The sequence below is a fragment of the Schistocerca piceifrons genome, chromosome 1 (genome assembly GCF_021461385.2).
Source record: "Schistocerca piceifrons isolate TAMUIC-IGC-003096 chromosome 1, iqSchPice1.1, whole genome shotgun sequence".
Lineage (NCBI taxonomy): Eukaryota > Metazoa > Arthropoda > Insecta > Orthoptera > Acrididae > Schistocerca > Schistocerca piceifrons.
In genome coordinates, this window is record NC_060138.1 from 597,145,781 (window position 1) to 597,434,138 (window position 288,358).

General features: G+C 43.2%; 1 protein-coding gene across 1 annotated transcript; it reads left to right on the forward strand.

The window, feature by feature from the left end:
• Positions 1-72,289: 72,289 nt before the first annotated feature.
• LOC124755227 (mucin-1-like) lies at positions 72,290-224,294 on the forward strand. Its single transcript, XM_047249042.1, has 2 exons — positions 72,290-73,291; positions 224,121-224,294. Exons 1-2 carry the CDS (start codon positions 72,290-72,292, stop codon positions 224,292-224,294), a joined length of 1,176 nt encoding a protein of 391 aa, XP_047104998.1.
• The last annotated feature ends 64,064 nt before the right edge of the window (positions 224,295-288,358 follow it).

Genomic DNA, 288,358 nt, shown 5'->3' on the forward strand with positions numbered 1-288,358 from the left:
ACGAGACAACGTCAAAACTCACCAGGATGTCTTTCAGCTTGAAGTTCTCGAGACGTTTTACGAAATCCATAGAATTCCCAGCGTGATGAGGGCATTTACTCACGTAAGGGCTTAGTAGTTCTGCCAGGTATTTGGCCAGCAAATATTTAGGTGCCCTAATGTTGCTGACAACTGGGCGTAACGGCACCCCTTCTTTGTGGACTTTAGGGAGTACATAAAGTCTTGGCAGTACAGGTCCTTGAGATGTCAATTTATTGGCGACACCCTCTGGTTAATCCGCTTCCTTGAGGAGAGCCCTAGTCTTGTTATCCACTTTCTTTGTGGGGTCAGCGTTGATCTTCCTGTAAGATTCGTCACTTAGCAGGCTCTGCATCTTCTCAATGTAGTCCTTATGGGAAAGGACAACTATAGCATTGCCTTTGTCAGCTGGTAAGACAACAATCTCAGGGCTCTGTCTCAGGTCTCGAATGGCTGCCCTCTCCCTGCTGGTAATATTCTACTTGATCGGTTTAGTTCTCGTCAGAGCACGGCAGGTTTCCCGGCGCACCTCTTCAGCTGCTTCAGGTGGTAGTAGCGCAGCAACCTGTTCAACTGCACTGACGATGTCCGCTACCGGCGTGAACCTAGGTGTGGGCGCGAAATTAAATCCCTTCTCCAGAACAGAGACTGCATCACCAGTCAGCTCAATGTCCTTGAGATTGATGACCGTCTTGCGTGGGGCCTCCAGCAATGGTTTGTCAGAGAGACGAGAAAATTTAGATATCTGACGTCCCGAGGCCTTCTCGTGTGCAGCAACGGCGGTCACCCAGGTAACACCATAAATCCAGTCCCAGGTCCCGGAATTAAAATGATTAGCTAGTTGTAGATGTAGTTTAAGTTGTTCCTGGAAGTTGTACTCAAGGCTGCGGCGGGTAAAGTGCACCCTCTCACGAACCAAGGCGAGGCTAGCACGCTTCTTAATTCTCTTATCTGCTACAGAGTCGATGTGATGCATGACCTTAGCAAAGTTTGGTAGAACCTGATCGGCATGACATCTCTTCAGAAAGGCAAGAGCACTCAGCAAACGGCTCCTTCAGTAGCGCAGCTTGTCGAATTTCTTCATGCTGTGATACATCTCCTCCCCATAGAGGTATATGATGTGATTCTTCAACTTCTCCCGGCGTATTTCTTGCTCGAACAGACCTAGGGTGTACTGCCAGTCCATAGTGTCCTACGGGCACAATATTTCGGAGGTCATACATGTCGCCATTGTAAGGTGCGCTGTCGAACTGAGCTCCTGAGGGCGGGCGGCCGTCCTAAATCCCCTTCCCCCGCGAGGCGTTGTCTCCGTGGTCCGCGCCCGCGGCCGCTGGTCGGCGGTCGCTGAGAGGCTGGCGTCGGCGTCTGTGGTGGCGTCGGTGTAATTGCCTTGTATAGGGTATACAGGAAGAAAACGCACACCGACCTGTATTTGAATGCAAATAGCTGCCATCACCATTCCCAGAGGAATGGGGTAATAAAACACTGGTGCACAGGGCGCGTACCATCTCGGACACAGAGAGTCTGCCCCATGAGCTGGAACACCTCAAAACTGTATTTCGGAAAAACGGGTACTCGGAATGGCAGATCAGACGCGCTTTCTGCCCCCACCTCTACAGTACAGCGTGTGGAGACGGACTAAGTAACGGAGGAAGAGATAGCCACCGCCTATATACCGTATACTGCCGCAGTATCGGGGAAAATAGGACGGATATTGAGGAAACACCGAGTAGGAACTGCCATTTGCCCGCCCGATAAAACACGAGCATTATTGGGAAGTGTCATAGACGATCTCGGTTTGCGGTAGGCCGGCGTATACCAGATTCCCTGTGAGTGTGGGAAGACTTACATTGGACAGATAGTTGGCACCATCGAAGATCGTTGCCGATAACATCAGAGACACACTCGACTTATGTAGCCCAACAAGTCGGCAGTCGCAGAGCATTGTTAGTCCGAAAATCACGAAATGGACTACCAACATACCAGTGTCTTGGCACAGACATCTAAATATTGGGACAGCGTCGTTAGAGTGGCTATAGAAATTCGTACCAGGGACGAACCCATCAACAGAGATTACGGCTATAACCTCAGCAAGGCCTCCCTCCCGCAGGAGCTCAGTTCGTCAGCGCACCTGACGATGGTGACATGTCTGATCGCTGAAAAATTGTGCCCGTTGGACACTATGGACTGGCAATACACCCAAATACTGTTTGAGCAGTAACGACTTTGTTTCGAGATGGGGCTTGCCCATACTTTGTACACCAGTTCAGAGAGTCTGAGAAAGCCTCTGGCTTACAACAATTTGGCTCGCGGTCCCTCCTGGATAGGTGAATAGTGAACTAATACCCAGTCCCAGTCACCTTCGGGACTGCGAGTGTTGTGTGTATACTCTGTGGAAATTTGAGAATATTCAATACGATGAGTATTTGTGTATTGACAGCGTTTGAACTCTTACTACTCATTTCCTCATAGGGTGAGGGATTGTCCACGGTCAGCTGGCCTCTCTCTGGCTAACACATGCTTCCGCAGCTGCGGTCATGGGCCACATTTATGGTGGCAATTTCCTCCGTTGGCGCTGCACTGCGGCACGGTGAGTATGTGGGACGTATTTGATAATCTGTAGACCATCTTTGTGGGGCTTAACTGTCAGTCCAACATAGCGATCTTGCAAATTATTTTTTTGCCACTGAAAGTCTTGTCTACAGAAAACAATGGCGGTCGGTGCTCCCACACTGGCAGTAGCAGCAGTTTGAGGGGGAAATTCAGTAGGAGACAGGTTGTCCTATAATTACCATCAGGAAGAATGAATTCAGTGGTATTCAGGCTATTTTCGTGAACAGGTGCTGTTAGGACAAGAATTTCCGTGCAGTCACCCTGAGACATCACGAAAGCTCCTGCAAAAGCGATGGTTAACTATTTCTGCAGCACTTTACGAATTCCGGGAATAAACTGCTATGTAATGGATGGGCTGTCAAGTTAGGACCGCTAGGAACAGTGCACACTGTGCTATTCTGGGAAGCATTAGAACAGATTTCTATAATGCAACCTGTGACGTCAGTATCCACAGGTAGAGAGCTATCGCTCCAGCAACAGTGCCTAGGTGAACACGTATTTCGACAGGTATTTCATCCTTCCTTGCCGGATCCCAACTGACACCTGTGCATGGTTCGGCAGCTGACAGCCACTTTGTGGAGCCGCCGGTGCATCCCAACTGCTGGGAGCATGTGTGGTAGCACCCTGTGCAGTCCAGTGGACAGGAGATGGCGGGTGGTGCGTGCTTCGCAATCGAAAGATTTTCAACTGTGTAATTACGTGTGATGTGTGTTTCACGATGGTATTCCTTGCACAATCGGAATAAAAAAAATGTGATCGATGAAATTACTTCTCACAAGACCGGCATCTATCCAAACAGCAGAGAATGATGAGCAAGACTAATCCGAGGCCAGTAATTTGATTGTTTTTATATAAAAAAATACACCCTTGAATTTCCCTTCGTGAGATCCTTCATCTCCACCATAGAGCCGCCAATTTCCAAGTAGAGGAGGGAAGGCGGATAGGGGAGGGGGCCAGGGGGGCAGGAATGGCGTGGTAGGAGTGGTGATCGATTACTTGAAAAATTCTTTAAATAAATAAATAAACTATGTTCCATACATTGTCTTGAATCTTCTAAATTGTTTAAATAAACAATATTCTACACATTGTCTAGATTGTTTAAACAATGTTCCGTACACAGCAATCGATTTCTGGACAAATTCCTTAAATAAATTCAATACACTATATTCAATACATTGCCATAAACAACTAAACAATATTCTACACATTGTATTAATTGTTTAAACAATATTCCATACTCTACACTCGAATTCCTTCCAAATGACTGATCACCTGAGACTTTTTCCTGACCACTTCTGATATGGAGGGGGGAGGGGAGTGAGTTTACCAGGGGGGAAAGTTAATTAATTGATCAATTTAATTAAGTAGTCAATCAAACTGATAAGAGTGAGGTGGGCTATTCCAATAACTCAGATCTGAAAGTGTACCTGTAACAGCGTGAAGGGAGTTTTACTGAGGGGTGGAGGGGGAGAGGGGATGGAGGAGCAATAGAGTAAGTTCCGGTCAATCAAAAGGAAGGATCCTTTTAGCAGAACAATAGGTTAAGTACCTGTCAATCAAAGGAGAAGAATAGGTTAAGTACCTTTCAAAGGAGAACAATGAGTTTGCCCCTGAATGCATATCTGCCTCTGATGTAGGCAATCAACACTAACAAAATGCACCACCTCTCTCTTTGTTGCACTACTGTGGTGGTCCAGATTGCTCTACACATTGGTACCTCTAATACCCAGTAGCACATCCTCTTGCATTGATGCATGCCTGTATTTCCAATGGCATACTATACACAAGTTTATCAAGGCACTGTTGGTCAAGATTGTCCCACTCCTCATCGACGATTCGGCGTTGATCCCTCAGAGTGGTTGGTGGTTCATGTCGTTCATAAACAGCCCTCATCAATGTATCCCAGGTATGTTGGATGGGATTCACGTCTGGAGAACATGGTAATATTCTAGTCGAGCGATGTCGTTATCCTGAAGAAAGTCATTCACAAAATGTGGATGATGGAGGTCGAATTGTCCTTCATGATGACGAAGGTTTAGCCAATATGCCGCCAATATGGTTACACTATCGGTCAGAGGATGACCACCAGAGGCATACGTCGGCCCCACATAATGCCACCCCAAAACAGCAGGTAACCTCCACCTTTCTGCAGTCGCTGGACAGTGTGTCTAAGGCATTCAGCCCGACCGGGTTGCCTCCAAACACGTCTCTGACGATTATCTAGTTGAAGGCATATGAGACACTTGTCGGTGAAGAGAGCGTGATGCCAATCCTGAGCGGTCCATTCAACATGTTTTTCGGTCGATTTGAACTGCGCTGCAAGGTGTCGTGGTTGCAAAGACTGACCTGGCCATGGATGTCGGGAATGAAGTTGCTCATCACACAGCCTATTGCGATTAGTCTGAGTTGTAACATGACGTCCTGTGGCTGTACGAAACATGGTGGCGTTTCTGTCAGGCTTTCTCCGAGTTATAATCCGTAGGTAGCGGTCATCCAACGCAGTAGTAGCCCTTGAGTGGCCGGAGTAAGGCATGTCATCGATAGTTCCTGCCTGTCTGTACTTCCTCCATGTCCGATCAACATCTCTTTGGTTCACTCCGCGACGCCTAGACACTTCCCTTGCTAAGAGCTCTTCCTGGCACAAAGTAACAATGCGGAGGCGATCTAACCGCGGTATTGACCGTCTAGGCAACTTTGAACTACAGACAATACGAGTCGTGTACCTTCTCCTGGTGGAATAATTGGAACTGATCGGCTGCCGGAACCCCTCCGTCTAATAGCCGCTGCTCTTATATGGTTGGTTACATCTTTTGGCGGGTTTAGTAACATCTCTGAACAGTCAAAGGGACTGTGTCAGTGATACAATATGTACAGTCAATGTCTATCTTCAGGAGTCCTGGTAACTGGGGTAAAGCGAAACTTTTTTTGATGTATGTAAATCGAAACATCTCTCTGGCGGAAACAAAATAAAATCTTCTGAATGTAGATGGTTGATTGTTATCCGCTTCATGATACGCTTGTACTATGTTAAAATAGTGATATATATAGAATTATATGAATATAATCTGAATACTGACAATTGCAGTCGACAATTATTGGAGCTAAGATTTATTTTGTTGATACTGTTACTCAGAAAGTATTCCAAGTATTGAATGAAATGCACCGCCTGGTTTGCACACACCAAAGGGATGGTTTTCGGAAAGCAGAAAGGAAATAAATCAAACAAACACTTCTGGAGAGCTAAGACATATTTCCTACCGAAATAGTCCAGTGGACACATCGGTATTTCCAAGATAAATTGTTGCTTGAAGTAGGTTAAGTGACGGTGTAACGCCTTAAAGTTGCTAACCTTGTTGAAGCCCAAGAATTGATGCAGGTCCTTCTCCCTAACAGCAGGCAAATTTCATTTCGAGGAGCTGACAATAAGCTAATTTAAATTTTGAGGATCGTTCAGAATTAGGGCCCATCCAATTATGTGTCAGCGTAAACTACACACGGTGATGTAGCTGTAATAGATGTCCTAAAAACATCCGCACTTGTCATGTTGTTTCTTTGTCTTTATATCCATGGTGAGTAAAACCTACTCTCATGAAAATGTGGCCAATAAATACTATCCTCCACAGAAAGTAGTACAAGTAGTGCGCAGTTTGTCACATGGTGATGGACGGGAGAGTGGTGGTGCGTGGGAGGTGGGAGTGTATGGGAGGGGGAAGGGGAAGGCGGGGTGACGGATTAAGAGCTAAGTCGATTGAATCATATACGATGTAAGTTTCCTATGCGCAAAGCCCTCTGGCGGCGCAACTTCAGTCTTTATAAACGTAACAGTAAAATTTACCGTACATATTGGAATCGGCTGGCTATGCTATCATTTGGGACTGAATGCCGTGTTTTTTTCTTGTTATATATCTGGTTTCCATCAATCCAGATATCCTGTTGTTGTCACAGCTCGAATCTGACTACTACATTTCTTACTTCCAGGAAGTCGGGCCTGGTGGTCTAACGGCTACACCGTCAGTTCCTCTTTCAAGTGACTGACAAGATGAGATTTCCCCCGAGTATCTACGACAATGGTCACCTTTTGCAACATCCAGCTCTCACGTCCAGGTCAACCGACGGATGGTGTGCCCAATACCCATCAACAGGTCTCTACGGCCGGCGGGGTGGCCTAGCGGTTCTAGGCACTTCAGTCTGGAACCGCGTGACCGCTACGGTCGCAGGATCGAATCCTGCCTCGGTCATGAACGTGTGTGATATCATTAGACTAGTTATGTTTACGTAGTTCTAAGTTCTAGACGACTGATGACCTGAGACGTTAAGTCCAATAGTGCTCAGAGCCATCTGAGGTCTCTACGACAAGTTTGACCCCTTTCTAACTATTTATGTACCTTTATGCAAACGCGCTCGGGCCACTCCTCGTGAGTCTCAACAGCAGGCAGGCAAGCAGGCGTCACCCTGCGGGATATCACCTTCCGTTATAAAGCGTAAGCTGACGACCTGCTACTGCTTGTTCATTCTACCAATGAAGTCCGCAGTGTGCTAAATTGGATCAAGCGATACAGACAGGCCGCGGCCAGTAGGTGGCATTGAATATCGGGTGCGGTGTAGGGCCCTGTCGCCTCCCTCCCGCCAGTCACTGCGGAAGATATTTGGGAGTCACGTTTGCGAAGCACGTCCGTGGAACGGTTGCTGCAATCTATGGACGGTTTTTGGAGATGGTACGCGTGATGGTATGGCAGAACCTGCTCCAGGACATGCTCCAGCTGCAACGTGTGGAATACCTGAACTTCTATATGGCGTCAACATTCAATCACTCGGGCAGGTCCTCCTTTATCGGCGCTGGTAAGTCATAAACTTCTGGTGGCCTTCTGTTATTTTCCGTCCACTGTACACTATGACCTCTCACCCTGCCCCCTGAGTGATGAAAGCTTCGGCCTGGTTAACGTCCGGGTACGAGCAAATGCGCTCTATTTAAGCAATATGTGGAAACGATGGGCCAGCCTACATATCTCCCTCACGGGTCATCAATTGGAGGTTATGATTCCAGTCTCTCACATTCAGTTTGTGTCGGTGACGTAAGTCGCGACACAGCTCTCCCCATGCATCGACATTCATTCTCGATCTCATCTAAGTGATCATGGAACTACCCGCAACATGAAAGGCGAAGGTAAAAGATTTTCACCATCCTGTGAACGGTTCCATTGGGCACTGGCACCAAGTATGGAAGACCCACCACTTTCTGCCCACCACCCTGCACGCGACGTGATGTCCAGTCCGGCGTTTGGAGACACAGAAGATCGTAGCTTCTTACCTCCAAATCACATCTGACGTGATTGAACCTCGGATTCTCCTCTGTTTCGATGGCTATTAGTTTCTCCCCGCAAAGTATACAGGGATGTACCTGATGAACTCCAAGGCGGCTCTTGCGGTCTCTTACCCCAACAAACTGAGCCATGCTGCATTAGAAATGTTTTTTCGGATCAACTGCTCCATCACACAGATTGCAAAAAATAAGCTGCTGCACTGACGTCGTGCAACACTATCCGAATTAATTTGCCGATATACTATCGGCCTTTCCTCGATGAATACACCGGTTCCAGTCAGATGCGCGAAACTAAGCAGCGCTAGGCGTGGCCGGCACTTGGATGGGTCACCGTCTGGGTACGCCGCGCGCTGATGGCAATTTACGCTTTGGCTTTCCATCAAAAAGGGAGAAGGGTGGTGGCGTGCTGTAGCTGATCACCAGACTTCGCACCAACATCCTGGAATAAGTTGCAGCCCTCTACGCGGTGCCTCACAGAATGAGAGCACCTGACACTGTTGATCGTGATCCACAGGTCGGCCTGGGACATGAACCTCGACGGCCCTATTGGAGTTACGTGCCGCCAACGGGTTTCACCCTCTCCCTTCGCTCTTCGACATACAGCGCAAACATGAAATCGCGCTTCACACACACCCATTGCAGTCAGCTACACGTATTAGATACACTTGACGCATAAATCTCGCGCTTCACGAAGGAAAGGTACCAGTGTGCACGAAGGACAGGGAAAATCATTTCCAATTAGGCTGCTGAATCTGCCTTCCTCGGTCTCGCAGCCAATCCTGGCACACAACTTTACTTTGCAAGCTCTCAGCTTGTAGTCAGCTCCGCCAGCAAATTTCATTGAATCACAAGTGTACTCAAAGACAACGATTTTACCAGACTTTCTTCTAATGGCGCTGCTAGCTCGCCAGTATATTTTCTTTATGTGGGGTAGTTCAGCTGTAAATTTGTTAAAAGACGTTTTGATGTATTCCACCTCGCATACTGACAGACATTCACATAAATACAATTTTCACAATTGGCCAGTTTCGGACTTCTAGGCCTTTTGAAGCGCAGTATGATTCATCGACACCTACTGCGCCTGAAGGTAGCCTGTGAGACCATGTAATAAAGTGAATACTTGCTGTAAGCAACCGAGGTGAAATACTTCAAAACTTCTTTTCCCATTAACTTTCCGTATATTTCTCACTTTGTGGTTTACATTTAAACGAATTGTTCTTTACAGGGCATTCTTAATAACGTTTTTCGTTTATTCTTTTCATTATGCACGTTGTACAAAGTCGAGCTTGTCCATAATTTACGTCTCTTGTGTCTATAATATGATTCTGAGAAACCTCTACTTCAGTGGTAATTGCCTGTATAGATTACACTTGCTCCACGCCTGCAATGACAACCACGCCTGATTGCAAATCAGTGGGAATATTTTTATTCTCGTATACTAAGATTTGAGCAACAGGTGCTTACTCATGAAATTTATGCACACTAAAAAGACAATAAATTAACAGGAGATTTAGCCCTGTAGATATTTCGTATGTTGCGAATAAACATATATTATTTTACGCCACCCATTAGTGTACTTTCAGAGCATTATGTAAATATGGGCTGACCATTATGATCCATTTTCTCACTTCTTGCGCTGTTTATTATCTTAAAACTAAATGAGTACCAAGCGTTCCCCACGTATGCAGTTATTCCAACTATTAGCCCATCTCCTTCTTACCCTCCCTATCTCCTCCACCCTCCTCTATGCCCATTTTCTCCCCCTCTCTCTGTACACCTCCTGCAACAACCCACTCCACTATCTCCTTTTGTCCCTCTCTCTGTCCATCTATTCCTTCCTCTTCTGTCCATGTCTTCCATCCCTCCCCATTGAATCCATCTCCTCGTACCCCTCTGTCTCCTTTCTACAGCCTTTATCACCACATCCCCCTCTCTCTATCTCCTTCTCTCTCCTTCTCACACTCTCCCTCTCCATCTCCTTCTTCCCCTCGCTGTCTGTCCATCTCTTCCCCACCTTTTCGCTCAACGTCACCATCATCATACCATGTGGATGTTATTGGTTCTTACCCCGAAGTACTTGTTTAATGGTAATATGTTTACAACATTTGGATGAAATCGATTCATGGATTTAGAAGGAGTTTTTACCCACTTATTTTCCAGAATATGCACATGTCACATGTATTTCATATATTTTTAGCATATTTCACACACATTTGTACACATATTTTAGTTGCGTTTGCAGCGAATTTCGTCCTGCAGTTCCGAATTCACTCATCTCAATCTCTACGATGCCATGTCTCGTAAATAGTGTGTCGTACAATGCTATGATTTTGCAGGTACGGTCAGCAGTATATATGAAAACTATCTGCAAAATTTGCAGCGAATACAGTTAATAGCAAAGCAGTAATAAATCACAACGTCAGGTTTCATGCAGCAATTTTGCAGCACGAACCACGAAAACGTAGTAAGCGATAAGTATTTTTCTTCTATAATTTTGTGGGGATTGTCAGCAAGCAAAGGTTGCATTAAGGTCTGAAATTAAGTGTAAGGTTTGTTGCAAGTCGCTAGGTGATCAAAGTCTCAGATACTGGATGAATAAAATCTGCGAATCCACACGTCGTGGGGTGCACATCTTTCTCAATCCCGCCTCTGCCCCTTTCATAGGTAAATGGTTCTCATCCCCACAGCAATTCTCTCCAGACAGTAAGTGAAGCGTTTACAACGCTTGGTTGAAATTGGTCCAGTTGTTTAGGAGGACATTTGGATCATAAACACATACATACATTTTTTATAATATGTTGGATGTCTCAACACCTGAAATACTTTTTTGTCTATGAAAACATTAAGGTTAGGTTCTCCGCATCCGTTTAAAATGTTAATTTAATTTTGTAATTTCCATATTACAGAATTTGTTTTCGATGTTGGCTGTTACACTTTATGTAACTTTATTTAACGTAAATATAGTACCTGATGGTTATTTACAGCTTTTTAACTATGATATTACTGTTATCAGCTTTGCCTCTTTCTTTACTAAAATTCTTTTGTGTGGTTTCAGGTCGTCTACGTTCCTGGTGTATATACGTATATCACATTTGCATAAGTCTGCTGTATTTTTTGTAATTTGGACGCAATATTGTAACTTTTTATGCTTCTATTTTACTTTAAACAGTGGCTTGGCTTTTTAAATGATATAATAGGCAGCTAATTGTATGTATGTGTACGCATAATAGGTGCATGTCAAAATGTAGCTGCAGATAATTACGCAACATCTATGACATGGCGGTATTTATCGATTCCCGTATCGTTTCCTTGGTTATGGGTTGGCGCCCTTCCCTCCAGCTGGATTCGGCAACGTCGGTGATAGATGACGGAAAATATCGAGTCATATTTCATTTCCTTTGTTACCCGTTGGCGTCCTTTCCTGAACTTACGTCTAGCGTAAGACCCTGTATGGAGCATCTTGCTTTAAATAGCCAGTGCCACTCGATAATAATTTCTTTTCTGCTTTTGAACTTGTTATAATGCACGTCTTTTACAAAATATTCAGAATATCCTTAGCCTTTTATAAATGGATTCCGCAGTATGTAGACATGGCACACAACCATTGGCTGTTAGTGACGTTGTGTCGGAGGCTATGAGCGGAGCTTTCGCTGTTAAATTATTACCATCTGAGCTCTATCTAGCAGTGTTGTTCGCGCCTGCTTCACACCATCGTCTCCTGCTGTCACGAAGGTACATCGGACTTGCTTTTATATTAGTTCATCCTTTTGGCTGTATTCACGTCCTTGTATTCCTCTTTTAAACACAGTAAAATGGTCTGATGATGACTGCACAGGTTATAGAAACTCGTCGCGGAATGAAGTGAATAACCTACATGCGATTAATACTGCTTCTATTGAAATTATTGTAGTAAATAAATTATCGTTTAAAGTAATAGGAAAATCGGGAACCCATAAATTAGGTCTAACAGACACAAAAAAGGAGAACAAACAGAGGAAAACCATGGATATATCTTCATACGTAGAAGCGTCCCATCGAAACGGGATGCAGTAAAATGTGTGTCATTAGTAATCATGAACAAAGGATAAAATTAACATATAAATTTGGGAACGAATCAATAGTCACGTCTTACAAGGGAAGTAGCTATTAAGAGATAAAGTGTTTCAATAACAATTATTCCTAGAGTGAAAATAAGCAATAGTTTCATGAAGGCTAACTAAAGCAGCTAAAAATACGTTATTTAAATGATCCTGTAGTTGGAGAACATGAAGAAATTGCGTGAAAAATGATGGAGAATGTGTCATAGAAAGGTGTCAACAACATTTTCTAAAAATAACAATTGGATGGCGTGAAAAAAAGGATATACAACGGCATACTTGCGCCCAACAGACTTGTAGCCTAAAGTCAGTTACAGACTACACAACAATCCAACAAGAAACAAAACTAAGAATCTTGTGCACGAGAGAAACTAAGGGTTTTCTATGGCCCTCTTAGCATCGTACGTTAATTACGAAATAATTATTGCTGTATTTCAGTAACAGCAAACGAAGACCACATAGAAGGAAGGAGTTAAGTCCATTTTATAGATTTTTCAGGAAAGCGATTTTAAAGTATAAAGCGTTACAGTTTCATTGTTTATTGAAACATGATTTTCTAATTTGTACAGTACATTCAACGACCTTTTCTTTAGGATTCCTTAAAAGTGGGAAAAATATTACTGAAAATTGGACTGTGTATGTCTTTTTATTTGAATGTCTATTTTTTTAATTTCTTCGTATAAAGCACTAATTAGATTGTAAATGTCAGAATGTAATGTGATATTGGGATGATGCTTCACTATAAAACTTCTCTGCTACTCCCTTGAGAAAGAACTATTCATCTTTGTGTCTAGTCAATTTTGTGTAGGATGTTTATGACTAATTACATCTCACGAACAGTACTGTTTATCAATATTCTGTTTTTATTTTCATTGAACTCATGTAAATTATAATGATTAATAAGCCCATGACTAAACTTTTGTGTCTTTAAACAACCTGGTATACAACGATCAATAACTATTCAATAAATGGTTAGAACACTTACATTACAAATATAGTTAATAGGACGTAATTTCAGTTATCAGCATAAATCACAGTTTTTATAGCCTACAGTCTTCATTTCTCACTTTTTACTTATTACAAACAAATAACACGAAACTTGTTTGTAAATCCACTGCCCGAAAGGAATGTAGTACTCTTAGGCTCTTGTGTCACAAAATACCTTCAGTTCTTGGAGATCACGATACTTTTCCTTAGTGACATACAGCAGTCCTGAAACATGGGACATGTGACCTCTTATTAGCATGCCAACTCAATAGGTTTGTTATAATAAAGCAGCACCTGCTATTTCACACACTGATATGATATAGTTTCATTTAATTACTGTGACTCAAGTATTTACCAGCCAGTCTTCGTAACAGGGTGAAGGGAACAAAAACTCTCCTTCTGCCAGTTCTGATTCCTCTTCCATTCATCCAACAGGAGCAGTAACAATTGATGTGATGCAAGATCCGTTGTGTCACGATGTATGATAAGCCTTGGATAGTGACTTCTATCTTCATCTCGTTAATAATTCGCGATGGGAATGGACATTATTCTCGGTATCTTGGTTCCAAGAAACCAGTCCAGTCATGTATCATTGAGCCATAAACTTCAACAACCTGAAAAGGAGTGGGCCTTGCACGAGCATTTTTAAGTATGTTTGTCCAGTCCTTTGAGAGCTCAGCTTTTGCTTTACCTCTGATGAGGCCCAAGTCTTCGTCACTTTCCAGGTATGATTGTCCTCTTACTGGAAATGTCACACGAATTGGTGCAAATCGCTTTGCATGATGGACAAGGTAATGGCTGAACCTGAAAAGGGTGTACTTTTTGTTTTGACGACCACATGAGTGACAGAAGATTTCCAAGTTTTTAAACTCAGGATCCAGAAAAGAAGTAACATAATGGTGCAGGAAAGAAAGTACTTCATTTGAACCTTTCTTCCCTATAGCTTCAGGATAAACCTAAAACACTGCATTACTGTCTGAGAATCGATGTATGTTAAATAGATATACAGAAAGCTGTTGCTTACAATGTACAATGTTGGTGCTGATGTTTGGATATGGAAGATTTCGTTAGAAATCCATACATACCGATTCTGTCTTTGTAAACTTTCTGCTTCTCTGTCGAGATTGTCTTTTACGCTGATAGAATGCATCAGCCTTACGGCGGTGCAGTTCATATTCAGTCTTCTCTCTCTTAATATTACTTTGAACGTCTGATCTTTCTTTTGCATCTGTTGCATGTGTGAGTTATGCCTCTAGAGTTTTGAAACTTACAGAAAACTTATCACAAGTACTGCATGTATCATTTCGATGGAAACATAGTGAGATATTAAATTTTGTATTAAATATTTTACGATAAGGTTCATATGATACGCAATAAGTGGAATGTGTCTCTTGAAACATCTTGAGTATCTTCTTGAGTGTGAGTTCTTCAGGTAAATACAGTTTCTGTGTTTTATTTATGCTGTAATGACTGGACCGTCCTTTAAATGACTTGTTGTGAGCGCAGATGTTTTCGTCTGTTTCTGTTGAAAGTTTATGGCCATGGTTTTCATGTTTCCCTCGTTTATCAACTGGCGCCGCGCCTTCATTTTTTATGGAATTTTTGATAGATTCAAATATTTCCTTTGAAATACCATACAGTGATATGAAGGCCTTTTGACAAACAGACAGTTATGTCACAGTACTGTCTTTCATTAATCTGATCTTATAATGAAATGTATAATCACGCAAAGCAGCTACTGTCTCACCTCTGCGAGCCTTTGGCATTGTACATTGTCAACAGAAACCAGTCCTGTCAGGTGACTACTTTGCTCATTCCAGTCCTTCAGCAAACTGAAATTAGGTATTAATGTAGACTTCTCTGCATCAGTTAGCAGATCATTACAATTCTTCTTGGAGTTCCAAAGCTCTCCTATTTCATGTGGCATTGTTCTTAGCTTTTTAGATGCTTCAGATAGTCTGCCACACTACTATCTTTTTCTAGACTTACGATTGCAGTTTGACTCTGCATTCTCCATCACCAGTTGAAACACTGACCTCAGCTGGATTTTACATGAAATTCAATTCTATCTACCACATCACAAAGCGCTAAAGCGATTGTCAAGGCTGCTCTGTGTTAGCCAAATCACGGCACGAAATGCGGTTCCACCACAGCACAAAGCAAAGAGCCTAATATGGAATCTGCTCCGTGTTAGCTTCGACAATACATAAGAAAGATCAACAATTACATTGCATTTAACAACGTCAACAATGAGACTTCCATAAATGCAGACAAAAAAAATCAATACAGCTCATAAATCTCTGTCTGCTGGACTTGACCCGTTTTTAATTTGACTGCAACTCCGTGACTATACCCATCACATTCATTTAGTTCACCCAACTGAAAGTACATCTGTTAAACTTCATAATGATACCACTAACTCATTTTCGTGAGATTTGGTCTTAACCCCTTCTTTCCGTGTAGTCTTCAAATATGAAAGAAGAAAATGCATTCAGGAAACTCAAACGGCTAAACAGAACCTACACCACTCAGTCAAATTTCTTTCTTGTAATCGCATGACAGCCAAACTGAGAAAATTAACAATGTCAACAATGAGATTTCCATAAATGGTACTGCAGGATGGAGATAAGTGCTGCAGGAAGATAATCTGCATTGGCAGTTCATTAAAGAAGCCTTAGGAAAAAAAGGTAATAAATAAGTCTACTAAAATGGAAAGTCCCTGGTGGAAACACTGCTTGAAGGATGTACTTAAAAAGAAAAATAATTTTGTTTGATGCAGCCAATGACAACTTCTTTGCCTAAGACAACCTCCTCATCTCATATCAGCATTTCAAGATGTATATTCTGAGAAATGTCCTCTTAATATTATGGCCTATGTTTGATCCTAGTAGATTTCAATTAGTCTGAATGTGCCCTTAACTGTGCTAGTCTGCTCTTTTTTGTCATCTTTGCTTCATCTTAATACGTTATTTTGCTTTCACGACAGAAGAATTCCATCACTTCGCCTACTTCAAGGTCCCCAGTTCTGAAGTTAGGTTTCTCACTAGTCTTTCCAGTTGACAGGGTGACTACCGTTACCTCAGAGGAACAATGATTCAATTACTCACACCCCCAGCCCTCCAGTCAGTCGGATCATCATGTGTGCTGGTCAGTATGCAGTCCATGATGTCACAAACTGTGTCACCCTTAGCTGTGACATCATCATGATATCACGTACGGGCCTGGCCTTGATCACAAGTAGTCACAGTCAAGGATAGTTTCTATACAGGGTGAGTCGCTAACTATTGCCACCTAGAACAGCTCCGAAGGTATGATAGTAGCTGAAAAGTTTGTGGGACAAAAGTTGCATGGGACAATTGGGGCCATAATATGACGTTGGTTTTTTTGTTGCTAGGTGGAGTCGCGACAGAGACATGAAGGTCAGCTTTGTTTTTTTTTTAATGATATGCTATAGTTTGGTTCTTATTTTCTGATAGCGGTCATCGAGACGAGTCCAATGATGTGCAGCAGTAAGGTCAACTAAGTCCAATGGAGGTCAAAAAGGTGGCATGAAGACCATTTGCATAAGATGTTCGAAGTGATGGCCATTGGCATCAAGGCAGTGCTGCAACCTTCTTATCATGGATTTAGTTGTATTCCTTATCACATTGGATCTTATAGAAGCACATGCTCCGATAATTCTCTCTCGTATATCATGCAAATAGTAAATATTCGCCTAAAACGGCGTATCCATCTAACGTGCCATTGACATGTAAACACCATTCGACGGTTCCGCAATGCAACACTAATAGGAACGATAAGACTAGTATCGTCAAACCAAGTGAATGTGCAGTTATATTAGAAATTGAGTCCGCCTTGATGCAAAACACCTTGTTATTCGTCTATTTCTTTATCATCCCAAACTAGTTTAGGCGACAAAAATCAGCATCATCAGTGAGGTTTATTAATATAAAACATGCAGAAAATGGCATGGTTTTACAAACACAGTAAAACATTATTACATTTTTACAATTCGTCTTTTGAAATATAGTTTTCTATTGATACTTTCATACTACCTTATTTATTGTTTGTTACAGCATGTTTTAAGCAATTATTGGCGCTGTTTGCGACATTTTCTGTGCTCTTTTTTTTCTGTTGCCGTCTTTTTACTTAGCGAACATCATGTTATCTGCAACCATGTGAGCGGCTGTTAGTAAACAAACACTAAAAAGTTAACTTCGTATGTCAGCAGTATATGTGTATGATAAAATGAGAACAACTGGATCTTTAACGCATGGGAAACAATCCGGCAAAGGAAATTTACCAATGAGGAAATGGAAATTGGTACTCTTGTCACTGTGGTTTGAGACACTTGTGTTAATTCGCGTCAAATCGCTAGGGAATCTGCCATGAGCCACAGTAGTATTGTTCGTGTTCTGCATCGCCATAAATATCATCCTTACAAGATCAGTCTCCACTAAAAATTAACTGATACGGATTGTATGCATCGTATTGAATTCTGCCGATGGGCTCAACTTCAGATTCAGAGGGATGACACACTTATTAATTTGATTTTATTTACTGAAGAGATAACATTCACGAACCATGGAAAATTTAATTTGCATAGCATGCATTATTGGGAAACTGAAAATCCATTTTGGCTCAGGAAAGTTGCTCTCGAAAAACCGTGGTCGGTGAATGTATGGTGTGGGATTCTGGAGGACAGAACTATAGGTTCCTATTTCATCGAAGGAAATGTTAATGGTAGGAAGTACACTACACAGCTGCAAGAAACATTAGGTCTGTTATTGGAAGAAATACCTTTCGGAACAAGGAACAGAATGTGGTATCAACACGATGGGTGTCTGACACATTTTTCGGTGATGGCTAGAAATGCGCTGCAGAGACAATTCCCAAATATTTGGATTGGACGCGGAGATGTGTCATGGGCGGCTCGTTCTCCAGACTTGACGCCTCTGGTATTTTTCTTGTGGGGGTTCGTAAAAGAATTGTTTAAAAAGACGTTCCAACTACATCTGAAGATATGCGAGAGAGAAGTGTCAGAGCATGTTCTACAAATAAGTGCCGATGTGATAAGGAAAACCACTCAATCCATGATAAGAAGATTGCAGCACTGCATTGGTACCATAGGTCATCACTTCGAACACCTTCTGTAAATGGTCGTTCGTAACACCTTTTTGATCTTCGTTGACCTTCAAAGACCTTACTGTTACACAACACTGGATTCGTCTCGGTAGCCTCTATCAGAAAATTGACCGAAAAGTAATGCCTCCACCTTCGTAACCCTTCAACAGTTGGCAGCATCGATATGCGGCAGGCACTGGCTTGTTCCGTAGCCTCTTCTCTACGGCACCAGTTGAAGGGAAGCCTTAGCATTGAACGGTTGTGTTGTTACAGTAACTATGGAACCCTGCGGACACGGTCGGTCTATGCAATTTCACCAGCTTGCAGTCATTGAATTCTTGACAGCAGAATGTGTCACCCCAAAGGAGATTCATCAGAGAATGAAAGCAGTTTATGGTAATTGTGTTTATGTGAGTACTGTGCGTCGCTGGTCGAGTTAAAGATGTTGAGGTGGAAACATCTGATCTGCGTGTCAAGCTAAGAGTTGGACGTCCTGTGACAGCAACCACCAAGTTTCACAAGCAAAATGTTGACAGATTGATTCAGGATAATCGTCGTATCACTCAGAGAGAAATTGCAAGCACAATCGGCATTTCACAGGAACGTGTGGGTGACATTATTGATTTGCTTGGCTATCGGAAGATCTGTGCACGATGGGTACCCCGGATGTTGACTCCGTGAAATGGAAGTGCACTGACTTAAAATGTGCCAGCAACTCCTCTTGCGTTACGAGAATTAAGGTGACGCCTTTCTCCATTCAATTGTGACAAGAGACGAAACATGGGTACACCATTACGACCCGGAGACGAAAAGTCAGTCTATGGAATATCGACACTAAGACTCGCCCCAGAAAAAGAAATTCAAGACACAGCCCTCAACTGGAAAAGTCATAGCCACAGTGTTCTGGGACGCAGATGGTATTATCCATATTGATTTCCTTGATAGTGGAACAACAATAAATTCAGAACGTTACGTCACAACGCTTCTAACTCCGAAACGACGGCTAACAAGGATCCGAAAGGAAAAGGGAAATGTTTTCCTGCAGCATAACAATGCCAAACCACACACTTCACGTGCTACCACAGCAGAACTTCAGAGACCGAATCTCACCACTGTACGGCATCCTTCATACAGTAAAGATTTAGTATCGTCTGACTTCCATCTGTTCCCGATAATGAAAGACGATTTGCTTCCAATTAAGACGTTAAGTGAACTGTGAGACTGTAGTTGCGGAAACAGAATGTCGACTTCTTACGTGACGGCTTCAGAAAACTTATTCATCGTTGGCAGAAATGATGATTATTTCGAAAAGTGAATATTGGTAATTAAAGATAAGATTCTAAGGATTATTTCTGAGCTTGATTTATCAAAATATCCCCATCCAAACCCAATTAATGAAGATAGAGGCATCGCTTTTCATTCAACCCTTGTACCAAATTATAGCGTCCCATTTAAAAAAACAAAGTCGACCTTTATATCTCTAAAGCGACCCCACCTCGCAACAAAAAACTAACGTCATATTATGGCCTCCGTTGTCCCATGCAACTTTTGTCCGACAAACTTTTGAGCTCCTATCATACTTTTGGAGTTATTCTTGGTGGTAATAGTTAGTGACTCACCCTGTATATGGAATCCCCATTTCATCTGATGGCTGATGAAATACTGTACTGTGATTGGCTGTTTCATTTTTATGGCCAGGATTTTGAATTTCCCACCACTATGACATCATTGAGGGTCCATGTGGCTCTTGACGTATGTACATGATGTCACCAACGTCACTAAGCGTTTTGCTTGTTGGAACCAGTCTACACTCGCTGGCACTGACAGGTCTCAATTTCCTGACGAACTTGTTGGAACAAGCTGCAGCTTGCATCAGAAAGTGACAGCTTGCTTGGTTGGTGAAGTATGGGTCAGTTTGCTACAATTTTTGTCTGATATGGTGACTTATATAGCACGTTGTTACAAATCTGCTATAACCATGGCAGTGATAACTGTATCATGTGACAATGGTGATATACATAGTGACTTGTTACTATTTTGCTATAGCATAATTACATATGCTGACTAATGTTTAGCCATTGTGATTGGAATATTGTGGAGGAAATGGTATACCATGCTAGTTTCGTTCTTCGAACAATTCGAATGGTTGAGTTTCCTTTCAAGGTGCCACAAGACTTGGTTGTTGATGCCTTCTAGCCCTATGGCAGAGTTGTGAGCCACATCGCGAAAAAATTGTGTCCGACTTATCAAAAACAATTTGTCCAAACATGTACCATCCTATTTACTGATATGTGGTGTATAAGCCTTCGTTATGTATGATGGCCAGCTGCAGACGTACAGGGTGCAGACAAGAAGGTCATGTTAGGTCCGATTGTCTCCCTACCTGTTTGCTCCAGATCCCGACCTGTGATGTGGTTCCACAAGGGATGGTCATCTTTTCACCAGACATGTATGCCTCAAGAAGGTGAACTTGGACTCATCACTTCAGATAGCACCTGCTCTCCCGCTGGCACTCCCTCTCAGCAATGAGAGTGTGAATGGAACCTCACCAACATCATCTCCTCTGACAGCAAAGAGACCAGCAACTTTCCAGAGCTCGATGAACGGCCTACCCCCCACGATGGACGTCGAATCGAGTGTGGTCCACACCACTGCTTCCTTTCAGGTAGGAACGACATCAGATGACAAATGGCCAAACTCCGACACGCATCAGCACCTCCAAAAGCAGCAGACGCCCCAAAAACAACAGAAGCGAACACCTTCTGACAACACATTCCTTCATATGGCATTACGTGTAGGGGACCAGATATCAGAGAGTGATTTTCGTTTGAATGCCCCGATGTTTCATCTGGGGATCGTCCTTTCCACTGTCTGCAATCCACCTGACGACGACAGATCCTGTGGAGGGATGTTCCCCAGATCTCACTAAGTCTGGATCAATACCTAGAACCTCTGTGAGCGCGACAGTAGCCTGCCGCCGGTTTAGATCTCCTGAGATGATGTCGACGACGGGGCAGATGGTAATTCTGGCGCACCCATCAGGGAATGTCCCACAGTAGTGCCTGACAGTTTCTACGCAATGATTACGGCTGCAGTGTCCACGCTGCATGTTCCACACCAGCTGGACATCTTCACAGGACCCTCTGTACCAACAGGGTAAGTATGTCCACAACATTATTGCATTGCGGTGATGAATCTGACCCCCATTTGCACTCCACATAAACTGACAATGTTCAGAGACACCATTTAAACTGCTGATATCGACATTGCCCATCTACAAGTGATCATCTCTGATTTCTACACTCCCACTGGCTACATGGCCCACATCTCCCTTGTCTCTGACAATGGTGGTAGAGTGGCCATCCTCCTCTGTGCAGAGCTCTCCACTGAAGCTCCTTCCTAATGCTAGTGCCATGGTCCACATGCTGTTCGATGCCTGTACTTTAAACGTACATGCACTGTCATGCTCCAGTGGACGTTGTGACAGACATATCTTCCTTGCTGATGAGACGACGCTGCTTTTTGTGGTTCCCTAGATGATCTGTGGGGACTTCAGCTCAGCTGATCAAAACATTTCCCATGTGCGGCACTCTGTCATCATTGAGCGATTACAACTTACCGATACATGGACGAAGGTTATGGCAACTGTGCATGTTTCACATACTATATGATGCACTCGCCCAGTCGCCTCAATCATCTATAGCTCACACATTCCATTGCTGCCGACACTCAACAAGCCGAAGTTTGGGCTCTGGCTTTCTGTGACCACGAGGCTCTCATCTGTGGCACTGCCTTAACCTTCATGTCAGTGTGACATAGTCGTGGCCTCAGAAAACGAAACGTTGCCCATCTCACTGCTCCTGACTACCGACGGATAGTGGAGCATATGTGAACCTTCTGTCATCGTTGTCACCCCACCTACACATCACCCTATCCTAGTGATTATCCTGCACGAAACCGACTTCATGTATGGCATTGATATGGCATGGGAAAGATGTCAAGGCTTGGCACGTGAGCACCATGGACTTTCATTATATGATGCTACTGAGCCGAGTGCGGCTTGCGTTGATACCACTCAAAGCTTGGCATCTTGTAATAGCTATAGTGGCGTCTCGTTTTCTTAGTGTGTTCACTGGTGCCACTACATTTCCTCCCCTTGTCTGTCCGTGAGTGGCAGCAGCAGCAGTTATCGATAGCGCGTACTGTGATACCATCTTTGGAGCGGCCTCTAGTACTTCCGGGTTGTCGTGTGTCCTGGGAGTTGAGTTGGGACGGAGCAGCAGTGAGGTCCAGATAGCCAGTACTCGCCCAACCACTGGCGACACACATGCACTGTCAGATGGAATGATGTGGTCGCGAGAGTGCACGACCACCTCAAGGACCGGATTCAGCGATTTTTAGTTGAATGGTCCGTGATATTCGAGTAGTGCAACTTTCACCTGTGTGTGTGTGTGCGCGCCTGTCGAAGTGTCCTTATGGCAATAAGTTGTCAGTCAACGATTTATACAGGGATCTTTCCCATACCTGTCTTTAGTAGGGACGACCGTTGGTTGGTCGTCGCAGCGGACGATGTGCATTTGGTCTTCGGACTGCTTATGGCTTGTCTGTGTTTGTGCTGACTTGTAATTTCGTCAGTGTTGTTTCACAGTGACTGGATTTAGTATTGTGAGTCGTTGGTGGAATTGTTTTCCCAGATCCGTGTGTATCTTGTCGTTTTGAATGAGCAATTTTAATGCTGTTTGCGTACTTGATTTGGTGAAGGTTGCAAATGGACATCAGTTCGTTTGGGGCGCAGCAGCGAGCAGGTCCGTGCAGCGCGAGGGCAAGCCGGGGCCCCTGGCAGCGTGCTGCCACTGCCGGATCGAGGAGGGCTGGCTGCGAGAGCGGCGACTTCGTTGCACACCGAACCCTGGACGTTTAAATTGAGTGGAGGGTTAACTGCTAATGCAACATCGACTATTCTGAGATCCCTCCTTTGGTCGGCGGGTTGTTGCCTCCAGGGCCGCTGAGCCTGGCGGCAACGAGTGAAGTGTGTCGAGGCGGTGAAAATTGCAGTCGTCTTTCTTTATGTGTTTTCTGTGCAACCAACGGTAACTGATTAGGCCCTGTCCACATCTTTCCTGTTTTCCTTTGCTTCCACATTTCAGTGGTAGCAGAGCGGGATTACGATTGTAATATTCCCATTATAGTCACCGTTGGTTTGAATTGTAACATTATATTTGTCTTGCTGTTTTGTTGTTTTAGGTGACTAATTCTAATGGCAGTCAGGCAGTGCCCAGGGATCGGCCTGCTGAGGAGCGACCGCGTCGTTATGAGCTGCCAATTCGGCCCCAGCCTACTAAGGGCAGTGTCCCAGACTTAGCGAACCGTTTGCGTGCTACCGTCTTCAGCCTGTTAACGTTACGCCGGATGTTGTGGGTGCTTTCACCCACGTGACTGCACTCCAATGGCGTTCTCTCCCGTTCATCACGCGACAGTGCATCTTTCTAAAGCGCAAATCACTTCACACATACATTGACACTTGGAAGGGACCCTTGCCAGGTCCTGTACCTATATCATATGCCTCACGAAATGCTGTGGATGTACCGGATTATGTCAGAACGCCAGTAACAATGTAAGCTCTCATACACAACCTCTCCAATGCAGAAGTATGACAGTACACTATGCAATGCGCCATTGATAACGCTTTCCATTTCACATGGCAGTACCCTACTGTCCCACATTACCCGACCTTAATTGATGAGGGTTGGGTTGGGTTGTTTTGGGGAGGAGACCAGACAGCGAGGTAATTGGGCTCCTCAGATTAGGGAATGACGGGGAAGGAAGTTGGCTGTGCCCTTTCAAAGGAACCATCCCAGCATTTTCCTGGAACGATTTAGGGAAATAACGGGAAACCTAAATCAGGACGGCCGGAAGCGGGATTGAACCGTCGTCCTCCCGAATGCGAGTCCAGTGTGCTGGCCACTTGGCCACCCCGCTCGGTTAATTGATGAGGTAGTAGCTTACGCTAAGCACTTTGTTGCTAAATAGCTAATTAAGCAATATTTTGAGATGTAACGTTCTCATTTTTCAAACATTAGTGATTTTTTCAGTGTCTGCCTGTAATAATTTCCATTTTTAATGCTTTCATAGTGAGTAAGGGGATGAATGAAACACGTATGTGACCCATAAATCTTGAAATTAGTTAATAATTAATGAGCTCGTAAATCATAATGTGAAGTTTTGCAGTGAGTAATTCTGTGTTATGGTTAACGTGAAGCAACCAGTTTAAGAATTCTAGAAGTAAAATCTTTACTTATGTTCCTTAAGACTAGTAAAGATGAGATTATCTTTGGTTCATTCGTTTCTCTGAAAAAGACAGTTTGGAAAATTGTTAAATTATACTCATGGGTGAAGGAGTTAAATTACTTTGCTGCCAGTGAAAAGCTATGAAGCTGATAGTCGTTATTATTTTCCAGCCAACCAGAACAGAGAACGTTCGCGCCTTCCGGGTGCTCGTAGCGAGAAGTCGTAGTTTAGCTCTAGTAACATGTCGACCTGTGTTTAAGTGTTCTAATCAAAACATAATTTTAAAATGTTGCAATTTAATTTTGCTGCTTAGCTGGGAGATTCTGAAAATAATTAGAACGAATGTAAATATCTATAAATTTTGGGTTTTTTGAATATTTTGTGACCTCTTTCCAACGGGCTTAGAATTGCTACATGGCATTTACGAAGTCGTGATTCCGAAATTCCAGATCACTGGAAAGTGGAGAATCTTGTAGTATTAAGCGAAGACACGAAAATGATAAACGATCTGTGAATTTTGCAAGTTTTGATTGACGGGTAAATATAGGAACACCCGAGGAGATGACTTGGAAGTATTTGCAGAAACAAATCAACTAGTGGCGATGAATACATGGTTTAAACTTCAACCACGTAAGTTATACACATGGAAATCGCCCTTCGAGAAACCAGAACAAATTGTGAGACATCAGATTGATTTCATGATAGTGAACAAGAGATACACAAATAGTTGCACAGATGTCAGAACGTACCCGGGAGCAGACATACAATCAGACCATATGCCACTCGTAGGAAATTTCAAAATCAGAATGAAACTTGTTGTCTTCAAAATATCACGAAAATACGACCTGAGAAAGTTGAAAGATGCTACCTAACGGCAGACATTCAAGACAGCCCTAAACATCAAATGGAGAGACAGTGGGAATGACACCAATGAAAAACTCACACACTTACAAGAAGCGGTACAAGAAGTCAAAGAACAGTATTTGAGACCGGACCTTAGAAAGAAGAAAACTTGAATGACAAGTGAGATTCTGGACCTCATGGAAGAACGGAGGAAGAAAAATGGTAATTTGGTGGAACACAAAGCGATGCAGAATACAAACAGAAAGAAAATCAGAGAAGCCAAAGAGAACGAAGAAACTGAATTATGTGCAGGAATTGAGCTTTATCAGAGTAGGTATGATGATTCGCGCCCCCGTCGTGAACATATTGTGAATGACTTCCTTCAGGATAACGACATCCCTCAAGTAGAGTGGCCAGCATGTTCTCCAGGCGTAAACCCCATCGAACATGCCTGGGATGGATTGAAAAGGGTTGTTTATGGGCGACGTGACCCATCAATCACTCAGAAATCTACTCCAAATCGCCGTTGAGGAGTGGGACAATCTGGACCAACAGTGCCTTGATGAGCTAGTGGACAGTATGCCACGACGAATACAGGCATGTAACAATGCAAGAGGACGTGCCACTGGGTATTAGAGGTACCGGTGTGTACAGCAATGTGGACGACCACCACCTGTGAAGGTCTTGCTGGATGGTGGTACAACAAGCAATGCGTGGCTTCCATGAGCAATAAAAGATGGGGAAATGATGTTTATGTTGATCTCTATTCCAATTTTCTGTACAGGCTCCAGAGCTCTCGGAACTGAGGTGAAGCAAAACATTTTTTAGTGTGTGTATATTGACATGTTGTGTAATTTTAACAATGGAACTCAGTTGGGAAATAGGCAATAGTATGCTCTCATTTGACATTCAAATAATTGACACTGATCACGTTTGAAGTTAGACTACCACAAACACCACATGGGAAGTACATTGGTTATAACCCTCAGCACTCGACGAGTTGCAGCGTTTTACTGACTAATTTTTTTCTTTCAGCTATCTGCTTGCCACTGATACCGTGGATAGCTGTAGCAGTGTACGTGTCTCTGAAACGAATTTTACTTTGCGTTCCTTTCGTTTCTTCTTTCATTTGCGGGAGTGGCTTCTACGTCACTTAACGAAATTGGATTGAGGCCGAAGAGCCACTTGATTGAAATTTAATTTCTCTATGACGCTGCAGGAATTGCAATTGCACGAACGCGCGCGTTGAGTACTGACGGGGAATACAAAGTACGAAGTTCTACTTTTCTTCCAGAGACAAAAACGACCGGTAAGGAAATTATTTTGAAAATGTCTCCTCAAGGGGTAACGCCAAATGGCCTACCTGCGCCAACTCGCTATCACCTGTAGCATGTGAGTATTGTAGCGTCTGAGTGTAGTTAGAAGCATTCCACTGCAGTAATAAGTTAGCTTGGCTTCAGCAAGCGTCAGTGCACGTACAAAAAAAACAATTCTATGGCTTCGAGTCTTGATTTTTGTGTGCACTATTAACATTTGATAGTGTATTTGTGATCTTACAGTAAACAGTTTTGTCTTTGAAGTAACAATGAGTGGTAAGAAAGTGTACTTTGACAGGAAAGGTACGGGAACAACACATCTAACGACGCATCGAAGTTGTGTTATCAAAGCGTCCAAAGACTGGATATGAGGCTGAGAGCAGTTCAGCATTAGTAATTAGTATTTTGATGTGAATTACAGATTGCGCTATAGGATTATAAATTTTCTTGCTGTTTTTCTGTCACTTCTCAACAAGTGAAATCTATATATGTGGTGACTTTTCTTATGGACATGTCCGGTACCAATTTTCAATCTTCCCCATTGATTTAAGTCAGTGCCTACTCGAAGCCATGTCTGTAATTCCATTGTCTCTTAAGACATGAAATCTAAAACGTGGAATGCAGACACCACGTTGCAAGAACTAAGTCATCGAGGATTTGGCTTCGCAATAATTTTTGATTATCCCAAGTGCCCAGAAGTCGTTATAGCAAGGAGTGTGTAAGCCTTGCACGGCTCGTGTTCATCCTATTAATTGTTTGTCATCTTCTATTACAGTAGAGTAGTGCCGCCTCGTTTTCTTATTCCATTTACTGACGTCACCAACTTCCTGCTTTGCTTGCCCGTGACTGGCAGCAGTAGCGCGTATCGATAAGCGCACTGTCGTACCATCTCTGGAGCGACCGATAATATTTCAGGGTCGTCGTGTGTCGGGTATTCAGGGAGTGGGAGACGCACCAGCACTGCAGTCGCGACGGAGCAGCACTCGCGGACAGCAGTCGGTTGGCGTGGAGCAGCAAGAAACCCCGGTCGCGCGGAATCGGGCTGGAGCCGCAGGCGGCGTGCACACGCGGTTGGAGTGTGAGGTGCTGCTTGCGAATGCTACGAAGTTCGTCGCCCACTGATCTTGGACATGAGAGTCCTCACTTAACTTACTATCGAGCCTCAACAGTTTACATTTCTTTGTTTGATCCTAGTTGTCGCTTTTCGGACATTCCCGCAACCAGCAACGTGTGTGTATTTAAGTCGGATAAGATTCCAGCCATCTTCTTGTGAAATTTAACTTAATTTATTCCCTGTTGTGGAAGTTCACCAGCGGTATCTTCTGCCTTATGGCCGTTGACGTTCCGGTAATCTGCCCTGGTCGTTGACGTAATTTTAGGCAGTGTATTTTCTTCGTTGTGTTGTTGGTGTCCAGCGCGGCGTGTAGTTCGACAGCTGAGGTGTTGTTGATCGTTGTGGGCCCCAATATTCTGTGTGTCATGTATTGAAATCTTGTGGTCGTTTTTCTGGTTGCGTGGAGCAGAACTGATTTCGTTGATTGGTCGGTCGGCTGTCTGTCGGTTGGGTTGCCTCCTGGAGAGAGAACAGGCGTTAGTGTTACAATCCCAGGCCGACCCCTGGAAACTTCCGAGCGCCGTTCCTAGTGTGGTATGTAGTAAATTCCCTGTTTGGTGTTTGGATTTTAGTTATTTGGTTGATGCGTGGCTTTCAGCCGAGTATCAATATCTCTTAAATTAATGTTCTTCTCTTGCCCTTAAGGCATGAGATTGTTATATTTTTATATGGGGCCATCAGCCGAATTTTACAAGAAAGGTTTTAAGATGAGGCCTTCTGCATTTTAGATTGAAAATCTTTCTAGGCTTTAAGCCGTTAAACATATTTTGTTGATATGTGGTCTTCAGCTGAGTATTAATATCTCTTAAATTATTCTTCTTCTCTTGCCCTTAAGGCATATGATTGTTATGATTTTGAATGGGGCCTTCAGCCCAATTTGCGTGAAACGTTTTAAGATAAGGCCTTCTGCCTTTTGATTGAAACTCGTCTTATTGCTTAATATGCGACCTCCCGCCGAGTTCCATTAAAATTAAGTTTCTCAGGCCATCAGCCAATTAGATTGAACCTCTAGAAAATATTTTTGGGTGAAACCTGTAGAACAACCCTGTATTTCAATTTTGCTTAAGCCTTATGTCTTGGATTTTGAATGTGGCCTTCAGCCGCTCTAAAGTTAATCAAAGGAGGTCGATTAAAGTTTTGGGTGTTTTGCATCCTTGTTGTAATATTGTGTGTTGATAAATAAAGTTTGTATGTTGAGTGCTACTGACAGGAACTCATTTTGTCCCCTTTCCACAACCTAATCCGCTCTGTCCTGCTGCCCAGGCATTTCGGTATGTTTACATGGAATGCATATGAAATTAACCGTCGATCGCCCTAGCAAAGAGCCTGCTTTGAGTAGGGCTAAACGGAATTTTAAGGTTTTGTGCCGTCACGTAATTCCAAGACCGATATTTCAATCGTTCTTTGATGAACTAGTTGATGTGATTTCGATCGCAACGGAAGCTGTGCGACAGGCCAGTCTTCGGATAGCAGATTAATGGTAAGAGTTTGCAGAAAGTAAAATTTATCTTGTTCTTGTCTATAACACATTTCAAACTCCAAACGCGTTTCTCTCGGAATATGATTTTTCAAAATGGTACACAGCATAACTCCAGCATTTGAAAATCTTTTTATTTGAAAATTTAACCACAACTTTGAAATAGCACTTCAAAGTGAAACAAGTAAAGGGTTTTCGATTAGTTAACATAAACAATAGTTATTAACAAATGACTGTCCGTTTTGGTGAAAATTGGAAGACTTTGTTCAAATACTCGCCAGTCACACAGAAATAATATTTCTAAAATCCTCTGCGTGTGTCACAAGCTACAATAATGTAGATTACGTATTTTTTTTCTTTTTCTGATTCAAATTGGCACCAGTGTGTGCCGCAGATTGCCTCAGATTCAACATGCCACGAGAGAACTGCTACAGTGTCGCTATTTTGTAACATTTTTCGACAGAATTTTTGTGTAATGTATTTCAGTATTTGCTCAATAACTACGCCAAGTATTATTTCTCTATCACCTATCAGGAAAACGCTTTCTTTAGGCCGCTGCAGTGGAACAGACAGGATTTGGAAGCTGCTATGTTAAGATCGATAGTGTAATAAGAAGCGAACTCCTTGCAAAGGGCAGGATTCTCATTAATCACCTTTAGGCTGTGGGTAAAATAAAGTACTTTGCTACGTTGTCCAACACAAAACCTCACTTTTTCAAACTTCCGTAATTGTCTCCCATTGCGCCGTAGAAGTTTGAAATTTGGCTCAAAGTGGCTACAACCTTACTCTTTCGTGAGACGTACGGTGGGTTAATGACGTTACATTGGCATCACAATTCTGCCCAACGCCAATGCGGATGTGTCACACGATGGGAAGATCATCGCATTCATTTTTATCCGCTATTCACCCCTGTTTTGATGCTCAGTATTGAAATTGCGCAGTTTGCTTCTGCTTGTCCCATGAAAACATGTCAGACATACCGCCACTCACAACTGACATGAAAAGGCCTCAGGGGTTGGCATAAAGTTTGCCAATAAAAACAACCCCTTCCCTCACGGGATACATTCCCACACATTTCGCCGTCGAAAATTGTAGTTCGCAGCGCGACGACTGTTGAGCAGCAGGACAACGTTCTTGACGATTTTCGACACTGCTGACACCCTCCAGACAATTCAGCCCTTCTCCAAGGACATCGTGAGCCTGAAACACCACTGGATGTGATCGCACCCTGTTGAAGAGTGGCGCGACTCCAATTTTTGTTCTGGTATACAGACGAACCAATAGGGAGCCGCTAAAACAATTTTTACGAAATTTTAACGTAATCCGTAGGCTCAAAAGGTCTCTGTACTTCTTAGGCCCTTTTCTTTCACGCCGTCGTCTGATTATGGTGAGGGGTGACATTGGGACATGCGTGAATAAAACGGTAAGCTGTCCCTCTAAGATATACCCCTCGCCCCCTCCTCCACAGACAGATCTTTGGTGGGCGCTTTAAAAATATACCTCAGTAGAGACATCCAGTTCATTGATTCCAAGGCACTGGCATGACATGCATTCCTTTCGACACCCCTCAGATTTCGCACGCCGCCAGAAGGCGCTAGTTCACCGACGTAGTGCTCTCAGCTTAGGGGTTGCGTCACACCAGTGCCTTGGAGTCAATGACTGGCTCTCTTTGTACATCTTGTAACTGCTCTATAGAGTCTTAGAGAGACCCTTTGTCCATTTATTCTTATATGTTTCAATGTCAGACCTCCACCTCCCCCCTCCTCCCCAAAAGCAAGTCTAAGGAGGGCGCGAAACAAGAAGGCCGAAAAAAGATAAACATACATTACTGTTTCGGATCCGTTCAAATTTCGTCGAATGATCTGTACAGTCCCGAGTGGTTGCACCATGCACGCCAAAGTAAAAGTTGCGATTGTGCTACAGACCAAAGGGGTGCTATCATATTCTATGGTGTTTCACCCCCACGATGTCTTTGAAAAAGTGTTTAATGGGCCGCGGGGACGGAGGGTGTCAGTGGTGTGAAAGGGACTCGGGAAAGTCGACTTCTTGCTCACCGCACGGCGAAATAACGTTTTCGACTGCGAAATGTGTGGAAATCAAAGTCGCAAGGGAATGACTGGTTTCATTGATGCCTTTTATGCCATTCCCTTAGGACTTTTTGTCTAGATTCTCACCTGCGGCGAGTCTAAAATGTTTTCCTCGGCCACCCACAAGAAAACTGCGTGATTTCTATACAGGGCGTCACCGCCCTAATCCCACAGAGACGTCAAAAGAAGAGTTGACACGCGAGTAAGAATGGGTGTGAAACCTTCCTATCGAGTGACACATCCACCGTGAAATTGGGCAGAACTGTAATGAAATTTGGTGTCAATGTGACATCATTCACCCACCTTACATCTCACACAAAATATTGAACTCTGGTTTTTTTTTCGCATGTTCCTTCCCGTTCGAAGCGTCCTCGTACCCGAAGGTGACGTCGGAGGGCACCATTACGGAAACAGTTGTAAGCACATGACCCACATTTCAAACTTCTGCGTCGCAATGGGAAACACTTTCGGGGTTTTGAAAAAGGGACTCGTTAACTGTGTCGTACTGTGTATATCTGTTTTCTCACAGGTGCTCTTTCAACAGCGTCGTGAGAAATCTACGAGTTTTGAAGTAACAGGGGTGTGTCCGCGATAGGTTCAGATTTTGAGTTAGTCCCTAAAGCTGTGGCGCTGTCAGCTGTGGTGGTAGTTGGATCGAGATCTGTGTGGAACAGTTTGGTCGCAACTCAGCAGTTCTTTATTTCTTAAAACAGTCTTAAACTCCAGTTCTCTATTAGTAAGGGCGATCCCCAGATTACCTTTCTACTTTGTTTATATGAAACCAATATGTCACAATCATTGAAATATAATTAAGGGACTCTCTTAAAAATTGGTCAATCGCGACATAGATATTTAAAGAACTTTCTAACAATAAACAGGATAGTCTTACAACCATAAAAGAAATGGTTCACATGGCTCTGAGCACTATGGGACTTTACTGCTGTGGTCATCAGTCCCCTAGAACTTATAACTACTTAAACATAACTAACCTAAGGACATCACACACATCCATGCCCGAGGCAGGATTCGAACCTGCGACCGCAGCGGTCGCGCGGTTCCAGACTGTAGCGCCTAGAGCCACTCGGCCACTCCGGCCGGCCTTACACCCATAAATATTAATTTAAAAAATAACCTTTAGTCAGAACTGTGTCTGTGGAATACTGACTCTACGCAACGGAACACGAAATGAACTCAGGAAGCGATATCCCTTAGTAACTGAAGGAGCAGGTAACACTCTAAATCTTCACTCAATTATTTAAACAGCAGATAAAGGTTTTTTAAACAAAGGCTAGATACTGGCCACTAACACTGGCTTCACCACTTGGATTATGAAATGTTCTGACAACACCTGCTCACAAATCACAAAGCGTAGAAGATAGTACATTCAGCTTGTGATTCAATACAAAGTGTTCTAAGTTATAACGGTGTCGTTAAACTTCTTTCAGATTATACAAGAATAAGTTTCTTTTCAATCACGGTGCCGTTGCTTCTCGATAATATATGCGCTATGGACTCAGTACACAGGCCCACACGCCATCGGAACCCGCCACACATGCCGGTGCGCCCGCACCACCGTCCCCGTCCGAGCGTTGTGATCAGGCTGATCGTTTCACGGTAATGTTTTTGGCCGCCGGGAATCCAGTGCTGTTCCTCCGGATTGCGAAGCACCCTCCCAGCACTTGAGGCAGCCCTGTGCCTTAACTCCAGCGTCGCGTGCGCATTGCGCTAGAATCGCTGAGCGCGAATTCAAATCCGCCAGTACTGTTGACGGAAATGATCCGTCACAAAAACTATTTTGTGTTATCGTATTTTATTGTTGCACTCTGTTTCGACATTAAATCTAGTTCCCTATAGTGATTTGTAGTATGACATATTCATACAGTATTATTATTATTGATGACCCAGTCTTTTCACTGACCATGAATTTCTCTCCTGTGTCAACCTTTTCATCTCAGAGTAGCAGTTGCAACTTTTCTCACAGTTATTTGCTAGATGTATTCCAACCTCTGTCTTCCTCTGCGAACATTACCACAATCTACCTCTAGAAGCGATCTTTCTTACTTCGTTACTTAGAAAAGCTCTCAATTTTGATTACAAGCTATGTAACGAGGTTTAACTTACGAGACTATCTCGCTAATATATACACAAAACACTTCAAAGCACTTACTCAACAGATGTAAAAAATTTATGTTAATTCGGGAGTACCCCGCTCCTGAAAAAGCTTATTTTGTGAAACGCGTACCCGAAATATACAAACACAAAAGGCAGGATCTGAACCAGCCTTCCAAATCCGGGCACGAGTTTCTACATTACCTTATCCTGTTCCCCCCCCCCCCCCCCCACTGCTGTAAAATTTTTAAGCGATACACTGCCATCTGGCTTCAGCGACATCGGCTTCGTTCCACCATTGAAGTGGCGTTCTAGTTTTTAATCAGGGGCTATAAAATCGCTCCTAAAATGTTTCCAGTTATCCCGAATTTGCATGGCATCAGTTTTCTCAGGAAGCAAAATCATTTAATGTCCATAAACTGGACAGCGCAGAATTAGATCTAAAGGCAAACTTTAAAGAAGCCGGAGTTTGTCTACGAGCCTCGAGCACGAAGATATTAAAAGCGTGACCCAGCCAGGGCAGGGAGCTATCCAAGGTGTGTAGTCTTCTCTGTGGAAAACAATCAGCACCGTACGCACTCGCTCAGCAAAGAACAGACTAGGATAATAAGTTGTAGTGGAGGTATGGCTAATATCCGCATGAAACAGAATTTAGGATAGGATTCAGAGGTGAAATTTGGGGCATTATCCGTAAACAACACCCAGGAAAGGTCAGAAGTGCTAAATATTGACTGGAGACATTTAATCATAATACTGGAGGTAGTGCCTCGCGTCAGGGTAACCAACAAAAACGTATAAATGCTTCCACACACACACACACACACACACACACACACACACACACACACACAAGTGTGTACTGGTTCCCCACGTAAAGAGCCCCACGTAATGAACGTATATTCTTTCCATAATCTGATTAACTATCACAGATGACAAAAATCACTGTAGTGTGTTAATCACTGATCTCCTTACGGCACACGTCTAGCAGCTGACAACCAGTTCCTTAATTTGTTTGTCCAACACGTTCCATATACAGTGTTTCCTGAAATTTATTCTGATCTCCTACTGGAGTTCTACAATAATATTTAAAGGCCAGAGGTAACAGATTTTCAGGTAAAACTATTTTCTACCCGCAACTACATCGCGTAGTACAACGCAGACCGTTACCTTTTAGAAAACAGGTCTTAACGATTTGCCTTTTCTAGATATTCTCCTTCGGGTGGCCCAACTCCAGATCAGCAACCCGCTGCCTTTAAAAAGAAGCGGGTACCTACTTAGAATAGGACAAGCCATATCATCTAACATCACCAGCTCCTAATTTAACACATCTCTTCATCTCGGAGGTGACCTTCCTCCTAGAACTTCCAATGTAATCCACTGCCATGAGTTTTTCAGTGCCTCAAACATGGCTAACCTTGAACTGAAAGGCAGATGTTCTAACTGCCCACCTTGCAATACGTCTCATTCGTCTTGGTGTAGCATGGTTTAGCAATAATTGAACTAAAGGCCCTGTTATTTGTTTGTAACACAAATGGGGTATGTTCCAATTACATCTTGAATTTTTCAATGGCGAATGAAACAACCAAAGCTCTAATCCATAGACAGTACTTCAAGGAGCGAGAGGGCACACAATATCTAAGCATCAGGACTCCTTAGCCCATTATCTTTCAATAAAAGCACGCATACGACCCCTGCCATTGATTCACACGTTTGAAAGATGACCTCCTTATTAAAGTGGGGCATTGCGAGCGTTGGTGCACTGGCCAATGCAGTTTTGTCATTGGAAGGTCATTTCTTACAAAGCGCACCACTCAGATTTCCTCCCCTTCTTCCTGAGTTCACTTTGTGCTGCCGCCAGCTGGACAAAATTACAAAAAAAAAAAAAAAATCTGAAAAAGTTATCGTGCCTGTAACGATGGTACTGCTCTTTTATTCTTTGGAGCTGAGAACGACTGAACAGCCTTTGTATGGCTCTTATCTACCGTGACACCATAGGCAGAAACTAAGTGCCCCAAGAAGGAAATTTCTGGCTCCGCAAACGTCACCTTTGATGGTTTGACGGTTAACCGAGCTTTATTGCTCTATTGCTTCTCTAACATGTTGAAGCTGTGCATCAAAACTTTTGCTGAAAACTACTTGGTCGTCCACTCAGTGATAAACATTACGAAATTTCAGATCAGAAAAAGCATTGTATAAAATCCTGGCAAGCACTGCATCCCCTGACGAGAGCCCAGATCGAACTCTGTTGTATACATAGAGGTTACAGTCCGTGGTAAAAGCCGTGGCAGGTTTCCATTCTTCAGCTAGAGGAATCCGATAATCCTGATTCACGTCGAGAGTAGCGAAATTTTTTCTTTCTGAAACCGTCGTAGATACAAAACAGATGTGCAGATCGGATAGTGGTATCAACTAAACTTTTCTTTATTGAATGCACGGTAGTGCACCTCAGGACATAGGCTGCCACACGCCTTCGATACCACAAAAACGGCGGAAAATTAGATGGCCGAATATCTCCCTGCCTAAGCATTTTGCCTATGGTGCCATTCAGATGTTTAATGCAAAGTGGGGAGAGTCGATGTGGTGGATGTCTTACCAGGTAAGTTCTGTTTTATGTTCTTCCCCTCTCACTTTGCCTAAGCGATTGAACAAGACGTCAGCGAACTTATTACACAGTTGGCGCAGCCAGCCAGCCAGTTCGGGAAGTAAATAACTAAAATCATAATCTTGCTTGGTGCCAGCATTCACTGTAAGCACTCTGAGTGACCCTTTGGCATGCCTTTGAGACCTAGGCTTACAAAATTCATAATTGTGGCTTTTATTAAATCCAAAAGAAAATATCCCTCTCATTCGATTCGGAATCAGACCCACCCTACGGATGAAATCGGCCGCTAGAACGGCAAGAACCAATAAATTCCGAGTCACCTTCATCCTAATAAGCCACGTGAAGTTGTGAATGAGCACCTTAATGGGAACTTCCCTCAACAGTTGCATCTCAGCTGAATTAGCCACTCTAAATGATTATATTTCTCAAGCAAGATCAGGAAGCTGACATATACCATAGGGGGCCGAATACCAGTTAACGAACTCCCAGAATCGAAAATGGCACACATTAGTTCGTTATTGAAACTGCCATATGTAAACAGCACTCGTGAACTGGTCGTCGTCATGGTTCTTTTACAAAATGGTCCTTGCAGCGAAGCGCGCTTCCCCTTCTGTCAGATATTAGACGTTCCTTTGTTTGTGGGCAGTTCCTCACCATGTCACCCTTCCTTTGGCACCTACATCTAATATGAACTGTCAGACGCCTCTGCTGGTTCCTTACCCACTCCCTACACGAGTAACCATGACCTCTAAAATATTACGGACATATCCTCCGGGAAAAGTAAAAACATGCTTTTAGCTGTCTTTATCTCTTTTCACATCATATTCTAACAATTCGTCATACGCTGCACACGAAAGCAATTATTTCTATTAGATGATGTCACCCCATGTATATAATCTTTTACGCATAGCCTCCTTAAAAAACAGCTCCAAACAACCCTTAACCATATGACACATAAACTGATAAAAATGTCCATCACTCAAGCCAACATATGTGCCCGAATCTGTAATTCCACCAGAAACTAAAGTGATTGAATCTCCACACAACACACCACTGCCAATAATCCGCCTTCCCTCAGCAAACCTGCTAAACGGTTAGGCAATTTAAAACCACTAGGAAAACCGCGGGACCCCTTTTCCAGGGAAAAGATTCGATCCCTCCGCTCCCAAGTCACCGGAACAGCTAATTCCCTGAATTCTCGCAACTAAGCCCGCAACTGATTCATATAACTGTTTAGAAGTGTATAGTCGATGTTGACGCCACGCAGATCCGAAACTCTGTCAGCATAATGCTATTAAGCTGTGAGCGTAAAGCTCCTATTCAACAAAGAAACACACTCTGATGGTTTGTGGGGGGCGGGGGGGTGAGGGTACAGGATGGTCATCTGCTTCTCTCAAACAGCACGTCAGCTCCGCCATGCTTCCAGAAATGTCACATCCTCTAATAGTCAGTTCTTTGCGAAACTCAGCGACACTAGGCAATTCCTCACAGACGTAGTTGCTTCGAAATATAAATTTTAAACAGTTTCCAAAAGACCAAGTATGATCACAAAATTATTTTTCTCTACCACAAACCACTAGTTGTCCAAAATTCAATATACTCATCTTGCTATTATGCCACATCTGTCCACACCCAAAACCATGCTCTCGCTATAACGATTTTAGGAGTGGTGGAACTGGGATCTAGAGGTGTGTGTAACTGTCTGATCATAGCTGAACATTTCTTCACTTCTTATAAAGAATCTTAAACGCAAGTTCTTTATCGGGACGGGTGATGCCCAGACTAGCTGTGTACCGTATTTTGAAGAAACCAACATACCACAATCGTTAAAATGGAATTAAGGTACTCTCTTAAAACTTGTTCAATCGTGACATAGAAATTTAAAGAACTTTCTAATTAGAAACAGGGTAGTTTTACGCCCATAAATATTAATAAAATTAAATAAGATTCAGCCAGAACAGTGCCTGTGGGACATTGATTGAACACAGCCGAGCAGGAAACGAACCGAGGAAGCAGTGTCCCTTGGTATGTGAAAGAGCAGATGATACTCTAAATCACTATGAGATCCTTTGAACAAAATATAAAGCTTTCTTAAAAGCAGCACCACATATTGACCACTAAAACTAGCCTGAAGAGTTGGATTACAAAATGTTCTAACTTCACTCGCTCATAAACCACAAAACGTAGAAGATAGTGCATTCAACTTCTGATTCAATACAGAGAATCCTGAGTTAGAATGGTGCAGTGAAACTGCTTTCAAGGCATGTGAGAACAATTTTCTCTTGGTACACGTTGCTTCTCGCTATCTGAAGCCGCCACACACCCAGGTGTGCCCGCACCGCCGTCCTCGTTCGAGCAATCGACCAGGTTCATCGTTTCACAATAATGCTTTCGGCCGCCGAGAGTGCAGCGCCGCCCATCCATACCATGAACTGCCCTCCCAGCACTTGCGGCAGCTCTGTGGGTTACTCGCACTGGATTCGCTGAGCGGGAATTCAGATCCGAAAGTACTGGTGACAGAAAAGAACCGTCACAAAAGGTACAGGGTGGAGCAGAGAAAACGCATGTTTTTCACTATTGAATGGAACACGGTTTGATAAAAATAATAAAAACAAGCATTAAGTGATAGATATTTTAATGCAGTTTTGAAATATACATATTTTAATTATGTTCAAAAAATGATGTCTTGGAGATGACGTCCTTCTTGCTGGATACAAATTTGGATCCTCTCCCAAAAGTTACACATGACTCTCTCCAACATTTCATTCAGGATGGCTTCAATTACCTGATCACTGGCATTCTTAAAGTCGTCGATTGTGTGAGGCTTGTTCATGTATACTTTTGATTTCAAATATCCCCACAAAAAGAAGTCGCATATCACAGATTGGGTGAGCGAAGGGGCCAGTAAACATCACCATATCTCGAAATAACATGTCCTGGGAACATTTCTCGAACCACTTCCATGGATGCTCTCGATGTTTGAGCCGTGGCACCGTCTCATGTTGACTTGACGCCTTTCAAGTTCTGGAAGAAGAAAGCTGTTTAACATTTTAACGTAGCGCGTTGATGTCACAGTAACTTCAGTTCCTTCCTCTTCAAAATAAATAGGGTCCAACAATCCCCATCTTTGAAATGTAGCACCACACCGATACTTTTAAACTCTGGAGAGGTCTTTGGTGTAATTCATGTGGGTTCTCTGGCGCCCAATACCGACAATTTTGAACATTGACGTAACCATCTACATGAAAATGTGCTTCATCACTCATCAAGATTGTAGCATCAGCATCTTCCGTAAAAATTTCGTCCATTACGCGACAAAACTCTCTGCACTGCACAAAATCCCCTTCACTAAGCTGCTGGACGATCTTTATCTCGTACAGGTGAAACTTAAGATCCTCATGTAAGATGCAGGGAAGCGAACGACGTGACATACCCACCGCTAAAGCCTGTCGTCCAGCCGATCGTTTCGGACTAGCAAGAACTGCTGTTCTCACTCGCTCTACATTTTCCGCAGTACGAGCTGAACGGGGAAGACCGGTGGTTTCTTCTTCATCACAGATCCAGTACTTCTAAACGCTGCAACCCATTGGAGTACAGTTTTTCGATCAGGCCCTGCACCTCGACGTTCAACTCTAAAATTTTGACGGAAAAGACGTTGCACTGTGTCTACAGAATCATTGTTTCTAAAGTACTGCTCGACAACAAACACACGATGCTCTATGCTCCAAGCTCCATAGCGACTGAAACTGTATTGTATGGGCAGGCTGAAGGTCAATACCCCCTCTCGTTGCCTGTATTTGATACAAGTGAAGTATCTTGGTGAGGAATTCCCTTTTTTCCAGTGCTAGTCAGCTTTTTATGGCGTCCTTCCTTCGCCCATCGAGGGTTTTTTGCTGCGTAGGTAGCAGAACTCCTTAACTTCGTCTACTTCGTGATCCTCAATTTCTGACGATAAGTTTCGAGCTGTTCTCATTTCAACCCCTCTTTTTTCAGTTTAATCTTCATAACACTCATTAGACTGTTCAGTTGTCAATAGTAAGCATTTAATGCAAAGTACTGTAAAACATTCTGAACAACTACAGAGTTAAAAAGGACAGAACAAACAAAAAGGATATTCATAAAGCAAATTAATGTTTAAGAATAAAATAACGATTATGATAATAGACATCTCTGAAAAACAGTTACCCAATTTAGTGATTGTATTACAATACCGTCAAGCCCCTCATCAGCTGGATAGAGCCTGCCATTGTTACTTTAAGCTGTATGCCACCGATCTAACCTCCTGCGAGTAGTTTTGCTGTATCGTATGGCAAATTAACATCACATCAGCAGGAACATTAACGACTGCTGAACGTTCGGAATTAGCTTCCAATTGCACTTTATATCACTGAACACAATGTTTTGTAAGCTTCAAAGTGGTGCCTGCGTCGTAGAATACCCAATCCTGGCTGCATCCGAATTGACAATGATGACGATGACCTTAATTACCGTAACAGCTTATGTAGCTTCATTGCGCGCGGCTCAATGAGAGAGTGGAGATGTGTGGGATACACGAGAGAAAATTACGAACTATGTATATATTATATCTCCCTTCTTACTCAGTAGTAATTTCAGGGTACTTCAGCATTAACACCAGTTATAAGTTTAATTTCTTATTAAATTTATTTCAAATAATGATATTATTTGAAAAATTACAATTAACTAACTTCGTTGCATTGTAACGTTTCATGTAACAAAACCTCAGAGATACCGACGCGGTAAGAGGCTAGAGCGCAAATGAATGGGAGCAGACGGACCGGGGAAGTTGGACAAGCAGTGTGCCATATGTTACCACAGAAGCAAATGCAACAGCAACAGCGGTATTACGGAGGAGCCAAGTTATACACGAAAACTTGCCGTCTGGATTCACGTATCATTAGTCATTGTTTTCGCAGTACCATTGTAACGAGGACAATCGCCATTTATTATGTTCTGCTACTCTGCTTTGAGCAGGCATAAGAAGAGGACGGCTTTTGTCAGAACTGTGATGAAAACACACGTTAGTGGCAAGAGACGAAGCCTACTGTTTTTCCTACACAAGCAGTAATCTTCTAAAACGGTAATGTAAAGGAAATAGAACGATTAATTTCAATTATGTACAGAGTATTAAGATGAGTCGTGGAATTTAGCTGGTTTTGCAAAGGGATCAGTGGTAGATAACGGCATGCTTCTGAACTTGGTGAAAGCTATTTTTGCTTGGTAGTTTGACAAAAGCGAGTGGAGTTTATTTTCTTATTCTTTTAAAAGTGAAAATCAGTAAAGGCCTCTCTGGCGGACGATGTAACGATGGCTCTGTTGTAATACGTAATGGAACACACGTTCATAGACACTTTTTGATTCACTTCTCATGTCGGTAGTATCGTTTCCTAATGTGTTATTTGTAAATTTGTTCAGCATGACAGCGTGCTGAAATCGTAGCTCTAAGTGTACTAATTATTTCTGGTGAAGAAAAAGTAACATTCAGCAGCAATAAATAAAAAAACTAGTTGAAGAAAGCCATACGTAGAGGAATAGCGGCAATATGCAAATAACTTCTCTAGGAAACATATAGATACATTAATACAATTTAATAACAAAATAATTTCCATAGTTTTCAGTGCATCCAACGGAAACGACTGCGACACAGGTGGCGACAGCCTCCTGGCAGCTTGAGGTCCTGGCCTCGTGTTCCAGGAGGACAGAGCTGCCGCTGTTACCTTGGGTCCAGAGTCTGTTAGGAAGCAGCGCAGCAGCTTAGTCGGGAGTCTGAGTGGCTCTTGACACAGAGAGAAAGTCGTAATCACCGTTAAGAGTGGGTCGCACACTGTTTCGCCGGTTTCTGGGAAGACTGTGTCAGAACTAGGGACCTGTAATAGACAGGTATGGCTGGGTACTGCGAGATTTCAGTCGGATTGTGGCCGAAAGCATATGCCCCCCCCCCCCCCCCCCCCGTATCTGCTCGATATCATACCTCATACCCGACTTCACCCCAAATTACATTGTGGTTTCTCTCTGATCGCAAGAAAGCAAGTAAATCGTTTAAAATTACGTTAGAAACCTACGTAATATTTACGAATTATGAGCAAAAAACAGACGAAACACGCAGGCAGATACAAACAGATTTCAACATATTGTGCAGCAGATTAATGATAAACATGTATGCATGATGTAATTCAATCAAATCAAAAGAACGGACATTATTGCGATTTTTATTATTTGTAGAATCGTAGGTAGCACACAGAAAGCTGTGTCTCAACAATAGATATTTAATATTTTTTTCTATCTGTGCATTTTTAAATTAAAATTTATCACTTTAAATCATCAGTCTTCTGACTTGTTTGATACGAATCGCCACAAATTCCTCTCCTGAGTCTTATTTGTTTTCATCTACAACTTTTACGCTCCACAGTTCCTCCACGTATCATGTCAGTTAAACAGTAATATCACAAACTGAGTCCGCCTTGATGCAAACACCGTGTTATTTGTTTATTTCTTTATTATCCCAAACTAGTTTCGGCGACTAATATCACGATCATCAGCGGTTTTTTTTAAATCTAAAACATGCAGAAAATGGTATAATTTGTACAAACACAGTAAAACATAATTACATTTTTACAAGTCGTCTTTTGAAATATAGTTTTATATTGATACTTTCATACTACCTTATTTATTGTATGATACAGCATGTTTTAAGCTATTATTGGCGCTGTTTGTGACATATTTTCTGTGCTCTTTTTCTGTTGCCATCTTTTTATACTTAGCGAACATGTCATCTGCAACCATGTGAGCGGCTGTTAGTAAATAAATACTCAAAGGTGGACTTCGTATGTCAGCAGTATATACTTAGGATTGTGGTAGTGTTTGTGGAAACCAGTTATTTTGGTGTGTATTTAGCTGTTGCTTAGCTATTCGTGTACTCACGTTTGTTGGATGGTGTGTTGCTGCTTTTTACACAGAAAAACAAAACTTTTGCACTTTGTTTCTGATCCAGAATATTACGCCATCTTGCTGTTCGCGTGTATCCTGAGAGGCGTATCGCAAGTGGCGAGAAAGGCTATGAAAAACTGTAGCGCGAATTACGACGACTTCTGTTCATTATTTATGTATGCCTCTGTGTGTGATGGGGAAGTGGTTCCTTTGCGTGTGTGTGATTTCTGTTCTGTGTCCTTGGTCAGTTCTCTCAGAACGGTAAAGAGTGTGTTGTTGCATAGTGTTGTGTCCTCATTTATTACATTTTTCCTTTCGACTATAGCCTTTTGTATGTAGTAATTTTCTTCTATCGTTAGTTGTCGGTATAGACTGTTGCTGTTTCCCAGAATGCGTAGATCGTTTTCGATATTAGTGGGGTTATGGTTTTTGTTCATTAGATGTTCTGCGAAAGTTGAACGTGTGCTGTCACTTCTTAGAGCTCTCACGTGCTCTGTGTACCTCGTTCGGAAATTTCTGCTTCTTTGTTCTATGTAGTGGGCCTGACAAGAATTGCAAGTCAGTTGATATATTCCGGCGTTGCTGAATTGGTCTGAGGTTTTTCTGACTGGTCTTAGTCTTTTCTGAACTGTATTGTTTGTTCTGAATGTTATTGGGATCCCTAGCTTTTTTAAGACGTTTCCTATTCTATGTAATATTTTGTTACTTTTTTTCTGAAGTGGTGTGGTCTGCTGTGTTGTCTGTGTGTGCTGCATGTTTCCGTTTAACCTTGTTGTTGAGTTTGTTTATGATGTCTGTTTTGTAGTCGTTTTCAACAGCAATTTGTTTGACTATGTTTAGTTCCTGGGTGTAGTTTCCTGTTTTAAGAGGTGTTCTGTTTATCCTGTGGAGCATGTGTGTGAAACTGGCATATTTATGAACTGTCGGGTGGTTGGATGAGCTGTGGATAGCAGTGCTTGTGGATGTCGGTTTTCTGTAGATGGACAGTTCATGTTGGTGGTTGTTTCTTGTGATTGTAGGATCCAAGAAATTTAGTTTCTTGTTGTTTTCCATTTTCATTGTGAAGTGGATTTGTTGGTGTACTGTGTTGATGTTACTCTGGAGCTCTTCTATCCTGCTTTGTGTTTCATCTACAAGACAGATTATGTCATCCACATATCGGTACCAGTAGATTATTTTGTACCCTCCTTGTTTTACAATGTTATTGAATATTGTGTTCTCAATATGGTTCAAGAAAATGTTGGCTAAGATTCCACTGATGGGGGACCCCATGCGAATCCCCGCTTGTTGCAAGTAGAAGTTGTTGTTGAAAGTGCAGTAGTTTTGTCCTGTGATTAGCCTAAGAATGGATGAGATTTCATTTATATGTGCATCTGGGAATTTATTGCATTTTAGCTGTTGTTCTATAATGTATATAGTTTCTTCTGTGGGTATGTTTGTGTACATGGATGTTATGTCAAAAGACACCAGTTTTGCTGTTGTGGCGATGTTGACATTCCTAATTTTCTCTATTATGTCTCCTGTCTTTTTGATGCTTCTGTTGTTTGTGAAGGTGTATGTGTATATCTTCAGTAGGAATGAGTGCATGTGTGCATGTGTGTCTCCCTAGTAACTAAGATGGGGATTTTCTGATGTCAACCACTGGATGAGGGGTTTGTGGACCTTTGGTAGGCTTGTTAAGAGTGGAGCTTTAGGGTTCTTTTGTATCATCCTTTTTGTCTGGTTCTGTGTCAAGGTGTGTGTGATGTTTTTTAAGAGAGTCTTTACGTTTCGTTGGTATCTTTGTGTTGAATCACTGGTTAGCTTGCTTATTTCATTCTCTGCCAGAATTTTTTCTGTTTTCTCAATGTATTCTGCCTATGTCATTAAGACTAGAGCATTCCCTTTGTCTGTCTTGGTGATGAGAGCATTTTGTTGTTTTAGTTTTCTGTGTATACTGTTTATGGTTTTCTCATCAGATGTTTTTTTATTTGTGTTTATGGATGGTTTGTTCTTTATGATGATTTGTTTCATTTCCTCTGTCACTAGTTCTCTTGTTAGGCCTGGGTTGAAATCTTGAGTGTTAGTTTTTTCATGTTGTCCTATGATGTATTCAGTCTCAGTAATAAGATTTTCTATGGTCTTATGTGTTATGTTGGTGTTCAAATTATACTTTGGGCCTTTCTCAAGTAGCTGTTGTTCTTCTTTGGTGAGTGTTATTTCAGTAAAATTAATCAAGCGTTCATGGAATGTGTGTTTTGTGTGTGTATCGGTTTTAGAGCAGTTTTTGTTCATGAGTTTATTTAATTTCTGTTCTTGTTTCTGCCATTTCTTTTGCATTCTGTGAGTGGTGATTTATTCTTTCTGTTGTGTCGTACAGTACTGAGGAGCTGGGGATTTGGTTTGGTAATTCTAGGTGTAATTTGTATAAGCTGACATTCAGTTCTTTTTTTTTTTTTTTTTTTTAGTACAAGGAGCAAATTTCATATTTCAGCCAAGCTCTTTCACCTATTCGTTTAGCGCGCTGTGCTGCAGGTGACATGTTGTTTACATTAATTTTAATATAACTAGGAACGATGTTGGCTGAGCAGGATTTGTTGTACTTGAGGTTCTAGTTAGTTTGGTGTAGTTTCACTGTCGTTATTACGTGATATCTTAACAGATGTCCTGCCATTCTGGTCCTTCTTCTTGTCAGTGTCTTTCATAAGTCTTTTCTCCACCGATTCTCAAGAGAACCTCTTCATTCCGTAAGCTGTCAGACCAGCTAACTTTTTAGAAGGGAAATAGACAGGTTGAAGTTAGAAATAGTGGGAATTAGTGAACTTCGGTGGTAGGAGGCGCCGCGCGGGATTAGCCGAGCGGTCACGGGCGCTGCAGTCATGGCTGTGCGTCTGGTCCCGGCGGAGGTTCGAGTCCTCCCTCGGGCATGGGTGTGTGTGTTTTTCCTTACGATAATTTTGCTTAATTTGTGTGTAAGCTTAGGGACTGATGACCTTAGCAGTTAAGTCCCATAAGATTTCACACACATTTGAACATTTTTTTTTTTTTTTTGTAGGAGGCAGAGTTATAAACACAAAATGGAATAGGGTAATTGCAAGAGTAATGAGCCAATTGGCTGCTGGCTCAATCTCTACTCCAATAGCTCGATTTCATTTTACGTGTGCTATCATTCGCCTGAAGGATCCTTTATTGTATGATTATATGATAGCGGAACAAACACTGGTAGCAGTTACTTCTGTAAAATATCTGGGAGTATGCGTACGGAACGATTTGAAGTGGAATGATCATATAAAACTAATTGTTGGTAAGGCGGGTACCAGGTTGAGATTCATTGGGAGAGTGCTTAGAAAATGTAGTCCATCAACAAAGGAGGTGGCTTACAAAACACTCGTTCGACCTATACTTGAGTATTGCTCATCAGTGTGGGATCCGTACCAGGTCGGTTTGACGGAGGAGATAGAGAAGATCCAAAGAAGAGCGGCGCGTTTCGTCACTTGGTTATTTGGTAACCGTGATAGCGTTACGGAGATGTTTAATAAACTCAAGTGGCAGACTCTGCAAGAGAGGCGCTCTGCATCGCGGTGTAGCTTGCTCGCCAGGTTTCGAGAGGGTGCGTTTCTGGATGAGGTATCGAATATATTGCTTCCCCCTACTTATACTTCCCGAGGAGATCACGAATGTAAAATTAGAGAGATTAGAGCGCGCACGGAGGCTTTCAGACAGTCGTTCTTCCCGCGAACCATACGCGACTGGAACAGGAAAGGGAGGTAATGACAGTGGCACGTAAAGTGCCCTCCGCCACACACCGTTGGGTGGCTTGCGGAGTATCAATGTAGATGTAGATGTAGAAGTTGCCAGCGGCCGCTCTGGTGGTGCCGCTGTTGGTTTGAAAAGGTTTCTTCTAGCTGTGGGACGAGGCGCTCGCGAGAAAAGCCGGTGAAGCGAAACAGTGAAGTGCTGCCCCATGGCTGTGACTTCTTGTCGGCAGCAGTGTTTATCTGTGGAGTTGAGCGTGGACGGTAAGGTGCGCAGACGCAGCTGCTGTGACACTGATGTCCGACTCTGCTAGCTTCCAGGGGCAAACATGATTCTCACTCAGCTATTGACAGCCTGCGTATCTTCGTGCCCGGTATTACTTGTGATTTACGTGACTGAATCATTTATTAGACATCGAATGTACTTGGTTATTTTTGAAGGAGATACGACCTTCTGCAGCATGGTAGCCGTTTGTGGAAACTAAACCAAACCGCTAGACGCATCATTTGGCAAGGCGCTGTTTGCAAAATGCATCAGCTGTTCACTTGAAAACGAGCTGTTTGCCTGGGCCACTGCCTCCACGTGTTATTGTTCTAAGGATTCACCTTGAATAATACACTATGTGATCAAAGGTATCCGGACACGCCCAAAAACATACGTTTTTCATATTAGTTGCATTGTGGTGTCCAAAACTGCCAGGTACTCCATATCAGCGACCTCAGTAGCCATTACACATCGTGAGAGAGCAGAATGGGGCCCTCCGCGGAACTCACGGTCTTCGAACATGGTCATTTGATTGGGTGTCACCTGTGTCATACGTCTGTACGCGAGATTTCAACACTCCTAAACATCCCTATGTCCACAGTTTCCGATGTGATAGTAAAGTGGAAACGTGAACGGATACGTTCAGCACAAAAGCGTCTGTTGATTGACAGAGACCGCCGACAATTGAAGAGGGTCGTAATGTGTAATAGGCAGACATTTATCCAGACCATCACATAGGAATTCCAAACTGCATTAGGATCCACGGCAAGTACTATGACAATTAGGCGGCAGTTGAGAAAACTTGGATTTAATGGTCGAGCGGCTGCTCATAAGCCACACATCACGCCGGTAAATGCCAAACGACGCCTTGCTTGGTGTAAGGAGCGTAAACATTGGACGATTGAACAGTGGAAAAACGTTGTGTGGAGTTACGAATCACGGTACACAATGTGCTGATCCGATCGCAAGGTGTGGGTATGGCAAATTCCCGGTGAACGTCATCTGCCGGCGTGATTAGTGACAACAGTAAAATTCTAAGACGGTGTTATGGTGTGGTCGTGTTTCTCATAGAGGGGGCTTTCACCCCTTGTTGTTTTGCGTGTCACTATTACAGCTCAGGCTTACATTGATGTTTTTAGCATCTTATTGCTCCCCACTGTTGAAGAACAATTCGGGAATGGCGATTGCATCTTTCAACACGATCGAGCACCTGTTCATAATTGACGGCCTGTGATGCATTGTTTACACGACAATAACATCTCTCTAGTGGACTGTCCTACACATAGTCTTGATCTCAATCGTATAGAACACTTTTTGGGATGTTTTGGAGCGCCGACTTCGTGGCAGGCCTCACCGACCGACTTCGATACCTCTACTCAGTGCAGCACTCTGTGAAGAATGGGCTGCCATTCCCCAAGAAACCTTCCAGCACCTGATTGAACGTATGCCTGCGAGAGTGGAAGCTGTTATCTAGGCTAAGGGTAGGCCAACACCATACTGAATTACAGCAGTACCGATGGAGGGCGCCACGAACTTGTAAGTCATTTTCAGTCAGATGTCCGGATAATTTTGATCTCATCGTGTATTTATATATTTGATTGCGGCCTTAGTTATCAGTTTCTGATGGCCATTTTGCTCTCTGCTTAGCTTCTAAGGTGTTGAAGACTAATCTTTCCAGGAACTCTAAGTTTACCTTGTCCTGCTCTGTTATACAGTTTCACATTTTCATGATTGTTAGTCATTATCGCGTAAGCAGTTTACTATAAATAATGTGTCTACTGTGGTGCAGTAATGAAGTTATTGGGGTTAGTGTGATGTTTAGTTTACTTAAATTCATGAAGATGACGCTTTCCAGTACGTCAGTGTTATTTAATTGTTCTTAAAGAGTTAATTACCCTCAGCTGAGACCACAAATCTTAAATTTTCCTTGTTGCCTAGCATTTTAAAGTTCCTCGTTCTAAAGATTTTATTATTATCGAGAGCTGAAGTAAAAGTTTTCATTATTTAAAGTCTTGTCGCTCAGTTCTTAGAATTTCACCATCTATGTTGTTTGTGGCCGATCTTGGCAGGCCTTCAAATTTTATGTTTTGCATCTTTTACAACGTACCTTCTATTTTAGTTCCCTTAACTGGCCAAGGGGCCAAAATGAAATCCGTTTCTTTTGAGTCGGCGCTGTATCATTGTAAAATTAAATCTGAAGTGTTTTACTTGTTATGAAGTGTCTGATTTTAGTAATGAGATGTTTCTTCCTTGTTCATTGATTCATTTGTACCGGGTTATTAAGTATTCTCAAGGATCAATAAAGAGACTGTTTAGTTTGTTAACTGTTTACATAGCCTAGACGCTTCTCGCTCAACTTAAATCGTAGCTTTACACCATAACTTGATACCAAGAAGGACGTTAAACCAAGCTATATTGTGTATTGTAACTGTGCATAAGACTTTTCTTTTCGCACTCGTGTACCGCTCAAGTTTTTGCCTTACATGTAACTGGTTATCATGGCTACACGAGCTATTCTGCATACGGGCCGTCTCAACAAACACCTTCTAACATACAAAGTTAGTGTGCGTGAGCAGTCAATGGAAGGAAGTGTAGCAGAACTGTTACAAAAACTTCGCGGTGTGTGGACTGGCCATGGTGTTTCACCATGGAGACGATGAACGAGGTAAGTTATGCGTTTCACGTGTCGGAATTCAAAGTAATGCCGAAGTCTTGCAACGTAGTGGCCCCCCTCACTATCTCTTGTATCGGATTCTCTCTATCTTAGGAACTGATCATTTATTAGAAAAACCATTTATTAGAAAAAATTATTCTCTTCAACAGAAAATGAATACCATTCATTAGCAAGGCAGTGAGGAAGATCAAAGGATTGTGGATGTCGGTAACCAGGGCAACATCTCAGTTAATAACAGGCAGACTGAAATTTCCAACTCGTCTGTTAAATTGCTGAATCCGATATTTTGTGTTATACAAGGAATTGGTCAACCTGTCGTCTAAACAAGGGACAGTATTTTAAAATTCTATGTTCGTTTGCTAGGTTGCTGATTCATGTTGAGGTTTTTCAAATTTCTTATGTTCTCATTTTATAGATGGTATATCCATCAGCCGAGGGGGCCTGCTAGTGAAAATAATTCCTAAAAAAAAAAAAATGGTTCAAATGGCTCTGAGCACTATGGGACTTAACATCTGTGGTCATCAGTCCCCTAGAACTTAGAGCTACTTAAACCTAACTAACCTAAGGACATCACACACATCCATGCCCGGGGCAGGATTCGAACCTGCGACCGTAGCGGTCACGCGGTTCCAGACTGAAGCGCCTAGAACCGCACGGCCACACCGGCCGGCCCGAAAATGATTCCTGCCTCGATGGGCAGTCGATGAAGCAATTTCGTAGCAAAATTATTCAACAAATTGTTTCTGAGAGAGTAAGAAATGAGCTTACTAAAGAATTTTAGTTTTGTTCAGCCGTCGACCGAGACCTTTGCTAACTACGTTGAGAGTATTAGGATGCCTAAAGTAGCTTTCATTCTTAATTTCACTAACGAACAAACTGTTACTAATATTTTGGGCGGCATGTGGCAGTAATACCGCTCGAATGTTCCATTCTATAAGAAACCTGTAAGCCTTCGTGATTTCTACCGCATTGCTAGCGCTATTGAAGGGATTCGTTTTAATGTCGAGAAAAAGGATAGTTCAACGGAAGTTGGATGAAGCAAGTGCAGCTCCTTCTCAGTTTACTGAGAATCGAATTCTGTCAGGCAAAGATATTGTTTCGTTGTGCGAAACCAGGCCATTTTGCGAGAAACTGTAATAACTATAATAACCTCCGTGCTACGGGCCGTGGTTCGTTACTGCGTGTGTGCGCCTTAATTAATCAAGAGTCAGTTTGCAACTCATGCGGCAATTTGAGTTTAATGAGGTTACGGTGTTTTTTTAACAATAGAAACATTTGTGAATTTCCTGAACTAACACCAACCATAATTAATCGAGAGCCAGTATGTGCACTTTGGGACTAGGGTAGCAATTTGAGTTTAATGATTTTACAGTGGTTTTCAAAGTATGAAAGCATTTGTAAATTTCCTCAACTAATTAAAACTCTCTTTCACTTAATGGCGAGTCTGTTCCATTTGTGAGTAGAGTGGGGGCTCACAGCAAGATTTATTATTTTTTGTGGACCGGTATATTTCACATCGTGAAAAGTCTGTGCTGATGTCATTGTGGGTTGTGGTTTTCTTGATAAGGCAAATTGAGTGCTGGATTTTGCAGACGAAACATTTTGTTTTAAGTTTAAGTCAAGTCGGTGGTATCAGTTTTGCAACATTCTAAGGTCGGGCTTAATCAAGCACGAACAAGTGAAATGGATTTTCACGTGGCTCATTTGAAGAGGGGAGAGGCTGAGCGCTTGCTGAGGTTTTGGAGTGTCTGTGGATTATTAATGGTTTTCGTTATCGAATCCAGTTGACTGATTTATCTCACTGCGTCATTCACCCTATGATTGTCCACGCGCAAGATGTAGGTATTGAGAAAAATTGATAAAATTTTGCAAGAAGAAGTTATCAGGTCATCAACATCTCCATACACATCACTCATGTTTCTGATGCCCAAGCCGGGGGGCGGACGGTAAAGGCTATTTTTTTATCATAGGGCACAAAGTCGTAAGGTAGTTCTGGAGTCACTGCCCCTGCCTGATTTGCACAATTGTTTTACATGGTTTTTTGGGGCTTGTTTCTCTGCTGTGTTAGGTCTCAACCAGGCCTACCATCAGATTCCCCTTACTGAGTATTCGAAACCATTGGCAGCCTTCTGCACCGACTACAATTTATTTAAATGAAGTCGTGTGCCATCTGCCTTGCCTACTGATGCACTCGTTTTGTTTGGACTCTTAGATTCTGTGATGGATGAGCTGAAATTTCGTTTCGTCTACAACTACTCGGCTGTTGTGTGTAGCCACACATTTGAAGATCACGTTGACCATTTACACGAGGTCTTGGGGAAATTTAGGGAATCCTGTCTTTTTAGAAATCATAATAAGGTGCATTTGGAGCATTTGGAAATATCGTCAGCAAGTGGAGTGATAGTCGACACAGTACATGCCAAGGCCATCAAGGATTTTCCTCAACCTAAGAATAAGAGAGACATCGCTCAATTTATTGGGATGATCAACATTTTCTGCAAGTTCATAATGTATGGATTTGCTCAGTTAGCAGCGCCTCTTAACACGTTGCATTGTGAGGGCATTTTGCTTCAATGAACAGTCAATAAACTGCTACCGAGGCCTTGAAGCAGGCTCTTAGTACAGCAGCTGTGTTAGCCATTCCTGACTTCGAGAAAGAATTTGTAGTTAAAGCAGACGCATCCAACAATGGACTGGGGACTGTCTTGTCGCAGGTGTACAATGGCGAGGGATGTCCTACGGCATATTTGTCCTAGGGCTTATCTAGCGTAAATGACTCTCCCTACAAGTTAGAAGCTCTGGCAATTCTTTGTACCTTAGAGAAGTTTTATGTAGGACATCGAACCCTTTTGCTTGAGACTGATAATAAAGCCCTTAGTTGTGTGTTGCCTATGCCGCATAAGCCTGGGTACTTAACGCGGTGATGTAATGACACTTTCTTGCGGACCTGACCATAATTTTGCATGACAATGCTCAAGCACGTACAGTGCAAGGTGTTACTGATTTGTTTGACTGATACGGCTGCTAAGTGCTATACCACCTACTGCACTCCCCTGACTTAAGCCCTCGTGAGTTCAACTCGATTTCTAAACTGTAGGAAACACTTCACTGCATTCGCTTCAGAACTGCTACAAATTCGTCGGGCAATAGACCGCGCCGCTCGAACTGTCAACACAACTGGCACTGCTAAGAGTATCCTACGACTTCCACATCGCTGGCAGAGGGTTATACACAATGCTGGTGACTACGTTGGAGGTCAGCAAAACTTTGAAACACGTATCTATTTTGTACGAGCTTTAAATAAATAGTTGCCATTATTAAAGTTCCAACCCTCGTATGTTAGAGTAGTATTGAGACAGACGCCGAGCAAAGGACTAGTGGTAATGCAGACGCAAAGTTAAGTGCATCTGTGTTTAAGTAAAATTATTTGTATTTGAATATTGTGAAACAGACGAGAAGGATTTGATTAGTAATTCAGAATCAAAACAGAATGAAGGTAATGTTTTTATTTATTGGATATGTAGCCACGTAGCTAGGATTCATTGTTGAATGAGATATCCATATCAAAAAACTTAAGAAATTTCATTAAAGATTAATATTCACTGTATGGTATTTTGTTCATTACCACTATTGCCCTTTTGTCAGTGTTAATGAGTGTTGTAACATGAACTGCGTGCCAATAACAATGTATCAGATAATTTAAAAACAGCTAAGAGATTGTCCACATCCTCGATCCAAGTCATTTCTTATTTAAAAGAGTGCCGCACTCGATGATGTGTAAAATAGTATACTTGTTGTTTGGAGCATTGCACTAAGCCCTCACCTACGTAGTTAGAAATTTGCAGCTGGCGAACAGAGAGCAACAAACACAGCGTTTCCAAGCAATTACATTACCCGTAAGACTTTTCATTTCAGGATCAAGTTGTTGCGAAAATTATCAACGCACAGGGACCACGTCATGAACACCATTATTAGGCAGATCATTAACGCAAGTGGATTACTTTGTTTAATTAAAGAGATCTATAGTACAGTTTACAAATTTTGTTAGAAAGATTACAAACCGGGCCAAATTCTAGTTGCAGTCTCGCACGCACACATATTTGGTTGCTCTCGAAGTTGAAAATTCACGAATTCACTCAAAGCTAAACAAAATCAAAGACAACCAACCAACAAAATCAAACGAAAATAACTTTTAAACGAAACTGTAATTGTTTCTAGGGAAGTCAGACATTTTCGTTTTCAGAATGCAGTTAAACGTGTCACAACAGTTCCCTATTGCCCACAAGCTTCCTTTCCTGTGTGAGTAAATCGTAATTTCAAAGCGGCCCTTATAATTTACCACAGCAAAGATCAAAATAAATTGGTTGAGTCACTTAGCCGGCTAAATTGTGTGTTAATGCGGCAGTGCGAGAAGCACATTAAGCCATTCCAGTAAGCTTGTTTATAGCATAACCCGTTAATTTTCCTATTTCCTCCCTGAGATGTTGGACGCCACCACCATCAGAAATAATTCGAAGTGGTCCTTTAACAACATTAAATTGGATCACCGCCGGCAAGCAGATCAGTACAACAGTGGGAGATGTCCTACCTTTTTTTAAAATTGGCGCCTTGATCCTCGTTATAAACTTTAAAAGATATAGTAGTGCTGCAGACATGTTTATCGGTAAGATGATCCTGAGATTTGTTGGGACGTTCCGAGCTGTTGAGATACCCACCCAGTCTCTTTTGTGGTTTACCATGAGTCTCCAGGACATCGAGATTGGGTTCACTTAAGCAAGATCAAGGCTTTAGGGTCCCAATTTTAGAAATTTCAAAAAAATGTTCAAATGTGTGTGAAATCTTAGGGAACTTAACTGCTAAGGTCATCAGTCCCTAAGCTTACACACTACTTAACCTAAATTATCAAAGAAGGACAACACACACCCATGCCCGAGGGAGGAGTCGAACCTCCGCCAGGACCAGCCGCACAGCCATGACTGCACCGCCTTAGACCGCTCGACTAATCCCGCGCGGCTTAGAAATTTCGGTGGAATGTTATTTACCCCTTCTGCCTTATTTGTTCTCGAATCTTCCATAGCTCCTTTAAATTCTGACCCCAATACTGGATCGCACACGTCTTCGTTGTCGACTCAAATGTCTTCTTCTATGAAGACACCAGACAATCATAGGGCGTTCAGAGCACTCCTTCCACCCATATGCTCTGCTGAGTTAGTCCTTTCGACTATTATTTTTTTTTAAATTTCTTCACACCTTTCTTGCTGCCAATTTGCCTTGGCTGCCCTCATTTGATACCTTTCTCATTTCTAACTCGTGGTTTATCGGTAGTGTCTTTGACTAGTAATCAAAAAGTCCTCTTTTCTGTGTTCCAACACCGGCACTATTTAAATGTTGAATAAAAATCATCACAAAGGTGGCGGAAGACTTCAGGCATAAGAGTCCATCCTCATTCTGCCCAACGGCATTGTCAAATATGGTGGAGTTGTGGACTGACGATCAGGGCACTGTCTTGCTCTTACGGTGGCAACTGCCACTAAAAGCCGGAAGATTCAGCAATAATAAATGCCATGAGGATGCAGATGACAATGGAAACCACTGCATTAAAGACAGATAATGTGTAGCCAGAGGACATGTGTCCTGTGACTGAAAAACTGTCACGATGATTCCTCATTTGCTAAAAGCAACCGCACTAGACTCCCATTCCGAATTATGGGAGGGCGTTGCTAAGGGGAGGTTAAATGGGAAAAGACTGAATAACTAAGGAAAGGGTTACGTGCTAAGAATCGGGGCGTGGAATGTCAGATGTCAGAATGTGGTAGGGAAGCTAGAAAATCTGTAAAATGGAAACGTTAAGCTTCAGACTAGATACAGTGCGGTTAAGTGAAGTGAAATGCAAAGAAGACAAGGATTTCTGGTCAATATCAACAGGAGCAGAAAATAGTATAATTGGACTAGGATTCGTTATGAATGGGAAGGTAAAGCAAGGAGTGAGACTGAACTGTTCAATGACACGGTTGCTCTCATCAGGAAAGATAGCAAACCAGCACCGACAAGAGTAGTTGAGACCTACATACTGACGTCGCTGACAGAAGACGAAGAGAGAGAGAAAGTGCACAAGGATACTGAGAAAGTAATTCAGTACGTAAAAACAGATGAAAATCTAATAGCCCTGGGGGGCCTGGAAGGAGATTGTAGCGAAAGGAGGAGGTGTAGGATTGTTTACGGCAGAATATTGGCTTGGTAGTAGGAATGAGAGAGAAGGAAGATTAACTGAGTTCTGTAAAAAAAAAATTTCACGTATGACAAGAGGTGGTGGTATACTTGGAAAAAGGCGTGGAGCTATGGGAATATTCCAGTAGGATGACATCAGGGTTGCACAGGGATTCTCAAACCAGATACTGGATCGTAAGGCGTACGCGGGAGAAGATATAGACCCAGACAGTAATTTAGTAACGATGGGGAGTAGGCTGAATTTTTAAGACACGAGTCAGGAAGAGTCAGTGCGCAAAGAAGTGGGATACGGAAGTACAAAGGAATGAAGACATAGGCTTGAAGTTCTGTGAGGCTATAAATATTGCGATAATGAGCCGTCAGTATGCAGTCCAGCTGAAGATAATCGGCATCTATAAGACGAGCTATCACAGAAGTTAGAAAAAAAATGTAGGTACAAAGAAACTGTGAGGATACCATGGGTAACAGAAGAAATACTTCAGTTGATTTATGAAAGAAGGAAATAGAAAAATGTTCACGGAAATCCATTCCAGAATGAAATAAACAGGAAGTGGAAAGAAGCCAAGGCGAAATGGCTGCATGAAAAATTTGAAGAAATCGAAAAACTAATGATCGTCGGAATGAATGACACAATGTACAACAAAGACAAAACAACCGTCGGTGAAATTGAAGGCAAGGATGGTAACTTTAAGGGTGCATTGGGAATTCCACTGTCTAATGCAGAGGAAAGAATTGTTAGTTGAAAAGAGTACACTGAAGGCCTCTGTCAGAGGGGTACGTGCCTGATGACGTGGTAGATGAAGAAGCAGGACGCGATAGGGAAGAGGTGGGGAATCTAGAATTAGAATCAGAATTCAAAAAAACTTTGAGAGACTTAAAATCAAATAAGGCAGAAGCGATTCATACCATTACACCGGAATTTCTAGTATCATTGGAGGAAGTTTCTACAAAACGACCATTCACGATGGTGTGAATAACGTATGAGACGAGTGATGTACCATCAGACTTCAGTAAGAAAGTTATCCTCACAAATTCCAAAACTGAAAGAGCCGACAAATGCGACACTTATCACACAGTCAGCTTAATGGTTATGTATCCAAGATGCAGACAAGAATACCATACATAAGAATGGAAAAGAAAACTAAGGATCTGTTAGGGGATGATCAGTTTTGCTTTAGGAAAGGTAAAAACAGCGTAGAAGTAGTTCTGAAGTTGCGATTGCTAATGGTAGCAACAACAAAGAAAAATCAAGACACTTTCACAGGACTTGTCGACCTCAGAAAATGCGTTCGATAATGTAAAATGGTGCAAATTTGCGGAATTCTGAGAAAAATCGGGGTCGTTATAAGGCATCAGGTGCGGTATACAATATGTACAAGATCCAAGATGGAACTATGAGAGTGAAAGACCAAGAAGAAAGTGCTCGGATTGAACAGGGTCTACGGCTGGGATGTTGTCTTTCTCCCCTGTTGTTCAATCTGAACATGGAAGAATTAATGATGAAAATAAAAGAAACGTTCAAGAACAGATAACGGTAATGTAGAAATGGGTTTAATAATGAATAAAGAAATAGGGACTCGGATATGCTACTAGGAACAGCATAGTGAACGCATTATTGTAGCCAAGATAGAAACAAAGCCCACGCCTACCACAATAGTACAAGTTTATATACCAACTAGCTGCGCAGATGATGAAGAGAATGGAGAAATGCATGAGGTGATAAAAGAAATTATTCAGATAGTTAAGGGAGATCAAAATTTAGTGTCATGGGGGATTGGAATGCGATTGTAGGAAAAGGAAGAGGAGCAAAAGTAGTAGATGAATATGGACAGGGGGTAAGGAATGAAAGGGGAAGCCGCCTGGTAGAATTTTGTACAGTAAATAACTAACCAAAGCTAACCCTTTGTTTGAGAATCCAGAAAGAAGGCTGTATACATGGAAGACATTTCCAGGGAGAGATGTAGACTCTGCCCACAATCTATTGGATATGAACTGTAGATTAAAACTGAAGAAACTGCCAAAAAGTAGGAACTTAAGGAGATGGGAAATGGATAACCTGAAAGAACCGGAGGTCGTATAGAGTTTCAGAGAGACTATTAGGGAACGATTGACAAGAACATGGCAAAGAAATACAGTAGAAGAAGAATGGGTAGTTTAGAGAGATGAAATAGTGAAGATAGTAGAGGGTCAAGTAGGTAATAAGACGAGGGCTAGCAGAAATCCTTGGATAACAGAAGAGATATTGAATTTAATAGATGAAAGGAGAAAATATAAAAATGCAGTAAATGAAGCCATCGAAAAGGAATGCAAACGTCTCAAAAATGAGATTGACAGGAAGTGCAAAATGGCTAAGCAGGGATGGCTAGAGGACAAATGTAAGGATGTAGGAGCATGTATCACTAGGGGGTAAGATAGCTACTGCCTACAGGAAAATTAAAGAGACCTTTGGAGAAAAAAGAATTTATGAATAACAAGAGCTCACACCGAAACCTCATCCTAATCAAAGAAGGGAAAGCAGAAAGGTGGAAGGAGTATACCGAGAGTCTATACAAGGGTGATGTACTTGAGGGCAACATAATGGAAATGGAGGAGGACGTAGATAAATATGAGATAGTAGATACGACACTGCGTGAAGAAATTGGCAGAGTGCTGAAAGACCTAAGTCGAAACATGACGCTACGAGTAGATAACATTACATTTGAAATACTCATAGCCTTGGGAGAGCCAGCCATGATAAAACTCTATCTGGTGGGCAAGATGTATGAGACAGGTGAAATATCCTCAGACTTCAAGAAGAATATAATAATTCCAATCCCAAAGAAAGCAGGTGTTGACAGGTGTGAAAATGACCGAACTATCAGTTTAATAAGTCACGGTTGCAAAATACTAACACGAATTATATACAGACGAATGGAAAGACTGATAGAAGCTGACCTCGGGGAAGATCATTTTGGATTCTGTAGAAATGATGGAACAAGCGAGGCAATACAGACCCTGAGGTTATCTTACAACATGGGTTAAGAAAAGGCAAACCTACATTTCTAGCATTTGTAGACTTAGAGAAAGCTTTTAACAATGTTGACTGGAATACTCTCTTTGAAATACTGAAGGGGATAGAGGTAAGATACAGAGAGCGAAAGGCTGTTTACAATTTGTACAGAAACCAGATGGCAGTCATCAGAGTCGACGGGCATGAAAAGGAAGCAGTGGTCGAGAAGGGAGTGAGGAAAGGTTGTAGCTTAGCCCGATGTTATTCAAACTATATGTTTAGCAAGCAGTAGACGAAACAAAAGAAAAAAGGGCCTAGGAATTAAAATACATGGAAAATAAATAAAAATTTCAAGATTTGCCAACGACGTTGTAACTCTGTCAGAGACAGGAAAGCAAAACAAGGATAATGGAATGAATTCGAATCGAATCAGGTGATGCTGATGGTATTAGTTTAGGAAATGTCGTACTTAAAGTAGTAAATGATTTTTGCTATTTGGGGTGTAAAATAGCTGACAATGGTCGAAGTAGAGAAGATACACAATGTAGACTGGCTAAGTCAAGGAATGTGTTTCTGAAGAACAGAAACTTCTTAACATCGACTATAGAATTAAGTGCCAGGAAGTCTTCTCTGACAGTATTTGTATGGAGTGTAGCCATGTATGGAAGTGTAACATGGACGATAAATAGTTTGGACAAGAAGAGAATAGAAGCTTTCGAAATGTGGTGGTACAGAAAAATGCTGAAGATTAGATGGGTAGATCACGAAACCAATGAGGAGGTACTGAACAGATTTGGGGAGAAGGGAAATTTGCGGCACAATTTGAATAGAAGAAGGAATCGGTTGGTAGGACACCTTCTGAGGCATCAAGCGATCACCAATGTAGTACTGGAGGGAAGCGTGAAGGATAAAAATCGTAGGAGAACGAAAGATGAATACAGAAAGAAGATTCAGGAGAATGTAGATTGCAGTAGTTATTCGGAGATGAAGAGACTTGCACAAGATAGAGTAAACAAGGCGAAGAAAAATTACAGGATCTCTTGAACGCAATGAGGAGTGTAATGTGTACAGAATATGGACCTAGAGTAGCTCGAAGGAAGATGTCAGAAGTAATGCAGAAATGAGAACAGCGAGAAGCCTAGAGTAGAGGACCACGAAATAGATGAGGTAGTGCTACCTAGGCAGCAAAATAATCCACTATGGACGGAGCAAGGAAGACATAACAAGGAGGCTAACACAGGAGAAAAGGCATTCCTGGCCAAGAGAATTCTGCCAGTATCAATTTCATGCAGAAATTTCTGAGAATGTACGTTTGCAGCACAGCACGGTGTGGTACTGAACCATAAGCTGTGGTAAAACTAGAACAGCAGAGAATCGAAGAAATTGAGATGTGGTGCTGCAGAAGAATGTTTAACATTAGATGGAACGATAAGTTTATGAATGAAGAGTTTCTCTTTAGAACTGGCCAGGAGAGGAATATGGAAAACTGACAAGCGGAAGGGACATGATGATAGCAAATAATTGAGGACAAAGTTTGCAAGTGCTACTCTGAGATTATGATGAATTCCTGGCGGCCGCAGCAAATGAGTCAAAGGACTTAAGCTTACAAAAGAATGTTTCGCTGTATTCCTCTGTTTCCATATACATTTTTGTACTTCCTTTCGTCTAACAGCTGCAGTAGTCTTTCTGTTATCCAAGGGTTCTTCTAAGTTGCCTTCCACGTACACATGTCTGACTGTCCAACATCTTTGAGTTCCCTATTTAGAGATGTTCACTGCTGTTCAACTGAAACGGCTGATGTGATATTCCTTATCGCAGTATCTACATCTTTTTTTGTGTCAGCATTCTTCTGGATGGTTTGATGCGGCTCGTCACGAATTCCACTCCTGTGCCAACCTTTTCAGCTCAGAACAGCATTTGCAGCCTACGTCGCAAGTTATCTGCTGGATGTATTCCAATCTCAGTTTTCCGTCTTCCTCTACAGCTTTCTCCCTCTGCAGCTCCCTCTAATACAATGGAAGTCATTCCCTGATATCAGACCTATCATCCTGTCCCTTCTCCTTGTCAGTGATTTGCACATATTCCTTTCCTTTCCGGTTGTGCGCTGAACCGCCTCATACGTTACCTTATAATTTTCAACATTCATCTGTAGTACCACATCTCAAATGCTTCGATTCTCTTCTGTTCCGATTTTCCCATAGTCCATGTTTCACTATAATAGAATGTTGTGCTTTGATATTAGTACACTTCTCTTGGCCAGGAATGCCCTTTTCGTCAATCAATGCTAGACTGCTTTTGATATCCTCCTTGCTCCGTCCTTGGTTATTTTGCTGCCTAGATAGCAGGATTCCTTAATTACATCTACTTCGTGACCATCAATTCTGATGTTAAGTTTCTCGCTGTTCCTATTTCCGCTACTTCTCATTACTTTCGTCTTTCTTAGATTTTCTCTGAGTCCACCTTCTGTACTCATTGCATTACTGTCCCTTCCATTCAGCAGTTATTGTAATTTTCCTTCACTTTCACTCAAGATAGCAATGTCACCAGCGAATTGTATCATTGGTATCATTTCACCTCGAATTTTAATTGCATTCCTGAACCGTTCTTTTATTTCCATCACTGCTTCTTCGATGTACAGATTGGACAGTAGGGCCGAGAAACTATTTCCCCGCCTTACAGTCTTCTTAATCCGAGAACTTCGTTCTTGGTCGTCCACTCTTATTACTCTCTATTGGCTCTTGTACATGTTGTATATTACCCGTCTCTCCCTATATCTTTTCCCTACTTTTCTCAGAACATCGAACAGCTTGCACCATTTTACATTGTCGATCGCTTTTTCAAGGTCGAAAAATCCTATGAATGTGTCCTGTTTCTTGATTTTTCTGTGGTTTTACTTCCATTATCAACCTCAACGTCATAACGGCCCCAATGGTGCCTTTACCTTTCCTGAAGCCAAGCTACTCGTGATTTAACATATCCTCAGTTCTCTTTTCCATTCCTCTTTATACTATTCTTGTCAACAAATTAGGATGTATGAACTGTTAAGCAGATTGTGCCATGTTCTGTCATTTGTCAGATCTTCCAGTTTTCAGAGCTGTGTGGATGATATTTTTCCGAAAGTCAGATGGTATGTCGCCAAATGCATGCATTCTACAAACGAACGTGAATGGTCGTTTTGTCGCCACTTGCCGCAATCATTTCAGAAATTCTGATGTTATGTTATCCATCCATTCTGCCTTACTAGAACTTAAGTCCTCCAAAGCTCCCTTAAATTCTAATACTGGATCTCCTACCTCGTCTAAATCGACTCCAGTTTCTTCTTCTATCACATCAGATAAATCTTAACCCCTCATAGAGGCCTTCACTGTACTCTTTACACCTATCCGCCCTCTCTTCTTCATTTAACAGTGGAATTACCGTTGCTCTCTTAATGTTGTCGCCCTTGCTTTTAATTTCACCGAAGGTTATTTTGACTTTCCTATGTGGTGAGTCAGACCTTCCGATAATCATTTCTTTTTCGATTTCTTCACATTTTTCAGGCAGCCGTTTCGTCTTAGGTTCCCTGCCCTTCCTATTTATTTCATTCCTCAGCGACTTGTGTTTATGTATTCCTGAACTGCCCTCAACACTTTTTGAACTTCCTTCTTTCATCGATTAATCGATCGATCGTCATTTGTTCGTTTCTGCCCAACCTGAGAAGCATCGATTAACGACCGAAGAGTCAGTCGCCGCCCTAGAAACTTCGGGACATGGGCAAAAACACCCCATAAATACCTCCGACGAACAAGCGTGATGTGTGAGACGAGTTTCTCCTGGTGTATACAATTCAAACAATTTATTGGAATTCAGCCAGGTAATATATACAGCGACGGCCGATATTTCGATGGGAATACATCCCACCATTGTCAGGTCACAAATTGCAACGGACAGGTGATGTACAAGCAAATTTGAAACTTCGGTTCTTGGAGTAATTAAGAAAAGATACCGCTCACACGCTGACCACAAGTGCCACCAAAGATGACCAAAGTCAGAGATATCGATAGTGGTGGACTACTAACTAGCAGGTGACTCTGTCCCTCTTTTTTGACTAGCGAGACAGCACGATTCGAAGCAGAAATTAAACAAATACCTCTATCCCTGTTTACAAGGTTGTTCGCTAATTTAATCTCAACTGCGTCCTTAATAACACTGTCCCAATGGCTGGATGTGCATGCAAATATCTCGATATTGTTATATGACATAGGGTGACCAGCATCCAAACAATGTTCGGCGATAGCAGATCTACTTGCCTGCTGTAATCGTGTGTGCCGTTTATGCTCAGTACATCGGTCCTCCACGGTCCTGATACTCTGACCAATGTATGCCTTGCCACAGCTACACGGAATGCAATATACACCCGCCTTACACAAACCAAGATCATCCTTAACAGATCCCAAAAGCACTTTAATTTTAGATAGAGATCGGAAGACACATTTCATATCGTATTTCCGTGAAATACGACAGATCTTGCTGGGAGTGCTTCCTGCGTTAAGACAAAAAGGCAGTAGACTTAGGTGTCGACTCAGTATTATCATCAGTCACCCGATGCACAGTTGGAAGATAGCGCAACGCACTTTCAATCTGTCTTTCGCTGTAATCATTCTGACGAAATGTAGTTTCAAGATGGGCCACATCAACTGGCAAAGTCTCAGTGTCGGAAATGACATGTGCCCTGTGCACCAAGGTACGAAGTACCCCTTTATGCTTTGCCGGATGGCGACAACTATCAGCCTGTAAATACAGGTCAGTGTGAGTACGTTTCCGGTAAACTGCATGTCCCAACTATCCATCATCCTTCCGCGTAACCAAAACGTCAAGAAAGGGAAGACAACCATCCTCTTCCACCACGAATGTTCGAATGGAGTGAGTTCAGATGTTCTAAAAACGCATTCACATTCTTTCTACCACAATGCCAAACAACAAAAGTACCATCAACATATCTGAAGAAACAGGCGGCTTTCAAAGGCGCCGACTCCCATGCACCTTCCTCGAAGTCTTCCATAAACAAATTTGCCATCACAGGAGAACGGGCGACCCATCGCAACTCCATCTGTCTGCTCGTAATACTGGTAACTGAATAAAAAGTAAGTGGATGTCAACACATGTCAAAAGAGGTTAGTTAATTCAACACCAAACCTAACCTCAATTAACCGCAACGAATCTGACAGAGGAACGCGAGTGAACAGAGAGACCACATCTAAACTTACTAAAGTATCACATTTATTCAACTGCATTCCCTCCAAACGGCTCAAGAAATCAGCTGAGTTCCTGATATGATGCTCACACCGACCAACTTGTGGGCTTAACAGAGAACCAAGATGCTTGGCTACACGATATGTCGGAGCGCCGATATTGCTCACTATAGGACGGACAGAAACCCCCTCCTTATGTACCTTCGGAGTGCCATATAACGCAGGGGGAACAGCACTATAGGTGTTAAGACTACCACTTTTCTTCATGAAGCTGTTGGTCCTTCTTTCAACACTTTTTGTGGGATCAGCATCGATCCTGCGACACGCTGAGTCAGATAACAACATTGCATCTTTTGTACATAATCTGTTTGTTTAAAACAACAGAGGCATTGCCCTTGTCCCCAGGTAAAATAACAATGTCAGGATCAACTTTGAGAGAGCATAAAGCATCCCTCTATGCTGCTGTTAAATTACTCTCAAAGCAGCCCTCTCTGCTGCTGTTGCATTGCTCTTGGGTGGACGAGCCCTAGTCAACACACGACATGCCTCCCTCCTAACCTCCTCTGCAGCATCAGGAGGTAGTTTGCAAACTGCCTGTTCTATTGAAATAATAAAATCAGCTACCGGCAAACTCTTCGGTGTGGGTGCAAAATTTAAACCCTTCCCTAGCACGGATAAGGTTGCATCGTCAAAAAATGTTTCTGTGAGATTTATCACAGAACGTCGAGATATAAAATCAGTCTCCAAGCGATGGAAACGTTCAAACTTTGCCAAATGCGTAGCAGGAACAGAATTGTCTTCCCAATCAGCTTGAATCCATGAGGCACCGCCCAACCAATCCCAAGTGAAATCAGACAATATTGAAGGAGCCATTAAATGGAAACAAAACAATTCTTTGGAAACAGAATCCTAACGTCGACGAGTAAAGGGAATCTTTTCACGCACAAGAGCAAAGCCAGCACGTTGCTTGAAGCGATTGGCGGCAGAAGAATTAATATTGTGCACAACCTTGGCAAGTGGGACACGTTTTTCAACATGACACCGTTGCAGTTTGTGATTTAAAAATGGCGGGGTGTATTCCCGCTGAAATATCGGTGGTCCCTGTAAATATTACCTGGCTGAATTCTCGTAGCGGCCAACTGCTGTGGCCGAGCGGTTCTAGGCGCTTCAGTCCGGAACCGCGCGACCGCTACGAAGGCAGGTTCGAATCCTGCGTCGGGTATGGATGTGTGTGCTGTCCTTAGGTTAGTTAGGTTTAAGTAGTTCTAAGTCTAGGGGACTGATGATGTCAGATGTTAAGTAGAATAGTACCCAGAGCCATTCGAACCATTTCAAAAAAATTCTCGTAAGTTGTCTGAAAAAAAAAAGGAGTGAGATGGTCGTTGGAGGAGGTCCTTCGAGGGAAGGCAGAAGACACAAAGGAACGTCTGCTGGAAAGACGGACCGATGTTTAGTCAGCGGACGTCATACTTGGCTACAACGACTTAGCCGCTATGCTACTCGACAGAAGAAGATGTCGGTACCTGCCAATAGGTCAGCGCAGAAGATGCTATCCCAGATGTTACCAGAAAGAAGTCCGTGTGATACTTATCCATGTAGCTGGTGAGGTCTAAAGGACTGTGATCTCACCAAATGAGTCAGCTGTGAACCTAGGTGTTTATCAACTCCGCCAGAAGACGCCGGACCTGAGGGGTACTCCGCGCCACGCCGTAGCCGCTTGTTAGTAACTCAGTGAGCGAATGCACAGGGAGAAGGCCACGCCGCGGCCGCAGAGAGTTACGGGCATGTTACTGAGGGAGGGATACGACGCCTGGCGTGCCGTTGCAACACGAGCTGTTGCCGTATCAGCGGTCACTGGAATCTGCACGCTACGACTCCGCTGCCGCGGGGAACTGAGAGAGTTAAAACACATTGTATTAGTCTGTTTGTTTAAAGGGTCTTATGTCTCATTAAATGACTGTTACTGTAACCACCAATGTTTCACTCACACCTCACCCTTTCAGCCAAGGGCAGAGCCCATTCCACCGCCCACAAAGTGTCGTTTTCCCTCCCGCCATCCCTGACAAAATAATGACTTTTGCTCCTCTCTGTCACTGACGCTCAATATCTAGTGTCGTTAAACCCCGACCAGGTACAAACGTTATTCTTCCGTTGGTTATTCAATGGCAGTCCCCTCCCGGAGATCCGAATGGGGGACTATTCCGGAATCTTTTGCCAGTGGAGAGATCATCATCCTGTGGATACACGTTGTGTGTCTTTAATGCAGTGGTTTCCATTGCGTTCTTTATCCTCATGCCGTTGATCATTGCTGTTTCTTCCGCCTTTAGGTGCAGTTCCCACTCGAGGGATAAGAGAGAACCCTGAACCCCTGTCCGCTTCTCCGTCCTTTTTGAGAAAGCCGTTGGCAGAATTAGGGTGGTCGGAAGTCTTCGACTGCCAACGCTGATTACTGATCAAAATTTAAAGGTGGCGGGTTTCGAACCCGGGACTGAGGACGTTTTGATTACTAATCAAAGACATTACCCCCAATTTACCCTCTCCTCCATTTCACTAGACCTTTTACTCGTCACCATCCCCTCTCACCATCCCCTACACCCTGCTCTCTCTTGAGAGAAATTCAAACGAGTCTCTCGTCATTTATCATTACTTCAGTATCGCACTTCCTTCCACGTTCTTCCTTCTGTACGATTCATTTGAACTTAAGGCTGTTCTTCGACATTATTTAATTATGATTTGAGTCTTTATCTGCTCCTGAGTACGCCTTACAATCTACTATCTAATTCTGAAATCTCTCTAAGATGTAATCCAGTTGGAATCTCCCAGTGTATCTGGGCCTTTTCCAGGTATACCTTATCCTCTTGTGATTTTTGAACACCGCATTCGCTATGCTATGTGCTTCTTGAACAGAGTTTTCGCTATGTTATCTGATATTTACTCCAGAACTATGTTACTCTTTCTCCTCTTTCATTCCTAATACCAAAACCAGATTTTCCCGTGGCTCTTTCAACTACGGATTCCCGTACAAGCACATTCCTGTCCCTCATGACTATTAGATAATCATCTACATTTACGTCCGAATACCCGTTCAGTTTCTTCATATAGGATTGTGCGGTGACACTAATGCCTCAGAAATTTTATAACTCTTAAAGCTTCTTAATATGGTATATCTTTATTCTTCATGTCTACATACAGCCCTCTACCGCTAGAAGTCTCCGAATTGTGGCGTGCATCATGGCGGTGTGTAATGTAACTATGGGGGTGAGTGAGGAACAGTGTGCTGTAATTGAGTTTCGGGTACGAATAATTCGTCTAAATAGGGATTACCATCTCCTTTAGAGTAGCAATGCCGGACTACAAACAAGCGCCGCGACGTCTGTAGAAATCTGATGGCTTGGGTTCACTGTCATCGACCATCCTCTATACAGTCACGACTTGGCCCATACGTATTTCATTCGAGGACTTCACTTGGATAACGATGAAGCCGTGCAAGCAGAGATGAGATTGTACCACCGTCAACAAAATGAAACATTCTACAGTGGCCGTAATAAAATACTGGTCTCTCCTCGGGAGAACTTTATCGTCGCCACGGTGACAATGTTGAAAAATAAATATCTAGGTATAAAGAACAAGGATGTCGAATGTTAATAACGTTTAATTCAATTAAGAAGCTTTAAGAGTGATATCACAGACGTACAAGCAGTATTTGGCTAGCTCCAGCGACGCACTGCAGATCGAAAACTGCAAATATCTGTCGACCCAGCTGGGAAGAGAATCATGCCCTACGCATTGTGCAGCCAGTTGGCGGAAGGAATTTAAACAAAGCTATCTCTAATGCATCTGGTGGTAGCTGTCCACAGAGGGTAGCAACCTGCATTGTGGCAGGGAGGCGCGGCGAGATGTCATGGGGCTCTGCTAGCAGCTTGAAGTGGGGCGAAGGTGGCCAAAGCAAACACCTCACAAAAATCAATAATGTGTAAAATGACGTAGTAAATTATAGTGACAATGCACATGCTTCTCCCTGGAATTTCCTGTGCTACTCTGATACACAGGCGAATTGTGGGATGGCAACTGGTCAGGCTGTGTTCCTGTAGCGGCATGTGATACGTCAGCATGTCTGTGAGCTCCGACCATATCTCTCGCCCTCATTATTCACGCTCCAGTGAGACGGTTAGGCCGTGGAGCTGTAGAGCTCTGTCAGTACAGTGCATGTGTGCTGGTGATGTGGTGTCATCCTCCATAAAGTGGCGAAGGTGATCATTTAGAAGCTTGGCCCTGGGTATGTTAAGATAGCATTCACTCGTGAGACCAACAGCAGCGTGATTGTTTTGTAATGGGATCCTTTCTTTGCTAGCACATTATATGATGCACTCCGAATGGGTCAGAAACATCCATAACATGAAGCTAGGAGCTATTTCCGTAATTTTAGCGATATTTCGTTTGTGATCTGTAGTGTGATTGATGTGTTACGCATGGTTTTGGGTGTGTGTAGGCGTTGTGTAAGGTCTTTGCTTTCTGGCTGAGAGTGGTGATTGTAAAAAATTTGTAGACCATGCTTTCAAAACATAAAAGCAGTGTTAAATGTTTGATTTGTTTAATTTCTCATTATTTTATACTTTGAGCAAGCAAGCTTAAGTGGGCTGTTTGAATTGTATCTTGGATTTGCCCACTATTTTTTACTTTCCTACTGTTTACGAGAATCTGAATCACTATTACAGACTGGTGACAGTGAAGAATATATCATACATCACATATCTGACAGTGGCAATTGTTTTAAAATCTACCTTTCTCATTTGTGGCTTATCATTTTACTATGGTGCACAGAACACAAGTAATGGTTAGCATGCCTGAGTAAGTAGCGACTGTGGATTTTCCAACATTTTTATGTCACCCAACTGACCAAGATAGAGTAGGGTATAGGTGATGGTGAGAGGTCTAGTCAGGTAGAGGAGGAGATAAATTTGGCGCCAATGTAAGCTGCGTTCATTTCCCCAGCCAGTAGGATCAAACTCCTTGAATTTCTTACAATGGTTAAGCTGCCCAACTGTCGTGAAAAGCGGAAGGGCTGGCAGCACAGGGAGGGAGAAGGAAATCTGGCAACAATGTAGAGTGATATCGTAGTGACACTAGTGACCTTCTCCCACATTAGTGTGTGTTTTACGTGTTTTTGACATGCTCTTCTTCGTTTTACATGCAGCTGTCTTCGCAGAATTCCGAGTTCTAATCAAAATTCTGTTGCACGATGATAACTTGTATAATAAGAAATACTTGCTTTTCACGTACTGAGCAGACCCAAGAACAAGCGTTGTCTTAAATTTTTAGTACACAAAAATTGTCCCAAAATGTGTTTCTTGCTGCAGAGTTGGATTTTTGAGAAGTTTTAACTCCCCCTTCCGCTTTATTTTATCCGCCTCTGGCGAAGCGGATAACTCTACCATTCCTTCTTAGTAAAACTAATATCAAAGGTATTCGAAGATCAAAAATACCAGCTCCTGGCTCATACTCGAGGAAACTGTGTGTGCACTAAGAAATGATGTAAGAACTGTCAGTTGCTGAATCGCGCGCAAAACCCATTGTGTATACCCGAGATATCCGAATGGCTGAGCAGCATGTACACTTCCGTTTCAACACACAACACGACATAGTGACAAACGTAATGGTCACCATTTCGATGGCCACTCATATGCAACTATATCCGCTCACACCTGAATACCCCCAAGAGATCCAACTCGGCGGTATAAACTAGTGTTCCACAACCTTTTAATACTCAGGTCTCGACTCAACATGGCGCACCAAAATGTCTGCCCCCTCAACATAGTATCAGTCTAAAAAAAATTTCGAATTATTATGTTATGTAACCAATTATTATTAATATTATTATTAAACAGTAATACTCATGCTTTTATTAACAATGTATTAACTTTAACTCATTGTAGTAAGTAGACATTTCTGATACAAATTTTAAAGTAATCAACTCTACTCGTACCTTCAATGTGATACTTCAGCCCGCTTAGCTGCACACAAACGGCTAATCTGTGGCATAATCGTTGACAAGCACGCCTCATTTCTTCGTCGATGGATCTGAGCCCATCCTTATTTAATGTTTTAATTCCAGTCGGTGACTTTAAGCGCAATTCACACAAGTGTGTAGCCAAAAATTATAATAACTCATTAATTGCCATCTCAGAGATAGCCAGGTACCCGCTGCTTATTGATAATCAACGTGTATTCAAGGCACTTTGATGAACGTTCTGTCTGCTTTCAAATCGGTGAGGTCCTCTGAACCGAAATTATTAGGATGATGTTTCGAATCTACCAATGGATCACGAACCAAGTCAAAATCTTCAACAATCTCTATTGAACGAAATTCATCTGCAAGAACTAAATGTTCTTCGATTAAGTCCATAAGCACCTTTGCCGTCAGTAAGAGGCTATATAGTTTTGAACATCTCACACAATCCGTTTTCATTGCCTGTATCTATAAGTTTAACTTATTAATAAATACATGAATATATTGAAACTAGTCCGAATATTGTCGTTGCTACCTTGCATTGTTCCTTTTAGTTCATTTAAGCGTACGAAAATATCGGTAATATATGCCAGCGCAGATAACCGTTCATCATCTGGAAATAAATTCGCGAACTCCTGCCCCTCAATAGTCATAACTGCAAGTACCTCATCTCTAAATTCACATACAGGATGTTTCAAAGAGGACTTAACAACTCAAAAAATTCATATATTTTTTTTTCTTTTACCTTCAACTAAAGATGTTTATGTGACTTCCGTTGGTTATCCTACACACATCCCATCGAAAGTAAATTTCTTCACTAACTCGCTGTACCATAGCAGGTGTAACTTGCTCAATGGCGGCGTTAAGTCTTGCTCTTGATGAATACATCTTAGAAATAATCGAGTGGTGTCTCGTCTGGGGAACGTGGGGGCCATGCAGTTGGCGCATCACGGCTAATACATTGACCTGGAAAGTGGTCACAGCCGGGTAGTGGGGTAGTGCAGCATCTTGCATGAAGTAAACACTTCGTTCTTGGTCATCTTCTTCGATCTATGCTATCAAAAATTGTTGCTGTGGTGTCACCGCCAGACACCACACTTGCTAGGTGGTAGCTTTTAAATCGGCCGCGGTCCATTAGTATACGTCGGACCCGCGTGTCGCCACTATCAGTGATTGCAGACCGAGCGCCACCACACGGCAGGTCTAGAGAGACTTACTAGCACTCGCCCCAGTTGTACAGCCGCCGTTGCTAGGAAAGGTTCACCGAGAATTACGCTCTCATTTGCCGAGACGATAGTTAGCATAGCCTTCAGCTAAGTCAATTGCTACGACCTAGCAAGGCGCCATCACCAAGTTACATTGAGATGATAATACTGTATCAACAAGACCAATGTTCGCCAATTGTGGATTAAAGTTAAGTATTCCAGCAGCTACGTACTTTTCCTTATAGCATTCATTACTTATCCTGTTTCAGACCTCACGGCAGCCTGCGTGAGCTTATAGCGTGCATTTCGGCCTCCTCAAACAACACGGTGTTGGCACTTCTGCCGACACTTCAGTTGCAATATATCCAGATACACTATCCCATCGATGTTTCTCTCACGGAATAAAAAGGGGCCGTAAACTTTGTTCTTGCTCAATGCACTAAAAACATTCAGTTTAGGGCTATCACGAACATGTTGTAACGTTTAATGTGGATTTTCACTGCCCCAAATCCTACAGTTATGTGTGCTAACCTTGCCACTTAAGTGAAAAGTCGTCTCGTCAGAAAAGATAATTTTATCCAAAAACGTTCATCCTCATGTAATCGAGTTAACATACCCGCCAAGAAGTTCTTGCTAACAATTTAATCAGTGTCTTACGGTGCGATTCGGCACTAGCGAACTACGCGAGACGAAACTGATGTATTTCCCGACAAATTGACACTACATTCACCTCTGTAGGTACTGTGAGTTAATTTATTTGAATTTTCAAAGTTTTAAAGTCCTTTTCGAAACACCCTGTATTCTCATTAGCAGTTTATCTTGGATAAGCGTCGTATTTCTGTATATAACTCATAGCAGTAGCGTAATGTGCTGAGATCCATTTCTTGGCTCAAACGTTAAAAAGCTACATGTTTAGCGGCGCGAATTTGACAAAGTTCACACATCTCCGGTGGTACCTCGCAAGAGTACCGCCCTTCGATAACGGCACAGCCACTTATCGAAGTGTTAGGTGTTCCATGACCAGCCAGCCAGTCTCCCAGCGGTCCAAACAGTCAGCGGTCCAGCCAGCCAGAGGTCCAGCCAGCCAGAGGCCCAGCCAGCCAGAGGTCCAGCCAGCCAGAGGTCCGTCCAGCCAGAGGTCCGTCCAGCCAGCCAGAGGTCCGTCCAGCCAGCCAGCGGTCCGTCCAGCCAGCCAGCGGTCCGTCCAGCCAGCCAGCGGTCCGTCCAGCCAGCCAGCGGTCCGTCCAGCCAGCCAGCGGTCCGTCCAGCCAGCCAGCGGTCCGTCCAGCCAGCCAGCGGTCCGTCCAGCCAGCCAGAGGTCCGTCCAGGCAGGCAGCGGTCCGTCCAGCCAGCCAGCGGTCCGTCCAGCCAGCCAGCGGTCCGTCCAGCCAGCCAGCGGTCCGTCCAGTCAGCCAGAGGTCCGTCCAGCCAGCCAGCGGTCCGTCCAGCCAGCCAGCGGTCCGTCCAGCCAGCCAGCGGTCCGTCCAGCCAGCCAGCGGTCCGTCCAGCCAGCCAGCGGTCCGTCCAGCCAGCCAGCGGTCCGTCCAGCCAGCCAGCGGTCCGTCCAGCCAGCCAGAGGTCCGTCAAGCCAGCCAGAGGTCCGTCCAGCCAGCCAGCGGTCCGTCCAGCCAGCCAGAGGTCCGTCCAGCCAGGCAGCGGTCCGTCCAGCCAGCCAGCGGTCCGTCCAGCCAGCCAGCGGTCCGTCCAGCCAGCCAGCGGTCCGTCCAGCCAGCCAGCGGTCCGTCCAGCCAGCCAGCGGTCCGTCCAGCCAGCCAGCGGTCCGTCCAGCCAGCCAGCGGTCCGTCCAGCCAGCCAGCGGTCCGTCCAGCCAGCCAGCGGTCCGTCCAGCCAGCCAGCGGTCCGTCCAGCCAGCCAGCGGTCCGTCCTGCCAGCCAGCGGTCCGTCCAGCCAGCCTGCGGTCCGTCCAGCCAGCCAGCGGTCCTTCCAGCCAGCCAGCGGTCCGTCCAGCCAGCCAGCGGTCGGTCCAGCCAGCCAGCGGTCGGTCCAGCCAGCCAGCGGTCAGTCCAGCCAGCCAGCGGTCGGTCCAGCCAGCCAGCGGTCGGTCCAGCCAGCCAGCGGTCGGTCCAGCCAGCCAGCGGTCGGTCCAGCCAGCCAGCGGTCGGTCCAGCCAGCCAGCGGTCGGTCCAGCCAGCCAGCGGTCGGTCCAGCCAGCCAGCGGTCCAGCCAGCCAGCAGTCCAGCCAGCCAGCGGTCCAGCCAGCCAACGGTCCAACCAGCAGCAGCATGGGTCCCAGCAGCGGCAGCATGGGTCCCAGCAGCGGCAGCATGGGTCCCAGCAGTGGCAGCAGTCCCAGCAGCAGCAGCAGTCCCAGCAGCTCAGCAGCCTCTGCAGTCGCCTCCCGCCAGCAGCAGTGGAATGGGGCATCAGCCCCAGTCAGCGTTTTGTCCATCTTCGTCCGTCTTCGTCCATATTCGTGAGTTCCTTGTTTTCTTCTTTGTTTTGTCTAGTCCTGCCCTGTTCTTTTCCATGTGTTCCTGTTGTAATCATGACTACACCCACTACCACTTCCACCACCATCGCTGTCATCTATACATCATCATTCACCATCGCCACCACACATGGTGTGCCCAGACCCCTTCCCCCTCATTCCATCCCCCTGCTTCTCACCCCCCCTCTCCTGCACTCTTTGTCACCCCATCCTTGGCTCCTTACCCCTTTAGCCTCTTCCTCTGATCCCTTCCCTCCCCACCCTCATCCTGTTGCCACTGTCCCAGCAGCATCCACAAGGATGGTGGCCCGGAGGGCCACTACCCACGCGCAACTGTCTCCATCGCCATCGCCATTGCCTTCTCCATTGCCTTCACCATCGCCATCGTCAACACCAGCACCAGCGCCCACAACAGGACCTGCCACCACCCGCCACCTCCCTGTTGCTCCCTTCCCCCACGCCACCTCTCATCCTTCTGTAGCAGTTAAACATCCCAGCAGTACCACCGCCTCTTCCGTTCCCAAAAAATCCCAGCCTCTTCTTCCTCCCACCTCCGTGTATGCCATGGATGTCTCCCCACATGTCCCTTTTACCATCTCCTCTTCCTCCTCCTCCTCCTCCTACAAAGACCTCCTGTTCTGTCCTGATCCCTCACTCCTTGAGGCCCGGAACCTCACCCTCCTCTTCTGCCAGCACTTTCCCAGGGCCCCCATCTCCCTCTTCACTCCACACTGCGACTCTGTTCTTATCACCTCCTGTAGCCCCACCCTTCACTCTGACATCCTGTCCAAAATCCCCATTACCCGCTTTGGCCCCAATGCCTCCCTCACCCCTGCTCCTTCCCCATCCCCCTCCCGCCTGACGTGATCACTCGGCTTAGTCCTACGATCATGGAGGAGGAGGTGTTGGTGGAGCTTAAGGCACACCCGTACCTTGAAATAAGGGCGGTACACAAGATTTTCAACACAGCTGGGCCCACCTGCCTTATGCAGGTGTTCTTCAAAGACGCCACCTACATTGACCTGATCCTGAAGGAGGGTGCCCTCCTATTCCGTCGCTGGTACAAAGTCGACTCCTCCTGTTCCCCTCCTCAATCCCTCCACTGCCAGAGGTGCCAGCGATACAATGCACACCCAAAATCTGAGTGCAGCGAGGCCCCCATTTGCCCGCACTGCAAACAGGCGCACTTCCTCCGGCAGTGTCCCAACCTCCAGTCCTCTCCTTCCTGCAAGACCTGCAACTTCCCACACCGTACCTACTCCCAGAAGTGCAAGGCCTGACCCCCCACACCACTCCTGAACTCACTGTCCCCATCCACCCTCTGGACACCCCCAACATTCCTGGCAACTCCTTTCGTCCTACCCCCCCCCCCCCCGCCCCCTGCTGAGGACATTATCAGGTTCGTCACCATCGTCCTCCAGAATGTCCACCCGTTCCAGTGCCCCCACACCCTTCAGCAGATATCCCTCACTGCCAGGTCCATCTTCCACCTTAACACATATGCCACCTACTCTACAACCAAGCCCACTTCACCTTCTCCCATCTTGACACCCTTGTCTAAATTCCTGTCATGGTGCGGCACCACCGTATCTTGTTCAATAACATCTGCTCCCTTCCAGCAAACAAGAAGCTCCTGCACACCCTCACAACCCACCCTGTGGATGCCTTGCTCCTCACCGCTCCGATAATACCCTCCTGATAGGACGTGGCAGAGTAGCCATCGACCACCACCACCAGATACCTGTTTGGCTCCATCCCCTCCTTCCCAACCTCACAGAACACCTGATCCTTAGTCTCTTCTTCCCTGGCCTTACCATTACCTGCGCCACCATCTATGTCCACCCTAATGCGTCTATTGCTTTTGACTTCCTTTCCCACATCGACCACACCTTCTCCTCCTACATGAATGCCGCCAACCTCAACATCCATAGTCATTCCGCAGCCCAGTTACGGTGGTGGCATCGGTTCCTCTCCTCCCTCCAAGGCGACCTCATTCCAATTCCCCAGCACACCCGTCCTGAATCCAATACGACTCCAGATATCCTCTCCTCCCCTAACCTTCTTGGCCGCATAATGGTGGATGTCCTTGACCCCATTGGTAGTGACCATCTCCCTGTCCTCCTCACCATTTCAGACGGTCGTCGCCCCATCCCGATCCTCGCATCGGCCCTCCCCCGAAATACGTCCATGATTATTCTCGTGTTGACTGGAATGCCTACCGGGATACCCTCTCTACCCAGGTTGATGGCCACCTCCTCACCTACCACCTCCCTTATGATGTTACTCATGCCACCTCCTTTCTCCTGCAGACCTTGTCTGAGGCCGTGGTGGCCCACATCCCTACTGTTGCCATCCACCCACACCATCCCACTTTACCCCCACAGACCATCCTCCTACTCCATCTATCCCGCCATCTCTACCGTGACTTCCTTCACACACATGACCCAGACACACTATGAAGCCATTGGCAACTACAAAGACAAGTCAAAACTTGCTCGCGGCTAAGAAACGCCAGACTGGCAAAAGACATGCACCCGTCTTAATGCTACACTCCCTATTAACTCGTCCAAGTACTGGTCTGCCTTCTGCCACCTTACCGGGTCTAACCCCCCCCCCCTCCCATACTACCCTCTCCTTCATGATCACCAACCCTTCCCTGATAACCTTAGTAAGGCCAATCACTTTGCCTCCAACCTTTCTGATATCTTTACCCTCCCTGACGATCCCCAATTCGATTACTGCCTCTTCCCGGATGTCCACGATCAAACTGACACCTCTGTCCCTCCACTCGCTCCTGGCTTCCAGTACTTAGACAACATTACACACAATGAACTCAATGTCCCCATCACCACTCTGGATATCATCAATACATTCCACACGAAACGTAAAACTGCTCCTGGTCATGATCGTGTTACCTACCGGCATCTCCGTGAATAATAAGAGACGAATTTTTTTGCCAATCCCAGAATTTTAGGGAAAAGCCATACATAATATGAGCGGTACTATAAAGTACCCTCACCACAGGGACATAGCGGGTGCAGCTGTACAAGAGAGAATGCAATCAACTTACGGGAAGCAAAGTATAACGACAATGTTAAATAAGTAAATTACATTTAATGTGTATGAAAGTACAATAAGTATCAGCGGAAAATAAACAATTAAATAATAAGTACCTTTTTACCTAAAATAGAAATAAATAAATTACATTTAATTTCTTTAAAAACATAAAAATTTGCCGTATGTTTGATATTGAAACCCCTTAATTTCTTACAATAATACGTAAATACCGAAGTCACTGCCTTCACCTTTTGGCGGCAGACTCCGGTTGCGGAACACAGGTGACCGCTCACAGGACTCGCTGTGCCACAACACGCAGCGCGATGCGGAGGGCTGCATAACTAGTGGCGCACCCGCCCTATACAGGCCACTGGCTTCTACAGCACGGACTTGGCTGTGACTACTGCTGTGTGCCTGGTACAGAGGATTGTCCAAGTAAGCTTTCAAGCATTGCACCGTGCGGTTAAGCCTTTGATCTTATGGATTTCGTGGCTTAGCGCTGAGAATTGCTTTACTAGTGTGCTAGTTATATTTTGAAATTTTGCAGGTGATTGCTCACTGTCTACTACAGGCGATTGCATGCGCAATTTCGTTAGCTCAGTGACCTTGACAACCATGTTTAACCTCATTGTTTGTGGGAAGGTGTTAGGGCAGATTAGTGTTGCTACTAACAAAACAATGTTCCAGAATTCTGAAGTATTGGGTTTGGTATCACGATACCTTTCAGGATTGAGATTTAGCTGTATTAAGTGCTTCTCATTGTCTGAATATCTGATGTTATTAATACTGTTGGTGATACGTGTGCATACAAAGGTTTTCTATTAGCGTAACATATTTGAGTTGGCGCTGCAATATATCTGCTTGATAACGTTATACTTGTTGTGTGTAATCTGTGTCAATTTTAATATTTTCTTATGTCTTAGATCAGGGGTTTTGTCTTAACTTGTTGATTATTCTGCAGTTGAGGATTTCGAGCATTATTTTGTTAGAACTTGTTATGAATTGTGTGGCTAGAAGCGTACATGCGGAGTGATTTAGCTCTATTGCTAGAGACCTATTGGGAAATCCAGTCTCCTCCTCACTGAATATTTATGTACTATTGTATGAGGTATTATTATAACTGACTTTTAAACAGTAAAATATTATTGTGCTCTTTTAAAATTTTGTTGGAGCATTATACTTAACAGTTTAGTGCCTGTGTTCAACAGTAGTGTTGTTGACACGCTTTTTTGCGTCTTCAGTGTTCTGACTGGCTTGATGTCGCCCGCTACAAATTCCTGTTCGAAGCTCTTCATATCAGAGTAACAGTTGCAATCTACGACCTCCATCATTTGCTGGATGTATTCCAATTACAATTTTTACTCTCTACAGTTCCATTTAGTAACATGGAAATTTTACCACAGTCCATGTTTCAATACCATAGAGTGCCATAGCTATCAAGAAGTACAAAAATGCATAAAATCTTTAATTCAGATTAGTAAAAGGATTCTGCTGGCGCTAATTGAAATATTAAGCCATTCAGTCGTGATCGTGGCACTGTATGCGCCCAATGACGACATCAAGACTCAGCACAAAAACTCCTTGTAGCATTGACGGGATCATTGGAAACGATGAATGATGGACACTAAATTTTAATTATAGGGGATCAGAATGCATGTACGTGGTGTCAAAATAGTTGTAACATTGTTGTCGGTATGAGGAAAATACGTTTAAGGGCAATACGGATAGGCTGATAGACTTTTGTCACCAAAAATCGTTTGAAGATTAGATATTGGTGGTTTAGGCATAAGTCAATGCGTCAACATTCATTGTGACAATTATCGAACTGTATGAAAAAAACATAACTAATGCTACTAACTACAGCGTGCACACACTTTATTCAACATGTAAACGTGACCACAGATATTCGTATTTAGGTTATGACATGTTTGATACGCCTGCCATCATTGGCGATGGTGTGTCGCAGATGAATAGCGAAATTCCGTAATACTCGCTGAAGTGTCGGAACATCGATGCTCCCGATGACCTTCTGCACGGCAAGTTTTAGCTCATCCGTGGTTTAAGCGTTATTGCGGTACACTTTGTCTTTAATATAACCCCACAAAATGGAATCGCATGTGTCCAGATCCGGAGAACATGGCGGCCAGTCGAGGCGGATGCCAGTGGCTTCTGGGTACAGCAGAGCCAGAAAGCGGTCCTCAAAGTGCTCCTCCAAACATCAAACACTCTCCTGCTTAGATGGGGTCGAGCTCCGTCTTTCATGAACCAAAATTTGTCGAAAGCAGCGTCACTTTGATAAAGGGGATGAAATCATCTTCTAAAACATTCACGTACGGTTCAGTAGTCACTGTGCCATCGCCGGCCGGTGTGGCCGTGCGGTTCTAGGTGCTTCAGTCTGGAACCGCGTGACCGTTACGGTCGCAGGTTCGAATCCTGCCTCGGGCATGGATGTGTGTGATGTCCTTAGGTTAGTTAGGTTTATGTAGTTCTACGTTCTAGGGGACTGATGACCACAGATGTTATGTCCCATAGTGCTCAGAGCCATTTGAACTGTGCCATCAAGGAATATCGCTCCGATTATTCCGTGCTTCCTTGCTTATTGATGAGCCCATCCAAATGAAAGTGGGCTTCGTCGCTAAACCAAACCATGCATGCGCACACTAATTACCGTCATGCCCCGCGGCCACCGTGCAGCTTGAACACCCTAACGCAAACCGTTCAGAAGTTATGACGATTCTTTTTTCATATAGTTCAATAATTGTCACCCTGTATATGGAAACAACCAACTAATAAGCTAAGATCAATGACTGACTACGTGATAACCCGGTAGAAAACATGGCTGTTTATAAACGAGGTGAGAATTTTGTGGGGAACTTATGTGGATCAGACCATTACTTACTGATTTTAGGAATCTACTGTCCCTGTATTCGAAAAGTAGTAGCAGATGAGTAGTTGGCAAGTTTGAAATCTTCGGAATTCAAGTAAGTTTCCAGGTGTATTCAACAAGCTTCCAAAATAAACTTAGACCGGCAGAAAAGGCATACATACCAAGGAGGATGCTGTAGTGATTCACAAAATGGGTAAGTGAACAAGGAAAACTGAAACACTACTTTCTAACATTACTTAGACAAGGAGGACAATGATACTTGCATATAAGGAACGATAAGAAAGTTTCCATTCGAAGGCCGCACTTACCCCTTAACTACATATTGGTGCTTATACACCCGCATTGAAGTCGCGCTGGTTACATATACGTTATGTCAATTATCCCAAATGGGACGTTACTGATCACCCCCTTATAACTCAGAAGGTACTTTCCATAGATGTGCACAAAAAAGTAATTTGTGTGTGTAGCCGTTAAGAGAGATGAAAGGAAGTAAACATACACAAGCGAGAAAAGTTTTTCTTCTTTTCCCACAATGCTACCAATGCCTACACCGCAGACTGATTACTGTGTCAAAGATTCACTTCAAATGGACAAGCAATTAAATAGAAATTTATTTTTCAACACACAGCATCAGGGACTCACTTCAGATAATAGAACAATTAAAGAAAAATCAAAGAATTATTTCAATAATATTCGTAGCTACACTGAATCATTTGCTGTGGTCAGTTGTGGGGCTAAAGTTTTAGACGCAGGTTTAGGTAGAGTGTATATCTTCAAGGTATACGACTTTTTTACCATAGATCACGTCCAATGACTTCCACGTATGGTCGTTCACCATGTTATCCGCAGTTATATTTTCACGATATCAACACAATTGGTCGAATTTAGATGACAGGCGATACTAGTATGTATCAGTTCGTTAAAACAATGACAAAAGAGGCGGCCTTCGAAGCTCTAGGAAGAATAAATTAAGAAAAGGGAAGTGAGATCCATGGTGGAATGAGAAAGTAGAGAAAGTGGTAAAGATTAAAAAGGGACCCCTGTAATAAGTGGCTGAGGAGAGGTGTTGACTTGATCAAGAATGTACAACATACGGAGCTAAACAGAAGGACGAACAAAGGGCCTTTAGTAAGGCTAAAAATGAGGCATGGTAGGAAGATGGTAAGGATACAGAACAGAACTTTGGTAGTACTGTAGCAAGCAGAGCGTAGAAGATACTGAAGACGATGAGGGTTGAAAACCATGTACAGGGATTACTCTAATAACAATTGGAGAAGAGAAAGAAACTTAGGCCGGCCGGGGTGGACGATCGGTTCTAGGCGCTACAGTCTGGAACCTCGAGATCGCTACGGTCGCAGGTTCGAATCCTGCCTCGGGCATGGATGTGTGTGATGTCCTTAGGTTAGTTAGGTTTAAGTAGTTCTACGTTCTAGGGGACTGATGATCTCCAAAGGTAAGTCCCATACTGCTCAGAGCAATTTGAACCATTTTGAACCAGAAAGGAATTTACACAAGGAATGTTAAATTTTACGGAAAAGGATGAACATTTTTCTAAACGACAGATAACCTCACAGTAAATATATAAAGCTGTGAAGCATAAGAAAAATGGGAAATTGCCGGGTGCGGGTTGAATTAACACAGAATTAATAAAGGTACCTGGTACGGATGTGGATGATACCTTGATCCAGCTGCATTAATATTTGTTTGGAAATGGATCGCGTACCTGTGTTTGTTATTGCTTCAGTCTACAAGACAGGGAATAGGTAGGACTGTGTAAATTACCGGGTCGTAAGTTTAATGCCACAACCAACACAATTACTTGGGAGAATCTTAAAAGAAAGAAGGTTAATATATCTGACGAACAGAATGGTTCTGGACCAGAATATTCGTGTATTTATGAAGCATACACATTATGGAATCTAATAGAGAAGAGAACTGCCAGAGGGACAGAGATCCAGTTAGTCTTTGTGGATTTGCAGAATAGTATAACACCGTATCATAAAACAGTTTGTGGCCGTATGAAAAACAGTGAAGCGTCAAACACGTTCATGAAAGCAGTTGAACAGTTCCGTCTGTCTTTGTAAGTGCTGTCACAGCAGGAAATTTAACGTCACCCGAGTTTCCGATTACAAAAGGCCTGCGTCGTGAATGTACTACATTACCGAAGCTATTAGAAATCTCTGTGGATGAAGCTCTTGAAGCCTGGAGATGCAAATGTGAAGGGATGGAACTCCCTGTGGAGGACTAAATCTTTTACACAGTTCTCTTCGCTGATGATCGGGTCATCGTAAATGTGACCAGGATGATGCTGAGTACATGCTTCGGAAATTAGAAGAGGAATATGACAGATGCGGCTTCGTAATCAGCTTGACACAAACCGAATGACTGAAGATTGACGACAGTACTATAGGGGATTAGATGGTTAGAGCCAGTAAGATCAGGGTTAAGTCTGAGGGTTACAACATTATTAAACTTAAAAAGTGAGGATGACATAAATAATAAAATAGAGTCGGGCAAGAGAGCCGTACGACAACTGAACTCGGCTTTTTGGAAGGACAAATAAGTATCGCAAGATTTTCTTTCATCAGTCTCTGACTGGTTTGATGCGGCCCGCCACGAATTCCTCTCATGTGCCAACCTCTTCATCTCCCAGTCATACATGTCTTTCAGGAGCTGGGTTCGAGATATCCGAGAAACGATGGGTCCCAGTGAACACTCTCTGGACTTAATTAAACTACTTTTATACCTATATCTACAAACAAACTCTGCAAACCCACCGTACGGTGCATGGCGGAGGGCAGCACGTAGTAGTCATTACCATTCCTGTTCCACTCGCAAATAGAGCAAAAGGGAAAGACTGTCTGTAAGCTTTCATACGAACCCTAATTTCTTTCTTCTCATCTTTGCAGTCCTTATATCAAACGTAAGCTTGTGGCAGTAGAATCGATCTCCAGTCAACTTCAAATACCGATTCTCTAAATTTCAGTGCCTTGCGGAAAGAGCGTCGTCTTCCGTCCAGGAATTCCCATTTGAGTTCACGAATCATTTCCGTGATATTTGCATGCTGGTCGAACCTACAGTAATAAATTCATCTGCACGCCTCTGAATTGTTTCCCTCAAATTTCTCCCCACAAAACAAGTATTAACTTAAGGTGCTCATTCCATTTCATATCGTTCTACAACGTTACACCTAGATATTTAATCTCTGTGTCTGTGCCAAGCACCAAATTACTAATACTGTATTCGAACGTTTCAGGATTGTTATTCCTCCTCATTCGCATTTTTCTACATTTAGAGCAAGATGCCATCCACAACACCAACTAGAAATTCACCTTCCATGTACAACACAGCTGCACTGGTGGGCATTCTGGGATCTGAAGAGACAAACAGCTCTCTCTGAATATGTGTATAGCATCCAGGGATGCTTGGATTGCATTACCAGCACGATCTGTGGTACGGATGCGCTGGCACATTATTCAGAACAACCGCTTAAAGACAGTTTAGATCTTCTTGTCTGGGTGAATACTGCCACTCTGCCAGCGCGGTTCTACCAGAGTTCAAGCACAGATAATCTGCTGAGAATTTCACAACCTTTTGTATGTCCTGAAGCAAATTCGTCGTATAATTAATGAAAGAGAGACGAGATAAGCGATTAACGTTGATAAATTCTTACTACCGCGCGAAGTAGTCAAGACAGTGTTATCATATTACGGAGCAGACGTCTTGAACCGACGTCTGGCCATTAAGATTTTTTCCGTGTTTTCTTAAATCGCTTGAGATAACGCTAGGATGAATAATTATGGTCTTCTAACATGTGCTTTGCCTCTAAAGAACTCGTCGATGGGACGTTAAACTCTAATGTTTTTTCAGTCCTTTATAAATATCGTTTGTGTGGGAAGCAAACAGGACGATTTCTGATAAGGTTGTGATATGTTCTCTTGATAACGTATTTATGAATGGGATTCTGCTTTACTGAGCAGGAAAGCAGGCATTCCTAGTTTTTAACATGGGTTGTATTAATAGCTATGAAGAAGGCTTTTGATAATTTGGAATGGAATATCTTTTCCATTGATGGGGAGCTCTCTCGGAATTACAGACGTCACAGCCACGGAAGGCACGGCTACGTAAGGTCACCACTAATACTGAATGCGAGCAATGGTGCAAGTAGAGGACCATCTCTATCTGGGAGTTATAAGTACCAGAAAATGATCATAAAATAGTTCGCCGATGATATAGCACTGGCCGGTGAGAGTGAACTGATGCTTTAATATGCACAGAACAGAGAAGTAAGATAATGCTCCCTGCCTAAGTGATACGCTGAGGGCTGGATGCTAGACTAGGTCAAGGCATTCTAAAAGAGGTGGACGAATTTTGCTGCCTATGAAATAGGGTAATAACTACAAAATTTGTGATGGCTTACTATCGATCAGTGGGTGTGTCGGTCTGCTTCATTTTGGTTGCAGGAGGTCAATAGCCTAGGAGTGGACGGTAGCATCTCAGTTTTCCGAGCCTAATGCGCTCACTCAATCCACGTGTAATTTTAAGAGAATTTTTTAAGTACGTTGCAGTGAAAGGTTTCCAGCTGCCGGAATATTGTGCAATGAAATATTGTCAGTAAAAACCAGAGATCTACAGAGGTACAGTTATATGTATCAAGATACAGCTTTATGTCACTCTGAACAATCCAGCTTTCCATTATGTTGTGTGTCTGTTCTCTTGCAGTATGTAAACTGGAGCTAACGAATTTAGAGATAAGCATAAACTTATTTCTTAATATGATGAGACAATCACAAATTGCAAGAAAGACTAGTAGAAAGGACCACTGTATGGAAAAAGGCGTGAAGTCTAAAAAATAAAAAAAATAAAAGCTTGAGAGAAGAAAAATATATTCTTGAAAAACTATAACTGAAGTGCAGTTCTATATGGAGGTAAAAACTATATTTCTGTGGAGATAGAAGTGGAACAATTACAAACTTTGGAAATGTTATGGGGAAATGTTGAAGATTAAGTGGATTAATATAGTAGGTAGTGAAGATGTCCTGCATAAACTGAACGAGACAAAATGGCTACTTATAACAATATGAATTGTTGCTAAACATACAGTTTGGATCCTCGCTGGGAGAGGCCTACATAAGAGTATAGAGTGCAGATTATTGATGACGAGGAATGCAATAAGAGCGACAGGACCAGAGAACATCATGTCAGAAACATCCTCAAGCCGAGATGGACTTCCCATCGCCATTTTAGGAATTTACTAAGCTCAGATTTGCTGCGCTCAGATACAGCGACACGTCACTAAAAGAAATCTTTGTCTGGATAACATTTGTGGGCATAACACCTCTCGTATTAGTTTAATGCCACGCTTGTAAATTTTCATCTGCTGTTTACCGCGGTCGCAGTTCATACCCTCGTAAACGTCACACGAATTTACGACACACTCGGAACGGAAACATTCGGCGATAATTTCTCTTTACGACTTTGTTGCGGTTTTGTATCCCACCTTAGTGTGGTCTGTTTTAAGCGTACAGCTGTCCAGCAGGGACTGTCTGTTCCACAGTTCGTGACAACGAAGGAAACTACGACAGCCAGTATACAGAACTGTGCATCCGACGCTTTTATTCCCGTTGAATGCCCTTCAGTATTTTTATAAAGAATATCCAGATACATTACAATCTTCCCCAAACAGCCACTGAAAATGTGCCTAAATCAGAAAGTATGTCATTAAGGCTATCTGTTTAGGAGGCATTAAGATAAAGAAGGTCCAATTAATAGTAAAAGTGGAAAGTAATTACCACAGGAAGTCCCCGTTAACCCATGATCATAAACTTCTACGCAATAATGAAACTAGGAAGGCTCCCGCTGTTAGCTTTCAATGATATGCACAATGATAGGTCGCATGATAATTGTGATGGTAAATACAGATTGTTCGTAATTAAAATTTCGCTACTTGACGGGACGCCATGAAAAATGAATGACCTTAGGGCAATGAAACTTCGTGGAAACATTTGTAAGACTATGCGTAAGAGAAATAACGAATAAACCATTGAAAGAAACACAACTTAATTCCCACTTGAGAGGGTTCAAGTCTGCTAACCTTGATGGTTATGTAGTTTGGAACGATTGGCCAATGATTCGGTTTGTTCCTGAGAGTGACTGACAGTCACTTGCGTCACAAAATGTCGAAGTCACTCCTGCCATGATTGAGAATGCTGGATGCCACTGTGCGATCTTCTAGCAGTGCGCGATATTTAACGACAGCTGCACAATCCATGGTCCGCAGTTCTAAAAGTGTTCCCAACAATTTTAAAGTGATATCCGTACTAACTTCATATTATTCACCAAAGCTTTCCACGTGATGCAGACATTCGAGTAGACTTTGCTCTTACATTTATCGCAAAGTTTGAATTTGACGACGCGTGGCCTTGGAGTAGTTTCTTAAATGATGAAGCACACTCTGCGATGGGTCAGTGAACCCTCACAATTGTCGCATTTGGGAACCGTCACCGCCAACGAACGTTCATAAAGTTTCATTGCGTAGTGTCACAGTGTGAAGTGGCTTCACGGCACAATTCATGATTGGTCCATCTTTCTTTGAGGAACTAGGACCTCAAAAACCAAGGACGTGAAGTGTGAACGGCATATGCTACTCTGATCTGCTTCGCCAACATGCAATCCCTGCTCTGGGACGAGAGGGAGTTGCTTTGGACTCAACCGAACCATTGCCTGAGGATCGTTCCAAACTGCGTAACCTCCAAGGCGGCGTGATTTATATCCCCTTTTGTGGAAAGCAAAATGTGGTATTTTAAATGATTTATTCGTTATTTCTCTTTCTCATGTACTTACAAATGTTTCCACATAGTTTTATTGCCCTGCGATTACTCATTTTCCATCAGGGCCCTCACAAGTAGCGAAAGTTTAATTATCCATAGGAGTGATTGCCGCATTGAGATAAGTCGAAAAATTAAAGGGATTATTCATAGTCATTCGTTAAACGCATTGAGTTTCAGAAATATTACCAAATGATCTTTTTGTAAATACTAATCCCGGAGAAAACGCTTGTTAATGTTCGCATACAAAGCGCACAGAAGTAGCCAGAGAAGAATAAATGACGTGCTATCCGGGTGAGTGTCCTATTGTACGTACAACTGTAAGTTTCTGAAATGACGAGGAAACTACTTACAGCCTGATGCACACGACAAGCCAATATGCTGACTTCGCGAAGGAGAGGTGTATATTTGAGGTACTCGTATTTTCGTTCCACTCCAAGAAATGTACGTGACCAGAACAGCGAAAATTTCTGACGGAACACGTACATGTTGTAAAGGTCACATGAGACGAAATAGGATAACACAGAGCCTTTAAAAATCCTAACCGAATATCGAGATCTCATGTAGAGATTCCCGACACATTAACCCATTTCCTTCAGTTTTTGAACAGGAACATTTTCGCCTGTCAGGTGCACAGCGGGACTTCGTGTAACTCTACTCAGTCTTCAACAGATTCAGTTCTTGCTTAATTGTGCTGCACTGATTTTCTACCTGCTGAAAATAAGAGCTGTATTCTACTAATGACCAACACGACTGGCGGACGCCTTCAGTGGACGAAAATACAGGCTGGCGCAGGAATAATCGGCCCTGGTAATTAGACTGGTCATTGTCGTCTGTCGTTTCGAAGCTCTTGCAACTAGACTAGACTCTCAGTATTTATACATTATCTAATTTAATTACTAGATGGTCATCTATTTGTTGTTGTACCTGCTGGTGGCGAGCAAAAATTCGTGAGTAATTGGTGGGCAGTCTGCACTCGAGGCCGGTTTTTCTTGCACCATCCTGTGGTGGAGCGTACAACCACAGCAGCGATTATTCGTGTAGTTCGCTGTAAGACTGCAACACAGCGAATGGAGCCGGTGTCCATGTATGGGTGACCACTTTACTGCGCTAATGGCTAAGTGGCATTCTAAATAGAGATTCAGATAGCTGCAGATCACCGCTGTTATCATGTAACAGACATGTCCCGTACTAATGCCCAATGCTCAAACAGCGCCTGTAACGCCAGATCTCACATCTGTGTTATTCCATCATCTTTCAGGTGTGTAACCGGGATAGCAATATTTCGTGTTCCGTTACTTTGAGCTGTTAACCGTACAGCAACCTCCGAGGCGAGTCGGTGATGAGAGAATATTGTATCCGCCGAGAAAGCTTCAAGAAACACGCCACTTCCCTCTTGCTTCTCTAGGCTAATCAGTCTGAGATTAATATTGATGATGGATCTTCATTTGTATCTATTCTAGGTAAACCATTATGAAATTACTTCCCATTGTAGCACATATTACGGTTTATCCCATTATATTCGAGTATGGAACGCAGCATTAATATTTGCTTATAAGCCTTTGCTCCCGTTTTAGTTAGTCTTGTGGGCCCTGCGAGAGATATACGTAGTAGGTTGTTATATTTTCTGGAATCCTCAATGTTGTTTCTTAAAATTTTGTAAATAAACTTTCGGGAGTGGTGGGAGGGGGTGAGGGGGGTAGTTGGTATCTAGCTGTTCATGTGAATATTTCCTTGACGCTCTTCTTCGAAAATACAGCTTGCAACCATTCATACTGCCAGCCTTCGCATGCATTCAGTATAACTGTTAGTATTATCTCTTATGGAGCGCACATATTTGAGCAATATTGAAGAATGGGTCGCATTAGTATTTTGTGATCTCCTTTGTAAACAAACTGCATTTTCCCAGTGCCCCACCAATGGACCGAAATCTGACACCTGCTTTACCTGAAACCGAGCCTATCAATTCAATGCATTTCATATTTCTTAAAAGCTGTTATATCAAGATATATTTATCTGTTTTAAATGTTAAATATGCCGTTATCTTCTGGTGGAGATATTTTCAGCTTATCATTAAAATCATTCCGAAAACTAGTTGTTGTTGTTGTTGTTGTTGTTGTTGTTGTGGTCTTCAGACCTGAGACTGGTTTGATGCAGCTCTCCATGCTACTCTATCCTGTGCAAGATTCTTCATCTCCCAGTACCTACTGCAACCTACATCCTTCTGAATCTGCTTAGTGTATTCATCTCTTTGTCTCCCTCTAAGATTTTTACCCTCCACGCTGCCCTCCAATGATAAATTTGTGATCCCCTGTCGCCTTAGAACATATCCTACCAACCGATCCCTTCTTCTGGTCAAGTTGTGCCACAAACTTCTCTTCTCCCCAATCCCATTCAATACCTCCTCATTAGTTACGTGATCTACCCATCTAATCTTCAACATTCTTCTGTAGCACCACATTTCGAAAGCTTCTATTCTCTTCTTGTCCAAACTATTTATCATCCACGTTTCACTTCCATACATGGCTACACTCCATACAAGTACTTCGAGAAACGACTTCCTGACACTTAAATCTATACTCGATGTTAACAAATTTCTCTTCTTCAGAAACGCTTTCCTTGCCATTGCCAGTCTACATTTGACATCCTTTCTACTTCGACCATCATCAGTTATTTTGTTCCCCAAATAGCAAAACTCCTTTACTACTTTAAGTGTCTCATTTCCTAATCTAATTCCCTCAGCATCACTTGACTTAATTCGACTACATTCCATTATCCACGTTTTGCTTTTGTTGATGTTCATCTTATATCCTCCTTTCATGACACTGTCCATTCCGTTCAATTACTCTTCCAAGTCCTTTGCTGTCTCCGACAGAATTACAATGTCATCGGCGAACCTGAAAGTTTCTATTGCTTCTCCCTGGATTTTAATACCTACTCCGAATTTTTCTTTTGTTTCCTTTACTGATTGCTCAATATAGAGATTGAATAGTACAGGGGAGAGGTTGCAACACTGTCTCACTCCCTTCCCAACCACTGCTTCCCTTTCATGCCCCTCGACTCCTAAAACTGCCCTCAATATACAGATTGAATAACACCAGGGAGAGGCTTCAACCCTGTCTCACTCCCTTCCCTACCACTGCTTCCCTTTCATGTCCCTCGACTCTTATAACTGCCATCTGGTTTCTGTACAAATTGTAAATAGCCTTTCGATCCCTGTATTTTACCCCTGCCACCTTTAGAATTTGAAAGAGAGTATTCAGTCAACATTGTCAGAAGGTTTCTCTAAGTCCACAAATGCTAGAAACGTAGTTTTGCCTTTCCTTAATCTTTCTTCTAAGATAAGTCGTAAGGTCAGTATGGTCTCACGTGTTCCAACATTTCTACGGAATCCAAACTGATCTTCCCCGAGGTCGGCTTCTACCAGTTTTTCCATTCGTATGTAAATAATTCGCGTTAGCATTTTGCAGCCGTGACTTATTAAACTGATAGTTCGGTAATTTTCACATCTGTCAACACCTGCTTTCTTTGGCATTGGAATTATTATATTCTTCTTGAAGTCTGAGGGTATTTCGCCTGTCTCGTACATCTTGCTCACCAGATGGTAGAGTTTTGTCAGGACTGGCTCTCCCAAGGGCGTCAGTAGCTCTAATGGAATGTTGTCTACTCCCGGGGCCTTGTTTTGACTCAGGTCTTTCAGTGCTCTGTCAAACTCTTCACGCAGTATCGTACCTCCCATTTCATCTTTATCTACGTCCTCTTCCATTTCCATAATATTGTCCTCAAGTACATCGCCGTTGTATAGACCCTCTACATACTCTTTCCACCTTTGTGCTTTGCCTTTTTTCCTTAAAACTGGGTTTCCATCTGAGCTCTTGATACTCATGCAAGTGTTCTCTTTTCTCCAAAGGTCTCTTTAATTTTCCTGTAGGCAGTATCTATCTTACCTCTAGTGACATGCACCTCTACATCTTTACATTTGTCCTCTAGCCATCCGTGCTTAGCCATTTTGCTCTTCCTGTCGATCTCATTTTTGAGACGTTTGTACTTCTTTTTGTCTGCTTCATTTACTGCGTTTTCGTATTTTCTCCTTTCATCAATTAAATTCAATATTTCTTCTGTTACCCAAGTATTACTACTAGCCCTCGTCTTTTTACCTACTTGATCCTCTGCTGCCTTCACTACTTCATCCCTCAGAGCAACCCATTCTTCTTCTACTGTATTTCTTTCCCCCATTCCTGTCAATTGTTCCCTTATGCTTTCCCTGAAACTCTGTACAACCTCTGGTTTAGTCAGTTTATCCAGGTCCCATCTCCTAGGAAACACCCAATAACGTAATCAATGTAAGAGTCGCCCAAACTAGATAATAATATGGACCATTAACCCATTAACTGCTGTTGACGACTAAACTAGTCATGCCGTTCAGGATGCTGTTGACGAGTTTAATCGCTGCCTATGAGTTTTGCTTGATGCATTATTGACGAGTTGTCTCGGGCCTCCCGAGAGCTGACGACGATTACAGTAGCGTCACCTCTCAGGTTCCTGTGTGCTGCTGACAAGCTTAAGCCCTAGGCGATTTTCCGGCCCCAAATCTCTGTACATTTTCATATTTATGGCTGCTAATTTGTGCTCGGCTACTTTATCTACAGTGATTTCGTTTTCTGCTCTATAACTTACTGTTCGCCAGGATTAGCATCACAATGTTTTTCTCTGCTATTCTACTGAAGAAATGATCGTGGAGATATTAACGAAGAGCGACAGTGAGGATAAAATATTTGAATGTCGACGTAAATGATGACTCCTCTACAGATTCTGAAAGCAGTGTTCTTCTTCCATCTAGTTCAGCTTACTACGGCCTTGCGTTTCAACTTGAGATGATACTGGTAGTTCATTGGAATCCGAATAATCGTAAAATGATAGTGAGACGCTCAGAAAGAAAGCACAGTTTAGTGACATATTTTATACGAACGAAAATTATTTTCTTCCACATAATCGTGGTTTTGCTGCTTTCGACAGGCGCCAACTTGTGAATGGTCAAAGCACTCTGTCTTTGTCACGTTATGTTTCAAATAAGGTACTGTGCAGGCAAATTAAAAGTCTGAAATGCTGTGGTGTCTCTTTCGTAGGTAAAGCACAAAAATGTAAGCATATATTCTCCGATAAACAAAAATAATAAATTATCTACTTATCACATAAAAGTATGCACCTATCGGAAAAAACATATCAATATGCATTGACTTCCATTGTCCTGAAGATTTTATTGCACGCCGAAACTTGCGTTGCGCCTGCGCTACTTGAGCGGTTCGATTCTGCTGCGCCGCGCGCCCTCCGTGGTGAAAACTCGCCGTATCGGTATGAATTCAATTGTTCAAATGGTTCAAATGGCTCTGAGCACTATGGGACTTAACATCTTAGGTCATCAGTCCCCTAGAACTTAGAACTACTTAAACCTAACCAACCTAAGGACATCACACACATCCATGCCCGAGGCAGGATTCGAACCTGCGACCGTAGCAGTCCCGAGGTTCCGGACTGCAGCGCGTAGAACCGCACGGCCACCGCGGCCGGCTAATTCAATTGTCTTCCCACGATTCCATCACAGAACTACGCTGGCTACGGAGGACACGAAGTTTTTAAACAATTAGATTCCATGCCTAATTCAATTGAAAACTGCCGTCTCGATTAATCGTATTTCCAAGGATTCATTAATAACACAACTCCAAAGGTTAGACGTATGGGCCACAATTTTGATCTCACTGTAATTCATTATATGACCAGTGGAAATACGGTATTCGGCGATGGCAGACTTACAAGGCTGAAGGAGGCGAGTATGTCGCTGATGTTCTACAATGCGATCCTGCACAGTACGCGTCGCTTGCTCTATATAAGATTTGCCGCATTCGCATGGAATCCTGCAAACACCTGCCTTTCGCAGCTCTAGGTCGTCTTTGACAGATAATAACAGTGACGAAATTTTTGCAGGAGGACGTTTTCGCCAGTATCACCTGGAGATGGCCAGTAGACTCTGCGACGAAATATTGTAGCAAGAAGTTACAAACACCCGGCAGTTCTCCCGAAATTTTGTGGAACAGTATGTACGTCGGGAAATTTTTAAATCTCACACTTCTATATCTGTTTAAAAAACCAAATAAAAATTCGCTTGAAGCCTTTGTAAGAGACACTACCTCCAATATCACTACGTAAGTGTAGAGCAGATATGGTTTAAATTCAACGAAATATTATGGATGACAAATGAGAGTTATGCACCAAAAAAATTAATAACACAATGTGCTGATTCACCTTGGTACACAAACCACGCCAGAACACTACTGTAGAGTCAACAGAAAAAGTATGCCAAATTTAACAGAACGCCAAATGTCCAAGAATGGCGTAGTTTTACAGAAGCTCGAAATCTGACACGAGCTTCATTGAAAGATACTTTTAACAGTTTTCACAACGAAACGGTCTCGAAATTTGGCAAAAATTTGGCAAAAAACCCAATGAGTTACTGGGCATTTGTAATGCTTACTAGCGGCAAAACTTAATCAATACCTTTACTGTCCGATAGCATTTTTAGTGTTAGTGATGACACTGTCACTAAAGCAGAGCCAGTAAACACGGTTTTGCGGAATCCCTTCACCATAGAAGACGAAGTAAATATTCCAGAATTCGAATCAAGAGCAATTGTCGATATGAATGGCTTAGAAGTTGATATCCTCGGAAGCGAAGCAGCATAAATCACTTAATCAAGGCAATGCTTCCGGTCTAGCTATTTCCTTTCGCTGTGTGCTCATAAAATGACTCCATACTTTTTTTTGAGTCATCATTCATCTGACCGGTTTGATGCAGCCCGCCACGAATTCGTCTCCTATGCCAACCTCTTCATCACAGAGTAGCACTTGCAACCTACGTCCTCAATTATTTGCTGGATGTATTCCAATCTCTGTCTTCCCCTACAATTTTGAGCTCTCAGCTCCCCCTACTACCATCGAAGTCATTCCATGATGCCTTAGCAGATGTCCTATCATCCTGTCCCTTCTCCTTTCCTCTCTCATTTTGCTCAGAACCTCCTCATTCCGTACATTATCAATCCACCTAATTTTCAACATTCGTCTGTAGCCCCAAGTCTCAAATGCCTCGATTCTCTTCTGTTCCGGTTTTCCCACAGTCCATGTTTCACGACAATACAATGCTGTGCACCAGACATACATTCTCAGAAATTTCTTTCTCATGTTAAGGACTATGTTTGATACTACTATACTTCTATTGTCAAGTAATGCACTATTTGTCGTTGCTAGTCTGCTTTTGATGTCCTCCATGCTCCGTCCGTCATTGGTTATTTTGGTGCCATCTGCTTCGTCACCAACTATCCTGATTTTAAGATTCTCGCTGTTGTCATTTCTGCTACTTCTCATTACTTTAGTCATTACTCTCAATTCATACTCTGTACTCATCAGACTGTTCATTCTACTCAACAGATCATGTAATTTTTCTTCATTTTCACTCAGGATAGCAATGTCATCAGCGAATCGAGTCCTTGATATCTTTTCAACTGGAATTTTATTCCACTCCTGGCCTTTCTTTTATTTACAAGATTTCGTCTTTGATGCACAGATTGAACAGTAGGGACGAAAGGCTGCACCCCTGTCTTCAACCCTTTTAAACGAGCATTTCGTTCTTGGTCGTCCACTCTTATGATTCCCTCTTGGCTGTTGTACATATTGTATATTACCCGTCTCTCTCACTACAGCTTACCCCTATTTTTCTCAGAATTTCGAACGTCTTGCACCATTTTACATTGTCGCACGCTTCCTCCAGGTCGATAAGTCCTATGAACGTTTCTTGATTTTTCTTTAGTCTCGCTTCCATTATCAACCGCAACGCCATAATTGCCTCTCTGGTGCCTAAAGCCAAATTGATCGTCATCTGACACAGCCACAATGTTCTTTCCCATTCCTCAGTATATTATTATTGTCAGAAACTTGGACGCATGAGCTGTAAAGCTGATTGTGTGAAAATTCTCGCACACGTGAGCGGAAACTCTAGTGGAATTCCTTACAGAGGCTTTCAGTGTACACTTTCCACCTACGCGTTCTCTCCTCTGCTTTTAACTGTGGAGCTCCTGTTGCCTTCTTAATGTTACCACACTTGTTTTTAATTTCACAGAATGTTGTTTTGATTTTCCTATATTCTGTATCACTCCTTCGGACAATCTTCCTTTTTCGATTGCTTCACATTTTTCATGCAGCCATTTCGTCTTAGCTTCCTTGCACTTCCTATTTATTTCATTTCTCAGCGACTTGTATTTCTGTATTCCTCAGTTTCCCTTAACGTTTTTGTACTTCCTTCTTTCATCGATCATTCGGAGTATGTCTCCTGTTACCTATGGTTTATTCCCAGTTACCTTCTTTGTACATATGTTTTCCTTTCCAGCTTCTGTCATCTCCCTTTTTAGAGATTCCCTTTCCTTTTCAACTGTACTGCCTACTGAGCTATTCCTTATTGTTGTACCTGTAGCTTGAGATAACTTCAAGGGTATTTCGTGATTCCTTAGTACTACCGTTCCCATTTCTTTGCTTATTGATTCTTCCTGACTAATCTCTCAAACTTCAGCCTACTCTTCATCATTACTGTCTTGTGATCTGAGTCTCTGTCTGCTCCTGGGTACGCCTTACAATCCAGTATCTCATTTCGGAATCTCTGCCTGACATTGATGTTATGTAACTGAAATCTTCCCGTATCATCCCGCCTCTTCCAAGTGCACGTCCTCCATTTCTCATTCTTGAACAGAGATTCGCTATTATGAGCTGAAATTGATTTCAGAACTCAATTAGGCTTTCTCCTCTCTTATTCCTTGTTCCAAGCCCCTATTCTGCTACTCCTTTCCCTTCAACTGCTTTCCTGTCCTCCATAATTATTAGATTTTCACCTATCTTTACGTACTTTATTACCCTTTGAATATTCTCGTATCTTTTCTCTATCTCTTCATCTTCAGCTGGCCACGTCGGCATGTATCGTCGGTGTTGGTTTCCTGTCGATTCTGATACGAATAACCCTATCACTGAACTGTCCACAGTAACACACTCTCTGCCCTACCTTCCTATTCATAACGAATCCTACTCCTACTCCATACTTAGCAAATATATACAACCGCTCGCCCTTTCTACGAGCTGTAGTTAAAGACTAGGAAGTTGCACATCTCACACCAATACCCAAGAAGGGAGTAGGAGTAATCCCCCTAATTACTGACGCATATCTCTAATGTCAAACCGAGCAAGGTGGTGCAGTGGTTAGCACACTGGACTCGCATTCGGGAGGACGACCGTTCAATTCCGCGTCCGGCCATCCTGATTTAGGTTTTTCCGTGATTTCCCTAAATCGCTCCAGGCAAATGCCGGGATGGTTCCTTTGAAAGGGCACGGCCGACTTCCTCTCCCATCCTTCCCTGATCCGATGAGACCGATGACCTCGCTGTTTGGTCTCTTCCCCCAAACAACCTAACCTAAAATCTAATGTCAATTTGCAGTCTGATTTTGCAACTTATACTGTGTTCAAATGTCTACACCCCAGTCTTGCAGTAATAAATTAATAACAACTACAGCCCCCCAAAACTGTCTGAGGTTTCTGGGTGGTTTGCCAATGCCTCAACTAGGAACCCTCCCGCCATATACTCCCATCTGCCCGCACTATCAGTTCTCCCGACATTTGGCTGAAACGAACATGGACTTTAAATAGTGCTGGACCACAAATAGCCTGCTCCAGGCCTTGGAGAAAATCGTGGCATGCCTAAAGAAATAAGTCTGCCGAGACCGGAATAGACTCTTAGTGGACAGAGATCATCGGTCGAACGTGACAAGTTTTCCACAGTGGTCTTGACTGTGATTTCACTTAAAAAACTAAAAATCATTCTGGACGACGATTAGTGTCCTCGGAAGGTTCCGCTTTTGTTGCCGTTAGTTCTTTCCCAGAGATTCTCTTTTGTGTCAAGTTGCAGAAGTGTCACTATAACGTGAAATATTGTGTACATAATTTCAAAATTTGGGTGTTTCTTTAATTAGATCTGCTTAAAGACAATTTTCGTTATATCGAGACAGTGAATGTCGATATGGGTAGAGAGAGAGAGAGGGGGATGGAGAAGGAGAGAGCGTGGGGTGGGGTGGGGGGGGGGGCAGCAATGGTAGGGACGGACGAAGAGAGAATGTAACTGTGATCTGCACGGCAGTGTTGAGCAACGCAGTTAAGCATCGGCCATTGGTAAGACATCGTTGCGCTTCTTTATACGCAGCGTTGTTTGCAATAACTATGGGACTGTGTTGGAAGTACGGAGTACAAATCGCAGACGTCCCCCTACAGAACAGTTCTCACGAGAACGAAATGTTGACGCCGCATTCCACATGACCAGTGCAGTTGAGCCATAAACAGTGGCTTTCTCCCAAATCCTGTTTCACCTGGAATGGTTGCGGCACACATGTTGACTGATATAATAACCGGAGCCGTGCCACAAAACGTGTTAAACTGTTTTGATATGGAAGGTAAGCAGGACACGGGCTGATGGAATGGAAGGACTGAACACATGTCAGGGATAAACACTTCGAACACTATACACTAGTAACATGCACGGAACAGTTAAGCAAAATATGGTTTAACAGACGAGCTCGTAAATCTGTATTGTTAAACAGAGACTGAGGGCAAATGTTCAGACAGCGTCACTTGACTTTTAATCTAAAAACACTAAAAAATTGTCAATGGAATGAAACTGAGAAAATTCAGATACTTGAAAATACACTTACACACAAGCTCGATAACTTTACTTAGGATACAACACAACATCACATGGTAATCTGCGGCACTTTTACAAAACCGATATTAGGTGACTCAACTTACTGCCGAACAATATTCCGATGTCAAACTGTTTGCTCAATGATTAGAGAATTAATAACTTCAGCAACATTACATAAACATGTTGAGTTCATCCAATCACACGAAACATTAATTAATGGGCCATACTCTTATTTCTATTAATCAACATGGTACTTTGAACTAAGTGATCAAGACTTATGCTTAACATTAAACAACCCGCAACAAGAGCATAGAAGAAAACGTTTAAGCCAATGATTACAAAAGGAAACGATTCTACTGAGCCACATTTTAACTGTAGATTAAAACCTACTAAAAACTTGAAGGTGATGTTCATACTAGGTAAAAATTACTCCAAGCCACCTTTAAAAGTAGATAAATATAGAAGAATTAATCCTTAGCCACATTTAAAGGCGAATTAAAATAAAATGTCTTTTCAAAAACTTAAGCAAATATTCACAATCGTAAAATTACACTGAACCCCCCTTTCAAGGGCGGAACGAAAGTTTTCAGACGTTAAGATGATGTTCACAATTTTACATTAGTAAGGGGACAGTGAGCCACCACTAACGGGAAGCTAAAACTTATCAAAAGTGAAACAAACTTCGCAGTGGTAAGGTTACACTGAGCTACCCTCAGACGGTGAATACACAGTCTTCCAGATCACCTTCAGTTCAGGGGATATACAACAAATGTATTCTTTTTTTATTTGCCAAAATCCAGCTATTATTTAGCAAGCAAGAAATTCCGTAAAACGTTAAATGCTGTATGGTACTAAGAACGTGGGCACAACCAAACCAGTTCAAATAACTATGCTGACGTGATGTATGTAAACACAGTATTTTGCGGGCAGGGCAGCTTTAATAGTAAACAGTAACGGTGAGAACTGAAGAACGACTTCCAAATCACTTAATATTCACCAATGAGGGTAGCAGCCAGCAGAGCAGCTTACACGGACTCGGTACTGCAAGCAATTCCGTCAGACGCCACACATCGCCCCGACGAAATCCAGTTCCGCCATGCGACCCGGTGCTCCTGCCTAGTGTTCCGACAGCAGCTGGACGTTCCAGGGTCACCATAGCAACCCGGGCGCCCTCCTTGCCAGTGACGCTCCTCCAAGCGCCACAGCTGCTTCACATACTCGGCCGTTCCGCCGACAGCCAGCCCTGCCCTCTGTGTGTCGCTCGCGAACACCAGCTGTCCACCAGCTGCCTCTCTAGAATTCACTATAGCTTCCACTTAAAGGGCCCCACTATACCAGAGCGCCCACTGACACACGTATACCCGCTAGGTAAAATCTCTGGGTAGCGGTACGGGCTCTACGTATCCGGAACGCAGGTACCACGTTTCCCAGATACAATGGTAAAAGAGAGGGTATTGGATGTCACTGTATTTTTTTCTGCTACGCCCAGTGAATATTGCGAGTACAAACATTTATCTGGTTGAACTAGCAGAGAGTACTCAATCGTTCCCTCAGCATTCAGCGAGATTCATCTTTACTGGTCTGCCCCACCTCTGGCGCATTACCACCTCAATAAATACCGAATTCGTTCTGTAGCAACGCAGTTTCTACCACTGTGAAGCCAGCAGTTTTGGAACTGTAGTTGGGGAAACGTGAGACCCGTAATAACAGGCTAATGACCTCAGCTGTTTGCCTATTATCAGTACATAATTAGAAGCACTGTCATAGGTAATGTAAAAAATAGCTAAATCAGCAAGTTAAAACCAGGGTACAAGAGAATCGCTGTATTGGATGCTGAAAATTAGGTGGATTGATGAAAAATGATGTAAGGACTATGCGGAAAACACTACCTGCAAGTGTTAACACATGCCGTAATAGCCTCCTCAGTAGGAGAGGTAGCCGCAGAGGGTCACATTATAGAGGAACACAGAGATTAGAAAATATAGGCTAAATATTTTCAGGCAATGGATGTGAGTGAGGTAAACATATTGGCACGTGATAGGAAATTGTGCCGATATATCAAACCAGGCAGAATACAGATCACACGGAAAGAAACTTTATTTCCTTCGATTATCGTAAGAAATACGTCTGAAAAGGCCGTGCGCCGAATCGCTTTTGGGGGTCTTGGTGCTCGGTTGTTATTTGAGCTAGGAATATGGGGTAAAATGCTTTCGGTTTAGCCCGGACCAGTGGCCATTTGCATAGCCATTCGAACATTTGTCTTACTGTGCCTGCATTACAGTGCAAGATGTGAGCGACGAACTGGCGAATCGATTTATTCGTTTTGCAAAAGATTCTAATTGGGCTGAAATCAATGCTCAGCCAGTGGCACCATTTGTATGTGCACCGTTCGATTTTAGGTGCAAAAAGTCACCCTCGTTTTGATTTTACGTGCATCAGCAGTTATTTAAGGATAACTCCTGGCTGGACAGACTGATGGTTCAAATTTGGTTTAGTTGTGTATCAGATCTTGGTCTAAAGCAAGTTTTAATCGTTGGAAAAACGGTTGCTTCGTTTGGATTTTAGGTGCAAAAAAAAGAAAAAAGGTTTTTCTGGAGGGTTTTTGAAGCGCACCACTTCTGTATTTCAAAATTGCACCAATCCGTTCAAACTTTACACTAAGGTAGAAAAATTGATAAAGTCAAAACGATTTTTGTTTTCATCCAGTAAGCTTATCCGTTGCCGAAAGACGATGCCTTAAAGTCGAGCTAAATGGGGCACGTAAAATTCTAAAATTCGTTCTTACTTGAAAATAATGCGCAGAAACGGTTTAAAGTGAATCAAATAAATAAAAAAATCATTCTCACGACCAAACGGAAAATTCGCTTTCAGAAATCTACTTCATTCAGATTTTACGTACAAAAAGCGCGTTTCCGAGCGCCATTTATTTGTTTCAGAGTCGTGCGAATCGGTTCAGGTTTTGTAAGAAAGTGGACAAATTCATGTAATTATTGGTTGTTCTGTTCTTTGCGAATGCTTTATCTGTTGCCACGATACAAGCAACATGGTTTGAAAGCCAATTTTAAAATATTTCAGATCAGTTGTAGCCCAAGTCAACAAAAATCTAAGTCAGTGGTCATGCTACGGTGATCTAATATCAAAATTAATTTAAAGGTTGTCAACCAGGATGAAAACTGCTCCTATCGTAGTACAAAACAGGCGAAGACGTCCTGGGCAGAGTTAGGAATGGAAAAGAAGTTTCCGACTTATTTGGCAGCTTCAAAGACATTTAAATTGTAACATCTTGAGATATACGCTCTTTTTTACTTGTTGACCCTGTTTCCCCAGCGCAGTGAGCTCTCTTAGACCCACTCCTGTTACTTTTACTTTGAGGGTGTAAGAACAAACACATACAAATTTATGTGTTTCTAGCTAGTGGGATACAGCTACAGCAGGAAGTGTCAGAGTGGGAGTGCATCTATAATAGGAAGTACCCCAGAGTGGGGATTCATGCACCCTGAAGTCTGAGACACATGACAGGTGCTATATTCAATGACATGATGGCAAGTTCACGTATACCACATGGGATAATGTATCATGTTACTTTTCTTGACACGATGCATTGCGTTACATGAGATGGGTACTAACACTAACAAATAAAAAAGCGTGGATATGTAAAAATTTTTAATTTAAATGGCTTTAGAGCTGCCATATAAGTGGGAAAGCTAGTTTACTCTTTCACATCCCTAACTTTGTCCAGAACACATTTGCCCTTTTTGTTGCCTTGAAGAGCATTTTTCATCCTGATTGCCTTTCTACGCGTGGAAATGCTACTGAAATTTTGATCCTGTTAAAATAATTTCTTATTTTTAATCGCGAATCAGTTTTGCAGATAGTGATTTAATTTTCCGCAGTTCCCATGATAGGGCTGTCATATTGATAAACACCAGTACATGCCACGATAAAATGTCGAATCGTAAATACGTAGTATTTATTCCTCTGCGGTAACGACCCAGTTTCATCCTGTAGCCAAAATGTAATAAATTTAACTTACATAATAGCTTCTTATCCTAGATGGAACTACTGTATTCTGACTCCTCAGAAAAACAAAATGTAGACTACGGAGTTTTTGTTCTTGTACTGAAAGGAACGAGCACTGGCTACACTTAATAAAGTCTTAGCCAAAGAAAGAGGCCGTGAGGTTTCCAGTAGAAGTGTAAAGCAGGATTATTCATGAACCAGTGAACTGCAGCTCCTATCTCTCGACAACATCTACCCTGCTTGTTATGCAAATTAAAGTCTGCAGATTAACGCTCTCGCAGGGGCTCACCTAACTTGTTTTATGGAGTTTCTCTTCTCAGTGTGTCGGGCTGAGGGTGCTGCTAGCCCGCCACCCAAGCCTCGTGTGTGCAGACCGATAGCCAGACAGCAACAAAACCAACTACAGCAAGTGCAAATGGGCGAGACAATGTCATTACTCTTCAAGCTCTGAGACATACTGAACTTTAATTCGAGTTTCAAAAAATCATCGTGGAAAATGTATAGCGTGTGATACACAAGAAAGGCGGACAGCGAATCCAAGTGCGTCCTGCTCACTCGTACATGCGCACCTGGCACGTTCTCTCGATCACCTTCCATCCTACGGCAGAGAGGAATGAAGTAAAAGGCAATTTTCCTACGAGAACTCTTGTTAGGACATTACATCGTATTTCGATGTTTTATAAACTGCTGGTCATTAAAAGTATGCTGTATAACAGGAAGAATAAATGATTAAATTCATATTTTATTATGGGCTATATACGGGAGTAACATTGGCTCTACCTCGGATGGACATGGAGCCGAACTAAGCTGAGATGAGAGATACGGGTACATGATTCCACGCAGGTTCTGGTGCTTCATCAACCGGAGTTCCTGTCGAACGGTGGCATGTCAGTCTCTCGACAGCTCTCGACAGAAGTTTTCATTCTGTGGGAGATGTGGAGGACTAGTTAGCCAGGGAAGCAGTCAAACAGTCAGTTCTCAGTGACCGTCATATCGTGTCACGTCACATCAAAACATTCCACGACGCATTTCAGACGGCGCCATTCACACACACCACCTATGGACCGTCACGTCACGTGAAAGTTTCACGGGAAAAACGTTTTGACGGTGTCGTCGCCTGTTGACATCCGAAGTTAAACTATTTTCGCCGCAAGCACCAGTTGTATAAATCTGGACTTTGTGCTTTTGTGCCTTCTCATTCTTTATTTTACTATTGTGCTTTGTTTTCGTGGCACATTTTGTTCCATTTAGTGTCATTCAAAAAGAAAGCTCATACATCTCAAAGGGAAAAATTATGTAAGTTTTACAATAAAGGAACAGAGCTAACACCTCCTCAGTACATCAACACGAACATAGGTTGATGAAGCAGATCGAGCGGAATAGCGCAGTGTTAGCACACTGGACTCTCATTCGGGAGGCCGACGGTTCATCCTGATCCAGGTTTTCTACGATTTCCCTAAATCACTTGCGGCAAATGCCAGGATGGTTCTTTCGAAAGCCGGCCCGGGGGGGGCCGAGCGGTTCTAGACGCTACAGTCTGGAACCGCGCTACCGCTACGGTCGCAGGTTCGAATCCTGCCTCGGGCATGGATGTGTGTGATGTCCTTAGGTTAGTTAGGTTTAAGCAGTTCTGAGTTCTAGGAGACTGGTGACCTCAGAAATTAAGTCCCATAGTGCTCAGAGCCATTTGAACCATTTCTTTCAAAAGGTCACGGCCGCTTTCCTTCTCTGTCATTCCCCAATTCCAGTTTGCGCTAAGTCTCTAATGACCTCGTTGTCGACGGGACGTTTAACACTAATCTCGTCCTTGACTAGACAATGTTCCTCAAATAACATTTTAAGCGAAAATGTCATCTCTAAAGAAGGAGAAAAATACAGATATTTATGAAGTTATTAGTTAGTTGTTTTCCAGAGGGGTTCATGCTTCATTTATTGATATTTTGCATGTTAAATAAATAATTAAAAATTATGCCCACATCTGCACAACCCCAGCGCGAACCCCACTCCAACTAAATCCCAGGCATCATTCTGTAAACAGAGCGTGGTTGTGGATTGTGCAGGCAAGACCATAGGCTGATAGGATCAAGCTCTAAATACGGGATTCTGCCTTGCTTTCTTGTGGGCTCTTTCTGTAATGGCAGTCATCGGGGACTTGCTGGCTGTCACTTGATTCAGAAAGGAAGATCTCACGTGCGAAGTGTTGGTGCATTGGCAGGTTCTGGCAGGCGTGGTGGCGGAGCTGCAGCAGGTCACCGGTGAGTCGGCGCAAGTGACTGAAGTGTGCAGCGTTATCACTGTTGTTAGTTCGGTGCCCTCCGAATCTGATTTACTGTGCAACTCTTGCAGTGTAAATCACCTTCGATGGACTGGGGGCATGGATTACAAGCTAGGTCTGTGCATTATCGGAACAGGATCATTGATTTGTTAAAATATGTGGGGGACGAGCAGAATTCGATGTTGGATGAGATAGAGGAGAGGTTGGCTGGACGGAAGTTGAAATTTCGGATTTGATGTCAATCCGTTCAGTGCAATGGAGTCGTACCGACTTGCACAAGGTATGGGCTGATAATCTGACACGAGGTAAAAGAGGTGAGAAGCTGGCAGAGGCAACTGCAGGGTGGAACAAACAGTTTTCTTGGATTCCTCACCCACAGCAGCAATGTTTAGTAATGATGATTTCTTTAATGAATCCGTACCTGATGTGGTGCAATATCTATCAAATATGGTGTGGCTGACTGAACAAAAGGAGGTACTGAAAAAAACGAAAGTCTCACGCTAGGCGTAGTTTAGGATGCACGACAGCTAAGGCTTTAGTGGAAGGGATTTCTTCGCGGGATTTAATCAGCAGTTATGTAAAAGGGCTACACCTCCGCTTGCTACGGCGAAATTAATTGAGTCACATTACTGGCACATAGAAGTAAGTAAATGAACATTTTGGCGATTTCGTTAACAGGTTTCGCGCCACAGTGCGCGCATTTTATATCAAAACCAGGGAGTCTGAGATGGTTACTAGTTCTGTAGAAGGAATTACGCCAGATGCAGAATGCGGAAGATGGCTGCGCGGTAACCTGGCACCTTTAGCAATTTAGAAGGATTACAGCATCAGTTTAAGGGATTTCCGCTGCTGTTGATATTACCCTAGATTCAGCACCATAAATCCGTTTCTCTTCTCTCTTTCACTTCACTGACCCTAACTACATCTACACATATCCAAAAAAAGTTTTGCATCACCTCGGTTCCCAGAGTTTAGGAACCTGTACAGAAAATGGGAATACAGATCAACATAAACATGATTTCCTCCCTTTTTATTGCTCATGAAAACCACACATTGCATGTTGTACCACCATACAACGAGACCTTCAGAGATGGGTCCAGATTTCTGTACACACCGGTACCTCTGATACCCAGTAGCACGTTCTCTTGCATTGATGCATGCCTGTATCCGTCGTGGCATACTACCACAAGTTCATCAAGAAACTGTCTTCAGATTGTTCCACTCCTCAACGCCGATTCGGCGTAGATCCCTCAGAGTGGTTGGTGAGTCACGTCCTCCATAAACAGCCCTCTTCAATCTTCCCCAGGCATGTTCGATAGGATTCATGTCTGGAGAACATGCTGGCCACTCTAGCCGAGCGATGTCGTTATCCTGAAGGAAGCCATTCACAAGATGTGCACTATGGGGGCGCGAATTGTCGTCCATGAACGCCTCGCCAATATACTGCCAATATAGTTGCACTATCGGTCGGAGGATGGCCTTCACGTATCGTACAACCGATACGGCGCCTTCCATGACCACGAGCACCGTACGTCAGCCCCACATAAAGGCCGGCCGTGGTGGCCGAGCGATTCTGGGCGCTACAGTCTCGAACTGCGTGACCGCTACGGCAGCAGGTTCGAATCCTGCCTCGGGCATGGATGTGTGTGATGTCCTTAGGTTAGTTAGGCTTAAGTAGTTCTAAGTTCTAGGGGACTGATGACCTCAGAAGTTAAGTCCCAGAGTGCTCAGAGCCAATTGAACCCCACATAATGCCACTACAAAACAGCAGGGAACCTCCACCTTGCCGCACTCGCTGTACAGTTTGTCTAAGGCGTTCAGCCTGACCAGATTGCCTCCAAACACGTGTCTGGCGATTGTCTAGTTGAAGGCATATGCGACACTCATCGGTGAAGAGAACATGATGCCAATCCTGAGCGGTCCATTCGACATGTTGCTGGGTGCATCTGCACCGCCCTGCATAGCGTCATGGTTGCAAAGATGAACCTCGCCATGGACGACAGGAATGAAGTTGCACATCATGCAGTCTATTGCTCACAGTTCGAGTCGTAACACGACGTCCTGTGGCTGCACGAAAAGCATTATTCAACATGGAAGCGTTGCTGTCAGGCTTCCTCGACCCATAATCCGTAGGTAGCGGTCATCCACTGCAGTAGTAGCCCTTGTAAGGCCTGAGCGAAACATGTCACCAACAGTTCCTGTCTCTCTGTATCACCTCCGAGACGCCAGGACACTACCTAGTTGAGAGCCCATCTTGTTACAAAGTAACAATGCGGACGCGATCGAACCGTGGTATTGACCGTCTAGACACGGTTGAACTACAGACAACACCAGCCGTGTACCTCCTTCCTGGTGGAATAACTGGAACTGATCGGCTGTCCGACCCCCTCCGTCTAATAGGCGCTGCTCATGCATGGTTGTTTACATCTTCAGTAGGGTTTAGTGACATCTCTGAACAGTCGAAGAGACTGTATCTGTCTTCAGACCTCTGACATTCCAGGCTCCCTCTCGTGGAATTTAATCCCGTCCTTGGTTATTCCATCTTATTCTCATGGTGCCCCCCCCCCCCCCCCACGCAGAGATCATCTTGACACTTTTTAAGTTACAGGCAATATGTGCAATATGTGGTGTGGATACACATTATGTGCCTTTAGTGCAGTGTTTCCATTGCCTTCTTCATTCTCATGCAGTTGATCATTGTGATTCTTCCGCCTTTTAATCTCTGTCCGTTCCTCCGCCCTATTGGACAAGGCCGTCGGCAGAGCGAGGATGACATCCCAGAAGTCTTCGGCTGCCATCGCTGATCATTTTTATTCAAAATGTAATCAGTAGCTGGGTTCGAACCCAGGACCCGCCCGCTAAACCTGCAGGGCAGAACAGGTGATTAGGATTGGGGAAAGGACCAAATAAGGTGTCGGTCAGGTTTACTCAAAATTGTAATTTATTATAATTTAATAACACCTTTAAACCAAAACTGCACATAGCCGAACTTTTAGAACTACGAGTTCAAAAGCAATTATTTCACAGCCGAGGGTCGCCACAAAAGAAATCTTAAAAGTCAACAAAATAAAAATGCAGTTAAAATAGCAAATAAAATAATTAAAATATACACTCCTGGAAATTGAAATAAGAACACCGTGAATTCATTGTCCCAGGAAGGGGAAACTTTATTGACACATTCCTGGGGTCAGATACATCACATGATCACACTGACAGAACCACAGGCACATAGACACAGGCAACAGAGCATGCACAATGTCGGCACTAGTATAGTGTACATCCACCTTTCGCAGCAATGCAGGCTGCTATTCTCCCATGGAGACGATCGTAGAGATGCTGGATGTAGTCCTGTGGAACGGCTTGCCATGCCATTTCCACCTGGCGCCTCAGTTGGACCAGCGTTCGTGCTGGACGTGCAGACCGCGTGAGACGACGCTTCATCCTGTCCCAAACATGCTCAATGGGGGACAGATCCGGAGATCTTGCTGGCCAGGGTAGTTGACTTACACCTTCTAGAGCACGTTGGGTGGCACGGGATACATGCGGACGTGCATTGTCCTGTTGGAACAGCAAGTTCCCTTGCCGGTCTAGGAATGGTAGAACGATGGGTTCGATGACGGTTTGGATGTACCGTGCACTATTCAGTGTCCCCTCGACGATCACCAGTGGTGTACGGCCAGTGTAGGAGATCGCTCCACACTCCATGATGCCAGGTGTTGGCCCTGTGTGCCTCGGTCGTATGCAGTCCTGATTGTGGCGCTCATCTGCACGGCGCCAAACACGCATACGACCATCATTGGCACCAAGGCAGAAGCGACTCTCATCGCTGAAGACGACACGTCTCCATTCGTCCCTCCATTCACGCCTGTCGCGACGCCACTGGAGGCGGGCTGCACGATGTTGGGGCGTGAGCGGAAGACGGCCTAACGGTGTGCGGGACCGTAGCCCAGCTTCATGGAGACGGTTGCGAATGGTCCTCGCCGATACCCCAGGAGCAACAGTGTCCCTAATTTGCTGGGAAGTGGCGGTGCGGTCCCCTACGGCACTGCGTAGGATCCTACGGTCTTGGCGTGCATCCGTGCGTCGCTGCGGTCCGGTCCCAGGTCGACGGGCACGTGCACCTTCCGCCGACCACTGGCGACAACATCGATGTACTGTGGAGACCTCACGCCCCACGTGTTGAGCAATTCGGCGGTACGTCCACCCGGCCTCCCGCATGCCCACTATACGCCCTTGCTCAAAGTCCGTCATCTGCACATACGGTTCACGTCCACGCTGTCGCGGCATGCTACCAGTGTTAAAGACTGCGATGGAGCTCCGTATGCCACGGCAAACTGGCTGACACTGACGGCGGCGGTGCACAAATGCTGCGCAGCTAGCGCCATTCGACGGCCAACACCGCGGTTCCTGGTGTGTCCGCTGTGCCACGCGTGTGATCATTGCTTGTACAGCCCTCTCGCAGTGTCCGGAGCAGGTATGGTGGGTCTGACACACCGGTGTCAATGTGTTCTTTTTTCCATTTCCAGGAGTGTATATGGTATCACAGCTAGGCTGGAAAGCCTCAAGGCAAAAGCAGATAGATCAAACATATGCAAGGTGCAATATAAGCGTCTGAGGGCCACAATAAAATTTTAAATATATTACCATAATCCTTTAAGGCAGAAGGCCGCAATGTTCTTGCTTCGAGGGTAATTTCAGGAATAAGTTTTTAAGTGGCTTAAGGCCCACAATTGATTTTTCAAAATTCAGAATACATAAAGTCCAGTAAAAACAAGACTTTTTAAATCATGGGCTATGATAGATTATCAACAGAGGATTAAACACCGGTAAGGAGGACAATAACGAAAACGGCACTCAGAAGCCTCCAGGGAGGTCGGTCTGCCCTCGTTCACTTAGATGAAACAGGTGGTGGGCCCAACTACACTTGATCCGTCGGAACCCAACCAGGGGACAGTCATGGACCGACCGACACAACGACTTGCTTGCCACCAAAAGGTACATGAGAACTCTAACACAAAGTTGCGAACGTGATCATCCACAGTGAAATATATGTTAGCTGTCAAAACTACACACCATGTTGGACAGCGACAACAGGTGAGGAAAGGGCGCTGCCTGAAATTACGCTAGTGGCCAGGGCAGGTAACTGGAAAACTAACGGCCACAAGGCAGAAAATTCCGCTGGTGCACTCGAATTGTAGTCAACCAATATAGTTAATTGCACTGCGTGGTGGCAAAATTTCAGCAATAGAATCACTCGATGTTGCTCACAGGAAAACCTCCCAAACAGCAAACCACCGATATGAACCACACATTATGAATGCACATGGCTTGGGTAGTTGAAACCACTTCTCAACTTTGACGTCCTTGGTCGGCGAACCACGAAGCTCGTAGCGATCGGACAGCTCCACACACACTCCGACACTGCTCAAGGACAGCCAGCGGACCCAGCCGACTGCACTGCGCAGAGATAACTTTCCTGGTCCGCAGCAGCCGACCCACTCAACCCAGAAAGCCAACATCTAAAATCGTCGTCAGTAGAACTAACGCCAACTACACACACAACCTGACAAACACTTGCATGAAGACCTGAATGATACACAGCAGTAACTAAGCATGCACGAAGACAAGTCAGGAGTCGATGCACGCACACACACACACACACACACACACACACACACACACACAGGAGACTCATGAACGATCGGGGAGCAAAACGCGTCGTCCAGTAGGACGACCGACTGACAATCCACCAAGACAGCGGCCCGGCTCAAGTGATGCGTGGCGGCAATGGCCGGGCGACCCATGTCGACGCAGAGCTCACTGCTGCTCCAACCCGACTGCACTAGTGCCGCATTGCAACTTCCCGACTGGCAGGTCCGGACTCCGCTCCAGACGTGTTCCACCTGACCCAAACTCGCGACCCTAACTGGCTTACGACAGACAACGACCGGGAAGTAATAATCTAGCAAAGATACTACGAGGGGGGATGTATCGATACGTGCTGCTAACGCCGGTCACGGTCAGGCAAAGCAGCTTCTCGGTGACAGTAGTAATTTAAATTAACTTAGTGAGGTGGAAGTACGTTAAAAACAGGGTGTAAAATACATGATGGCGATAACATGAGCCACGCACAGCTCAACCTCGCCCCCCTGAAACAAGAACCCGAGGGTGATATGCCGAAATAAACTAACTAGCAACTTCTAAAAAGGCACACGACAGTGGCCGAGAAAGACCGCAAGCGAAACACTCGGTCAGACCCACCCCTGCAGAGGAAACATGCCCACTGGCTACCCGACGTCCCTGCCCCGGGAAGAGACCGACTAAAGTTGGGCAAGACGACCAATACACAGCCATTGCTGAGCCAGCAACGAAAATAGCGAGATACCCGCTCGGACTTCAACAATGTAGAGGAAACATGCCCCAGGCACCCGACATCCCCACACAGTAGAAGGCACCGAGCTAAGCCTCGCAAGATGACCAAAGTTGAAGGAACTATTCGAAGCTGACAACCAAGAAGCTACCAGAACCTTAAGACCAGAAAGTAATGCCTGAACGTAACGGATTATCAGTACCTGCACTCAATCCAGCTGACTGTCACCAGGTTGGGTTCCCTCTAGAAGACAAATAGTGTTTTCAAGGCCTTCAATAGGCTTAAAGGAAACCAAATTGCCGCCCCTGTCTCTCCGACCATCGCCGAAGTGACGTCAACCTGCTGCAGCATGGCAGTGCGCGAACGTGCTACCAATTCTGGAGCCCTGCCCTCAGTCGGTTAGCGCCTTATTGCCAACCCATAAACAAGATGGGGGGTCGAGGCCAATGCAGGTGATATTAAATGAATCACTATGCCCCAGTGTTTTGTTTAACTGTGAACAATTCTTAACAAAAGTTATTCAAAAAGTCCACCGTAAACTGAAATTCATTTCGCAGCTCTTCTAGACCTCTGCTGTGTTGCTGATCGGAGCTGACTCGTATGGTCCTTTACGAGCGAGAATTTCCTCCTTGGTGTCCACTCTGCGTTTATAGACTTCGCTCTTAAGCCAACCGAACAAACAGTAATCTAAAGGAATAAGATGGGGTGACCTCAGTGGCTAACAAATGACTCTGTGGCGACTGATCCACGCCCAAGATACGTTTCAGCGGGGTAATGTGTCACTTTTCATACGGAATGTGAAGTGCGCATTGAAAAGGTAAGTAAAGACAACAATACGTAGCCTAATATCGCTTTGGTCGTATTAGCATGTGAGTGTTGGTGAACGAAAGCATGCGAAAGACGCCCGTGATTTTCAGACAACTGTATGTTGGATACTGTTAAGAGAAGGCATATACAGGGTGTTACAAAACGGTACGGCCAAACCTTCAGGAAACATTCCTCACACACAAAGAAAGAAAATATGTTATGTGTACATATGTCCGGAAACGCTTACTTTCCATGTTAGAGCCCATTTTATTACTTCTCTTCAAATCACATTAATCATGGAATGGAAACACACAGCAACAGAACGTACCAGCGTGACTTCAAACACTTTGTTACAGGAAATGTTCAAAATGTACTCCGTTAGCGAAGATACATGCATCCACCCTCCGTCGCATGGAATCCCTGATGCGCTGATGCAGCCCTGGAGAATGGCGTATTATATCACTGCCGTCCACAATACCAGCACGAAGAGTCTCTACATTTGGTACCGGGGTTGCGTAGACAAGAGCTTTCAAATGCCCCCATAAATGAAAGTCAAGAGGGTTGCGGTCAGGAGAGCGTGGAGGCCATGGAATTGGTCCGCCTCTACCAATCCATCGGTCACCGAATCTGTTGTTGAGAAGCGTACGAACACTTCGACTGAAATGTGCAGGAGCTCCATCGTGCATGAACCACATGTTGTGTCGTACTTGCAAAGGCACATGTTCTAGCAGCACAGGTAGAGTATCCCGTATGAAACCGTGATAACGTGCTCCATTGAGCGTAGGTGGAAGAACATGGGGCCCAATCAAGACATCAGCAACAATGCCTGCCCAAACGTTCACAGAAAATCTGTGTTGATGACGTGAGCACCGAAGTTAACATTACCTTCCTTCAATTGGGCCAACTGGCGGAGAATCGAGGAAGTACAGTACATACTGACGAAACTAAAATGAGCTCTAACATGGAAATTAAGCGTTTCCGGACGCATGTCCACATAACATATTTTCTTTATTTGTGTGTGAGGAATGTCTCCTGAAAGTTTGGCCGTACCTTTTTGTAACACCCTGTATTACATTTGACGTTTTTTCATTCAGAATCCCCAATGTTATCACCCATCATACCATTTACCTTCCTCATGACTCACCCTGCAAATTCTGCAAACCGAAATGAACAGTCGTTTCGTTATCACTCCCTCCAATGGTTTTAGGAATTGAGATAGAATGTTATCTATCCCATCTGCCTTCTTTAATCTCAAGTCTTCCACGCCGCTTTTAAAATTTGACTAATTCTGGGTCCCCTATCTGCATTGACTGACTGCTCCTGCGCTGCCTGATAAAATATTTTATACATTATGAACGAAACACACACAACACTGATGTAATATACTTCAACGATTATTATTTGTTACGCGAATTGGGTTTCGGCTATTACGCCATCATCAGATACAAAGATAAATATTTGCTCCAGAGAAATTTTGTTGGATCAAAGATTTTAACTAGTGCATGTACAGAGAATCTTAATTTCCAGAGGTGAAAAATGTTAATGTTAGAAATATGAATAAAACAAGTGGAATAATTTCAGTGTAAATGCAATGTAAGATTATTTAACTAAAAAAAATATGTGACACATTAACTAATGAACTACAGACGAATAACAACCCTTGTGCATAGAAGAACGTTCTTGAACAATAAACTTCCACGGCATATTCCAAAGATTTGGCTGAACAAAATAATCTTGTCTTTAATGGACCCTAAATTACGAACACATAAGATATAATAACTCACTGTGTTAGTTGGTTCCACATTATCCATGACATTTGTCATTAATTGACGAATCCGTACTACAATCTGGCTCTCTACCTCTGCTCTGTGCCAGTCCCATTATTTCACCTCTCTGGGGGACACCACCTTGACGAAGCACTGTCAGTGCAGGTGGAGAAGCTTGCGTATCCGCAGGAAGCTGAGGGCTATGCCGAAGGTAGAGGACCTACTGCCTGAAAGGCCTCAGCCGATGGATCAGACTAAGAGTGTCCCACAACGTCCCTTCTTCCCTGTCCACTCCTAGTCCTACCCTATTCCCTGACCCAACCCAAGGTGTGATGTGATCCGTGCCGAGGGGTGCGTGGCACATGGGAAGATATGTCGCAAACGGAACCTCAGAGATACCGGGCGACCTCCCTGAGTAAGTAGCGGGGTATTCGTGGTGTGGTCCTTCTAGATCCCCAAATCTCGTGGGACCTACATGGACACGACTACAGAAAAAGAAAAAGAAACTGAGAGGCTAATTGAGACCTCAGACACCCAAACATCGGGGACTGAACCGATGGAAGGCACTTCCACTACTGAATCAGGGTCTAGACCTGAGCCAGAAGTGGGAACTGCAACCGAGAAGCTAGACCAGATTAAGATCAAAGGCTTGTCTGGGGCCCGAAGGAGGAAGCTACTCATGGAACAGAGGGAAAAGGAAGGAAAAGAATGGCATCCTAAACACAAATGGAGGGAAGTAAAGGGACTAGAACCCAAGACCCACAGGAAAAAGCTGTCGCAGGTTGAAGGGGACACACAGATCCCCACAAAGTCAAAGACAGGTAGTAAGCGGATAAGGGAGGAATCAAAGACTCCCTCCTCCCTGGATAAGCGAGTCCAGAAAAAAGGCAAGAAATAGGGAAACAGACCTGTAGCACTGCAGTCTCGGTTTTTAGGATGGTAGTTATGCAGGAAGGTTATTCACTGGTGGCAATTACATCACAGCAGGAGGAACTAGTACAGATAGCCCTCTTTGAAAAGATTGGAGGGGGGGGAGGGGACTCTGGCCCAGGTCCCAACTTCAGGAGGGTCTATTTAGATGGTGGTGCACTCAGTTTTGTCTGTGAGGGGGCGCACACAGTAGAATGGTTCAAAGACAAGGTGCCCATGATATCCCCGTGGGAAGATGCGAAGCTGCTGGTCAAGATAGCAGTGAAGCTTCTTAAGACCGCAAAGATATCATTATGAGTACCAAGATCCTTAAGCAAGTCTCTCCCAAGACTCTGTTCGGGAAAATAGGGGCGAACCCAAAAGACCCGACAGAAGACTGGAGAGTGATTAACCAGAAGGTTGCTCTGGAAGGACAAACCCCGGTGGTTGAGGTTGGTGAGAAGTCCCTGAAGGCGATGCAGGAGCAGGACCTAAAACTGTTTTTAGGGTTCTCGCAGGTCACCATCAGGATTCTCAAAGACCTCAAAGATGGCAGTAAGACGGAGTCTGGAGGTGCTGCAGATTAATCTCCAGCACAGTAAAGGGGCCTCTGCTGCCCTGAGCAGCTGCCTGGGAGAGGAAGTGGACGTGGCCCTGATACAAGAATCCTATTTATACAAAGGGGGTGTATCGGGCCTCGGAGGCACTGGAGGTAAGCTGATCTATGCTAGGAATCTAAGAAACTCCAGAACATGCATCTATGTTAGAAACGGCATCTGTTTCATGCCAATGATGGATTTCTGCTCTAGGGACTTAGTGACCATCAAAATGCAGCAATGTGAGGAAAGTATCATTAGGGAAATTGTCTTGGCCTCAGCATACCTTCCTTACGAAGACAGTTCTCCCTCTCCCTTGGAGGTGAGGAGACTAGTGGTGACTTGCCATCGGCAAGGTGACCAACTGATGGTGGGGTGCGATGCCAATGCCTACAATCTAGTGTGGGGCAGCAAGGACACCAACAGTAGAGGTGAGTACCTTCTTGAATTCCTCTTAACTAACAACTTAGAGGTCCTGAATAGGGGCAATGAACCTACATTCAGGAATAGCACAAGGGAAGAAGTAATTGACATAACATTTGGTTCCATAACGATGGGTAGCTATGTCAAACAATGGCATGTGGTGTTGTAGCCATTCTCATCGGACCACATGTACATTAAATCCAAGGTTGAAATGTGAATCAGACAGACCATGACTTATAGAAATCCCAGGAAACCAGACTGGGAGACATATAGGAGGGACCTTGACTTAGGCTTATCGGAAATTAAAACCACAATAAGGAAGCCAGTAGAATTTGAGGAACTAGCAGAAGCTGTTACCTCTGCCATAGTGGCCTCATATCAGGACAACTGCACAATCACCAGGAAGTACACAAATAGGAGTGTTCCTTGGTGGAATAACAAATTGGAAACGCAAAGAAAGCAGGTACAGAAACTTTAATATTGCGAGACGTAAAGGACAATGGGCTAAATATCGTGACGTCCTTGTCAGTTACAATCCTGCAATAAGACAAGCAAAGGAGGCATCCTGGAAGGCATTCTGTGAGAAAGTGGAAGGCACGGCTGCACAAGCCAGACTTCACAAGATTCTCACTAGAGTACCAACTGATCCAGGAGGTACGATGAGGAAGGAGGATGGGGAATATACAAAGACAGCACATGAGACGCTGGAATTGCTCCTCAAAACTCACTTTCCTCAATATGCTCTGCCGGATAACACAGACCAGTATGTGACCCCAGAGAGACAACGGTTCTCAGACACTCGAAGAGAGGACTGGGAATCAACCAAGGAGTGTGTGAACTTCAATAAAATCCAGTGGGCGGTGGGAACATTTCAGCCCAGATGGAATTTTTCCAGCTCTCCTGCAACAGGCAGGAGGAAAGCTTATAAGAATGCTATGCAGGCTATTTAGGGTTAGCTTAGCAGTAGGAATCATTCCCAATGTTTGGACAGCAGTGGAGGTTGTCTTCATTCCAAAGCCAGGGAGAATTGATCATACCAAGGCTAAGGATATGAGACCAATCAGTCTGTCCTCCTTCATTCTCAAAACATTGGAAAAACTGGTTAATGTATACGTTGGGGATAGGAGGCTATGTAGGGTCCCTCTACACCTGAACCAACATGCATACTAACCAGGTAAATCATGTCCCCACCAACTCGTCAGGGAGGTGGAAAAAGCACTTCACTTCCAAGAAATAGCCCTCTGCATCTTCCTGGATATCGAGGGGGCCTTTAGTAACACGACCTTCGATTCCATGGTAAGGGCAGCAGAGGTGCATGACCTGGGGACCACTATATGTAGGTGGACCAGAGCCATGCTTAGTGGAAGGAAGGTAGAGGCTACCATGATGAATGAAAAGATGGCAATTAAGACCACTAGAGGCTGCCCACAAGGAGGAGTTTTGTCTCCTCTATTGTGGAATCTAGTGGTGAATGAACTCATTGAGGAACTAAATTCCAGACAATTCTTCTGCCAAGGATATGCAGATGACCTTATCATAGTAATACTTGGCAAATTCACTGATACAGTCTCGAATATGGCACAAGGAGGGTTAGACATTGTGCAAAAATGGTGCATTAAACAGGATCTGAGAGCTAATCCTAAGAAGACTGTTGTGGTGCCATTTACGAAGAGACACATTCAGCATGCAAGTTGGAATCTAAAGCTCCTCGATGAAACTCTACCTGTGAAGGGGACAGTGAAATATCTAGAGGTAATCTTGATGAGAAGCTAACTTGGACCTCTCATATTAAGAGTATCTGCTCCAAGGCAAAAAGCACTTTAGTAAGTACTAGGAGGGTTTGTGGCAAAAACTGGGACCTAATCCCAGGGGTATGCACTGGATATACACCACAGTGGTTAGACCTAGAATTTCCTATGGGGCCATAGTGTGGTGGAAGAAGGTAGATCAGTGGGTTGCTGCTAAAGAGCTTGCTAAGGTGCAGAGATTGGCCTGCTTAGCCACAACGGGCGGAATTAGCAGCACACCAACCGCTGGAATGGAAGCCATGCTGGATATGCCTCCACTTCACCTTTGTCTTAAGATGGAGGCAGCAGCTGGGGCATAAAGACTTAAAACTGGCCAAAACTGGGTCTCATTCGGATATCCAGAATCACACACTAACATAGTGAGTGAGGTAATTATAGGTATGGCTGGGGAAGTGCCCACTGACTATATAATAACTCCGAACTGCTTTGACAAGCCTTACAGCATAATAATTGGAAGTAGGGAGCAGAGGGAGAAAACAGTTCGACACCGTACAGGGGACATCGTTTGGTTCACTGTTGGGTCGAAAACAGATCAAGGCGTTGGGGCAGGGTTCTACAGGGTTCAGCCAAGACTGGAGAGCAGCATCTCTCTAGGGAAACTGGCATCTGTATTCCAAACCGAAATAACTGCAATCAGGGCATGTGTGGAGGAGAATATGAGTAGGGGCTACAATGACCGTATCATCTACATCTATTCAGACAGCCAGGCAGCCTTGAAATCATTGGCAGCTCCTGCAACAAGATCTAAGATTGTTGCAGATTGCCACAGGGCTCTGGTGGAGCTAGGGGAAGCAATTGGGTGTACCTGGTGTGGATCCCTGGCCACTCAGAGATCTGTGGCAATGAACAAGCCGATAGATTGGCTAGGATGGGGGCAACAACTCCATTTATTGGACCGGAACCTGTCTTGACAATCACCAAGGCTATGATCAAATTATAACTACGGAAATGGCTTAGGAAACAGCACGTAGGATATTGGACCACGGTCCATAAACAAAAACGTGGTAAGGTAATGATGTCCAAGCCATGTCTTAAAAGAAGCTCTGTAATGCTAGGATTGAACAGGAAAGATATCAAACTCATGACTGGACTGATGACCGGCCATGGGAACTTCAAAAAACACCTACACACAATGGGTATAACGGAAGAGGACCCTAAATGTAGGATCTGTGATGACGGTGAAGAAACTGCATCACACCTAATCCTTGAATGCATGGCATTAGAGAGTAAAAGATGCAGAATCTTCGGGACAACTAGACCTGAAGAAATTGTGTCTAACAAAAAACTGGTAGAGGGACTCCTTGCACTATTTAAGGGCACTGGTTGGCTTTACTAGATATACAAGGAGCGATACCGCACAATAAACCTAGTTTCGGTGAGGGCAGTGGCGGGTTAGACCTAAGCTGTTTTAGCTCTCCTGTTAAAATCAACCAATCAAACCCATTATTTCATCTCGACACCACTTTCCTTGATGCAGTGAAACTAGCATGTCCGAAAAGAAATTGTACTGACGTACCTTTTCATCGCAAACATCATAGTTTTACAGAAAAAGAAATTCTTTTGTCTATAGTACATACTAAAAGATTATTTGATTAGTAGATAACCTTGGTTTACTTGTAGCATCTTTGTTTGGCAATCCAAAGGTCCTTTGTTCTGGGTTCGAAACCCCACCACTGTTCAGATTTTGAATATAAGTAATCAACAACGTCGGCCGACGACTTCCGGCATTTTGTCAACGGCGTTGTCAAAGAGGGTGAAGGAACGGACAGAGAATGAGGGCACTTTCTTGTCTTTGGGGTGAAAAGCTGCCTTAAAAGGCCGAAGAATCAGCTATGATCAACGGCTTGAGGATGCAGAAGGAAATGGAAACCACTGCATTAGAGACACAGCACGCGTAATTGAAAAAGTATCATGATGATTTCGCCATTGCTAAAAGATTCTGGCTTATCCCCCATTCGGATCTCCAGGAGGGAACTGCCAACTCGAATGTGACCACGAGGAAGATATTGAATAACCGATAGAAGTATAACGTTCTGCGAGTCGGGGCGTGGAATGTCAAAAGTCTGAACGAGGTAGGGAAGCTTGAAAATCTGAAAATGGAAAAAGCTTGAAAATCTGAAAATGGAAACGCTAATTCTCAGTCTACATACAGTAGGTGTCAGTGAAGTGAAATGGAGAGAAGACAAGGATTTCTGGTCACCTGGGCATAGGGTAATATTAACAGCAGCAGAAAATTTTGTGGCGGGAGTAGGATTCGTTACCAGTAGGAAGGTAGGGCAGAGAAAGTGTTAGTGTGAACAGTTCAATGATAAGGTTGTTCGTATCAGAATCGACTGAAAACCAGCACCAACAACAATAATTCAGGTGTAAATGCCAACTTGCAAGCAAAAAATGAAGAGATACAGAAAGTATATGAGGATATTGAACGGGTAATTCAGCGTGTAAAGGCAGATGAAAATCTAGTAGCCATGACGGACGGAAAGTTAGTTGCAGAGGAGAGCTAGAAGAAAGAGTTACGGGAGAATATGAGCTTGGTAGTGGGAATGAGGGAAGAGGAAGACTAAGTTTCGTAATAAATTTCAACTACCAGTAGCTAATACTTTGATCAAAAATCACAAGATGAGGATGTGTGCTTCAAAAATGCCGGGAGATACGGAACGATTACAGTTAGATTACATCATTGTCAGGCAAAGAGTCACAAATCAGATATTGGACTGTAACGCGTACCCAAGGGCAGGTATAGATTCAGCACTCAGTATAGTGCTGATGAAATTTAAGAGACAAGTTAGAAAGAATCAGTGGGCAAAGAAGTGGGATACGAAAGTACTAAAGAATGTAGAGACTCATTTGAAGTTCTCTGGGGCTATAGATACTGCGTTGATGTATATCTCGCTAAGAAATTCAGTTGACGACGAAAGGACTTCTTCAAAAAGGCCATTACAGATGTGGGAGAGAGAAACAAGGGTAAGAAAGGTAACTGTGAAGAAAGCATGGTTAACAAAAGAAATTCTTCAGTTGATGGACGGAAGAAGGAAGAAATACAAGTCACTTAGGAATGAAATAAATAGGATGCGCACGGAAGCAAGGCAAAACGGTTACATGAAAATGTGAAGAAATGTCAAAACAATCTTCAGTGAAATTAAAAGCGAGGGCAGCATCATCAAAAATGCCATGAGAATTTCACTGTTAAAGCCAGAGGAGAGAACGGATTTATGGAAAGTGTACATTGAGGATTTCTATATGAGTGGAGGACTTGTCTGATGACGTGGCATAGGAAGAAACAGGAGTCAATATTCAAGAGACATCCAGTATTAGAGTCAGAATTTAAAAGACTTTGGAAGACTTACGAGCAAATAACGCAGAAGGTATAGACAACATTCCATCAGAATTTTTGAAGTCACTGGAAGAAGTGTCAACAAAATGATAATTTGCGTTGGTACGTAGACTGTGCGTATAAGACTGGCGATATACCATCAGACATTCGAAAAAATAGCATCCACACAATTCCTAAGATTGAAGGGTCGATTAGTGAAGGAATTGTCATATTATCATTCTTACATCTCATGCATCCAAGTTGCTGACAAGAATAATATAAAGAAGGCAAAGGCACCCGAGAGTTCGTTCGACCTTGCGACTGATAGTGGAAGCAAGACTGAAGAAAAATAAAGACACAGCCGGACGTTGTGGCCGAGCGGTTCTAGGCGCTACAGTCTGGAACCGCGCGACCGCTACGGTCGCAGGTTCGAATCCTGCCTCGGGCATGAATGTGTGTGATGTACTTAAGATAGTTAGGTTTAAGTAGTTCTAAGTTCTAGGGGACTGATGACCACAGATGTTAAGTCCCATAATGCTCAGAGCCATTTGAACCATTTGAATAAAGACACAATGACAGGACTTTTCGACCTTGGAAAAGCGTTCGACGGTGTAATATGGTGCAAAATCTTTGAAACTCTCAGAAAAATATTGGTAAGTTATAGGGAAACACAGGTAATATTCAGTATGTATAAGAACCAAGAGAGAACAACAAGGCTGGAAAAGCAAGGTCGAAATGCACGCATGAAAACAGTATAAGACAGTGACGTAATCTTTCGCCTTTGCTGTTCAACCTATACGTCGAAAAAGCAATAACGAAAATAAAAGAGAAGCTCAAGAGTGGGATTAAACTTCCACGTAAAAGGGTATCAATGTTAAGATTCGCCGATGATATTCCTACTCCCTGTGAGAGTGAAGAATTACAGGGTGTGTTGAATGGAATGAACAGTCTAATGAGTACAGAATATGGATTGAGAATAAATCGAAGAAAGACGAAACTAATGTCGTGTAGCAGAAACGAGAACAGCGAGAAACTTAACATCGTAACTGAACACGAGGTAGATGAAGTTAAGGAATTCTGCTACCTATGCAGCAAAATAAGCCGTGACAGACGATGCAAGGAGGACATCAAAAGCAGACTAGCAACGGCAAAAGGAATATTTCTGGCCACGAAAATTCTACTAGTATCAAACATAGGCTTTACTTTCAGGAAGAAATTTCTGAAAATGTACGTTTGAAACATAGAATTGTATGATAGTGAGTCATGAACTATAGGAAAATCGAAACAGGAAAGAGTTGTTATGTGGAGCTACAGAAGAATATGAAAATGAGGTGGACCGATAGGATAACGAATGAGGAGACTCTCTGGAGAATCTTCTAAGACAGGAATAAATGGAAAACATTGGCAAGAAGAATAGCAAGAAGAAGGCACAGGACGGTAGGACATCTGAGATATCAAGGAATGTCTTCCATGGTACTAGAGGGGAGGGGGGGGTATACTGGGTAAAAACTATAGACGAAGAGAGAGATTGGGATACATCCGCCAAGTAAGTGAGGACGTAGGTTGTAAGTGCTACTCTGAGGTGAAATATTGGCACAGAAGAAGAACTCGTGTTGGGATGCAGCAAACCAGTCAGAAGACAAAGAAAGAAAAAAAAGAAAGATTATTTGTGGCAAGTTCAAATTGTGCCGGGATGGGATTCGAAAGCGGATCTCAGCCTTTCTGTGGTAGTGGGACGCGAATTACTCTGCAAAACGTGACAGCTCTTTTGTGCAGACAGCAGTGTACATGGTTAATGCGTATTGCGATATGCAATATTTGACGGTGCTGTCTTCATTCGACTGAATCACTTCGCTTCCCTGCTTTTCATTGGATTTTGTCCATGTCTTCTATTGATCCAGTCTGGTACCTGTCCATAAACTGTTAAAGAATCGATATAACAGGTATTTTGTATGGCACTACTTTCGTGGATGAATTACATTTTCTTAAGGTTCTTGCCATGAATCTATGTGGCATCTGTTTTCCCTGCTATTTGTTTTATGTGTTCATTCCACCTAGGTCACCATCGATGGTTACTCCTAGATATTTTGCGGTAGCCACTGTTTCCAGCAGTTTGTCCCCAGTAGGTTAATTTCTTCTACGTAAGCGCAATGCGTTATAGTTATTTGCTTCCATTGCCAACTGCCAGTGCCTACAACACTCGTCAATTCTCTGCAAGTCTTCCAGCTGTTCGAAACAGTCTTCTGTCGTTACTACCTTCTTGTATACAACTACGTCATCTTCGCACAGTCCGAAACAGCTTCCGATACTTTCTACTAAAACATTCACATATACTACAAACATTAACGGACCTGTCACACTCCCTTGGGGTAATCCTAAAATTACCAGTATTTCTGTTCCTCTGAGGAAGCAGTGTTGAATCCAGTCACAACTTCAGTCCGATTAGTTCGATACTCGGTAAACTCGTATTTTTTTCACTAAATGTATCAAATGCATTTATGTATGTTTGCAGTTTGGGATATCCATCCGCCTAATAATTGTTAAAATTCATGTTGAAACCTTCAGCTGTCCTCTATTTTGTACAATTGGCTACTACTGACCATCATACAGTGTGTTACTAACTGTTGATGTGATCTTCCTTCTTGACGAAAATTATTGTACACGTTTGTTATTATAAAAAAATTATGTACTCTGGTGGACTCAAAAGAGCAAATACTTTCGCTCAAGTTATACCATAACGTCCCTGACGTTTATGCCAGGTAAGTTTGATAATGGTCACTGACCGAAACTAGCAGCCAATTGTGCAAAATAAAGGACAGCTGAAGGTTTCACCATGAATTTTAACAATGTATCAATTGCCTTCCTGAAATAGGTAGTGCGGCGTCAACTTGAACGTCGATGTCTATAGCGCTCTGGATCCCATGAGCGGATGGAGACAGCTGAGTTTCGCAATATCTCTGTTTCTGGAATCCATGTTGATTTTCGTTCTCCATAAACGCCATAATATGTGAGCACAAAATATGCTCCACAGTTCTACGACATGTACTCTGCAATTTGCGTCTTGTCTCTTTTACTAAGCAAGAGTATTTTCCTATCTGTCTTAACAACAGTCCTCATTCCTCCCGTAGTCATTGATGCTTATCACAGTCTTAAGGGCTCTGATGCCCTCCTCTATGTTACCTGATTCGAGATATTCACGTCTGTTTGTTGCTAGGTCTAAATTGTTACTCCCAAGAGTTTGTTCTCTGTCTGCTTGAGATAACTTTCGGACAAGGCATTCAGAATAATGTCACACAAACCGCTGTCTCTGGCATCAGTTTTGATGGCGTGAGGCTCCCATTCTACAGCTCTCAAGCTAAAGTCTCCCCCTATTACAATAGCGTGATCAGACTACTTATTCACAAAATTCTACAAGTTCGCTCGGAAGCTACAGCTACTGACGCAGGCTGTCAATAAAAACATATGATTACCATCTTTGACCAATTTTCGACGCTTAACTTTACCCAGGTTACGTCACATTATCAATCCGTAATAACCTATTTAGATATTATTGACTTCTTTACTCCAATAAATACGTCGCCGCTACTGACGAATAACCTTTCGTTACTATAAACATTCCAATCTCTATCTAGGATTTCGTTGCTATTCACTCCTAGTTTTAACCAACTTTCTACTCATATTATTATCTGGGAATTGTGACCCTTACATCAGCCATTCTAATTCTGTGGCCTAATCATGGATGCCCCTGCTACTAAAACATTAATCTTTTACATTTCTGATAGGGGAGGACGAACGTTCCTTGAGAATAATGAAACTGATAAACAGTGATATCCGATTTCTGTAGGCAATTCATCACAGATCACAGGTTGGGAGGAGGGGGGGGGGGCCTCTAACGTAAAAAACTACCTGACATACTGGGGGGCGGGGGAGGGGTTGTAGGGTGGCTACAGCTCCCCATCCGATAGCGGATGTCGAGAAATTCGCATCCAGTATCGTCCCCAAATCGTCTAAGTCTCTGGTTTAGAACTTCCGCTCTGCTCCCAATTAGAGGACCGAGAAAGACTGAGTACCATGCTACAAATCGGGACCTTACAAGGAACTCCTTGACTGCGAGGTCACAAGTTCAATCTTTAGTAAGGCTCATTTGAATTCGTTGTGTTAACAACGATGACGGGAAAAATATTACCTGCTAATGACTCACCTTGTACAGTAGGAGGGCAACAGAAAATGCGTGTCCAGCAGACGCAAAGATCAATCTTCTATGCAATATATGTATTACACTTCACAATATAGATATCGTCGAATTCAACGAATGTTCAAAACAAACAACTTGCACCACGAAGGCCAAATGAAAGTTGGCGCGCCACAGTGATAACAAAGGTTTACATTATAGAGATTTACTGAGCGTGCTCCGAACACAAATCTATTATTTTATTGAATTTCTTCTTTTATTATATTCTTCATTTACCTGCAACCATTTCGTCCACAACTCATTTCCTTGGGAGTTACAAACCGTTCTTAAACCATTCTTAAAGAATGCATACAGAATCACAATGCTATAAGGGGGTGATGAGAACTGATGGAATGTGATGGCTTGTAACCGAACGCGAAACTGTCGTGTAGCTTATCGTGGACGTGGGTATCCTTCAAGGCGTAGCTGCAGGTAGTGGGATAATACTTATGTTTCATAGGCACACAGGTTTTGCGATAATACGTTTTATGGGCACGCAAAAAGAAACATCAAGAGTCTGAATTTGTCTAGTGGTTCCAGGAGGCGTGACTTTCAATGTCACATATTTTTCAGAAGGGATAGTTTGCTGTAAAGAAAAATAATATTTATACGCAGATCAGGGATCAAGTGAAAGCAAGTTATTCTGACCAGCTATTGGCCAAAAGCAGTGGTCATACCGTAGTTACAGTTCTCTTACATCGGTTTTCCCACTCTTGCTTGCTGTGACGTAAATATTGATTACTGGTCCTGCAAGATTACGCACACGAGAAAGAATCGTAAGGGGCAGAGGATCTCCAACTTCTCACAGCACAATAAATAACTTTCCACCCAATTTTCGGCATAATTGTATACGAATGCGTTAAGGTATTGATATAACTCTCTTCGTACCTCTAATTTCCATGGTTCCTTTCATACGCATTTCCTGTTCATACCTCGACTAGTTGGAATTTAAAGCAAATTCCTTACTGAACGATAGGATAAGTTATCTCATCTACAAATTTTCGGGCCGATTCTGCAGTTTTCTGTGCATCGTCGATGTTTTGCTTGAAATTTCGTTATCTTACGTCTTCCAATTCTGTATTACTGTTTGAAGTAATGCAGTGCTTTGAAATCACTGTAACCTGTGTCTTGCGTAATTTGATGTGCATAATGTGGTACGCATACTGTAAATTGTATCGAACATCCTTGAAATGCGCAGACGCCAGTTTTTGTAACTAGTGCGCCTTGTCCTCCCTTGATTATCTGTAGTTTTCCTTATGCACTACACTGTCATATTGCTGCGGACTGACTCGAAATCAGTTCGTATTTGTTTCTTTTTTTGTTTTGCTGTGCTGCGGACGACCTTCCATGCACTTAATTATGTTTAGTGCCCGCTTCTTCCATAAAAGGTTGTCTCTTACTACCTTTCACTGGAGATGGGATTTGTAGCTCCCGTCTGACAAGGATGATGAACTGCACAAGTGGACACCTGTTTCGATAACACTTTCACGTGTTAAGTATTTATCGTCAGCGTTGTACTCCTCCTGTACATTGCCCACACAGTCCACCGTATACGATATCACACACTCCACTGGCTCGTCTTGCAGAATCGCTAATATTTCATCCGCCACTTCTTTCTCAGTCTGTAAAATTCCTTGGGTTTCTTCCTGAAGAAATGTCAACTTCGGAAACTGTTGTGGTTGATATATTGCAACGTTTTCTTTGTTTATCGTTGCCCTTTCTCCGCTTTGTATCATCACCACCAGCGCTGTAAATAGTTCAGCTAAGCTCTGTAGCCTCAAGCTGTGCTCACCACTGGACACCTCCAGTCTCGTCCCGTGTGCGCATTAACAGCAAATATAGAGGTTGCATGGTAGACGATATATGGGGCGCCAAATGCCGTAAATAACATCAGCCTTTTCCTGTATAACACTCATGAGGTTCCTTGTTCGTCTGCAATGCGCTTACGATGGTGAATGTCTTCACGAAATCAGCCAGCAGCCGAAAGGAACCGAGGATGGCCTAAGAACTGAGGCCACAGGTGTCATTCATGCCGACATGAACCACGATTTTCGGCCATTTGCACCCAGGAGTCCGAATCCGCCGGCAGAGCGTCCACCACGACCAAGGCGAGCCCTCTAAGCATTCGTTTCCGATCTCTCAGAGAGGCTCCATTTCTCGCCTTACGTTGGAGCTCCCAACGCCTATCATACCCAACCTCTGCACTTGTCCGGTCTTGGCAGGAAATCGGCCTCTGGTCCAACAGCGGAGGCACCTTGTGTCACCTCAGATGAGTTAACAGCACTAGACAGCACTTCTAACCTGTTGTTACGGCTAAGTTCCCACTTTCACTTAACGTCCAGAGAGAACTTATGGACCTTGGTCAAGGTAGCCTTGTCTACATGACAGAGTGCCCAGGTCTCTGAGAAGACCTTACACGTCCTCCATATAACCCAAATCTCTCCCCATGAGATTTAGAAGTTTTTTTTTTTTTTGGGGGGGGGGGGGGGGGGGGTCACTGAGTGAAAGACTTTCATTGCCGTCGATTTGCGAAGAGGTGCAATCCTCCGTATAACCATGGTTCCGTAGGTAACTGAAAACATTTTTCCACGAAGTGACAGCCTCGTCTCACAGTGAAATAGATGTGTTATCAGTTATGACGATTACTTTTGAAATAATAAACAGTTTACTTACTGGCGAAGAGTTCTCGGGCTTCCAGCCGGGTGGCGGTGTCTTCAAACTGCGACGTTTCGACGAGTGACATACTCATCATCTTCTGGCGAAGTGCCGAGACCTTGCGGATGCCGGTCCCTTTATACCTGCGGTGTGCCCCCCATCACCTGGCCGCGGGAGGTTGGGTCCAGAGGAGACGGCGGGCGGGGTGGAGGGGGAAGCGGGTGCGCCGTTCGTGTCTCCGTCAGAGCATTCTGATCGCGTCTCGTGAGCTGGACGGTTCTTGTTGCGTTCCTGGCGTATTGCGGCTAATGCTGGATTCCAGGCCGCGCTCAGTTGATAGCCTTCGTCCCTGTTCACAAGATTCTCGTGGATCCGTATTTCTATTGATTCTTTAATGACGCTATCCCAATAGCTCCCGGCTCGGCACAGCACCCTGGTGTTTTCGAAATCAAAGGTGTGGTTTTCTTTGATGCTATGTTCAGCTATAGCCGATTTCTCTATCTGTCCAAGTCGAACATGTCTGATGTGTTCCTCGCACGTTTTAGAGATGCAGCGCTGCGTTTGACCAATGTACTGCACACCTCATTCACAGGCAATTTTGTATATACCAGGTGTGTTTAGTTTGAGTGGGTCTTTAGCTGAGCCCAGCAGCTCTTTCGTCTTCGGCGGTGGTCGGAAGACGGTATTTATGTTTGATTTTCTTAATAGCCTCCCGATTTTGGCTGATGTGGACCCCAAATATGGAAGAAAGGCGAGTCTCTCGTTAACTTCCTCTTCCTCTTACTGAAATTTGTCAGCCTGTCTCCTCTTGAAGGCCCTGCCAATCTGTGTTTCACTGTACCCGTTTTTCCGAAATACCTGTTGTGAACAGCGACGAAGGCTATCAACTGAGCGCGGCCTGGAATCCAGCATTAGCCGCAATACGCCAGGAACGCAACAAGAACCGTCCAGCTCACGAGACGCGATCAGAATGCTCTGACGGAGACACGAACGGCGCACCCGCTTCCCCCTCCACCCCGCCCGCCGTCTCCTCTGGACCCAACCTCCCGCGGCCAGGTGATGGGGGGCACACCGCAGGTATAAAGGGACCGGCATCCGCAAAGTCTCTGCACTTCGCCAGAAGATGATGAGTATGTCACTCGTCGAAACGTCGCAGTTTGAAGACACCGCCACCCGGCTGGAAGCCCGAGAACTCTTCGCCAGCTGTATACGCCGGGAAAGCATACATTCACAGTTTACTTACTGTTTTCCATTTGCCTCGTTTTTAGTTGACTGTCCCCTTATTCGTACAGGAGCTTCCGGTTGTATCTAAGTGATGGTTTTCAAAAATTTACTGAACGTGCCCAGAACGCAAATCTATTATTCTATTGAATTTCTTATTTTTTTATATTCTTCATTCACCTGCAACCCTTTCGTCTACAACTTATTTCCTTTTTCTGTAAACAGATTGTTGCATCTACTTTTTCTGCTTTGTCTAATGCGATACAACTGAGACGCAAGAAATAGGGAGACGGCGTATCGTGTGGCACAGCGCGGCACAGGTGATATCAATCCAGTTCGTGATTTACCGCAGCTATTATTGAGGATTCCTGGCGCAGTGAGCCAGGCAGGCGACGATAAAATACGGTCACGCCTGCGCACCACTGTAGGTCGAGACGAAAACGGAGGCGAGGGAACGAATACCAAGGGAATTTCGAGCGTATAGAAGGGTGCCATGAGTTACACTACTTCCTATAATAAGACATTTCCCTTTCTTCTCAGTTCCTTGTTGTTATGTTGGCTGGAGGGCATATGAGTAACTGAGGTGCACGCATTGCAGCAATTGATAACGCCGATAAAAGAAATAACGTCTACCAACAGAAATGAAAAATTCCAGACGCCCCTGAGCTCTCTCTCTCTCTCTCTCTCTCTCTCTCTCTCTCTCTATTTCTTTTCGTCACTGCTCATGTGTATTTTAGAGAGAGGTAGAAGGAGAATGGCGAAGAGGTGAAGACGGAAAGAAGATGAAATGCTGGCACCGAGGGTACAAAGGACGGAGGAACCGGCTAAGAGAATGTGAAGGCGCGACTATGAAGCTGAGGACAAATAAGATGAATGAAGGAAGGAGCAGGTTACCGATGCCGCGAAAAGGCAGCAGTAGAGCGTCGTGGGACTGTTGTGCTTCGAACAAAGTTGGTCTTTGACCTCTAGTGCAAGCTTTCACTTTGTCGACGTCGGGACGGCGTCGCTGACATATTAAGAGAAGCCTACGATGCACGTTCCTGAGAAACTGTTCCATCCATTTATTGAAATGAAGGTCACCGAATTCATTTCTAGTCTAGAAGTACATAAAGGTTTTTCTCTTATTTCGATGCAAGCGCGATTTGATAAAAGCAGTACTACTTTATTAAGGTATTGTTCAGAAACTACATGTTTGAAATATTGGAATGCATATTATATCTACCTTAAGACTGGACGTCTCATGGCTCCCAGCAGTAAACTTAGCCTATATTCTACGCCTGCATTTTGAGGACGTCAAGCTCTGCCTTAGGTGACATAATCTCACTGTCGTTCAAAGTATGTGTTGTTAAGAGAAATCGTTCACCACCATTTTGTGCATGCCTGTTTGGTGTGGACTATCATAAATAATACTGTAGTAATATTTCGTGAAACTGTATAATCTGATCCCGCATGAGTTACCTTACATACAAAATGGCTCTGAGCACTATGCGACTTAACTTCTGAGGTCATCAGTCGCCTAGAACTTAGGACTAATTAAACTTAACTAACCTAAGAACATCACACACATCCATGCCCGAGGCAGGATTCGAATCTGCGACCGTAGCGGTCGCTCGGTTCCAGACTGTAGCGCGTAGAACCGCACGGCCACTCCGGCCGGCCCTTATATACATTTACGTTGAGCTGTCATACCTTATTTGCAAAAGGAAAGGATACCTATTGTGAGCTGTGCCTGACCGTTTTTTTTTCTGAAAAACCCTTGTCCCTAAGCGTAGATGCTATTTCCTTATGTTCCCAATTTATAAGTTGGTTTCCCAAAAATAATCCATTCGCAACCAGTTTGTAGTTACAGCTTTCCGGTTTATTCTTCCAGCTCTGTTTTCACCTTTTACAAAAATGGTTTACTTCCTTGCCCAAGAAACATCTTAAACGCTCTTCAGAACATACAACTTCCTGAGTTAGTGGAAGCAGTTAGATATATCCGTTCAAAAGAAATACTTTAGGTACACGTATTCCACCGTGAACAGTATTATCATAAAGTAAGAAACGAAACGCATTGTCTACTTTTATCCAATTTCTTTCTTCCAGGACTCGTTTGGACAGTTCAATATCTCACTCTCAATTGAAACTTATCGTGAAACAAATAAATTATTTTACTGACTTTATGCAATGATTTTGTTGTTGAAATTTGACTCATTACGTACTTTATGTTATTAAATAATACAATTATTAATATATCGTACAAATGCTAGATTTTCAGTTGTTACACCTGAAAGGGCATATCTGAGTACTAAACGTGTAGAAAAGCAATTTACAACAAACAAAATTTCATTGTAACCCATTGAAACGTTTCACTCAGAATCTTACATAACCGTAGGACTTGCGATTAATCTTGCATACTTGTGTCCTGGGTTTGGTGATGCATGTTGTTCTATTCGAGTTACTCCTGGCCTCTGGAGAGGGGCTGGATCAATCTGCTCGTAGATATACGAATAAATATCATTTTCTGTCCATTAAGTCGGAACTTATCAAATACAGTGGAATTTCAGGTCTTAAATGGCTACACAGGATAACTGAAATGGCGTGGGAGTCGGGACAGGTTCCATCAGACTGGACGAAAGCAGTAATCACACCAATCTTTAAACACTGAAACAGAAAAGATTGTAATAACTACAGAGGTATCTCTTTAATCAGCGTTGTGGGTAAAATCTTCTCAGGTATTGTTGAAAGGAAAGTGCGAGTATTAGCTGAGGACGAACTGGATCTAAATCAGTGAGGGTTTAGGCCTCTCAGAGGCTGTCAGGACCTGATCTTTAGCTTACGGCAAATAATGGAGAAGTGTTACAAGTGGAACAGGGAATTGTATCTATGCTTTATAGAGATAGAAAAGGCATGTGACAAGGTTCCTAGGAGGAAGTTATTGTCTGTTCTTCGAGATTATGGAATAGGAGGCAAACTTTTACAAGCAATTAAAGGTTAGGCAGCAGTTAGAGTTGACGGTAAATTGAGTTCATGGTTCAGGGTAGTTTCAGGGGTAAGACAAGGCTGCAACCTGTCTCCACTGTTGTTCATATTATTTATGGATCATATGTTGAAAACAATAGACTGGCTGGGTGAGATTAAGATATGTGAACACAAAATAAGCAGTCTCGCATATCCGGATGACTTAGTTGTGATGGATATTCTCCCAGCATGGCAACATAGTGAAAGAACTGGAAGCGAGGTGTAGCAAAGCTAATGCAGTGAGCGCTCAGCTGCGATCTACTCTCTTCTGCCAGAAGGAAGTCAGTACCAAGACTAAGTTATCTGTGCACCGTGAAATCTTTCGACCAACTTTGTTGTATGGGAACGAAAGCTGAATGAATTCAGGTTACCTTATCAACAAGGTTGATGTTACGGATATGAAAGTAGCTAGGATGATTGCAGGTATTGGCAGATGGGAACAATGGCAGGAGGGTGTCCACAATGAGGAAATCAGAGGAAAACTGGGAATGAACTCTATAGATGTAGCAGTCAGGGCGAACAGCCTTAGATGGTGGGGTCATGTTACACGCATGGGAGAAGCAAGGTTACCCAAGAGACTCATGGGTTCAGCAGTAGAGGGTAGGAGGAGTCGGGGTAGACCAAGGAGAAGATACCTGGATTCGGTTAAGAATGATTTTGAAGTAATAGGCTTAACATCAGAAGAGGCACCAATATTAGCACTGAACAGGGGATCATGGAGGAATTTTATCAGGGGGACTACGCTCCAGACTGAACGCTGAAAGGCATAATGAGTCTTAAATGATGATGATGATGATGACGATAATTCAATCCCATTTAGTAATGATTGTGGCTGTAGTTCTAATGTTTTTGCAGGCAACCATATTTGGCATGGATGCTCTGAAATTATTGTCAAGATAACTTGGTGGGGCAGCTTAGCAAAGAAAGAAAGTTGAGAGCAGAGCCAAAGATAAACATTAGGTTCAGAGTTTTGTAGTGCAGTAGATGGTCAGAGTCAACTCTCCCCATCGCCACGCGGTTTCAAAGTGGGACCGTTTCCGGCTAGGCGCCGCGCTTGACAGTGTCGCTGGCCAGGTAAAGGAGTGACTGTGCTCACGTGAGCTGGCTCGTTCCTGTGTGGGCCGAGATACTTGAATGTATTTGTTTAAGTTTTTAGGCATGTGCAGTCTGTTCTGTTTCGACATTAATCAAAATTGTGTAGGAGTATTTTGGTAGTCTCGACTTTGTAGGAACTCGAATCATCACACCACGAGTTCAGAATCGTGTGCCTTCAGTATTTTTTGTTAAGTCTATTTATTTAATGGTGTTTGTGTTTTGTGGAGAATTTCTTGTAAAGGTAATGCCGTTTTCAAATGATCGTCCTTTGTGTTTAGCATTACACTTATTGTGTACCATGCCTTAATGCGTTCATAATCTCCTAGCTTCTACATAGTAATCACATGGTTTGTGTAGCCAGTGAAATTCTGTATCGACCAAATCCAAACATCCATGGGGAATTACTGTTGTTAATCTATTTTTTCGAGCCGAGCAGGGTAGCAGCGCTGTCTAGGGCGCCTTGTCACGGTTCGCGCGGGTCGTCCCACGGGCATCGTTGTGTGTTGTCCTTATCGCAAATTAATTTAAGTTAGATTGAGAGTATAAGCCTAGGGTCCGATGACCTCAGCAGTTTGGGCCCATAGGACCTAATCACAAATTTCGAAATTTTCTTTTTTCGATTTTTAACAAACTGATTGAAATTGCATGCACTTTTAATAATGTCGGTTAATGACCTCTTCTTTGTTTCCCTGGTTGTTTTAACAGTCAGTGGGAGAAAAATAAATCGGTGCGAAATTGGTGCGAACATCAAACTTTGTGATTCTTTGTGGTGACTTCTTGGAGTCATAGTCTCTTTGATGCGAGTCTCAATCCATTTTTCATTCCCCACATCCCTGTACCTCAATTATAATAACATCCTAAGTGACCTCCAAATAACAATCTTTTGTATTAACGTATTCATAATCGTAATATGAATTTCAATCCGATAAAATTGCTATACAGATCTGTTGGTGACGATCCTACATGTTTCATTTGTTTCTATAAATAAATGGTCATCATTCATTATAAAAAGAATTACCGTGTTTCTATAATTGATTTTCTATCATCTGATACTGTTCTGTACTCCTGCACTTTGTTAGCTAGGTGTGATAAATATGCAAACTACATGGCACTTAGCGTGAAAGATGGACAGGTATGAAATATAAAGTGGGAAACGTGATTTACAACGACACAATACGTAGTTCGTTGCCTTCACTGGTATGAATGCTTGGCTTTTGCTTTATCCATTGTGATATTTAATTAATTTCATGTGTTGTTGGGATTTACCCATTGCGTGTTAAATCTTTGATCCAAGCATGCTATCCAGTGAAAGTACCGTAATTAGAACTGCACGTAATTATCTACACTGATCGGCATTAAAAAAGCTGTAGTCAGAAGGAAAAGGCAGATTGCGATCACGGTTGACAGGGAGATGGATAGTACTAGATATAGGAAATTATTACACTTTCAACTTTGAAAGATCGAAATGTACTGCTCTGTAAGGGAACAACACGTACATGTTAGAATGACATCACGCCATCATGGATGTGAGCACAACCATCAAAACTACGTGGCATAGTGTCATCCAGGTCTCGGATGGACTTCAGTCGTACTCCATCCCTTGCCATTTGCACCTGAGCGGGTAGTTCCCGCAGACTGGTGGGTGGAGGTCCTGCCTTGATGGGACGCTCCACGGCACTCCACACGTTGGAGGGAGATCAGCCATGGCAGAGTAGTCCACAGCTGCAAGGAAAGCACGGGAAGTGGAGCGGTATGATGACGAGCGTCGTCCTGTTGAAATAAGGCAGTCATGGGCGTTCAGGAATAGCAGAGCCACAGGTGGCAGGATCTCCTCAAGTACCGTAAGGCTGTCATGGGGCCCGCTAGGAGCACTAGCAGTGAACGGGCTCCGTAAGATATTATTCACCACACCATCACACTATGCTGGCGAGACGTGTGTTGCGAGACCGCTTCGTGACGCTCTCCACTGCGCCTTAAGACACAGACCACGTAGTCGTCGCCTTGAAGGAAGAAGCAGGATTCGTCAGTAAAGATGATCCGTCGCCGGTCTACAGGGACCCGTGAACGTTCTTGGCGACACCAGGCGAGTCGGGCGCGACGCTGAGTGGGTGTGAGTGGCAGGTGTCGTAACCGTCGGCACGCATTGAGCCCTGCGTCATACAACCACTTGCCAGTAGTATATGCACTCAGGGTATGATGCATACAAGGCAGGACAGCCCGCTGATTGTCCTCTATCATTGCCTTTGGGTCTGTTCGCACGTGGCGGACAATTCGTCGATCCCCCCCTTGTGACGTATGTCGGACATCCAGGCCCTACTTTTAGGGCATCTGTAAGTTCCTGTATCCATTATTGTCAACAACAGGCAATGGTGGTGTCCGTAAGACCGGTGAGGCGCGCAATACGACGGTGGAGCAATCCAGTGTAGTGGGACGCGAAATTGAAGCGTCACCCATCCACCAGTGTCAGCCCAGTTTGCAGGTGAATATAAGTTTAATTTACTGTTTTGTTTATGTATTTTTTGTAATATTTGTAATGGCTGTGAATTATCTAAAGTTTTGTATTTATTTCTTATGTTTCGTGTACGGAGAGGGCGGCGCAACGAACGGAGACAGCTTCTTCACTGCCGGGACCAGAGAGAAAATTGCTGGCCACTATACGTCGCGGGTCGACAGCCAAAGAGCAACAGAAGATCCTGAAACCGAGTTGTTGCGTCGTGCTTCTAAAAATTGAAAAAAAAATAAGAGTTTGTAATGTTTGTACAACAATGGCATCATAGAAAGTTTAATCATGTTGTAAATGTTCTGTCCTATCTTGTCAAGGCTCAGGTTCACGTCTATATATACGAAGATAATAAACTAGTGTATACTACAAAAGTTTAAATACGTGTTCCGAGAATTTATTTATGAAGAATTAGGTTAAGTAATTTATTTGACAAGATTATTAATTTTTGGCAACGTTCATCGCGAGTTTGAGTCTTGAAAGTCTATTCAATGTGGTTCTAGTATCTATTAAAGCAGATAACTTGCAGTAATATAATTTCTGAGGAGAAACAAACGACATCTAAATTGAAAAAGTTTGCGCAAACCAATTGGACTGAGTGACTTAATTCTGCGCATACGGCTCAAATGATGTTTTACAGTTTCGTTCAAGAACCATTCAGAGACAATTTAAAAAGAGTTTAAATAATTTTGAAGTGTGTTGTAACTGACGTAGGTGACGAAGTCTGCACATGGTCATATGTCCAAAGAAAATAATTTATACAAAACTTACGTCGTTACACTACACCAGCCTCTCACAGCCCCACGATGAGACCCCTCTCGACCTATTCTAGCTGAGCAACCCGCTGTCGAACGTGTCACCTGGACATGTGCACGCGCATGTGACACTCTGGTGACGCCACACGCTATCCTATTGGCCAGCGTCCCTTATCATTTAACTATACGAAGAAAACTTAAATTAGTTACAAACAATGGCGTGCACACCCTTTATTTAACATGTAAACGTCGCTACAGATGTTCGGATTTAGGTTCTGACATGTTCGTTATGCCTGCCATCATTGACGATGACTTGGAGCAGACGAATAGCGAAATTCTGCATGACCCGCTAAAGTGTAGGAATACCAATCCTGTTGATGATCTCCCGAATGGCTCTTTTCAGCTCGGTATTGGTTTTGGGGTTATTGCTGCATACGTCGTCTTTAATAAAGCCCCACAAAAATGAGCCGCATGTGTTTGGATCCGGAGAGTATGGGGGCCAATCGAGGCCCACGTCAGTAGCCTCTGCGTACCCCAGAGCCAGAATGCGGTCCCCAGAGCGCTCCTCCAGGCATCAAACTCATTCCTGCTTCTATGGGGTCTTGCATGAACCACATTTTGTCGAAATCAGGGTTATTTTGGTTAATGGGGATGACAGCATCTTCCGGAACTTCATGTAAAATTCGGTAGTCACCGTGTCATCAAGGAATATCGCACCGATTATTCCGTTACTGGACATTGGACACCCAACAGTCACCTATTTAGGGCGAAGAGACGTGTTGATCGCGAAAAGCAGATTCTCAGTCCCAAAAAGGCGCCAATTTTGCTTATTTAGGAACCTATCCAAACGAAAGGGGGCTTCGTCGCTAGACCAAACCATTCAGAAGTTATGATGATTTTATTTCATGCAGTTCAATAACTGTCATCCTTACTTAAATGGACGAGCAAACCGTCACAGCCCTACCCACGCGCCCCGCTTGCGTGGTTGACCATGCAAAAGTAATCTTTCGCACAGATGATGGCGCGCGACGTAGCAAGCCACTGTGCAGTGGATCGCTCGAGTCCTTCTGGATGCAGCTCCTATCAGCGTATATTTAAACGGTTTCTCTATTCCCTTTGCTAACGGATTTCTAGGCAAAGTCATATTAAGAAACCGATAGACAACTATGAGTATGAAATTATATTTTTTTTGCTTTGTAAGTATTATTATTCATTTTCTATTTATGAGGTAATACATAAGTCATTACACTGGACATAATTTCAGGAAATGTAGTTTCGCCATAAAAATAGGAGAAGAAAATTTGAACGTAAGCTCAAAATGAATAAATAGCATTAATTATAAGAACAATGAATCGATTTAATGGAAGACCTGTAACTTTAGTTAGTTTTTAAGAGTATGAGCTATACAGTTGTCTTCTTACAAGTGTATACAGTTCATTTGATACGAAATAAGGTAAAACGGTACGAATCAGTAAAACAGATACATGAACAAGTACATTTGCATGCATGTATAAGCAGTAATGAAAGCTGTATAACCACCAGTAGCTAAAAGAAGTTGAGATATCCATTTTTCGCCATAGTTGGATATTCAAAGAATCTAGCCAGTTAATAGCTGCAGATGTTGCATCTACGCAGTGTTTGCAGGTGAATTTCATTTTTCGTCGTCGTCCAAAATGTGTTCCAGTGTTTGTTCTGGTGTTTCGAAGTGCCAGTACCAAGTGAATATAACCTCCAAGATGGTGCACCCGGGGCAACGCTCTGTTTAACCAGAGCGGCAACAAAACTACAAACATGGCAGACGAGTCATCTGTAGTCGCGGTCTTAAGAATCAGAACTGTACAAAGTCTCGTGAACAACACCTAATCCAGATGCATAATATGAATACAATAAACACAATAAATTTACCAGCATTAACAATATGTTCACATCGCTCCTTTGAAACTAAGGAAGAGGCTAGGTAGGGAAGGGATATGCTAGGTCCTACGTAGATCGAACAACCCGTCGGCCTGCTGTGTACAAAAGGCGCACAATCTGCAGATTTTTGCTATTGTTACTCTTGATAGGTCGTGATGACTAGCTAAATGCGATCGACTATCACGGAAACGGAGAGTAAGTGGTAACGGAAGACTGAAAAGGAAGCGTAATGTAAGTCTCATAACTTTAACGGCAGTGATAAACTGAGAATCAATAGCTGCCAAAATAACATTTTCTAAATTTATAATTGAAGAATGAGTATAGAAACTACCACAGAAAGAGTGAAACCATTTGAATTAAAAACAAAGGTGGTGTTGAAAGTTCCAACGAAAGCGTATTAGCGACTAATTGTAATCAAGAAATTTTATCAAATGTTCCATTTAATACACAAATACAATAGCGTCAGTTTATATTTGAAAGTATTTGCATTTTTCAATTCAGTCTTTAGTAGTATACTCAGTCCACCAGTTTGGAACGCTTTAAAACACATTAGCTATTATCATCACCATCGTTGTTTATCAAATGTTCCACTTACTGTACAGATACAGTGGTCCTACTTTATATTTGCAAGTATCTAAATTTTTCAGATCAGACTGCCTTTACTAGAGTGCTCAGTTCATCAGTGTGGAACGCTTTTAACTACATAAGTTAGTATTATTCAATTTTAAATTCAGACTGGAGAGTTGATAGATGGAAGGAGTACACTGAAGGTCGTTATGAGAGAAAAGTTTGTCTGATGCGATTGAAGAAGAAAGGGGAGATGATCTTGAAGATATAGGGGATACCGCATTAGAATCAAAATTTAAAGGAGCTTTGGAAGATTTAAAAACGAATGAGGCAGAAGGGATGGATAACATTCCATCACAATTTCTAAAATCATTGGGAGAAGTGACAAGAAAACGACCATTTACGTTGGTGTGTAGAATATATGAGTCTGGAGATATACCTTCTGTCATTCGGAAAAACACCATCCACATAATTACAAAGACCGTGAGAGCTGACGACTGCGAGAATTATCGCACAGTCACCTTAATAGTTCATGCATCCAATATGCTGACAAGAACAATATACAGAAAGATGGAAACGAAAACTAAGGATGTGTTAGATGACGATCAGTGACAGGTGAAGGCAACAGAGAGGCTATGCTGAAGTTTCGGATGATAATGGAAGCAAACGAGAAAAAAATCAAGACACGTTCATAGGATTTGTCGACCTGGAAAAAGCGTTAGATAATATAAAATGGTGCAGGATGCTCTTAATTCTGAGAAAAATAGGGGTAAGCTTTTCGGATAGATGGGTAATATACAATATGTACAAGAGCCAAGAGGGAAGAATTAGAGTGGACGCCCACGAACGAACTGCTCCGATTAAAATGGGTGTAATACAGGGATATAGTTTTTCGCCCCTACTGTTAAATTCTACATCGGAGAAGCGAAGATGGATATAAAAGAAAGGTTCAAGAGTGGAATTAAAATTCAAGGTGAAAGGATATCAATGATAAGATTCGCTGAAAGTGAAGAAAAATTTCACGAACTGCCGAATGGAATGAACAGTGTACTGATTACAGAATATGGACTGCGAGTAAATCGAAGAAAGACGAAGGTAATGAAAAGTAGCAGAAATGGGAAAAGTGAGAAACTTAACATCAGGATTGGTGATCATGATGTAGATGAAGTTAAGGAATTCTACTGCGTAAAGTAACCCATAATGGAAGGAGCAAAGAGGACATCAAAAGCAGACTAGCACTGGCAAAAAGGGCATTCCTAGCCAAGAGAAGTCTGCTAGTATCAACATATGCATTAATTTGAGGAAGAAATTTGTGAGAATTTATGTTTGGAGCACAGTATGGTAGTGAAGCATGGGCTGTGGGAAAATCGTAACAGGAGAGAATCGGAGCATTTGAGAAATGGTGCTACAGTAGATTGACGAAAATTGGGTGAACTGATAAGATACGGAAAGAGGAGCTTCTCCGCAGAATCCGTGAGGAAAGGAATATGTGGAAAACACTGACAAGAAGAAGGGGCAGGATAATAGGACATCTGACACAATATCACGTAATAGCTTCCATGCTACTTGAGGGAACTGTAGAGGGTAAACACTGTACGGGAAGACAGAGACTGGCATACGGTTGCAAGAGCTACTCTGAAATGAAGAGGTTGGAACATGAGGTAAATTCGTGACAGGCGGCACCTAACCAGGAAGGAGAATGACGACAAGAAAACAATAGAAAAGTGTCTTCACCATCGGCGTTTCGTGGTATCCTTATTTTTGTATTTTTTTTTTTTTAATGTGATTCCATAATGACAGTAACCTTCACAACTGTTAGTAAACAGCTCACACGCTTTTAGTATGAACTTACTTGTTGCTTGGTAACAGGCAAATAAAGAAAGCAGTATCACAACCAAGTCAATGCTGTAGACAGCTGGAAAGCGTGATGGTGGGCCCAATGTTAAACTTCGACAAAACTCTCGAAGAGCTGATCTCGGAAGAAGAATAGGTCAAGATGGAAGATACAAGAGAGATATTGCAGAAAGTATTTTACACATGAAAAGTGCTTTCTGTAAACTAAAATTGACGTTAACATTACAAAATGGAAACTGTGACCACAGAAGAAAATTTACAATAACATATGTTTGTCGTACAGCACTGTATTTGTCCGAAACGTGGACGACGGGACGAGTGCTGTAGTGCCACAACGCGGTCGCGAAGTGGGCCCGAGGCAGTTTCAGATAAGTTTTTACAGTCTGACGATAATTTTTTGGATTTGTAGTTTTAGCTTGACGATGTCCATTATGGACAAACTGTAGTTACTTTTATTCTTAAGAAGGTTGGGTTACCCCGACTGAAACCTAGGTAAATCTAGGTAAACTGTGCAACTGATGCTGTTGGTTTTTAAAATTAAAATTGACTCTACTTAGTCACAAACCGACATCAGTGTAACCAATGTAGCATTTTGCAAGTGCAATGCTGTGTTGTTGTCATAAATGTCTATATTTGTTGGACACCTTTACACGTAGTAATGAAGGGCATAAGAATTGATAAGTCAGGACATAATCTGGGGCAAATATTGAGAAACAGCTGTTACTTAGACAAGAAGGGCAAGTGGCTTTGTTTAGCTAGCGATGGAAATGTGCTACAGACTGCAGAGGGAACCCCTGCTGGGAGAGGCAGTAACTCAGGCAGGCGTCGTGTATTACGGGCAGCGTGCGCCGCTGTCAGGCGCTAGTTCCCGCCGTAGGCGGAAATTGCTGGCGGTCCCGCCACACTCTGTAAGCGCCAAACACACACACACACACACACACACACACACACGCACGCACACACAGCCTTACATACTCAGGGTAAGCTAGTCTGCTGCTCAGCGGCGATAACTTCTCCCTCTCTGAAGAGGCTCCGAACCTGTTGTTACAACACAAAGTTCCATAGAGATGTAGTCCTCGTTATAAATCATGCTTTAGTGTTGTGGTCTGCATGTTGAATAGCGGTAGTTGACACGATGAAAATATACAGTATTTGACCACGTTGTCATCTCGAGTGTAATCTCTACGTGAAATAATAATAATAAAAAAAATGTTCAAATCTGTGTGAATTCCTAAGGAACCAAACTGCTGAGGTTATCGGTCCCTAGACTTAAATCCTACTTAAACTAACTTATGCTAAGAACAACACACACACCCATGCCCGAGGGAGAACTCGAACCTGCGGCGGGAGGGGCCACGCAGTCCCCGCCTCAAACCATGCGACCACTCCACCCAGCTCGACGTGAAAATGAGACTGAAAAATGTTTATGAAGTAGGGATCACAACTCATTCAGTGATAATTTTTTCGTATTTTATTTAATGACACGAATCATTTCGATGCTGTCGTTCTCTCATCAGGTGCAATTCGTTTCAGTACATTATTAACCTTTGTTCTTGAGTAAGACGGTGTCGAAATGTCTGTTATGAGAACCCAGGAAGAACAGTTTTAATGCTTCACTGTATCATATGCTAGTATATCTTATGTAATTCCGCATCACTTCAATCAAGGAGCACACTTCTTTTTACATTTCAAATCAAGTTGTTGATGAACGAGCAGAGAAGTGGAATCGTGGGTGTTGATTTACCTGTTTGTCATTCACCTTGGCTGTCGCCAGTGTACGTTGCTACTGACATTATTACATCGCTGAATTGCAATCTGACTCGAGATTGTGGACGTGTGGCTCATACTCGCTCGGGTTCGGGCATCAGGTGTATTCAGGTAAGCTTTTGGATGACGTGCTAAGGAGATTTATGCATTGCGCACGTGCTCTCTTAACCGTTAATCAATTTGTTCCCTGTGTGCGTGTGTCGGTACCTTTCCGCTACAAGGTAGCATATGCTTGTCGTGAACGATGTGGATAAGCAATTCCCCTGTTTTTCGCAATTGTTTTGCTAACCTGTTTACGAAGCATTTCCTACTACTCTGTACTACTAACCTTAGTTTCACCCACTGTAAGTAGGCTGTTTAGGTTTTTGTGTTGGTAAATTCACCTAGCGCTCAGTATGAAAATCACTGGCTGTGCTGTGTGCAGTCTGTGGCTGGTCGGCATTGTTGAAATAGTCGCTATTGTAGTGTTGGGCAGTTGGCTGTTAACAGTGCGTAGCGTTGCGCAGTTGGAGGTGAGCCGCCAGCAGTGGTGGATGTGGGCTTATAGTCAAAATCATCGTGTCGGCGAGTCCCATATCGGTCATTGTTACGTCGTGTCGGCGGTTCCATCTCAAAATTCGGCGCACCTTGCCAATTTCTTTCATAATTTCCGAAATGCCCTGTGTTATTATTTTGTGGCTTTTCCGTATTTCTAAGTCCCTCTTCCCGTGTTGGAGCGCGAATGCCCTCTGAAATATGTAATTCTTGTATTACTTGTGCCAACTGATCTTATACTTCCCGAATATCTCTTTTGTGTTGCGTATTAATTTGATTCTGAGTTTGTTTGAATTTCTTAATTTGTTCATACTCTTCTGTGTCAGTGAAGGCTACAGGTCTTGTGTCATTCAGATCATCATCTACCTTTTGTAGATAAGTCAGTGAACTGATCCGAAAGTTCGGCAACTTTCTCCGATAGTGAATTTATTTCCTCAGTGTGTTTCTCTGAACCAAGTTCCAGTCTGTCCATTTGTGTTGAAATCGTATCTACTGTGTCCCTTAAGTTTTCCTGAGTTTTTGCAAGTTGTGTAACCGAATCGGTAGGTGCAACTGAGTCAATTTTAGCTTGCAAGGTGACGTGATTTTCATCAACCATAGTTTTCAGTTTCTTTATGGTTGCTTCGTGATTCTGTTATGCATTTTCATGACGCGAAATATCAGGTTGGAAATGCTCAAAAATTTGTGTCTTTACGTCATTACAGACTTTGTGACATTTCGATTCGATTTTAAGTAACTTAGTAGTTAGACCTTCTCGTGTTTGTTCAAGCATGGTGTCTAACTTTTGAAGCTCCTGCTCTGTTTGTCTCTGGTGTTGTTCCATTGTGTCTAACTTTCGAAGATTTTGTTCCAATGTGTGTAACTGTTGCTGTGTTTGTCTCTGATTTTGTTTCATTTGTTGCATCAATTGCAATAATAATGTATTAGTGTCTGGAATCTGTTCCTCTATGCTTTTCGGCAGTGCATTTGTACCGGCAACATTCACGTTTTGACAAGCAGAAAATGTGTCTTGACTTATTTGAGAAAACAGTGAGGACCCAAAACCTGAATCTACAGTATTTGCAATATTGTGTCCCGTCATTTCGGATTCCTGAGGCGAGCTGTTGCCGACCGATTGATCGATAATGCTTCCCTGTTCACTAATTGATTCACTGTATACATAATTATTTGCCGCATGCTCCATTTCCCTATGCACAATTACCAAATTACTACTTTGAACATTAGTTAATTCATTACTCGGTGGCGCTAACACACTACTCTCGTCTTCACTGTCATTTTTCAGTTTACTTTGGAGCCTAGTATTACGCTTTTCACACGCCATTATTGTCACAATATTTCACACGATAACACAGAAAAGCACAATTTGAAGAGCAAAATAGGAAAACACATTAACATAGCACTGAAAATAATATCTCGTTAATTGCTAGTGCAGCTGCGAAATACTTGGTGCATATCTACATGCATACCACAACTGTTTTACTTGTACAACAATGAAAAACTACAACTACAAAGGAAATACTCTCTATAATGACGCGCTAGCAATAAACAATAGCTACACTAATTACACATACTACAAGGAAAAATCAGAAGATTCCAGTGAGGCATCCTCGGCTAAGGGTCTACATATGTAAGTAGGCTGTTTAGGTTTTTATGTTGGTCACGTCACCTAGCGCTCTGTATGAAAATCACTTGCTGTGCTGTGTGCAGTCTGTGGCTGGTGGGCGTTGTTGAAATAGTCGCTAATGTAGTGTTGGGCAGTTGGCTGTTAACAGCGCGTAGCGTTGCGCAGTTGGAGGTGAGCCGCCAGCAGTGGTGGATGTGGGGAGAGAGATGGCAGAATTTTAAGAGCGGACGATCTGGACGTTTGTCCGCCAGAAAGAGTAAATTTGTAATACTGGATATCATGAACTGATATATATATATGTATATTATGACTTTTGAACATTATTAAGGTAAATACATTGTTTGTTCTCTATCAAAATCTTTCATTAGCTTAGTATGCCTATCAGTAGTTAGTGCCTTCAGTAGTTTGAATCTTTTATTTAGCTGGCAGTAGTGGCGCTCGCTGTATTGCAGTAGTTCGAGAAACGAAGATTTTTGTGAGGTAAGTGATTTGTGAAAGGTATAGGTTAATGTTCATCAGGGCCATTCTTTCGTAGGGATTATTGAAAGTCAGATTGCGATGCGCTAAAAATATTGTGTGTCAGTTTAGTGATTATCGGAATAAGTAAAGAGAGGAATGTCTGAGTACGTTCAGTTTTGCTCAGCTGTTTGAAAATCAAATAACGCAAGGGATTTACCAGCACAGTAATTTCTAAGGGGACGTTTCACCACCTTAGTGGGTTGTTGATGGGTTTGCATGTGGTACTCTGCGTGGTGAACAATAAGTGTTTTAAACTGTTGTGACCACGTTGATGACTGTCGTTAGGATTGCTGATTTACGATTAAAATTGTTAAAATATCTGTAGGCAAAACATTGCACTGGCTGTTATTGTGGAGAGGTTGCCCCGTGTTTTCAGTGCTGGTTATTGCGAATGATGTTCGTAGTCGCAGATGCGTGTGTTTATTTACGAGTCAGAAAGCGCCGGCTTCTGGTTCTTCGGTTTAGGCTACAAGTGGCGAAGCCACATTCAAACTCGTGGAGTGAGCTCGGTAGTTCTAAGCTAAGGCTAACTACCGGTAAGATCTGAATGGAGACTGGGACTACCCTCTGATTACTAACTAAGCATTACACAGTTCGGTTTTATCCGCCACAGGCTTGGCAAGTTAATAAACTCACTATCAATGTCAAGTTTATTTTCAAAATCCTAGAGCCGCCTACTACTACTACCTACGGTTTGTTATCCAGTAAAGTTAGTGCTGTTATGTTGTGGCTAAGTACACTAACAAGTCAGACTGGTAAACTTAACGGCTACTAGACCTTGGGTGTTGTTTGTGTGGTTGGTTCTGTTATTCTGTTTTCAGTTTGTAGTCACATATGTGTCACATCACAGTGGTGTCCTGTGTGCGTCTCACTATCACAATTAAATTTCCAAGGTGCTTAACATATTTAATTCTGATCTCTAATACTCTGCAAAACGAGCTACTTCAAAATGAATCCAGTTCTTAGATAATTTTAAAAAGGATCTCTGCTGCACGAAGGCAAATAATTACAAGCTCGCCAAACGATTCTGATTACTTAAGCTGTCGTAGACCTTGAAACTTCAACAAGCAAGGCAATTTAGTACGTAGCAAATTGCAACCTTACACACATGTGGACCATTATAATCCATTATAGGGAATATCTCGGATGGAGATGAGATTTAGCCAAATATTTTGCATAAAAGTTGTAGATGGGAAAGAGTGTCTGCATTCCTACTAACTAATGGCAGTGACCTTGAGCGTGATTTTCAAGACGATTTGGAGGTTAAAGCGATTTTTTAAAATGGGAAACCTAATATCTGATATTTGATTCAAGATTTCAAAAGAACGGCAAATTTTACATAGGTAAAGATACATTATTCAAGGTCATGGCAAGGTTCAGTCAAGGTCAAATAAGCAATTATGTTGTCAGTTCTAATACGGATTAACTGGAGTAGAGGAGTGATGCAGCAAAATACAAAGTTAGATGCAAATTGGAAGGGGCATATGGGTCATATACCATTGCAAATAACCGTGATTTTGAAGGTAATAATAATAATAATGACGTGTAGCAAGGGCCTCCCATCGGGTAGGCCGTTCGCCTGGTGCAGGTCTTTCGAGTTGACGCCACTTCGGCGACCTGCGCGTCGATGGGGATGAAATGATGATGATTAGGACAACACAACACCCAGTCTCTGAGCGGAGAAAAACTCCGACCCAGCCGGGAATCGAACCCGGGCCCTTAGGATTGGCATTCCTTCACGCTGACCACTCAGCTACGGATTGCGGACTTAAAGGTAATTATCGAAGGTCATTCGAAGATTGAATTTTGTTTCATGGATAACCCTATCTGTGACATCAGATTTAGAAAGTTCAATTGAAGATTTGAACTTTAAGTTTTAATTGACGCGTTTTTTTGTCAAAAATAAATACATCATACCATATAAAAGTTATTGTGCCACTTGTAAGAGAGAACAAACATAAATAAAACGTAGATAATTGATTTTCAGGTCACTGAATGAGTCCACTTGCCTTTCATTCTTTGGGCCGCTCCTTCCAGCTTGTATCTAACACTGTATTTGTTGTATCCCTCCTTTGTTCTAAATTAATCCGTACTAGAACTAAAAAAATGTTTGGTTATTTGATCTTCATTGAGATAGCCAAGTACTGGAATAATTTTTTATTTCATTTGTAACAGTTGCCACTCTTTTCAAAGCCTGAATCAAATATTAAGGTCTCCATTAAAAAATTACTTTAATCTCCATATCACCTTGAAAATCACGATCGAGGTCATGACCATTAGTCGCAATGTGTGACTCTCTTTGCTATCTACAACTTTTATCTGTAACATTTTGCTGTATCTCATCTCCATCCTGAGTTACTCCCCATTATGGATTAAAATGATCCAGCCTACCAAAATTTAAGTAATCAGTGTCATTTGGAGATATTGTATTTATTTGCCCTCAAGCAATTGATAACGTTTTTTAGTTACTGAAGACTTTTAAAGAATTGGAATTCATTTTACAGTAACTTATTTTGAATTAAATACTATAGGCGTCTTAGAAATTTAATTGTCATACTGAATTGCTACAATCATTGCCAAATAGTCAGGTTTGTTAGATTACTTTAGGCCCCTTACACATACACCGGTCAGTTAAATCAAACTGTTAGTGTTGCCATAATTAAAGGCTGACTAGCGATACAGATCTCTATTTCAGAACACAATGTTGGTCCTACTCACCTGTGTATGCTGCAGTTATGCCTTGCTACAGTAGATGAAGATATGTCAGAAACTCCACTGCATTTCTTTGTTTTGCTTGTATTGAAATAAAGGAAGTTTAGCTCAACCATGTTAATTAAACAAACTCAACATTCCACAGCCCAACCGTACATATGCCACATAACAAGGAACAAATGTGCGTTTTCTTTTGAAATTTGTCATCACAGAGAACAATCTATTTTGATCAGCTTTTATTTGACATAGATCCATCTATATAACATAAAAAAATTCATTGTTTCTTGAGAAAGGTGATAAAAATACCACCTGATAATTTATAATGGGAAATTTGCATAAATTTTTCTGATATATATGAATATAAGAATTGCGACATATTGTACGGGTTTGGTGAGTAAAACGCCATTCAATTCTTTAAGAATCCCATTATTATTTCCAATAGTTCATATTAGTAATTGTAACTGGAGGACGGGGGGGGGGGGGGGGTGAAGGCCACTGAAAGGTGGACATCAAGCTGTACTTTGTCAGTTAAACATTGTGATTCAACTTTGTTAAATAAAGTAAAGAGTGTCCTGTCCTAGTAAAGACATACTGATTCCCCACTGGTGTCTGTGCAAACAGTCTGAGGATACCTAAACCAATAATCTGGAATGGTCTGTTGATCTCTGTCATAAAACTTTTCGATGATGTAGCTCAGCTCCCCATGCACATGGTATTCAGTTTTTCTTGTTCACACCTTTCCCATCAATATTCAGTCATCTAGTTGTATGACGACCCCTATGCCCCGTTAAAATATAGTCATGGGCATGCCTCTGTACCCTGTCATGTAAACTTGCCAGCATGACAACACGTCGCCCACAGTTAGTTTGGTTGTGGTTCAACCTATTCTCAGCACAGAGCTTGGCTTTCATCACAAATTGCTGACACTCTCTCAGCCACTTGAGCCTTAAGGTACTCATCTACAGAACTACCATGTTCTACTGTGTATACCTTGCAACTTAATCTATCAGCACTGCCATTTAATATCCTGGAACAGTGTACTACTTCAAAACCATGCTCACTAAGTCATAAAGCCCATTAGGTGAAGCAGTTAGTACATATTTAAGGCCCATAAGTCACTTTATAGCTGTGTGATCTGTTATGGCTTTGAAATGGCTACCATAGGTGCAGCAATGGGAATATGTACTACCATAAATCAGTCTTAACATCTCCTTCTCTATAGTTTACCAATCCTTTTCTGCTTCATTGGGCTGTCTCAGTGCACATGCTATCAGGTGTTTGGTCCAACCTATTTCCTGGCAGAACATACCCTGTAAAGGTTGGTTGCAGGCGTCTCAAGATAGTAAAAAATATTTTTTATAAAAAAAAAGAAAGTGAGGACCCTTTAGTGCCCCAACTGTTGGCACATCTCTGGCACTGCGATATGTTTGGTTGCAGTGGGGTGCCACCTGAAGACCATGCTGGGGAAGCATGAACTTGGAGCAAGGCAGTCAATCATGAGCTGAGAACAAGACAGTTTGGAAAGGGTTTATCATGTTTACTATGAGTTGCCAAGCCAGTAAAACAGAAAAGTTTATTGTACTCAGCCTGGTAAACAACCTCATGACTTGCCCATAGAACTATATTCTATTACAATTCGTGTTCTTGGTTACTATTGACAGTTGTGGAAACAATAACCCAACAGATTCAGTCACAGCTAAATTTTCAGCCTTTGACACTATCAAGAACAGCGAAATTGGCAGTATGTTTCATTTAAATTTAAAGTGTTGGCCCAGGCAAGTAATACATCAGCATTGTCCACCCACATAGTAACTGCAGTAACGGTGTTTGATATGTGTGACTAATATGACCATTATTTTAAACATTCTGGTACAGTGCTGCAGGTGGCGCCTCCATTTAATCAATGTGCATTTTGTTTGCTTAGTAGTCGCTGACACTTGTATTTTGAATACAGTGTTGTAAGTGCAAGTGAAATTACATGCAAATGGCCAGGATTAGTATATCATTTATTTATGTCAGTCAGCTAAGGTTCAGTGACTTAATGAGTAATTCTATTAAAGAGCTTATATTATAAGGCTGGGCGGTGACTTTTCAAACTGTCAGGGCTTATGTGCCCAATGTAACTTGAGTAATATATACTAAAGGTTATGGTAACTCGCAAAATCTAAAACAAACTTCATCTTTGTACTCTAAGAACAGTTCTTGGTTACTGCTAAGCACTGTGATCCTCTCAGGGTACACAAAAGAAACGCAGCCCACATTGGTGCAATAGAATTATAATAGTTGTTGGCGAGGGCTAACTCTGATTACTTTTCAGATTGCCTGAGCTATTGTACTGTGTAACCCATTATGTAGCCACACCAGTTGTACAGCGAACCCTATGGCATATGATGCATTCCAGTTAGTAATATTACATGCCACTCTAGTGTTTGGCAGATGTACAGTCCACAGACTAAACAAAAAATCTTGTAGCTGGTATTTATTTCTGAGTCAATTGGATATTGTAACTGGCAGATTTAATTGGTGCTTATAGGTATGTTAGCACAGTTAGTTCAACCATTACCTGAACCTGATGTCAGTTATTAAATAACATTGTATTATTTTTCCTTATCAGTAACTAGTTGAGACACAATGTATTTACATTTAAATTCAAGTTATTATTTCACATTGCAGTTCATTCTTAAATACTTTTAAATCTGGATTGTAGAAGGGCATTAAGCTGGTATGTGATCACAATTAAATTCAATATAAGCTGGCATCCGTTGAAGTATATCCACTATCTTAATGAATTGTATAGCTGACTGGTTAAGCTTGACTTGGAATGTGAGCACGTGCTCTTCGCTTTAAAAGGATTATTTCTGTTTTGATGTATGTGTTGTTATTAATAAATGTATTAAATTGTCACTATGCATGTTATTCATCAGACCTTGCTTAGCACCATCATGTAGTATATCAGATATTCAAAGACTTGCTCACATATCAGAGCCTGCTTAAGGTTTACTTCCCTTTTTAACATAAGTGTATGAGGCCATCTCAACGAGAAAATTTTGGCGTAAACTTCCTATAATAACTGGCTAACTTTAATAAAAGAAGGAAACACTTTTCCAGTAAGAGGAGCAGGGAATTCACACATGGCTAGTACAAGCGGCTGCTTTGTTCACACACCATAAGATGGTCCAACGAGTGAATTTCTGTCAATACAAAGTGAAACTTCCATGAACTGTTAGCTGTGCCATCTGTAATCAACTAAAGATATCCTGAGAATATACCACATTTTCCTGAATATCTTATGAAAATACTGTAAGATCGGCTAGATATATATACACTGTTACTGTTTTGGGTCTTATAACAACCCATACAATTGATGTTGGAATGTTGCCAGCGAGTTATTCTATACGAATTGCATTTAGCAGTAATAAGAATGACTTGATGTAACTGTAAATGAGGTCTTAGGTCTGTCTCATGGTGCTGCTCCAATTGATGGTAACCTCTTAATAAGTCCATAGTGGTAAAATAACGCAATTTTCCCAAGTTATCCAACTTTTCTATAGTATATGACAATGAGTACACATCTGTGACTGTTCGATGATTAAAATATGCTAGTCATAGCAGCATCTATAGGACCTACTGTCATCTGAGCTCTTCTTTGAAACAATAACCACCAGCACCCCCGCGAGCTGATAATTTCGTTTATTATTCTGCCACAGAGCTGTTATTTTGTAAATAACTTCGTTAACAGCTCGATGTAGTGTTGAACTTAATATGGCTTCTTACAAACTGACAGTTAATTTCCAGTTCGAATACTATATTTTGTCATTGGCATAACTGGCAATGGTACATGTATTCCACTAACAATTTTTCAGTTACCTCCCTATTATTTCATTGCAACTATGGCTAAAGAAGCTGACTGTCCTGGCTTAGAACACAGTACACAAAAATCTCTGTTCTTCTTCTTTTACCAGTTCCACGCTGGCTGTCAGTGCACCTCATGATAACTCCACCTCCAGTAGTCCAAAATTATATATGCAAATCGGCAGTGCCCAGCTTCACTCAACTTCTTGCACATGAAACAAATTACTGCCTGCAAAGCACTGCACTTTGTAGAGTTCATGATATTCTGCTAAGGGTTATGCGTTAATTGGCTAATATGCTCCTACCACCATCCTTGCTAAATTCCCTGTAACTTTAGATATTTTCTCTCAGAAGTCAAGTGTAAGAGAGCTTGCACACAGTCTAGTTAGCTTCCCAACATCTTGTGTTCACCGTACTGCGTTATGATATTTTTGACAAGGCAACCAAAATGGAATGATGTTCCTTCTAGCTTTACTATGCTCCACCCCACATTAACTTTGAAGTGATGTTTACTCATCGAATCCAGTCCCAGGACAATATCATAGTTTTCGCTTCCAAGCAGGCCCAGAAATCTTTCTCTCCCATTCGGAAGTGCATGCCAAACCGAACGAATTAATACTATCACCAGCTACAGCTCTTAATCTACAGTGAAGTAGTTTCACCTGATTCACACCAAGTATTCCTTTTGCTATGGATACCGTCTCCAGTAAAAATTTACATGTTCATCATCCTACCTGGGGGTGTTCACATTTTCTGGGAATGCCACAAAGTGCGTGCATAGTCCCTTTTCCGATTAACATCGGGTGTGATCTCTATCGTACGACCACGTTCTTCTGGATCTCAAGGAAAGGAGAAAGTTAATTCCTACATGCCATTTGGGCATAATATATGTTACACAATTCTCCAAGAGTTAGCCATTAACACAGGTCAATAGTTTCGCGAAGGCGACCCATCATAATCTGGTGTTAGTAAAGAGGATAGGCTCACCATATGTTCAACTTACAATGTAATAGGTACCCCACTGTTATTTTTCTGAACTTAAGTAGTTCTCTATCTGTCATTCTCGTACACCGGTCGAAGGTAGAACATAGAATTTAGTACAAGATAGGAGAAAAGGCAGCGTAGGACGTAAATTTTTAATCTTTTTATTGCAGATCGGTAACTACTGCGTAGCTACCTCCAGTGCAATTAACTTCAACTCATGATGGCTCATCGTAAACAAAATCGCACACGATAGCATACTGCAGATACAAATAAGTCTCCCCGCTATCATAATCTTTATTACAAAACACAGTCTTTTTCCTCTCTCATTCTTACAACCAAGACTGGATTCTCTCATACCTCTTTCTTCTATCCCTGCCCCTGCTACTGTGCTTCATTCCAACATCATTATTAGATTATCATCTTAATTTGTGTACTGAATTATGCGTCCTATACCCTCATACATATTCTGTACATTCTCATCTTCCGCTTGTGACATCGGCATGTGTACATGAAACACTATTGTTAGCATTGGTTTGCTGCCCTTTCTGATAACAAACCTGTCATTGAACTGTTCATAACAACTCACACTCTGCCCAAACCTATTATTCGTAACGAATACTACTCGCATTGTTTTTCTGCTGCTGTTGATATTACCCTACATTCGTCTGATCTGAAATCCAAATTTTCTTGCCATTTCATTCTGCTGACCTCAACTGTATCCAATCGCAACTTTTGTATTTCCATTCCCAGGTTTTCTAGATCCCTACCACTTTCAGACTTCTGAGACTGCACACTCCAAGTGGTAAGATTGGATATTACCCTATCATTACTTCATTATATTTTACTTTTAGGCACATAATCACATTTTTTTGAAAAGCCAGAACAATTTTATCGCAGGCATTACACTATGTAGAAATCCATATCACCTTGCTGTGGAAGAAATTTTGGTCCCATGTACGAAGCAAGCTTCTTTGGATGCAAGACACTACGTGCTCAGCGCTTAATGCAATTTTTGTGTTGGTTTTCTTTTCTTTTTATTATTATAACTTCTCGAAGAATCCTGTTAAAACTGAAATACCTGCCTCTGTCATTTTCCGGGTTTTGTGCCAACAATCCTTTTCTTCATTATACCAGCTACATACTTTTGCTACATTTAATCCCCACCATGTCTATTAAGGGGTTCGTTTCTGGATTTTCTCGATTTCTAGGGGTTTTTTCATCATTCTCCTTCCTGCTTTAGAATTATCTTGAGATTCCAGAGCACTTTTACTATCTGGTTAAAACGCTAGTAATTCGTTTATTCATGTGAAAATCTATTATTACATTACAGTGTTGACCAACTGCAGATTGCTTTGCATAGAACTCTTCGAATTTGTTATTCGATTCTGATTGTGTATAGAAAAGTAGTAGTGATGACTTTTTCTTTGCAACTTAATAACAATACGAGAGAAGAGATTTATCAGACATATATCCAGGAATCTTATGTTGAGATCTGTGTCAGTTATCATGGGCGTTGTAGAAAAAAGGCTGTATAAGAATATTGTAACAAATGAAATGCAGATTGCTTTGCATAGAACTCTTCGAATTTGTTATTCGATTCTGATTGTGTATAGAAAAGTAGTAGTGATGACTTTTTCTTTGCAACTTATTAACAATACGAGAGAAGAGATTTATCAGACATATATCCAGGAATCTTATGTTGAGATCTGTGTCAGTTATCATGGGCGTTGTAGAAAAAAGGCTGTATAAGAATATTGTAACAAATGAAATGAATATTCACTTAAAGTCATTAATTTCATAAGCAATAGTCTGGTTTTTGTATAACAGTATCCCATGAATCTTATCAGTCCTTGTCATATGTGAAGTAAATATACAGACGTTGATGAGAAGAATGTTTGGCGTGTGAAATAAAGAAAACATCATAAAGCTAAGAGTAACCAAGAAATACTGATTGCTATGTACTTCTTGGAAACTGACTTGCCGATGTGTATAAAAATTACTTGTCAGGAATACAGTAAAATAATAATGCAAATGAATAACTTAAAACAAACAGTCTTCTGTGCAAGCAAAACACTGACGCTTGACAGAAAACACATACTTGGAGAAATAAAAAAAGGGAGAAAGATCACTAGGAAAATACCAAAGACGGTTACAAGCTAAAATCAGTCAGAACAACAGACAAAAAACTGACTGTAAGAAAAGGCGAATGAAATGTTTTGGTCATCTCAACAGACAACAAGAAAAGCGACTGACAAAAAGGATGATCGACTATGCAGCATCACTTAAGAACTCAACACCATGACTGAACGAAATTCAGAAAGACCTCAACGACGGAAACGTAAGACCAACCGATATTTTACGAAGATGCACCTTCAGACGCAGAGTAGACATATGGTGTTACATCGGAGCAGCCAAAACAACAACCGTACAACAAAAGTAATCGGAATTACGTAAACAAGCTTTCTTAGAAAGAATGAAAAGCTTTCGGAACAACAAGAAGGACCTAAGGAATAGTTGACTAAGTTACTTGTTTAACGTCTTCCATTTACTGGAAGAATTCATTAATAATAATAATAACAAATAAGAACTTTCATTAGCATAGATTTGAGGAAAGAGACACAAATCTGAACATTTAAGCACAAAGGAACTTAGAATGCAATACGGTTTTGAACAATAGGATAGTGCAGTAGTTAACCAAGCGTGTTGGCACAGAGTATCATATTATTCAACCCATCGAAATTAAATGTTAGACAAGTACTGAGCACTTGATCAATGACTGTGTAGAGTATCATACGAAAGATTTGTTTAAAACTAAGTAAAAAGTAATTGTCATGTGAGCATAATAACTAAAATACGGACAGTTCTTCTAGATTAAGCAAACACAACTTAGAATGAAATTTTCACTCTGTAACGGAGTGTGCGCTGATATGAAACTTCCTGGCACATTAAAACTGTTTGCGGGACCGAGACTCGAACTCGGGACCTTTGCCTTTCGCGGGTAAGTGCTCTACCATCTGAGCTACCCAAGCACGACTCACGACCCGTCCTCACAGCTTTAATTCCACACTTGTCCGCGAAAGGCAAAAGTCCCGAGTTCGAGTCTCGGTCCTGCACACAGTTTTAATCTGCCAGGATGTTTCAATCACAACTTAAATTAGAAGCCTGTTCTTGGAAAAGGTCTCATCCAAATAGTGAAAATATCGGATCGAAAGATTTAAACAAGAAAGCCCTGGGTTCTAACACCCTGGAAATTTTAGTAATATCGAAAACGGCCACCAAAGGTTACTTTCTGAATCAAATGAAATCAATTGAAATACGTCTTGGAAACACACTGAATGAGTATTAAAACAAGTGGCTCGTGTAATCTCAGGGCTCGAATATTTGTACATTATAAAAGTCCTAGTTTCAAAAAGAGTGAAGTTAAAAATACTGACTTTGTCGCCATGCTATGTAATACGAGGGACAGTGGAGAAGAAAATGTGACAGAAGTGCGGTGATACACTACGATAACCACATAACACACAGTGAAAATCCTCAGACTTGCTACCTTATTTATTCAGGCGTTATCCTTTTTGCACGCTAATAAACAGCGAAGTAATGATAACACCATTTTGAGCAAATGACAGCTAAACTTGTAGACAAACAAAGAATCGCTACGAAATGATCAAATTATATTTCTAAAAATCCGTATAAATAATGAAACTAGATAGGTGTTCATAGCAATAGTGTATAGGCGTACCATGAGACCCTACAGTTACAAATTTGTTAACAGAAACATCGGACAAGCATGATGAGAGAAATTAATGTCGTGACGGATCAAAGCTACCAGAACCGAAATTTCGATGTTTTTACACTGCCCTGGAGACAAACAGATTCTGAATAACAAGAAAAACTAATGTAGGTTCGGACACATATGAATCAGACTACGTAAAGTGAAATTTTTTATACATTGGTGGATATTAAGTGGCGGTGTACGAACGCTGGGAAGGGAGTGTAAGTATCCTGTTCTGTTATTTCTGGAATATTGTAACTAATTCACACCTGTTGTTTTCTTCATATAGGATACCTAAGCTATATCGTGTCGAAGGTTAATGATATTGTTCCTACGAAGAGTGCTACTGATCAGCAAAATTCTTTTCATTGCTCCTGCAATTGCCGTTTTGAGTCCAATATGGAATATACAAGTTCCATCCAGTATATAGGGCATACATTAAAGATTAATTGGGCTGAATCTTTTCAGTTTTAATGTCTCAAAAAATAGAGAGTTACAATTAAAATAACATTTTACTGAAACAATATGCTTGATGTTCTATTATTTGTCTTTATATTTTAAAATACTGATCATGGATCATATAAAGCTAAGTTATCGTAGTATAATGACATGCACCTGATTGTTAGTCGTTTGCAGTTCTCACAGCAGGTGTTTGCAGTTCTCACTAGTTGAAAGTGACTCGGATTCTGACAGGTCCCGTAAGCATATCTGGACCGGCACTCCCCATTCCGCAGTGCCCCACATGCACGGCTCGCTTGAAGCGGTATCTTAGCAGAGGGTTCACCAAGAAAATCGCTGAAGGATGAAGGCAGAGTCACGTGAGTTCTACTGGGTTAATAAATGGGAACTGCAGAGGCTGTGAATCGAGTGAGGTGGCGCAACGGCTACCATACTATACTCACATTCGGGCGGACCAAGTTTCTACTCCCCAGCCAGCCATCCAAGCTTAAATTTTCCATGGCTTTTCTAAATCTTTTAAGGTAATTGCCGGAAGAATTTCTTTGAAGTAAAGGCTTGTTTTATTCCTATCGATGGTACATTAACGATAAGCTACGACCTTCGCTCTTTTGGAGTCTCTACAATTATTTTGAAATCTTGAATTTCATTTTTCTTTCATTTCGGACACTTCTGGTTACGTATTAAGGAAAACGTCTGGTTGGAAGATTCCGACGTTCTCAAGGTAAACATCTCGTACGCGAGTACGTGATTTCTAAAATTGTGGTCATAAGCAGACACATACTTGTCATGTGGGATAATAGACATGGAGGGATGAAAACATTCAATAAACCTAAGGCTGTTCGTATTGTGTTCACTCACCAGTGTTTTCCAATATTTTTTGCGAGATACGCCGATGTCAGTCGCATGAATCTATGATTAGCTACGATTTGCTGCATAATTGCTGTCAGTTAGTACCAGTCAGTCTTCAGTACTTTAAAATAAATCCAAATCATTTCGATCGATGCATCACCGTTGTCATGAGAGACACAGTATCTGCAGGAAGACCCCATTGCTGCTTTGCCTTTGATCTAATTGCCTCTGATTTATTCGCCTCTGGCCTGATGGTACACTGCAGCATGTAGGCTGGCTTCCCTCACACTGTGGTAGTCTTCGTTTACTTCGGACATGAAAGACAGACTGCTGTAGTATATATGCCGTCTCGTCATATTAGTCACTAGTTCACTCATGAGTGCTTTTTCCCACAGAAGCACGCGAAATGTAAACAACTACTACTGGACCACGGTATCAGTGTACTTGGCCGTTATACACGGTGAATTTACAGCAGAAAAGTGCAGTGGTGGCTGAGGAAACCGCATCATACTATCAACAGTTTCAGATCATTACTGGTGCACATAGTACGAATCCTGACTACACCATGAGTAATGAAATGCCAATCGAAACTCCCTAAGCCCCCAAGTGCAATAATATTGTGGTCGTCTTATACTATTCAGTTTCCCAAATATTGTACACCTTGATCATAATACTGATTGTTTTTGTGAGCCCTATACTTCAGATCTTCTCATGCATTATCTTGCAGTCATGTTAAGTCATTACTGTTTTGCGTTGCCCTCCTCCCCCCCCCCCCCTACTTGTATGCGAAAGTAGTAAGCCTTTACGAAGGGAGTGAGTCACTTTACACTCAGTTCGTACACTGATATTTGTTTAACTATGTCCTTATTTCGTGGTTTTCGTGTAATTTAATCCAGTATGCGCATCTCAATGTGAGTTTTGCAATGGTGGCTGGTAACTATACGTCGCTCGAGCAGTTTGCCAACCAGTAATAAAACAGAGGAAAATACAGAAAGGTGTTTGGTCAGAAGATACTGGCGGGCAGAGTGTACTGTGGTCCTCTTTGGTGGCTGCCACCTCTCTTCTTGAAAGGCGACAGCAGTTACAATAGGTCCAGTGTGGGATATTTTGACGCCGAGACCTGGTAAGAACAGATGTACCTTTGACACTCTAGATTTCAGTATTTGGATGTACTGTTTTACTTGTTCTTAATACTGTTTATTTCAGCCTTTTGTACATTAGGGAGAAATCGTGCTAGTTACAGTGTGTATAATTTCGTGTTTATTATTACTACAATTTTCTAGGAAGCAGTTTGTGTCTGAGTAGGTTTGCTATCACGTGAAGTACAATACAAAGATTCTATATTCTCATTACAGCTAGTTGTATGGAACTGATTTAAACGTTTCAAATAAGTTCATGAAGTATTATTGTGCAAACATGGGGTTGAATTTTTGTATTTTTCATGATTTGCTAGGAGTTGAAGGTCGGTGGCTTTGTTCAGTTATGACCTCACATAGCTAGTGTCAGGAAGCAAATTCATTTCTTCATTTGGTCTATAGTAAATACTTGCACCTTCAGCATGTATGTAGTACACATGTAGATTTTCAAATTAGAGTTGATTTTTCTCATGGAACAGACGGATTCTTTCTGTACACAATAGGCATTTTAATGTACGTTTTACTCAGAATTCTTATAAATTCAGTTCTTATCTAATCGTTACATAGAATTAAATTTGCAGTATAGATCGAATACTTATATGTGTGAAGTATTTATCTCGGTTTTCGTAATGTGTAATTTAATGTATATTTCTGACGCTTGGCGCTTGATTAGGGTTGAGCCATGACTTCTCCGCTGACTTTGCAGTAGGCTTGGTAGCAGCTATCGGTAGTGGAAAATCACTTAAATTTCTTTTTGTATGAATTACGCTATTTTCTATCCTCATCCCCATGGCCACGCGGGGTAGCCGCACGGCCAGAGGCGCCTTGAAACGGTCCACGTAACTCCCCCCCCCCCTCTCCCTTCCGTCGGAGGTTCGAGACCTCCCTCGGGCATAGGTGTGTGTTGTCCTTAGCGTTAGTTTAAGTTAGGTTAAGTAGTGTGTAAGCTTAGGGACCGATGATCCCAGCAGTTTGGTCCTAAGACCTTACCACAAATTTCCAAATTTCCTCATCCCCATGTTCTTTTGTGTGCACATCCATGCCTTCCCCAATCAGATGGTCATGTTAGGCAATGCGTGTAAGTGGTTAATTTTTCAATGTTGATACATTGTGAAATTTATTTTCTGAGTGTTTTCTTTGTGTGTTTGCAGTCAGATCAACCAGGACAAAAATAATTTGAATCGATTACTTAAAAGAAATCCAAGTCTTGTACAATTCCAGCAAATATTTAATGCGATACTAAATAATAAGATAGATTTTGGGTAAAATAGACTTGGTACTCAGATTTTCCTGTCGCATGATTTAAGTGAGCAAAATTTTGTCTGTTGGGTTTCACAAGGTATATTAACAGCTCCAAATCAGAATATCTACTCTATTAATTTATATAAGAACATAAAGACAATTAAAGGAATTAAAGCAAAATTTTATAAACCGACCGAAGCCAGTGTAGACAGATATAGTTAACAACCAGAGCACGTTTCACGTAGCCGAGTCTCCCAGAACAACTATTTCCATGGCGAGACCGCCGAGTAGGCAATTTTCACGTAGATGGGGGCGCGAACAGTCGTCCATCAAGACAAATTCCTCGCCAATATGATGCCGATGTGGTTGCACTATCGGTCGGAGGATGGCATTCACGTATCATATAGCCGTTATGGCGCCTTCCATGACCACCCGCGGCGTACGTCAGCCCCACAGAATGCCACCCCAAAACACCTTGCTGCATTCGCTGGACAGTGTGCCTAAGGCGTTCAGCCTGACCGTGTTGCCTCCAAACTCGTCTCCGACGATTGTCTATTTGAAGGCATATGCGACACTTATCGGTGAAGAGAATGTGATGCCAATTTTGAGCGTTCCATTCGGCATATTGTTGGGCACATCTGTACCGCGCAGCACGGTGTCGTGGTTGCAAAGATGGACCTCGACATAGACGTCGGGAGTGAAGTTGTACATCAAGCAGTCTATTGCGCACAGTTTGAGTTGTAACACGACATCCTTCCTGTGGCTACACGAAAAGAATTATTCAGAATGGTTGCTGTCAGGGTTCCTCCTAGCCATATCCGTAGGTAGCGTTCTTCCATTGCAGTAGTAGCCCTTGGGTGACCTGAGCGAGGCATGTCATCAACAATTGCTGTCTCTCTGTATCTCATCCATCTCTGAACAAAATCGGTTTGGTTCCTCTGAGACGCCTGGACACTTAGCTTGATGAGAGCCCTTCCTGGCACAAAGTAACAATGTGGACGCGATCGCACCGCGGTATTGACCGTGTAGGCATGGTTGAACTACAGACAACAAGAGCCATGTACATCCTTCTTGGTGGAATGACGAACTGATCGGCTGTCGGACACCACCCGTCCAGTAGGTGCTGCTCTTGCATGGTTGTTTACTCTTTGGGCGGGTTTAGTGACATCTCTGAACAGTCCAAGGGACTGTGCCTGTGATACAATATCCACACTCAACGTCTGTCCTCAGGAGTTCAGGGAACCGGGGTGATGGAAAACTTTTTTTGATGTATGTTAATTGCTCGCTGCATTGTCGTGTGTTTCATGTTTAGTTACTCTTGTGTAATCCTGAAGGTATTCGTAGCGGATTCTGTTCATTGAAGTGTCTGTTTTATTGAAGGATAATCATTGGTAAAAGTAAAGTGACTATAAATCCGCTGAAGGCATGTAAGAAATGGAGAAATCTTGAAAAGCCAAATGCAGGTGTTTATATCTCAAATAATTAAGACGACAACCAAGGGTGTGAACCTAACATTTTTGGTACACCTGCTCATTGCAATTAAAGTGAGAAAGAAAGGACTTCGCTCAGGAAGCTTAGTTTAATGTTTTAGTTTAATGTTTTAAGGGCGAATCGGATTTGAATTAAATATTTTATATGTCATTTCTCAAGGGATTTTTTTTGCAAAACTATAAGACGTACTCAATGCAGTGAAGTCGCTCTGCAACTCTCTATAAAAACCACATAGAACCTTCCAGTGAAATTGGATCTGAAGTTTGTTAAGTGTTCATACATGACCACTGTTTGGCACAGTGCTGCAGTAACTCTAAATGAAGAAAATGATAGCAAAATCTATGAAAACAATAGATTTGTTTATGTCTTGCGTACAGTTGGTAGGGGTGCTACTGCAGGTGTAGTTTTCTGTGGCATGATGAATCTTCCAAGTATACGAACTATAATAGATTTATAGGGTCTAAAGTGGAAGATGTCTATATAGAATCAATGATGAAAGCTGTGGAAGAGGCAGTAATAGAAATCAGCGGTAATGGCCTGACTGCGGCATTCGATGCTACCTTGCACAAATGGGAACACACATCATGGTGTAGTATCCGCCATCAGTATGTATACAGGGAAAGTTTTAGATGTAGCAGTAATACCTAAATACTGTAGGTGTCTACAAAAAAAGTAAAGGTTCACATGAAAATAATTGCACAGCTAACTATAGTGGCAGTAGTGTAAGAATACAAGTGGCTGGTGTTGCTAGTATATTTCAACGTTGTGTTGCACGTGATAAAGTGCAATATGTGAATTCCTTCGGTGACGGTGATTTTAAAAGTTTCAAGCACATTCAAGAACTGAAGCCCTATGGTGATAATGTAGCGCAGAAATCTGACTGTATTGGACATATACAGAAACAAATGGGATTAAGACTTCGGTGACTGAAAGCTTCTTACAAAAAACAAAACCTTAGTGATGGCACAGGGTTGGATGGGAAGGGAAGGTTAACTGACAGTGTAATTGACGAAATATAGAAGTATTATGGAATGTATTAGGCAAAACACACACACACAGTGACGATGAACTGAAGAACGTTGTTTGGACTCCTTTTTTCATACTTTTTCAACCGATGAAAATCCCCATCATTACTTCTGTCCCAAAGGAGAAAACAGTTGGTTAAGTACAACAAGGGATTGCTAACTGGTAATGTGTGCAGTCACATACATAGCCTGCCTGATGCAGCATTGGAGGTGATAAAACCTATTTCCTGAGACGGAGCAGCACCTAAACTGTTCAAAAAATGTTTTAATTGTAAAACTCAAAACCCCAATGAAAGTGTAAATCATGTTATATTGTCAAGAATCCCCAAGACTGTGTTTGTTGGAATAAGAACACTACGCTGTGGTGTGTATGATGCTGTTGCTACTTTCAATAATGGCAACGTTGAAGACGCAAAGTATTTAGAAATATGGGAATGAAAATACGTTTCAACATGGTACAAACGATGCTTCCTTTAGACAAGTAATGTTTTCGGGCTGCGACAGGGCTCTAAATAGCCAAGAAATACAAGTCAGAGTAAACAGCAGGAGGACAAAGAGTAAGCAGGAGGAGGAGTTTGCAGAAGATGAAGATAATCCATCGAGAAAACATGTAATTTATAAGCGCAACTTTAACATTGGAAACACAGGGCTTTCCAGAAACCCATAAAATGTTGATCCACCCAATACGACATAGATTCTGTGTGGCGTGAATTCGACAATTCCTTCGTAGGTTTCTGCAGGTATATGTGACCAAATATCTGCGCACGGATTACCCAATCTCGTAGATTAAAGGGTCAGTTGTTTGTGGGCAAGTACTGGCCGCCAGATAGCGTCCCAGATGAATTGCGTTAGGTTCTGGCTAGGTGAATCTGTTGCCCAAGACATCAACGTGACCTCACCATCATCTCGAGAAATCGCTCCGGCACGATTCTTGCCTTATAACAAGGACCGTTACTGTGCTGGAAAATTCCACAACACTGCTCGCAACATTAGTACTGTACACTATGGTGTGGTCCACACAACAAACCCTCGTAAATAAAAAAAATCGTGGCTGTGATTTAAATACCTGGCACTTCTTATCCCTTGCTTGTGCAGGCCTTACTAAATAACTGGATGTTAAAGTTTGGTGTGCCTGAGACCATAATTACGGACCAGGGTACGAAGTTTGTCTCGGATTTAATTAAACAACTATGCTGCGTATTGCGTAGTCCGTTTCATTCCAGACCGGTGCGAGAACCGAGAGCATGCATGAGACAATTGCAAAGATGTTGAGGTACTACATAGGTTCCAGACACGACGATTGGGACGCCTATGTACAGTATACCTAAAATGCAGAGATTCATGCTGCACCTGCCTTGTCGCCATTTGTGGGGGTGTATGGCAGGAAAATGCAATCTCCCTTTGAAGTTTTTAATTCCTAAATTTTGACCAGATGATGAGTCGGTGAGGAAGTTTGCCAGAAGAATTAGCGACGTTTGAAGGAATGTACGAAGGCGCTATAAAGCCAGGAACAACTGAACAGACGCATGGGCAAATTGTAGTAATACCGCGAGGGGCAATGAGTAATGGACACTACTCCCTATACATCAAAGGGGAAAATGACGAAAATTTTAACAAAATTCCAGGTCGTAGAAATGACCTCATCGGTCAACTTGAAGATATAGTTCCTCAAAAAAACCTCTGTTATACACAACAGTAGTATAAAACCGTTTAAGGGAATGATAGAGGCGATACATGAATTATTGGCAACCAACCAGGAGATGAAAGTTACAAAGGGGTAAAAAGAAGGAAGCTGGAATAGGTAACTTAAAGTGCATGATGTGCCTTATGGATAAAGGAGTGTAAGTAAGTTGTATAATTGTTATTTGTTGGTGGAATTCTGGTTTAGTACACCAGGGAGTATGTATTTTTATTGACCTAGGGACATTCCTTTTTTTGTGGAATTGGTAGTTTTTCATGTCGTTATTAACTGATATTATTCTTTTGTAGATTGTGCTTCCTCGTAACGAGAGATGAGGTGATAGTGTAATTTCGAATAAATTTACTTTACTTCACGTCTATGGGTGCTTACGTAAAACAGATCTTAAGATGGTCATTATAGATCGAAACCGGTAGTCCAATGACAAAGAATTTGTGATCATAGTCGTGAAGTAAGGGAAATTTATTCTACTAATATATTCGGGTCACTGTTCAAATCGGGACCATGACGCAGCTTATGAAAGTAATTTTGTTCTACAGGTGGCGAAAAGGCAAAGGACATCCTGGGGAACAAGTGTGGTCCTGCTGTTGCTATACGTCTGCAAGGGCGAGGCAGGGGAGGGAATGTTTGTTCAGACTCTAGAATCGGATGTGAAGCACTCGAGCCGGACGGATGTGTGGTTTGCTAGTCATAAATGGACACTAAAAACGACAGTGGAGATATGCCGGATTAGGAATGAGGTTTGTAGGTTGGAGGATGCCGTTTCGGAACTGTGTAAGGAGACACGAGAGAATAAATTATTTAGGGAGATAAAGGGAGAGTACCAGGAGTTGCAGTTCACTTACAGTAAATTATGGGTCCTGCAGCAACAGTTGGTGGACGTGGTTCCTCAATGTAGGAGTCGATTGAAGTGGGACTGGATAAATGCTGGAGGAAAATTGTTAAAGACAATATTTTGAGCAACGGACGAAGAAGAAATGTAGGAGTTAAATAACACTGTTTTTCAGTTTCAGAAGATGGTAAGTTCTGTGAAGGATGGTGTGGAGTGGTACACAATTCGGTTAACGAACAAGGGGTGTTGAATAACACGACACTAGTACGGGAATTAGCAACAGAGCTAACACGGTGCGCTAGTGAAACGAAGGAGATTCTGAACAACGATTTGTAGCGATTTGGAGAAAATACACAATCAGCTGAGTACGTTGCAGAACGAATTGAACGTAGCGAGGGTACTGCGTGGGCTAGCGGACCAGCTTAGGGATGCTATGACTGAAGAGGCGATAATTCAGGAGGCGATGTTTCATGCGGTGAACGGGCCACTTAGTTCCATGTTGGTTACACCAAGAGAATTAATGATGGGACTGCCACCGTCGGAAAGGCTGTTTCCCACGAAGTTACAGCGTATAGCCAAACTGTCACAGGAAAACATGGTATTGTTCTTCCATATAGCTAGGGTCGAGATGGAGAGAGATGGAGCCATTCGGCATACATTTGTTCATGTACCTGCTGCGGGAAGAATCTCGGAATTTCAATGCTACACCATTCACCCTTGACAAAGCGAAATGGGAGATATCGCAGAGGATACGGGACGTATTGTTGTCGCAAACGACAGGCAGCCTCACTTGGTAATGTCAACGCTAGTGTTGTAAAGGTGCGTACCATGGTGACCAAGTATAGACTGATATGAGGACGTCTGGAGCGAGTTGCTTTCTGGAGGAAGTGATGGGATGAGTTGTGAGAAGGAGCTTTTGACAGCCCTAGCGTACTTTCAGAGGATGTGAACACATTGTTAATACTTCGTATTCACGTCGGAACTCTATGGTTGAATTACTACGAAGGAGGCAGACTGGCCTCAAACGGTGCGGGGCAAAGTCAGGACATGCGGGGACCAAGCAGCAATCGGTATTGTAATTGTAAACTGTCGAAGCTGCGTTGGTAAAGTACCGGAACTTCAAGCGCTGATAGAAAGCACCGAAGCTGAAATCGTTATAGGTACGAAAAACTGGCTGAAGCCAGAGATAAATTCATACCGAAATTTTTACAAAGTCACAGACGGTGTTTAGAAAGGATAGATTGCATGCAACCGGAGGTGGCCTGTTTGTCGCTGTTAGTAGTAGATCCTGTAGTGAAGTCGAAGTGGATAGTTCCTGTGCATTATTATGGGTGGAGGTTATACTCAACCACCGAGCTAGGTTAATAATTGGCTCCTTTTACCGACCTCCCGACTCGCCAGCATTAGTGGCGGAACAACTGAAAGAAAATCTGGAATATATTTCACATAAATTTCCTCAGCATGTTATAGTCTTAGGTGGAGGTTTCAATTTACCAGATATAGACTGGGACACTCAGATGTTTAGGACGGGTGGTAGGGACAGAGCATCGAGTGACATTATACTGAGTGCACTATCCGAAAATTACCTCGAATAATTAAACAGAGAACCGACTCGTGGAGATATCATCTTGGACCTACCTATAACAAACAGACCCGAACTTTTCGTTCCAGTAGGCGCAGAACAGGAAATCAGTGATCATAAGGCCGTTGCAACATCCCTGAATATTGAAGTGAATAGGAATATAAAAAAGGGAGGAAGGTTTATCTGTTTAGCAAGAGTAATAGGAGGCAGATTTCAGACTACCTAACAGATCAAAACGAAACTTTCTGTTCCGACACTGACAATGTTGAGTGTTTATGGAAAAAGCTCAAGGTAATCCTAAAATGCGTTTTAGACAGGTACGTGCCTAGTAAAACTGTGAGGGACGGGAAAAACCCACCGTGGTTCAACAAGAAAGGTAGGCAACTACTGCGAAAGCAAAGAGACCTTCACTGCAAATTTAAACGCAGCCAAAACCTCTGAGACAAACCGAAGCTAAACGATGTCAAAGTTAGCTTAAGGAGGGCTATGCGTGAAGCGTTCAGTGAATTCGAAAGTAAAATTCTATGAACCGACTTGACAGAAAATCCTAGGAAGTTCTGGTCTTACGTTAAATCAGTAAGTGGATCGAAACAGCATATCCAGACACTCTGGGATGATAATGGCATTGAAACAGAGGATGAAACGAGTAAAGCTGAAATACTAAACACCTTTTTCGAAAGCTGTTTCACAGAGGTAGACTTCAATGCAGTTCCTTCTCTAAATCCTCGCACGAACGAAAAAATGGCTGACATCTAAATAAGTGTCCAAGGAATAGAAAAGCAACTGAAATCACTCAATAAAGTCCACTGCATCTGACGAGATACCACTTCGAGTCTCCACAGAGTAAGCGAAAGAACTGCCCCCCCTTCTAACAGCCGTGTACCTCAAGTCTCTAGAGGAACGGAAGGTTCCAAATGACTGGAAAAGAGCACAGGTAGTCGCAGTCTTCAAGAACGGTCGTCGAGCAGATGCGCAAAACTATAGACCTATATCTCTGACATCGATCTGTTGTAGAATTTTGGAACATGTTTTTTTGCTCGCGTATCATGTCATTTCTGGAAACCCAGAATCTACTCTGTAGGAATCAACATGGATGCCGGAAACAGCGATCGTGTGAGACAACTCGCTTTATTTGTTCATGAGACTTACAAAATATTAGATAGAGGCTCCCAGGTAGATGCCATTTTCCTTGACTTCCGGAAGGCGTTCGATACAGTTCCGCACTGTCGCCTGATAAACAAAATAAGCGCTTACGGAATATCAGACCAGCTGTACGGCTGGATTGAAGAGGTTTTAGCAAACAGAACACAGCATGTTGTTCTCAATGGAGAGACGTCTACAGATGTTAAAGTAACCTCTGGCGTGCCACAGGAGTGTGTTATAGGACCATTGCTTTTCACAATACTTACAAATGACCTAGTAGTGTCGGAAGTTCCATGCGGCTTTGCGAGGATGATGCTGTAGTATACAGGGAAGTTACCGAATTAGAAAATTGCAGCGAAATGCAGGAAGATCTGCAGCGGATAGGCATTTGGTGCAGGGAATGGCAATTTAACATAAATAAATTTAATGTACTGCGAATACATAGAAAGAAGGATCCTTTATTGTATGACTATATGATAGCGGAACAAACACTGGTAGCAGTTACTTCTGTAAAATATCTAGGAGTATGCATACGGAACGATCACATAAAATTGTTGGTAAGGCGGGTTCCAGGTTGAGATTCATTGGGAGAGTCCTTAGAAAATTCAGTCCATCAACAGAGGAAGTGGCTTACAAAACACTCGTTCGACCTATACTTGAGTATTGCTCATCAGTGTGGGATCTGTACCAGGTCGGGTTGACGGAGGAGATAGAGAGGATCCAAAGAAGAGCGGCTCGTTTCGTCACAGGGTTATTTCGTAAGCGTGATAAGGTTACGGAGATGTTTAGCAAACTCAATTGGCAGACTCTGCAAGAGAGGCGCTCTGCATCGCGGTGTAGCTTGCTGCCCAGGTTTCGAGAGGGTGCGTTTCTGGATGAGGTACCGAATATATAGCTTCCCCTACTTATACCTCCCGAGGAGATCACGAATGTAAAATTAGAGAATTCTGGCGCTCACGGAGGCATTCAGACAATCGTTCTTCCCGCGAAGCATACGCGACAGGAACAAGAAAGGGAGGTAATGACAGAGGCACGTAAAGTGCCTTCCGCCACACACCGTTGGGTGGCTTGCGGAGTATAAATGTAGATGTAGATGTAGGTACAACTTGTGAGGTAGAGGGGACGACGGATTTTCGTCCTCCGGCTAAGCTTATAGGCTCAACCATTATGAACTGCCGCGGATTACGTTGTATTGGACAGAATGATCTGAGGGTATTACCCGTTCAAAAGTTGATGTATTTAAATGATACGCTCAATTCAGAGCTTTTGAAGTTCTTGTACAGTTTAACAGAGTGCCACCAAGGAGAAATTTCGACGGAACAAATGTCTCAGTATGTACACCAATTCCGGGAAGGGCAGAAGCGCGAAGTATTAGTAGTGTGCGTATCGGCCACCCGTTAAGTGTGTTCGTAACAGGCTTTTAGCGTACCGTATTTCTGGATAAGACGCAAGAGAGTACAGGCTGTGGACGTGCCATCAGTTACCAGTAGAATGATTGACTAGCGTTGCACGGGGAAGCAATCAGTTTAAAGTGTTAATTAGTGGATATGGGTGTTTTCTGGGCGGACGGCCGGATTTGCTGAGGCTCATTACTTCGAGGTGGTCCGCTGTTTCCTTCGGAGCTCTAGATCGAGTCCACGAGTTGCGCTTGAAGGAGGCAGCAGTAAAGTCAGTAACATATACGCTGGTGTTTCTCTGCACTCTTCGGCGTGAGTCACCCCTCTCACCAAAACCTTACCTCTCGGTCGTTCTGTGTGTTACGGCCCCTGAGCTCGGGGATTCGTAACAGTATTGACGTTGACCTTGGCTATGCGCTAAGTTTGGAAAGCTGTTATCACCAGATCGGCTGGCGATGCAAACGCGGAGGAAGCACGAAGAGCTCCCCGCTAGGCATCTGTGGAAGGGCACATCATTGTGACAGAGAGGATATCGACTCCACTAAGGCGTATTCCATCGTCCTGTACACCTCTAGAACGTCCATCGTTAGCACCGACGTCGTCCGCCGAGAAAACAGATGTCTCACCAGCCTGGTTCAGTGGAAGACTTTCATAGGTGCGTCTACAGGTAGCGTCAGGTACAGAAAGGGAGTGAGGGGTTAACCGTATCAGACGCAGGCTGGAGAAGGTAGATGGTGTCAGGAAGAGACGTCGCGTCATCCGGCGCCAGGGCGTCGGAATACAGTGCATCATCAATAGGAGGGTCGTCATATCGTGCATACATCCGCTGTAGGCAGTCGTCTTCGGTCTCCTCGGCGGCCGTTGCTTCTATGGCGGACGGCTGTCGTCAGACATGTGACCAGACGGCAGAAAAGCGAGGTCGAAACAGTCCCATTGTTAATAACCGTGAGATAAAAACAGACGTCTTGTTGCTGCCTATGGACCTCGTTCCTTGATACTTCCTCCGGCGGCGGTGTAAGACAGACAGCCATAATGTCCATCGCGTCGTCGAGAGGAGCCGACGCCGGTGACGACTGACTCCGAGTGGGCGCAACAGGCAGCCCTGCCACAGTCGCATAAGATAGATGTAACACAGTGGGCTCCGCAGGAAGAGCGACGTGCCGAAAAGGCATCTGAATCAGTCGGAGATATCCCAAACCAACGTGGCCTTCCTGACCACAAACTGAACAAGTCTGCGTCTGGCCATCGTACATGACAGCTTTTCATCCCGCAATGGCCAAGCAAGAAAGCTAGCGTTTCCTCAGTTTAATTTTTGTCTGGCGAACATCAATGAGGACTTCATAGGTTTCGAAATTCTTGCACTTTCAGCAACGTGACTAACGACGTTGCCGTAAGGTTTAAAGGCACCTACCTCAACGTCCGACGGCACTGTCAAAGTTCGCTGGCCAAAAACAGCATGATCAGCCACAACAGTCCCTATTGGGATGTCAATATCGGAACTTTAGATGGTGAGAATGGCGCAACACCACGACGGCGCATAGCTCTTCATCGGCCAGCTTAATATACACAGTACTACTAAAGAAAAATGAATCCCGGGAACATCTTGCGGTGGAGACGCATTCCGTCCCGTATAAACCGTTCTACTTCATATACTTTTGTTCTAGTATAATCCAAACGAAAAGGTAATTTAATTGTAGCTCGGCAATAGCAAAACGGCATGATAGTCGTTGAATAAGGACACAAAGACAGGCCGCTACGCCGGAGTAAAACGTACTCTGCCTCACAAGCAGAAAAACAGGAAGGTGCTGTAAGTAGGCTGTTTATGTTTTCTCTATGTAAGTAGGCTGTTTATGTTTTCTTATTGGCAACGTTACAAGTAGGCTGTTTATGTTTTCTCTATGTAAGTAGGCTGTTTAGGTTTTTTCATTGGTAACGCCACCTCTGTATGAAAATCACTGGCTGTGCTGTGGGCAGTCTGTGTCTGCTTTGCATTGTTGTAATACTCGCCATTGTAGTGTTGGGCAGCGGCAGCTGGCTGTGAACAGCGCGTAGCGTTGCGCAGTTGGAGGTGAGCCGCCAGCAGTGGTGGATGTGGGGAGAGAGATGGCGGAGGTTTGCAATTTGTCATGAACTGATATATATATTATGACTTGTGATGATATTAAGGTAAATACATTGTTTGTTCTCTATTAATATCTTTCATTTGCTAACTATCCCTATCAGTAGTTAGTGCCTTTAGTAGTTTGAATCTTTTATTTAGCTGGCAGTAGTGGCGCTTGCTGTATTGCAGTAGCTTGAGCAGCGAAGATTTTTGTGAGGTAAGTGATTTAGTGATTTGTGAAAGGTATAGTTTAATGTTAGTCAGGGCCATTCTTTTGTAGGGATTTTTGAAAGTCAGATTGCGTTGCGCTAAAAATATTGTGTGTCAGTTTAAGCACAGTCCTGTATAAATTGTTCAAAGGGGACGTTTCATATGGCGACCCTGCCGGTTTGCTCTGTTGTGGCCCATTACCTGTCAGCATGTCGAGAGTCAGCACTGACTTTCCGTTGGAAGGACAACACTACTTCTTCAAGGCTGCATGGAAATCCACTACTTCCGTGTGCATTTTCTTCTACTGCTCAGACTTTGAGAAAAACACTATTTTACTGTGATGAACAATGTGGACTGTCTTTATGGACTGTGAGAAATTTTTAGCTTTTGACCAACGTTGTATCAATAAGTGTGTGCATTTGATTTCTTTGTTATTGTAATTATGAAAAATTTTTTTCAATTCTGTATTGGCCACTGCCCAATCCTATTTGTAAAAATTTTTGTGGGGAGCATGGGGGCTATGTAAGTAGGCTGTTTATGTTTTCTCTATGTAAGTAGGCTGTTTATGTTTTCTTATTGGCAACGTTACAAGTAGGCTGTTTATGTTTTCTCTATGTAAGTAGGCTGTTTAGGTTTTTTCATTGGTAACGCCACCTCTGTATGAAAATCACTGGCTGTGCTGTGGGCAGTCTGTGTCTGCTTTGCATTGTTGTAATACTCGCCATTGTAGTGTTGGGCAGCGGCAGCTGGCTGTGAACAGCGCGTAGCGTTGCGCAGCTGGAGGTGAGCCGCCAGCAGTGGTGGATGTGGGGAGAGAGATGGCGGAGGTTTGCAATTTGTCATGAACTGATATATATATTATGACTTGTGATGATATTAAGGTAAATACATTGTTTGTTCTCTATTAATATCTTTCATTTGCTAACTATCCCTATCAGTAGTTAGTGCCTTTAGTAGTTTGAATCTTTTATTTAGCTGGCAGTAGTGGCGCTTGCTGTATTGCAGTAGCTTGAGCAGCGAAGATTTTTGTGAGGTAAGTGATTTAGTGATTTGTGAAAGGTATAGTTTAATGTTAGTCAGGGCCATTCTTTTGTAGGGATTTTTGAAAGTCAGATTGCGTTGCGCTAAAAATATTGTGTGTCAGTTTAAGCACAGTCCTGTATAAATTGTTCAAAGGGGACGTTCCAGTGCAAACAACAGGTGCTTGCCTCGCCATTGCCGAAGGCCCGCAGGCGATAGGTGAATCTCTCTTTCCACTACCTAGGTATTTTAGATCCAAGCAACACATATTACTTGCCTCCTGTTTCGGCCTTTAAAGTCTTAAAATTCCCTTAGAATAGCTACTGCGCTCTGTAGACTTTGCAAAGTACTTTGGGTACGTACTTTTTGCAGCTTCTGCCAAACAGAGCAGACGTTATATGAGAAGAGAACACAGATAGCATTTTTATCTGGCTTCCATCACAATTCACAATTATGGGTTGGGGGGAGAGACCAAACAGCGAGGTCATTCATCTGTCTCATCGGATTAGGGAAGGATGGGAAAGGAAGTCGGCCGTGCCCTTTCAGAGGAACCATCCCAGCATTTGCCTGGAGCGATTTAGGGAAATCACGGAAAACCTAAATCAGGATGGCCGCACGCGGGATTGAACCGTCGTCCTCCCGAATGCGAGTCCAGTGTGCTAACCACTGCGCCACCTCGCTCGGTCACAATTATGAAAACGGATTCTAATCATCTTTGGTGCAATGGACCAATGGACCAATGGACCAATATATGAATATTTGTACCTGAGAAACTTTTGAAATGAAATGGAAAAGGATTATGAAACGCCCTGATAATCCCGCAGGACAGGACAGAAGGTATAAATTGTGGAAAGGGGCCAAAATAAAGGGCTGTCAGTTACACACCACATACAACTTGATCAAACATTACAAGAGCCCCCAAAAAATTTTTTTAACACACAGCTTTAATCTTTGGGACTTAATTACCGGCTGAAAGCCATTTAACTTAAAAACGGCCTAAGGCCAATAACTTAACACGAAAGCACAATCAGAAATTTAAAAGGCAAGCCTTATCTTAAGATAGTTCTTTAGTTAGGCTGAAGTAAACAAGTTAAATTCAAATCGGCTGAAGGCCTAACACTTAAAACTCCGTAACATTATTATTTTTTTTAATACCAAAGGCCTTACGTGAAACAATTCTTTAATTTTGGCTGAAGGTCTTAAGAGCAAACAACTCAAACTCAAAATCAGCTGAACGCCCAAGACTTAAAATTCAACAACATTAAAAATTTTAAAATGCCAAAGGGCTTGCGTGAAACAGTACTTTAAACTAGGCTGAAGGCCTTCAGAGCAAAACAACTCTAATTTAAAACCAAAATTGTCTAAGAAGCCATACAAGTACAAACAACAAGAACAAGTTTAAAAAAATAAGGCAGTACACTCAAGGGCGCTCACACGTTCGATGGTCGGCCTGGAATTCAACCACTAACACTCGCTTAGGTGAGACAGGCAGTCGGGCCAACCATTCACAACCCGACGACAACCCAACCGGCCGACAGTCAACGGACCCACCGACAAGATAACTTCCACTTCACCCGACCAGGGTACAACAGGGAGTTCAACAGAACAACGTAGAAGATATTGGCGCCCACAACCAATAATACATAGAGCTGTCAAACTACACACCGTTCAAATGGTTCAAATGGCTCTGAGCACTATGGGACTTAATTTCTGAGGTCATCAGTCCCCTAGAACTTAAAACTACTTAAACCTAACTAACCTAAGGACATCACACACATCCGTGCCCGAGGCAGGATTCGAACCTGCGACCGTGTCAGTCGCGCGGTTCCTGACTGAAGTGCCTAGAACCACTCGGCCACCACGGCCGGCTAAACTACACACCGTGGTGGACAGCAACAACACGATGAGGAAACTACACAGCCTGAAATTTACGTCAACGACCAGGGCAGGTAACCGGAACGTCAACGGCGACAATGTAGAAGATTCAGCTGGTGCACTTCAATTCAAATAACCAAATACAGGGAAACTCGACCGGAGGGTGGCTAGAATTTTCCAACTTGAAAACCACGTTGTCGCTCGCGGGAATATCCCAATAGCCAACAGCGAACTCCAAACGATACAATGCCGGAAACTACATGCGCCAGGTCAAAGATAGTCCAAGGTGTGAATATCGATACACATCGCTGATGCCACCCGCGGAAGGAGAGTATAACAGCACAATCGCTATAACCACGGGAGACTAAACACAGAACCGCAACGAAGGCTTAATCCAGCGCATAGCATGAGCCAGCCACGGCTCACATTATAAACTTAATCCATTCTCCTGCCTCTGTGACAACCATTTAGTAATATTTTTAAACCTCCTCAACGACGTCTGCAGTCATGTTCCTAATTTCCCGCCAGCTCTTACGTGCAGGGCTTGACCCATGCGAAAGATCCAGTTCTACATCCCCAGAGATTACATTCTAGTAGCCGTTGAGTTCTTTGGCGAGGTTTGGAGGAGTAAGCGGTTTCAGGAGGCTTCTCCTATTCTGAGCACTTAATCAACAGCCTAGTGTGTATCCGCCACTACCTTTACTTTCTCTCCTGATATTGAACCTTGCCAAACATAACTCATTAATATCCGTTTTGTCATTGGTACCTGCGAACTATTACTGTTCTGAAACCACAATAAGAAGAAGAGTCTAGTCAGCAACGATAGTCAGAAGTTTGCTGGTATTTGATGCAGTTGAGTTACTAACGCCGTGAACAGATTTTATTATTTGTTATGCGGGAGGATTCGATATACAGAGACGTTGCGACGTGAGTTCCCAAGTGTGCGGTATTTACAGTGTCAAGTCACTGTATGTGATAATTCAGTGCAGAGGCTTAGGGAAAGTAATCTCTCTCTCTGTCACTTGAAGCTAAGCTCTGCATCAAGGACCTAGCGATACTGGCGTCGGAAATCAAGTTAGTCAAGGAAACTAAAATGAATAGTAAGGAAATTGTAAGAATTTTCAGACCGGATATCTACGAGGAAAAGGAATTGGGTCTTTGGTTGTGATACCACATTGTACTGTTTTCTGTTAGTTGTTTGGAAAAGAAAATGCTGGGAGCGCTAAGGCGAGAAAGGAACATGAGCGATCTAAGTCACATATGACTGCACAACTAGAGCACAATTATTTACTAATACGCATGTTTCAGAACAACTGGACAGTGCTTATAGGCAGCCCATTCAAAGACACAATGATCAGTTCCACAAAAATCTTTTCGTAAGCTCTAAAACGGTGCTCTGTGTCAAATTTTCTGATGATCTTGAGCTCGCGCTTCGTGGACTTGGCGAACGCAGTGACTCATCTAATCCGGGAATGTTCCGCTGTCTTCTAAATTTCAGCGTTAAAACTGATGTTGCGCGTAACGATCGTGTTTCGAAGGCTACGTTTCCAAAAGTGCCTCTAAACATATTCAAAATAATTTACTTTCCTGTATGCTGGAGGTTTAACGTAACCAAGTAAGAAAGGAAATTGCTGCGGCTGATTTTGTACCAACTTATATTTCAACAATATCACAGTTTATCGAGTTTATCAGATATATTTTGACTAAAAATGTTTTGGACTTGCCTCACTTCTCGTGAACATGATGCGAAAACGTTAGCAGAAACATTTAAAGAAACTTTACTGGGTGTATTGTGGATAATTCACACACAGTTATTTCTCAGAGCTACAGTGGTGCAGCTCTCATGAGTGGTCGTGGTTCAGGTGATAGACTCTACTGAAAAGGCATTTTAAACATGCCTGTTTTGTTTATTGTTATGCCCATAACTTGAATCTGCTTTTAGCCCAAGCAAAATGTCAGCATATGGACGTTTGGTTTTTTTGCTGTTATTAGTGAGATTTTCATTATGTTTTCATTGTTCTTCATAGCGAACAGCTGTGATAATTGAAACAATCTACAGGAAAGTCCCTCACGTTTCCAACTCTTTCTAGAATTTTAAATCTGAACTGTACAGGTTGCGTACAAAAATATTCTTTTGTTGAATGCGTCGAACACATTGGGCTTACGTCTCGGTAAACTATTAAAATTAACTCAAACACGAGGACTCCGTCTGAAACTAGAACACTCAGAATTTCTATTTTTGTTGTCTGTATTCAAATATATTATGCCACATGTTGGCGTATCGTACATTCAATTCAACTTTATTTAATTCTGACAAGTTTACTCGTATGCACGTCAGCTTCGGTAAACGTTACTGGATATCACAAATGAAATATATCCCTTCATTACATGCAACAAGCTGAGAACGAAGCTTCATAAACTATTCATGAGGAATGATGTTAGAAATCTAACAGGTGCTGTTAAACTTATGTAGTTACTGCTCGAATATAATTCGTTTGAGCCTGTTTATGAAACACTGAAATTCGTGACAGTGATTAATACCATACTTATGACAACGTCTGAGGGAGAGCGATCTGTCTCTACCCCGAAGAGAATAAGAACGTTTGTGTCAAGTACTGTGAGTGAAGATCGGCTAGTAACTCGGGTACCGCTCTCCATCGAGAAAGACTTCAAACATAGCGTCGTAAACTTTAGTGAATCCGTCACTGACAGATTCTGTGCTCTTACTCAAAGGCGAATGGATTTTTCATACAAATATTTAGCGTAACGCAAGCGTGTTACTTTAGCAAATACACTCCTGGAAATGGAAAAAAGAACACATTGACACCGGTGTGTCAGACCCACCATACTTGCTCCGGACACTGCGAGAGGGCTGTACAAGCAATGATCACACGCACTGCACAGCGGACACACCAGGAACCGCGGTGTTGGCCGTCGAATGGCGCTAGCTGCGCAGCATTTGTGCACCGCCGCAGTCAGTGTCAGCCAGTTTGCCGTGGCATACGGAGCTCCATCGCAGTCTTTAACACTGGTAGCATGCCGCGACAGCGTGGACGTGAACCGTATGTGCAGTTGACGGACTTTGAGCGAGGGCGTATAGTGCGCATGCAGGAGGCCGGGTGGACGTACCGCCGAATTGCTTAACACGTGGGGCGTGAGGTCTCCACAGTACATCGATGTTGTCGTCAGTGGTCGGCGGAAGGTGCACGTGCCCGTCGACCTGGGACCGGACCGCAGCGACGCACGGATGCACGCCAAGACCGTAGGATCCTACGCAGTGCCGTAGGGGACCGCACCGCCACTTCCCAGCAAATTACGGACACTGTTACTCCTGGAGTATCGGCGAGGACCATTCGCAACCGTCTCCATGAAGCTGGGCTACGGCCCCGCACACCGTTAGGCCGTTTTCCGCTCACGCCCCAACATCGTGCAGCCCGCCTCCAGTGGTGTCGCGACAGGCGTGAATGGAGGGACGAATGGAGACGTGTCGTCTTCAGCGATGAGAGTCGCTTCTGCCTTGGTGCCAATGATGGTCGTATGCGTGTTTGGCGCCGTGCAGGTGAGCGCCACAATCAGGACTGCATACGACCGAGGCACACAGGGCCAACACCCGGCATCATGGTGTGGGGAGCGATCTCCTACACTGGCCGTACACCACTGGTGATCGTCGAGGGGACACTGAATAGTGCACGGTACATCCAAACCGTCATCGAACCCATCGTTCTACCATTCCTAGACCGGCAAGGGAACTTGCTGTTCCAACAGGACAATGCACGTCCGCATGTATCCCGTGCCACCCAACGTGCTCTAGAAGATGTAAGTCAACTACCCTGGCCAGCAAGATCTCCGGATCTATCCCCCATTGAGCATGTTTGGGACTGGATGAAGCGTCGTCTCACGCGGTCTGCACGTCCAGCATGAACGCTGGCAAGCCGTTCCACAGGACTACATCCAGCATCTCTACGATCGTCTCCATGGGAGAATAGCAGCCTGCATTGCTGCGAAAGGTGGATATACACTGTACTAGTGCCGACATTGTGCATGCTCTGTTGCCTGTGTCTATGTGCCTGTGGTTCTGTCAGTGTGATCATGTGATTTATCTGACCCCAGGAATGTGTCAATAAAGTTTCCCCTTCCTGGGACAATGAATTCACGGTGTTCTTATTTCAATTTCCAGGAGTGTATTTCGATATTAATTTTTAGCCTTCACATATTAATTATTTTGAATTGTGCCGTCAATCTTCAAGGGAATCCCCTCATAAAAACTGTACGGAGCGCAACTGCTGTCAAAAAACAAATTTTTCATAATTTTGCTGTCACCAGAAACGTATTTTGCTGCTTTCCACCGAATTCTCCCAGTTCCGGAGAATCATTCGTTGCAATAAACTTTAAGAAGAAAAGAAAGCTAAAGAAAACACGGATGTTCAGAGTGAAGAAGCCACAGTGAACATACAGTAATCTATTACTGCGTGTGTAGAAAGTAATAGCACGAATATCAGATCAAAGACTGTCATTTTCTTTATTCAGTGGTGTTTCACTGAATGCTTTGCGACACATCCCAACAACATTGTTAACTGATATTTCGTTTCTCTGCGTCTTTTTCAACACGTGCTCGTAAATCTTCATTTCAGACGTCTCAGTCACCTGTTGTTCCTGGGTGCTACTTTCCCAGGTTCAATGTCATAAAATATTAGATTCCAGACATGTAGATCTTTGTTATTCTATATTAACGATCTGATTTTTGTTTGTCTAAAAGAAAACGTTCTTCACTTGTGCTAGTCCGCTTTCTCGTTCCTCAATGTGCCCACAATCCAAAATACTCTCCTGAAAATGTAAATACCTTTATTCTTTTCATACTTGGTATTCAGGATTGTCTAATTGCTATTCTCCCTACTGAAACGGCAGCGAACTGGTTTGGGGAGGGGAAGGTACAGGAAGCCCAAAATAAAGTGTACTAGAACAGTGATTTATCAACATGAAAACATTAAACCTTTTAAAATCAGGAAATGTATAGTTAGCTCTAGAAGAGCGTAGCTTTCCAAAGGATTGGAAAAGGGCACAGGTCATCCCCGTTTTCAAGAAGGGACGTCGAACAGATGTGCATAACTATAGACCTATATCTCTAACGTCGATCAGTTGTAGAATTTCGGAACACATATTATGTTCGAGTATAATGGCTTTCCTGGAGACTAGAAATCTGCTCTGTAGGAATCAGCATGGGTTTCGAAAAAGACGGTCGTGTGAAACCCAGCTCGCGCTATTCGTCCACGAGACTCAGAGGGCCATAGACACGGGTTCACAGGTAGATGCCGTGTTTCTTGACTCCCGCAAGGCGCTCGATACAGTTCCCCACAGTCGTTTAATGAACAAAGTAAGAGCATATGGACTATCAGACCAATTGTGTTATTGGATTGAGGAGTTCCTAGATAACAGAACGCAGCATGTCATTCTCAATGGAGAGAAGTCTTCCGAAGTAAGAGTGATTTCAGGTGTGCCACAGGGGAGTGTCATGGAACCGTTGCTGTTCACAATATACATAAATGACCTGGTGGATGACATCGGAAGTTCACTGAGGCCTTTTGCAGATGATGCTGTGGTGTATCGTGAGGTTGTAACAATGGAAAATTGTACTGAAATGCAGGAGGATCTGCAGCGAATTGAGGCATGGTGCAGGGAATGGCAATTGAATCTCAATGCAGACAAGTGTAATGTGCTGCGAATACATAGAAAGATAGATCCCTTATCATTTAGCTACAAAATAGCAGGTCAGCAACTGGAAGCAGTTAATTCCATAAATTATCTGGGACTACGCATTAGGAGTGATTTAAAATGGAATGCTCATATAAAGTTGATCGTCGGTAAAGCAGATGCCAGACTGAAATTCATTGGAAGAATCCTAAGGAAATGCAATCCGAAAACAAAGGAAGTAGGTTACAGTACGCTTGTTCGCCCACTGCTTGAATACTGCTCAGCGGTGTGGGATCCGTACCAGATAGGGTTGATAGAAGAGACAGAGAAGATCCAACAGAGAGCAGCGCGCTTCGTTATAGGATCATTTAGTAATCGCGAAAGCGTTACGGAGATGATAGATAAACTCCAGTGGAAGACTCTGCAGGAGAGACGCTCAGTAGCTCGGTACGGGCTTTTGTTGAAGTTTCGAGAACATACCCTCACCGAAGAGTCCAGCAGTATGTTGCTCCCTCCTACGTATATCTCGCGAAGAGACATTAAGGATAAAATCAGAGAGATTAGAGCCCACACAGAAGCATACAGACAATCCTTCTTTCCACGAACAATACGAGACTGGAATAGAAGGGAGAATCGATAGAGGTACTCAGGGTACCCTCCGCCACACACCGTCAGGTGGCCTGTGGAGTGTGGATGTAGATGTAGATGTAGAATGTAACCCTTGAAATGCATGAGAGTAAGAAGATAATTGAGGACAAAAAGGGTCACCCCACGTTGGAGGCCGGAAATGAAATTATTATATAATTCAAACAGAAGAAGTAGCTACTAATGTCAATCACCCTGCGTTGATCGTTAACAGATTATTGAAGAACATCAACTGACTGTACTTACTATTAGCAGCTGGACAACAGCTTAAGGGTCTTCAAGGTGAAGTCAAAAATAATGGCACGTTTTAAGTAGCTGCAGTACAAGTGTTTAACGAAGAGTTACAGGTCAGGACCAATCGAACATTATTCGTAACAGCGTAAACGGCTTAAGTCCCAATGATATGTGTCTCCCATGGCGAAGCCATTTCAGGTAATACAATTTTACATACGATTTACATTAAGGAACACATTTCACGGCTATAAGACCAGTTTACCATCAACGTCTACCAAAATTAAGTGGACAGAATCAGACTTCAAAGAACCATAATGGGTACCTTTACGATAAATACAGGGGAAACGAAATTATATGACCAGCGGCTATGTAACATGTTTACAATTGGTGAAGATGTGTTTCATGTTTTATAGAAATTAGTAATTAGTTTTGAGGAGCTTAAGTTTAACCACGAAGAGCTTCACAGCGCAATGGCCGAGCAAGATCCAATTAAACTTACGCTTAAGTTAAACTAACGCCCACCTCCAAACGGCGTCGCTTGCATGTACGCAATCGGGATTCAGAGTAAATCAACTGGATTAAATCATCTACAACGGACATGTAAAATAACAAAGCAAGTTAAGCCCTTAATTTCAGATGTTACAATATAATAAGCAGTGCCAGTAGACGAGCAAATATACAGACGGAATCAATTAAGCCCGGTGAGCCGCAATGGTAACAACGATAAATAAACGGTTGACGATCTATTACACAGGCGGCTAGTTCGGAAAATAGCAGATGACATGTATCACGGACTTGATATAATCTGCTGGCCAGTTGCCTTACCATTAAAGCACCTTTACCACAGAGATATTACAAAATCATTTAGTGACTGTCACCCCCGGCTGGAGTGGCCGAGCGTATCTAGGCGCTGCAGTCTGGAACCGCGCGACCGCTACGGTCGCACGTTCGAATCCTGCCTCGGGCATGGATGTGTGTGTTGTCCTTAGGTTAGTTAGGTTTAAGTAGTTCTAAGTTCTAGGGGACTGATGACCACAGAAGTTAAGTCCCATACTGCTCAGAGCCATTTGAACCATTTTTTTGACTGTCACCAGATCGACCAATGCATACAATGAGGGCCCTGATAGATAATGCGTTAAATAATATTTTGTGGTATAACACTCATGTATAGACAGAATTAGACACTATTCCACTTAAATACTAAAGGAAATCATAAAATAAGTTTGTCAAACAACGAATGCGTTAAACAGCATTCTAACAAAATAAGGAGGCTTAACTGGGCAAACATTAAGGGCAAAACATTATTCTAATGCAATGACAAAACCATTAATGAGTTAAAAGCTGCCGAACATTGATTAAATACTATTTTCATAAAGCACAAGACATTAAGTAATATGTGAGGAAGCACACACTATTTTAATAAAATGCAAGACACTTTAAATTAGGGCCGATAATCTACAGAATGATATGACGGAAAGCACGTCTTGCACACACAACAATTCAGCCCCGTGGCGAGTAGACAACCAAATTTGAAATTCATACAGATTTGCCACAAATCGCGAATACGTGTCCAGAAAATCCTCCAGACACTATAGCGGACTGGAAAAATTACACAAATACGAGGGTTGTCCAGAAAGTAAGTTCCGATCGGTCACTAAATCGAAACCACTAGGAAAATCCGGTGAAGGTTTGCACAGATGTGTTGGGCAGTGTCTCTAGTATGCCCGTCGATCGTATCGCGTCGCTCTTTTCAGTTCTGAGTGAACAGTGAGCACGTAAAGACGTGCAGGGAATAACATCTCCCATCAAGTAGGAGGGCCTGGTTAGAGATTTCACCTGTGTCAGGCAGCCCACATAACACAACAATCGAACAGTTCCTTCTTCATGCCAATTCTCGGCCGCACACTGCAGGGGCAATGAAGACGCTCCTACAGCCTTTCCGATGAGAAGTGTTTGATCATCCACAATACATTCCGTAATTGGCTCCCCCTGAGTCTCATCTCTGCTCACAAGAACCGCTGGCTATGAAGACAAAAATTTTCCACAGAAAACGAGCTGCAGACCAGTGCAGAAAACTGGCCGAAAGCACAGGCGGCTGCTTTCTACGACGAGGATATTGGAAAGTTGATACAACACTACGACAAAACTCAAAGTTGGAGCAGCGACTATGTAGAGAAGTAGGTGGAAGGTGTATCTAACTGTTGCAAATAAAACGTTCCTAGTTTTCACTGTAATTTCCATTTCGCAACCGACCGGAACTTACTTTCTGGACATCCCTCGTAAGCAGAAGGCCCGAAAGAAATCAGGATACAGTGGGTCACACATAGAGAAAACGTCTCGCCATATACTCCAAATTATGGACACACACCAGTTCCCGGAGCAGGCCCGCTCCCTCCAACGGTCGAGCAGCTGACAGTTAAACTCCAACCCCCGTATAGGCGCTAGGAACAATCCACAGACGACGCCACCGGCATCCAGCTTTGCTCGGCCCAACAAATCGGTCATAAATCCTCGGTAAACGCGGACCTATAACTCCCACATCTTCCAGCAAGTCAATTCAATATAGCTAGTCGAGCATGACCCCATATTTTCATGTGTACAAAATGGGAGAATGCATCCACCACCTCCAACACATTCCGATTACGTTATTTGGATAGGGGTAATGGACAAAGATATTAAATGAATATATTGCCCAAAGGGTACGCCTCCCTTTCAGAGCTAAGCTGCCTTGACAAGGTGCTGGGGTTACGTTCCGCTCTCAAGCATTTTTCTCACTGGCCACTAATTCTGGCCACTAATCTACAGACATCGCCATTTGATGTAGGCCATGCGAGGTGTTCTTCAATCCTTATAATGATCTTATACAATCCCAAATGCCCTCCCAAAAAGAATAATGAATGTATTTAAAATTGGAGGGATCCACTTCTGGGGCAGACAGATCTTAATCCTTTCCCTCACAACGAAGTAATCCATTGTTAAGAAAATATCCTTCTCCGACTTTAAGCAGTTGTTTTAATGTACATAATGGAGGACCAGTATTTTGGTTCTCGGCTAACCCTCCAAACATTCCCAGAATCTCTCTAAGGACCGTCCCAAAATAGGCCACTTCTTCCTCACCTTGCGGAAGATCCGCTGTCTCTGACTCGTGTTGGAACATTCGGCCGTCAGTTACTCACTTATCCGTGCCCGTTACACGATGAATGTTAAAACAGCAGGTGGATATCTGGCACAGCCCACCTCGTTGTCTCATCTGTCTTCCGTGGCCTAGCTAGCACCGAGGATTTAAGGGTGGTTGTCGATCTCTAAGCAGAATGACTTGCGTCCAAGAAAAAAATTTGCATCGTTCTAGTCCAAATAGTATGGCTAACGCTTCTAATTAGTGGACTGACTATTTGCCTTCTACCATGAATAAAGACGTAGAGACATAACGAAGACGCTATCTTTCTCCTTCCTTGTCTTGTAGGAGAACGGCTATACTCCCAGAACGATAAACTCCATCAAATTATGGTACGCTAGAATGGCCGCACTAGCCAAAGCTGCCTTCAGTGTGCATCACCCCACTGAAAATGCTCAACCCTCCTCCGCAGTTGGTTAATGGGGCAGCCAGCTGTGCATAGTTGGGAACGAGTTGGCGTAAAATATTCACCATCCCTACATATCATTCTTATCCTTGGGCTCGGAGCACGGATGAATGTCTTTATCGACCCTCACACCTTTACTGGACACAAGATGGCCAACGAACGAGATCTCATTTTAGGCCAGGTTGACCTTAACTGGTTTTACAGTCCACGTGACCTATATGATCCATGTGTTCCCTGAGATTTTTGCTGTACTTAACCACGCCGTCTAGATAGTTCAAAACACATTTAAAATTTTACATCAGTCCGAACAGAACTCTGTTATATTCAAAAAGGTTTCATGCAGAAAGCAGTAAAAGACGTGCACTCCTACACGAGAGTCACCTGGTGGTAGGTCTAATGCAGGTCAAGAATGGTGAAGTAATGAACAACTGAAAACGAAGTAAAGAAATTATGAAGGTATGGATTCTTGATTCACCTTTTCAGTGTCTTGCTACCTACAACTGGCCGGTAACCTTACCCAGTTGGTTTTGGAACCAAAAAGGATCGGCGATGCATACGGTGAGACCGAAAGTTGAATTACATCGTCAGCCAGAAGCTGATCAACATTTTTAATTCTCTCGTCTTCAACAGGTGCAGCTAGTACAGTACTGGCGCCTGATCCGTCAGCAAGAACTGAGTTCAGTCGGTGACCCGCAGCCTATCTTTGAGAACTTCTGGGTATGACCCCATGAGCTCCTACAAGCCACATCCTCGATCTTTACTCAAACAGAATTTATGGAATAGTGACTGCTCTGCCTCTGCAGAACACATCCCACTCTCATGCCGGTACCTGCACAAAAAATACTTCTTCCCTGGCCAGGCTGCTACTATCTGTGCAGTCTTGATGTTGTGCTCTTGGTACCAGTGCTCTATGTGGTCTTACCCTTCTGTACTCAGCCTGGAGAGCTCTTGAAATGTGGTCAGCTATTTGGTTGAGTTATTTCCACCTTTCGGGGTCCCGTATTGACAAGTTGACATCATTGTGAGCCATTTCTGGTTGCCGTTCCTGCTCATATTTGTTGCAGTATACAGTTCTGGGATGATACGGTCACCGCATTCGCAACTGCTTTCTTGTCTTATATTGTCTTAGATTCACACGGTTTAGGTGCGTTGGATATGGTCTGTAGCCAGTGAAGAAATGAATCATACCCACGGCTGGAACCGGCGTATTTCATTTTTAGACATTCCCTGATAACTGGGAAAAATATATAAACACATCTTCCTTTTTCACTACAGCTCTGTACCGCATTTTTAGGTCAATTAGGTAAGTCCCTAATACTACACATAGAGCCTCTATTGACGTCGTGCCGAAAGCTCCCTTATTCGTTACAAAACATTTCTCTGATTACGATGGGCCGCCGTAACATTTGTTGATAACTGAAGCCAATGCGCCCAGGTACTCGCTGTGAAGCTCACTGTTGTCTACATAGTATTTCAGTGGCATTCTATACTGAACGTATTCATTCCAGCCAGTTTATGTAAAATTTTAACTGCTTTCTACGTTTCTAGGTGTATGTGGCTGTTGAACGATTGCTGATCATCCAGGTGCACTCCCAGGTGCCTGGTGATACTTTTTCTGGCGGTATTATGGTTCCCAAGCATTACGATCAGATTTCTTCGAAGGCTTCCTATCACAAGGATCTACAATGTTTTACTTGGGGCTACAGCGACCTTATTGTCTCGGTGCCATCACTTGAACTGGCTGACACCACCACTAGTAGATTATCTGCATGTACTACCATGCCATCAGTATTCTTCTATAATGTTCAAGAGTGGTTCTAGAGTTATGTCCTAGAATACAGGACCAAGGATTTATACTTGTGGGCATCCTTTGGTCACATTCTTCAACATTCTGCGATACCCTGCGCACCTTTGTGCTACTCTTCCTTGACAATAATCTCTCAGATTTTTATATAAAGATGCTAGCACCCGTAAATCTCTAATATGTGCAAACAGTGTAGGCCACCACATATTGTCAAAGGTACCTTCAATATCTATGAGTATCACTGTGACATATTTCTTGCGTATTCTGTGAATGAGGCCTAGGAATCGGTATATAGTATCATCTGTTGATAGCTTTTTCTGGAACCCAAATTGTAGTTGGTTGTGGTCATGGAATTCACAATGTGACTGTAAGCCATCACGTAACAGTCGTTCTTGGACCTTAGCCAGCATATTGAGGAGACATACAGTGTACGTCTTTGGATCTGAATAGACTTTGTCATTATATTTCTTTGTTGGCCGTTTTCCATGTTGATGGCACTTTTCTCTGAGTTAGTGCGTCATTTAGAACACCTATTAAGAAAGATGTTATTTGTGGAGCGATATGGTGAGGTGTCTTCGCATATATGCCGTCTGGGCCAGGTGCCCTTTTTCTTTTTGATTGTTCATATCGCACGTGGTACATCTTCTTGGCCGGCCGCTGTGGCCGAGCTGTTCTAGATGCTTCAGTCCTAAACCACGCTGCTGCTCCGGTCTCAGGTTCGAATCCTGCCTCGGGCATTGATGTGTGTGATGTCCTTAGGTTCGCTTAGGTTTAAGTAGTTCTAAGTCTAGGGGACTGATGACCTCAGATATTGAGTCCCATAGTACTTGGAGCCATTTGAACCTTGCGCGAAAAGGTAGGTTACTGTTTCAGTCACACAATCAGCAGTGCTCTTGCACTGGTAGATCCGATGGTACATCATCATATGAGAGGAGTTTGGACAACAAGTATTCGGCTGTTTTTCTCCATCCTTCTGAATTAAGTCCATTTTCTTCCTTCAATGTTTACAGGAAAAGGGGAGATCTAACCTTCTCTATTAACAGTTTATATGACATTCCGCAATATTATCTGTCAGCTGCGTATGGACATAATTACCTCAATGTTGCTTTTTTGTTGCTAGTAGCTTATCTCTGTAAATGGCTTTTGCTTCTCTGTACTCTGTCAATATGGATTATTTTTCCTGGATAGTAGCTGCTCTTGGGTAGAATGGTCGTTTCTTCCTCGATTCTCGACATAATACTGTGTGAGCTCGTGCGTCCTTGCTGTTTTAGTCCTATGTCCATTTTTAAATCTAGGGTTTGCTTCCTCTTGTGCTGACGGGGTAATCATATGAACTACTATAGTCGATGCTGTCCTCTACTGAGTCTAAATCGTTGCTTCAATTAAGTGCTTACGTTTCATCCACTTAGCTCTTTGCAGGTTGAAACACTTCTCGTCTTTCTCATGCCTGGCGAGTATTATCTGGAGTTCTATTATGATGACACTGTGATCATTATCTACTATGTCTGGCATTTCTCATGCATCACAGTTGGTAGCGCTCCTTCATTTGCCAGTGTAATATCGATATTGTTCTGTGGTCTGTTGGTATTGAAGGCCGGGGGTTGCCCTTCTTTATTAAGCACATACATCTTGAATTCGGCAATGGTTTCACTGACGATTGACCCTCTGCCATTTGTGGTGTTCGTATACCATAAAGTCGATCGCGCATTTATGTCCACTGTTATTACGAGCTTTTTATCTCTTGCATATTCTGCCGCCTCTTTTGTCCATTCCACGTACTGATGAATATCGTGGAAGTACTGAGCATACAAGGCGACTATTATCCAGATGTCATTATCATTCGCTAACTTCACTACTAATGTGTGGCTGGCGCATAACTGCGCAATTTTTGTAACAGCTGTATCTATGGCTTCCACAATAATTGGTTTTGTACCTCCTGTTATTGCTCTTTTATTATTAGGGAGACATACTCGCTTATCACTATGTGAGTAGGGTTCCAGCAGTCACGATACATCTATGTTTTCTTCGCCCATAATGTTTGGTAATTCATTACTCGCAAGTGTACTTCTTATCACATTAAGCTGTAGTTTCCTCATCATTTTATAACTGTGATTGGGATTATTCATATTCAGTTTTGGCGATTTGTCGATCATACAGTGTTCTGTAAGAAGGCAATCCGTTCCTCCTCCTTTGTTGCAGGTTCTATTTCGATATTTGCGTGTGATGCAGCCAACAGGAGACCTTCTGCACTCCGCCTTTGTATGGCCTACTCCACCACACTTTGCACAGACAATTTGTACCTCTGGCAGAAAGCCCCAAGTCACAACATTTGAATTATTTTGTCACAGCAGCATATTCTTCCACAGCCAGGTCCTGGAAAATAATAAAAATTCTTTCCATTTTCAATAAAAAGTTCAAACTTTTTGTTTCACTTCCAGGACCAAGTCTGTGGTGCTTCTTCCTTTTGTGCCCGTCTTAAATGTTATTGTTGTGGTGTCACCGCCAGACACCACACTTGCTTGGTGGTAGCCTTTAAATCGGCCGCGGTCCGTTAGTATTCGTCGGAACCGCGTGTCGCCACTATCAGTGATTGCAGACCGAGCGCCGTCACACGGCAGGTCTAGTCTAGATAGACTCCCTAGCACTCGCCCCAGTTGTACAGCCGACTTTGCTAGAAATGGTTCACTGTCTACATACGCTCTCATTTGCAGAGACGACAGTTTCGCATAGCCTTCAGCTACGTCATTTGCTACGACCTAGCAAAGCGCCATATTCAGTTACTATAATTACTATATTCAAGAATGTATTCTGAACAGATAATATTGCGAATCATGTACCGTCAAGAGCGACATTCATCATTAATAGATTAAAGTTAAGTATCATACTAATTACGTCCGCTTTCTGAATTCTCATTCCTTTCATGTTCCAGACCTCACGTCAGTATAGTTCTTCCCTTCTCACGCCAGCCTGCGTGAGCTAAAACGCGTGCATTTCGGCCTCCACTGGTAACACGGTGTTGGCTCTTCTGCTAACAAAAAAATTGTGACCTCTTAAACAAGCACTTCTTCATTTACGATGTCTTACAAGTTTAATTTGTGTGTTTCTTCACACTTGATGTTCTCGACTGTCTCTGCCTTCACCAACAGTTACCTGCAATCTTCTTTCATTCCTTTCTCGACGCTTACCACACTTTGTGTTGTTCTGATCGCTTCAATTCTCAACTTCCATTTAGACTCTATTTGGGTGGTTATGATTTCTGCTACTTCCTTTGTAGTTTGGTTGATAGTGGGCCTAAAACATAAGGTCGTGGCCTGCTTTTCATTAGCCTGTTCTATTTCCACCTCAGTTTTGCTCTATTTCTTTGTTTGCGGTATGGGAGGAGGTTCTGCTTTCGGGTTTAAGAAGTTTATTGTTCTCGTAATTTCTGCAGTTCTGTCTCTAAGTCGTTAATCTTCTCCTTGGCATTTGGGAAATTTTCTAGCTGACAACACAAGTATTCATTTCCGTAGCCTCTAATTTTCCTTCTTGAGCATATCTATTTATCCCTCAAGTCTTGGTTGGCGAGGAGCTTCATCAGACTGTGATTCTTATAACAATTTTGCCGAGCTAAGCACCTCTAGCTGCTGTCCCAATCTGATATTCTCTACGTTGAGAGCCTCTATCTGCCCTTCTAGCAGTAACCTTGATAGTACTACGGGCCACATTTTGTTTTTTACAGAAGAGGAGATGACTGGAGACACTCTTTTGACATTCAGCACGGTCGAAATCTCACTCAAAATGTCTTCGAAATCGGCTATTTTTTCCGCATTCAAGGCATCGAATTTCGCCATAGTATGCTTAACTACTTTGCCACTCACTGAAGGTGTATGGTACTTCCCATCTTCACATTCGATGGAGAGCTGTTTCGTCGGTGTTTACTCATTTCCACTGTGCTGCGTTTCGGTGAGTCACGCTGTAGCGGGGTTTTCGTGCGTTATTCCCGTCAAGGAGACGGTCCTCCCAGTTAAAATAATTGACGAAGCTGGTCGTCTAAGCAAAATAGCTTCTGAAAAGAAATCCCTGTTTGGCTATTTTTCTTTGGTAAATAGCCACACGAAGTGGCCTGGCTGTTTCAGTCCTCATGTCAAGGATTGCACGGCCCTTCCCGCCGGAGGTTCGACTCCTCCCTTGGGCATGGGTGTGCGTGATGTTCTTAGCATAAGTTCGTTTAAGTAGTGGGTAAGTCTATGGACCTATGACCTCAGCAGTTTGGTCCCTTAGGCATTCACACACACTTGAACGCATTTCTTTGGTAGATATCTGACCAGCCACTGCCCCGTACCCACGATTGATAAACATGGACTGTTTAAAATTTCATCATGTCCTTGAACGTGGTAAAAATATCGATTCGCTACGTCATTACAACATCGAATTGGCAAATTTTCTTGTAACAATTTCCGTCGGAACGCACTTAATGTTTCACCCACGCCAATGGCTTCCGAAAATCTTATACTTAGCTTCCCATGACTTAATGGGCCGAAAAATTGAAACATTACTGAATCGGAAAGGTGCAAGATAGCAATTTGGTCTTTCAAGGGTACAGATTACCATGATAAGTTTACCACTTGTTCATTAGTGCCAATAGAGAAGCTGGTGATCCATTGCACCATAGAGGGGGCTGGGCAGTTTGGTAAAGAGTTTCCACCCTTCTACCTGGTCACACCTAGTCGACTCTTAACAACTGTTGTTGATCATCCTTCCCAGGAACAGAAGCCTCATTATCGTCAAGCTACTCTCGAGTTTCAAATGGCTAAGCCTTCCGCCAAGTGCCAATACTAAACAAGGCGAGATCTTTCAGCCGATTGGCTAGATAATTGAGTTGAACCTGTATTCTGAACACGTTAGCATGGGCGGACACAGTCCCCTGCAATATCTCAATTGGTTTGCAGAGCGGCAAGATGGCCGCCACAAGCTGCAGGGGCATTACTTGCTTCGCCCACTATGTCGGTGTATTGATAAGACGACGGCTCAATGCAACCTGCGAGCATTGTCCCAGCTCCACAATGCAGTCCTCTGTTTCCTCGGATGGAGTTGTGCTTCAGTGAGATAACAGCAACGTACCATTGAAGTGGTATGGAGCTAGTTTGGAAGTGGAAAACTGATGATACCAAAAAGTAAACTAGAACAGAAATTCATTTAACACAAAAATTAAACCTTTTACAATGAGGAAATATACGGTTGAATGTTACACTTGAAATGCGTGAGAGTAAGATGATACTTAAAAACAACAAGGGTCACCCCAAGTTGAAATGCTAAAATGAAATTATCAAATAAGTCAAGTACTAAGCAAATGCTACAAAACTGTTAATGGCCTTATGGCACTGTTCGTCATCAGCTTATTTTCAAACTCTGCTCAGTCCAATCACGCCACTTTCGTGAATGATGAGGGCAACATAAACACCCAGTCATTTCGAGGCAGGTGAAAATCCCTGACACCGGGAATCGAACCCGGAACACCGTATATGGGAAGCGAGAACGCGTCCGCGAGACCACGAGCTGCAGACACCAAAAATGAAAACAAACCACATACAATCCATACTTAGCACCTAAGACGTCACACACACACTGCAGACTTCTAATTTCAAGTGCGAGAGAATTTATTAAAATTAAAATTTAAATCAGTCTTGATCGCAATCTCGTTAAAATATTTTTATAGGAGTGAGTGACCGGTTTCGAATCCATAAAAGTCATCTTCAGACTCTGTAAAGATATATTGCCAAAGTAATAAAGACGCTATAATCTTTATATATGCAATTCTACTGTGCGTGTGTATATCACTGAACTTCTCCTAAACGGCTGAACCGATTTGAATGAATATTTGTGAATGCATTCAAGTTGGGGCCTGAATGATATATATTCACAAATCAGCCAAGAAGATGGCGCTGCAGTCGGCATCTAGGTTATGTATCTATACTGCAACTAAACGGCTGGATCGACTTGAATGAATTTTTGTGTATGTATTCAAGTGGGGGCCTGGAAAATTTACATTCTTAAATCAGCACGATAGGTAGTGTTGCATTTTTCTGTGCAATATTGAGCGTATTATATTCAGATGTAAGGTATGTGAATACGATATCGTTTATTTTTCGTCATTTTAATTTGAGTGCATTATATTAAATATGATTCGTTATTTTGAAATTTTAATCTTTTTTTACGGTGTCTTTAGATATTTCAGGTGTCGCATATCAGTGAATATTCAGTGTATTATATTCACATATACGTTACGTACATAAAACAATGCCACGTCTTCGTGGACGAGGAGGAAATATTGGTCGACGGACTCGGAATTCTTAATTAGTCCAGAACCGTCGGTTAAATAGATCGGCAGAGGATTGGTGACGGACAATGAAAATTTAAGAAACCCGGCTGCAATCAGACGTGCTAATGAAAGTCAAGAGCAGCGCAACGAACCCCTTCGAGCTAATGCATTGAGACAAAGACTGGCCTGTCAACGAGTCACCGACACATTCAGAACACATGAACAACAGCGTTTGCACGTGTATCGCGCATTGACACGTGCATCACTTCTTCGCCTTTCGTTTGAATATGAGTCGGACATCGACTGTTCGTCACATTCACAAATAGTAATCAGTGCTATGAACAAACAATGCCAACACTGCCATGCACTCAAATGCAAAGGTGAATCGGCCGGTTTCTGCTGCGTGTCTGGAAAAGTTGTATTGCCACCAGTGAATTCGCCTCCAGAACCATTGAAAACACTATTAGCTGGAGCTACATCTCAAGCTAAATTATTTTTGCGTAAAATTCGCAAATTCAATTCGTGCTTTCAAATGACATCATTTGGAGCAACAAAAATCGTTCAGAATGAGGATGGTCGCAATTTCCAATCAACGTTTAAGATTCAGAGCCAAGTGTATCATCAAATTGGTTCTTTAATGCCGATGCCTGCTACCGATTCAAAATTTCTGCAAATCTACTTCATGGCTGATGAGGAGCAGTAAATAAAGGCACGCTCCCAGTACCATATTGAGCAGATGGAGGAGCCAGAAATTATGTGTATTTTAGAATCGTTTTTACAGAATCACAACCAGTTGGTCCAGTTTTTCAATACCGTTTCAAACAGACTGCAAAACGACAACTATACGATCGTCATCAAAGCAGGCAAAGTACCATCTCGGCAGCACGCGGGCCGATGTAATGCACCGACCATTAATGAAGTTGCAGTTGTTATGGTTGGCGACGCATTTGAACTTCGAGATATACGAATCCAACGCAGAGATATCACAGTGCATAAGATTGAAGATAGTCATCGCTCTTACGACGCTTTGCTTCATCCATTGATATTGTGGGAAAGAGAAGACTGATATCATTTAAATTTCAAACAAAGAAATCCAGCAACAGGTACAATCTACAAATGTCATTGCCTAATATTTTATTTTTATGCACGATTAATTTCTTTTTGTTTTACTTATATTTTTACTTTGCAGGTGCAGAAACCAGCAAGAAAGTGAGCGCGATGAACTTCTGGCATATCGGTTGATGATTCGTGCCAATGAAGACAATAATGTTCTCCGATGCCGCCAGCTGTTTCATCAATATATCGTTGATATGTATGCGAAAATTGAAAGTGAGCGATTACGATACATCAGGTATAATCAAGCGAAACTTCGAGCTGAGGAATACGTTCATTTGCGTGATGCGATTGTTGATAACGTAGATGGAATAGCTAATATTAACGACATCGGTACTTCATATATTCTTCCATCATCATACACTGATAGCCCACGTCGTATTCAAGAATATATTCAAGATGCCATGACTTTAATGCGGACGTACGAACGACCAAGTTTGTTCATTACATTTACGTGTAATCCAAAATGCGATGAAATTAAAATTGCGTTATTGCCAGGTCAAACTGCAGTAGATGGGCACGATATCACGGCATGTGTCTTCAGACAAAAGTTAAAATCGTTGATGAACTTGATTATACATACCTCTGTATTTGGCAAATCACGTTGCTGGTTGTATTCTGTTGAATGGCAAAAACAAGGTTTGCCACACGCGCATATTTATATTTGCTTGGTCGACAAAATACAGTCTGAAGAAATTGATAAAATTATCCCAGCAGAAATTCCGGATCGGAATATCGATCAAGAATTGTTTGAGATTGTTACCGCTAACATGATCCCTGGTCCATGCGGTGCCATAAACATGACGGCGCCGTGCATGGACAATGGAAAATGTACGAAACGTGTTCCAAAAAATTGTATAAATGATTCAATCACTAATATCGATGGTTACCCATTGTATCGTCGTAGAGACATTGACCATGGTGGTCAATCACATCAATTACGCATCTCAAACGGTACAACAGTTGACATTGACGATTACTGGGTGGTTCCGTATTCACCCTTGCTCTGTAAAATCTACAAAGCACACATAAACATTGAGCTCTGCATTTCGGTGAAGTTCAGAAAATATATAGACAAATATGTCCATAAGGGCAGTGATATGGCTGTATTTGCTGTTCAGAATGTTAACTAAAACGATGAAATAGCACGGTATCAAATGGGCCGATACATCAGCAGCAATGAAGCAGTTTGGCGTATTTTGGGTTTTCCAAATGGCTCTGAGCACTATGGAACTTAACTTCTGAGGTCATCAGTCCCCTAGAACTTAGAACTACTTATACCTAACTAACCTAAGGACATCACACACATCCATGCCCGAGGCAGGATTCGAACCTGCGACCGTAGCGATCGCGCGGTTCCAGACTGTAGCGCCTAGAACCGCTCGGCCACCCCGGCCGGCTTCGGGTTTTCCGATACACATTTGGCCGTGCACCTTGAAAATGGACAGCGTGTTTATTACACGGAAGAGACTGCTCTACAATGTTCATCAATTGCCCCAAAATCACATTAACTGAGTTATTCGAACTATTCATCGACCAGGTATTCCCAGTCAATTCGCAAGGACATTAATGTATACTGATGTGCCACGATATTTCATATGGAACAAACAGTCAAATAAGTGGGAACCACGAAAGCGAGGTGTTCTGGTTGAAGGATAAAACGGCATATTTATGGGAAATACATTAGGCCGATTATACACAGTCCATCCAAAACAACGTGAATGTTTCTTCTTGCGTTTATTGTTGGTTAATGTTCCTGGACCGACGTCCTTCCAATACTAGCGAACAGTCAATGGCATTTTGTACGACACATATAATGATGCGTGTCGCGAATTACATTTGCTGGAAGATGACAACCACTGGGATAATACACTTGCAGATGCAGCACTGAGTTCCTCTCCTCATCAAATTCGCCAATTATTGGCCATGTTACTGACGACATGTCATCCATCTAAAGCTTCTGTTCTCTGGGACAAATATGAAGATTCCATGAGCTACGACATTCTGCATCGCATTCGGATCGATGATCAAGATCCCAATATCGATTTTTCGCCTGAAATATATAACGAGGCGCTAATAAAGATTGAAGATATTTGCATACTGATTTCCAATATGCTTGTGGGCCATAGTGCATTCATCCCAGATAATAATTTTGCATTTTTACAAAACTTTTGCCATACCGGAATGCTTTTTTATGTTGCACACTACATCTGGATTCGTGTGAATGTTCAACGGTAACTTAAGTGCTGAATGTGCAGTCCGTCCTCCATCGAGCAAAGTGGCTGCAATACCTGATGGAGCAATTGCTAATGCAATATGATTTTGTGATTGAATGCGTGCAAGTATTAGTGAGATGAGAAACGCTTATCCAGTGCCACCTGGTGCGTCCAAAAAAGGAATCCACCTTGCTCTGCTGCAATTGACAAATTAATTCCATCGTATACATTCTTTTGTTCATCAGTGAGTAGCTGCTCATTATTTTCAACGAAAGTAGTTAAGCAGACCGTATTTAACTGTTGTTCGCGCTGAATCTCGCTATTAATGATGTCTGTTGCTGGGCGATTAGGTGAGGGCATACTAAAATGAATGAGTGGCATATCGGAAATCATCACGCAAATGAACGTATTCCTCAGCTCGAAGTTTCACTTGATTATACCTGATGTATCGTAATCGCTCACTTTCAATTTTCGCATACATATCAACGATATATTGATGAAACAGCTGGCGGCATCGGAGAACATTATTGTCTTCATTGGCACGAATCATCAACCGATATGCCAGAAGTTCATCGCGCTCACTTTCTTGCTGGTTTCTGCACCTGCAAAGTAAAAATATAAGTAAAACAAAAAGAAATTAATCGTGCATAAAAATAAAATATTAGGCAATGACATTTGTAGATTGTACCTGTTGCTGGATTTCTTTGTTTGAAATTTAAATGATATCAGTCTTCTCTTTCCCACAATATCAATGGATGAAGCAAAGCGTCGTAAGAGCGATGACTATCTTCAATCTTATGCACTGTGATATCTCTGCGTTGGATTCGTATATCTCGAAGTTCAAATGCGTCGCCAACCATAACAACTGCAACTTCATTAATGGTCGGTGCATTACATCGGCCCGCGTGCTGCCGAGATGGTACTTTGCCTGCTTTGATGACGATCGTATAGTTGTCGTTTTGCAGTCTGTTTGAAACGGTATTGAAAAACTGGACCAACTGGTTGTGATTCTGTAAAAACGATTCTAAAATACACATAATTTCTGGCTCCTCCATCTGCTCAATATGGTACTGGGAGCGTGCCTTTATTTACTGCTCCTCATCAGCCATGAAGTAGATTTGCAGAAATTTTGAATCGGTAGCAGGCATCGGCATTAAAGAACCAATTTGATGATACACTTGGCTCTGAATCTTAAACGTTGATTGGAAATTGCGACCATCCTCATTCTGAACGATTTTTGTTGCTCCAAATGATGTCATTTGAAAGCACGAATTGAATTTGCGAATTTTACGCAAAAATAATTTAGCTTGAGATGTAGCTTCAGCCAATAGTGTTTTCAATGGTTCTGGAGGCGAATTCAATGGTGGCAATACAACTTTTCTAGACGCGCAGCAGAAACCGGCCGATTCACCTTTGCATTTGGGTGCATGACAGTGTTGGCATTGTTTGTTCATAGCACTGATTACTATTTGTGAATGTGACGAACAGTCGATGTCCGACTCATATTCAAACGAAAGGCGAAGAAGTGATGCACGTGTCAATGCGCGATACACGTGCAAACGCTGTTGTTCATGTGTTCTGAATGTGTCGGTGACTCGTTGACAGGCCAGTCTTTGTCTCAATGCATTAGCTCGAAGGGGTTCGTTGCGTTGCTCTTGACTTTCATTAGCACGTCTGATTGCAGCCTGGTTTCTTAAATTTTCATTGTCCGTCACCAATCTTCTGCCGATCTATTTAACCGACGGTTCTGGACTAATTATGAATTCTGAGTCCGTCGACCAATATTTCCTCCTCGTCCACGAAGACGTGGCATTGTTTTATGTACGTAACGTATATGTGAATATAATACACTTAATATTCACTGATATGCGACACCTGAAATATCTAAAGACACCGTAATGAAAGATTAAAATGTCAAAGTAACGAATCACACTTAATATGATGAACTCAAATTAAAATGTCGAAAAATAAACGAAATCGTATTCACGTAACTTACATCTGAATATAATACGCTCAATATTGCACAGAAAAATGCAACGCCACATACCGTGCTGATTTGAGAATGTAAAATTTCCAGGCCCCCACTTGAATGCATTCACAAATATTCATTCAAATCGGTCCAGCCGTTTAGGATGAGTTCAGTGACATACACACGTACGGTAGAATTATATATATAAAGATAAAATAAATAGTAATAAATTATGTTAACAGAATCTTCCGTCGGTTCTTTGTAGAACAACATTACAATAAATGAAAAGAACTAGTTTGCTTTTGTTCTACAATATTACTTTTATTGTTAACCGGTTTTCGGCTTACAAGGCCATCTTCAGACATTTACTGATTATTATCACCATAGAAGTTAACAATGTTTGCGAACCACGTAACATCTTTGACAGTGTTGTGGTAATGCAATGAAAAAGTAAAAATTGAACAGTTCATAAATAACAATAGAGCAAACAGGTAAACCTTTAACACAAAATATTAATAGCCTTCCCACGTAAGTTTCTTTTAATAAACAAAACTAATAAAATAAAATGAAATTAGTACTAGACAAGCCTACATCAGGAGGTATGAAACATGGAGTGTGATAAACAAACCAATCGAAAGAAGAGACAATTAACAATGTAACTACAGAATATATAAGGAACTTAAGCAATATCAGTAAGATAAACAGAAATAATAAATGCAGGAAAATGGAGGTGTTTGAGGGAACCTATAGTGAATGCAATCTTTGAGGGTGTGGTGCTACTGCATTTCGACATTAACATTATAATAAAACAGTAGTTGAGTAACAGCCACCCTGAGCGGTGGATGGACACTGCTAGAGGAGTTCCGTCAACCCTCGGCTCTCGTGTAACTGCTGACTGTGCAAGGAGGGAACGGGTGTTAATAGGGCTGGTCACACCCACCCTTCTGAGTATGACATCGTAAGTAGCCAATTAGAAAACACGTTCATCATTAGTTAACTTAACACATAACTATGAAGGAACAGTTGCAGTTGAAATACATCGTAATGTCAATTATTGATAATTATGCGTCAATTAATATAAATTATACTATTAAAATGGTTCATTGGTATGGAATAAGGCTTAGAGTGTGCTGACCTCTAAACTCAGAACTACAAATCTGCGGCAAAGAATGTCGTTACCCCAGTGTTTACGTGGATAATCGAGGGTTATCATGGAAATGGCGTCCTGTTCCGCTGTGGACGTTAGTGGTGCTGTCAAAGATTGTACTAGGGGGATATACGTCGCATGTTACGGTTATACGATGCCATAGAAATACGGTTAATTTTGCTCTCTTCTGATGTCAGCGCCATGAAAATAACTGTACTATGGCGGAACCACACCAACATTTCTGTAATAACAGGGGAACGATGTTACTAAGGTGCATCGATAGTTGCCGTAGAAACGGCGTCCTAGCCCGGTGAGGCAAGCATCAGACGATCGGAGATTATTGTGTACTAATAATGATGTCTCAAGGGTTGACATTTCGACCACGAAAACAGTGTTTGCATAGATATATCGGCGGTTGCTATGGAAATAGCGTCTTATTCTCACTGTGACAGTCAATGATGCTGTAACAAGGTTATAATTGACAGAATTTGACGCCTTTGTCAATACAGCATACTATTCGTCATTATGACAAAATTATACGTCATAAAAGGATAAAATTATAGGTTTAAAATCAGCTTAAAATTACATTTTCTTCTAAAATCTGTTCACAAGAAATTGTCTGTGTCAGCTTCAAATATTGGGAACAGGATGCTAATGAAAGTGATTGGTGATTGGTGGGAACCAGGTGCCTAATACCGTTATGGCAAAGTATAAAGTGGACATCAAAAATAAGCGACGACTAGCATCCTTTGATAGAAATATATGGATAACAAAATGAAAATTAGCAAAGTGTGAAGTGACAGTTTACATGCTGTAGTTTTTCAAATAAGAACCATTATAAAAATGACATACAGATAGTTAAAAAAACATAGTTGTAAAATACTAATGATAAAACAAGCGTCAGCTTAATATAAAAATCAAGACTGTTTTAAATTTTAATTTTAATAAATTTTAAGATCGCTGACTATGTTTTCAAAAATTTCAAAAATTTTATGCGGCAGAATTTGTTCACCTTCACACACACACACACACACACACACACACACACACACACACACACACACACATACAAAACATATTAATATTTTTCTTTAAATTTTTGTTTGAGGCAACGAACTTGCTTTGCTATAAAGAGGAAGGTTAGGTACCAGTCGTTGGCTTTGGCGACTGACGTAGGAAACACGCAACAAACGTCTTAAATAATGGGCAAACTGTCACGTCGTATTTGCCGATTGAGTGAATGTAACCTAAAGGAAGACAATTTTTAAAATAATTTGGAAATTTGTGGTAAGGTCTTATGGGACCAAACTGCTAAGGTAATCGGTTCCTAAGCTTACACACTAGTTAATATGACGTAAACTAACTTACGCTAAGGACGACACAAACACACACACACACACACACACACACACACACACACACACACACACACACCCATGCCCGAGGGAGGACTCGAACCTCCGCCGAGGGAAGCAGCGCGGACCGGGACAATTCGCCTCACATCGCGCGGCTACCCTGCACTGCACAGTTTTTAGTAAGAAGGTTTACCACTTTGGGAAAAAAATACTTCGAATCACGAATATTGTAATGAATGCTGTAAGAAATAACTACAGCAACAGAAAGAAAACTGAATCGAATATCGTAGAAACATGCCCTGCCGCTATAATGGACGTCAGAACCTAAAGCACGAATTGGAAATAAATCTTTCTCGTAAAAGCGGAACTTATTCGAAAATATACTTCAGTTATATATACACTGACAAAAAAGAAGGAGTTGTGAGACAGAAACGAAGTAGGTAGGCGTGTTTCTGTATCTGAAAGGTTACTCTATTCAAATATTGTGCCTGTCTCACAAGAGCGGTGCTAGTAGTGCCACTATGAGGATGCTAATCAGGTTTCCTTTAAATACACACTGTAACGGTCGTGAGCGTTAGTTACCTTTGAGATTTGACGTGGTGAGTTGATGTTAGTCAAGAATGCCTTTAAGGCGACAGAGACACAACACTTCACGGAGATTGAACGAGACCGTGTTATTAGGATAAGAGAGACTGGATGTTCCTTCTGCCATAGTGCAGAACGATATGGAAGGAATGTATCCACTGTATATGATTGCTGGCAGCGGTGGTCACGAGAATGTGCGATGGACGAACTCAGAACTGCAACGAGGCATTACCCAGAGGGAAGGCCATCGTGTTCGGCGTATGGCTCCGACGCACCGTACTGCGCCTGCAGCAACAGTTTGAGTAGCAATTGGCACGACAGTGATACAAGAAAGTGTTACCAATCGGTAACTTCAAGGACAGCTCCGAGCCAGACGACGAGAAGCGTGTATTTTAGTGACGCCAAACCAACACAGTTTGCGACTTCAGTGGTGTCAAGTGAGACCTGAGTGCAGGGCTGGGTGGATGTCTGTTGTGTTGTCTAATGAAAGCCGTTTCTGTGTTCGAGCCAGTGACGTCCGTGTGTTTGTCAGATGGAGTCCAGAGCTCCACCCACAACCAGCAATACTCGTCCCTGTATCGACCGACCAAGTGCAAAAAATGGTTAAAATGGCTCTAAGCACTATGGGACGTAACAGCTGAGGTCATCAGTCCCATAGACTTAGAACTACTTAAACCTAAGTAACCTAAGGATATCACACACATCCATGTCCGAGGCAGGATTCGAACTTGCGACCGTAGCGGTCGCGCGGTTCCAGCCTGAAGCGCCTAGAACCGCTCAGCCACACCGGCCGGCTGACCAAGTGCAACAGTCACGGAACTCCATACCACAAACTGACAGCCAGCATCTGTACAACCCAATGCATGCACGTTTGCATGCCTCCATTCAACATTCTAGCGGTTACGCCAATTATTAATGTACCGGCATTTCCTATTTGCAATAGCTTATCTCGCGCTTACAATAACTTGTTGTCTTACAATGACAATCACTTAAATACGTTACCTACACAAAAGTATTACCGAAATTTCATTACTCTAGGTTAATTATTTTTCGGTATTGCAATTAGGTTAGGTTAGGTTAGGTTAGGTTAGGTTAGGTTAGTTTCCGTCAGTTTTTATGATAAGATTTCAGTACCAATTTCCTAATATTTCAGACAACCTGTTAGGCGGTAGGTCGAATCATAACCGACAACTAAACTCCTCCCGAACAGGCCATGAAAGCCCAATTGTACCGACCGGCCGCCGTGACATCCTCAGCCCATAGGATGTGGATATGGAGGGGCATGTGGTCAGCACACCGCTCTCGCGGCCATACGTCGGTTTCCGAGACTGGACCTGCTACTTCTCAACCGAGTAGCTCCTCAGTTTGCTTCACAAGGGCTGAGTGCACCCCGCTTACCAACAGCGCTCGGCAGACCGGTCGGTCACCCATCCAAGTGCTAGCCCAGCCCGACAGCGCTTAACTTCGGTGATTTGACGGGAACCGCTGTCGCCACTGCGGCAAGGCCGTTCGCATCACTATTGGTACAGAAACTGTAAATTAAGAAATGGATACTAATTGTATAGAAATCGACGGACATTTTTTAAAATATTGTCCATGTAGCTGAAAACAACTTACTACTAAGCGAAAGAGGTGAAAGCTATCACACAATAGAAGTACTGCAAACTAAAAGTGAACTTACAATGCCACGGAGTCTTCCAAAGTCTGCTATTGTTAACGATGGCCCCTGCGATGAATGATAGAAGGTAAACACAACAAATCGGTCCTATATAAGTAGCCAACATATTCTTGGAAATATAATTTGTTTCGGCAATAAATGTAGCTCACACAGTATTCGGAAACCCCGAAATATTTCTGACAACGGATACCTCGTGAATCTAGATGTACTGGGAACTAATAGCCAAATTAGCATGACAACCAACGAACTGAATACGTTCAGTACTCTGTACGTTGTCCTTAGCCAACGATAATATTCGTTCATAAACAACGTCAACAGATATTTTATTCCATTAAGTCGTCTAAATATCGAGAAAAATCAGTCATGTAATTAGGTTGTTGCAAAGTGAAACAAAAATCTTGTAATACGATACAGATCAACTAGAGCAAATATTACGGTACCATCACTTTCATTTTAGCATTCGTTTCCTTCGACAATGTAAAAGGGCTATCTAAAATGTATCTGACCATTGGCCAGAAAAAATATTTCGAATCCCCTTCAAAGTAGGCCCCTTGTGCTTGCACACACTTAGCCCACCAATCCTTCCACTGTCGGAAACACCTCTAGATGTCTTCTTTTGGAATAGTGTTCAACACTGTCGTCGTGTTCCGCATTATCTCTTCTCTACTCTCAAAACGCGAACCTTTCAGTGGTGTCTTCTATTTGGAAACAACCAGAAGTCGCAGGGAGCCATGTCTGGAGAGTAGGGAGTTTGGCGAACGGCTGTAATTCCATATTTGGGCAAGAAATTTTGGATCAAGTGGGATGAGTGTGCGGGAGGGTTGTCGTGATGCAGTTGCCACTTTTTCGCCGTCCACATGTCTGGTCTTTTGCGCCAAACTGCGTCACGGATTCGCCGGAGAACATCTTGATAGTACTCCTTTGTCACTGTTTGTACTTCCAGTGCGTATTCGCGATGCACAATTCCACGGGCATCAAAGAAGACAGTCAGTATCACTTTGATTTTGCTTCGAACCTGCCGCACTTTCTTCGGCCTTGGAGACTCGGGGTGCTTCCATCGCGACCACTGTCTTTTTTCTCCGGGGCGTAACCGTACACCCAGGCCTCATCTCCACTAATCACAGTGTTCAGAAACCCAGGATCAGTGTAGGGTGTCCAGAAGGTTCTCCGCAACGTCAAAACGGAGGTCTTTTAGTACCGGTGACAACAACTTGGCACGAATTTCGCAGCCACTCGGTGCATGTTCAAATCATCAAGCAAAATTGCATGTGCAGAATCTTTACTCACTCCAACCTCTTGGGCAATCTTCCACACGGTCAAACGACGATCTGCGATCACTAAATTTTGCACCCTCTCAACAACAGCTTCACTCCGAGCAGTTTGGGGCCTGCCAGAACACTGGTCACTCTCCGCTGATGTGCGGCCATTTTTTAATCGGTTGAACCACTCCTTAATTTGTGTTACACACATCGCATCTTCTCCAAACACCTGCTGAATGTTACGAATTGATTCACTTTGAAAACACCAAGCTTTTGACAAAATTTGATGCAGTATCTTTTCTCAACACGTTCAGTCATCTTGAGAGCATCGGTAATCCGACGACCACTTTGTGTAGCACCTCACTCAGCGACCTACATGCAGCGACTGACGCGCAGGAAGGCGGGGACAAAATTCACGCACGCGCGTAAAGGTCTCTTCCTTTACTGTGTACAGTGGCGCCGCGCTATCGTCTCTATTTTGCGTGGGAAAATCAGAGGTCGGATCTTTTTAGACAGAACTCGTATACCTAATACAGACAAGTAAGTCTTTCAACACATGTAGTTTTCGTGGTTTTCAAACAGTTGAATTTATGTAAAGTAGATTTCTGGCTGTGCTACAGATCAGTCTGTTACCACAATCAGTTTCTTTGCTTTCTAGCTCATGTGATTCGCCAACTCACAACTAGACTGTTGGCTTCCAATGTAATCGGGTTAGGCTACAGTTTATAACGGCACGATTCTGCAGTAGCAGAAAATATACAAACGGCCATGCACACTACGAGAATAATTCGTGAGAGCCTGTCATCAATACCAAAATTGCGTATTTCATACAAATAACTTCAGATCAGACTATCAAAAAACAGAAATTTCCAGAGCTGTGAGAGATCCCATAATAATTACTTCAACAAGAAAAGTGCCAAACTGCCATGCATAGCGGTAACAGAAACGCCAAGACGCAGCAAAACTAGAAAATTAATAACGGGCCGTCCACAAAAAACGAACAATTCTTAGGGGTGTCATTAAAAACAGCATACACAGTTAAAAATAAATCATTAGTAATATTTAATCTTATAAATTGCTAGATACATCAATGACAGAACGAAAATACGATACAATAGCACAAACCGAAGAAAAGGCCGTCTAGACAACGCAAGTATTCCGTGTGCGTCCGCCACCACAAGTAAAGTTACAAATTTCATACGAATTAACTACTACCAGCCTGTCACCACAACAAATATTCCGTAGTTTAGACGTATTGATTAATATATGTTTCCACAAAAAATCAGTTAAATGGCACACATTAGCTACAGAAATGCCCATAAGGAACCTTTATTTATATCATAAACGCCAATATTCGGCCAAACCAGTATATCTAGAAGTAACGCGAGTAATTCGTGTCTCTCGGCTAACAGCTCTTCCGCTACACACCACTACGCCACTGGTGAAAGCCGACGACACATGTAGAACATTCTTCTAGGCCCTTTACGTCGTAGGTTAACGGTATTTGTGGAGAAAATCATCAAAAATACTTTATTAAATATAAAACAGATACACGGACACGCTCTACTCTTTAATATTTCAGCGTGGGACGTATTTTCGCAGAACTGAATTAATAGTGACTCAGATCCTTAGACTGTGGGAAGTTTCTCTTCCCTTGGTTCTAAAGCCAATTCTGTTACTGGGAACCTGTTGCTAATATTACTATGTGGGATTCAAAAATAGCTGCCTAGAGTAAACCTAATTCGTAGAAATGAACAGAACGAAAACAAAAAGTTGTAACCGTCAGATCTTTCCCATTGTCAGCACCGCCTAGAGTTATCCCCAGTTCTTCCTTCAGTGTCAACATTTATCTGGATTTTTATCAGTGATTCCTTCGATTTTACACACAGTTTCTTGAATGCTATCGTTTCTTTTCTGAAACCTTGACTAGTAATACTTTATTTTATGGTAATCAATAATTTCAAAGCTGTGGCGCCGGATTTCACTGAGGTTGGCGGAAGCGTGGACTTTGAAATCAATTGTGATTTAGTTTTATTAACAGCATAATTCATACATTTACCAGAATCCATGCCATAGTCGAAACAAACCTGGAGTTAGCTATTAACTTTCCAAATGATATCACACCTGCTACAATAACACAATATTCAGGAAAATAAGCAGTCGCCACACAGTAATAATAAAAAACCTAAGATGAATAGAGACTAATAAAATTGTAAACTAATATACAAGTACCATCGTATAAAAAAGCTTCGCCCCAGAGAGATTAACTTTACAAAAGGAGACTCGATATAAACTGCAACAACACACTAGTCAATGAGGTAGCACAAAGGCAGTCCAACAACTTAAACAAACACGCGCAGACAATAAGACAAAATAGACAATCTACAGCTACAAAACAACCAAACGTACATCAGTTACCAAGGCACACAGAAAGGCAACATGAGCTGTTAGAACCTCATCCCTAAAATACAATTCCTCAAATAATTTGCAGCTTTACAATATCCGAAACCCACTGCGTTTCACCAGAACACAACAAGGGAGTATCAAAATGAATCATCCGATTTGACACGTCTATATTTTTTGGATTGAAGAACTCCCACATTTCCAGATGCCAGTGTGGCGGTGCCCCATCATGTTGGTAAATGAAGTCGATCACATCAGTCTCCAACTGCGGGAAAAGAAAGTTCTCAAGCATATCGAGATATGTGCCTCCGTGACAGTGTTCTCGGCTAAGAAAAATGGACCATATACCTTTTACCGTGAAACTGCACTGAACACAATGAATTTTGGAGAGTGGTACAAGTTCATGTGGTTGTTCCGTACCACATATTCTAAAATTATGAAGGTTGACCTTTCCGTTTAAATAGAATGTTGACTCGTCACTAAACGGCGTGGAACAAAACTGTCATCCATCTTGCCAAGAACGAAATTACAGAACTCCACACGTTGTTGTTTGTCACCTTCACGAAGAACTTGCAGGAGTTGAATTTTGTATGGTTTCGTGCGTAAAAGTCGACGAAAGACGGACATATAGGGCATGTTGGGCTGTCGAGCTGCACGACGAACGGATTTCTGCGGACTCCTTTTGAAACTATGGCCGATGCGTTCGACGTATGTGTCAGACACTCGGGGCCGGCCCGGCGCTTTGCCTTTACACAAAAAACTTGTTTCTGGGAACTGTTCATTGCGTTGTCTAACGCCCTGTGCTGCAGGAGGATCCAGACCATACCCAGTACGAAAGTCACGCTGGACAGTTATTACTGGTCCACAATGTTCAAAACGTAGAGCACAAACCGCTTGCCGGCCGGAGTGGCCGAACGGTTCTAGGCGCTACAGTCTGGAAGCGCGCGACTGCTACGGTCGCAGGCTCGAATCCTGCCTCGGACATGGATGTGTGTGATGTCCTTAGGTTAGTTTGGTTTAAGTAGTTCTAAGTTCTAGGGGACTGATGACCTCAGCAGTTAAGTCCCATAGTGCTCAGAGCCATTTGAACCATTTTGAACAAAACGTTTTCTGTTGTCCTGACACCATTTTTACTAGAACTGAAGTGAGCGCACACTACTGCTACATAGCGGTAACCATGTAAAACTCTAGTTTGCTCTTTCTACCAGTACGTTGTTCATGCACATATCTAAAATAACGTGACAGTTATGATTTTTAAAATCGAATGATTCTTCTTGATACACCCTGTACTGTGACGTCGCTAGACGTCACAAATCCGTGGCAATTAAAATGCTGCAACAATACGGGTTACATAGGACGGCAGGAAAGCGTGCCGCTAAGTGTCACCATGTGGTGGCGATCAACGAGCTCACACCGGGGAGTGTGCCGCGGAGAAACGGGCTTGTGCATGCGCGTCGAGCTCTGGGGTGGATCGTCAGCTGTGCCCGTTGAAGACAATGTTTGAGATGACAAATCATGGTGGCAATGGGCTGTAGGACGCTAATGTCCTTTTGATAATACTGTTTTCTGGATGCCGTGTATGAATAATTGTTGGTTAATATACACTCCTCGAAATGGAAAAAAGAACACATTGACACCGGTGTGTCAGACCCACCATACTTGCTCCGGACACTGCGAGAGGGCTGTACAAGCAATGATCACACGCACGGCACAGCGGACACACCAGGAACCGCGGTGTTGGCCGTCGAATGGCGCTAGCTGCGCAGCATTTGTGCACCGCCGCAGTCAGTGTCAGCCAGTTTGCCGTGGCATACGGAGCTCCATCGCAGTCTTTAACACTGGTAGCATGCCGCGACAGCGTGGACGTGAACCGCATGTGCAGTTGACGGACTTTGAGCGAGGGCGTATAGTGGGCATGCGGGAGGCCGGGTGGACGTAACGCCGAATTGCTCAACACGTGGGGCGTGAGGTCTCCACAGTACATCGATGTTGTCGCCAGTGGTCGGCGGAAGGTGCACGTGCCCGTCGACCTGGGACCGGACCGCAGCGACGCACGGATGCACGCTAAGACCGTAGGATCCTACGCAGTGCCGTAGGGGACCGCACCGCCACTTCCCAGCAAATTAGGGACACTGTTGCTCCTGGGGTATCGGCGAGGACCATTCGCAACCATCTCCATGAAGCTGGGCTACGGTCCCGCACACCGTTAGGCCGTCTTCCGCTCACACCCCAACATCGTGCAGCCCGCCTCCAGTGGTGTCGCGACAGGCGTGAATGGAGGGACGAATGGAGACGAGTCGTCTTCAGCGATGAGAGTCGCTTCTGCCTTGGTGCCAACGATGGTCGTATGCGTGTTTGGCGCCGTGCAGGTGAGCGCCACAATCAGGACTGCATACGACCGAGGCACACAGGGCCAACACCCGGCATCATGGTGTGGGGAGCGATCTCCTACACTGGCCGTACACCACTGGTGATCGTCGAGGGGACACTGAATAGTGCACGGTACATCCAAACCGTCATCGAACCCATCGTTCTACCATTCCTAGACCGGCAAGGGAACTTGCTATTCCAACAGGACAATGCACGTCCGCATGTATCCCGTGCCACCCAACGTGCTCTAGAAGGTGTAAGTCAACTACCCTGGCCAGCAACATCTCCAGATCTGTCCCCCATTGAGCATGTTTGGGACTGGATGAAGCGTCGTCTCACGCGGTCTGCACGTCCAGCACGAACGCTGGTCCAACTGAGGCGCCAGGTGGAAATGGCATGGCAAGCCGTTCCACAGGACTACATCCAGCATCTCTACGATCGTCTCCATGGGAGAATAGCAGCCTGAATTGCTGCGGAAGGTGGATATACACTGTACTAGTGCCGACATTGTGCATGCTCTGTTGCCTGTGTCTATGTGCCTGTGGTTCTGTCAGTGTGATCATGTGATGTATCTGACCCCAGGAATGTGTCAATAAAGTTTCCCCTTCCTGGGACAATGAATTCACGGTGTTCTTATTTCAATTTCCAGGAGTGTAAATCTTTTCGTTCATGATTACCGGATTGGATTATCATTTTAATCAATCTGTTTTCTAATTGTGGCAAGGTCTTCACTTGCACATTCAGTTATATTTTAAGTGATGGGCTTTAATGATGAGATTGGTGCATCTCTGTTTGAGACCTAACAACATGTTCAAATGTGTGTGAATTGCTAAGGGACCAAATTGCTTAGGTCATCGGTCCCTAGACTTACACACCTTTAAACTATGTTATGCTAAGAACAACACACACACCCATGACCGAGGGAGGACTCGAACCTCCGGTGGGAGGGGCTGCGCAGTCCGTGACATGACGCCTCAAACCACGCGGCCACCCCGTGTGGCTGAGTACCTAACAACTTAAGTGATTACATTCCAATTAATTTTAAATCACTGCTGGGTCCAAGTGCTGTAATGTCTTACATTATCGATACCACACCAGGGAGAATGCATCCAGAGGTTAGCAGTAAACCATGTGACGGCCTCATCAGTCCGCGACCAGCTTGAAGTCACATCGCCCGCTGTACGTGCGAGCAGCGCCACTACCGACTTGGTGTCCGACAACGAAAGGTAGCACATGTAGTGTCCTGTAACGTAGGATCAGCTGTAAAGATGGCTATTACTGCATGCAGTGATCAGTCCAATTTTAATTCCTTCGCTTTTAGATTTGCAATGTCACCGATTACTAATAATTGCATAACACACCGTGCAAGGTGTGATAAATTGAATGTTTGCGAAAAAGCAGCCGAGGAGAATGCTTCAGCATATCCTGACAAACGGGGTTCGGGGATACAACTGGACTTTCTGCATTAAAGTTACGTAAACGCCATTGTCACCCACCTCTGGCGGATCCACCAGTCTCAGTGATTTGTCACATTAATATGGAGTTATTCTATTTCGTTCATTATTGATTAATTGATGACCAGCTGACGTATCTTCTGGAAGTACAGAGGCGAACACTGTATGCTGCACCATCTAAACGTTGTATCGCGTTAACAACAGACCGCACCCTGTGCTGACGTTCCGCAACCCCACTGCCTTTTGTCTCTACGCTATCCTCTCCGAGTCCAGGTGGCAGTCTTGAGTTTCCTCCAGGATCTGCCAGTCCCCTTCGCCAATCTCACTCCCACCAGTGCTCGCCCGTCCCCCACAACACATTAGCGTACAGTGAAACAGGATCTGCTGTCGCGCCAACGTCTGTGCCCGTTAACGCACCACAGCCTTGTCCACCGCTTCCCACGGCGACACGGCGCTGTCTCCCAGAAGATGTGACTGATTCCATTCCTCTCATGCAACTCTTTTACAATGAACTGCATTCAACGTGGCAACTCCACTGGCCGGTCGCACTGGACAGATGAAAGATCTAACGTCTCGTTGACAGCGCGGTCACTAGCTATGGAGCTCACGCTCAGATGAGAGAAGGTAGGGGTAGAAAATCATCCGTGCTCTTTCAAACCATTCTGGGATTTAGGAAAATCACAGAAAACTCTAATCTCTATATCAAAACTAGACATGATTGACTTATTGGGATAGCCGCGATCGTTCTTTGAATAAAAATATGGCATTTCAATCTTTGATCGCTATTTTTTTATTTTCAATAACCGGTTTCAGGCTAGCTGCCCATCTTCAGATCATTTATCGCAGTTACAGAGTAACCTGTCAGTACAGAACTATTGGTTCGCTGTCATAACTGAGCGAACCAATATTTCTGTACTGACAGGTTACCCTGTAACTGCAATATATGATCTGAAGATGGGCAGCTAGCCTGAAAGCGGTTATTGAAAATAAAAAAAATAGCGACCGAAGACTGAAATGCCACATTTTTTAACTTTAATCTGGATGGCCGTCCTCTGCAAATCGAGTACTGTGTCCTAACCACTGCAGCTAACTCGCTCGCTGATACAAAAGCAAGTTCCGCCGATGTGCCATGCGACGCCCTTGGCGCCAAACCGAGACGTTGCGAGCCACTGCCCTCGGTCCAGGCTCCTACACCAAGTCGCCTCTCCATTTCTGAATTTATAACTGCCCTTAGCTGCCCAATACCGCCGCAGCAAACCACGACGTAGCGCTGTATCCGCCGGCTCGCCATTAATGACGCTCTCTGGCGCGACGGGGCCGCAGGATCCAAGCTGACACCAACTGCTCGGCGAGGCGGGAATTCGAGCGCGCCCTGAAACAGTTTACGCACGGCACCAAGTGTTGCGCGACAGTTTCATCTACTACTACTTCCCCCACCAATGTAGCAGTGAATGACAATAACTCTATTGTTTTACAGAATTTAACTTTAGATGGTGCTGGATTCTACTGCCACCAATGTACATTTCACGTTAGGGACCACAAAGATAAGATAAGAAATTAGGACTCGCAAGGAGGCACACAGCCATTTGTGAGACAGTTGTTTTTCCTTTGCGAATGGAACAGGAAAGGAAATAGTTAGCAGTGGTACAACGTGCCCTCCGCCAGGCACCATACGATGAGATGCGACGTATGCCCGTAGATGTAGAGGTAGAACATCTTTAGGCCTGCAGAGGAACTGAAAAACTTTCAAAATCATTGTTGAAGCATCCGACCAAAGGTGTCCTGGAGCACGATCGTTATATTAAAATGATGAACGTGACATCCATCTTCAGAGCTACCATGAACCTTTTACATCATGAAACTATATGAGGAAATCGAAAATATCTCCAAGATGATAATTAACGAAATGTGGATTTTCTGACTGCGTCGTAAATGTTTACTGAAGGCCAGAGGAATTGTTTGGGATACAACCAGGTGTGGATGTTGGGTTGTGAGGAATTCAGAAAGAAGGTGTGGTGATCGTTTGGCACTGAGGACAGGAGGAGAACCACAGTGTACTGGCGTCTGTGAGTACGATCGATAGCTATGTACTATGCCAACTCTATTATGCTATCAGATATGTACATTACAGTGTTGATAATAATGAAGAAAACTTATGCAGCCTTCGCATTTGAAAACAGAATTTGACCGCCCAAAGACAGAAAGCGACAAGATCTTCTAGCAGCCCTGCGCTGCCTGACCTTTGCTGAGCTATGTTCTCCATACCACTTGACAAACCTGTCCTTATGTCTTAAAGTTAACAACATTCGTAATAGGCGACCACCATGAGAATACAAGAGCATAAAACTACCCCATTATAAATTACAGAGTCCAAAAAGACGGAGACAGAGATCGTCGATCGACCATAAATTGGCTCATTCTGTAGCCCGATTCTGTAGACACAGCTTTTACGAAAATGGAATACTTGAGGATCAGATAATTGCTCTGTCAGAATGATCGATACATAGTGGAAATGCAGAATAAATTGGGCTTAATGTAATATCTATTTTCCAGCTAACGTCTTGAGTTACCTGAGCATCAAACCAGCATGTCTCAGTTACTTCTTCACTATCTCAACGCCTTCCATTACGTGTTATATTCCAACATCTCTGTTCTGTTACAGTTTTTGCCCCCTATTTCACCCTCTAGTACCATGTAAGCTATTTCGTAAGACATGCCACTCTTCTACTTTGCCACTTGTCCCCTTCTTCGTACACTTTAGACAAATCAGTTGTTACTATAATACATACATAATAGTTCCTATGAATGTATTAAACATAATGCTGTAACGTTAATATCATACGAGTACTGGCAATGTAAGAGAGACAGACTATATCTGATTAACGATCTGCCTTTATTTAAACACTATTACAATTATTTCTCATAATGAGCAGACATAGAAAAATTTTAAAAAAGGCGTAAGCTATATACTAAGGAGTATTCAACAGTGGAAGATTAACTATTAAGGGGTGTGCGCCAAGAAATCATTGTGTCAAATCTGAAGCAAGTCGTACAGTATTTACACACTTAGAGAACTTTTCATGCAACTTCTCAGATATTCTGTAGGTATACATCCCTAAATACCTGTTTAAAGCCATTGCTGCTGAGTGCACTCGCGGACGAGCAACTATTTATGACATTAAAAAAAGTTGTTATTCGACAGTACGCAACACAAATAGAGAGCGAGTTTGGAAAACGAAAGGTTATGCGAAACAATGAGACTGCAGAACTGTATGTAGCTGTTTGTAGATGGTTTACATAACAACGCAGTAAAAGATTTCCAGTCAGTGGTACGATAATAAAGGATAATAAAAGCAGCTTCGTGTAGCAAACAACTTGGCGGCAGTGACTTGCTCGCAGCAAGCGAGAGTTGGCTATCAAACAATAAAACGACATGGCATGCGCATGGCCTGTGTAAGACCCAAGGGACACAAGCCGCAGCTTAGGGAGCCAAGCTGAGTGTGGCGCCTAAGTGCGAGGTTTGTGTACGATCCGTATCACAAGTAGTAGCGAAAACGTAGATTGGTGGAAGTGTACGGTGGAAAAGGGAAAAGAGAGGGAAGAGCCAAACGAAAAGCCGCTTACGTGGAAAATGTACTCGAAGCGGTCCTGGGCGTGCGGCAGCTGACAGTCCCGGTAAACGTCTCTCACCTAATGAAAGGGTGGATGGACGTAAAAATACTCTCTCACTGGTTCCACGAATCATTTATACCAGCTATGAGAAAAGATATAAAGACGAAAAAGCTTCCATCGAGCGCTGTTTTTACAACTGACAACCCGTCCAGTGGAACAGAAATACTTCGCTTTCCATTGAGTGTGAGAGCCCTGATTCAGCCCAGGGGCCAGGGAAATTTGGAATCAGTTAAACATCATTGTCCACATGCTTCTTGCTGAACGAATGAGAAAGCAACTCTGTCGATGCCACGTCGAAGGTCTGGAAAGCAGTCAACTTAGATGATGTTTCCCATTCGACAGATGCGTGGCATAAATTGGAGAGAGTTGGAGCCAGTACCGAGAGACAGCGATGAGGCAGTCAATTCAGAATCATATTTTTTTACAGTGTGATGTCCACAAGTTCCCAGGAGAATGAGAAATTGACGACGAAGATGTCGCTCAGTGATGATTGATGAAAACGTGGACGACCGAACTTGGCTCTACATCTACATGGCTACTCTGCAAATCATACTTAAGTGCCTCGCAGAGAGTTCATTGAACCAACTTCACACTAATTCTCTTATTATTTTAATCTCTAACAGCACATGGAACAATAGAACTATATCTTTCCGTGCGCTGATTTCTCGTAGTTTATTATGCAGGTCGTTTCTCCTTAGGTACGTCAGAGTCAACAACATATTTTCGAACTCGGAGGAGAAATTTGGTGATTTAAATTTCTTGAAGAGATGCCACCGCAATGAAAAATGCCTTTGTTTTAATCATTTCCGCCGCAATTCCTGAATCATGTCCGTGACGCTCCCTCCCCTGTTCCTCGATAGAACAAAACGTGCTGCCAGTCTTTGAAGTTTCTCGATATACTTTGTTGATTCTATCTGGTAAGGATCCCACACCACGCAGCGGAACTCCGAAAGAGAACGGAAAAGCGCAGTCACTTAAAGTAGATCTGTTGCATCTTCCACGTATTCTGTCAATAAAACACAGTCTTTGGTTCGCCTTTCCCACATTTCCTATGTGCTCTTTCCAGTTTGTGTTCTTCGTAATTGTAATTTCTAGGTACTTAGTTGAATTTACGGCCATTAGATTTTATTCTTTTATCATGTAACCGAAGTTTAAGGGATTCCGTTTAGTTGTGTGTGAGCCCACAACTGCCATTATTGAGCGTCAATTTTTAGGGTCAATTTTTCAATTTTCGCGCCATATAGACACCTCATCTAAATCATTTTGCAATTGGTTTTGATCTTCTGATGACTTTACTAGACGATAAACGACAGCATCATCTACAGATAACCTAAGACGGCTGCTCAGATTGTCTCCTAAATCATTTATAAAGATAAGAAACAGCAGAGGGCCTATAACAGTACCTTGGGGAACGCAAGAAATCATTTCTGTTTTACTCGATGTCTTTCCGTCAGTTAATACGAACTGTAACCTCTATCTGACAAGAAGTCACGAACCCAGCCGCACAAATGAGACGATATTCCATCAGCACGAAATCTGATTACGAGCTGCTTCTGAGGTACAGTGGCAAAAGCCTTCTGGAAATCTAGAAATACGGAATCAATTTGAAATCCCTTGGCGATAGCACTCAACACTTCGTGTTGCCAGTCTTGTGTTTCACAAGAATGGTGTTTTCTAAATTTGTTTCCACTATATATTAATAAACCGCTCCCTTCGAGGTAATTCATAATCTACGGACACATTATATCCACAAATGTTCTTGCTGCATTTGTTCTCATTTGTTGTTGTTGTGATCTTCAGTCCTGAGACTGGTTTGATGCAGCTCTCCATGCTGCTCTATCCTCTGCAAGCTTCTTCATCTCCAAGTAACTACTGCAAACTACATCCTTCTGAATCTGCTTAGTGTATTCATCTCTTGGCCTCCCTCTACGAATTTTACCCTCCACGCTGCCCTCCAATACTAAATTGGTGATGCCTTGATGCCTCAGAACATATCCTACCAATCGATCCCTTCTTCTAGTCAAGTTGTACCACAAACTTCTCTTCTCCCCAATCCTATTTAATACCTCCTCATTAGTTATGTGATCTACCCATCTAATCTTCAGCATCCTTCTGTAGCACCACATTTCAAAAGCTTCTATTCTCTTCTTGTCCAAACCATTTATCGTCCATGTTTCACTTCCATACATGGCTACGCTCCATACAAATACTTTCAGAAACGACTTCCTAACGCTTAAATCAATACTCGATGTTAACAAATTTCTCTTCTTCAGAAACGCTTTCCTTGCCATTGCCAGCCTACATTTTATATCCTCTCTACTTCAACCATCATCAATTTTTTTGCTCCCCAAATAGCAAAACTCATTTACTACTTTAAGTGTCTCATTTCCTAATCTACACTCCTGGAAATGGAAAAAAGAACACATTGACACCGGTGTGTCAGACCCACCATACTTGCTCCGGACACTGCGAGAGGGCTGTACAAGCAATGATCACACGCACGGCACAGCGGACACACCAGGAACCGCGGTGTTGGCCGTCGAATGGCGCTAGCTGCGCAGCATTTGTGCACCGCCGCCGTCAGTGTCAGCCAGTTTGCCGTGGCATACGGAGCTCCATCGCAGTCTTTAACACTGGTAGCATGCCGCGACAGCGTTGACGTGAACCGTATGTGCAGTTGACGGACTTTGAGCGAGGGCGTATAGTGGGCATGCGGGAGGCCGGGTGGACGTACCACCGAATTGCTCAACACGTGGGGCGTGAGGTCTCCACAGTACATCGATGTTGTCGCCAGTGGTCGGCGGAAGGTGCACGTGCCCGTCGACCTGGGACCGGACCGCAGCGACGCACGGATGCACGCCAAGACCGTAGGATCCTACGCAGTGCCGTAGGGGACCGCACCGCCACGTCCCAGCAAATTAGGGACACTGTTGCTCCTGGGGTATCGGCGAGGACCATTCGCAACCGTCTCCATGAAGCTGGGCTACGGTCCCGCACACCGTTAGGCCGTCTTCCGCTCACGCCCCAACATCGTGCAGCCCGCCTCCAGTGGTGTCGCGACAGGCGTGAATGGAGGGACGAATGGAGACGTGTCGTCTTCAGCGATGAGAGTCGCTTCTGCCTTGGTGCCAATGATGGTCGTATGCGTGTTTGGCGCCGTGCAGGTGAGCGCCACAATCAGGACTGCATACGACCGAGGCACACAGGGCCAACACCCGGCATCATGGTGTGGGGAGCGATCTCCTACACTGGCCGTACACCACTGGTGATCGTCGAGGGGACACTGAATAGTGCACGGTACATCCAAACCGTCATCGAACCCATCGTTCTACCATTCCTAGACCGGCAAGGGAACTTGCCACCCAACGTGCTCTAGAAGGTGTAAGTCAACTACCCTGGCCAGCAAGATCTCCGGATCTGTCCCCCATTGAGTATGTTTGGGACTGGATGAAGCGTCGTCTCACGCGGTCTGCACGTCCAGCACGAACGCTGGTCCAACTGAGGCGCCAGGTGGAAATGGCATGGCAAGCCGTTCCACAGGACTACCTCCAGCATCTCTACGATCGTCTCCATGGGAGAATAGCAGTTTGCATTGCTGCGTAAGGTGGATATACACTGTACTAGTGCCGACATTGTGCATGCTCTGTTGCCTGTGTCTATGTGCCTGTGGTTCTGTCAGTGTGATCATGTGATGTATCTGACCCCAGGAATGTGTCAATAAAGTTTCCCCTTCCTGGGACAATGAATTCACGGTGTTCTTATTTCAATTTCCAGGAGTGTAATTCCCTCAGCATCACCCGATTTAATTCGACTACATTCCATTATCCTCGTTTTTCTTTTGTTGATGTTCATCTTATATCGTCCTTTCAAGACACTGTCCATTCCGTTCAACTGCTCTTCCAAGTCTTTTGCTGTCTCTGACAGAATTACAATGCCATCGGCGAACCTCAAAGTTTTTATTTCTTCTCCATGGATTTTAATACCTACTCCAAATTTTTCTTTTGTTTCCTTCACTGCTTGCTCAATATACAGATTGAATAACATCGGGGAGAGGGTACAACCCTGTCTCACTCCCTTCCCGTACCACTGCTTCCCTTTCGTGTCCCTCGACTTATCGGGGGACACGAAAAGGAAGCAGTGGTTGGGAATGGAGAACATAGCTAGTACTTCCCTTTGTCATTTTACTATCTCCTTATTTGTGTATTTCATGTTTGCAACCACCTGGTGGAGGCAGTGTTTGTAGGTCAGCACATCTGAACATTCTAGCGTATACTGAGGATATGGTTAGAAACCAACTATATTTGCATACGACTAGTTAACGTCACATATGGAGCAAATGATAATATTACCCTTCTGGAGAGATTATAAGTGTCATGGCGACAAATTAGCGTTATAAAATCCGTTGTGGAAAATTTTTCACTCATACGTTCGACTCGCAGGCGTACTCATCAGCAGAAAAGAGCAAAACAGAAGCGGTAGCTTACAATTGGCTTACCCTGCAAGGATAAGTTCCTGAGAATCCTGAAACACAGTCAGCAAAAATTCGAAGAGATAGCAATTTGAAGTCTCAGTAAATAATTACTTACATATTAATCGTGATCTCAGCTTGATTGAATAAATTATGCATAGATGCATAGAACCACGCGTTATAAATGCTTGTTTAATAAGAATTGTATTTGTTGCCGCGCTTTAGCGTCTGCTCGCTGGCTTTACTGTCTTAGAATAATTTGTAGAATTACTGCTGCGCTTGGGCGTCTGCTCGTTGGTTCCAGTGTTTTCAATTGAAATAATGACTTGCTTTGGCTTCTTCTGGCTGGTTGGAGCCTTAAGGAGTGTTTTATATATGTGTTTGTATGTGCACTGCGCAATCACGACGTTGTGTAGGAAAATTAAGTGATTACTATGTTATTTCTTGTAGGTGTGCGTGTGACAATTTAGTTATTATTTGTGTGAGGGATAATAGTGAGTAAGCCTACGCCTCATGCTAACAAGAGCTAAAGCTCGGTTACAGAAACAAGTAGATACAATAGACTAAATTAATAGTGAAATGGCGGGAATAAATAGGAGTAACGAGAATCGATGGGACGAGGCAGAATTGAGAATGCTAGGTGAGCAGGGTACTGATGAGGTGAACGCGGATCACAGGGAGTTTCTTGAGGAAGATAGATTCAGCCAAGCCAGGGGACGAGAATCTGATAGCAAGGAAGATCTTAGAGAACACGTAGATGCAGTTGTTACCATCAGAAACTACGGTGTAGTTAGCCCACGTGAACATAAAGCTGACAGTAATTACTACGACCGACCACAATCAAATGCGTCAGCACGCAGCCACGCATCAGGTTATAGCAGGTATAACAGGCAAGAAGAGGTTGATAGAGCACAGTACCGGTATGTCCGCGCTTGTTCAGAACCTATTGTGTCAAATAACGTGCAAGGTGTTAACGCGGTAGGAATGGCAAACATACTCATGTTTCTTAAAAATATGAGTAACGAAATGCAAAGTAACAAGACAGAAATCCAAAATAGTATGAAAACCGAAATTAAGGGAATTCAAACTAGTATGAAAAACAAAATCAAGGGAATTCACAGCCGGATAGATCACGTTAGTATGGATATTAATGTGATTAAGACGGAAACGAAAGACATGAAAGACGATGTAGCTGCGTTACAAGCCATATTGGCACGTGAGGTAGCGGAAATTAAAAGAACGGCAAACGAAGCGAAATTAATAGCAAAAGGCGCGAAGCGCATGGCTCGTGCAACAAAAGAGGAAACATTGCAAACAGTGAAAGTCGGAAAGGGAGCAATACACAAACTCCAGAACCGGATAAAGAAAGTCGAAGAAACACAATTACGTACCAAAGACGCACCACAGAATGGAGCACCCAATGCAGAGCTCGAACAACTAAAAATAGACGTCACTAAAGAAATGGAGCGGCTAGCAGGGGAAATAAAGTCACTGAGCAAAAATGCAGAGACTATAGAAGACCGAAGCAACAGCCCCTCAAGTACAGAGGGAACGACGAGAACAGGAGCAATTTCACTGCCAACCAGTCACACGCAAACGGCGAATAGCGGATCAGAATTAATGTAATCCACCATGGGAACACGGAGAGGGAATTTAATATGGTCAACGGTGGCACAGAACGGACAAATCCTTTGAATCCACCTGCCCCACTAATCAACAATCGTGTGAATAGCAACATTACGGTTGACTCAAGTAATTGCAGTCCGTTAATCCGAACCATTGCACATCAACTGTATAATTCCGAATGTGCCGTTACACTGAGGAACGAAAACTTCCGGTACAGTGAATAGGAAGGAAGACAAGAAAGACGTGAGATACCGAAGTCAGAAGACAACTTCAATTTTAAGCACTTTATATCGGTCCGGCGTTTCCAGCACTACAAAGACTAGCCGGCCACTATGGCCGAGCGGTTCTAGGCGCTTCAGTGCGGAACTGCGCTGCTGCTACAGTCGCAAGTTCGAATCCTGCTTCGGGCATGGATGTGTGTGATGTCCTTAAATTAGTTAGGTTTAAGTAGTTCTAAGTCTAGGGGACTGATGACATCAGATGTTAAGTCCCACAGTGCTCAGAGCCACTTTTTTTTTTTTTTTTTTTTACAAAGACGACGGTAATCTGTTGCACCGGAAAACATTCATCGGACAATTTGACCTAAGTTTACCACCGCATTGGCCGCTCCGATCGCGTATCAACAAACCCTAGCTGGTAGGTGCGGTGACAACATCGAGATATTTAAAGGCACGTTAAGGGAACTCGATTTCGCTTTTAATGAGCACCAAAACAGAGAAAGGAAAGTGCAAAAGGACACACAAAGAGCTAATTGGGAAAACCAAAACGAAAACGGTAGAGGACAGGGCTGGCACAATGATGGTCGTATATCGCCTCAGCGAGACTTCCAACGTGAAAATTAGACAGGGAACAATCCCAATTGGACAAACAATCGAAATACTGGCAGCATAACGATCAGAGAGCGAACACGTGGAGGAGTAATAGCGGACAGTGGAGCAACAACAGAAACCACAACCGAACGCAGACGTATCATAATTGGCAAGGAAACGGTCGCACCGAAAACAGGCATGAAGTTGAAATTCGGCCACCAAATCCCGGACGCGTACAAGCAATCGAAGAAGACAATGATAATTGACTAGGCCACAGGTCGGGCACGACACAAAGATAGCCCGAAAACAATATCGGATACGGTCAAATGAACATGCTAGAATACGAAGATATGGATAAACTACTATTAGAAGAAAAGGATAGGAAATGTAGGGCAGAAATATACCCTCTGGTAAAAATAAAGATAGGCGAGATCAACTGCACGGTGATAATAGACAGTGTAAGCGAGCTGTCAGCATTATCTGACTCCCTATATAATGAATGGAGAGACTCCGTAAATCCACCAACGCTTGCAGTAAGGAAATCGAAAGTGAGGGGCGCGCTAATGGGGAAAGGCACTGAAATTTCGCAACAGACGCTAATTCACTTTGACTGCCAAGGGCACAAACTCACAGCAAATCTGTTTGTCATTCCCAAATTAACTGCAGACATCATAATAGGGGTTGATTTTCTCTCCGCCCAAAAGGCAATAATATATTTGGGAAGAGGCGAACTTACTATAGGGGAGAAAGAAAGAATCACAATCAGGTTTGACGAGGAAGCCATAAAGGCGCAATTCCCGACAAACTGCCGAAGGTTACAGTTTACTGACCGACAGGCCGAAAACGACAGTGTGCCCCGGGAAAAGATAAACGATAAAGAACCTTGCATGACGGAGAGATAAGAGCTACGGGAAATTCATCAGAAAATAGACACTAAAATGCAGGCGCTAACTAACATACCTCCTAGGTCGAAACAAGAGTTAGAAGTGACGCTGCACAATAATGCAGAAGTCTTTCTACCCAAGACCGGTACAATAAAAGGATACCGACACAAATTCAATGTCAGGAAACATAGACCTTTCCGCGTCCCACCCAACATCATACCTTGGGCATACCAAGACAGAGTTTTGTCAGAATTACAAAAAATGAGGGATGATGGAGTCATTGAACCAGCAACATCAGAGTACAGCAGCCCTTTAAGAGTAGTCGAGAAGAAGGATGGCGGAATCCGTCTTGTATTAGATTCGCGTCAGATCAATACAATTATTGTCCCGGAAACGGATAGACCTGAACGATTAGAGGAACTACTCCAGAAATTCCACGGGATCACTGTATTCACCTCATTATATATGAAGTCTAGCTTCTGGCAAATCGAGCTGGATCCAGCGTGCCGTAAGTACACTGCATTCATTGCATTTGGACAGTGCTTCGAATTCTGTAGGTTGCCATTCGGTTTATGTATCTCGTCAGCCGCTTTCATTAGAGACTTTAGTAGTATATTAAGTGACAACCTAAAAGAAAGGATCATTTCTTATGTCGACGACGTCCTCATAGCTGAGAGCACGTGGGAACGACATAACGCACTATTGGGGGAAATGCTGGGCAGACTGAAGCAACCTGGGGTAACGGCAAACATCAGGAAATCATGTTTTGGAAGCAGTCAGGTGCACTTTCTGGGTCACATTGTAAATAGTGAAGGTATCTCTCCTGATCCAGAAAGCCTGGCGGCTATAGCCGAATTTGCTACTCCAAAAACGAGGAAGCAACTGAGGGGATTCCTCGGAATAACCAATTTCTACAAGAAATTTGTTTATGTAAGCTCTTTAGCGACGCCTCGCCTCTGTCAGTTAATGAGTAAGAAGACACCATGGGTATGGGACGAGAATGCGGACAGGGAGTTTCGGGCGCTCAAATCAGCACTTGTTACGGCTCCCATACTGTCACACCCGGATTTATTGCAGGAATTTTGCATGGCGACGGATAGTGCGAAGACTGGATTAGGGGTGATGATATTTCAGGAGTGCGAGCAGGACGGAAAACAGGTACACAAAACAATCGCGTTTGGGAGTAGAGTTTTGACGAAGAGTGAACGCAATTATTCGGTGACGGAACTCGAAGCCCTAGCCATAGTTTGGGGTTTTCAAAAAATCAGATATTTCCTTTTTGGCAGAAAAGCAAAGGTATATACTGATCACAAGGCACTTGAGCTCCTGCTGGCTGCCAAACTCACGCACGGAAGATTGGCTCGATGGATTACCGCATTACAGGAATACGAGTTCACGACAGTAGACGTACCAGGGTCCACCAATGTTATTGCCCCCGCGTTGTCGCGTTCACCGATAGGCATAACTGAACAGGCAGCAGAGGAGCTATAACACGAACATTTTTCGTTGTTTTGCCTCCTAAAGGTGGCGTTCGAGAATTTCATTACCGTTACTATGCAGAATATCATGACGGAACAGGGACAAGGATCCCTCACTCGCGGAGATAAAACGGAAATGGAGGGATCGTACACAGCCAAATATACGCCAACACTACCTCCTTAGAAAGGGCATTCTCTTCTATAGAACGAATATGGACGAGTCACTATGGGTAGTGTGTGTGCCAGAAGAAGTCATCAATAAATTAATTTGGTACACCCACTTAAGTTATGCGCACTTTGATGCTCGTAAATGTTTTCTAAAATTAAAAGGGATATGTCACTTTAAAAACATGGAGAGGCGAATAAGAAAGGTGTTGGCCGTCTGCAAAAGGTGTCAAAAGGCAAAGACGACAACAGTAGCGTTGCAAGCCCCTATGTACCCAATCATACCCAAGAAATTATGCCATATCGCGGCCAGTGATTTAATGGGTCCTTCGCCGGCAACGCCAAGGGGATATAGGTACATCCTGGTAGTGTTAGACCTAACGTCTAAGTTCGTTACTCTGACACCACTACGGAGAGCCACAGGCCTCACGGTAAGCAAGGCGTTCTGCAAAGACTTCTTGACCCAGGTCGGGACGGTTGATGTAGTTCTTTCTGACAACGGCCCCCAATACAAATCAGAGATTCGGAAGAGAATGTTACGGAGGCACAAAATAAAGCCCGTGTTCATCACAGGGGTTTAAACCCAGTTCAAACCCCTCAGAGAGAACGATGAAGGACCTAGGAAACCTGTGCCGACTGTATTGTGACAAAAGACATGCAACGTGGGATGTCTTCCTGAAAGATTTTCAGGATGTTATTAATGAACTTCCTCATAGCACCAATTGCTACCACCAATCTCTGTATTAAAAAATATGCCGGCCCCAGATAGGATAAGGGAACTAGTCGATTTCCCGCCCAGGAAACGACAACAACATGGAGCCCTCGTAGCAGAGGCGCTACGTAACATTCGCATGGCAGGAGAAAACCGTAAGAAGCGAGCAGATACAAAGGCAAATGAGCGTGAATTTGTTGTTGGGCAGCGAGTGTTAGTAAAATCTCACCGTTTGGCCAACAAACAAAAGAGACGGGCCTGTAAGTATTAGGCGATTGGCACATGCGAACGCAGTGGAACTGGAGTCCATCAAAACAGGGAAGTCACTTGGTTTATGCCACGTAAGCCGTATCAAGTGCTTCGTAGAGTAAAACAAGGAACGGAAAACAGACAAACGTAGAATGAGATGTACATTATGTAAATTATTGCTAAGTCTAGAGTAAGCAGATATAATAATTCTAGTATAAAATGAATAGTATTACGCTGTGGGAAATGAATAATAGATATGACACCAGCATATGAAGGATCTGTTAATGATGTCAACTGGTCTGCACCTGAAAAGGACAGAACGATACTAATGAGTTTAGCCATGAAAAGCTATATCTATTTAAACATATTCTAGTCATCTGAGTGTGTAATAACAGAATCACCAGTATAAATGGGGACGACAGTTTTCGGAACGATTAACTGTACAGAATATTTAATTTGCGTGAATACAATGCCACCAGTAAGTGACTTGATAGACATTATTTACGGAAACAAATGCGTATGCCTGCAGTGTTATGTCGAAGTGTTTATGTTGATGAATTGGTGGCCTGCTTTGCGTAAAGTTCGCAAAAGCGCACCGCAAAATAAAGAGGGAAGTTTGATGTATTTATAGTGATAAGAGGTCAATTGGGTGGCCAGCTCTGCGTAAAGTTCGCGAGAGATTATTGAGAGGAAATTCTTTTATGTTTGTTGGTGATAAAATGTATACGGGTGGACTGATCTACGCTATGGCGTATGAACGCACTAAAATCAGAGAAAAATATGAGGGAATTTGACGTCATAATGTCATAATGTCAAGTACAGTTACTCGATCACATAAGATTTACTCATGTCATGGACCTTGGTGTTGGACTGCACAAAATGTACTAATGAAAATATTTCTCCCACGTAAGCAGGTTTAAATTTAAAGCGAGAGCTTCATAGAATACATGTAACCATCAAATTGGAAGTAGGATAAAATTAGAAATTATAATATCTGCTGAAAAAGGGTCACTGCCGACCATCTTAGAAAGTCATTCTATGTATGTAAAATGTTTATGTATGTGTTAAATTCCATGTACAGGTATTGATGATTGAGACTGTGTACTTTAGTGGGTGCAGGTATTCAGAGAACCGGGACGAGTATGACGAGCTTCTCACGATAACACTGGAGGAGACAGGTGCCGGGGTGGCTGAACTGCTGGCGGACGCAGTAGGGAAAACAGCGGTTGGCGAGGACTGCAGGCACAAAAGATAACGGGACAGCAGACACGCGCCGCTGCCTTCCAGGTATCAATGGGCCCGCTCAGCAAGCGCCCTAACGAGGGCCATGTTCAATAAGACATCGACAGCAGATGACATGGCAGATAACTGATAGGGTCACAGCAACCGAACGCAGGCCTCACACAGACGACGTTTGTGTACTGAGAAAGAAAACAGCATCGCTACCATTGTAGTAAAATTATTACTTAACGAGCGACTTCTACGTCGTGAATACAATAGTTTCGCGTCTTCCGACACCATCCAACGGGAACCGAGGCGACTACAAAAGCTCGAACTTCCAAGCAGGAGACCTAACCCAATCCTCATAGTAATATTAACCACCAAAACCTATGTTCCTTACCTGATTACAAGAGTTTACAAGAGACAGAAGATCACGAAGCAAAAAGATTAGGAACACAAAAAACTAAAGGCCAAAGAAGAAATACATGAAGACTGAAATAGGGACAGCTACACAAACTCTTAGACAACGAAGAAGAACTATAGGTTTCCATATATCCACTACTTGCACCATATAAAAACCTGTGTACCTTCCTATCGACCAGTTATCTGTCACGGTGAAGAAAACCCATGAAACTGCCCCTCACAGCAGCACTTTGCCTGGCTGCTCACCTTGTGAACAGACATGCCATCCCCCCATTGCCAAGTTACTAGAGTGAATTCAGACCAGAGACGCGCGTCAGTTCATGCCATAATTCACACACACAGACTACAGTGTCCTACTGTAAATAAACTAGCATCGATAGTGTCAGTGTAATGTCAAACAGTGCCTATGTGTTATGATCAAACAAACAGTAGAGCCACATCAGATAGACTCGTACTAACACCCACAGACACAACTTTATCGATGCCTTTTTTTTTCTTCTTTATTTTGTATTTTCTAAACTGTATTAATTTAAAGTGTATCTGATTAATCATGTTTACCGATTTTCCTGTAAGCGAACTCACTGAATACTTATATATTGTTTTTCTTTGTTATACTGAGAGGTAGATCCAAAAACGGGCAGTGGTAATTTCCTTTAATACAAATTGCCAAAGTAAATGACAATATTGACTCTATTGAATTTACAAGATGTACACTAAAAGTAAGTACTGGACTTACCCAGACAGATTATCAATTATGTAAAGCTAACTGACTCATACACCAGAGACAGAAACACTTCCAGATCCAATTACACAGGAAATTGTATATGCGATGAATATTAATTAGCTAAAATGAAATTGAATATCTATTTGTTTAAATGAACTGATAATGACGAAACTGCCCTCTGCGAACATGAGAACTGTTAATTTTGGACGACCACGTGTATCAAATATGTTTTTATGTTGCATTACTATAGATTCAGTTAGGGAAGGATGAGTGGCTACGTAACAAGAACTTAATTTAAAATAAAGGGACTACCATTTGCCATAATTAAATAGATAAATCTCATTGTTAGTTTACAGTTTTCTTTTGCTGACATGCGTAATCTTGCACCTGAACATTGTAATCGTTGTGCCACAAACAAGGACTATTAACAGCATAAAGCATGAATGAATCAATCTATAAATAATTATCATGTCAATTAATTTAAATTAAATTTAGCCAAAGTTGGTAGAATCCCAAGTATGAATATGCAATAAAGACAAATTGGTATTCATCTGTCCCACTGCCCTTGCCAAATTTGGAATGATAACAAGGGCAAAAGTAAATGAATTTTGTACTGCATAAGACGACACTATTAGAGTCACCTCATACAAGTACAAAACTGCTGGGAACGGGACGGTGTTGTAAGGTGGCATCATTTTGAGCCACATTACAACTACCACTCCGGAAAGAAGACCCTTTAATAAAATAAACATCGAGACAGGGAACCATTAACGATACTGACATCGGCTAGGGATCTTAATTTGTAGCAGAATATCTGCACGTTGGACGACAGTGAAGCGGACGGATACAGGAGGTTGGCAGGAGAACGGGAAAGACACAAGCGAGACAGGCAGGCCAGAGAGCTGAAGACAACAGCGCCCGTAAGCTACTGGAAACCCCAGGCGGGTGGACCACGGCTTAGCGGGAGCCACGTGGCCAAGGACAAGGAGAAGACACAGGGGCTCGCTCACAAAACGCGTGGCGGCGTGTAGGTGGTTTTCCCAATGGCCGGAGCGGAAGCTTCTGGAACAGTCTGGATGCTTCTAGAAACTACGGTCGGTTGCAAAACTGAGATTGGTCGGCGCTCGGAAACGAACGCCTTCCAGCAACATGATTGGCCACGCACATTAAAGGGGAGAAGAAAAAAAGAACAGGAACAACGAAAAACCGTAGCGACTAAGAAACACTTGTTCCTGGGGCGTCGAGGAGAGAGGTTGGTCCTGGAGAGGTGTGCGACCTCCTTACTGGGACAGAGCACTTGTAGCGAGAGCTTGAGGATCTCCTGGTGTTCCACGGCAGCTGTGGGGGTGCCTACGGAAGCTTTTGGCGAGGTAGAATTTATGTTACCTCGCTGAGGCGAGAACCTTCGCAGCGATAAGCGTCAGATCACTGTAGTGGTCGTACATTCGCAACGGCGGTTAGGGAAGTGAAGTAAACTGCTGATCACGTGTCTTTTTCGCTCTATGCTGAGGCTTCTGTTGCTAGAAGCGAGTGTAGTTCTAAATATAATTGCAATTGCCACAGCTGATGTCAGTATGCCGCGCTTGAATTAACGGGCCACGAATATATCACAGGACAGTGCCAGACAGAGCGATTACCAAACGTGAATAGGCAGAACTGAAATGTTGCTCGTACTGCGTAATCTTGTATAGAGTAAATTGAAGAAGAGTAAAGAATTTAACACTACTGAGTGTATCATTTCATAGCTAGTACTTTCCTTCGTCATTTTATTATGTCCTTATTTGTGTATTTCATGTTTGCAACCACCTGGTGGAGGCAGTGTTTGTAGGTCAGCACATCTGAACATTCTAGCATTTACGGAGGATACGGTTAGAAACCAACCAGATTTGCATACGACTAGTTAACGTCACATATAGAGCAAAGGATAAGCTTATCCTTCTGGAGAGCGTATAAGTGCCAGGGGGAAAAATTAGCGTTATAAAATCCGTTGTGTAAAAGTTTTCTCTCATAATTTCCTAAAAATGGCTCTCAGCACTATGGGATTTAACTGCTGTGGTCATCAGCACCATAGTACTTAGAACTACTTAAACCTAACTAACCTATGGAGAGCACACACACCCATGCTCGAGGCAGGATTCGAACCGGCGACCGTAGCGGTCGCGCGGTTCCAGACTGAAGCGCCTAGAACCGCTCGACTCATACGTTCGGCTCTCAGGCTTACCCATCAGCAGAAAAGAGCAAAAGAGAAGCGGTAGCTTACAACAGCCTATTTCTTGTGGTGACATACTATACCTATGTACATTCAGTGCTTAGCCTTGGGATTCTTTTCTGAGAATCGAAAGCACAAAACATGGACACGCTTTTTAAACTGCAGAAAAAGACTACAACAATAATAATAACTGGAAGTAGTATTTCGGTTCATCGTAAAGAGCTGTTTACAAAATCGGACGTCCTTACTGTACCAAGTGAGTACATCCACAAATCTGTGTAACATAGCAGGGAAAATATTACGAGAGGTGTTTAATAAGTAATGTAACGCATTTTTCTTCTCGGCCAACTTTGGTTGATAAAGTGCAAAATTTTTGTGGGACGTGGTGGAATATTTCTGATTCAGCCCCTATCGTTTCAAGACGTTCAGATACTTATCCTTCGAAATGGTGTCTCTAATGGAGGTGCGTTCCAAGCAGAGATTTGTCACTGAGTTTATTTTGGTGGGAAACCAGAGCATCTCAGATATTCATACGCGCTTGCAGAATGTTTACGGAGACCTGACGGTGAACGAAAGTACAGTGAGTCGTTGGGCGAGGCGTCTGTCATCATAGCAACAAGGCCGCGCAAACCTTTCGGATTTCCCGCACACTGGCCGGCCGAACACAGCTGTGACTCCTGCAGTGTTGGAACGTCCGGACACTCTCATTCGACTTGATCGACGGATGCAAACGAACTTCATCTCCATGACAACGGAAGCTCTCAAACAAGTCTGCGCACCTGAGAGGAGCTCACAAACTTCATTGCACTGTTCTTCTTCAGTTACCCAACAGCCCAGATCTCGTACCCTCCGACATACATCTGTTTGGCCTAATGAAGGATGCGCTCCGCGGAAATATTAGGTGTATAATGGAGAAGTTATTGATGCAGTATGATGCTGGCTACGACGTCGACCAGTAGACTGGTGCCATGCTAGCATACACGCTCTTCCAGTGAGGTAGTGTGCGGGCATCACATTGAACAGAGAATATGTAGAAGTATAGATTTATGTAGCCAAAACAGAGGGAAATAATACTGTGTGTTGGAATTCTGAATAAAACCAGCCTGATTTCACAAAAAATTGCTGCAGTACTTATTGATCGCCCTTTCGACTCAATACTGCAGTCGTAGTTCTATACATAAATATGGAATAAGAGTTATTTTGCAGTTATATTTACCTAGGAAAAGCAAACAAACATAACAAACAGCATTTTTTATCAGGGGATAAAATTTTATGATAAATTGTCAGAGGAAGTAAAAAAGATCGGTCAAATACACTAGTTTGGAAAGTTAGCTAAAATGATTAAAAGTATTAGATAGTTCAAGATTATTTACAGGAGCCGAAGTAGTTGATATAAATGAAAGAGGTAGGTACAGCATCTTGTCACGTTTCACTATATGATGATGGTTTACTACCTTCACAAGGACCATGTATGAAGATGTACAGAGCATGGTAGTAATGTCCGCTGGATACGTTTATCAGATATATGGTGGAACATATCTGAATATGGCGTCTGGGAGCTGAGACAAGGTGCACAACAGCTTCATCTCAGTCCAGGAGGCACCAACGGATGTCCTTAGCGTGTGTCAACGAAGACAAAACCTACACACATTAAAACAGTTTTGCATCACCTCGTTTCTCAGAACTCCTGAAGATAGACGTTGACTGTGGATATTGTATCACAGACACAGTCCCTTTGACTGTTCAGAGATGTCACTAAACCCGCCCAAAGATGCATGAGCAGAGCCTATTAGATGGAGGGGTTCCGACAGCCGATCAGTTCCAGTCATCCCACCATGAAGGAGGTGCACGACTCGTGTTGTCCGTAATTCAACCATGCCTAGACGTTCAATACCGCGGTTCGATCGCATCCGCATTGTTACTTTGTGCCAGGAAGGGCTCTCACACAAAGGAAGTGTCCAGGCGTGTCGGAGTGAACCAAAGCGATGTTGTTTGAACATGGAGAAGACACAGAGGGACAGGAACTGTCGATGACATGCCTCGCTCAGGCCGCCCAAGGCATTCTACTGCAGTGGATGACAGATACAGATTATGGCTCGGAGGAACCCTGACAGCAACGCCACCATTTAGAATAAAGCTTTTCGTGTAGCTGCAGGATGTCGTGTTACGCGCAACTTCACTCCCGACATACATGGTGAGGTCCATCTTTGCAAACACGGCACCGTGCAGCGCGGTACAGATGGGCCCAACAATATGCCGAATGGACTGCTCAGGTTTGGCATCACGTTCTCTTCGCCAATGAGTGTCGCATATGCCTTCAACCAGACAATTGTCAGAGATGTGTTTGGAGGCAACCTACTCAGGCTGAACGCCTTAGCCACTCTGTCCAGCGAGTGCAGAAAGGTGGAGGTTCCCTGCTGTTTTTGGGTGACATTATGTGGGGCCGACGTACGCCGCTGGTGGCGCCGATAGTGCTACCAAATCGGCAGCATACTGCCGAGACATTCGTCTTCATGGACGACAGTTCGTGCCCCCATCGTGCACATCTTGTGAATGACGACCTTCAGGGTAACCACATCGTTCGACTAGCCAGCATTTTCTCCAGACATGAACCGTATCGAATGCCTGGGATAGATTGAAAAAGGGCTGTTTATTGACGACGTAACCCACCAAGCATTCTGAGGGATCTACGCCGAATAGCGTTGAGGAGTGGGACTATCTGGACCAACAAGCCCTTGAAGGGCGGAAATGACGTTTATGTTGATCTCTACTCCAATTTTCAGTATATGATCCGGACCCCCCTGCAGGTCCGGGGTTAGAATAGGTCGGAGGTATTCCTGCTTGTCATACGAGGCGACTAAAAGGAGTTTCACACGTTTCGGCCTTTATGTGATGATCCCCTGTTGGGTTTGACCCCCATTCTTCAAAATTTTCCCGAAGAGCGAGCCAATTGGACAAGGGCGCCTTAGAAGGTGCATCATGTCCATCGTGCATTGAGATCTTTAGCCCACTTTCTCGTTGTCGCATTGCACTCCTGCCTATTCTCCATCTCTTGGGCGAGTACACCTTCCTGGGAGCGTTTTCCACCATGCACTATCCAGTGTCGATTTCTGCGTCGACGATGACCATGGTCATCTTCGCACTTGATATCCAGCACGGTATCTGGGGCCGCCATGTACCATGCTGGTTGTAGCCCCCTGACCACACAAGGATCGCTCTGCTGATGCCTGCGCCGTTAACTCCTCACGTATTCCAAGGGGTAGAAGCCCATTCCCCTGGGGTATCGGGACTCCCGGCAATGGCCATCCTGCCAGGTGGCTTTGCTGCAGTCTCGAAGCGATCACGAGCTCAATTCAATGCACAGAAGTATGACCCCAAATCGTTCCCCTCCATGGCCACACCATGGGAGGAACGTCAGGCTAAGGATGGCAGAGGATCTTATTCACCCCAATACCTTGTATGTTCAAGAGCTGATGGGGAATCTTTCACGATGATTAAGACTCAGTTTTTTGTTGAGTATTTAGAGGACAAGTCCAGGGAGATAAAGGGCTTGTCCAAAATGAGATCTGGGTCAGTCTTGATCAAAACAGCATCCTCTGCCCAGTCATGGAAGTTACTCGATTGTGACAAGCTGGGGGATGTTTCTGTAACCATCACGCTTAAGTATGGTCCCGGGTATAATATTTCACAGAGACCTTCCTTCGCAGTCCGACGATGGGCTGCGCGCCAGTTTTGAGCGGCGAGGTGAACATTTCGTCCGGCGTGTCCACTGCGGTCCAAAGAATAATCAGGTTGCCACTGGTGCCTTCATCTTGGCCTTCGAGGGTGATACATTGCCCAAGAACGTTAAGGTGATGGTCCACCATTGTGATGTAAAGCCCTATATCCCTCCCCCAATGCGGTGCTTTAAGTGCTGGAAGTTTGGCATATGTCTTCCCGGTGTACTTCCAGCGTCACATGCCGAGATTGCGGACGCCCATCACATCCCAATACTCAATGTGCCCGGCCTCCTATCTGTGTCAACTGCGGGGAGCACCATTCGCCTTACTCGCCTGACTGCAGGATTCTCCAGAAGAAAAGGAAAATCGTGGAGTACAAGACCCTGGACCAACTGACCTACACTGAGGCTAAGAGAAAATTCGAACACCTGCATCCTGTGCGTATGACACCGTCTTACGCCGCCGCTACAACAGTTCTGGCACCATCAGCTCTGCCAACCCAGCTCACCCCTCGGAGCCGGAATACTACACCTGCCTCCTTGATGGTGGGAGGCATTTCCCTCCCTGTTGCTCCTGCACCACCTACTTCGAGAGCAACACCCCCGAACCATCGGGGACATCAGTCCCCACCTCTAAGCTGGAGAAGCGTAAATCTTCTTCAGCTTCTCTCGCTAGGAAGGGGACCCTTGGGTCACTCCAGGTTTCTTCTGGTGGGAAAGACGACACCTGCCAGTGGCTGAAGAGCCCAAAAGCAGCTGGTTGTAGGGCTTCACACTCATCCTCAGTCCTGGAGAAATCCAAAAAGGAAACCCCTGAGACTAAGGAAATTGCAGTGGTACCCACACCACCACTACCTACAACCTCTGCATCTGAGGATCGGGTGGAGATTTTGGCGTCGGCTGAGGACCTAGATCTTGCCAGACCCTCAGACACAATGGATATAGACTGCTCAGGCAATAAATCGGTGGCAGCAGGTGACTCTGATGCGTAAACTGCCTCATTGAATGTTCCATGCCTTCCCAGTCTCACGATGCCATCCTTCAGTGGAATTGCGGCCGTGTTTTCACCACCTGGCTGAGCTACAGCAGCTGTTAAGCTTTACACCTGCTATCTGCATTACCCTCCAGGAAACCTGGTTCCCAGCAATGTGGACCCATGGCCTCCACACCTATAAGGGATAATTAAGGAACCATAGCGACTGTAACCAAGCGCCAGGTGGAGTTTGCGTTTATGTCCTCAATTCGGTCTGTAGTGAACATGTGCCCCTTCAAACCCCTCTTGAAGTTGTGGCTTTCAGAATAAGGACGACGCAGGAAAAAACTGTCTGCAATTTATATGTTCCTCCAGATGGAGCAGTACCCCTGAATGTATTAGCTGCATTGATTGATCAACTCCCTAAACCTTTCCTACTTCTGGGAGATTTTAATGCCCATAAACCACTTGTGGGGTGGTACCATGCTTACTGGCCGAGGCAGAGATGTCGAAACTTTACTGTCGCAATTCGACCTCTGCCTCTTAAATACTGGGGCCGCCACACATTTCAGTGTGGCTCATGGTAGTTACTCGGCCATTGATTTATCAGTTTGCAGCCCAGGACTTCTCCCATCTATCCACCGGAGAGCACATGACAACCTGTGTGGTAGTGACCACCTTCAAATCTTCCTATCACTGCCGCAGCTTCAGGCACACGGACGCCTGCCCAAATGGGCTTTGAACAAGGCGGACTGGGGAACTTTTAACTCTGCTGTCACCGCTGAATCTACCCCAGACGGTAACATCCATGTGATGGTTGAGCAGGTGACTAGCACAATTGTTTCGGCGGCAGAAAACGCGATCCCTCGCTCTTTAGGGTGCCCGAGGTGTAATGCAGCCCCTTGGTGGTCGCCGGAAATCGCAGAAGCAATTAAGAAGCGTCGGCGAGTTCTACAGCGGCATAAGCGGAACCTTACCTGGAGCTCCTCGTAGCCTTTAAACGGCCACGTGCCCGTGTTCGCTAACTTATCAAACAACGGAAGAAGGAATGTTGGGAGAGAGACATCTCCACCATTGGGTGCCACACGTCACCTTCCCAAGTCTGGGCAAAGATCAAACGTCTTTCCGGGTACCAGGCCCAGTCATCTTCAACCGGTTCTGGTGCGATGGCGTCTTTCCATCGCAATTGTGGGAGAGCACCATCATTCTGGTGCTCAGAACCGGTAACAACCCGCTTGATGTGGATAGCTATCGGACCATCAGCTTCACCAACGTACTTTGTAAGCTGCTGGAGCGTATGGAATGTCGGCGGTTGGGTTGGGTCCTGGAGTCACGTGGCTTGCTGGCTCCATCTACATCTACACTTACATACATACTCCGCAATCCATCATACGGTGCGTGTCGGAGGGTAACTCGTACCACAACTAGCATCTTCTCTCCCTGTTCCACTCCCAAACAGAACGAGGGAAAAATTACTGCCTTTATGCCTCTGTACGAGCCCTAATCTCTCTTATCTTATCTTTGTGGTCTTTACGCGAAATATAAGTTGGCGGCAGTAAAATTGTACTGCAGTCAGCCTCAAATGCTGGTTCTCTAAATTTCCTCAGTAGTGATTCACGAAAAGAACGCCTCCTTTCCTCCAGAGACTCCCCTCGAGTTCCTGAATCATTTCCGTAACACTCGCGTGATCAAACCTACCAGTAACAAATCTAGCAGCCCGCCCCTGAATTGCTTCTACGTCATCCCTCAATCCGACCTGATAGGGATCCCAAACGCTCGAGCAGTACTCAAGAACAGCGGTCTCCTTTACAGATGAACCACATCTTCCCAAAATTCTACCAATGAACCGAAGACGACTATCCGCCTTCCCCACAACTGCCATTACATGCTTGTCCCACTTCATATCGCTCTGCAATGTTACGCCCAGATATTTAATCGACGTGACTGTGTCAAACGCTACACTACTAATGGAGTATTCAAACATTACGGGATTCTTTTTCTTATTCATCTGCATTAATTTACATTTATCTGTATGTAGAATTACCTGCCATTCTTTAGTCACTCAACGACGACTCCTTCCCGTACATCACAGCATCATCACCAAACAGCCGCACATTGCTATCCACCCAATCCAAAAGATCATTTATGTAGATAGACAACAACAGCGGACCTACCACTCATGGCGGCTTCCGCCATGGTCGCTCTACCACTGATAATCTTGTGTCCATCGAGTCTGCCATCCGAACAGCCTTTTCCAGACGGCAGCACCTGATTGCCGTCTTTTTTGACTTACGTAAAGCGTACGACACGACTTGGCGACATCATAACCTTGCCACATTGTATGAGTGGGGTCTCTGGGGACCACTCCCTATTTTTATCCAAAACATCTTGTCGCTCCGTACTTTCTGTGTCCAAGTTGGTGACTCCCATAGTTCCATCCATATCCAGGAGATTGGAGTCCCGCAGGGCTCTATATTGAGTGTCTCCCTGTTTTTAGTGGCTATTTACGGTCTAGCAGCAGCTGTAGAGTCCTCCGTCTCACCTTCTCTCTATACAGACGACTTCTGCAATTCGTACTGCTGCTCCAGTACTGTAGTTGCTGAGCGGCGCCTCCAGGGAGCCATCCGCAACGTGCAGTCACGGGCTCTAGCCCACGGATTTCAGTTTCCAGCCGCAAAGTCGTGTGTCATGCACTTCTGTCGGCGTCGTACTGTTCATACGGAACCTGCACTTTACCTCAGTGACGATCCTCTCACTGTAGTGGAGACATATCAATTCCTAGTACTGGTTTTCGACGCTCGATTGACTTGGTTCGCTCATCTTCGTCAGCTTAAGCAAAACTGCTGGCTGCACCTCAATGCCCTCCGTTGCCTGAGCAGCACCAGTTGGGGTGCAGATCGCTGTACGCTGCTCCAGCTCTACAGAGCCCTTGTCGAATCCCGAATTGACTATGGGAGTGTGGTTTATGGTTCGGCAGCGCCTTCAGAATTGCATTTACTCGACCCTGTGCACCACTGTGGGGTTCGATTAGCGACAGGAGCTTTTAGGACAAGTCCGGTGACCAGCGTACTGGTGGAGGCTGGTGTCCCTCCACTGCAGATCAGACGTGCGCAACTGCTCGCCAGTTACGCAGCACACATTCATAGTTCCCCTGAGCATCCGAGTTACCGTCTCCTTTTCCCGCCCGCGCCAGTCCATCTCCCGCATCAGCGGCCCGGATCGGGGCTAAGGAGTCCTTCCCTTTACCACTTCTACGTGCGGTCCGTTCACATACGCCTCCATGGTGTACTCCTCGGCCGCAGCTCGTCTGGACCTTTCGCATGGCTCTAAGGACTCCGTTAACCCCTCCGCTCTCCGCTGTCACTTCCTCTCGATTCTTGGCATGTTCTGGGGCTCTGAAGTGGTTTACACTGACGACTCAATGGCTGACGGTCACGTAGGCTTCGCATATTGAGCAGCACACCTTGCCTGTTGGCTGCAGTGTTTTCACTGCAGAGCTGGCAGCTATATATCGTCCTCTTGAGTACATCCGCTCATGCCCTCCCGAGTCATTTCTCCTGTGTACTGACTCATTGAGCAGCCTATAATCTATCGACCAGTGCTACACTCGCCACCCTCTGGTAGCGTCCATTGGGGAGTCCATCTATGCCCTGGAACAGTCCCGCCGTTCCGTGGTGTTTGTATGAATGCCAGGGCACGTCGAAATCCCCGACCACGAACTGGTCAAACAGGGGACGCGGAAACCGCTCCTGGAGATAGGCATCTCCGAAGCTGACCTGTGTTCTTACACCACAGGGTTTTCCGGCTTTGGAAGACGGAATGGCATAACAGCACCCACAACAAACTGCGTGTCATTAAGGAGACTACGAATGTGTGGGAGTCTTCCATGCAGGCCTCTCGCAGGGAATCAGTTGTCCTGTGCCGCCTCCGCATTGGCCATACGTGGCTAACGCATGGTTACCTACTCCGTCGCGAGGACCCCCCCTCAGTGCTTCTGTGGCTCCCAAATGACAGTCGTCCACCTCTTGCTGGACTGCCCACTTTTAGCCGCTCTGCGGCAGACTTTTGACTCTCCCAGCATCCTGCCTTCGGTGTTGGGCGACAATGCCTCCACAGCAGCTTTAGTTTTACGTTTTATCCGTGAGAGTGGGTTTTATACTTCGATGTAGGTTTTAGCGCATGTCCTTTGTCCCTCTATGTCCTCCACCCCAGTGCTTTTAGGGTGGAGGTTTTAATGTGTTGCAGAGTGGCTGGCTTTCCCTTCTTATTCTCGTGGTTGGCCAGCCACCGTAATCTGCTTTCATGTTTTACTCTTTTCTGTTTCTAGGGTCTCTCTGTTGTTACCTTGTCCTCTTTTGTTCCTTTTAGTATACGTTGCATTCCCTTCGTTCTTGTGGCTTTTCCTTTTTTCCGTTTTGTTATGTTTCGTCCGTTTTATTATCACACTTGTGGCGTTGTTTTATTAGAAACAAGGGACCGATCACCTCTCAGTTTGCTCCCTTCTCCCGTCTCTAAACCAACCAACATGATCCGGAACTCTCGGAATCGAGGTAACGCAAAACTTTTTTGACGTGTGAATGTTTCATATTGCAAGTTACATGAAACAAATTGTGTGTAAATTAAGGAACATTAGACAATAGGGAAATAGCGAATGAGGCAGTGCAGTTGTCATGACATTGACCTCGTATTCGGGAGGATGGAGCCGTTCTGTCCGGCCATCCTCATCTGAATTTTCCATGGTTTTCCCGGATCGCTGGGACAACTGCTAGGATGGTTCCTTAATCAAGGCCGCAGCTGACAACATGTCCTGTCCCCGTAGGCTACCTGTTCTATCCTAATAAAGCATGTATGTATTTTGTGTGTTCTATGTTTTGGCCTACTGATTTGTATTTATTGAACTTGACAAATCCTATGTCATAGTGAGATGATGTTACGATGAATAAAGATTAATAAATAAATGATTTCAGATTGATTTCGTATTTCTGGATTTCCGGGAGGCTTCTGACATTGTACCGGACAAGCGGCTCGTATTGAAATTCCGTGCTTATGGAATATCGTCTCAGTTAAGTGACTGGATTTGTGATTTCCTGTCAGAGAGGTCACAGTTCGTAGTAATTGACGGAAACTCATCGTGTAAAACAGAAGTGATTTCTGGCTCTCCCCAAGGTAGTGTTATAGGCCCTTCGCTGTTCCTTATCTATGTAAACGATTTGGGAGACAATCCGAGCAGCCGTCTTCGGTTGTTTGCAGACGACTCTGTTTATCGACTAATAAAGTCATCAGAAGATCAAAACAAACTGCAAAACGATTTAGAAAAAATATCAGAATGGTGTGAAAAGTGACAGTTGGTCCTGAATAACGAAAAGTGTGAGGTCATCCACATGAGTGCTAAAAGGAACTCATTAAACTTGGGTTACACGATAAATCAGTCTATCTAAAAGTTGTAAATTCAGCTAAATACCTAGGTATTACAATTACGAACAACTTAAATTGGAAGGAACACATAGAAAATGTTGTGGGGAAGGCTACCAAAGACTCCGTTTTATTGGCAGGACACTTATAAAATGTAATAGATCTACTAAGGAGACTGCCTACACTACGCTTGTCCGTTCTCTTTTAGAATACCGCTGCGCGGTGTGGGATCCTTACCAGATAGGACTGACGGAGTATATCGAAAAAGTTCAAAGAAAGGCAGCACGTTGTGTACTATCGCGAAATATGGGAGAGATTGTCACAGAAATGATACAGGATTTGGGCTGGAAATCGTTAAAAGAAAGGCGTTTTTCTTTGCGACGGAATCTTCTCACGAAATTCCAATCACCAACTTTCTCCTCCGAATGCGAAAATATTTTGTTGACACCGACCTACATAGGGAGGAACGATCACCACGACAAAATAAGGTAAATAAGAGCTCGTACGGAAAAATATAGGTGTTCATTCTTTCCGCGCGCTATACGAGATTGGAATAATAGAGAATTGTGAAGGTGGTTCGATGAACCCTCTGCCAGGCACGTAAATGTGATTTGCAGAGTATCCATGTAGATGCATATGTAGATGTAGAATATGAACGCTTTGCTTGTCTGCTGGTGCGTGAGAAAGAATAATGCATCATGTATAGGCGTAAATGGGCGTCTAGGAAAAAGTAAACACAAACGGCCGTAAACGAGAAAAGTTGGTAACATCGCGTGACTAGTGCTCTATATGTTAACAAAGCGACAGCAGCCAGGTTCGTATGCGAACAATATGCTGATACTGCATTGTACCAATGAGCAAGGGAACAGAATGCGTTTTCACATGTTCAACAATTCACAAGTCTTCTGTTTTGATAAATGTGATAGGAGTTTTAGTTTTTAAAATGTCTAATACGTGAATGAATAATAATTTATCAATTTATAAAATTTGTTCTCATTTGTTGTTGTTGTGATCTTCAGTCCTGAGACTGGTTTGATGCAGCTCTCCATGCTACTCTATCCTGTGCAAGCTTCTTCATCTCCCAGTACCTACTGCAACCTACATCCTTCTGAATCTGCTTAGTGTATTCATCTCTTGGTCTCCCTCTACAATTTTTACCCTCCACGCTGCCCTCCAATACTAAATTTGTGATCCCTTGATGCCTCAGAACACGTCCTACCAACCGGTCTCTTCTTCTTGTCAAGTTGTGCCACAAACTCCTCTTCTCCCCAATTCTATTCAATACCTCCTCATTAGTTATGTGACCTACCCATCTAATCTTCAGCTTTCTTCTGTAGCACCACATTTCGAAAGCTTCTATTCTCTTCTTATCCAAGCTATTTATCATCCATGTTTCACTTCCATGCATGGCTACACGCCATACAAATACATTCAGAAACGACTTCCTGACACTTAAATCTATACTCGATGTTAACAAATTTTTCTTCTTCAGAAATGCTTTCTTTGCCATTGCCAGTCTACATTTTATATCCTCTCTACATCGAGCATCATCAGTTATTTTGCTCCCCAAAATAGCAAAACTTTACTACTTTAAGCTTCTCATTTCCTAATCTAATTCCCTCAGCAGCATCCTACTTAATTCGATTACATTCCATTATCCTCGTTTTGCTTTTGTTGATGTTCATCTTATATCCTGATTTCAAGACACTCTTCATTCCCTTCAGCTGCTCTTCCAAGTCATTTGCTGTCTCTGACAGAATTACAATGTCATCGGCGAACCTCAATGTTTTTATTTCTTCTCCATGGATTTTACGAGCTACTCCAAATTTTTCTTTTGTTTCCTTTACTGCTTGCTCAATATACAGATTAAATAACATCAGGGAGAGGCTTCAACCCTGTCTCACTCCCTTCCCTACCACTGCTTCCCTTTCATGTCCCTCGACTCTTATAACTGCCATCTGGTTTCTGTACAAATTGTAAATAGCCTTTCGCTACCTGTATTTTACCCCTGTCACCTTTAGAATTTGAAAGAGAGTATTCCAGTCAACATTGTCAAATGCTTTCTCTAAGTCTACAAATGCTAGAAACGTAGGTTTTCCTTTCCTTAATCTTTCTTCTAAGATAAGTCGTAGGGTCAGTATTGCCTCACGTGTTCCAACATTTCTACGGAATCCAAACAAATCTTCCCCTGGGTCAAAAAAATGGCTCTGAGCACTATGGGACTTAACATCTGACGTCATCAATCCCCTAGAACTTAGAACTACTTAAACCTAACTAACCTAAGGACAGCACACACATCCATGCCCGAGGCAGGATTCGAACCTGCGACCGTAGCAGTCCCGCGGTTAGGGACTGAAGCGCCTAGAACCACTCAGCCACAGCGGGCGGCCCCCGAGGTCGGCTTCTGCCAGTTTTTCCATTCATCTGTAAAGAATTCGCGTTAGTATTTTGCAGTTGTGACTTATTAAACTGATTGCTCGGTAATTTTCACATCTGTCAACAACCGCTTTCTTTGGGATTGGAATTATTATATTCCTCTTGACGTCTGAGGGTATTTCTCCTGTCTCATACATCTTGCTCACCAGATGTACTCATAGAAAAGACAAAAGGCAAAAGCCTATTTTTACATTCCAGTCCATTGTATAGGTAGTTAGTACGAGTAACAGGTTCCGGAGTGTTTTTCTTGGGAGAGCTGATCGCGAGCTGAGCATTCCGATATCGTAGCGGCTGGAAGCCGACGATAAGAACGAGGAGTGCGGTGCGCATGCGCTGTGGCCCTGGCGAGCACGGCCGCCTGTGGCGCGGGTAGCGGCAGCCAGTGCGCGAGGCGCTTCCCAGAGGCAGCGGCAGCAGCAGCAGGTGGCGGCTACAGCTGCAGCGGGATGGCGCTCTGGGTCCGCGTGCGCGCCCTGCAGGGCGACCGAGCCAGGGGCGACAAGCTCATCAGGGCCGACTTCAGAGGTCAGTACGTCCAGCCTCACCTACAATATAAACAGCTATATACACCAACCGTTTGGACCAGAAACTGTTTGGGAGCAGTATCACAACCGTTTGTCATGCACAAGAATGAAACATCTTCAAACTCTAAAAGAAAGTTAATTTACACACCAGAGGTGATCCTTCAAAAAACAGTGTAGAAGCAGTGTCGATTTCAGCTTCTTGTAAGCTTTTGATTTAACAACCCTTATGCCTTAACAACTTGAAGATTATAATTAGTAATTTATGTAGAGAGCCTATGGCAGCAGTGGGTGTAACAGTAAGATATTTCTTGAAGATCGGAGCTCTTTGGAGAGTCTAATGACATCCTTCAGGACAAAGTTTCCAAAGTTTGCGTTATTGTGTGTTCGATTGATAATAGATTCGCAAGCTAAACTGTTCGTACCTTCACACAATTTGAAAAATTATAAGGGTGTAGACATAAAATGGTCGTATGTTGTGTTCCAAAAGCGAACAGCATATAGACAGAAATGATGACACTTTCTGCAGGACCTGACCATCATTTTGCAGGGCAATGCTCAAGCACGTACAGTGCAAGCTGTTACTGATTTGTTTGACTGATAGGGTTGCTAAGTGCTATACCACCTACCGCACTCCCCTGACTTAAGCTCTCGTAAGTTCAACTCAGTTTCTAAACTGAAGGAAACACTTCTCGGCATACGCTTCGGAAATGCTACAAATTCGTTGGGCAATAGACCGCGTCGCTCGAACTGTCACCACAGCTGGCACTACTAAGAGTATCCTACGACTTCCACATCGCTGGCAACGGGTTTTACGCAATGCTGGTGACTACTTTGAAGGTCAGTAAAACTTTGAAACACGTATCTATTTTGTACTAGCTGTAAATAAATAGTTGCCACTATTAAAGTTCCAACCCTTGTATATGAAAATAACCAAAAGGAGATTTCAGAGAAATTAGTAGGGAAAGAAGTTGGCGTCTTGTGTAAAACAACAATGTGTATGGCATTTTATAGAGGGAAGCACACTCTCAAGTAAAGAAATATTGTCGCAAGTTGCATCCGATTTTGACTCTTAAGAATGAGCAGGACTACCAACGCCAGGAAATTTCATCTACGGTGATCGACCACGGAGCTAATAAACATAGGTCCTCACTTCACTATCTCATCTAATCCTCATAACAAATACGGGGTACAATCATTGTACCACGTATAAAGCTCGTATTGCAAATAAAATACCTTTGTACGCAACAGAGTTATTCAATAGTGTGGCTAGTATTAAGCATCAAATTGTCGTAACTGTTTATCGCTAAAACCATCTCACATGTAAAGGGAAAACGTGAAAGTATGTGAACATATTACTTTATACACCGCTGAGATGTTAAGTGGTTATTGGTAATATCTAACGTCAAACTGTCTCAACTCCCTTTCATTACGGGGTGGATAAACGTCCGGGAGATGTGAAAGGAAAGTGCGAAGTTGACATAAATACCATATAAAATAACGACACTGCAAACCGAAAACGATTTCTGTTTATTACGTTAGGGAATAAACATGTTGCATTAAGTCAGCTGCATCAAAGGTGACACGCTTTTGCTGAAGATTAAGTCTCCGAAACAAATAACAGAAACTGATAAAGAAACAAAATTTACTTGGTTTGGTAGCCTTCGGCGTAAGAGAAGACTGAATAAATTAGCAATTTTATCTTGAGAGAACCGTTCTCAGACTAGTTATGAAATAGATCAAAGCTGCATAGACGATCCCTTGAGTGTACATTCAAATACTGGTCCACTGATCAAGATCTAGGTTTTCCACGATTTCTTCACGTTGGTTGGAAGGAAATATGAGACCAAATAAATAAATATTTGTTATACACACATATATCCTGCAGCTGGCTCTGACTTTAAGAAAACATCGTCATACAATAATTACGATCTTACCCTAACATAAGCAATCAATAAAAATATTTAGATACGATACCGGTGAAATATGGAATCAGACCACCCATAGCGAACGTGAGAAGTTTTTTGTATCTGATGCCACAGACACAAAGTTATTCTCGAAAAATTTCATTTTCTACCCTGGCTGTGATAAAATAACTTATTTTCACAACGATCAGCTGATTTTGGCTTTTTGCCATTTTCAAATGCATACTCCTACACTCTTACGTACAAGCATAGGAGAATGCGCTTGAAAATGCCGAACAGCCAGAAATCAGCGGACAGTGATATAAATAACAGTGATTTCCCTATAGTCAGGGTGGAAAACAAAATTGTCCTTCAACGCGAGAAGGTACGTTGACAAGCCGATACTACTCACAAACTAGTTCTGTTTTTTCAGTATGATTTGGACAATGTATGTAATGAATTGGTAACCACAACAACAATCGTAGTTTTTATTCCACTTGAGGTTTCTTCTGAAATTATATAAATGCTTAAAGTGTACCAATAAGTATTTCATGCTACTTTATAAAACATTTGTGAGACATTTGCAAGTTATTTTCGTCTGGGTAGGGCCCTACAGCCTCAATAAATTTGAGAAACACTTTGATTCCACTAGGCTCCATTTTTAATTACTTTATTTCCGCTACTATTTTCAGATATTGTTCGTAGTCAAGTGCATCTATAGTAACAGATATGGACGCATCGCTGTCAATTCGCTAAACAATATGCGTACCATGCGAATTTGTGCAAAGCACTGTCGTCAACTGCCATCTCATAAAATGACGACTGTGCTGTGTCAACGATGGGACCACAACTGATACTATAGATGCTCTTGAAAATGGACAGTGTCTGAAACTAATAGTGAAAATAAAGTAATTTAAAACACAGCCAGTCAGAATCATGTCATTTTCCACATTTAAAAGCGATATCTTTAAGCGTTGCCATATCTTTGCGTTTACTAGTTGAACAGATAAATCTGCAGAAAACAGTACAGGTTGCTACTCGAAAACGAATAACAGAAATTGTAAACTGTTTACCCATCATTTATCTGGCAGCATCTACCAACGGCGTACGCCTTAACTGGTTCAAACCTCGCGTAGCTCTTCAGTTGTTTTTAACAATTTAGCAAAGACCTTTGTGTGTAGAAACTATTAAATAAGCCTCTCAGAACTCAATGGAAAGGACTACCAGGCGTTTCTCGTAAGTTTCATAAGTTCAGTGTCGTACCGGTAAGGAGGCAGGAAGATCGACAACGAGGTCGTTAGAGCACAAGTTTGGATTGTTTCAAGAATAGGAATGGAAATCGGCGGTGGCCTTTCGAGAGAATCATCACAGAATTTGCCTGGAGTGATTTCGGGAATTAACGGCGAATCTAAATGTGGATGATCGGAAGCGTATGTGAACCGTCTTCCTCCCACACGCGAGTCCAGAGTGCCACCCACTGTGCCACCGGCTCAGTCGAAGGGATACCAAGTGTATTAAACATAACGCATTCTTTAAGCGATTTTTACTGAAGATTACCTTAGTTTCAGCTATCAGTCACGCTCATATTCCCGAATTTCGTCACGTTTATCATCCAGTTTTACGAAGAAGCCGAAAATTGTTTTTATGTTGAGTCCAACTGTATCTAGGTATTAGTTAATTTCCAGTATTCCTAATCATATGGAAGTTTAGACAATGCGCGCCCAAAGTATTTTCTTATAAGTATATATCGACTATTAATTTAATTTTTTGCTAATGCGGTAAGCATTTTTACTATAATAAAACGCGGGAACACAAACAAAGGGCACCACTTAAATAATGTTTGAATTGCAGACTTAAGGATGAGAGAAACAGCAGTTCTCATTAATGACGACAAAGGAACGGCGTACATGGTGCGAAAATTTTCAGGCCCGGTCTTTCCGTTACTTTGCAGAAACAAGGCAGCGCTCCCAACAGGACGGTTCTAATTAAGAGAGCGCTGAGCCGGCACCCTGCTTTGTGCCGTACCCTACTGTCCTCCTACTCTACCCTCCTGCCCTTAGTCTGCTGTACGGTGCGGCGCCACGGCCGCCTTTCTTTGAGCGAGTGTGGTGACCGGCTTGTGGAGAGGACCACAAGGAAAGCTTCCATCACTGCCAGCTGCCTTATCCCATTCACGCTCCACCTCCATAGTCTACCCAGTCAGTGAAGCAAAGCCATATCTAGCTGAAAAACCGTCCTAGACACGTCACAGAAGCGATGAAACCATGAGTACCTCTATGTTCAATGTGTAACCTTGATCCGCAACCGTAAATCTAAAACATTTCCAATAGTACCAAAACTTAACATTGTTGCCGCGTGAAAGTCTTGTCTCAAGTAAAAACGCTGAATCTAAAATACAACTTCTGCACTATTTCTGCATTCCTTACCGCACAAAAATAGGCTGTCACGAATTTCTAGCTTCTTAATGTGTAGAAAAAAGTGACGGTTACTTGTAATAGTATGACAGACCTTCAATCACGAGTTATTCAACCACTAACGAGAAGCAAAATCGGAAATTACATCCTTCTCGTTACTTTCCCCTCTTACTCCCAATTTGAGTATTACAGCTAGAAAATTACGCATCCAAAAATCAAAAATTGCTATTTACAGTAATAAGCGTTGCTCCTCGCGGACGGATTGAAATGCAGCAGTTACAATCTCGTCACTTTTTTTTTTTAGTAACCAGAAGCTCAAAAGAAACATAATATTTCAATCATGAATTATTTCAGTTATTCCTCCATATGGAAAAAAATTGCCGATGATTATAACGCATTTGTTTTTAATTTGCTAATCATCCATTCATCCCTGCGTGAACTACGTGAAGAAAATTGTTTCAACCACTGAAGCACAATAACTTTAGAATTTGCTCGTTATTGTCACACGTATAGTGAGCAATGATTCTTCGAATATATGGCGAAAATATTTTGATATTAATTTATTCCCTTACGAACTGCGGAAATAACAATACACTGAGGCGTCAAGTCAAGGGATAGCGATATGCACTTATAGAGATGGCGTTAGTATCGCGTACACAAGAAACAAAAGAACAGCGCACTGGAGGAGCTTCCATTTGTACTCAGGTGAGTCATGTGAAACGGTTTCCGACGTGATTATAAGACTTTGAACGCAGAATGGTATTTGGAGTTACACGCATGGGACATCCCATTTCGTAAATCGTTAGAAAATTCAATATTCCGAGAACCACAGTGTCAATATTGTGCCGCGAATACCAAATATCGCCGATTGCCTCTTACCATGGACAGCGCAGTAGCCGAAGGCCTTCACTTAACGACCAATAGCCGTGGCCTTTGCGTTGAGTTTCCTGTGATAACAGACAAGCACCACTGCGTGAAGTAACCGCAAATATCAACGTGGCACGTACGACGAACGTATTCGTTAGGACAGGGCGGCGATATGTGGAGTTAAAGGGGCTATGGCAGCGGCGGTCGATGCGGGTGCCTTTGCTAATAGCAGGATATCGGCTGCAGCGCGTCTCCTAAGCTCGTGACCAGATTGGTTGGACCCTAGACGACTGAAAATCCGTGGCCGTTCAAATGAGTCCCGATTTCAGTCGGTAAGAACTAATGGTAGGGTTTAATCGCCGTAGACCCAACGAAGCAATTGACCCAAGCTGTGAACAAGGCACCGTGGAAGCTGCTGGTGGTTCCATAATGGTGTCGGCTGTGTTTGCGTAGAATGGACTAGGTCTTCTGGTCAAACTCAACAGATCATTGACTGGAAATGGTCATGTTCGTCAACCTGGAGACCATTTGCAGCGTTTAATGGACTCCATGTTCATGCGTGACAATGCACCATGTCGCTGGGCCACAATTGTTCTGGACAATTCGGGCAAATCATGTGGCCACAGAGTTCGCCCGACATGAATCCCATCGAACACAATGGGACATAGTCGGTTGGTCAGTTCTGCACAAAATCCTTCACAGGCAACACTTTTGCAATTACGTACGATTATAGAGGCAGCAAGGCTCAATATTAGTGCTGGGGACTTCCAGCGACTTGTTAAGCCCATGCTACGTCGCGTTGCTGTACTACCCCGGGATAAAGGAGGTGCGACACGAGATTGGGAGCTATACCACGACTTCTCCCGCCAAAGTATACTTCGGGTACTCATACTGGTTGTTACGCCAACTCACAGACATACTTTTTTGGAATTTGGGTGCGAGTCATGTCATCGACTAAGACGAAACGTGAAGAATGGACTGTCTTATCTGTCGTACACTAGTCTCATATGGAGAGAGATTATCAGAAGTGATTTGCTATCACAGTATTAGGTCATCAGGTGGAGACACGATTCGAGATTTGTACTCAAAAGCACGTCTTTTGCCTGTTTTGAAGTACAGTTCTTGTAATTAAGGAATCCGGACTCGTTTCACGGCGCAATCCAAAGCGCCATACTACCACTAAATACTTCCCACTAAATACTTCCTTCTGTTCGATGTCAATCAGACGTGAAATATGAAAAAATCTTTTGCTAATTTCTGTATTAGTTGGTACTTTCAGCCTAAAGCGACCAGTATAACTGCAGCATTTTATTTTGATAAGTATGTAGTTACCACACTAGAGCGGAAGACAATGGAGTTAGGCAAATAACGTAAATTATAAATCAGGAACTCCTTATAAATGTAACATGGAAGTAGTGCAGTAATATACTTGGTGTTCCATGGTTTTTGCAACAAATATCTAGGGGTAATACGTCACGTCATGGGGAACAACTTGTGCTACAATAAAAAATGTTGGCTGGTGCTTCTGAGCGACACTAGGCTTCTTTTACACCTGGTTATAGGCATACTGCTGAGGTGCAGCAGGACACAAGCACTGTGCGGTGTCCGTTTGCTATGTGTCTTGTCCGTTGTCCAGTTGCCTGCTTCGTGTGAAATCTTTCTTCGGTTAGAAGCACTCATTCTTGACGTTTTTGTGTTGAAAATTACTGTCAATTTACTGAATTAGGTAGTATGGGGGGAGGGTTACAGCACAGCTGGTTAACGGACCCACCTAATTTGGTAAAATCTCGTCATCCCAGGGCCACCAAAGCATCAGCGAACACTTTTTCTCTAACAAAAGTTGTTCCTCATATGCATTTGACACAATGAGTTTGAAACATTAGTATATTTTGAGTGACGTGTTCTGGTCCAAATTAATCCAATATTCATTCTTATCTTTGCCAGTTGTCATTGCCTAAGGGTATCGCATTCAACCAAGTACTTTGGCCTCTTACGTAAACTGCTACGGTTCATGTTCCAGCACTTCTCTATAGGTGACTACAGAACGAACGCATGATGCAATGTTGTGCGATGTTCTTTGGAGCTACGAATTACCATATTCGTCCAATCGTAACCTCACACTCACTGTAACCCACCCTACACTTAGGACAGCGTTGATACTATGCTCTTATACTGCAGTATTATACTGTATGTAAGACTGGTTTTAAGTTCCTAAAAATACAAGAACCCTCTGTTTTTGCCTCTGACTGGTCGCTCACAAGACGTACCACACGCTGGACTCCAAAGAAGTATAACCACTCGACAAATGGACAATGGAAGTAGGCAACACACAACGTTCTACATAGTCTCTTGAAAGTTGATAAGAACGCATGTCCCGCCTTGTGGGTTTCATATCAGGAAGTGCAGCAAGACTTGGTGGCTTTACCGAATACTGTAACCACTACGGTGTTTCGTAATGTCAATACTCAACTTTGATAGCTTTATTTCTACTGTTCTCGTTCACGTGGGCCGGAAGAAATGGCATTGCTGACAGATTTTTGTTCATAGCGTCGCGCTTTGTCACCACATGCACTACAGTGACACATGGAAATAGTTAAAACTACAGAGCAATGTAAATACATTATAGCCACACAATCTGCAGGTTGTAAAGCCGTTAGGAATTACTTTAAAATTCATTATTAATATGAAATCTATTAAGTGTTCATCAGAGTTTTTGGTACCGTTCTACGTAATTCATCGATTCAGCTCCTTGGTTCAGTTATACTGACGTGGACACGTCGTGTTATTACATAAAATAAGCTTTGATTTCACATAAAACCAACCGCTCAAATTCTATCCATTGAAAAGCATTTCTCTGTTGACTTTTTGTTCATAACTGATGCTGCTACACTACCAAACTTTTGTATGTAGATTCCAGCCAAATTAAATTAGTGGATGCGCTCCTATTACTTTATTCTTTTAGTATATTGTTCCGGAATGGTAGTGTTGGCTACATCTGTTTACTCCTCCCGAACGAGCATCAGAAACGATTCATCTATCATCGAAATTACTGTTACATTCGTCGAGTGATATATCATTGCGTAGAAAGATCACATGATGAACGGTATCTGCCAAGCAGACAATCATTCTTACATATACTCCAGCACTCTCCTGCTGTAACACAGCTCCAGGTATGGGTTCGAGAATCAATGGAAACAGATCGCTGAAGTATACCTTCTCCAGGCCTTTCTTGAGAGTAGTAACTGCTCGAAGAATCCCAAAAACACAATGATTCCAAAATCAACTGTAATCCACCAATATAACACTGAATAAAAAGCTGCATTAAGCCATTCCACACTCATGTAAGCTACCATTGCAACTGAAATTAATTGGAGAGTGAATATAACGTGATTTGTCGCTCATCAACTTAATAATATAAATACGTTTCTTAATCCGTTACAACAGGCTGCATCAGAAAACCAGCTGCTTAGACGCCAACAAAGTGAGGGGACAGAGGCACCCCAGTAGTGGCACGCTAGATAAACCTGCTGCACTTACCTCCACCCTGCAAAATTATATCATATTTCGTGGTCTGCTTACATCGAATTCCATTCGTACCTCCTTCAGTCTTCCACTCAGACATTTCGGTGGCAGCGTTTGTAACATATTTAATGCAGTTTCGCCGTTGCGCTTATTGAAATGCGAATTCTCTTCCCATCTCAGTAATTTCCATCACAGTGCCACCGTTAGACTTTGACTAAGGCACCGATGTCTTAACCAAAGTTAACTGATGGTAGTCAAACATACTCATTTTAGCTTCTCATTCTATTGCACTTCTACAATAATAATTTATATAATCTGACGCAGAAGTTTTTTAACTGTATTTGTACTTGACTATGGGGCTCTGAAAACTCTTTAAATTCTGTGAAATACTTTGATTGAATAAAAGCTTTACACTAGAAATTTTAACACTTCAATAAATTATGCCGGCCGCGGTGTCCGAGCGGTTCTAGGCGCTTCAGTCCGGAAAGGCGCGACTGCTGCTACGGTCGCAGGTTCGAATCCTGCCTCGGGCATGGGTGTGTGTGAAGTCCTTAGGTTAGTTAGTTTAAGTAGTTGTAAGTTCTAGGGGACTTATGACCTCAGATGTTGAGTCCCATAGTGCTCAGAGCCATTTTTTCAATAAATTATCACTGAAAGCGCCCCCCCCCCTCCCCCGTGAACCATGGACCTTGCCGTTGGTGGGGAGGCTTGCGTGCCTCAGCGATACAGACGGCCGTACCGTTGGTGCAACCACAACGGAGGGGTATCTGTTGAGAGGCCAGAAAAACGCGTGGATCCTGAAGAGGGGCAGCAGCCTTTTCAGTAGTTGCAGGGGCAACAGTCTGGATGATTGACTGATATGACCTTGTAACACTAACCAAAACAGCCTTGCTGTGCTGGTACTGCGAACGGCTGAAAGCAAGGGGAAACTACGGCCGTAATTTTTCCCGAGGGCATGCACCTTTACTGTATGGTTAAATGATGATGGCGTCCTCTTGGGTAAAATATTCCGGAGGTAAAATAGTCTCCCATTTGGATCTCCGGGCGGGGACTACTCAAGAGGACGTCGTCATCAGGAGAAACAAAACTGGCGTTCTACGGATCGGAGCGTGGAATGTCAGATCCCCTAATCGGGCAGGTAGGTTAGAAAATTTAATAAGGGAAATGGATAGGTTAAAGTTAGATATAGTGGGAATTAGTGAAGTTCGGTGGCAGGAGGAACACGACTTTTGGTCAGGCGAATACAGGATTATAAATACAAAATCAAATAGGGGTAATGTAGGAGTAGGTTTAATAATGAATAAAAGAATAGGAGTGCGGGTAAGCTACTACGATCAGCATAGTGAACGCATTATTGTGGCCAAGATAGACACGAAGCCCACGCCTACTACAGTAGTACAAGTTTATGTGCCAACTAACTCTGCAGATGACGAAGAAATTGAAGAAATGTATGATGAAATCAAAGAAATTATTCAAATAGTGAAGGGAGACGAAAATTTAATAGTCATCGGTGACTGGAATTCGGTAGTAGGAAAAGGGAGAGAAGGAAACATAGTAGGCGAATATGGACTGGGGCTAAGAAATGAAAGAGGAAGCCGCCTGGTAGAATTTTGCACAGAGCATAACTTAATCATAGCCAACACTTGGTTCAAGAATCATAAAAGAAGGCTGTATACATGGAAGAAGCCTGGAGATACTGACAGGTTTCAGATAGATTATATAATTGATTGAGGAACCAGGTTTTAAGTTGCAGAACATTTCCAGGGGCAGATGTGGACTCCGACCACAATCTATTAGTTCTGAACTGTAGACTAAAGCTGAAGAAACTGCAAAAAGGTAGGAATTTAAGGAGATGGTACCTGGATAAACTGACTAAACCTGAGGTTGTACAGAGTTTCAGGGAGAGCATAAGGGTACAATTGACAAGAATGGGGGAAAGAAATACAGTAGAAGAAGAATGGGTAGCTTTGAGGGATGAAGTGGTGAAGGCAGCAGAGGATCAAGTGAGGTAAAAAGACGAGGGCTAGTAGAAATCCTTGGGTAACAGAAGAAATATTGAATTTAATTGATGAAAGGAAAAAATATAAAAATTCAGTAAATGAAGCAGGCAAAAAGGAATACAAACGTCTTAAAAATGAGATCGACAGGAAGTGCAAAATGGCTAAGCAGGGATGGCTAGAGGACAAATGTAAGGACGTAGAGGCTTATCTCACTAGGGGTATGATAGATACAGCCTACAGGAAAATTAAAGAGACCTTTGGAGAAAAGAGAACCACTTGTATGAATATCAAGAGCTCAGATGGAAACCCAGTTCTAAGCAAAGAAGGGAAAGTAGAAAGGTGGAAGGAGTATATAGTCTATACAAGGGCGATGTACTTGAGGACAATATCATGGAAATAGGAGAGAATGTAGATGAAGATGAAATGGGAGATATGATACTGCGTGAAGAGTTTGACAGAACACTGAAAGACCTATATCGAAAAAAGGACCCGGGGGTAGACAGCATTCCATTAGAACTACTGACAGCCTTGGGAGAGCCAGTCCTGACAAAACTCTACCATCTGGTGAGCAAGATGTATGAGATAGGCGAAATTCCCTCAAACTTCAATAAGAATATAATAACTCCAATCCCAAAGAAATCAGGTGTTGACAGATTTGAAAATTACCGAACAATCAGTTTAATAACCCACAGCTGCAAAATACTAACGCGAATTCTTTACAGACGAATGGAAAAACTAGTAGAAGCCGACCTCGGGGAAGATCAGTTAGGATTCCGTAGAAATATTGGAACACGTGAGGCAATACTGACCCTACGACTTATCTTAGAAGCTAGATTAAGGAAAGGCAAACCTACGTTTCTATCATTTGTAGACTTAGAGAAAGCTTTTGACAATGTCGACTACATCACTCTCTTTCTAATTCTGAAGGTGGCAGGGGTAAAATACAGGGGGCGAAAGGCTATTTACAATTTGTACAGAAACCAGATTGCAGTTATAAGAGTCGAGGGACATGGAAGGGAAGCAGTGGTTGGGAAGGGAGTGAGACAGGGTTGTAGCTTTTCCCCGATGTTATTCAATCTGTGTATTGAGCAAGCAGTGAAGGAAACAAAAGAAAAATTCAGAGTAGGTATTAAAATCCCGGGAGAAGAAATAAAAACTTTGAGGTTTGCCGATGACATTGTAATTCTGTCAGAGACAGCAAAGGACTTGGAAGAGCAGTTGAACGGAATGGATAGTGTCTTGAAGGGAGGATATAAGATGAACATAAACAAAAGCAAAACGAAGATAATGGAATGTAGTCGAATTAAGTGGGTGATGCTGAGGGAATTAGATTAGGAAATGAAACACGTAAAGTAGTAGACTGATGACGGTCGAAGTGGAGAGGATATAAAATGTAGACTGGCAATGGCAAGGAACGCGTTTCTGAACAAGAGAAATTTGTTAACATCGAGTATTGATTTAAGCGTCAGGAAGTCGTTTCTGACAGTATTTGTATGGAGTGTAGCCGTGTATGGATATGAAACATGGACGATAAATAGTTTGGACAAGAAGAGAATAGAAGCTTTCGAAATGTGGTGCTACAGAAGAATGCTGAAGATTAGATGGGTAGATCACATAAATAATGAGGAGGTACTGAATAGGATTGGGGAGAAGAGAAGTTTGTGGCACAACTTGACTAGAAAAAGGGATCGGTTGGTAGGACATGTTCTGAAGCATTAAGGGATCATCCATTTAGTATTGGAGGGCAGCGTGGAGGGTAAAAATCGTAGAGGGAGACCAAGAGATGAATACAGTAAGCAGATTCAGAAGGATGTAGGTTGCAGTAGGTACTGGGAGATGAAGAAGCTTGCACAGGATAGAGTAGCATGGAGAGCTGCATCAAACCAGTCTCAGGACTGAAGACCACAACGATAACATCACTGAAAGATGGCTCCGTCAATTGAAATCCACTTTGAATACCTTCTTAAGGTGAATCTGACTTCACATGCTCAGTGAAGGTGTGCTGCGTCAGAGGTAAAATGTGTTAATAATAGGTATGCTAACAAAAGCGATCACTCTTCCGTTCTCGTAGTAGGGGGTCAGCAATTGTGCCATTGTGGCGCTCTGCGTCGAGAATGAAAGGGTTATTAATGCAATGAATGAAATGCAATGAATGAAATGAACTTACATCAAATGAATTTCTCAAAAGGCAATGACCGTGCTGCAGACTCTATTTAACCCGTCATCCTTCACACATTCCCACAACCTGCGTAAAAATAAACCTTTAAACTCGAAAACTTAAAATCAGACCACTGCAAGAAAACTTAATACCATATATATTCTTCAAACCAGTGTAACAATCCCTAACATTTATGAGTCGCAGTTCAAAACTCGTCCACAATCGGACGTAACTCTATCGATTATAAATTTATCAAGGTGTCCGCCCAAAGTAATATATTCTGGCAATTGCATCCAGTATTTCCATAAAATCTCAGACAATATTAGTCCCAATTCATTAACAGTTCTCTCGCTTATAATACGAGCAAGTAACAACGAGTCAGTCTTCTCCATTTTCCAGAAGGTGCAACACTCTTTTACAAAAGTATGTGGTAGGTTATCTCTGCCTGGGCGTTGTCACATAGCTTATTATTACGTGAAGTTAAGTGTTTTCACATTTTCAACAGAATTCATAATTTCTTTATACACAGCATAAAACATGAAATTAAATATAGTGCCAAATAGGTCACGAGAAGGGGATAGCATAAGTCCAAGATCCGCAAGTAGAACTTTTCGTTTAATTTACACTTTAAGCATGCGATATTGCAGTTACGACAAACACTTTTTTGTGTTTATAAAAATACAGACAATTCGTTCAGAACGCCCATTACCTTTTGCTTTTTTAATTGACCTATATACACTCTCAAATTAAATACATTACAGTGATTAATCTCCTGAAGGATCACGATTAATATCATTCAAGGAAATTACAGTGCTGTGATTTGCCGACCAGTGCGTTCATAGTATTTATCAAATCATGTACTATTCCTTTAATACAGTTCATAATATTAACAATCACAACGCATTAATTCATCGGCTAAGCTTAGCATTGCAATTTGCTGGAATGACAAAACGCCTTATAAATCCTGTTCGTTCAGAAGCTTTTCAGTTTATCGTGTTTACTTTGACAACGCATCGTAATTCTTAAATACTGTGTAGTACTGCACATTTAACACTGCACAATGAAGCAACAGATCCAGAGAAAGGAAACGTTTCACCACACACTTACGCCTCTTTTTGGAGGAACGACAATATTACAGTGTACACTTGTAGTAAGTGACCAACAACGACAGGAACATAATGAATGAGATTATTAGCCTACCAAGTAATGTCTAAAACATACCTTTGGGAACAATGAGGATCATGATACGACCTAAACTACCATAATGGAGTACTGTGCGATTGAGTGGACACACAGACTCGCACCCAAAACAGCAGAGCATAGGTAGTTAACAGAATACTTTTGTTACTGTATCAATTGAGACGTTAAACGTAATATCCGGAACTCGTCAGCTCGATCTACAGATATGGAAGAAAGCGGCATCTACTGGATGCAGAGCAAAGCCTACCATCAAGTGAAGACTGTAGTAAACAAACAAACAAACAAACAACAAATTCGCTTTCAGACCCTACTCTTGTGGCAGAAAAGATGGAACGAAGCTCTAATAGGAGTCGGACGTACAGCATCACCAAATAACAGGCTGGAGACGATGCTTCTGAATCTCTCCCTAGGACTGACTCACTTGTTGACGGGCCATGACCCTTCGCCTTCTGTAGGTGACGATTTGGGGGAGGAAACACATCTGAACGTCGCTTTGTGGAAGAAACCTGAGAATTTCGGCCGTTTGTAGAAGCATCTTCCGGCCGGCAACACCGGAGTGACGTGGGCAGGTAAACGACGGTGCTCTTCACCGCACCCAATGATATCCCTAGGGATTAGGGAAGTTTTGCCCTGCGACCAGGGAGCCAGGAGACAACGGCAGGTGCCGAATCCTTCAAAAAGAGCTTGGGGACACGCAGTTCACGCATACGGACCGGAGAGTGATGAAATGCCTTCTGGAATCCCTCACGCAAAAACTGTTGGTTTTACTGTTTTACTGTTTTAGTCTCACACAAAATACTACACTGATAGTAGTGAAATGGGTTGTGGAGCAACAGATACAGTTTTTATGTTAGTAGATGTAGTCTAGTCTAACAGAAATACCTAAGGCGATAGCTGTAGTTTTACAGGTAGTATAGTTATAGTTTATAATTGCAGTCCAAGCAAAATTGATACACCTTTTGTCTGAATTACAAGTAACAGGCTACACTGCAACAAATAAGGTAATATGATACAAACTTCGTTCCGTGAACGCTGATGACAAACGTAATCTATACATTTTTTTATCAAAATCCAGCCGCAGTTACACGGTAATGACGCCGGGCGACGAAGCTAAGTGGTTAAAAATTATATACCTGTTTTTAACACCACACATGACTGTGATATTAGTAGTGTTGCCTTAGAAATCTATGTTACATGGACTTCTCACAATTTTTTGTCGCTTTTCGTGTTGGGAGACCTCTCGAGCCGAGGAGATACGCGTACTATGACGCTGCTGGCTCCTCAACGTCCAGAACAAGACATCGACAATCGTAAGCATAAACTCGTTCGGACATCCGCCCCAAATAATCCTTGGGTATTGCTGGAATCAAGATAAATGATTGCTCAGTTACACCTTAATCAGGAAGGTTAACATTGTACGCTCTACGACCAATTATGATTGAACTAGCACAATATCAGCGGTTACAGGGTAGAGTCTATTTCCTGGCTGCACGAATGTTTCCCCAGATCGCATCGGACAGTGACTGTAGATGGTTTTACGAGCTGATGGGTGCGTTCTGACAAACTTTGTCGTATCAGATGTACGATTCTCTGTGAGGCTACTCAGTATTCGACGATCGTGCTCGTTGTTAGATGGCACCCCATATTATTCTTCGGCGAAAGTCCTATGACTACTACAGACTAACTTCATTACCTGAAAAGACATCCTATAGTCTGCCACTAGAGAAAATAAATGCGACATTCATGTACACAGTAAGCTGTCGCTACGTGGCTACCCAAATAATTAATGGCGCGCAACAGCTAAAGAATGTTGACAGACCTATTTAAATATTATTTCATCCTAATATACAACACTGTTAATAATTGAATACCATATCCCAGTTTTAGTTGTACTCTGCTTTACAAAACAGTAATGAGAATGGAAGACAGTTCTTGCACGTATCACACCAACTATGATATTTATATTCCTCGTTGAAGAGTGAAGTACTGCACTCAGACGACGCAGCAGATTTGTTAATTACATTCAAAATGTTTTCCTAAAAAGTATTCATAGTTATTGTTATTACATTATAAATCGCAAATATATCATGTCCACCCCACTTTCATTATACACCGCAATTCACATTCACATAAAGAAACAATTTTGGTGAACATAATTATTCACTGCTGATTTTCAGAATTGTATTGTATTTCTTGAGACAGAAAAATAACATTAATTTCTATTTTAATAAATAATTGTTCTTCGCAGTTCACAAACAATGGAGGTTAACTGAATGCAGAGTACTCCCATGCTCAGGGGATGAGCGTGGGCTAGCAGCTGCAAGAGTCCGCACCTCCGCGCTACCCAACTTCATAGTGGACGGCGTTTGTAGTTGCCTTCCTCCGAGCTGTTAAAACAGCTTCGAGTGCCTGCGTGATGTGGATGGCTCTGATGAGTGCTTGAACAGTGTAGCGTTGTTTTTGTGCCGTTGATCAAGGGAACAGAGAGCCTATTCTTCTCGAACAGCAGAAAGCAGACCGTCGGGCTTAACCATCCCACGGACGTACCACCATGAAGTGTCACACAAGCCCGCGCTTCATGAAACACCGAAGAGACGTCTGGAATATAATGCAGTACACTGCCGCAAAGACTGGTGATCAGCAATCTTATCACCATCTCCCCCGTCCCCCACCCGGCCAGATACTGACATTGAAAGTTTTCCACCACTAGGATATGAACCGACGTACCTCTGAGTCGAGCACCATCGCCCAAGCGTGCCTTGGAGACCATGGTTACGGAGGCGGATGTACACGGAACTACTGCAGAATAACTTCTCCTATACATTTCGCAAAAATTATGGATAGGCCATCACTGTTCAGTGCAGATATGTGACAACAACATGAGTTTGACCATTATCTGAAAGCTGTAGCAGAAAATAATATACACATAAAGATTGACTCATTCTCGCATACTGCACTCTTATATACTTCGTCTCCTCGGCATAACACATATGGTGAGGATCCGTGAGAAGAACAATGGTCCATGAACAAAGTAAAGATTTTTCAACAAAAGAGATATTTAATTAAATAAAACATACTCGCCATTGTCAATTTGTTTATTAGTTCACATTCTATCAATTGCATAATATTAGGTCTACAACTTTGCTTCCGCCATTTTGCAATAGACGCCAGTAGCGGCAAGTGGGGATCGAGTATTGGTCATAGGTGTAATACAATGAGCTTAGGCATCTGTAAACATAATGCCATAAAAATATTAGTCGATTTGTGGTTGCTTCATAAGGTTATTCTCGATTAAGTACGTCAACTTACGTACCCATTTCTCGCCATTTGCTGGAAGTTTTAATTTTCTGCTTTAACGTGAAGAAATCTGCGGCTGTGGTTCTTAAAATGCTGGGTAAGACCAATGGTGAGGGAACTATTGGTGGAAGAACGTGCAGAGAAGGTTTTCAATGCCTTAAGAACAGTGATTTTGGTGTCGAAGACCTGCATGGCGCTGGAAGACAGAACGTTTTCGTAGATACTGAAACAGAGGAAGACAGTCACGGGGCATCATTATCGTCAAAATCTACATGGAAACGTTGAAAGGAGAAGTCCTATCCCTCCCGCCGTATTCCCCATACGTTGCTCTCTCTGACTACCACCTTTTTCGATCAGTGGCATACAATCTGGCTGACCAGCACTTCCGATCATATGAACAAGAACAACATTGAATCGGTTCATGGATCCCCACAAAAGATACCCAGTTCTTCCGCCACGAGATTCGTATGCTATCCGAAAGATGGGACAATGTAGTGGACAACGATGGGCAATACTATGAATAATAATTTTTTTGTAAGTTTTTCACAATAAAGCCCCGAACTTCGATAAAAAGCGGCGGAAGCAAAGTTGAAGTCCTGGTATAAGGACCGATCAAAAACTTTCCCAAATGCAGCACACACACTGAACCTCCAAAGAAACTGGTAAAGGCATGCGTAATCAAATACAGAGACATGTAAACAGATAGAATACGCAGCTGCGATCAGTGATCCACCGGAGACCGAACTGCACAATAACCCTGGGTTCGGTGTGGGGCGGCGGAGGGGTGAAGTGGACTGCGGCAGTCGTCGTGGGGTTGTGGACCACTGCGGCTGCGGCGAGGACGGAACCTCTCCGTCGTTTCTAGGTCCCCGGTTAACATACAACATACAAGACATGCAAACTGAGTAATCAAAATTAGGTAAATCGTTATAGGTATGCAACACATTTAACCTACAGGTAATGCAATTACAATCTTAACTGACCAAAGCTACTAGTGAAACTATCATAGTCTACGCCTACTTACCGTAGGCTATGGTAGTTTTACAGCTCTAATTACAAACACTGCCTAGTGTTTTCTTGAATGGTATCGGGTGCCGGTGCGTGCATGTGACGCAAGTAGAAAAGTATGTAAGCGGGGTATAGAGGAATGTGGAACCATTCTCGCAACAATGAGAGCCACAAGTGGATAACTGTAATGACATTAGCGTTTTTGACACAGGATAGATTGTTTTGGCCTGGTGCCTAGGAACTAGCATCTCAGAAATTTAGTCACCTGTTTACGCGTTACTACACTCCTGGAAATGGGAAAAAGAACACATTGACACCGGTGTGTCAGACCCACCATACTTGCTCCGGACACTGCGAGAGGGCTGTACAAGCAATGATCACACGCACGGCACAGCGGACACACCAGGAACCGCGGTGTTGGCCGTCGAATGGCGCTAGCTGCGCAGCATTTGTGCACCGCCGCCGTCAGTGTCAGCCAGTTTGCCGTGGCATACGGAGCTCCATCGCAGTCTTTAACACTGGTAGCATGCCGCGACAACGTGGACGTGAACCGTATGTGCAGTTGACGGACTTTGAGCGAGGGCGTATAGTGGGCATGCGGGAGGCCGGGTGGACGTACCGCCGAATTGCTCAACACGTGGGGCGTGAGGTCTCCACAGTACATCGATGTTGTCGCCAGTGGTCGGCGGAAGGTGCACGTGCCCGTCGACCTAGGACCGTACCGCAGCGACGCACGGATGCACGCCAAGACCGTAGGATCCTACGCAGTGCCGTAGGGGACCGCACCGCCACTTTCCAGCAAATTAGGGACACTGTTGCTCCTGGGGTATCGGCGAGGACCATTCGCAACCGTCTCCATGAAGCTGGGCTAGGTCCCGCACACCGTTAGGCCGTCTTCCGCTCACGCCCCAACATCGTGCAGCCCGCCTCCAGTGGTGTCGCGACAGGCGTGAATGGAGGGACGAATGGAGACGTGTCGTCTTCAGCGATGAGAGTCGCTTCTGCCTTGGTGCCAATGATGGTCGTATGCGTGTTTGGCGCCGTGCAGGTGAGCGCCACAATCAGGACTGCATACGACCGAGGCACACAGGGCCAACACCCGGCATCATGGTGTGGGGAGCGATCTCCTACACTGGCCGTACACCACTGGTGATCGTCGAGGGGACACTGAATAGTGCACGGTACATCCAAACCGTCATCGAACCCATCGTTCTACCATTCCATGCACGTCCGCATGTATCCCGTGCCACCCAACGTGCTCTAGAAGGTGTAAGTCAACTACCCTGGCCAGCAAGATCTCCGGATCTGTCCCCCATTGAGCATGTTTGGGACTGGATGAAGCGTCGTCTCACGCGGTCTGCACGTCCAGCACGAACGCTGGTCCAACTGTGGCGCCAGGTGGAAATGGCATGGCAAGCCGTTCCACAGGACTACATCCAGCATCTCTACGATCGTCTCCATGGGAGAATAGCAGCCTGCATTGCTGCGAAAGGTGGATATACACTGTACTAGTGCCGACATTGTCATGCTCTGTTGCCTGTGTCTATGTGCCTGTGGTTCTGTCAGTGTGATCATGTGATGTATCTGACCCCAGGAATGTGTCAATAAAGTTTCCCCTTCCTGGGACAATGAATTCACGGTGTTCTTATTTCAATTTCCAGGAGTGTATCATGAGCATTTACGGAAAGAGGCTGAACGCTGGTAAAACCATGGGCCGCCTAAGCATCTTCACAGAATATTAAGTTCGGACAAACAATCCTGTTGGAGGAACATCCGCAACTGAGCACTATACCAGAGGTTGAAAATACCGCTACAGTTCTAAGCTCTAGCACACTTGTACTAGACACGCTCGTAGGTAGCACACCTCGTCTGGTATACTTAAACTGCGGCGCTCGGGGGGTCACAGCACGAAGTTACGACACCTGAAGATTGGTTTATAAGAGCCCGAAACCGGTCGTGTGATAATAAAAGAACTTTACAACTGTAGCGGCGTTTTCAACCTCTGGATTAAGTTCGGATGTTTTCCTGCCCTGTAAAGTAGGATAGGCGGTGATCTGTTGCAGATATGACGACAGAGTACGATGGTGACGCAGCCACAAATGTTTCGAAGCAGACCGTTCAGCACACATTGTTGAACTTCGAGATTCGCAGAGGGCAGCCTCTACGTGTTCCTCCATTGACACCTTTTTTGACCGCAGTGGGCACGGGATCATAAAAGACAGGACGGTAGATCAATGAAAAGATCTCTTGAAAGGCTAATTCCTGTTTCTCATTGTACCAGGTCGATAGTAGTCTCCGGATAAACCATCATCCAGTCGAATGGTTGCTTGAAACATGCAGCGTGTCAAGGACGCAGGCCGGCAGGTGCAGGATTTTGCTATGGTGGACATTTATGTGACATGCCATGAAATCTACGATCCTAATCGATGGCAGAATGAAAGCTGTGCACGACGTGAATATTATTGCAGTCCACGGCGATGGAAAGTTCCAGCAGGAGAACAGTGGCCTTTTTTTTCAGTAGTTTGAGGACGTGATAGCGAACTCACGTTGATGTCTTGGTCACCAAATTCGGCTGATGTAAACGCGGGGGAACACATCTGAGACACTGATGGGCAGCAGATGCCCGCTCACAAACCATCGACCCTTTAATCTACAGGATTTTATGCCCTGTGTGCAGACGTTTGATGCCACATACCTTCATAATCCTGCCAAGTACTTGTCGAATCCATCCCTTGCTGAATCGCTGCTGTTTTGCGTTCGGAAGGTGGACCAACCCGCTGTCAAACAGATGTTTGGCTCATCACTGTATATCTCTCACACGTTTTCTTATTGTTAGTCTCGTTTGATATAAATATATCATCTGTTTCACTGATGAACGTGAAGATTATGCTATTGCACACTGGACCCACATAAAATTAGTTCATCACAGAGGTAGAAAAATTGTTTTTCCAGCCATATTAGGATTCTACTTATGAAATATTTAGGTTTCTAACGACAAACCTGTATGAACGAAAACACCCAATGATCACTACAACGTCAGCTATTGCCATCTTAATAATGCAAATCTATTTTCACTCATTAGTTCAAATAAACGGCCATTCCGTCTGTATACTATAAAACTGAAACCGGAAGAGTAAAGAAAAACGGGGAGCATTTAGAAACTACCGTCTACGTCCCTCATCAACGCCAGCTGTAATTTGTTTCGCACTGTGGTAGAAGACCTCGACTAATAGTAGTAGATGTAAAGTAGAAATGTCACAGGCAGTCCGACAAGTTACACGTTTTCCACACAGTAAAACAGTCATTCAGGTAATTAGTCTTCTATCACTACATAGCTCTCGCTGGATTTTAGATCCTGGCTAACTAGTCCCAAAAGAGAACAGACATCAAATGAAACATTTGAATGAAAAGCTGTCGTTTTTACACCTACGGCTGCCGAAGCATGCGTCTTACACATTATTGTAATTACACATTTCATTCGCAGCGCCACGAAGTAATACTCTTTTTTTTCTTTTTCTTTTTTGTTAATGAACTGAAAATGTCATACCTCTGCGTTTGTGTAATCTATTCTGGTTATCACTGGAGTGTCTAATGAGCTATCAAGAGCAGTTAAGTGTAAGAACGTAACTAATTTCGCCATTAAACACACTCTAGGAGGAAAACACTTATGGCTCTGAGCACTATGGGACTTAACTTCTGAGTTCATCAGTCCCCTATAACTTAGAACTACTTAAACCTAACTAAGCTAAGGACATCACACACATCCATGCCCGAGGCAGGATTCGAACCTGCGACCGTAGCGGTTGCGCGGTTCCAGACTGTAGCACCTAGAACCATTCGGCCACTCCGGCCGGCCAAAACATTTATTTCCTGCTCCTTTAGTTCGCGGTATGGTTGATTGATTAATAGATTTTTGTAGGCATGTGCCGAATTTGCTGTGAATTTTTTGATGGAAAATTACTTCCATCAAGTGGTTCCTTGATTTCTGAAACAAGTATAGTTTCTCGGATACAAAATAACTTAAATGCGTATTCCTCTTACAGATGGAAATGTTTTATAAACTTTTAATCTAGTTGCGTCTTTGATGTGAAATGAAAAACGCTAGTAAGTGATGTCAAAAGTAAGAGATATATTTGAGTATTATTAAAAGGGTTAGCATAAAGTAGTGAACTAGGACAATTATCTCTGTAGTCCTTATAGGGCTGAAAATAGCATATAATGCAAACGAATTATAAGCGCAAACGAAATTGTACGATTTTAGCTAATACGCGTAGAATCAAGATGATTCAGCTCCTTTGAGGTACGAACAGATTCTAACAAATGGTTCCTCTTCATGGATCACATATATAAGTCTTTCACATCCCATTATTTAGAATTCTGTTCATTTGGTAATTTTAACCACTCCATTGCCGAACTTCTCTTACCTACCTAAAGAAAAGTCTGCGCGCCACTGGAAAAAAGTTATTTCTTTTTTTTCTCTTGTGATACGTACATCGACTGAATCATTGCCCACAGATAAAACTTCAAGGTCAACTCAGGGCACGCGAACAACAGTTAGCCTTTTGCATCAGATCTTTTAACACGCAGCCCCGAGGATTGCGAGGACGCAGCCATCTAGGGCCTCACTTTAAAAAGTATACGTATTCCAGTTCTAAAACATTCTATTAGCGACAGTTGTTTTCGGCAAGTTGCGTCTCATGTAATTTCGTCTTACGCCTAAAGAGCAACACCATAAGATTAATGGTCAGATTCAGATGAAATCTTCTAAAGCCTTTCAATGCAACAAGTTTCTTCCATTACTCGAACTTTGCCTTCGTTTAAAGCCTTTATTGTGTTGCTGTATAACTATTTATTTTACTCAAAGACACTTTTCAGTGTCTCTTGATTGTTAAAAACGTTTAGGCAACGTCTCCACGGTGTTCAACTAGTAATCTGTTCTTCATGTGTACATAACAGATGTCACTTCACATATAGCTACATAACACATGTCATTTCACGTATAGCTCAGATCAATTAGTACACTACTGGCCATTAAAATTGCTTCACCAAGAAGAAATGCAGATGATAAACGGGTATTCATTGGACAAATATACACTCCTGGAAATTGAAATAAGAACACCGTGAATTCATTGTCCCAGGAAGGGGAAACTTTATTGACACATTCCTGGGGTCAGATACATCACATGATCACACTGACAGAACCACAGGCACATAGACACAGGCAACAGAGCATGCACAATGTCGGCACTAGTACAGTGTATATCCACCTTTCGCAGCAATGCAGGCTGCTATTCTCCCATGGAGACGATCGTAGAGATGCTGGATGTAGTCCTGTGGAACGGCTTGCCATGCCATTTCCACCTGGCGCCTCAGTTGGACCAGCGTTCGTGCTGGACGTGCAGACCGCGTGAGACGGCTCTTCATCCAGTCCCAAACATGCTCAATGGGGGACAGATCCGGAGATCTTGCTGGCCAGGGTAGTTGACTTACACCTTCTAGAGCACGTTGGGTGGCACGGGATACATGCGGACGTGCATTGTCCTGTTGGAACAGCAAGTTCCCTTGTCGGTCTAGGAATGGTAGAACGATGGGTTCGACGACGGTTTGGATGTACCGTGCACTATTCAGTGTCCCCTCGACGATCACCAGTGGTGTACGGCCAGTGTAGGAGATCGCTCCCCACACCATGATGCCGGGTGTTGGCCCTGTGTGCCTCGGTCGTATGCAGTCCTGATTGTGGCGCTCACCTGCACGGCGCCAAACACGCATACGACCATCATTGGCACCAAGGCAGAAGCGACTCTCATCGCTGAAGACGACACTTCTCCATTCGTCCCTCCATTCACGCCTGTCGCGACACCACTGGAGGCGGGCTGCACGATGTTGGGGCGTGAGCGGAAGACGGCCTAACGGTGTGCGGGACCGTAGCCTAGCTTCATGGAGACGGTTGCGAATGGTCCTCGCCGATACCCCAGGAGCAACAGTGTCCCTAATTTGCTGGGAAGTGGCGGTGCGGTCCCCTACGGCACTGCGTAGGATCCTACAGTCTTGGCGTGCATCCGTGCGTCGCTGCGGTCCGGTCCCAGGTCGACGGGCACGTGCACCTTCCGCCGACCACTGGCGACAACATCGATGTACTGTGGAGACCTCACGCCCCACGTGTTGAGCAATTCGGCGGTACGTCCACCCGGCCTCCCGCATGCCCACTATACGCCCTCGCTCAAAGTCCGTCAACTGCACATACGGTTCACGTCCACGCTGTCGCGGCATGCTACCAGTGTTAAAGACTGCGATGGAGCTCCGTATGCCACGGCAAACTGGCTGACACTGACGGCGGCGGTGCACAAATGCTGCGCAGCTAGCGCCATTCGACGGCCGACACCGCGGTTCCTGGTGTGTCCGCTGTGCCGTGCGTGTGATCATTGCTTGTACAGCCCTCTCGCAGTGCCCGGAGCAAGTATGGTGGGTCTGACACACCGGTGTCAATGTGTTCTTTTTTCCATTTCCAGGAGTGTATTATACTAGAACTGACACGTGATTACATTTTCACGCAGTTTGGGTGCATAGATCCTGAGAAATCAGTACCCAGAACAACCACCTCTGGCCGTAATAACGGTCTTTATAACCCTGGGCATTGAGTCAAACAGAGCTTGGATGGCGTGTACAGGTACAGCTGCCCATGCAGCTGCAACACGATACCACAGTTCATCAAGAGTAGTGACTGGAGTATTGTGACGAGCCAGTTGCTCGGCCACCATTGACTAGACGTTTTCAGTTGGTGAGAGATCTGGAGAATGTGCTGACCAGGACAGCAGTCGAACATTTTCTGTATCCAGAAAGGCCCGTACAGGACCTGCAACATGCGTTCGTGCGTTATCCTGCTGAAATGTAGGGTTTCGCAGGGATCGAATGAAGGGTAGACCCACGGGTCGTAACGCATCTGAAATGTAACGTCCACTGTTCAAAGTGCCGTCAATCCGAACAAGAGGTGACCGAGACGTGTAACCAATGGCACCCCATACCATCACGCCGGGTGAGGACAAATACACGCTTCCAATGTGCGTTCACCGCGATGTCACCTAACACGGATGTGACCATCATGATGCTGTAAACAGAACCTGGATTCATCCGAAAAAATGACATTTTGCCATTCGTGCACCCAGCTTCGTCGTTGAGTACACCATCGCAGGCGCTCCTGTATGTGATGCAGCCATGGTCTCCGAGCTGACAGTCCATGCTGCTGCAAACGTCGTCGAACTGTTCGTGCAGATGGTTGTTGTCTTGCAAACGTCCCCATCTGTTGACTCAGGGATCGAGACGTGGCTGCACGATCCGTTACAGCCATGCAGACAAGATGCCTGTCATCTCGACTGTTAGTGATACGAGGCCTTTGGGATCCAGCACGGCGTTCCGTATTACCCTCCCGAACCCACCGATTCCATATTCTGGTAACATTCATTGGATCTCGACAAACGAGAGCAGCAATATCGCGATACGATAAAGCGCAATCGCGATAGGCTACAATCCGACCTTTATCAAAGTCGGAAACGTGATGGTACGCATTTCTCCTCCTTACAAGAGGCATCACAACAACGTTTCACTAGGCAACGCCAGTCAACTGCTGTTTGTGTATGAGAAATCGGTTGGTTACAATCCTCCTGTCAGCACGTTGTAGGTGTCGCCACCGGCACCAACCTTGTGTGAATGCTCTGAAAAGCTAATCATTTGCATATCACAGCATCTGCTTGCTGCCGGTTACATTTCGGGTCTGTAGCCCGTCATCTTTGTGGTGTAGGAATTTTAATGGCCAATAATATAACGATTGTTCCCCTTTAGGAGAGCGATTGAAGTTGAATTCAGAATTTCATCTTCGGATGTTTTTCTTCTTTGCTGCCCAAAACCTCCTAATCCTCTCAGAATGCTCCTTCTTCTGTTCCTCTGTTCATTTTTTACCAGGCTGACGCGATGTTCTTTCCCCAAACTTCACACTTGTGATTTTATGCCGGCACTCGGTGCGATCTTCGAGATTTTCTATGTTGATCTGCTGTGATCCCTCTGGACTTCTTTCAGCCATTCTGTGCCACATTTACTCCTTGTTATAATATTGAATAATTTCTTTGCTGTTCTGGAGTCTTCCATTCTGTAGATGTGTTTATAAAATTTGGCTCGGCGCTTTCTGATTTCATCTGTTACTATGTTGATCTTTCCATAGAGTTCGTTTTGTGGTCTGTTCATCCAAATGCCATTTTTGTTGATTGGACCGTAAATCTTCCTGAGAATTTTTCTTTCCTGCTTTTCTGTTTCCTTAATTTTTGAATGACCATCAATCACCATTGTTTCAGCTGCATAGATTGCTTCTGGAAGAATCACTGTTGTATAGTGCCTTAATTTTGCGTCTGTCGAAATGCACTTCTTGTTGTAAAGCGTCCATGTTAGCTTGTAGGCCTTCTGGAGCTTGATGATTCGTTGTTCATTGGCAATTCGGTTTAATCCTGAGGACTGTATAGTTCCACCGAGGTATTTAAAATGGCAGACTTGTGCAATTTTACCATATTTTGTTATCAAAGGGGATTTATTTTCTGGCTGCCTTTCCATATATTGGGTTTTTTCATAAGATATCTGTAGTCCGGTTTTTTGTGAAATTTCATGTAGTTTTTCCACTGCGTGAATCGCTTCTGTTCTGTTATTGGTGATAATTGCAATATCGTCAGCGAAAGCAAGGCACTTGACTTTAATTCGGTTCTCTTTCTTGATACCAATTTGGATACCCTTTACGTGAGGTTCCCATTCCCTGATTATCTTTTCTAGAACAATATTGAAAAGGATTGGGGATAGTCCGTCCCCCTGTGATCAAAAGTATATATATATATATATATATATATATATATATATTATTACATAGACATACATATACACAAACAGAAATGTGTATATAGCTGCGGTGTCTCCTGAGAGGGAGTCTCGCCCGCGTGACGTCAGGCAGCGCGGCAGGTGCGAGGTGCGGCCCGTGAAGCGGCACGCGCGCCCTCCCCCTCCCCCTCCCCCTGCCCCTCCCGCTGCCCTTGGCCGCTCCTTGACCTCAGGGCCATTCAGCCCCGCAGGTCGCCCGCCACTCGTTACTCGCTGCCGAAGGCTGCTCTGCCCCGGCAGAGAGCTCGCGCGCGCAGCTGCCACGGACCGCACAACTCGTTCGCTTTTAATCCGTTGAGAGGGCCGCAATGCTCCGCGCCGACCGAACATTAACCGAAATGTGTTTTCGCGGCTTGTTTCTAATTCAGGCAGCATGAAAAAGTAAAATGAAAAAAAAACCAAAAACCCGCCAGCTCTCCCGCTGGAACGAGAAGCTATTTTGTACTGTATCACGTTTTATGTTCCGGAAGGAAACACTGCTAGTCAGTTTTTCCATCAGTGCATTTCGAGGCTTGAATTTATCATGAAGTTTTCACCCTTTTACTCGTTGTGAATTGTCGATACAGTATCAAAGTTTCTTTTTCCGTTACTCTGTTGCTAAAAAGAACTACAAACTAGATTTTCATATCCTGCTTTCGGCTCTGACTTTAATGTGCTCCATTTCTTCCGGTGTACTGCTCCTCCACGTCATATCCCTGCCATTCAGTTCCCATAGCATCTTCATAGTATCACATTGTGCTTCAAGCTTTATGTACGAGAATCATAATTGTTGACACAAGCACAATATTAGGTTCATAAATTGTGGCAGAAACAAAGTTCATTCGTGGTGCCGTCAAAAGAAGAAAAGACTGTTGTCTCTTGTGTGAGCAGATCTGAGATATTTGGAATATTTACCCCAGCGTCATAAGGGCCGATGGTACATCTGTAAACCTACAAGGGGAGTTCAATAAGTAATGCAACCAATTTTTCTTTCTCGCCCATAGCCGGTGGAAAAAGTGCGGAATTTGCTGTGGGACATTGTGGAATCTTCCCCCTTCAGTCCTACAGTTTGACGAAGCTCCGACAGGTGGTGGCCTCCAATATGGCGTCTGTAACGGAGGTGCGTTCCAGGCAGACAGGGGTCATTGAATTTCTTTTGGCGGGAAACTGGAGCATCGCTGATATTCATTGGCGCTTGGCGAACGTCTACAGTGAACAAAAGCACCATGAGTCGTTGGACGAGGCGTCTCTCATCATCTCAACAATGTCGCAGAAACCGGTCCGATCTCCCGTGTGCGCCCTGCCGCATAAAGCTTTGACTCCTGCAATGCTGGAACGCACGGACACTCTCGTTCGAGGTGATCGACGGATCACAAATACAGCTGGACGTCTCTCTTGGTAGTGCTGACACACTCCTTCACCAGTTGGGGCACTCAGAGGTGTGTGCATGCTAAATTCCTCGCCATCTAACGAAAGATCATAAAAGGCAGCGAAGGATAATCTGTGCTGAGTTACTCGAACGTTGTAACAATTCTTTATCTCACATCGTCTCAAGCAATGAAGCATTGGTTCATCATTTCGAACCAAAAACAAAACAGCAATTCATGGAGTGGTGCCACATCATCTCTTATCCGAAGAAGAGGTTCAAAACCACACCCTCAGCAGGTAAAAGCATGGAGACAATCTTCTGGGACTCTGAAACGGTTATTCTGTTTGATGTCCTCCCTCACGGTACAGTGATCAACTCTGAAGTGTGTTGTGCTAAACTCAGGAAATTTAAGAAATCACTTAAGCGTGTTCGTCGCCATAAAAATGCAAGCGAACTTCTCGTTCTCTATAACAGCACGACAAGTCCGCGTCCCCGTGAGGTGCTCAAAGAACTTAATTGGACTCTCGTTTCTCGTTCACCCTACAGTCCGGATCTCGCGCCTTCCGATTTCCATCTGTTTGACTAGACGTAAAGTTACGAAGAATGAGTGCCACTATTACTACGGTCTTCGTGTAAGTATGACATATCGCCCATCGACCAAGCCTCGTACAACATTATTGGGGAACTTCCTGGCAGATTAAAACTGTGTGACGGGCCGAGACTCGAACTCGGGACCTTTGCCTTTCGCGGGCAAGTGATCTACCAACTGAGCTACCTAAGCACGACTGACGCTTCGTCCTCACAACTTCACTTCTGCCAGTACATCGTCTCCTAGCTTCCAAACTTTTCAGAAGCTCTCCTGCGAACCTTGCAGAACTAGCACTCCCGAAAGAAAGGATATTGCGGAGACATGGCTTAGCCACAGCCTGGGGGATGTTTCCAGAATGAGATTTTCACTCTGCAGCGGAGTGTGCGCTGATATGAAACTTCAAGGTTCGCAGGAGAGCTTCTGTGAAGTTTGGAAGGTAGGAGACGAGGTACTGGTAGAAGTAAAGCTGTGAGGACGGGGCGTGAGTCGTACTTGGGTAGCTCAGTTGGTAGAGCACTTGACCGCGAAAGGCAAAGGTCCCGAGTTCGAGTCTCGGCCCGGCACTCAGTTTTAATCTGCCAGGAAGTTTCATATCAGCGCACACTCCGCTGCAGAGTGAAAATCTCATTCTGGATTATTGGGGCAGTTGTTCGTGAAGATCCTCCAGCAATCACTCCGAATGATTTGAAGCTCAAAGATTTACCAGGAATATTTTCTAGCTCCTTTTGATTATAACCAAGATGTTATAGATTTTGATTGCGTCATTCTAAATTGTTGTAAATAATATTCGTTTCGACACTCATAATTATTTACATATGTTGAGCGCCCATAAACCCCAACACACACACATTATTTACATATTGTCATTTACCTAGGCTGCGGCGTAAAAATCACTTCAGTGAAATTTAGCCCTCTTGATGCTGGAAATTTAGTAAACTTTAGTGTATTGAAGATTGTATAGACTACGTTACTTACATAGAAAAAATTGAACACTTACCGATAGATGCTACAATTTTAGTGCTTTGCGAAATCACACTGCGTAAAAGACATCACGTGAAATGTAATTTGTGTTAACTCGAAGGCTACCTTATTAAGGAAATTAACACTTTAATACAAAATAAATGGTTACTGATTATATTTTTAGTCTGGTTCTCTTTAGCAATGTTCCTCCAAAATACTTGTCATTTGGCTGAACACCACATCTCAGGGGATATTTGCTGGGACAACACTTTTGCATGCTTGCTGTGGAATGTTTTACAGTAGACAGCTCGATCCCAGTGTGTGATCGGTGCGCTTACAAGCACCTCTGAACTTTATGCCAGAAACTCCATTGCTGCTGCACGAGCTTCCATTCAGACATTATACGAGTAATCGGGTATTTTTCCAATTCTCGTTCCGCGCATAGCTTGGATTTAACGAAATCTAATCGAATGAGCACTATGTAAACAGAGGCCCGCTTTTGAGTGGTGGCTGACCACTGCCGTCGTTCCCTCTCCCGTAATTTGGCAGAGCAGAGGGCGGAAGAGAGAGAGAGGCAGTTTCCAGCTGCCCAGCCAACAACTGCGACACGAAGAACAAAAATTTGGCGTTGCACAATCCTCGATTTTTGAAGAATACCTCACGTTCAAAATATAAAGGTATCTTGTTATTGTTGCCTTCAGCTAGTCTAGACGTATTAAAAGAGTCCTTTTCCATTTTACGATAGTTGTATCACTTTGTGTTCATACAATCACAGCATTTTTCATCTACGTAGAAAAATAAAAAAACAATTATGACAAAATTATTAGATACGTTCCCCAGGGTGCAGTTGCAGGAATTTATTTCAAAGTTCCATTTAATAGACTATCAATGGTAGTTATAGCAGATATTCATCTACAAGATACGTTTGTAAAACATTCTTTACTATCTGAAGCTAAGAGATTATTTATTCTGATAACTGTACAAAAATAAGCTTCATACCATAGATTACTACGCAGAATCTCCCACGCCTACACCTAACTTTAACTTCGTCTACACGCAAATAGTTCCTCAACCACAGCTTAGTGGTTCACTGTTCATAAACTAGGCTGCGAAGCAATTCGGTTGATTGCGATGGGACTGATGTTCTTTTTGTATAATTTCTTTACTAGAAATTATTTTCTTTTCATTGCTCTTTTTCCTTCCATTTTACCTTGCTCCATTAATTTATTTTGTATGAAAGCGAGGGCACTTCTGATATCTATACTACAGAGATCCTACCCCTTCTGGTAATTGTTTTTCTAGTCTCGCACTCCACAGCATGTTTCACATCCCTCTATCTACAACCAACGAATGTTTCTACTTCTGATTTCTCACACTTCTCCGTTACCACAGACTATCTGAAACCAGTAGGATCTTTTGTCTGTCGCCTATATCTTTCACTAATTGGTGTTCAGCAAGTAACTATCAGTCTTCCACTACCAGTAATAATCTTTGTCTTTCTTTGATAATCTTAAACCAAATTTTGTGTTCAACTCATTCTCAACATTTTGAAGCCTCTCTTACCACCTTCCGTGATCTTGTTTTCTCTTTCACTTTTGTTTCTACGTAAAAACTTTCTTACACTTCCTTTACTGCCTTTTCGACGTAAAATTTCAATAAGTGGCAACAATGCCTTTTTAAATGTTTTCAGTTACTTTATTTTATGATTATATCTCTTTCTTTTGTCACAAAACGTCAGCCTGAAACTTCATCTGTTGCTTGAAATTACCGAATTACACTTACAGCAAACACGTCTGGCCTCCATTATGCTCAAGAAGAAGAAGAAGAAGAAACGAGAGCAAAAAAAATTCATCAGAGCATATGCTCTGAGAATGACAATGATCATATACGAGGTGCATTCAAGTTCTAAGGCCTCCGATTGTTTTTCTCCGGACTGGAAAGAGATAGAAACATGCGCATTGTTTTAAAATGAGGCCGCGTTCATTGTCAATATGCTCCAGAGATGGCAGCACCATACGGCAGATGGAATTTTACCGCCAGCGGCGAGAATGAGAACTGTTTTAAATACTTAAAATGGCGACGTTTTCCTTACTTGAACAGCGTGCAATCATTCATTTTCTGAATTTGCATGGTATGAAACCAATTGAAATTCATCGACAGTTGAAGGAGACATGTGGTGATGGAGTTATGGATGTGTCGAAAGTGCATTCGTGGGTGCGACAGTTTACTGAAGGCAGAACATCGTGTGACAACAAACCGAAAAACCTCAGGCTCGCACAAGTCGGTCTGACAACATGATCGAGAAAGTGGAGAGAATTGTTTTGGGGGCTCGCCGAATGACTGTTGAACAGATCGCCTCCAGAGTTGGCATTTCTGTGGGTTCTGTGCACACAATCCTGCATGACGACCTGAAAATGCGAAAAGTGTCATCCAGGTGGGTGCCACGAATGCTGATGGACGACCACATGGCTGCCCGTGTGGCATGTTGCCAAGCAATGTTGACGCGCAACGACAGCATGAATGGGACTTTCTTTTCGTCGGTTGTGACAATGGATGGGACGTGGATGCCATTTTTCAGTCCAGAAACAAAGCGCCAGTCAGTTCAATGGAAGCACACAGATTCACCGCCACCAAAAAAATTTCGGGTAACCGCCAGTGCTGAAAAAATGATGGTGTCCATGTTCTGGGATAGCGTTGGCGTAATCCTTACCCATTGCGTTCCAAAGGGCACTACGGTAACAGGTGCATCCTACGAAAATGTTTTGAAGAACAAATTCCTTCCTGCACTGCAACAAAAACGTCTGGGAAGGGCTGCGTGTGTGCTGTTTCACCAAAACAATGCACCCGCACATCGAGCTAAAGTTATGCAACAGTTTCTTCGTGATAACAACTTTGAAGTGATTCCTCATGCTCCCTACTCACCTAACCTGTTTCCTAGTGACTTTTGGCTTTTTCCAACAATGAAAGACACTCTCCGTGGCCGCACATTCACCAGCCGCGCTGCTATTGCCTCAGCGATTTTCGAGTGGTCAAAACAGACTCCTAAAGAAGCCTTCGCCGCTGCCATGGAATCATGGCGTCAGTGTTGTAAAAAATGTGTACGTCTGCAGGGCGATTACGTCGAGAAGTAACGCCAGTTTCATCGATTTCGGATGAGTAGTTAATTAGAAAAAAAATCGGAGGTCTTAGAACTTGAATGCACCTCGTATTTTATTGTCCCGTATAATAGTTTTTTGTAGATCATGACACAATTAATCAATATTTCTAAAGAAAGTACGTCTTTATAGTTTTTGACACTTTATAACTCGTGACGAAGTTTTTTGTGGTAAATAAAGCTCACTTTCACGAAAGTTTAACTCACAAGTGTCTGCTACAGGAGGCAAGCTGTATAATTGCCTTTCGTTGTCTGTTGCACTAAGAAAAGAAAAATATTTTCTCAGTAGTCTGAAAGACAATGGCTGATAAGGTGAATTTTTAATACGGGACACTTCGGGCGGAGCAGCATGTAACATCTTGCAAAACCAAACGGAGTTTTGAGAAAGAGGTGAGCATGACGAGTCTAAAATTAGTTAGGGTAGAAGCAAGGGCGGGCGACGGTATATTAAACTCTCCAGAAGAGGATTTCCCATATCCTAAAAGACTAAAACCTAGTAAAATAGTTTTAAAGTACGTAGAAGTCACTGTTCTACCAACCATCATGATTATTTATCAGTAGAAATTAGCGAGTACAATTCAAAAAAGAAACAACACCGTGCAACGGATAATTACGACAAGTACTTTCATTAGAGATACTACTTGGCAAAAGGATGAACTTTTGACTGAAACAATGTTGAAAGAAGATGCAGAACTTCCAGAGCTACATGTTCGAAAATAAAAGCTTCTGTACTGCCGTATGTTCTTCCGTTATTCGTCATCGTCATCACATGGTAAATGTGAAGTTTCACTGAATCGATTAAAACACAGCGGAATGAAGCAGCAAGCGTAACTGAAAGTGATTACATGTGCATTTTCATTGTGTCCGCACTGCAATAGTCAAATGCGAAAAGCCACTGTAACATTACTATCCTGATCTCTGCTACAAAGTTCCATTCCAGTGTGTTTTAATCATACACTGAAACGCCATCTTTGCACTTCGATTTATACCTAATCTGGTTTCTGGTATTAATAAGGTCCGGAAACAGACACATGCTGTCTCTTGTGACCAAATTATGAGCTACTCGAATCAGAAACCACAGCCACTTCCATTTACTGGCTTTGGTGCATGTATTGATGACGTCACTCATTTGTCAAAAACATCACTTTATTGACAAGAAATTAACAAACAGTGGCTTAAAAACCTTTCTTCTCTTTCCTGTCATACACACCGGAAAACAAAGGACAATGAGAAATGTGCTAATACATTTTTCAGAATATCAGTTCAGTCATTTAGTTCCACGACTCCCGTCTTTAAAAGTTATGATGCGGAGTGTGTCATTTGAACAAAAATTTGCATAACTAAATATTTCTCTATGAAATAGAACATTTGAAAATACTTTCGCTGCCTGTCAAATATTTTATTTCTATGAGCATGTTGTCGTAGAGTTTTATTGTTGAATATTGCACTCCTTTCTGTGCTAAAGAAAAAAGAAAAGAGCAGATGATTTTTCCTTTCGGAACTCTGTTGGTGGTTATCTCTATTACTCTAAAATTGCAATGGACTGTTGACAACAAATTTCACGAATGAATAAATGTACTGCGAGGTTGTGGCTACTATTCTCAACAGCTTAAATAAATGTCTGCAAATGTGCATGTGTGAAATCCACATGTCATTGTAATTACTTTCTTTTGTGCTGTACAACTTTCTGCCTACATGAGGAAATACCCAGGAATTGTATCCCATACATCAGAGAATATTAAATATGGAAAATATGGTAATTTACTAATTTCTATGTCACAAAGGTTGGTAGTTATTCTTGTACCAAAAGTAGCTAAATCTAAACGTTTTAACCGGTGTACTACGTGGCCTTCAATTTTAAGTTTTCATCAACACGCTTACCCAAGAACATAAAACTTGCTGCAACGTTTATAATCCTTTGTTGGTAACATGTTTCTTGTAGCGGCCATTTTCGCAGCAGCTGTATATAAATTGCAGTTGTTTCAAAGAAAATGCCTTTTTTGCATACTGAACTTCGAAATTTCATTTTTATTTATGCACCCAGACGCGTTTCGTCTTATTTACAAGGCATCTTCAGTGAGTGTCAGGTAACTTCTAATTTACTGCATCGAAGCGAACTGCTTTTTCTCATATGACAACCAGGTGGACATCTTAGAGTTCACTTTCAGTTCACTGTTTAGGTTATACTTCACTGTAACTGCCAAAGAAAGACGGCAGTGAGGAAAAGAACGTATCGAAAACACTAATAAGAAGAAGAGACAGGTTGGTAGGACATCTGGTAAGAGATAACGGAATAACTTCCATGCTACTAGGGTAGATGGTAAAAGCTGTAAAGGAAAGCAGATATTGGAATACATCCAGTAAATAATTGAGTACGTAGGTTGCAAGGGCTAATCTGAGTTGTAGAAGTTGGCGCAGGAGAGAAATTCGTGGCGGGCCGCATCAACCCAACCACTGAACTGATGACTGAAAGATGTATAGGGGTTATTTTCTAGAGAAGAAAACCCTATAAGCTGTGTTTTTTTGAAAATTTAAAGTTACTCCATTCATCTAAGTGCACTGAATCGCCGGGCAGAGTAGCCGCGCGATTAGAGGCGCCTTGTCACGTGCTGCGCGGCCCCTCCCGCCGGAGGTTCGAGTCCTTCCTCGAGCATGGGTATGTGTTTTGTTCGTAGACTACGTTAGTTTAATTTAGTTTATGTAGTGTGTAAGTCCGGGACCGATAACCTCAGCAGTTTGGTCCCTTAGGAATTCACACACATTTGAACGTTTTTGCATTAGAATCGTATTAAGGTATAAATTGTCTACTTGGGGAGGGGGGGGGAAGAGTTTGGAGGGAGTTAGGAGATAGATGAAAGATGGTAGGTGGTCGCCGGACTGCGAGGAGGGGGCTGGGGTATTAATTTTCCACAAAATTTGTTAACACTACGCGGAGTACGGATTTGAGTTACTAATAACAACGCTAGAACTGCATACGGACAGATTCTAAGTAAACTTCTGGTGACTCTTCTGCATTTATCGAGGGGAAATTTATTCTTATTCGTCCCGTATGGCAGTTGTAAAGTTCTTCTAGAAAAGATGACTCCCCCAGTACGAGCGCTGTTAGCTTTTCAATTTACGGATACACTATAATTCCCCAACTTTCCCTGTCTAGTTCTCTTATGTGAACTGACAAATTAATTTCACTGAGCTCGAGTGTATGTAGTGTAGTTATTTCCACTTTATTAAGTGACTAATTCCTTTTAGTTCCTAAGTGGGCTTTTGTAAAAATACATTCCTTCAAACAATGGCCGAATATCGTTTAATTTGGTAGCGAGATGCAATCACTGATCTAGTAGTGTTGGGAATCGGATTCGGTTGGTAAACGTGGCATCTAGCTGCTGTCTGTCATTCACAGAACGATGTAAGGTCGTGTAACTGTTCTAGCCTCTTGGTGGCGAAGTAATGAATAACCAGGAAGTTGCAGCACTTCTCTCACCATTTATTGTGCTACTGTTAGACAGCATCGCTCTCTTCCGTTCAGGAATCGCTGGCACTTGTGGAGAGAGTGGGCTGCGTTGAGTGGAGCCACATACTACACATCTACAGTATACACTGCAAGGTCGGTGTGAATATGTCTGAAGGGTTGGGACTGTTTAAGTTCAGGTATAGAGCAGTAACCTGTTGTAATGCATGGCTTGAATTATATTCAAAGATCTGAAGTATGTACCATCTACGTGACTTGCTTCTGTTACAAAGGAAGCCAATTTTAGCCTTATGTCGGGGGTGTTAGCATGGGATAATGCTTTTAATACCCCTCATGTTGTGAATAGTATTTCAGCCACTGATAGGGTAGACAATGAAATCGACGTTGTGGAGTATATCTATTGACAGCATGTTGGGGCAGTCTCTTCAGTGTGGTAGACACCTGACAACTGCAGCCGTTGAGTTTTTTACACAACTACTCTTCTGAGTGGTTTCATGCGGCCCGAGACGAATTCCTTTACCGCGCTAATCTATTCATCTCAGAGTAGCACTTGCAACCTACGTCCTCAGATATTTGTTGCATGCATTCAAATCTCAGTCTTCTCCTATAGTTTTTATCCTCTAAAATTCCCTAAATTCCCTCTAGTACAATGGAGGTTATCTTCTGATGCCTTAACATATGTCCTACATCCTGTCCCTTCTTCTTCTCCATGTTTTCCGTATTTTCCTTTCTTTGCTAATTCTACAGAGAACCTACTCATCCCTTACTTTCTCGTCCCCCCCCCCCTCCATTTTTAACAATAATCAGTAACATCACATCTGAAACGCTTCGGATCTTCTTTTTTTCAGGCTCTCCAAAGGTCCGTGATTCACTGCGATATAATGCTGTGCTCCATATGTCTATTCTTAAAAATTTCTTCCTCAGATTAAGGTCCATGTCTGATACCAGCAGACTTATCTTGGCCAGGAATGCCCTCTTTGCCTATACTAGTCTGCTTTTTGTGTCCTTGCTTCCAGGGTAGCAGAATTCCTTAACTTCGTTTACTTCGTGAACAGTAATTGATGTTAAGTTTCTCGCTGTTCTCGCTTCTGCTACTTCTCATTACTTTCGACTTTCTTCGATTTATTCTCAATCCATATTCTGCACTCATTAGACTGTTCATTCCATTCAGGAGATCATGCAATTCTTTCTCACATTCACTGAGGATATCAATGTCGCCAGTGAATCTTAACATTGATATCCTTTCACCTTGAATTTTATTCCCACTCTTGCATTGCAGGCCGGCGTGGCCGAGCGGTTCTGGGCGCTACAATCTGGAACCGCGCGATCGTTACGGTCGCAGGTTCGAATCCTGCCTCGGGCATGGATGTGCGTGATGTCCTTAGGTTAGTTATGTTTAAGTAGTTCTAAGTTCTAGTTGACTGATGACCTCAGAAGTTAAGTCCCATAGTGCTCAGAGCCATTTGAACCATTTTTGAACCACTCTTCAATCTCCCTTTTACTTCTGTCACTGCTTCTTCGATGTAGAGATCGAACAGTAGGGATGAAAAACAAAACAGTCAGGCAGTTTTATTTACCTTATGTTGGTGGGGGGGGGGGGGGGGGTTGTTTGGAGGAAGAGACCAAACAGCGAGGTCATTGGTCTCATCGGATTAGAGAGGGACGAGGAAGGAAGTCGGCCGTGCCCTTTCAAAGGAACCATCCCGGCATTTGCCTGGAGCGATTTAGGGAAATCACGGAAATCCTAAATCAGTACGCCCGGACGCGGGATTGAACCGTCGTCCTCCCGAATGCGAGTCCAGTGTGCTAACCACTGCGCCACCTCGCTCGGTTTTTATTTACCACTCTTCTGCAAGTTGTTCTTGTAAACTGCTTCTATGGTGAGTGTTAAGCCGATTGTGCGATAGTTTCCACACTTATATGACCTTCTTATTTTCGAAATTGTGTGAATATCATATTTGCGAAACTCTGATGGAACGTCGCGGGTCTCATGGGTTTTATCTATCAACTTGGACAGCAAACATTAGTTTTCCTCCTTCCCCTTCCCTCCTTTTTTAATCTTCACCTAATTATTCAGACTACCCCTCCAACACCAGCCAATATGCTTCTTTCGGATATTGTTCCCCTTTCACAGTTAGATCTGGTCTGTTGTTCACAGTGCTTTTACGAGGTTTGGAACTTTAATCGTGGCAACTATTTATTTACAGCTCGTTCAAAGTAGATACGAGTTTCAAAGTTTCACTAACCTTCAAAATAGTCACCAGCAATGTGTATAGCCCGTTGCCAGCAATGTGGAAGTTGTAGGATACTCTTAGCAGTGCCAGTTGTGTTGACAGTTCGAGAGGCGCGGTCTGTTGCCCGACGAATTTATAGCAGTTCTGAAGCGAATGCCGTGAAATGTTTCCTTCAGTTTAAAAATCCAGGTGAACTTACGAGCTCTTAAGTCAGGGGAGTGCAGTAGGTGGTATAGCATTTAGCAGCCCCATCAGTCAAACAAATCAGTAACAGCTTGTGCTGTACGTGGTTGAGCACTGTCCTGCAAAATGATGGTCAGGTCCTGCGGAAAGTGTCATCAATTCTGTCGCTATGCTGTTCATTTTTGGAACACAACCTACGACCAGCTTAGAGACAGAAGTGATGACACTTTCTGCAGGACCTGACCATCATTTTGCAGGACAATGCTCAAGCACGTGCAGTGCAAGCTGTTACTGATTTGTTTGACTGATGGGGCTGCTAAGTGCTGTACCACCTACTGCACTCCCCTGAGTTAAGCTCTCGTAAGTTCAACTCGATTTATAAATTGAAAGAAGCACTTCACAGCATTCGCTTCAGAACAGCTACAAATTCGTAGGGCAATAAACCGCGCCGCTCGAACTGTCAACACATCTGGCACTGCTAAGAGTATCCTATGACTTCCACATCGCTGGCATTGGGTTACACACAATGCTGGTGACTACTTTGACGGTCAGTAAAACTTTGAAACACGTATCTATTTTGTACGAGCTGTAAACAAATAGTTGCCACTATTAAAGTTCCATCCTCGTAATAACAGAACATTACCTCTCCAGAAACTTTACCTAAAAAGTGGAGATTGTTCCTTGTATCTTAATATAATTTAAAATAATGCAACAATTGGTATTATGTACTACATTTTTATATTTACAATGAAGAACTCTCCTGTACATTTCGCAATGTATAACTGTTATTCTATAATTCACTATGTATCAAATATTTCACTCTTACAAGACTGTACTTTTATGTATCTTTAATTACGACATGGTAAGTCGCGTTTTTATATGCGCAATGGGAAATTGGCTCTTCACGCCATGTTAAGTAAAAACTGGCATCCTCTGCCCACTTCAAAATGGTTCAAATGGCTCTGAGCACTATGGGACTTAACATCTGAGGTCATCAGTCCCCTAGAACTTAGAACTACTTAAACCTAACGAACCTAAGGACATCACCCACACCCATGCCCGAGGCAGGATTCGAACCTGCGACCGTAGCGGTCGCGCGGTTCCAGACTGAAGCGCCTAGAACCGTTCGGCCACATCGGCCGGCTCTGCCCACTTTATAGATAATGTAACTAGCTTGTATAACCAGCTTGTATAATAAAGAGTGTCACTACCTGTTCCCCTGATGTACCACCGACTGCATGATGCAAAACAGGATGCCTTTATGAAGCTTTTTGACGATCGTTTATGTCAATGGCTGCTTAGACACAGTGTAGCAAAGTTTAAAACCAGTGATCCGGTTATCTATATTATTCCACACCATATCAAATGAGTCATGCTAATTGCCAGTAAATTATCATAGTACACAAATTTTCTCGCATTTACTTTTGAAAATGTGTTTGTATAACCTAAGATACATGTTTTAAACAAAGAATGCAGCTCCTATATTGATTGAACTCTTTGCCCTGCTGATTTTCTGACACTTGTACTTCTATCGTGCTTTAATCTGTTGTAGCTGTAACGCTTGATAACGGCCTAAGGCCGAAATCTAGATCCTGAAATAAAGCCTGTTGTACAGTCAAATAGCGGGTTTATCTTTCAGAAAGGTATAACTAGTGTGATGAAAAGAGGTTATAAGAGGAATACGAATAGTAAAATAAAATATATAGTCCAAATAAATAATGCTAGGCGAGGAAACTAAATTAGCAAGTGAGAAACTAAGAGTAGTAGATGACTTTTGCTTACTGGGCAACAAAATTTATGTTGTCTGAAGTAGAGAGGATGTAGAAATCAAACAGGCAATACCAAGAAAAGCATCTGTAACTAAGGGAAAGTTGTTGATCTAGCATATAGCTGTAAGTGTTAGGAAGTTTTTCCTGGTAGTATTTGCTGGAGGGTAGCGTTTTACTGAAGTTAAACTGGTCGATAAACCAGACAAGAAGTTAATACTACGTTTTGCTACGAAAGAATGCTGAATATAAGACGAATAAATCGGATACTTAATAGGAATGTTCTGAATCGAATTGAACATGAAATAAATTTGTGACGTAATTTGACTAAAAGAAGGGATCAGTTGATAAGAGGTATCAGGGAATCGTTAACTTGGTAGTGAAGGAAAGTGTGGAAGATAAAAACTGCACAGGCAGACCAAGGTTTGTATATAGTAAGTGCGTTCAAACGGATGTAGGGCTCAGTAGTTAAGCAGAGAGGAAGGGGTTTGAAGAACATGGGCTAGCTGCATAGGAGAGCTGTATCAAACTAGTCTTTAGACTGAAGATCACAACAAAAATAAACGTGCATTTAGATAGCTATAATTATAGCTGCACGGCAGCCTTGCCACAATGTAACACCGGTTTCCGTCAGATCACCGATGTGAAGTGTTGTCGGTCTTAGGTAGCACTTGGAAGGGTGACCGCCCAGGTCACCGAGCGCTGCTGGCGATTGGGGTGCATTCAGCCCCTGTGAGGCCAATTGAGTAGCTGGAAGTAGCCTCTCTTAGCGAAAGCTGACAACGGCCGGGAGAGCGGTGTGCTGACCACATACCGCCCATTCCGCATCCAGAGGCCTGTCCGGACGGAATTGAGTTACGAATTATTGTGCAATTCTCACATCTAGTTGGGATGCCCTTTATACTTCCATTTAAGCTGCAGCTCAACACAAAGAATTTCAATCATACTAATATTCAACATTCACAAGACATACGGTATACACGCAACGCGCTGCTGATTTCCAAATTATTGTCAGCTTGAAACATTTTCAGAGTTACGATAATTTGAAAATTACACGTTATTCATTACCAAGGAGAAGTTGCTGTCCCTATACCGAACCCATAATTACAATGCCTCAGCGGATGTTGGATGCGTTCAGTTATTGTGGTAACAACAAACACGAGTGGTAATAAAACAATGATTCATTTTATTCATGGTCATCTAGTGAAATCATCTGTCACTGGTGCTTTACTGACAGTTAATGTATAGAAGTTTGCACCTAAAAACTGTGACCGGAATCTTCACAGACTAATACTGCAGTGAACAGTACATTCAGAACTCCAATTTAATTCCGGTGAGCTTTGCGCGTTTGTTTCAAGGGTCGCCTCCGTACGTGTCACAGATTGCCCATCGATTACCTATCGATTTTCCAACCGCAATGCTGCGTGCTGGACAGATGCAGCACACGTGGCCGCCGCAGGTAACACGGAGGGGCAATTAAATGTCTCTGGGCAGAGCAACCCGACACGATGCAATTACGTCCAACCGCTCGCGACAGAAGCCAGTTGTGTCGCGGTCAGAACAAAGAAGCGCTTATCCCATTTCACTGTACGCCACAGTACACCGCAGACCTTTCGTACTGTGCATTGATGTTATTTGTTTCCTCCGTAAAAGTGTTATCAGTTCAAATTTTACGACTGAAAAAGGTTTATCATAAATATAAGTACGAAGATGAGATGTCAGTAATCGTGTAATCACGTGTGACATCCCCTCTCCCCTTTTGATGTCACTGTTGATGTGTAGCCGCTAGCCGGCCGCGGTGGTCGAACGGTTCTAGGTGCTTCAGTCCGGAACCGCGCGACTACTACGGTCGCAGGTTCGAATCCTGCATCGGGCATGGATGTGTGTGATGTCCTTAGGTTAGTTAGGTTTAAGTAGTTCTAAGTTCTAGGAGACTGATGACCTAAGATGTTAAGTCCCATAGTGCTCAGAGCCATTTATTTTTGTAGCCGCTACTGCTACAGCTCGGTCGGTGGAATGGAGACGCAACGCGCAGTGATGGTTGTCCCAGTCGGATAACGTGGAACAGCACCTGAAAATCTCTAAAGAAAATTGTTCCTCGCGTAATGTATGAAAGTCCGTTTGCGAGTGTGCACAGCCTTCTCAGCGATTCGAACTGCTGATTTTAATTGTCTTTTATGGTTTTATGATGATTTTCTATGCCCAGTTAGTTAGTTATTGCAGTATTGAGTGAATCATTCATCACCGGCGTCGTTTCACACCACTGAAGCGAGGAAAAATTCATTTGCGGTTCAGTACCAGTACTTGTTGTTACGTTGCTAGGCAGAATTGTTCACTACGGCACGACGCAAATCCAGAGATAATCTACAATGCTATCTTGCTTTCGTGCGTCGTAATATTATTTCGGCAAAACATTCCTTTCAATGCTCAATGTGCATCCAGTCATTCTTGCAATTAAAATGTTCACAGTTAATTAATCTTGATCATCAACTATCACACAGTTCAATTAATGATGGAGGCAACACGTGATTTTTCCATTACTGACGAACAATTTTTATTGTTCCTTTTTAGCAGTTAGTTTATAATCATCACACCACACGCACACCGACGGATCAGATCAATTACGATTCTTTTCAGTTCGGTGATCGTGACAATTACGACAACTTTTACAATCGGCGTATTTGTATTATCTTCGTATGGTCGTATTAATGTTTCCTACTCAAGGCTAATCAGGTATTGCAGTCTTCGATACTATGTCCATTCTTCGTTTTAACCGTTCACTTTGATGATGGTTGAGTCCAACAATAATATCTCCAATGATTAAAGTTCATCAACTCGTCGTACACTAACAGAATATCACTTCAGTTCAAGTTCTCAAGTGAGAATAACTGAGACCAAAGTCCGCGCATCTCTATCACGCAATAGTACTTCTTTTTAATAGAAACAATCTTGTCGCGTTTCGTTTGTAGTACTGTAACAAACGGTGCTCTCTCACGACTTGATAGCAAGCAAGCTAGCAAGCGACTAACATTTCCATGATCGAGCACTGTAGACGCACTGAATTTCCTTTTCGCTGCGTTTACAACTCTCTTTCACAATAAATGTTATCTTTGACCGACATATTACTTTGGAATTAAATTCCGTCGTACTGATTTGCAGTTATTGCTGAGATGTTTGATAGCTAATCAAAAATAACCTTTCTTTCGTTCTTTCTATCTTCACATCATGACATACTCAGTAATTATTGAAACTGGTGTTCTTCAAAACTTTAAGGTGTTATATTATTGTCAAAGTTGTCGTACCTGTCAGGATAACACTGTTCCCTACTTTAAATTATTATGACATTCTTATTTGGGTTTTCGGGTTTCTTGGGGTGTTACACAGGGTATTAGTCCTCGCTGAGCGCCTAGGAGTGGGTCTTCATCTATACGTATCTCATACTTCGTAGAACGGCACCATCATCAAAAAAGGAAAGTATTAACTACAGGGCTAATAGGCGGAAAACTAAATTGATACAAATTATGTAGCTTCTTGAGAAAAGAAAACAGCAACCAATTGTAAAAAGGAATTTCATTTCTGTCTTGGCTTCAGGTTCCAAGGGCCTTTTTTCAGAAGAATAGAATTATCGCATTTTTAGCAAGCGTCAAAAATTATCTGTTTTATGAAGTATAGTACTGTAGTCATATGGATCATAGCACATTTACAAAAAACGGTACAAATACACCAAACAACAAGTGCAGATATAATGCAAGCATTCTACTCTTCTGAAGAAGGGCACTATATGTCTGAAACCCAGTGGCGACACGGGAGTATACATTCTGGGGGTTTACAACTGTTTAGATTCAGAGAATGGAGTGTGAAATGAATACCATCTGCTGTTACGCTTATCAGCAAGTTTATACAACTACAGCAATTGCCAGTAATAATAAAATTGATATTAATAATAATATGCATAACTTGTGTGACAAACGAAGGAATTGTTTTTTGTTTTTGTCGAATTTTGTTGTTTTGTACATAATTAAATTCAGTTTAAGGCAATAGCGAAATAATTTTCATGCTTTTCCATTTTTCGGACAAATGTACAAGATCCATAAGAGATGCATTAGTTCACGAATTTACTTCCGGACTGAAAATGAGATATTCGTATGCTGCACTCTTACAAGAACAACCTGTGCTAACTGTACACTTCTTTTTAAACGTTCGCTTGTAATCATTCTTATATGAGTTCGTCACTCCTCAATCAAAGGATCTGTTCTGAAGGCCCTAGTTCCTTTTCTGCTAACTTTTCCTGGCAATTTACTTTTCTGTTCCCAGAATGAGATTTTCACTCTGCAGTAGGGTGTGCGCTGATATGAAACTTCCTGCCAGATAAAAGCTTTGTGCCGGAATGAGACTCGAACTCGAGACCTTTGCCTTTCACGGGCAAGTGCTCTAGCGACTGAGCTACCCAAGCACGACTTACGACCCGTCCTCACAGCTTTACTTTTCTGTTAGCATTTAAAATACGTAGATTCAACATAGTTCACGTTTACACTGCACACGAAAGCCGATTCCCGCACAGTAAAAAACTAACTCCAAACACAAAGTGCCGTATGTGGAAACGATTAAACTGTAGTAATAATGTCTACAAACATAGTCACTTGACTAGAATACAAATGCACCGAAATCCATAAGGACCTAAAGCACATAGCCTTCGATCCCACATGTAAGTGAATATCTGAGAAACTAGTGATACAGCTTTTCGTGAGTTTTTATATATGCAATGTAGGCCTACAGCACAGATAAACCTGACTCACCATGAGATCAACAGATTTCAGAAGCATGAATAAGTGCAACAGTCTCACAACCAACGGTGATGTGCTTTAGGCCCTTATGATTCTCAGCACCTGCAATGAGTTACTGTGTAATAAAGTTCATGACTAAACATACTATAACTCATTCAGAAACTCAGAAAATAGGTTTGCCGTCAGTACAACTTTAACATGTACTGACATCTGATCAAGGTTTAGATTTTTTCTAAAGAATACATCTCTATACCAAATGATCACTGTATGTACCGCACTTTATTACATACTATTATATACAGTCATATCGCCAACAATTTTACGTTTCATATCAACACCCTTACCGCGCACAAAGACACAAATGTTGTGATCGTGACCAAGTTTACAAGACGTTTCTAACACACAATGGTTTATCAACAAAAAAATTTGTTGATGTTTCTCCAACACCACGAACTTGAGACAAAGTGATGATAAATGTCCGATAACCAAGAACATCACGAGGAGGTATCTGCTGCAGTGACGTTCCGATGGAGGCCTACGATTTACAAGACTATTTTGGATGTGGAGACTGAATATGAACATTAGTTCATCTGTTTTAATTGATGTTTTGAAAGCTCAAACTGTCTTTCGAGGAGGTTGTTTCGATTTTACTTTTTCTGTTACTGACAATCCTCTGGGTCAATGTTGGTTAACTATGGCTCTAACACGTATTGATACTACCATGAAAAGTCTTGCTAAGTCAGAGGAGCAGATATCTCCTCGTGATGTTCTTGGTTATCGGACATTTATGATTACTTTGTCTCAAGTTCATGGTGATGGAGAAACATCAACAATTTTTTTTATTGATAAATATATAGTAAGTGAATTAGCATATCTAAGGGGTGTGCTATCATCTCACAGGATTTATGCCGAGCGAACGGGGACAAAAGTCTGCCGTAGTGTGTTACCATCTGGCGGCACCGAAGGGAGCTTCTAGCTGTGTGGCAAGGGCTAGCTGTGCATGTCGTGAACCATGCACGTTGTTTATCAAATCCGTATGTATTTGGCTGGTAAGGCAATTGCGTCACGCGAGCTACTCATGCGCAAAGGTTACTTAAAACGTACACAATTGGAGGTGTGCTCGTGACCCTGTGCCAACTTTCACAGAGTCTAGAGCAGCAATAGTGCAGTAGGTTTAAGTACCGTATCTTTCAGATTGCACATCTATGCTACGTTAAACAGCATTCAAAATAAATAAATAAATAAATAAATCTCTTACACAGCAGTCGCCACTGCTGAAACGACAGAGAAATAAAACTTCTTTTGTTCAGTTGGTTGCTGAGTTTTCCAACTAACGTACTTACATTTGCTGATGATAAATGATGTACTAAACTACGTGGTGTAAGAGATGCAGGTGAATTTCCAGTTCGTATGTGTGACACAATCATGAACCTGTGAGTACCTCTTTGTTCACAGTTTAACTTCAATTTCACGAGCAAAGCCCAATATTGTGGAAGGAGGTTACGAAATTTCACTAAAGTACTCACCGTCGTTTTAGCAGTTCCATCGCTAAATAACAAACGACAATGTACCTGATACTAGTTTCGGTTCAAGATTGATGGATTTTGTTCTTTATGTTTTTCTGAAGTGACATACATAAGTTATCAAGTTACAGATTGCTAGATCTGTTACAAATCCCCTAACAGGAGACCTGTGACGCACTGCAAGAAATTTAACTGTAAAAATGAGAAAGTCAACAAACTGTACTAACTTAGCATTATGCTACAACATTTTAATAAACGATTTAATAAAACAAAAGGTCACTAAATACCATAAGTATGAAAAGACACTGTTTAAGGACTAGAATATAAAGAATGAAGAGAAATATTAAGTTAACCCCTTGTTGTCGCAAAAGCAACATTAAGCAATTGGTGATTTC

What these genes read in the sequence shown, in the direction of transcription:
- LOC124755227 (XM_047249042.1), top strand. Translation starts at nt 72,290, where the DNA reads ATGACCAGCCAGCCAGTCTCCCAGCGGTCCAAACAGTCAGCGGTCCAG. An exon ending in GTCGGTCCAGCCAGCCAGCG is followed by an intron (nt 73,292 to 224,120) that starts GTCAGTCCAGCC and finishes TTCCATGTACAG; the next exon opens with GTATTGATGATTGAGACTGT.